Below are 288,358 nucleotides of genomic sequence, written 5' to 3'. Positions count from 1 at the left end.
GTTAGGGTCCACTTAGACTCTGCAGTCACAGTATGCAATCTTTATCTCCCTCCTGACAGGACTCTTACACCTGCTGCCTTAACCACCCTTCTTCAGCAACTTCCTCCTCCCTTCCTCCTCCTTGGGGATTTTAATGCTCATCATCCTTTGTGGGGCAGTGCCTTTCCATCTAGACGAGGTCTTCTTATCGACCAATTTATTGCAGACCACGACCTGTGCCTTCTTAATGATGGCTCCCCTACTCATTTCAGTGCTGGTCATGGTACTTTTTCTGCCATTGATCTTTCCCTTTCTTCTCCCTCTCTCCTCCCTTCATTACACTGGTCGCCACACGACGACCTTTGTGATAGTGACCATTTCCCGTTGATTATCACGCTCCCTTCCCGCTCCCCGATGGAGAGGTTACCTCGTTGGTCTTTCCACCGCGCCGATTGGCCTCTATATACTGCACAGGTCGAGTTTTCTCCCTCTTTGTCGGGTTGTATTGATGACGTCCTACGTGACGTGTCTGACGCGATTGTTCGCGCTGCTAACCTTGCTGTCCCGCGCTCATCTGGACAATTTCGTCGTCGGCAAGTCCCGTGGTGGAGTACGGCCATTGCCATTGCCATCCGTGATCGCCGTCGAGCTTTGCAACAGTTTAAGAGGCACCCATCTGTAGCCAGCCTTTCTACCTTTAAGCGCCATCACGCTAAAGCCCGTTATTTAATCAAACAGAGCAAGCGGATATGTTGGGAACGATTCGTTTCTTCCCTTGGTTCCACTGTCCCTCTGTCACGGGTATGGGCTACACTTCGCTCTCTCCAAGGTTGCCATCGGCAGTCCACCCTCCCAGGCCTTCACCTCCCAGATGGCATTTGTACGGACCCATTAGTTCTCGCAGAACATCTTGCGACCCATTTTGCAGTGGCATCAGCGTCGGCCTCCTATCCAGCTGCTTTCCTTCATCAAAAACAGCAGGCTGAAGCTGTCACCTTATGTTTCACCACTTGTGACTTCGAATCTTACAACGAACCTTTCACTGAATGGGAATTTCTCTCTGCTCTATCTGCTTCTCATGATACGGCTCCTGGCCCAGATTACATTCATAACCAGCTGCTTCAACATCTCAGTGCTCCACAACGGCACCATCTTCTTCGGGTGTTTAACCGTATCTGCCTCCAGGGTGACTTCCCTTCTCAGTGGAGGGATAGTATTGTGGTTCCTGTCCTTAAGCCTGGTCAGAACCCCCTATCTGTTGACAGCTATCGGCCAATTAGTTTGACCAATGTTGGTTGTAAGTTACTTGAACGGCTGGTAGCCCGTCGGCTCACTTGGGTCCTCGAATCTCTGGATCTATTGTCCCCTTACCAGTGTGGCTTTCGAGAGGGACGATCTCCAATCGATCATCTGCTTCGCTTGGAATCCGCAGTTCGGCAGGCTTTTTCCCAGCGCCGCCATTTGGTTGCAGTGTTTTTTGACCTTCGCAAGGCCTATGACACGGCCTGGCGCCATCACATCTTACTAACCCTTCATCAGTGGGGTCTTCGCGGCCCCCTCCCGATTTTCATCCGCCAGTTCCTGATCCATCGGTCATTCAGAGTTCGAGTTGGTACTGCTTTTAGTTCTCCACGGACCCAGGAGACGGGCATCCCACAGGGTTCTGTCTCGAGTGTCCTTCTTTTCCTCATTGCTATCGATGGACTTGTGGCCTCTGTCGGTCCCTTGGTCGCCCCTGCCCTGTATGTGGATGATTTCTGCATTTGGGTTAGTTCCTCCTCGATGCCATCTGCAGAACGGCAGCTCCAGGTGGCTATACGGCGTGCCTCTGCATGGACCCTCTCCCACGGGTTTCAGTTCTCTCCTTTAAAATCGCGGGTGGTCCACTTCTGTCGCCGTACTACGGTCCACCCTGATCCAGAGCTCTATCTCGCTGCACAAAGATTGCCTGTGGTTCCACAGTTTCGTTTCCTAGGTCTTCTTTTCGACAACAAGCTCACTTGGCTGCCCCATATCAGACTCCTGAAGGTAGGATGTTTCCGTAAACTCAATGTCCTTCGCTTCCTTGCCCACTCCTCCTGGGGTGCGGACCGTTCCCTCCTCCTCCGTCTTTATCGTGCTCTAGTTCTGTCACGTTTGGACTATGGTTGTCAAGTTTATGGTTCAGCTGCTCCTTCCACGCTGCACGTGCTGGATCCAGTCCACCATCGTGGTATCCGTTTGGCCACCGGTGCCTTCCCTACTAGCCCTGTTGATAGTCTCCTGGTTGAAGCTGGGATCCCCCCCCCTTTCTGTTCGGCGGTCCCAGCTTCTGGTGTCTTATACCCTTACTATCCGTTCTTCTCCCGCTCATCCTTCCTATTCTATCCTATTCCCAGACCATGGACGTCGTCCGCCTGACTCCCGCCCTCGGGCGGGTTTACCGGTTGGGCTGCGCCTTGCGTCTCTTACCCGTGATTTTCGGCTTCCTTCTTTGTCCTGTCTTCCTCGCTCCCTCCCCTCCACCCCTCCTTGGTTAGTTCCTCGGCCTCGAATTCGGATGGATCTCCGCCGCGGTCCGAAAGATTCCATCCCCCCGGTGGTGTTCCGTTCCTTTTTCCGCCAAATTTTATGGGAGTTTCGGGATGCTGTTGTTTTTTACACTGATGGCTCTAAATCTGCTGATCATGTTGGGTATGCCTTCACGTCCTTTGCTGGAACGGAAAATCATCTACTGCCACCCTCATGTGGGGTGTTTACTGCGGAATTGATGGCAATTTCCTGGGCCCTTACCTTTATTAAACAATCCCAACACAACCGCGTTTTGTTATGTACGGACTCGATGAGTGGCCTTCTTGCTATTGACCGGTGTTTTTCGCGCCATCCCTTGGTCTCTGCCATCCATGACCATCTCGCTGATCTTCACCGTGCTGCTTGTTCCATTGACTTCCTATGGGTCCCGGGCCATGTGGGTATCCCGGGTAATGAGCTCGCTGATCGTTTGGCTGGGGGAGCAGTTACTTACCCCCCGTTTTCTGTAACCCCTCCTGCAGCGGATTTACGGCTTCACATCAAATCCCACTTTGCACAGTCATGGGCCAATTCTTGGGAGGCTACTCCACTGTCTAATAAACTTCGTGCCATTAAGGTGAATACAGGCCCATGGCGTTCTTCCTTTAGCCTCTCCCGCAAGGACTCGACCACACTGTGTCGTCTCCGCATTGGCCATACCAGGCTGACCCATGGTTTCCTTTTGCGTGATGAGCCACCCCCGCTATGTGGTTGTGGAGCCTTCCAGTCAGTGGCCCACATTTTGGTTGAATGCCCCCTTCTTTTGGCTCTGCGTGCTAAGTACAGACTCCCCCACACTTTACCTTTGATGTTGGCTGACGATTCCCGGATGGTCTCTCTGGTTCTAGGTTTCCTCCGGGAGAGTGGTTTTTATTCTCAGTTTTAAAGTTTTTAATCTCCCTCTGGTGTTGGGGCAGGGCGGTGAGTGTTTGGGTGTCTCCCACTGTAGGCAGTGTTCAGAGATTCCCGATTCACCTCCCTGACCGGAATCCTCTTTTCTTTCCCTTTTACTCTGTTTTTACCCCTTCTTTTTAAGGCTTGGTTAGTTTTTCTATTCCCATACGTACTTTCTGCATTATAGCAGTTGTACTTTTTAAGTCACAGGTGGTCTTGCCTATGCTGTTTCAGCATAGTGTTGGGTTCGTTCTCTTGCAACTTCCCTCATTTGTTTTTACTAATGACAACGTGACTGCCCTTTTACGTTTCCCCTTTATCCGTTTTATTTTTCTGACTATACTGAGATGTCCCGTTAGCAGAATGGAGTCTATTTGAAATAAGGGACTGATGACCTTGCTGTTTGGTCCCTTTAACCTCAAACAACCAACCAACCATTGTCTGATCATGTGAATGTTCCTTATTGGTAAGGGTGTGGTCTAATCCCAGTATGGATTTGCCTTCCTGAAATAGCAATGTATGAAAGGAGGCAGAAAAAATGCAACAGAGTATGTAGTACAAATTTGTTAATCTAAGCTGAATCGCATGTATGTAGATTTCACTGCAGAACAATTCTGTGGACTTCTACTTCATGTGAAACAGTATTAACAAACGAGAACTGTAGTTTCCCATCTACTGTTTCAGTCGCATGGAAAAGAATCATTTGATACAAAATGTTATTCACATTTTAGTGCTTTTGCTGCTTCAATAAACTTCAAAATCATTTGACTTCTAAAGAAAAGAAAATGCAATGGTATCTCATGTTCTCATTTTTAATTGTGTTATAATTTTTTGTACAACAATTTTATATGAAGGCTGCCATACCTTTTTTGTAACTTAGGCGTTTTGAATATGTACAGATACTGCTGTGAACTGAAAAAATATTTTTCTGTATGTTGATAAAATATTCTTGTCATCATTACAGGTAACACAAACTCTAAACTGGTTGGTAAGAATGACGTCAGATGTAGAGACAAATATTGTGGCAGTGGAAAGAATAAAAGAATATGGCGAAACTCCTCAGGTATGCTCAAAGATGTCGTACAGCCTGCTCCGATGTTCTGAAACTTGGTCTTGATATAGACTGAAAGATATACTCCTGATTGCAGGAAGCACCGTGGGAAGTACCTGCAACACAACCACCTAATGACTGGCCTTCAAAAGGGGAAGTGCAGTTCAAAGACTACAAAGTGCGCTACAGGGAGGGCCTCGATTTGGTATTGCATGGAATTACATTCAGTGTGTCTGGAGGAGAAAAGGTAAAAATCCCATTTTTCCTATTTGTGAGATATTAATATCTTTAATTTTTACTTTGTAAATTATCCTAACAGATTTATTTATTATGTGGATTTTTTATATTTTAAAAGAAAAGTGTTTGTTAAAATCAGGATCAAGTGAAAAAATTAGCAAGTATTCATTTTCCTGTGACAAAACTTCTGGCAAGACGGAAGTACGCAAACACTTCATTACAGGATTCCTAGCTTTCAGAACAAAGAGTACTTTCTTCAGGGAAGTTCTTCAGAGAAGAAAGAAAAACTTGTTTGGGGGGGGGGGGGGGGGGAGGAAGAAGAGGAGGAGGAGGAGTGGTCTGAATAGAGTGGAATTACGTCACTCACAACATAGGCAAAGTGACCTACCTGTTATGAGAAAAATAGGAGGGAGGGTCCGCCATTCACTGCAGAAGTGACTGCCTCTCCTTCACCAGCCTCAAAGCAGGCACAGTAGTATTAGTTAACTAGTTAGCAGTAGCTCCAATGTTCAGATGTTATGGAGTCCCATAGGGAAATATTGTCCAGGGCTGGAAAGGATTCCAATGAGTATTTGGTGTGTGGGCCAGTGGACGTCATCATAGAAGGGAGGATTTTCTGCCTCTGGCTGTCGAGGATGTAGAGTGCAGTTTTGTCACTGTTCTAGACCATGTCAGAATACCTGTTGCTTGGATTCTGAGGTCACGCCCAGTTCCTACGGGTTGCTAGTGGAAGTGGTGAAGACTGCTGGTCTCATTCGTGGAGTGCAAGCAGAGCTCACAATTTACACCATTGAATCAAGTGTCGATTGGGGTCCTTTGGTTTGGAGTGGAGAGGTGGGGAGGAGGATCTCAGACAGATGCTTCATAGGTTCTGTGAATGTCATGGCAGCAGATTTCTGCACTGGTATCATGGAATGGAGAATTTTTGGACTCCCCTTGATAGGTCCGCAGTGCTGCTACACAAAGGAAGCAGCTGCTCGGGTAGAATAGTACTTGAAGAGTCCACATGGTGATTTCTTAGGCTAGGCTGTTGTTGGAGATCCTCTGATAAATGCTCGCGAGTCGATATGCAGAGAGAAAAATAATTTCATGTACAAAGTAGATGCACTTTGACTATCAGAATTTTAACAATAGACTATTGAAGTATTCGTAACAATTTGCCTAAACTTACTTTACTCCGGATAAGGTGGCACCCTCCAATTATTCTTGGAATCAGGGCTGGCTGAAACCTGAAGTAGAAGGTTACGAAGTATTTAGCCAGGCATTGAACATGTATAAAATAGACAGATTAGAAGCCAATGGAGGGGAGTGTTCATTGCTGTTGACAAAAATTTAGTGCCTATCGAGGTTGAAATGAAGTTATCTGGAAATGAGTAGCAGGCCTAGGTGTCTCCTGTAACAGAAGTGGAATCATTCAAGGAATGTTTACGTGCTGCATACTGCGTGTATTAGTTGGAGGCAACTTCAACCTACAGAGTATAGACTGCTACGTCCATGGATTCACTGCAGGTGATATGGACAGACAGCCTTGTGAAGTTCTTTTGAACACAGTTTTCTAAAAACTGCCTTGAACAACCAATTTCCCAACCCACATGCCATGGAAATATTTTAAACCTTGTAGCTACAAACAGGCCCGACATTATCAACAGTGTCAGTACAGAGACAGGGATGAGTGATCTAGATGTCGTTAGTGTGATGATGGACACTAAAATTAATATATCCATGAAGAAGGCTAGGAAGGTATTTATGCCAGAAAAATGAGCTAAGCAGTTGTTAGTGTCCCATTTAGACGGTGAACGAACATTATTTGGTTCCAATATCATGGATGTAGAGGAATTATGGGCAAAGTTTTAATGGATTGTAAATCTTATTATGAAAAGTATGTGGTAAGTAAGTGGATTGAGAATGGAAAAGATTCTCTGGCATTTAATAATCAAATTCAGAAAATAAATGCACAAAGCATGCAAAAACTTCTGCTGTCATACATTAGTGAAAGATCTTGTTGTGAACCCAAGAAAATTGCAGTAGTACACAAAGTCACTAAGTGGGCTGAAGGCTTCGATCCAGTTTTTCATTAACTGGACTAGGCTGGGAAAAAACAGTGAAAGGGAAGCTGAAGTTTAACATTTCACATTTAAGAAATCATTCATGTAGAAGGATCATGCAAAAATACGGCCATCAGAGTGTTGTGCAGACTCTCGCATGGAGGACATAGAAATAGGATTTCTTGGCACAGAGAAGCAAGTGTAAGAGTTGAAAACAAATAATTCAACAGGTCCAGATGGAATCACAATTTCATTTTACAGAGAGTACTCTGCAGCACTACCTCCATACTTAAAAGCTTATGTCAACAAATCAATACAGATCTAGAAAGCCTCTCTTGTGTGAAACTCTCCATATTCCTAGGAACATTTGACACTATTTAGATTGCATCTAGTTAATTTTGAAGATATGTAAAATGTTACTTAATGAGAGCATAGATTATGTTCCCAACTCTCTGTAACTGAACTGTTAATAATTAATCAATATTTTTGGTTTGTTGATGATGTATGGCAACCTATTTGAGATAGTGAATAAATTTAAATTGCACCAAAATTCTGTGTTAAACCTGTTACATTGTATTTTGTGTGTGACTCTACTCTCAGATATTTTTTTACTGAAACTGTTTCCGTAGAGAGCATAACGAAATGGAATGAGTGCCTCAGGTGTAGTGGGGAAGGTGAATGCTAGACTTGTTTTTATATATATAAAAAAACAAGACTTTGAGTGTTTGGGACCCCCACCAGGTTTAGCTAAAGGAAAACAGTGGGGAAGTGTGCTGCTAGACTTGTCATCAGTAGGTTTGATTGGAACACAAGTTTTATGAAGACATTTTGTGAATTTGTGTGGGAAACGACGTTTTTTTTTGTGAGTCACTGTCACGGAAATGTAGAGAACTTGTATTTGAAGCAGACTACAGAGAGATTCTACTGCCGCCAGTGTTAATATTCATTTTGCATGATAGAAATTAGGGCTCGTACAGATACTTGTAGACAATCATTTTTCCGTGTGCCAGATTGAGACTTGAGCTTGGGACCTTTGCCTTTCGTGGGCAAGTGCTCTACCAACTGAGCTACCCAAGTACAACGCACGCCCTGTCCCCAGAGCTTTACTTCTGCTAGTACCTCGTCTCCTACCTTCCAAACTTAACAGAAGCTCTCCTGCGAACCTTGCAGAACTAGCACTCCTGAAAGAAAGGATATTGCGGAGACATGGCTTAGCCACAGCCTGGGGGATGTTGGTAGAGCACTTGCCCGCAAAAGGCCAAGGTCCTGGTAGAGCACTTGCCCGCGAAAGTCAAAGGTCCCGAGTTCGAGTCTCGGTCGGGCACAGAGTTTTAACCTGCTAGGAAGTTTCATATCAGTGCACACTCCGCCGCAGAGTCAAAATCTCATTCTGGAATCATTTTTCCACCGCTTTGCTTGTGAGTGGAACTAGAAAGGAAATGTTAGTAGGGCTACCCTCCACCATGCACTGTATGATGGGTTGCCAAGTACATTGAAAAAGTTTGTTGTTTAGTATTATATGTGCACATTAATAATATAGCAAATATTTGAAATTTATGCTGTTCTTACATGTAAATAAATAAATAAATAAATAAATAAATAAATAAAGTGTTACCTAATTTTCTAAGTGTTCTAATTTTCCTGTTTAAGGTGGGTATAGTGGGCAGAACTGGAGCAGGCAAGTCTTCACTGACATTAGCACTGTTCCGCATCATAGAACCAGCTGGTGGCTCGATTGAAATTGATAATGTTGATGTAACCAAGCTGGGATTACACGCTCTGCGGTCACGTCTCACTATCATCCCTCAAGATCCAGTTTTATTTTCTGGGACATTACGTCTCAATCTCGATCCTTTCAAGAAGCATTCAGATGAGGAGGTATGGCGTGCACTTGAACAGGCTCATTTGAAGGCTTTTGTGAAGGGTTGTGCTGCAGGCCTCAATCACGAGGTTACTGAAGGTGGTGAAAATCTCAGGTAAAATGGCAAATTGTTTTATAATTTTTCTTAAAACCTCCACACTGTAACTATAGTACTAATTGTGATAGTTTACACCATAAAAAATCTGCAGTAACAATAAGAAGCTGTGTTTCCTAGGAGTAGTCATGGAAGTTGTAATTACCACCAAGAAAAAGCTCAAGCTGCAACTGTGGAACTTCTCCACATAATCACCCTTCAGTGAGACATGTTCACCCCAATAATGGTGGTTTGCACATACTTGACAGATAGAAGTTTGCATTTAAGCTGTGCTGGAAACATTTCATTACGAAAATAACCTTGTAATCATTCTTGAAATGCCTACAATGCAATCATGTCTTCATCAATGGAAAGAGAGAGCAGACACAGCCTGCTATGTCAGGAAAATGTTGGAGTGATTGAAAATGTAGTAGCCCAAAGCAGCAGCATGTGTGTCTGTTCTGCGCATAATATACTGGGGATTGTTGTGGAACAAAAACACCACTTTTAGCAGCTTCGTGCAACACTTCATCCTCACAGCCCTGTGCAACAGTGTCAGGAGGTTCTGGAATATGCTCATGTGTCATTTAGCATATTATGAACATAATTAGTTAATGCTGCGTCCTGACTGACTCAAAAATCATTCAGCATCACTTTACCCCATGTGGTTGGGTCTTTGCCATTTTTGGCAGTGAATGCACTTGTTTACACTACTTGGTGTGATCCTTTCTCTTTAGTGACTTGCACAGCACTCGTTCGTCTGTGTTGGTTAGATGCCTAAGAAGTCAAATGGATTGGCCGGACACTGTTGCAACATTTCTGTTGCTGTTTTGGTTTGGTGTGCTATAGTAATGTGGCATGGAAATTTCAGTGTTTACCATGACTGCAAACATTTACCTACAAACAAACAAAAAATAAATTTTGTATCTGTATTGTTTTCAGGTGATAATGTAAAACCTGATGACTACTCCTCATATGCACACGATAATGTGAAAGAGGTTGCAAATTGTGTTGATCAGTCTACAAACATGATCCATTGAATAAATAATATTACTCAAAAATTGATCAGTTTAACATATTAGTCAATCCATGGATAGTTTGGTTGTGACCTGGAAAGCTTACTAACTTTTAATTCTGAATATATTGGTTTTTACTCAAAGATACACTTTTACACCATGATATTTGGTCATTCTTCTTTGTTAATTCATAACAAAGCTTCAGAACTTATTAACCTTTCATAGAGATTTCACTGTAAATAACAAATATTTTCCTGCAGTGAAATATGAGTTAATTAGTCAAATTTGTGGTTTCAGTGTTGGGCAACGCCAACTGGTTTGCTTGGCCAGAGCTCTACTGCGAAAGACAAAGGTGTTAATTCTTGATGAGGCTACGGCTGCTGTTGACCTTGAGACTGATGATTTGATACAGGTAAGAGATAGGCCATTAGTTCTAGACCCGTTGAGTTGCAGGCAGGCACAATGGACACAGCTAAACATTTAAGCTTTTGGACAAAAAGACCTTCATTTGGAAATGGAACTTGCATTAGAACTTTCTTGTTCAGAAGCTTAAACATTTAACAGTCTCATCATTATGTCTGTCTGCAACTTAATGCCTCCATTATGTGGTGACGAGTGATCTGTCATTTTCATAATATTATTGTTACACTGTGCTAGAGTTGAATAGAATGTCTATATGTATGATTTCAGGTGTGTGTGTGTGTGTGTGTGTGTGTGTGTGTGTGTGGTGGAGGCGCGGCGAAGTGGTAAAGACTCTGGCACCAAAAGAAGTTTGAATCCTCCTGACAATCAATATCTGTAAATCAGTTAGTTTAGATCCTGATGGAGGGAAGAAGGGCTCTCAATGTTTTTTCAATATAGACTGCTGTGTCTCAGTTGCATTGATTTATGTCACTTGCGTATGCCAAGAGAGATCTAATATTTCATATTCAAGCTCATCAAATGGCCGTTGGTCATTTCCAGCTTTGCCAAGGGGGACATGATCGTCTTGGACATAGGTTCACTACTGGGAACAGAATGTGCACATCTTTTAAATGTGTTCATGTGCTCACTTATGATTGAAAGTTGACTAAATAAACCAATACAGAACATACAGCGTTCTTCACAGATGCTTTTTTTTTTATTTAAAAAAAAAAAAAAAAAAAAAAAAAAAAAAAAAACCTTCGATTGTTCTCCAGTGGTAAAAGTGTCCTGTTTTAGGGAACAGTGTAAATGTAGACTAACTCAAAGCACAGTACATGTTTCTGTTAGTCGATAGTCAAAAGTTGTGTATTCCTTGAGCTCCCATTTTATCTTATCTTTTTGAGCATTCATGGAAGCATTAGGCTAAATGTTCATAAATTCAAATAAATATCTTACAGTATGAATTGTGCATGTATAAGACAGTCCACCAGATTAAGTTATGTACTAATTTTGCAGAACAACTCCTTGTCAGAGCATAATAAAACAAAATGCCAGTAGCCATCATATATAGTAACATTAAAACATCTGCAGGTGTTCCATCTTATTACATAAGTGAATGACCAAGGTCCTGCAGACCCTCAGCCACAAGGATGGACTTACAAAAATGTAATTAGAATGGTTGTGGTTTCATGGTCTTCCTATTGTTTACCTAGCTTATATTACTGTTTCCTGAAGCAGTGATCAGTAACTTCAAGGTTACAATATTAATTAGAATAGCAACATATTTGATAGCAGATTAGTTAATATGAAAATAAAGTGTCAGTTTGCGGGCTAAAACATTGAACACTGGCAGAATTAATCTTTCGAACAGGACGTGCTCAGAATGAAGGAATATTGTAGTACAGAATATAAAAACCTTTTGCAGTCACTGCTTAAATATTCTGAAATGGTAGTTTGAGTAGTTATAAAATACTTTTTTAATCATTTGTCATTCCTAAAAGGAATTAGAGGTTTTCATGTGTGTATCTGTGCACAGTGATGGTAACTAAGGTGAAAAACCTTTACTAATCTATTGCAGATGCATTATTGGTCACAAAGCTTTCAGCAAATATAGTTATTAGTGAGCTGTAATTCTATGAAAAAGTTTTGCAAGGTACAAGTGTACATTCTTGAAATTTCCCCAGTTTTAAGCAGCATATCCAACTTACCTGACTTTTTTTTCATATTATTTATTGGTGGACTTTGTGAAACACATATTTGTAATGAAGCTGTTAACTCAAGTCACTTGTAGTTGCAGCTAGTTTTATTTTTTTGTGCTACTTGTCACTCTCGCTTGAAACGTGAAAAAAATTATCAACTGAGGATATGCTTGTTGATTTACTGTGAGTATGTGTAGATTTTTAATTTTTCCCCTTTCTTTCTTCCAGCAAACAATACGCACAGAATTTGAACACTGCACAGTCCTGACAATCGCTCACAGGTTAAACACAATCATGGACTACAACAGGTAATAGCTTATATATGTCCTGGCATGTAAAAGATAGGATTTTATCTGTGAGGAACCATAAGAGTTGCATTTGTTTGGTCTACAGTGTTAACAGAATAAGAAAGTTGGCAGAAAATTTTATTTATTCTGTGTTAACTGATGAAATAGCAGAAACTGTGTCATAGGCGTCCTGTAATGAAGTGAAGTGGAACATCTGGAATAAGGGTGAGCTTCAATTGACACAGATTAAAAGATAAACAGTGAGCTTAATTTAAAGTTATTTGTTCATTGCCTTGTAACAAACTGCACCACCCAAAATGCAGCCCCACTACGAATGCTGTTCTTGAACATGGGATGAGGTGGGTGATGTTCATAACAAACTGTAAAACACCTTGACTACTGTTGAAGATTGACAACTGCTGCAAATTGGTGTGTTGAGAGAGTTCCCAAGAGTTGTGTACCTGTGATATCTGTACCAGGAGTACCTCAGGTACTATCTTCTCCTGTGTATTCTGTCTCCTCTGCAGAAAGTACAGAATGTGTCATTTCTTGTCCACTTGACTGCGAGTGGTGTGTCAATGATACGTCTCTGCGTCATGTACAGGGTGGACGGGGACAAGGGAGAACTTGGGGTGTTGTACTGATCCCCCTAACCTACAAGTTTGAGGTGCTGTCTTTCACTATAACTGAAACTGAGCCAGTGGGACTCAATTCACCTGTTGTGGGGAAACCCATTTTGTTCTGTGTCAGTAGGAGGCAAATGAAAAAGGGTAGGGGTCTACTAATTGTTGGCAGTTCATATGTATAGTGAATGATGGTAGCATGGGACAGGAAAGGACACCAGGTGTGCTTAGTGTCTACACCTGGGTGCCTCATTCAACTTGTTGAAGATGCTATTCTAGAAATTATCGAGGGAACAGAGTGCAACCAACTGCAGATTGTGGCGCATGTTCAAACAAATGATGCCTGTCATCTGGGCTGAAGAGGTTGTACTGGGGTTGTTCCAGTTACTGCCACAGAAGTTTGAGAAAACCAGCCTTGCGCAGGAAGTTTCCACGAAGCTCACAATCTGCAGCATTGGCCATAGAACTGATCATGGCCGTTTGGTTCTGAATCGAGTGGAAGGACTGAAGCAGAGACTTTGAAAGTTCTGTGACAAGCTAGGTTGCAACTTGCTGAACTTGTGCCATAGTGTTGAGAACTGTAGTTTTTCCCTAAATCGTTCAGGTGTGCACTAAAAGTCAAAGGCTGCTACTCAGGTAGCTGACTGTGTGGGGCGCACACAAAGTTTTTTATTTATTTATTTATTTATTTATTTATTAGGTGACTCTCCATCCAATCCAGATAATGATAACTGTAGGAAACCCAGAAATATGGGTGTAAGATAGAAAGAAATGCCTCCTACAGGTGAGAGTATTAAAATCTTAATGGTAAACTGCCAGAGTTCGAAGCACTTACGAAAAGCAGTGAAGCTCTCATAATAGTAGGTATAGAAAGGTGGTTGAAACCTGAAACTGATATCAATGAGATTTTTTGGAGAAATTTAAGTACGTGTCGAAAGGATAGGCAAATTGGAAATGGAGGAGCATTTGAGTCAGTACCACACCTATGCTGTCAAAAATACAATAGTGTGAAATCAATATAATAGAGGGAAACATCCTACTCCAAATCCCATGCCACTTTCCTTGACGTTGACTTCCACCTGTCCGATGGCCAGCTTCACATGTCCGTCCACATCAAACCCACAAACAAGCAACAGTACCTCCATTATGACAGCTGCCACCCATTCCACATCAAACGGTCCCTTCCCTACAGCCTAGGTCTTTGTGGCAAACGAATCTGCTCCAGTCCGGAATCCCTAAACCATTACACCAACAACCTGACAACAGCTTTTGCATCCCGCAACTACCCTCCCGACCTGGTACAGAAGCAAATAACCAGAGCCACTTCCTCATCCCCTCAAACCCAGAATCCCCCACAGAAGAACCACAAAAGTGCCCCACTTGTGACAGGATACTCTCCGGGACTGGACCAGACTCTGAATGTGGCTCTCCAGCAGGGATACGACTTCCTCAAATCCTGCCCTGAAATGAGATCCATCCTTCATGAAATCCTCCCCACTCCACCAAGAGTGTCTTTCCGCCGTCCACCTAACCTTCGTAACCTGTTAGTTCATCCCTATGAAATCCCCAAACCACCTTCCCTACCCTCTGGCTCCTACCCTTGTAACCGCCCCCGGTGTAAAACCTGTCCCATGCACCCTCCCACCACCACCTACTCCAGTCCTGTAACCTGGAAGGTATACATAATCAAAGGCAGAGCCACATGTGAAAACACCCACGTGATTTACCAACTGACCTGCCTACACTGTGATGCACTCTATGTGGGAATGACCAGCAACAAACTGTCCATTCGCATGAATGGACACAGGCAGACAGTGTTTGTTGGTAATGAGGATCACCCTGTGGCTAAACATGCCTTGGTGCACGGCCAGCACATCTTGGCACAGTGTTACACTGTCCGGGTTACGTGGATACTTCCCACCAACACCAACCTATCCGAACTCCGGAGATGGGAACTTGCTCTTCAATATATCCTCTCTTCCCGTTACCCACCAGGCCTCAATCTCCGCTAATTTCAAGTTGCCGCCACTCATACCTCACCTGTCATTCAACATCATCTTTGCCTCTGCACTTCCGGCTGACATCTCTGCCCAAACTCTTTGTCTTTAAATATGTCTGCTTGTGTCTGTATATGTGTGAGTGTGCGCGCGAGTGTATACCCGTCCTTTTTTCCCCCTAAGGTAAGTCTTTCTGCTCCCGGGATTGGAATGACTCCTTACCCTCTCCCTTAAAACCCACTTCCTTTCGTCTTTCCCTCTCCTTCCCTCTTTCCTGATGAGGCAACAGTTTGTTGCGAAAGCTTGAATTTTGTGTGTATGTATGTGTCTGTTGGTGTTTCTATCGACCTGCCAGCGCTTTCGTATGGTAAGTCACATCATCTTTGTTTTTAAATATACAATAGTGTGAAATTTACAAGTGGATTGAGTACTTCTTGGTAAGGTGGACACAGCATGTTATCTTGGACTGAGAATCATCAGAAGTAGAAGTAACTTCGGGTGTGTCCCAAGGAAGTGTGTTGGGACATTCACTGTTCATATTAGTGACCTTGCAGACAATATTAATAGTAAAATCAGGATTTTTCCAGATGATGCAGTTATCTATAATGAAGTACTGTCTGAAAGAAGCTGCATAAATATTCAGTTAGATCCTGATAAGATTTCGAAGTTGTGCAGAGATTGGCAGCTTGCTTTAAATATACAGAAATGTTGTGCACTTCACAAACAAATACCTGGGTGTAACACTTTGTAGGGACAAGAAATGAAATGGTCACATAGGTTCAGTTGTGGGTAAAGCATGTGGTAGATAAGTTTATTGGTAGAATACCACAGAACTACTATCAATCTACAAAGGAGATTGCTTACAAATGAGTCGTGTGACTTGTTCTAGGATATTGCTAAAGTGTGTGGGACCCGTGCAACATAGCAGTGGCAAGGGATGTTGAACATACACAGGGACTTGCAGCACAAATATGTCACAGGTTCATATAGTCCATGGGAGAGCATAACAGAGACACTGAGGGAACTGAACTGGAAGACTTTTGTAGATAGATGTAAACTATCCTGAGAAAGTCTATTGACAAAGTTTCAAGAACCAGCTTTAAATGGTTACTCTAGAAATTTATTACAACTGCCTACATATCATTCACATAGGGATCATGAAGATAAGATTAGAATAATCGCTGCATACAGAGAGGCAGTCGTTCATGCTTCCCGCACTCCATATGTGAATGGAACAAGAAGAAAACCTAACAACTGGTACAGTGGAACATACCCTCTGCCATGCACATCAAAGTGCTTAGAAGAGTTTAGATATAAGTGTAGATGTAAGTAACAAAATTTTCTGTTGGTTCTTACTATTAAATCACTACAAATTAGATACAATGAGAAAAGGTTTGTTGCTAGGTCTCTCAATGTTCGTTTGTATGGTATCATAAAAATGATATTTACAAGAAGTGGCAGCGGATACAAATATCAAAGATGAGTGACACCAATTTGTGATGGATGACCCATTGATTTCACTATCAAAGTGTTTTCCATTTGAGGGTAATAATGCTGTACTCTGTTGTTCATTTCCCTATTGACTAGTATTCTCACTCCTGCTCCTAGGAAGCTCCTGATTTCTACTATAACGTTATCCATCACATTCCCCTTCCTCCTGCTCCTAACCCTTTGCAAGTCACTCCTCCTCACACCCCCCCCCCCCTCTCTCTCTCTCTCTCTCTCTCTCTCTCTCTCTCTCTCTCTCTCTCAGCTGAAGCAGGAAATTTCTCAAGAAAAAGGTCACATGTATTAAATGATAAAAGAATAATATTATGTGCACATGTTGTCTGCTTGTTTTGAATGGAGATGACACATTGACACATTCTGTTGTATTGTAAAACTTGAATTGTGATTTTTAATGGCTGGATTTACTTTCTTTACAGAATTATTGTTTTAGACAAAGGAAAAGTTGTAGAATTTGATTCACCTCAGTCACTGTTAGAGAACAGGACATCCATCTTCTACAGCATGGCTAAAGATGCAGGCTTAGCATGAGTTCACTAAACAAGAATTATTGAGGAGAAGAAGAGAGAAATGTGCTCCTCCAATTCATAACGTGCATCATATCCAACTGCATCTTTCAAGAGAAGCATGGTTAGCAGCAAACCATGATGACTTCCAGAAGAAAGCATTTAAGCACACAAACATACTATGTTGACAGTATTGTTGTTTGTTTTTGTTCAGGATACAGAAAACAGTACAAAATCAGGAATCAGAGATGCTACTTGGTATCCATCATTTCTCTTCATAAGTGTAAATTATTATTTAATCTTATGCCGTACAGGATTTTTAACAGAAAAACTTATCACGATTGTCAAGAAACGAGCCCTTTTTCTCAGGCTCATCACAGCACATTATTTTTTTTTTAAAAATTTTCTTTAATCAGCTGCTCGATTCTCCACTTCAGCACATATTTTTGAGAGCAATGTTTCTAATATCAAAAGTTAATGTTTTTTACAATGATATCATTTCCATTGCGATTTAAACTTTTAACATCCTTTGTACAAGATGTCTTTGTTTTGATTTTCTTTTATATTTATGATTCGTTGATTCATTTACGAACACACCTCTTGTAACTGGTCCTCGTTATTTTAATGCCATCTCCTCTTTTGTCATTGATTTTTGTGATGTAAGCAAATATTTCTATTTTTTTATGGTTGCAGTGGCAATAGGAGGTGATGTCTAATTTACTTTCAGTACTTAAATTCGAGTGCGCATCCAAAGCAGTAAAATGGCACTGTACTTCATTGTTTTACACATTTGGACAGTTAATTGATTCATTCCATAGTTCATTGTAGTGAGCAATTACAACATTGGAAAGTGTAATTGCTCATTTCCATAATGAAGTGAAACAAAAATGTGAAAGCTTGTTGCTGTATGACTGTGCTGCTGTGCCAGATAAGATTCATAATCATCTCCCGTTTTTTATTGTAGTACTTATTACAATTGTACTTATTTATTTTGTGTTCATCAGTGTTAGTTTTGCCAGACACACATTACATCACAGGACATTTGTGTAAATGTACATGAATTATTATTATTACTATTATTATTCCTGTCAGGCAGTCATAGTGAACATATATTTGTGATGTATGTTGTGTGCTTGAAAAGTAAAACTGTATTCTTTGGTGTGTCAGAAGGAAACAAGTGCCTGCTGCATGTGATACAGTGTGTTTGTGACAAGATTTTGCCATGAAATTGTGATAGACCATGTACTTCATAAACTGCCTTAAAGGAATGCCAGTAAATTGTGATATCTGAAAGCTGTGTATGTAACTGTTTTTATACAATTCATTCTCGTTTTAGAAAATATTTTCTCTGAATTGTCTACGTATATTACACCCATTTGATACTTCTGTTTCAAATAAAAAAAATGAATTCTTGAATAAAGATTTATTTCTTTTAAAATGTTTAATCTGTGAAGAACAGTTACTAACGGGTTTCACAACTGCCTGTAGTTGTGAATTATGTGAATCAAGTAAATTAAATACAGAAAATCTGAATTAATTCCAAGAAAAAATGGTTAGGTTAGTTCCTGCCTTGCAGAGATTTCAGAAAAGCCATAAAAACAAACATAATTCTCAAGGAAGAAGAGCTTTATCTGTTCACAATCGCGACTTCTTGCCTCTTTGGGAACAATGAAGTTGTGGTCGAAAATTAGGAAATAAGGTCAAAGTTAAGAGGGACCCAGTAGATAGCTGCAGTACAGACGGACTAAAAAGGGCATGGGATTCATGGTCTAACAATCATTGTTAAATACTCACTAACTGGATAGATTTAAAACTGAAACAATAAAATGGAACAGTGCAGTAAAAGAACTTGAGAAAGAAGGAATAACACACTTGAAATATCGGAGAGAAAAAAATTTTAAGCAGGAAATTCATGACAAGATAGTTGACGTGGTAGAAAAACCCCCCGCCCCCCCCCCCCCCCCCCCAACCCCCATCCCCGCCCCAAGAAGGCAGAAAGAAGTTGGTCTGAAACATGGAAAAAAAAACCATCCTGAGAGAGTGAAAGTTATACATCACGTGGTGCAATAAGGCCCATGTGCTGGTGGTGGAAGTGGAGGAGAAATATAATATAGAATTTGATAAGCACCCAGTTAATGCTACATTCACAGTGCTGATTTAACATGTTGACTGTGGCATGTTAGTCAACATACCGTATACACTCGAATAATCCGCGCACCCCGATTTTGAGGAAGAGGAAAAAAAATAATTTTTTGTTTTATTTACAAAAAAATTGTTCCAATGATACTGTGTGTTCAAAAGTATGTATAATAACTACTGATTTGAAGCAACGCTGCTGTACAGGTTGATACCGCATTAAAACTCAACCAATTCAGCGGCGTGCAGCCGGCGGGCAGGCAGCCAGTGGCATGCGGCTGACTGGCTGGCCCATTAGACAGGTGGGCAGCCGGGGAACATCATCACTGCCAGCCGGGACTCTATGCATACCTACAATAGCAAGAAACGAAATGCAAATTATCGTGTTTAAGAATTTGTTAATACAGTATGTGCAATAAAATATTTTAGTCAATACCAGTAAGTTTCCTCTCTTACCACTCTATTCATCACTTTCATCGTCATCACTAGCGGGAGAATCATTGTCCTCACCATCTTCCTGTAGAGCATCGTCTTCTGTTCCATCCAGTGAATTTGTGATTCCACATTTTTTGAAGGATTTTTCCACCAGTGGTTGTGGAATGGGGTCCCATGCACTTTTCACCCATTCACAAATCTCTGACAAATCCGGCCGTTAGATTTTTTCCACTAGGTGTGAACTTACGGTTTTCATCACCCATCCATTGCGTATATCACTGTTTAAGTGCAGCTTTGAATGGCCGATTTATACACACATTTAGTGGTAGTAGGATGGATGTTAGGCCTCCAGGTATAATGACCAAGTCAGTTTTCCCTTTTTGTAATTTGTCTCGCACTTCCTTAGTTGTATGTCTGCGGAAGCTGTCCAGGACCAACATGTTGCGTAAATTCAGTAACGCACGAGGACAACATTGCCAAACTTGGCACTGTCCATCCACCCTTTCAGATTTGCCCTCGCTAATGCCGATATGCCTTTTACTGATATTTTTGGAATAGTTTTCCTTTTAAATATCACGTAAGGTGGTAGCTTTCATACATTGCCAGTTACACACATCATCACTGTACATCTTTGTTTCTCACTGCCGCCAGTTTGTATCATGATGCTGGATCCTCCTTTCCTGCTCACTGTGTTGTCGAGTGGCATCTCAAAATAGACTGGCGTTTGATCCACATTACCAATTTGCGATAATATATAGGACTGTTTACGGCGCAGATTTATCACATAACAATGAAAATTCACTAGTTTTTTCCTCGTAATCGCCTGGAAGCTGCTGAGCGATAGTAGTTTTCCTTTGGAATCCTAAACCATATCGGTTGAAAAATCTTGATTGCCAGGCTAGCTTTGAAACTGGTAATGCCTAGTTCTTCGGCTAAAGACAGTGCTTTAAGTTGGCACATTTCACTCTGCACCGCGCATCCGTATTGTTGCTTCTCATCTATATAATCGCTTTTCTCGAGGTCCAGATGCTTCGCTGTTTGGCCGCAAAATGCCCGGCGATTACTATTAGTTTCTTGAAGCTATGTTTTATTTTTTCGCCAGTCGCAAATACAACTCACTCACATCGTACTTTCTTCCTGCTGCACGGTTTCCAATATTCTCAGCTTCTTCAATAATTTTTCACTTTTTCTTTAGCAGTGTACGAGCGATAACGAGAACTTGTAGCCATAATTAACAAGTTTGAAGACGTTAATACTTCACTCCTAACGTGCTACTGATGTGTCACAGACTGATGCCGCAACAATGCAATAGTATAATGGGATGTATTGTTGGAGGTGGAGCAGTACCAACAATGTTTTGAATAATCTGCGCACCCCAGTTTTTCGTACTAACATTTGGGGAAAAACATGCGTGGATTATTTGACTATATACAGTATGTAGCATGTGAAACAATTATTCATGCATTAATATTCTGTTCGTGAAACTTTTTTCATTTTTAGTAGTACATACACAAGACACCAATTGTACACCATTAGTTACTTGGTGAGTGTTTTTGTAGTGGGTTGAAGTAAAATTGAAACCAGTGACATGAACCAGCTCGGGCAGAACAGGTAGTACCAAATTATATGTACAAAAGCAAATTTAATTATCTTCTGGGCTTTATACAGTGTGTTCGGAGTGGAGTGGGTATGTAACATTTTGGATAGGAACTGATGTTTGGAAGTGCACTGTTTCCATTCTACAATGGTTTCAATTCAGATGTTCAAACTATCCACTTGGGACTTCAATGCCCACCACCCGCTTTGGGGATCTCCACATCCTTGTCCGCGTGGCTCACTATTGCTAGACATCTTCCACCAAGCGGATCTAGTTTGCCTCAACACTGGGGACCCTACATTTTTGTCTGCCTCCACGACAAATTTCTCTCATTTGGACCTTTCGGTCGGTACTGTTCCGCTAGCTCGGCGCTTCGAATGGTTCGCCCTTGATGGTACACACTCGAGTGACCACTTTCCATGTGTCCTTAGTCTGCAGCCTCAACTGCCATATATGCGCCCGCGACGCTGGAAGTTTGCCCAAGCCGATTGGACACTTTTTTCGTCTCTAGCGACATTCGATGACCGACACTTTCCTAGCGTCGACAATGAGGTCACACATATTAGACGTTATTCTTACAGCTGCGGAACTTTCAATACCACGCACCTCCGAATTGCCCCAGCGCCCCCCCAGTTCCTTGGTGGAATGAGCCATGCCTTGACGCAATACGTGAGCGGCGATGTGCTCTTCGCGTTTCCGGCCACCATCCTACTTTGGACAACTGTATCCGCTATAAGCAGTTCCGTGCGCGATGCCGTCGCGTCATCCGCGATAGCAAGAAGGCAAGCTGGAAATTCTATACTAGTTCATTTAACACCTTCGCTCCCTCCTCGGAAGTTTGGAGTCGGATTCGACGGTTATCTGGCACGCCTAGTTTCTCCCCGGTCTCTGGGCTCACTGTCGCGCATGATACGTTAGTGGACCCCGTCACAATTTCTAACTAATTGGGTCAACACTTTGCTGAGATTTCGAGCTCTTCAAATTACCCGCCAGCATTTCTCCCGAAGAAACGTGCAGCGGAATTGCGACCTCTTGCTTTCTCCTATCAAAATTGCGAAAGCTACAATACTGTTTTCTTCATACGGGAACTCCCAACATGCACTCTCTTCTTCTCGCTCCTCCGCCCCAGGACCAGATGGTATCCACATCCAAATGTTGCTGCATTTATCAACCCATTGTCTGCGTTACCTCCTTTGCCTTTATAATCGAATTTGAACCAACAGTACTTTTCCCAGATGATGGCGGGAAGCTATCGTTGTTCCTGTTCCGAAACCTGGAAGGGACAAACATCTCCTCTCTAGTTATCGCCCCATTTCTCTCATGAGTAGTGTATGTAAGGTTTTGGAGCGTATGGTGGATTGCCGTTTAGCTTGGTGGCTGGAGTCCCGCAGTCTTCCAACACCTGCCCAATGCGGTTTCCGAAAGCATCGTTCTGCAGTTGACCATCTTGTTGCTCTCTCCACTTATATTATGAACAATTTTCTCCAGAAACGGCAAACAGTAGCAATATTTTTTGATCTGGAGAGAGCGTACGATACCTGTTGGAGGACAGGCATCCTCCGCACACTGTTCTCTTGGGGCTTTCGCGGTCGGTTGCCCCTTTTTCTTCGCGAATTTATGGCAGAGCGCACATTGAAAGTGCGGGTGAACACTACTCTCTCCCGTACTTTCTCCCAAGAAAGCAGGGTACCCCAGGGCTCCATGCTGAGTGTTGTACTGTTCGCCATTGCCATAAATCCAATTATAGACTGTCTCCTTCCCGATGTCTCAGGCTCCCTCTTTGTGGACAATTTTGCGATCTTCTACAGCTCTCAACGGACCAGCCTTCTCGAATGATGTCTTCAAGGATGTCTCGATGGCCTCCACTCTTGGAGCATCGAAACCGGCTTCCGCTTTTCTCCCAGTAAGACCGTTTGTGTTAATTTTTGGCGTCGTAAGGAGTTTCTTCCACCCTCCTTACATCTAGGACCTGTCAACCTTCCATTTTCAGACATCACTAAATTCTTGGGTCTTATGTTTGACAGTAAACTGTGCTGGTCCTCCCATGTTTCCTATCTTTCGGCTCGCTGTCTGCGATCCCTCAACACCCTCCGTGTCCTGAATGGTACCTCCTGGGGAGCGGACCGAGTGGTCCTTCTCCACCTCTATCGCGCCTTAGTGCGCTTGAAATTAGACTATGGAAGCATAGTTTACTCCTCTGCTTGGCCGTCTATTCTTCGGTGTCTCGACTCTATCCACCACCGTGGATTACGTTAAGTGTCTGGAGCTTTTTACACCAGCCCTGTGGAAAGCCTTTATGCAGAGACTGCTGAACCTCCGCTGTCCAATCGGCGAGCAGTCCTTCTGAGTCGTTATGCTAGCCATCTGTCTTCCATGCCTGCTAATCCGGCCCATGACATATTTTTCAATGCCTCCTTGGATGTAGGGTATGCAGGCCGCTCCTCCTCCCTACTACCACCGGGAGTCCGCTTCTGTCAACTGCTCCATTCTCTTTCCTTCCGCTTTCCTAAAACCTTCTTGACAACTTGGGGTACAGTACCGCCTTGGCTCCGTCCCCAGATTTGCCTGCTCCGTGACCTTTGTCAATTTCCCAAGGATGGTACCCCTTCACTTGTTTATCGTCGGGCATTTGCTCCCCTATGTGCACAAATGAAGGAAACCACATTTATTTACACTGATGGCTCGAAAACATCGTTAGGTGTAGGGAGTGCCTATATTGTAGGCGACATCCCAAATCGATTTCGGCTTCCCGACCAGTGTTCGGTTTATACTGCGGACCTTTACGCTGTTCTCCAGGCTGTCCAATACATCCGCCGCCATCAGTGGATACAGTATGTTACCTGTTCAGATTCTCTCAGCTCTCTCCTCAGTCTCAAAGCTCTCTACCCTGTCCACCCTCTGGTCCACCAGATTCAGGACTGCCTGTGCTTGCTCCACTTGGAGGGCATCTCGGTGGTGTTCCTCTGGCCCCCAGGACACCTTGGTATCTGTGGAAATGAGGCGGCCGATATAGCAGCCAAGGCTGCAATCTCTCTTCTTTGGCCAGCTATTCGATCAATTCCCTTCGCCGATCTAAGGAATGTTTTATGTCGCCGTGTTGTTCTTTTATGGCACGCACATTGGTCGACACTTCCCCATAATAAATTGCGGGACATGAAAGCTCTTCCCTGTGCTTGGACCTCTTCCTCCCGAACACGTCATCGGGAGGAGGTAATTTTAACTAGACTCTGGATAGGGCACTGTCTTTTTGCCATCGACATCTTTTAAGTGGCAATCCTCCCCCACTCTGTCCCCACTGCTCTCAGCTGTGGACGATAAGACACCTTTTAATTGAATGCCCCTATTTTACTCCGTTACGCGCCCGTCTACAGCTGTTGCCTGATATATTGTCCATTTTAGCAGATGACATGCGCTCGGCCGATCGCGTTCTCGTGTTTATTAGTGCCAGTGAAATGACGTCAGTCGTTTGAAGCTCTTTTTGGGGACAACCAACCCCTTTCTGTAGTGGATTTTTAAGCTTTCCTTCTGGTTTCAGTTTCTCCAATTTTTTGAGTTTCGTTCTCATTGCTGCTGGTTTCCATTTTCGTTTTTTACTGTTTCCTAAGTCACAGACCGGGTGCTAATGACCATAGCAGTTTTGCTTGAGGAATTGAATTAGGTGCAATGTGGTACACTCTTTGACATAAAACTCGACCGGCGGCCGGCCGCTTCAGAGGCTAAGTCCGCGCCGATTGCGACATGGGACAATAAAACTGGCCAACTCGCTAACTCTCTAAGTCCGGTTATCTGCACAATCTGGCAACACTGCAGACTGCGGCACTTCCTGGAGGAAAACTTGCCCCATGATAGAGAAACGCTAGGCTGATTACGCCTGTGGTCTAGCGGTAGCGTGCGTTGTTTCTGTTCGTAAAGTCAGTGGATCGAGAGCAGCTGGCATAAAATATTTTTATAGCCTCTTCTGTCTGAATGCTGAAGACGTGAATGTAATGGTAGCGCAGATTCAATCTACTTCGCTTTCTGACACACCGATATCAAAATTTTATCCAGTAACGATTTTGCGGCAGATTTCCTGCAGACTGTCCTCCTCTGGACACCATATGCGGCAAAGCTCCGGGATCCATTTGCTGGCTACCGGCAGCGGCCATGGCGACAGCAGCGGCGCTGCACTCCCCCGTTCTTTATCGAAAGCGCCTGCTCCCGCTCATCGCTTTTGATGATTTAAAACGCTTTATTATTAAATGTTGCTCCACAGAAAATTTCTACGATTTCCATTCACACTCAAAAGCAACGGAGACAGACGCCCTGATTAGTGGGCGGGTATTATACACTCCTGGAAATGGAAAAAAGAACACATTGACACCGGTGTGTCAGACCCACCATACTTGCTCCGGACACTGCGAGAGGGCTGTACAAGCAATGATCACACGCACGGCACAGTGGACACACCAGGAACCGTGGCCAGCAAGATCTCCGGATCTGTCCCCCATTGAGCATGTTTGGGACTGGATGAAGCGTCGTCTCACGCGGTCTGCACGTCCAGCACCAACGCTGGTCCAACTGAGGCGCCAGGTGGAAATGGCATGGCAAGCCGTTCCACAGGACTACATCCAGCATCTCTACGATCGTCTCCATGGGAGAATAGCAGCCTGCATTGCTACGAAAGGTGGATATACACTGTACTAGTGCCGACATTGTGCATGCTCTGTTGCCTGTGTCTATGTGCCTGTGGTTCTGTCAGTGTGATCATGTGATGTATCTGACCCCAGGAATGTGTCAATAAAGTTTCCCCTTCCTGGGACAATGAATTCACGGTGTTCTTATTTCAATTTCCAGGAGTGTATTACATTAATCGGCAAGAACTGAGTATGGCCCGAAATTAATTTTATAGACTGGGACGAAATTAAACCACCTCGCTACATTCGATGAATTTATAAATGCTTCATACCTCGTTTCTTTTCCTTTCAAACTCAATTATTTGTGCAACTTTTGGTCAATGTTCGGATGTTTTCGTCAAGCTGGGGTGAGCGTCTGTGGTGTAAAGTGTATTACAGTTCTTGTTTCATTCCTTATGGTAACTCTATGCGATAAACTGTGTGAATACCTTGCAATGCATTCTCTGTAGCAGCGCAGGAACACTGCACATTTGGAGTTCCATGTATGGGTTCATGAAGTATTTAATGTTGATCGGAAGTGATAGTTAAGGTCATCAGATTTAGACCAGAAAAATTTGTCGTTTTGGAGGTTTCAGTGAACGGAAAGGAATCGCTAACGCCGGTGTTAGGAAACGTCTACAGTTAAATGCTATTGCAAAAATTTAGAAGAGGGGAACTATATTAATCAACATGTGCACTTCATAAACAACCTTCTGACATGTTAGACCTATATGACGAACAAAACTCAAATTTATATCGTTGACAGTCGCTTTGAATCTTTTCAGGATCTATTTTACAGTGAAGCACCTTGGCATTAGCAAAGCAGACATCCATGATATTAACTTAATTTACTAAGTCGAATCGGACGAAGATTGATGTTTAAAGGCATTCTTCAGATTTCGTATAAAGAATTTTTACTAGCCGTTTGCAACTCCATTAATTAAAATGGAAAATAAAAGGTTGTAGTCAGCGGCTTCCACCGAGATTGGAACTGCTATGTCATACAGTACGACCACCGCAACGCACAAGGGAACCTCTTTTTTTTTTAATTTTGCTTTTTTCTTTTACTTTTTTTGACGATTACCCCTTTTTTTCTCTCTTATTTTAAAGCCCCTTAGGAAAATGGCAATAAAAAAAGAAACTAAGTGCCACCGCCACTTTTCAACCTATAACAAAAAAAAAAAAAATCTGGTTCACTTCAGGCGTTGGCCCCTGACTAAACCTACCCAAAGAGCTGCCTATATACCAGGGGAAATATGGGAATTCAAGGTTAGGGCTATCATTACAAACAAAACAATATCTTCCTTTTCCTGAATTTTATTTTGATTTTGATTTTTGTTTTGTTTATTTTTGTTGTGTAATTGATCAGACGCCTTCTGCGCCCCGCTGGTAATATGTTGAGTCACGTCTTCTCGAAATTGGTGTGTTCCGTTCAGTAGTTCAGAAATGTTCATTGGTTCAAACTGGAAACCTCCTTCACTCTTGGCTTACCACATTCCAGCTGCGAGGCGGGTCGTGGGAAGCAGTCCCAAGGAAGTTCGAGAAAAATTGTATTTTGGGTGGCGGACAACGACATAATGACGGTCGTTGAGGTATGTCCAAAAATCGAGTACATAGTCTACAGTTTGTCCAACTAGGTAGTGAATGGCATGTCCGCGAATCCAATTCACAGCATTGGTCTTTGTCCGAGGAAAATAGTCACGTCCCGGAACTAATAATGAAAGGGGAGTATTCCGATTCAGAATGTCCCGCGTTAGAAAAGCCACTATATGACGAATAACCTCTGAGCTAACGACACACTGGCGACCACAGACGGACTATAGTCACTGCGATGTTGCCTGAGCCTCAAAACGCAACCTTAAAACACACAGACAGGTGTTACTTATGTGAAGAACACCGTTCTTGGAGTCCAGAAATTAATTATACTTTCTAAGTGTCTCATCTTACAGTGGATTCTATCGTACGAGTCTTCGATGTGGATAACGAATGTCAAGTGAATTTAGCGAGGTAACGCCGGCCTACACCCGGAAGTAAATGCACTATCAGAGTGTTGACAAATACTTGCTACGACGCTGCCATTTCTCGGTTCTCTTACGAGGCAGCTCTTCAGCGAAATGCTTGCAGTGATTCTCCGATACGGTCCTTCAGAGTGGAGACGCGCGCGCACGTTTGGTTTTTATGCGGCGTTCTCCCTTGATGGTTTCTGACGTCGCCTTGTGGGCTATGTCTACATTTGAGACATTCAATATCATTAATCCAGAATGATACAAGTTTCAGCTTCCGGCGTGGAAGAAGGCTGTTGACGCCGACATTATATCATTTCAACCTAGGGAAAGCAAAACCGGTCATTCAATGTTTCTCATTCAACACAAAGCATGTGAGATAGTTTTCCGTAACGTTCATAATCATCTAAAAATACAAACGAAGTAAAAATACATCTGAAGCTTATTCGAATTGAATATAATGTAAGATACCAAACGCTTTGCACCTCGATGTCGAACTTGTCCACGTGCAATCTTTTGCAGCATACAAAAAGAATGTCATGATTACCACGAGAATGAAGAAATATGTTGGTACGGATGGAAGCAAGGAGAGATGCAGTCAACAAATATTCGATTCCTCATGGCATTCATTTCATTTGAGACGTAAGAAGGGTTAAAGCGGGATATTACTTTCGTTAACACGAAAGATATGGCGCACATATTGATAACGAGGAAGTCTGCGTCTTCATACGTTTCCTCCTTGAAATCTGTATGCTCTCTTATATACTAAGTAGCCTGATCATTGTTTCAGTAATGTTACCCTCTTGTTTGACCCCGTAACGATGAACAGATTCCAAATGCATGTCTCTGCATGAAAGTAGCTGTTCGAACCCTTCCTGGGTTGCTTTTTGTGTTTTATTGCTTGGAATTCCTGAAGCAGACTACTGTGCCTTCTCCCCTTGTGGGTTAGGTCTCAAAACTAAACCGCTTTTTATCCAATGGCATAATTTATTCAGACAGCATCAGCACAAGACTGTCAAACAAAGCCTTTCATTTACAGTTGCAACACTCTAACCAGCACTGACCGAAGTGTAATCCACGGTCATGGTCCGAAATTAGCAGCTGTCTGCTACTGTGGCAAAGTCCGTACTACACTTTCGATTCCGCAGCACCATTTTATCTGGTAACACTGTGTAGTTGCAGAGTTGTGCCAGCATGTCTGTCCTCACACTGTCAACTTTATGTATCTCACTTCTCCTGCAGCGTTGATCACGAGGAGCAGAAGTAAATGAGTGTATTCTGCATGACGTAACATTCAGTATTCCCTTCTTTCATAGCCACTCTTCATGTGCATCGATACCAAATAGGAATGTGAAAACTCTTGCGAGTGAGAGAATGACAATAACAATCGTAACAAGAACAATCAAATAATGAATGATGTTTATTCCAACGCAGAACGAGAATGGCTTTAAATATAAAAATCTATATCTATATCCATATCTATTGATCTTTGAGTTGGCACAATGCAAATATATTCTTAGCATTTAGTTACTGAATTTAGTTCGGGATGTTTGCAGAGAAAAGGAAAAATCGGTACTTCTCGCTAGTGTAATATAATGTGAACCAGCAACTACCCTTTCCTTAGAACACGACTCAAGCAGGTCCCCAAGTAGGTACCAAGGCACTGCTGCATTCTGTTCCCTGACATTGCTCTGATGACGGTTAATGCAGGTAGTTCCGATTATGAAATACAAAACGTATTGCAGGTTAGTTCCTAGGATAGTAACATTAAATTTGCGTTGTAGACGGCACATGAACGTGACGACTATCCATATTACTCATCAATATAAAAATACAATATTATGGGAATTTAGCAGGATTACTCAACATGAATTCTGAAATTGGTTGACTGACCGCACAGGTGCTAACCGTCGTCAAGAGTATACGATGTCCTAATCGCATTAGGAATATGAAGATCGTCTTCGACAGCTCGCAACTTTCACATTGCTATCTCCACCCTACTCCAGACAGCCCTCGGTGGAGTTGCACTAAGTTGCCGATGCAATGTAAGGCCTTCAAACCGACAACAGACCACATATTGAAAAATACAAGCAAGTTCTCTTGCAGCGTAAGCTTATTGTAACTAATCTAAAAATTATTGGACAGGAACATTGTCCTATTCAAAAAAAGCTGTCCAGCAGGTCCTCTAATCGCTCCTTGGTACAGTCGTTTGACTATTGAAAATGGTTCCAACAAGTCACCACTAGAAAACACTGCTCTGTACCACAATAACTCTAGATGTAAAGTAATACCACGGTACTACAAATATCAGGGAACACCTTATCAGAGATAAGACTGTCCTTAAGGCTTGTAAGCTCACATTTATTACAATAAGTGACATACTTGAAATGTTACCACTCTCATTATTACGTCATATTGGTAATGCACGTAGTAAGTTCGTCGTATTCATGATTTCCTCTTCAAAGTAACATACCGTACTTATTATTTAACACAAAATGACATTAAAAATTTAAGTTATTCATGAGCAGCTAGTTGAGAATATGTACGAACTTCAAATGACACGACGAACCGTCTTGTTCCGCATATGGATTCAAACCCAGCTCATGCAGACTAAGCAAAGATTTCGTTACTGACGGAAACTAACAGTCATTCCTGATTAAGCATACAGAGAGTGATATACCTCGATTTTAGACAGTATCAGTTAGCAAATATCAACTTTAAATTGCATAACGCAAACATGTTTAACAGACGCGAATTCCTACCCGTCATCTATTGCCCCTGTTAACGAACTACGAGAGATGTTAAATATTGCTTCTTCACAAGTAACTTACTTGAAATGCCGTGAGGTAAAGCTTTGTGTTGGACACGGATTCGAACCCAGAACCTAATCGGATTGCTATCGAAGCACAGTCAAATGTGACATATCAGATTTTCGCGGCAGTAGCTAGATGTTTTAACTGAAATGACGAGACGAAACATTAATTTTTTCCTTCCCAGGACTCCTACCCGGCACCTATCGCTGTTATATTCTAGAGAAAACGAACGTTAAATATGGGTTTGTTGCGCCAGCAGTGATATGTGAGCATGTGTAAACTAGAAATAATATGACGAAGAGTTCAGCGCTCACTGGGAATAAAGCCCCACACATATCGTTGTTGACTACACACAAAGAGACGTCAGCTACCGAATTTTTCTCCACCAGCTGCTCAGAATAACATCTTGAACTTAGTCATCTCGCAAATAGTTCTGTGTCTCACTGGGAGTTAAAAACGTCAGATATCGTTGTGTTGACAACGAATGGAAATACATTAAAAATCAAAATTCTTATCCACAAGCAGATAGGTGTTCTCATGCTAGAGCTTGATAATACATAATTAAATCTTTAGTGCCGGGCCAGGATTCGATCCCATTCACGCGTAATATGTGGAGATGTTGAGGAATCTGCAGTTTTGAACAAACAACAAATTGTAGCCGAGCTGTATTGTCACGAAGGGATCAAATTCCGCGTTAAGGACGGTCTGAGTTGCATCCCCAGTTCAGAACCAATCTTGTCGACATACAGAAGCTCAGATAAAAGATGGAATAAGTGTCCTGTGACAATACATAGCGTTTGTTTCGTCACTTGAAATAAATAACTAGTATAAGGAAGGTTACTGGTGATAGAGTTTCTACATGTCGCCACTCCAGACTTTATTGTGGTTCAACCTACCGTCTACTTGGTGGAGAAGGAAAATCATCTTTAATGTGAATTTTCAGACCACACTGCCATTACATCTTCTTCACTTGGTATAGCCAGGAGAGAATGGACTCTGTCTCTCCCTCTCTAAAATTATTGACAGAAGTCACAGGTCCAATGCGTGGGTTCAGGCATTTGCTTTTAAGAGGCACAAACTGATTTATTTTACCTCTGGTAACCTCAAGAGAAAGACGTTATAATCCAGAATCAGCATTAAGCATCGCGTTCCTTCATTACCAACTGGGCAGAGCCAATTTACGTTGGGAAATGACATAGCGGAAGTCATTGTAAACAGAAATACAGTCGCCAGTAAGCTTACTTACATTAGCAAATTTTATTTTATTTGATGAACCGATAGCCATTTAAAGGGACAGGGCTCTTAGTTTACTTGTACTCGATTGAACTAGAGACCTTGAAAAATTTGGTGCTGGACTGTGATTCGCATTCGTATCTCCTCTTTCGAGGATCTGAATCTCTCGGAACAGTATAGTTCAATCATTTCGTTCCTTTTCCCAAGACTGCAGTCTTCTCTAGGTCTCCTCCAAAGGTAAATATGTGGGTCCAAATCCTGATCCAGTACAAAAATATTCATAATTTCATTTCCAGCTCTATCAAGTGCACACCCACCTGCTAGTGAAAATTAACGCGCATTTTTAATGTCTGTTCATGTGTTGCCAACAATCGCAACAGGTGTCGTTATTTCTGGTCAAACACGCACGCATCTTACTGTTCGTGAGTAAGAAACTGATACCTAAGCTACATTCGTGGATGCACGGTAGGTGTGCAGTTCGATTGTCTCTTAGGCACAAAAGTTTGTATCCTTATTTTAGATTCAGACACCTAGCGGCTCGTAAGAAAAACCGATACGTAACATTTGATTTTTCTTAGCTAACAATCCGATTACGTGTTGGGTTTGTATCTCCGTCACAGAACTTCACATCATGCACTTCATCTTTAAATTCATGCACACTTTGTTACTTCAGAATGTGGAGGTATATCAGACATCTTTCGTGGTTAGATAACAGGGACGAAAGGGTCTTGATAGGAGTCACGGTTTATTACAAAACTTGTCGTCTTTTATTTTCAAGTTTAGATTTGGTTACTGGTATTGGCAAAAATTTCGGTAATTCACGACTCTTTATGGCTAGTCATCAATATGATGTATTTAGATTAGATTACATTACATTAGATTACTTCTTGTTCCATAGATCATGAATACGACATTTCGTAATGATGTGGAACGTGTCATTACAATGCATTACAATGAAAGATATCTTTAAATACCATGATTCAATTTCTTTACAACAATTTTTTATACTCTCATTCTTTTTTATCCTCTCTCTCTCTCTCTCTCTCTCTCTCTCTCTCTCTCTCTCTCTCTCTCTCTCACACACACACACACACACACACACACACACACACACACACATATAAACATTCTTTTTTATTTTTATTTGTTTGTTGTTCTCGACTATTGGCGAGGCACAAAAACGCCTGTGAATGAGTTTCTTAGTTTTGAGTACACTTACTAAAGAAATATAAAAACAACAATGAGAGTTACTGATTTATGATGCTTAGTTTGCAGTCAGTTCTGAGTATTATTAGTAACTACGCTCCAGTCCCTAAACCTAGTTACAGTAAGCGAGTCAGACGCATTACGTATTCCAGGCCGTAGCAGCCGCGACTTGGAGACACCAGCTACGATCACTTCCCAGGCCGCTGTAGGATCACATCGGTTCGTCTTCTTCCTGCTGGTACTGTAACTGAGATTTGGCAACAAGGCAACGTATGTTTGGCAACTCTGTGATCGACGAGTTACTTCCTGGTGTGCACGGAATTAAGCCTCAAAGTTCACTTGATTTTACCTGTCATTTCCATTGAATAATCTGAGTTATTATCGCTTGAAGGGTAACAAAAGATTGTATATTTACGGTTTTCAGCCCAGGAAAGTCGTTGCAGGTGGAAATCGCAACTAATCTCGCCCTTTAAATAGCGGTTTACGAGTTCTAGTCACTATTGCCCTTGTAAGAGGAAGCTCAGACCCATACCTCTTCGCCAGCTCTGTGGTAACGCGCTGACCTGTGGAAAAGCGTCTGTTATGGTTTTCAGTTCCAGTTTTACTGACTGCAACGTTTTTATCCCTTCTGTGAAAGAGCTACAAGGAGTCGGATCAAACATCAATAAGGAAATCGCAAGAAAATACTTTCGGCTCATAGTGCAATGTTGAAAAACTTAGAACGCTGCACAACAGGTAACGCCTCTTTCCGTTGCTGACAAGCGAATTTTGGGTTTCTAGGAATACGTAACTATATTTATGAAATGCCTCATTTCCATACCTCTTGAGTACGACACAGCATACCAATGAAACACAGACCCAATCAAAATCTAAGTGAGTAGTATTTTACTAATTCGTGTCGATAGAGGCACATTTGTGTACAGATACTCGGTTTTATTAAAACATACTTTCGTCGTAAGGTTATCGTGGTTAGTTTTATTTCATTTCTTGTAATACAGTGCACAATTTTCGTAAGGTTTCCTTTAGTGTTGTTAAAACAATAGTAAACATGAGAGAGAAATTAATCATCAACGATATATGCGAATTCTCTGATGTTATCTAAGACAGTATGACAATGCACGTGCAGTTCATTGATTACATGCATGTAGAAAACTTGTTCTGAGTTAAAGCTGTCAAACAAAGTTTGAAGAAGAATAAAATCTCACTACCACACGACAGCTAATGTAGAAAATACTTTTCTGACATATTATGGCACGATGCGCTCTCCCTACACATCTTCGAGATGCATCTGCTGCCTGCTGTCTATTAAACCTGAACAGAACAAAATGTCACAGTAGTTAGACCTTTTTCCACATGCGACTACTTTGGGTTGCGAAGTGAAGGGAAGTATGTTCAAAGTTCCATTAGATTGACAACTTCAGCAGACAGCAGAATTGCGTTTTAAAAAATGTAGCACTGAATGTATTCGAACTCGCGACATCGTATCTACGCTGCTAGCTGACACGTAGCTACAACAGCTTCAGAGCTCGACAACCATTCCTCCAGAACTTTTTGATTCCACAGCACTGTGAGATTATGCATATGGCCAGGTCTTGACTTCTGAGAGACAAAGTTAGTTTTTTTTTTTTTTTTTTTTTTTTTTTTTTTTTTTTTTTTTTTTCTCTCTCTCTCTCTGAACGACGTTTTCTACAAACAGATAGCGCAATAGAATAGCTCAAGTGGAAAGGAACACTTCCTATTTAAACTTCTGCATGCTACACTGTTGGCAGTTCTGTGTAGGTGGCGGTTACGTGATTTTATTTCGGTGATTACAAAATATAGAGTGGAATGTATGCACTGGGTAGCCGAGGCAGCTAGTTCATGGTGGTTCGGTCAACCAAGTAAATGAATTTACTGAACATGGTGCAAATTACTACAGGACGCCTGTGTGTCAGAATTCTCATCCAGTGTGGCGCAACGGCGTTACGACAGAAAAATGAGAGAAGAGGATTTCGTGGTCTGTTGGACGGATGGTAGTTGTTATACCTATGGTCTGGGTTGGATTCCCACTTCTGTCAATGATTTTAGATAGGGAGAGACAGAGTCCATTCTCTCCTGGCTACACCAAGTGAAGAAGATGTAATGGCAGTGTGGTCTGAAAATTCACACTAAAGATGATTTTCCTTCTCTACCGAGTAGACGGTAGGTTGAACCACAATAAAGTCTGGAGTGGCGACATGTAGAAACTCTATCACCAGTAACCTTCCTTATACTAGTTATTTATTTCAAGTGACGAAACAAACGCTATGTATTGTCACAGGACACTTATTCCATCTTTTATCTGAGCTTCTGTATGTCGATAAGATTGGTTCTGAACAGGGAATGCAACTCAGACCGTCCTTAACGCGGAATTTGATCCCTTCGTGACAATACAGCTCGGCTACAATTTGTTGTTTGTTCAAAACTGCAGATTCCTCAACATCTCCACATATTACGCGTGAATGGGATCGAATCCTGGCCCGGCACTAAAGATTTAATTATGTATTATCAAGCTCTAGCATGAGAACACCTATCTGCTGGTGGATAAGAATTTTGATTTTTAATGTATTTCCATTCGTTGTCAACACAACGATATCTGACGTTTTTAACTCCCAGTGAGACACAGAACTATTTGCGAGATGACTGTAAGTTCAAGATGTTATTCTGAGCAGCTGGTGGAGAAAAATTCGGTAGCTGACGTCTCTTTGTGTGTAGTCAACAACGATATGTGTGGGGCTTTATTCCCAGTGAGCGCTGAACTCTTCGTCATATTATTTCTAGTTTACACATGCTCACATATCACTGCTGGCGCAACAAACCCATATTTAACGTTCGTTTTCTCTAGAATATAACAGCGATAGGTGCCGGGTAGGAGTCCTGGGAAGGAAAAAATTAATGTTTCGTCTCGTCATTTCAGTTAAAACATCTAGCTACTGCCGCGAAAATCTGATATGTCACATTTGACTGTGCTTCGATAGCAATCCGATTAGGTTCTGGGTTCGAATCCGTGTCCAACACAAAGCTTTACCTCACGGCATTTCAAGTAAGTTACTTGTGAAGAAGCAATATTTAACATCTCTCGTAGTTCGTTAACAGGGACAATAGATGACGGGTAGGAATTCGCGTCTGTTAAACATGTTTGCGTTATGCAATTTAAAGTTGATATTTGCTAACTGATACTGTCTAAAATCGAGGTATATCACTCTCTGTATGCTTAATCAGGAATGACTGTTAGTTTCCGTCAGTAACGAAATCTTTGCTTAGTCTGCATGAGCTGGGTTTGAATCCATATGCGGAACAAGACGGTTCGTCGTGTCATTTGAAGTTCGTACATATTCTCAACTAGCTGCTCATGAATAACTTAAATTTTTAATGTCATTTTGTGTTAAATAATAAGTACGGTATGTTACTTTGAAGAGGAAATCATGAATACGACGAACTTACTACGTGCATTACCAATATGACGTAATAATGAGAGTGGTAACATTTCAAGTATGTCACTTATTGTAATAAATGTGAGCTTACAAGCCTTAAGGACAGTCTTATCTCTGATAAGGTGTTCCCTGATATTTGTAGTACCGTGGTATTACTTTACATCTAGAGTTATTGCGGTACAGAGCAGTGTTTTCTAGTGGTGACTTGTTGGAACCATTTTCAATAGTCAAACGACTGTACCAAGGAGCGATTAGAGGACCTGCTGGACAGCTTTTTTTGAATAGGACAATGTTCCTGTCCAATAATTTTTAGATTAGTTACAATAAGCTTACGCTGCAAGAGAACTTGCTTGTATTTTTCAATATGTGGTCTGTTGTCGGTTTGAAGGCCTTACATTGCATCGGCAACTTAGTGCAACTCCACCGAGGGCTGTCTGGAGTAGGGTGGAGATAGCAATGTGAAAGTTGCGAGCTGTCGAAGACGATCTTCATATTCCTAATGCGATTAGGACATCGTATACTCTTGACGACGGTTAGCACCTGTGCGGTCAGTCAACCAATTTCAGAATTCATGTTGAGTAATCCTGCTAAATTCCCATAATATTGTATTTTTATATTGATGAGTAATATGGATAGTCGTCACGTTCATGTGCCGTCTACAACGCAAATTTAATGTTACTATCCTAGGAACTAACCTGCAATACGTTTTGTATTTCATAATCGGAACTACCTGCATTAACCGTCATCAGAGCAATGTCAGGGAACAGAATGCAGCAGTGCCTTGGTACCTACTTGGGGACCTGCTTGAGTCGTGTTCTAAGGAAAGGGTAGTTGGTGGTTCACATTATATTACACTAGCGAGAAGTACCGATTTTTCCTTTTCTCTGCAAACATCCCGAACTAAATTCAGTAACTAAATGCTAAGAATATATTTGCATTGTGCCAACTCAAAGATCAATAGATATGGATATAGATATAGATTTTTATATTTAAAGCCATTCTCGTTCTGCGTTGGAATAAACATCATTCATTATTTGATTGTTCTTGTTACGATTGTTATTGTCATTCTCTCACTCGCAAGAGTTTTCACATTCCTATTTGGTATCGATGCACATGAAGAGTGGCTATGAAAGAAGGGAATACTGAATGTTACGTCATGCAGAATACACTCATTTACTTCTGCTCCTCGTGATCAACGCTGCAGGAGAAGTGAGATACATAAAGTTGACAGTGTGAGGACAGACATGCTGGCACAACTCTGCAACTACACAGTGTTACCAGATAAAATGGTGCTGCGGAATCGAAAGTGTAGTACGGACTTTGCCACAGTAGCAGACAGCTGCTAATTTCGGACCATGACCGTGGATTACACTTCGGTCAGTGCTGGTTAGAGTGTTGCAACTGTAAATGAAAGGCTTTGTTTGACAGTCTTGTGCTGATGCTGTCTGAATAAATTATGCCATTGGATAAAAAGCGGTTTAGTTTTGAGACCTAACCCACAAGGGGAGAAGGCACAGTAGTCTGCTTCAGGAATTCCAAGCAATAAAACACAAAAAGCAACCCAGGAAGGGTTCGAACAGCTACTTTCATGCAGAGACATGCATTTGGAATCTGTTCATCGTTACGGGGTCAAACAAGAGGGTAACATTACTGAAACAATGATCAGGCTACTTAGTATATAAGAGAGCATACAGATTTCAAGGAGGAAACGTATGAAGACGCAGACTTCCTCGTTATCAATATGTGCGCCATATCTTTCGTGTTAACGAAAGTAATATCCCGCTTTAACCCTTCTTACGTCTCAAATGAAATGAATGCCATGAGGAATCGAATATTTGTTGACTGCATCTCTCCTTGCTTCCATCCGTACCAACATATTTCTTCATTCTCGTGGTAATCATGACATTCTTTTTGTATGCTGCAAAAGATTGCACGTGGACAAGTTCGACATCGAGGTGCAAAGCGTTTGGTATCTTACATTATATTCAATTCGAATAAGCTTCAGATGTATTTTTACTTCGTTTGTATTTTTAGATGATTATGAACGTTACGGAAAACTATCTCACATGCTTTGTGTTGAATGAGAAACATTGAATGACCGGTTTTGCTTTCCCTAGGTTGAAATGATATAATGTCGGCGTCAACAGCCTTCTTCCACGCCGGAAGCTGAAACTTGTATCATTCTGGATTAATGATATTGAATGTCTCAAATGTAGACATAGCCCACAAGGCGACGTCAGAAACCATCAAGGGAGAACGCCGCATAAAAACCAAACGTGCGCGCGCGTCTCCACTCTGAAGGACCGTATCGGAGAATCACTGCAAGCATTTCGCTGAAGAGCTGCCTCGTAAGAGAACCGAGAAATGGCAGCGTCGTAGCAAGTATTTGTCAACACTCTGATAGTGCATTTACTTCCGGGTGTAGGCCGGCGTTACCTCGCTAAATTCACTTGACATTCGTTATCCACATCGAAGACTCGTACGATAGAATCCACTGTAAGATGAGACACTTAGAAAGTATAATTAATTTCTGGACTCCAAGAACGGTGTTCTTCACATAAGTAACACCTGTCTGTGTGTTTTAAGGTTGCGTTTTGAGGCTCAGGCAACATCGCAGTGACTATAGTCCGTCTGTGGTCGCCAGTGTGTCGTTAGCTCAGAGGTTATTCGTCATATAGTGGCTTTTCTAACGCGGGACATTCTGAATCGGAATACTCCCCTTTCATTATTAGTTCCGGGACGTGACTATTTTCCTCGGACAAAGACCAATGCTGTGAATTGGATTCGCGGACATGCCATTCACTACCTAGTTGGACAAACTGTAGACTATGTACTCGATTTTTGGACATACCTCAACGACCGTCATTATGTCGTTGTCCGCCACCCAAAATACAATTTTTCTCGAACTTCCTTGGGACTGCTTCCCACGACCCGCCTCGCAGCTGGAATGTGGTAAGCCAAGAGTGAAGGAGGTTTCCAGTTTGAACCAATGAACATTTCTGAACTACTGAACGGAACACACCAATTTCGAGAAGACGTGACTCAACATATTACCAGCGGGGCGCAGAAGGCGTCTGATCAATTACACAACAAAAATAAACAAAACAAAAATCAAAATGAAAATAAAATTCAGGAAAAGGAAGATATTGTTTTGTTTGTAATGATAGCCCTAACCTTGAATTCCCATATTTCCCCTGGTATATAGGCAGCTCTTTGGGTAGGTTTAGTCAGGGGCCAACGCCTGAAGTGAACCAGATTTTTTTTTTTTTTGTTATAGGTATTCGTATGGAGTGTAGCCATGTATGGAAGTGAAACATGGACGATAAATAGTTTGGACAAGAAGAGAATAGAAGCTTTCGAAATGTGGTGCTACAGAAGAATGCTGAAGATTAGATGGGTAGATCACATAACTAATGAGGAAGTATTGAATAGGATTGGGGAGAAGAGAAGTTTGTGGCACAACTTGACCAGAAGAAGGGATCGGTTGGTAGGACATGTTCTGAGGCATCAAGGGATCACCAATTTAGTATTGGAGGGCAGCGTGGAGGGTAAAAATCGTAGAGGGAGACCAAGAGATGAATACACTAAGCAGATTCAGAAGGATGTAGGTTGCAGTAGGTACTGGGAGATGAAAAAGCTTGCACAGGATAGAGTAGCATGGAGAGCTGCATCAAACCAGTCTCAGGACTGAAGACCACAACAACAACAACAACAGGTTGAAAAGTGGCGGTGGCACTTAGTTTCTTTTTTTATTGCCATTTTCCTAAGGGGCTTTAAAATAAGAGAGAAAAAAAGGGGTAATCGTCAAAAAAAGTAAAAGAAAAAAGCAAAATTAAAAAAAAAAGAGGTTCCCTTGTGCGTTGCGGTGGTCGTACTGTATGACATAGCAGTTCCAATCTCGGTGGAAGCCGCTGACTACAACCTTTTATTTTCCATTTTAATTAATGGAGTTGCAAACGGCTAGTAAAAATTCTTTATACGAAATCTGAAGAATGCCTTTAAACATCAATCTTCGTCCGATTCGACTTAGTAAATTAAGTTAATATCATGGATGTCTGCTTTGCTAATGCCAAGGTGCTTCACTGTAAAATAGATCCTGAAAAGATTCAAAGCGACTGTCAACGATATAAATTTGAGTTTTGTTCGTCATATAGGTCTAACATGTCAGAAGGTTGTTTATGAAGTGCACATGTTGATTAATATAGTTCCCCTCTTCTAAATTTTTGCAATAGCATTTAACTGTAGACGTTTCCTAACACCGGCGTTAGCGATTCCTTTCCGTTCACTGAAACCTCCAAAACGACAAATTTTTCTGGTCTAAATCTGATGACCTTAACTATCACTTCCGATCAACATTAAATACTTCATGAACCCATACATGGAACTCCAAATGTGCAGTGTTCCTGCGCTGCTACAGAGAATGCATTGCAAGGTATTCACACAGTTTATCGCATAGAGTTAAGATAAGGAATGAAACAAGAACTGTAATACACTTTACACCACAGACGCTCACCCCAGCTTGACGAAAACATCCGAACATTGACCAAAAGTTGCACAAATAATTGAGTTTGAAAGGAAAAGAAACGAGGTATGAAGCATTTATAAATTCATCGAATGTAGCGAGGTGGTTTAATTTCGTCCCAGTCTATAAAATTAATTTCGGGCCATACTCAGCTCTTGCCGATTAATGTAATACAGTATAATACCCGCCTACTAATCAGGGCGTCTGTCTCCGTTGCTTTTGAGCGTGAATGGAAATCGTAGAAATTTTCTGTGGAGCAACATTTAATAATAAAGCGTTTTAAATCATCAAAAGCGATGAGCGGGAGCAGGCGCTTTCGATAAAGAACGGGGGAGTGCAGCGCCGCTGCTGTCGCCACGGCCGCTGCCGGTAGCCAGCAAATGGATCCCGGAGCTTTGCCGCATATGGCGTCCAGAGGAGGACAGTCTGCAGGAAATCTGCCGCAAAATCGTTACTGGATAAAATTTTGATATCGGTGTGTCAGAAAGCGAAATAGATTGAATCTGCACTACCATTACATTCACGTCTTCAGCATTCAGACAGAAGAGGCTATAAAAATATTTTATGCCAGCTGCTCTCGATCCGCTGACTTTACGAACAGAAACAACGCACGCTACCGCTAGACCACAGGCGTAATCAGCCTAGCGTTTCTCTATCATGGGGCAAGTTTTCCTCCAGGAAGTGCCGCAGTCTGCAGTGTTGCCAGATTGTGCAGATAACCGGACTTAGAGAATTAGCGAGTTGGCCAGTTTTATTGTCCCATGTCGCGATCGGCGCGGACTTAGCCTCTGAAGCGGCCGGCCGCCGGTCGAGTTTTATGTCAAAGAGTGTACAGTTATTAGGTAACAGTTTGAAAGGAAACATAACAAAATATCCATTTACCTCTTAAGCATCTTCATTTTAACATTATATGCTTGCATTACTCCAAAACAAAAAAGATGTCAGCATACTGTACATATAGAATAGTGCTAATGCATTACAACAGTGTCTCAATGTGGCGAGTACCAACGTTGTTACAGACACTACGTACAAAGCATATTCTCTCCATCCTACCTGGTATGTCTATTATATTTAGTGCAGCAGCCAGAATTCGTGCCAGCTGATCTTCCTCTGTATCACAAATTAAACTTTACATACGACCCCATAAGAGCTAAATCTAGTGATCATGGGGAGCAAGTGGTTGGGACAACTCAGTGTATTCATCCTTCACCATATCACCTGTTGAGATGTCTCCAGATCGCACGTGAGAATTGAGGTGGTGCGCCATCATGCTGAAACCAAATTTTTTTGTGGTTGTTCAGTGGCACAGCTTCCAACAACAGATCCAGTATGTTGTGTAGGAAGATCAAATAAACAGGAAGGAGGTATTTTCCAACCATATGACCATCAAGAGTACCCGCCCACATGTTAATACTAGACTTGTGCTGAAATCCCTGCACATGCGTGGCACAAGGGCTTATGTCTGCCCAGACGGGCCGTTTCATGAATTCCGAACACAGTCTCTGGTAAACCTACATTCATCTGTGAACAGAATTTGATGTGGAAACAAGGATGTTTCGGTGCAGTGGTGCAGGAACCCTGTGTGGTAGGCAGTGCATTGTGAAAAATCGGCTGAACTCACTGTGCATCATTTGCAAGCAGTGTGGATTTAATGTTGCTCATACAGAAAATCCCAGACGATACTGTGACTAATACCCATTGCACGTGCAGTGAGTCTGGGTATGCACTGATGGGTTCTCTTAAATGTGATGCAGTACATAATCTTCAAATTCAGGCGTGTTGTTGTCTCCGAGCACCCCAGTCCTGTCTCCTCAGGGTGAAGGTACCTGTTTCTTGGAGCCACTGCGTAACTTGGGCATAAAGTTTGCATGCTATTTTGCAGAAAATGTTTGTGATACAACCGACTTGGAGTTCTTCCATTACCTCGAGCTTCGCCATACACAAGCAAAAATACATACTGAACCATGTTTATTGTATCGAAGATGCACAGGCACTGAATAGGTCTTGCAGCAAGTCAGATGTTAGGTGACACCAGTTTATTGTCTGACATAGTACGTGTCATCCTGTCTACCCAATCACATACCAGGACAAGCAGCTCTGAGGCTTTTCTCTTTCCTTCAGCAGCTGTGGACATGTTATACATCTTAACTGAAGCTGCTATAGAACGGAAACTGTACATTTACAGGCATGGGTTCCTGTTCAAAATATCACATACTCTCTACCTTCTACAGTTCCTAAAAATATGTAATGGGGGTTTTTGAACACTTTGTTTATTTACACAGGGTGTATACGACCCAGGACAACCGGGAGATCCGGAAAAAACCCGAGAATTTTTTCATCCGGGAGAAAATCGGGAAAAATTCCGGGAATTTTTTAGAATTCTGGGAATTTTTTGTTGTTTTAGTTTTCAGTTAAATTTTTGTAATTTTGACTGGTAAGAACTGTTACTCTAACAAAGGATATTACTGTATCCCGCTACTGCAGAATAATACTGCAGCATAAAAACATGAATGAGAGAAAAAAAACGAAAATAAAACTTACATTGCAAAGGAAATGTGCCATATAAAAGATCACAGTGCTCGTACAAGCGCCTGCCAACAGCAAAATGTGTCAGGCTTTCGGAAGACTATGCAATGCTTCATAACAACAAATTGCCTTCGATGAGCGTGACGTCACAACTGTTTACATTAGACTCATTTAATCAGTTAAGAGTGGGCTCATGTACACGCGCAGTTGAGTCACGTATGAGTACTACCTTTCCCCACTTCTGGTTACAGAAGTGTGGCTATTGGCTGTGTAAGCAGCAGTAGCAGCAACCAGCCACATGGTACCCGGAAAAATTTTACTAGCATGCCCAAACTGCCAGATTCACACATGTGCAGCAGGCCCGGACCTAGTAGGTAGTGAGGGCAAACCAGGGTATCTGAACTGGGCGGAAATTTTGGGGGGAGGGGGCAAGTTCATATTCTTGTGGGGGGGGAACTTGTTTCACAAAGCACCTACCATCCAGCGCATGTCGGTCTATCGATTATTCACATGATTTTGAAACGCACCCCTGCTGGTTCATTCTAAGTTGAATTCTGAATGAATTATAAGTTGATTCTTTGAATGCATGCATAGTGTACGTGATGTCTCTGGCCGGGGAATCCTTGTCACATCTAGAAATAAATTTTCCTGCAGACAAAACGGGACAGGGCTATACAAGCTGAGCGGAATAAAGCCGAACCGGTGAATGCCAAGTGCTGCTTGTTTATATGGCTGATTTGGTTTGCAAATGTTGAGCGTTGTTATAATTGCTAGCGAAATCCGTAGGTTCAGACTACCAGAGAGGGAATAAATGACTAACAGGTAAGAAAGATTACTTATTATCTTCCCGGTGTATCCAAGAAAGTGAAATTTTGACAAATTTTTTGGCCAGATCGCTACATGAGACAGGGCCAGTTGTAGTCCCCAGCTAGCAGCCACTTAAGTTCCATTCTTGGAGTAGCGCAGAAAACGCATTGTACGAACACGTAATAACGCCTAACCAGAGAATAACCACTGGATAACTAAACCTGTGATTGTGGCAGGGTTAGTGAAGTTAACCGGAGAATGAGTTTTGACAGTGGTAGGAATAGTTACAGAATTAGTGATGACAAGGCTGTTTGTTAGAATGAGGAATGAGAAGAAACGGGGACATCACACAGATTATTGAAGAATATGACGATTCCAAATTTATACAAAATTTTCATTCTACGACTTTTCAGTCTCGTGCATGAGAAACAAGCTTTTTGCTTGTAGTAGGCCAAATAGGTATTTCATATTGGTACTTCATGAATTGTTTTCTGATGTATTATAAAAATGATCATTATTGCCAAAACAGTCTCGTTTATATGGTGTGTGTTACAATTGCTGAAATATCAGAAAGCCCTGTTTTGTTTTCTCCAGCACACAGTGACAAAATAGACGTAATCAGATCGAGAAACCATACCATTCTTGGGTACTATTTATATTAACAGCTTTTTCAGTATTAGCCAACATTTCTATTTTTCGTGTACCAAAACGTTTGATGACCTTTGATAAGGTAATAGTCCTTTCACAGAAAGGAAAGCACGCCATGTAAAGCTGTAGCAAGATTAGAGAGAAAAATTGCTGGGACCTAAAGATTGAAGAAATGTGTGCTGTCTTGCCTGTCTCTTGTCTTTACTGGTTTTAGGTTTCCTATATTTAATTTTATGTCTCTCAGAAGAGCAAGTTATTAGCTAATAGGCAATAAAGAGTCCAGTTTTTCTGAAGAGTTCTTGTTCTCCTGGTTACAAATAATGCCATCAAGTATTAATTTTAAGTTTGATGGCATTCATTACAAAATATACACGTTTGAGTTCCACAGAGTGAAATACAGTGATGTGCGGTATAACAATGTTGGTTGAAGATGCATGTGACCTCAATGCACACTTAAGACCATATAACATGTCTTATATTTCCTCGAAGATATATCTTTTATGTATCAGACTCTTCAGAAAGATGTGTGGTACAAAATTAACTCATTTTTGACAAGTTTTTTTTTGTGTTGACATTCTGATGCGCAGGGCAGTCTAAGTTATAGTTGGGGGGAGGGGGTAGTTCCCATGTGACCCATTTTTTGTGATTTTTCTGTTTCCTCTTCATTTACTGCTCTCACGTCAAATGAAAACAAGACGGATTTCTATGGCTGGGAGCTATCAAGTGAATTAATACATTCACATAATTATGGAAGGGTAAACCATGTTTCTAGTTTCAGATTTTATTTCCACCTTTCTGACAGTCAAGCATCAATCGCCTTGCAGAACAATGAAGTTATTTTTGTTGGTTTGATAAATAAATTTGGCTTTTATTAAGCTTTCCTGCTGAAGCAGTCAATTTATTCCACACTATTGGCTAGTTTCAACTGTTTGCTGCATTTCAGGTGCATGTTTTCATCTTCTAGCACTTATGGCATTATGCCATAATAAAGAACCAAATATGAGAATACAGTACTGGTACTCCAAGAAAATTTACGTCCCGAAAACCACACTGAAAAGCTTCATATCTGGTCGAGGCCTACATCATTGAGAATCTGGTCATATGAAAGTGCAATTTAAGGTGAACTATGCATTTTAGTATGGTTCACGAAGTTCTGATGCTCTTGGAGTATCCTCTGATGTCTTGTTTCTTTTATGACATAATGTAAGATCTTTTATGTTTTACAAGTATGAACATATGGACTTCCTACATCACCGTAGCTGCGCAAGTGCGGTGGATAGGCGCTCTCTGACAACTGCTGAAATGAATCTATTTCTAACAGGTCAAAGGAAAATATTGTGAATTGTTGTTCAGAAAGTGTTATTTTCAAAATAAATTTCCTTTTACGCAAGATGAACTATGTGCGAGAATGTACGATGGATTTCTTAAATCAGAGTGTCTGGTCTCTTTTAAAAATCAACTCTTTGATAATGAGCCATTCAGAAGAATTTCGACCCCAGAAGATCAGAGATTTATGTCAGTATTAAAAATTTTGCTGGCGAATTTGTGTGATGTATCTTAAAGTGTAACATACGCTAAACAGATCAACATAATAAGTGAAAGCTTAGCTTCTCTTGTAGCTTATTAATCTTTGAGACAAATATTATATGCGAAAGCTTTGCTTTTCTTGTAGCAACACTATGTATATTAATTTAACCACTAACTTTTCCTGCTGGTGAAATTCCAATTTATACTTTCGTAATATGAAAATGTGCAGCGTACATGTTGCTGCAAATCAAAGATCTTTCCAAAACGTGTTTTTTTTCCCCCCTGAGCAACGTTTTCTTAAGTGCCCGTAAATTCTATGCTGCTGTATAAAACCATATCCTATCAAAGGAGAAGTTCTACAGTTCCGAGGGAAAGTATACTGTCACATAACACGGCAAAATTGTATTTTCACCAGGGAGAAAATGTATTTTTAACCAGGAGATCCAGGAAAAATCCAGCAATTTTTTCTCCTTGTCCACGTATACACCCTGTTACAGAAACATGAAGAGATTTTATTTGTGTTAAAATTGTTTGGTATTTGAAAAGTAATAACAAATGATGCATGTGATAGTGAAGGGTTGTAGTATTTGGCTTTGGAGGGACAAAGTACTTTTATATTACCAAATGTTTGCAAACTTTTCTTGAGATATTGACAGACAAGCTAAAAAATGGCACTCACTATTATGTCAAATAAAGTGGCAGTAGCAGTTGTGAAACGTTAAAGATGAGCTTTTTCTGCATATGATTCTTACTTTGGCATCCGCTTTGACGATGCAGCTGTTCTTCTCGGAATACTTTGTACAGTACTTCTTAATACCTTCTTGTTTTGTAGTCGTTAGGAAAATGATCAATTGTCGATTGTATGACTTGCAATGTAAGACAAAACAGGACTCAAATGTCAAACTTAATCCATTTTACTGGTCAGGTTTTCCATGAGAACATATTCCTGTACATTGGAGTAAAGAAATTATGTCTTGCTCACTTATAATATTTTCTTTCTCATTATTTATCAAAATATTTATAACAATAAGTCCTGGATGAAGTAATACATAATATAAGAGAAAGGTAATCATTCACTTATAGCAGATTGATGCTTGGAGCACAGAAACATTTGCTGAAACAGCATTCACACAAACTTTCAAGTACCAGCTGTGTTTGTACTTTTGCTAAGATCACATACCCAGATGCATTCTCCCATGACCATGGAAGTACTGCTTATTGATACTTGATTATTGAGAGTAGTTGCCTGGGCTGGAGGAGGAGGTGAGGGGGGAAGGAAAGAGGGCAGGTCTTTAGACAGAGGACTCTGCAGCAGCATGGAAAGATGAAGAGATTACAGAGGGTACAGGAAAAACTGTTGTAGGAAGAGGGAAATGGGGGAAATGGCGCGGGGAGGGGGCTTAGGAGAGAAAGGTGAAGAAGAAGAAAGGGTGAGGAGAAGAGAGGGACTGACCACATGGGGGAGGGGGAGGAAGAATGTTGGGAGAAGGAAGTGCATCACATGAACAGAGGAGGAGTCTATGAACAGAAGAGAGAAGAGAAAAGGCAAGGTGAGGCAGTGGGAACAGTTTAGTGGAAGTTTAACTAAGGGCGACTGCGAGAGGCTTGTTGCCGTGGGGCAAATGACAGCTGCCAGTTGGTTGGTATGCTTGATGTGGACTAATGTGGTTTTTGAGCCATCTGAGATGGATCAACATATAGGAAGGTGGCTCGATGAGTTAAAAAGGACAGGTGAAATGGATTTGGTAGTAGCTGTTGAGATCATGGAACAAAGAGCTGAGGTTCTCCTCTCTGAGAGTCCAGGTCATGAAAATGTAATCAGTGAATCTGAACCATATGAGGTTTCAGGTATTGACTGGATGGGAAGGATCCTTCCTGATGGCCCATAAATAAGTTGGCATAGGATAGTGCCATGCAAATACACATGGCAATGCCACAAATTTCTTGGTAGTTTTTGCCTTTGAAAGTGAAATAATTATGGGCCAGGGTGTGGTTGGCATGGAGGATTAGGAAAGAGATGGTGAATTTAGTATCAGGCCGACTTTGGGAAAGGTAGGTGTTTGTGTGCAAGGGTGTCTCATCCACAGTGACCAACCAAGAGCCTGCTGGTAATGGGACAGTAACTGTGCAGAGATGGTGAGGGAAGTGGAGCCCTCTACTCATCTTCAGTGTAATGACAAGTACGGAGACCTGTGGAGATAAGTTTGTGGAATTTTGGGAGTAGGTAATGTGTGGGGAGGTGTTATTGGCGTGAGGAGGAAAGTGGATTCTTCAGAAATGCTTTCCTTCCCATTGCCAGTCTACATTTGATATCTTCTCTACTTCGACCATCGTCAGCTATTTTGCTCCCCAAATAGCAAAACTCCTTTACTACTTTAAGTGTCTCATTTCCTAATCTAATTCCCTCAGCATCACCCGACTTAATTTGACTACATTCCATTATCCTCGTTTTGCTTTTGTTGATGTTCATCTTATATCCTCCCTTCAAGACACTATCCATTCCGTTCAACTGCTCTTTCAAGCCCTTTGCTGTCTCTGACGGAATTACATTGTCATTGGCGAACCTCAAAGTTTTTATTTCTTCTCCATGAATTTTAATACCTACTCCGAATTTTTCTTTTGTTTACTTCACTGCTTGCTCAATAATGGTCCTCGGTGTCGACGTACTGCATTGTGATACTGGCTGAATAATGGGAAGTGGAAGTTCAACACTGACTACTTTAAATGATGTAACTGACAGGTGCACATTTATGTTTCACAGTTCTTTACTTTCACTGCTCACAGCCCCTCAATAATACACAGTTATTTGGCCAGTGCACTGTTATTTAACTTTCGATAAGTCTCATTAATATGCTGCAAGCAAACATCAACATACTGCTACAATAGTTTACTGTCGAACATATACCAGCAGTAAAAACCTAACCCCACAGTCCTTGCCGCATAAGACGGTACATATTGAACAGACACTGTCATTGTTTTAACACGACCTACTACACTTATTTCACAGTTAAGTGGATGCATTGTTGCTGACCTAACCAATACGGGCTCCTCATCTGAAACTCGGCCATGAACTGATTATCTCTAAACCAAAAATCAGGTCCTTATATATAATCACAATAATAGGTACTGGAACTACACATCGTTTGATGTTTAATTTACAGAAATTACAATTGAAATATACTTCATTCAATTAGCTGAATATATAAAAAAAAATTGTTCCTTTTAACAGTTTCTTCTTCTACAAAGGTTAGGCTGAATTATTTATTTAAATGATGAAATTAACAGATATAGTTAAACAAACAATACTTTTGACAAAACTGATAATTACTTTGGAATTAAGTAAGGACTGGCTTTGCTAACATGTTTTCGAATAGAGCCAAATAGATCCTTTAAGAATACTACTCCAAACGTTTATAATTAGTACAGAATTTATATTTGTTTATAAGTCAACAATAGAATTTAAGTTACGAAACAATTACTGATTTCACCCTGTAACAAAAGACATAAACTAGGAATAGTTGAAATAAATTAGAAAATCAATTACATACTTAAAACTAAGCACAAAATTAGATCTTGTGTTATATTCTTTAAAACGGAGGGCCAACCTTTCTCTTTTATGAAAATGTAGATTATACTCACACATGTTAATGGTGATTAGTTAAAAGTGGGAAAAAATGAATTTAAGGATGGCAAAACAAGAGAGGAAGTAAAAATATCCCAGCTTGCTTCATCACAAAGTGAGGCCAACATGAATTCATTGAAGACATTACATTTCCTGTTTGTTCAAAAAAAATTCTTTTAGTAATAAAATCTATTTATGTAGAAAATTAATGACATCTTAACTATAGTATGAGTGAAAGAACCTGTGTGTAGATTGACACTGAACCAGTGAAGTAAAAATTCTGTGCATCCCGCATCTTTATTTACATATGTAAGTTGATTCCTGGGTTTTCCTTTGTGTATCAGTGAGATCACATGTGTCAGACACAAAATTTCTTTGACATTTTCATTTCTCATATTTCACTTACAAATTAAACATGCCGTTTGCATTGTTTTCCCATTATTTTTTCTATGGATGTATTCGAACTTGGATTTGTTTATATTACATACTTTTGAACAGTTAAGAGTGCTGTGCAAAACGGAATTCATTCTGTATCACCAGTTGTGAATTACATTTGTTCTTTTTTCAAATTTTAGGAGTAGTATTGCTGTACAGACAAATCATTCCCCATAAGCTCAGTTAATGTCTGTCAATGTGTATTTTTGATTAATTTTGGAATCTTTAAGAGTGTTGTGTATAATGCATTTCATAATATTCAAAGATTGCGAGCTGCAGTTGTGGATTCTACAAATTCTTGTAGCAATATCGTGTTCAAAATTTGTTTCCTCTCAATTGCAGAGTAAGTACTTTATAAGTGCAATATTTCTATGCAAGTCTGTTAGTGAGCTTAACCAAAAAAACAAAAGTTCCTGGCCAAAATTCTGAATAGCAGCCGAGAGAAGGTAAGGTTGGATTATTATTTGAACTTGAACTTATCGTTATGTCAGCACCACTGCATTTCAATTCAGTCTTCCCACAACATTTCATGTGGACAGCAGCACCAGTAGTGGTGGTGGTTTAACCCAAAAGCGATTCATTTGACCATTGTAGGATAATATTTTTGTGGCATGGCAGGTGGTATTTTTATACACAGCTGCGTGAATGGTAAACTAGATGTTGCTACACAACTTTATTAACTTGCCTTTGTAGACCTAAGACAGCAAATTAATCCAACCATTTTTGCATTTTACAACAATGTTGCCAGGTGGGATATATAAAACTACAGACTAATAAGGTGAGCTGTGAATCACTCTTATGCCTGGCCAAGAGAAACTGATTCTGCTGATTGTCAAACAAGAACTAGATAAGTTAAAAGTATGTAGAAAATACATTATTGTCCTAAAAAATGACAGAGGTTGGGTGGAATACCAGCCAATGTAATCAAGGATGTATATAGTATTATTTCACATCCATTGGCTGATATTGTCAAAGTCCTCAGGACGACAATTTTTCCCATATGTGTTTAAATTATTGACATAAAAACACTATTTGCTAATACAAAAGATATTACTTTTAAAAATAAATTAGGCCACAGAAACAGAAGAGCATAAGGAACACTTATCAGTAAATTTACTGAAAAGATATGCTCATCATAAAGTTTTCTTTTCAACTTTTTTTTTATGACACAATCAAAACTGGTTCTGGCACTCAGTGCCTATCTTCAAAAGCTATGGCCAGCTTTTGGATAAGAAATGTACATGCAAGTTTGAGTTTGCCCACAGATGTAGTTTTTTTTTTTTTCAACAGTGCAGTTTTCTGTGACCTGAAAAAAATTCTTGTTTGGTGAACTAATCATCATTTATGTAGAAAATACAGACATACAGGGTCAAGGGCAGAATGTTACTGTGCGACAGGCAGGAAGGAAAGAGTAATTGTAACATCAAATGGAAGAATATCTGAATGTAAAACATTTACCTGGGCCCTGTAATGTTCTGTTATACAAATGTGTGATCTACAACTAAAATTTGTTGTTCATTCTGTCTTATCAACAGATTACACCTAAGTCTTAATTGTGTATCGTGCCTTAGAACAATTCCTAACAGCATGAAAAGCTACAGAATCTCGATTACTGATTTCATCAGAATGAGCAGAAACTGAATATCAAAAAGAAATTACGTGGTATCCAAGCTTGTGTTTTGTTTGAATCTACCAGTAATGAATCTAGCAGCCTACCTTTGAATTTCTTCGATGTCTCCTTTTACTCTAAACTGGTGCGGATTGCAAACACTCAAGCAGTACTTGAGAATGGGTTGCATTAGTGTCGTACATGTGGTCTCTGTTACTAATGAACCACACTTATCTAAATCTTCTCATTAAACTCCAGTCAACCATTCACCTTCCTTACTACAATCCTTACATGCTTGTTTGATTTCATATTCCTTTGCAACTTTTTTCCTAAGTGTTTAATAGACGTGACTGTGGCAAGCAGCACACTACTATGCAGTAATTGAAGGTTACAGGATTGTTTTTCTGACACATGCGCATTAACTACACTGCCAGGAAGTTTCATATCAGTGCACACTCTGCTGCAGAGTGAAAATCTCATTCTGGAAATATCCCCCAGGCTGTGGCTAAGCCATGTCTCCCCAATATCCTTTCTTCCAGGAGTGCTAGTCCTGCAAGGTTCACAGAAGAGCTTCTCTGAAGTTTGGAAAGTAGGAGATGAGGTACTGGCAGAACTGAAGCTGTGAGGACAGGTTGTGAGTTGTGCTTGGGTAGCTCAGTTGGTAGAGTACTTGCCTGCAAAAGGCAAAGGTCCCGATTTCAAGTCTTGGTCCAACACAACAGTTTTAATCTGCCAGGAAGTTTTTGATCTCAGTCTGTCCCATCTGATGTGGATCCCACTCCACACAGCAGCACTCCAGAAGAGGGTGGACAATCATGGCGTAAGCAGTCTCTTTAACAAGCCAGTTGCATTTTCTAAGTGTTCTGCCAATAAACCGCAGTCTTTGGTTTGCTTCCCCCACAACATTATTTATGTGATCGTTCCAGTTTAAGTTATTTGTAATTGTAATTCCTACGTATTTAATTTAATTTACAGCCTTTAGATTTGTGTGATTTATTGCATAATCAAAATTTAGTGGATTTTTTTTTTTTTTTTTTTTTTTTTTTTTTTTTTTTTTTTTTTTTTTTTTTTTTTGTTAGACTCATGGATGACTTCACACTTTTTGTTATTTAGAGACAATTTCCACTATTCACACCACACAGATATCATGTCTAAATCATTTTGCAATTGGTTTTGATGAGTGGTGACTTTACAAGATGGTAAATCACAGCACCATCGGTAAACGATGTACAACGGCTGCTCAGATTGTCTCCTACATCATTTATGTAGATCAGAAACATCAGAGGGCCTATAACACTTTTTCTTTGGGAATGCCAGATATTACTTGCGTTTTACTCAGTGACTTTCAGTCAGTTACTATGAACTGTGACCTTTCTGACAGGAACTAACAAATCCAGTCGTATAACTGTATGCTCCACTTGATAAGTTTGTCTCTGAACACCTGCCGTAGAGAACAACATATTGGGTCCTCTTATTTAAGAAGCGTTCGAGCCACTCACATATCTGGGAACCTATTCCTTATGCTCGTACCTTCATTACCAGTCTGCAGTGGGGCACCTTATGAAATGTTTTTCGGAAATATAGAAATACAGAATCCACCTGTTGCGCTTCATCCATAGTTCGCAGGATAATACGTGAGAAAAGGTCAAGGTGAGTTTTACATGTTCAATGCTTTCTAAAACTGTGCTGATTCCTGGACAGAAGCTTTGTTATATTCAAACTGAGAGTATGTTCCAGAATTCTGCAGAAAACTGATGTTAAGGATATTGATCTGTAATTTTGCAGGTGTTTTCTTTTACCCTCCTTCTTTAATCGTGTCAGAGGTACACTAAAATGAACATATATACGATACATACAAAAATAAAATGCCGTGTGACCATGGCCTCCCATCGGGTAGAAGTCTTCCTCTTTCGATTTGACGCCACTTTGGCGACTTGCACATCAATGGTGATGAAATGATGATGATTAGGACAACACAACACCCAGTCCCTGAGCTGAGAAAATCTCTGACCCAGACGGGAATCGAACCCAGGCTTTAGGATTGACATTCCGTCACGCTGACCACTCAGCTACTGGGGGCAGACATACAAACAAAGAAAACTATGCAGTATTCACCCAGGATTGGGCAACTTTGATAGCACTGGAAGCAGCAGATGTTAAGTCCTTCATGCTACAGCTGGTTGGGCATGAGTTACATTTGAAGAGATACCGGGTTGTCTGCAATTCACTGCATTTGCACATTGTTGTGTCGGCAGTTGGAAGTTCAATTTAAGGAGATTGTCCCTCGATCATGCGACTTTGGCCCATAGTCTGTTTAAGGACTTCCAGATGAACCACTTCTCCATGTGTCCAGGTGGCAGGGAATCTTTGGTGTCCTCCAGTTTGACAGGTGTTGGCATCTTTCTTTCCACTTGGTGAGTCGGGTAGCCGCAGCTGAAGGGCTGTGCGGTTGTTAGGAAACTCTTCCTGGACTTCAGCCTTTACTTGGCAGGTTGATGTCCAAAGAGTGGATATGAGGTCACTGTATTTGATTTATGCATCTCGATGTTAGCGGTGACCTCTCTTCTGATGTCACATGGACCAATCCCAGCGAGACATTGAACTTTGTCCATGGTGGTTGGCAGCCCGTAATAATCCTGCGGATTCCCCCCTCCCCCCCTCCCTGCATTCGCTTGGGACTTTGCACTGGGAGATTCGTGATAAATGCAAGCTAAGTAAGGGACCAATGCCGTAGAGTACCCTTCGTAAAACCAGATTGGGATTCCAACCAGACCTTATTTGCTTTCAGTTGTTTCTCTACATCAGGGATGCTTATTACTATATCCTCCATATGGGAGCCTGTGTGATGTTCAAATGACAGTGTGCTTGTATGATTTTCCTGTGTGAACAATTTCTTAAATGCAAAATTTAAATCTTCGGCTTTCCTGTTGGTACCTTCTACTGCCACACCAGAATGGTCAATGAGTAACTGGATAGAAGCCTTAGACCCACTTAGCAATTTTACATAGCACCAGAATTTTCTTGGGATCTGGGAAATATCTTTCGCTAAGGTTGGTAGTTGTATGCTTCGCCCATTGATCATTTTACAGATGCATGAATTTCTAATAACTTTTGCCTGTCGTCATTTGCGCACTCTTTTGACCGAAGAAAGCAACAGCCTTTGCTTCCTCAGCATTTTCCGAATTTCTTTGTTAAACCATAGGGGTATTTTCTGTCCTCAATCCACATACTTCTCCAGAGCATGATTTGCAATCCATTTAAACTTTGCCCATAATTCCTCTATGACCATCATACTGGAACTAAATAATGTCAGTTCATTGTCTAAGTGGGATGATAACAACTGATTAACTGCTCTTTCTAACAGATATGCTCTCATAGCTTTCTTAATTGATTTATTAACTTTAGTAATCATAGTCACTATGATATCATGGTTACTAATACTTGCCTCTATACTGATGCCATCGATAAGGTCAAGCCTGTTTGCAGCTACACGTTCTAAAATATTTCCTTCACATGTGAGCTGCCGAATTAGGTACTCAAGACAGTATTTAGAAAACTTGATAAAAAGTGTTTCACAAGACTGTCTGTCGGTATCCACTACAATGAATCCATAGATTTACACTTGGTAGTCACCAACTAATATTGGAAAACCTGAGTATTTCTGTGCTACTGACTGTAGACCTTCTTCGAATGACTGGAATGATACAGAAGAATTGAGTGGCCACTAAAAACTTGCAACAATTAACTTGATTTTACATAGACCTGTTATACATGACCAGGGTCAATGTGCTAAATATCTCAGAACTAATTACTTTAGGTTTCAGCCAGCTCTCAGTGCCGAGAATAATTTCAGCTTGTGAAATTTTCTGGGCAGCAATAACTTCGGGAACTTTGTTATGAATAATTAAGCAATTTTCTGATAAAATTTTGACAATCCATGACATTACTCTGAACGCGGTTTGACTTTGCGACCTGTGTGTCGACTGATGATTGTTCTTCAGAGTACGTCAGAATACTGCCTAGCCTACAAAAGACCCATGTGCGTTCCTCAAGTACTCAGCTACCTGAGTAGCTGGTCGCTTTGTGTAGTGTAACTCTGACCTATCAATGGGAGTCCTAAAATTCCCTGCCCCATAATGCAGGTTCAGAAATCTGCAGCCAAGACTGTCACAGAGGTGATGCTGCCTTTCATTGACACCCTCAACTTGGCTGCAGACCAAAGGACCTCGATAAATTGCAGACTCTGTTTGCATCCTACATGCAAGGTCAGCAACCTTCACCACTTCCGCCAGCTGCCAGTATGCACTGAGGATGTCCTTGGAACCCAAGTGACAGGAGTCATCAGTGCCGATGGGACCAACAGCTCGCAGATGACTGCACCCTGCACGCTCAAAAGCCGCAGGCAGGGCCACACCCACATCTCATGTGAGGTCTCCTGGCAGACATACTGAGTGCATATTGGCTTTCTTTCTGGTCCTGAATGCTGTTTCTCTAAGAGGCTCCATAACACACCTAATATTGGCACTCCCAGTAACTAGCAGACTCCTGCCCTAGTGTGCATGCCAGCACACTGCTGAAGGAACGAGTTACCTGTCCACTCACCAGATGAAAGGGTGAGGCCAGACGACCAGTGTGTGTGTGTGTGTGTGTGTGTGTGTGTGTGTGTGTGTGTCTGAAGCACACACGCAAAGAAAGCAGGAAAAGAAGGAAAATGCTACACAAGAAAGTAAAACGTAAGGTAAGGGAAAACGTAGCAACAAGAATGCCACAGTAAATTCTCATTGGCTGGCCACTTACATAAAATATGGGCGAACTTGTCACACAGTGAGCAAATTAAGATCCTCTCCCTAAAATCTTTGTAAAAACATTTGACAAGGCACAGCACTTTAAAACTTTAACCACATTCGTTCGAGTGTTTCCTAAAAGAGATGGCAGGTCCACTGGTAAGTCAGTCGCGGCCCGCTGGTTAGAAAATAAAACGCAATCCAATAAAATGTGGCGCACAGTGACCTGGACGCCACAAGCACCACATATTGGAGGGTCCTCCCGCCGGAGCAGGAAGCCATGCGTCATAGGGCTGTGGCCTATCCGAAGCCGAGTGAGGAGAACCTCGTCCCGTCGACGGGGCTGAAAGGAAGTGCACCACACACATGTTGTGAGCTTGACTATACGGAGCTTATTGTCAGTCACTTCCAGCCACTCATCCTCCCACCGACGCATGACTCGTGAGCTCAACAGCGAGGTGAGCGCGTGCAGGGGGATAGCACACTGAGATACTTGTGGATCGACACACGCCTCCTTGGCTGCGAGATCTGCCTTTTCATTCCCAGCAGCCAGACGACCAGCCTCTACATTGGCCCTCTGCCTTGAGTGCCACAAATGTGTTCCCACCCACCACTCACCCTTCCCTGTGGGCAGACCCATCACGTCGAATACACTGGAAGGTGCGTCAGCAGCGGAACCCGTAGGCAAAACAACCAACACCTGAGGTGTTCCATGCAATGCGCCGAATTCTCTGCCACAGCTGCAACCTGAGGAAGCAGTCTGAAGACGATTTACAGTATCCAAAAACACATCCAGCTGTTCGTGAACTGCAGCCAGCTGCTCCTGCGTTCACACACAGCTTGCACACATCCTACCCATTTAGTATTACTGCCTCAAGAGTTCACTATGAGAGCACAGACAGAAACCTAGATATGCAACTTGCTACTCTCCTGAAGTATTGCCAATAAAGGCTGACACATTGTGAGGTGTGTAGCTGGCTGTTCAGAAGAAATGAAAACTGTGATACAGACTGCCTTACTCTACACTTTCCAGTGACAATGACATGAGATTACACCTCTTACATAGAAAAAACAGTCACAGAATTTAAGAAATACACTACTAAGAAAGAACAGAGAAAGCTAAATATTAGGCTGGTGCATTTTGAATAGAAGAGATCGTTGAGCCATGTTCGGAGTGCATTTTCATTTGGAAAGGAAGTTAACTGAAGGTCGTTCAATAGAGTGTGGAATAGATGAAAATCTGGGCATGCAAGAGCAGATGAATAAGGTGGATGCAGAATGACTTTCCAACCCAAATCCTGTATAGTTTTTTTTTTTTCAGTCCGTAGTACATCAAACAGTTGCTGTTTCGCCAGATGCATAGTATTATCTTTTGTGGATGAGTGCAGGTCTTTGTACAGGGAATTTCTGCTTTGTTTGGCCTTAACTAATCGAGTCTTTTCCTTGTGATAGAATAAAGACACAAGTTCTTGTCACCCGTAATGATACACGATAGGAATGGCCAGTGCTGTTCATGAGCCAGTTAAGCAGATGCACATAGGGCCATCCCTTGATTTTTGTGATTTTGTCTTAGAGCATGTGGTTCCTATACACCCGAATTTTGAAACTTCCCCACTGCATGCAAATGTTGTACGGTGCAGTTCAACATATTCGCCTGTTCTCGTGTACAGTGACATGCATGATCAGTTCATCATATTCGTCAGTTGTGTATAGTGACGTGTATCGTTGTGGATCAGTGCGTTGAAATGATCTCCATCAAACCCCGAATGTCTTCCTGAACGTAGAGAGTCACTAATGTAAATCCTCCTTACAACGAGAAATCCGTTTTCTTGTTATGACCTGTCCAATGGCATTATCGCCATACAAATCGCAAATGTTTCTAGCAGCCTCCACTGTTGTCACCATCTACTGATCTTAAGTAGAAGAAGACATGGGAAACATTCAGGTTTCTCCAATTTTCTAGCATACACTCACTATCTCCAAATGACAATATGTAAACTCACATAGGAACAGTGAACTACAAATAAAAAATGACAATCAACAAATAAATCAATAGCAACAGGAATACCAATAAGCAAAACAAAAATTCTACAAACTTAAGCGTCCACCTTATTTTCTGCTCTGTAGGTATGTACCCAGCGTCAGTTGGAGACTGATTGGATTATTAGAAGAATTCGGCTCGCGAGCTGTATCCTGTCACAACTGCGTTAGTACTCAGCTTAGCTGCACATTTCCCCCACCACCAAGGCATGCTGCCACAGCTTAAGGAGGGGCGGAAAGGGGGAAACAGAACGCGCCACGTTTAATAGCAACGCAGTCGCACTGCATATAATTTGTCCTCCTTCACATTTATCAACATCATAGATCACAAACAAAACTAATTTTCAATATTATTTAATTATTTTTGGCATGCTGAAGACAATTTTTCTCTGGCAAAAACTGTCAGCAGATTTAGATGCAGACAATTTCACAGATTTTCGCACTCAGGTTTCAAAGTAATCGAGACTTATTTAGTTTCAAAATCGAAAAAAAGGTCTTTCTCAACAAACGTATCGATTGAATTATTGTAGCATTTTTGTGACCTCATTATGGAGACTTTAATGTAGATGTCCTAGTAGTTTTAACGTAAAAAGAATTGTCATTAAAACTGAAACTACCTTGCAGGTCAATCAGTTACATCTGCACATGGACAGGGGCACTTTCAACTAATAAGGGAAATGGTCTCGAAAACAGTGTCCTCAAAACGTTTAGGAAGCTATCCTTGTAATTCTTTCAAGGCCACAATGAATGCTTCTAACCTCGCATTTTCTTTAACGGCATGAACTTGGGGATCCGGACTGTGTTTGTCAGAACATGTCCTTCTATAAAGCGATTCTCTTTTTAAATGGATCCCTATCAAATCGAAAGAATTTGTTTCTCACCCTAAAATGCCTTACTGTGAGCAGTGGGCAATCAGCTTCATTCAAAACGCGAGGTCCGCAGTCCATTCTGGATGTTCTAATTTTATTTCCAGTTCTACTGTTTCCCTCATAAATTCAACAATAATGAGCTTTAAATCGAAAAATCGTTCCAGGCGTGCCCCTTTCCTTAACACAACGTACTTTACGATAATGTATATAAAGTCTCGCTCAGTTGCATCGAAAACTGTTGCAAGTGATACTAGAATAACGCGTGCGACTTCAGATATTTTGCTATTCATATCGCCAATTTCTTCACATGGTGCATCTCTGCAAATATAGCACAGATGTACAGAACAATGAATTCCATCTGTCGACCGTTGTAATTTTTTGCTCTTTCATTGTCAACTAAATCTTTAAATTCTCTCTACATGGTATTCTAATGTCGTTTCATAGCAGATTTGCAGTACCGGTCGCTTATGCGACTGCATAATGTCTATTGACAATTCTCATCCCTCTCTTCTGTCTTTCCCATTCATTTTTAATGTGGCTACGATAGATTACTAGACTGCTGCTTCTTGTGCAAACAGCCACGGGTCCTGTGAACGTTATTCATACCACAAAAAAATAGCGAAGGATAAAATGCACTGACACCACAATTCTGCCGAACTGAAGAGAATGGTGCCGACCGAAAAATGCCGCACCCCAGCACTAAAGGAAATGTCATTCTGTACCGGATATTTCCGAAAAGAACCGAGCAAACCCGAGGCAGGCCGAGCATTGGCCAGCGCACGCGTCCGGAGTGAGGTCCGGGACGCTTGGAAGACCGTGGTTTAGAATTTTCCGTGTTAAAAGCGCGAATATGTTTGCATGACAAAATGTTTGGTGAGGAAGGTGGAATGAGGGTTGAATCAGCTGGTTCCTGGCACTTCTGTTAGTGTTTTATAGAGGAACATATTCGTCCTTTTTGTGCTCCCACGGGAGCATTTTCCGCTGATGTTTTTAAATTTGTATTTAAATTTTCAGAGTGTTTCGTGCTTCTTGAATATCTATAAATTTTTACTTTATGAGCTTATTTCACGCGGGCCTGGCGAAAGGAAACAAAACTGCACAATCACGAGACGCAACTAGGCAACCACATTGCATTACATCGCGTACGATTCATCAAATTGCTTGAGAATTTCGAGTGATCAGCGGTCGATTAGCATACATACGCGCAGTCTGTTCGCAGATCGCGAGACCTTGCGACTGAACGCTGCGAACTGTTGTTCGTGCGGGGGGGCCCCTTGTGGGTAGCGGTCAACGACGTGGCTCGTGGGCACGGTCATTGACTCCGCCTCGCACTGAAAAAGAAAAGATTCCTTCATCAGCATCCGCCAAGGAGGCGGCGTAAAAAGAGACCATACGTTTCTCATCGCCTTGATCGATTCAGTGTTCAATATCTAAAAAGTTCAGATCGATAACAACGAAGTTCTTAGGGATTCATCTGTCGATGGGTCCACACGTTACGCTCAACCAGCTTTTTGTTCTATTTCTGACACCGTCGTCGAAACAAACGTAAAAGCGAACTTTAGATATACACATTAAATTTGATAGCACCGACCGGTTAACACTTTCCACTCGACAATGCTTGTTGAAAAAAGTTGTACACTTTGAACGTTTATCCAGCTTTTTGTCATTGGGGATAAAGGACGAGCGTGGCTGCACTAGGAAGAGGAAGGAAATCGGTTTTGGTCTATTAAAAAATACTTCTCGGCATTAAGTACAAACGATTTATGTAAATTACAGGAAACCTAATCGAGAAAGGCGAGACCGGTTATAATCTCGTCCGTGTCCGCAGCTCGTGGTCTTGCGGTAGCATTTCCGCAGGCACGGGGGTCCCGGGTTCGATTCCCGGCGGGATCAGGGATTTTCTCAGTCTCGAGATGACTGGGTGTTGTGTGTCATTCATCATCATTGACACGTAAGTCGCCGAAGTGGCGTCAATTAAAAAGAACTTGTAAAACGGCGGCCGAACTGTCCCGCATGGGGCATCCCGGCCAACAATGCCATACGATCATTTCATTTCATCTCGTCAGTGTCGTGAAGACGGAGAGAAAGTCGCGCTGCTTCGACTATTAACGTGCCCGTTAACGCTGTTTTCTTGTAAATCGGAGTTTTGTTGAGCGAGTGATACAGTCATCCGAAACATCTTCACAGACGTGTAGTTTTTGAGCGTGGCGAAATCCTGGAGAACGTTACCTAACTCCATGCGTAATGCCAACAGTGAACTACAGAAGAGGTGTTGTTATTCTATAAGGGTTTTTTACGTGGTTAGAGTATGTTTCCCCTGTCGTACTTAAGACAACGCTAAGTGTGGAAGCAAATGATCACATTTTACAGCATTTTGTAGTGCGTACTGACTGTGAAGGTTGTTTTGGAAGTTCTGAGATTTAGTCTGATGATGGCAGTGGCCGGAACCACGTTATAAATAAACAAATATACTAAGCAATCTCAACCCCTTTATTCACAAAACAAATCCTAAGTAACATCTGGTAAGCCCCAAGCAAACACCGTGACCTCTAATGTTGTCGATTGATAAATCGTTTGTATCATCTAGACCCAACACCACAGTCAGATTGTTCCCCGAAAATAGTGTCGCCTGCAGCAAAGTATCGTCGTTTAGACGATCATTAGGAATACAGAAAGACTTGTATAAAATCTCCACTTCGCGTCATGCGAATAAATGTAGAGAAATACAAGATAATGGCTAATACAAAGTAGTAGAAAGGTGAACGGAAGTCTCAAACCTCTTTGTAGGAGTTGTGGGAAGGTTGGTGCATCTCTGATGAAAATCGTACGCAACATCCTAGTCCGACTAATTCCAGCTGACTACACTAGCACCGGCCGCGGTGGACGAGCGGTTCTAGGCGCTTCAGTACGGAACCGCGTGACTGCTACGGTCGCAGGTTCGAATCCTGCCTCGGGCATGGATGTGTGTGATGTCCTTAGGTTAGTTAGGTTTAAGTAGTTCTAAGTTCTAGGGGACTGATGACCTCAGATGTTAAGTCCCATAATGCTCAGAGCCATTTCAACCATTTTTGACTACACTAGCTTTTGGAATTCTCGTGAAGTAATTTGTTGTTGTTGTTGTGGTCTTCAAAAAAATGGCTCTGAGCACTATGGGACTTAACATCTATGGTCATCAGTCCCCTAGAACTTACAACTACTTAAACCTAACTAACCTAAGGACATCACACAACACCCAGCCATCACGAGGCAGAGAAAATCCCTGACCCCGCCGGGAATCGAACCCGGGAACCCGGGCGTGGGAAGCGAGAACGCTACCGCACGACCACGAGATGCGGGCTGTGGTCTTCAGTCCTGAGACTGGTTTGATGCAGCTCTCCATGCTACTCTATCCTGTGCAAGCTTCTTCATCTCCCAGTACCTTCTGCAACCTACATCCTTCTGAATCTGCTTAGTGTATTGATCTCTTGGTCTCTCTCTACGATTTTTACCCTCCACGCTGCCCTCCAATGCTAAATTTGTGATCCCTTGGTGCCTCAAAACATGTCCTACCACCGCGGTGGTCTCGCGGTTCTAGGCGCGCAGTCCGGAACCGTGCGACTGCTACGGTCGCAGGTTCGAATCCTGCCGCGGGCATGGATGTGTGTGATGTCCTTAGGTTAGTTAGGTTTAAGTAGTTCTAAGTTCTAGGGGACTGATAACCACAGCAGTTGAGTCCCATAGTGCTCAGAGCCATTTGAACCATTTGAACATGTCCTACCAACCGATCCCTTCTTCTAGTCAAGTTGTGCCACAAACTTCTCTTCTCCCCAATCCTATTCAATACCTCCTCATTAGTTACGTGATCTACCCAGCTTATCTTCAGCATTCTTCTGTAGCACCACATTTCGAAAGCTTCTATTCTCTTCTTGTCCAAACTGGTTATCGTCCATGTTTCACTTCCATACATGGCTACACTCCATACAAATACTTTCAGAAACGACTTCCTGACACTTAAATCTATACTCGATGTTAACAAATTTCTCTTCTTCAGAAACGCTTTCCTTGCCATTGCCAGTCTACATTTTATATCCTCTCTACTTCGACCATCGTCAGTGAAGTAATTTATCTTCTGCTTTTCCATTTCCTCCTCACTTCCAACGAGATGTCAGTGAAAAACGTCAACTGTCGTACGTGCAAAGTTCTGAAATGATGCTAAGGACAGTTGTAGCTGTAGTTCAGTGTTAAGTGTACTGCCTCCACGCAATTCACGGTTACGCACAAACTCTGACACCTATATTATTCTTTTCGTATGCCATGTTGCTTATTTCATAAAACAAAATGCGCCCACCGTGCAAACTAATCATTCTACATCTGAAAGATCGTGTCTGTTCGAATTTTGCGCCAGTCGCAAAAGATGCAGATCAGGGTTTGCTTTAAATACGCGCTGAAACGGATCACCTCACTGCGTTTGAACGAGCTCGTTTAATAGGACTACGAAAAGCTGGATGCTCCAACTTGGCGGGAATGTAGCCACTGTACATACAGCATCACAGGGGGAGGGGGGGGAGGGGGGGGAGGGTTGTTATCCAACAGGATAACGCTAGCAGACCGTTGCAACCCAAGATGCTATACAGAGTGTCGACATATTGCCGTCGCCTCCTCGTTTACCAGATCTGTTTCCAAATCGAGCGTGATAGCTCCAACGTCATCCGGAAATAGCGTTAACCGTCTCTGAATTGTCCGACCAAGTGTTACAGGCATGAAACACCATCCCCAAAACCTGATATACGACACCTGTGCAGTATAACAAATGCACATTTGCATGCTTACTTCCCACATTCTTGCGTTTACATCGGTTATTACTTTATCAGCATATCACATTTGCAATTTTTTATCTCACCCTTTCATTTACCTGTGAATTTGGAATGTTAATCGCTTAAGTATGTACCTTGACAAATGTACTCCCGAAATTTCAGTACCCTACATTAATTATTTTTTTGGTGTTGCAATTTTTTTCGTCAGTGTAATATTGCATTTTGTGTGCCGATTATTAGCGCCAACAAACAGTAACGCAGCGAATATAGCGAGATGGATTTAGGAAGGGCAGATCATATTTTCATCAAATATTTTGTCCGAAGTCATTCATTCGCAAGGGATTACCGAATTAAAAAGAGATTGTAGTAATGGTCTTTGATTCCGTTGCCACAAAAACCACAGTCCAAATACATAGTCACGACGCACTCTGGTGCAAAAGTTATTACCGTTTGACAGCTGGAGAGACACTAGCGCTCCAAGCGGTAAGAAAGCACATACATGCGCCGATGGGTTAATGTTTTTTTTTTTTTTTTCATTATTCTCTACTCAGTTGATGAAATAGTTATGTTTTTGCGATCGGTGCGTTATTAAATTACTAAGAGACACGAATTATCGTGAAATACATGTAAAAACTGCCGTGTCACGCTGATTCAATGCCATAAGCTGCAACTTATTCGTGAGGCAATACTTTCGAATATGTGTATATTTGCAGCTGAATTTGAATATAAACACAGATTTCATTGGGAAGCATATATTTCTTTTGTTGTCTATTGTTATTATCATAGGCACTATCCTTGGCATTTAAATTTGTTTATGGATTCTAATGCTGCTTGAAGTTCACTCAGCTTTCTAATACACTAATACTTTTCTAAATCTAATTACTTTTACTTCAAAAGTGAATGTGTTGAAGACCCTTGGAGTTTGTGGCTCACATTTAGCAACAATTGCGGAGCTGGTTTCTTCTGTGTTGGAAAACAGTTTTATTCCTTTTTACGATGTTATCACGCCTGTGGTTTTCCTCTAAGCTACAGTTTAGTTGCTAATTGGTATGTTAAATAATGTAGGTATTACATTACATATAGGTTTCCTACTTTCCACATTCACTGATTTGGCTGAAGGTGTAGGCAAGAAAACTCTTCTTTGTTGGGTAGATATACAACGTTATTCTGCAAAAGGTCAGCTTTTGGGGTGTTTAATAGCAATTTTTTGTTACTAAAGGAAAACGACATTATTTAGTAAATGTCTGTACTTTACAAGAGAATCATAGACAAACAGTCCCGTAATGTACTGTTTCGTATCTCCCAAAGTCCTTAGGAAACTAATTAATGACAAATGTGGTGTCATTATTTAGTTATTATCGACTTTTATCGCTCTACATACACTCTATATTGTAAAAAGCTACGTTACGAATCAATAAAAACGTTAGTGTTCGCACTCATCCGATATTATGCTCAGAAGGGTCGCTTGCTGGCCGCTTGGGGCGTTGCTATCGCTATGGGTAACAGAAACGAGACGCAGTGTCGCGACTGTTACGTTAGACTGTGATAGAAACTGTAGATAAAATAATCCGAGAATTTGGTGTAAAGTCTACATTAACATATGTAGTTCAGGAGAAACTTATAGATTTAGTATCTAAAGTGAAATTTATAGGAGAAATATCTCAGCCCTTCAAAATGAACACAAGGCTACAGCAAGGTGGTGACCTTTCTCCATCTTTTTAATTCATCATCATCATCATTTAAGACTGATTATGCCTTTCAGCGTTCAGTCTGGAGCATAGCCCCCTTATAAAATTCCTCCATGATCCCCTATTCAGTGCTAACATTGGTGCCTCTTCTGATGTTAAACCTATTACTTCAAAATCATTCTTAACCGAATCCAGGTACCTTCTCCTTGGTCTGCCCCGACTCCTCCTACCCTCTACTGCTGAACCCATGAATCTCTTGGGTAACCTTGCTTCTCCCATGCGTGTAACATGACCCCACCATCTAAGCCTGTTCGCCCTGACTGCTACATCTATAGAGTTCATTCCCAGTTTTTCTTTGATTTCCTCATTGTGGACACCCTCCTGCCATTGTTCCCATCTACTAGTACCTGCAATCATCCTAGCTACTTTCATATCCGTAACCTCAACCTTGTTGATAAGGTAACCTGAATCCACCCAACTTTCGCTCCCATACAACAAGGTTGGTCGAAAGATCGAATGGTGCACAGATAACTTAGTCTTGGTACTGACTTCCTTCTTGCAGAAGAGAGTAGATCGTAGCTGAGCGCTCACTGCATTAGCTTTGCTACACCTCGCTTCCAGTTCTTTCACTATGTTGCCATCCTGTGAGAATATGCATCCTAAGTACTTGAAACCGTCCACCTGTTCTAACTTTGTTCCTCCTATTTGGCACTCAATCCGTTTATATCTCTTTCCCACTGACATTACTTTCGTTTTGGAGATGCTAATCTTCATACCATAGTCCTTACATTTCTGATCTAGCTCTGAAATATTACTTTGCAAACTTTCAATCGAATCTGTCATCACAACTAAGTCATCCGCATATGCAAGACTGCTTATTTTGTGTTCACATATCTTAATCTCACCCAGCCAGTCTATTGTTTTCAACATATGATCCATAAATAATATGAACAACAGTGGAAACAGGTGCAGCCCTGTCTTACCCCTGAAACTACTCTGAACCATGAACTCAATTTACCATCAACTCTAACTGTTGCCTGACTATCCATGTAAAGACCTTTAATTGCTTGTAAAAGTCTGCCTCCTATTCCATAATCTCGTAGAACAGACAATAACTTCCTCCTAGGAACCCGGTCATATGCCTTTTCTAGATCTATAAAGCATAGATACAATTCCCTGTTCCACTCATAACACTTCTCCATTATTTGCCATAAGCTAAAGATCTGGTCCTGACAACCTCTAAGAGGCCTAAACCCACACTGATTTTCATCCAATTGGTCCTCAACTAATACTCGCACTTTCCTTTCAACAATACCTGAGAAGATTTTACCCACAACGCTGATTAAAGAGATACCTCTGTAGTTGTTACAGTCTTTTCTGTTTCCATGTTTAAAGATTGGTATGATTACTGCTTTTGTCCAGTCTGATGGAACCTGTCCCGACTCCCAGGCCATTTCAGTTATCCTGTGTAGCCATTTAATACCTGACATTCCACTGTATTTGATGAGTTCCGACTTAATTTCATCCACCCCAGCTGCTTTATTGCACTGCAATCTATTGACCATTTTCTCCACTTCCTCAAATGTGATCCTATTTCCATCATCATTCTTATCCCATTCTACCTCGAAATCTGAACCATTACTGATCGTATTTTCACCTACATTGAGCAACTCTTCAAAATATTCCCTCCATCTGCCCAAGGCATCCACAGGATTCACCAGCAGTTTTCCTGACCTGTCCAAAATACTTGTCATTTCCTTCTTACCTCCCTTTCGAAGACTGGTAATTACACTCCAGAATGGTTTTCCAGCAGCTTGACCCATAGTCTCCAACCTGTTTCCAAAGTCTTCCCAAGATTTCTTCTTGGATGCTGCAATTATCTGTTTGGCTTTGTTTCTTTCTTCAACATAACTTTTTCTGTCTACTTCAGTTCTAGTATGTAGCCATTTTTGATACGCCCTCTTTTTCCTTTTACAGGCTGCCTTGACTGTGTCATTCCACCAAGCTGTTTGCTTCATCCTACTTTTACACACTACTGTTCCAAGACATTCTTAAGCCACTTCCAGTACTGTGTCCATGCACCTTGTCCATTCCTTTTCCAATGACTGTAATTGACTACATTCAACTCACTGGTACCTTTCTGAGATCGCTGTTATGTACTTGTGCCTGATTTCCTTGTCCTGAAGTTTCTCCACTCTTATCCTCCTACATATGGACCTGACCTCCTGCACTTTCGGCCTCACAATCCCAATTTCGCTGCAGATTAAATAATGATCAGTGTCGTCAAAGAATCCCCTGAATACACGTGTGTCCCTCACAGCCTTCCTGAATTCCTGATCTGTTATTATATAGTCAATGACAGATCTGGTTCCCCTGCCTTCCCAAGTATACCAGTGAATGTTCTTATGTTTAAAAAAGGAGTTTGTGATTACTAAGCCCATACTGGCACAGAAATCCAAGAGTTGTTTCCCGTTCCTGTTGGTCTCCATATCCTCTCCAAATTTACCTAAAACCTTTTCATACCCATCTGTTCGATTTCCAATCCTGGCGTTAAAATCGCCCATGAGCAGAACACTGTCCTTGTCCTTTACTCTAACAACTACATCACTGAGTGCCTCATAAAAACTATCCATCTTATCTTGATCTGTCACTTCACAATGCGAATATACTGACACAATCCTAATTTTCTTGCTGAACACTGTCAAATCTATCCACATCAGTCGTACGTTTACATACCTTATTGCAACTACGCTGGGTTCCATTTCTTTCCTGATGTAAAGCCCTACACCCCATTGTGCTATTCCTTCTTTGACTCCTGACAGGTAGACCTTGTATTCTCCCACTTCCTCCTCTTTCTCACCCCTTACCCGAATGTCACTAACAGCTAAAACGTCCAGCCCCATCTTACTTGCAGCCTCAGCCAGCTCTACCTTCTTCCCAGAGTAGCCCCCATTGATATTAATAGCTCCCCATCTCATTACCATTTGTTTGCCAAGTCGTATCTTAGGAGTCCCTGGTTTGTCAGTTAGATTTTAATTGGGTTCTAGAAAAAACAGTGAGATTTGCAGTGAAGGAATGAATGAATATAAGAATTTATTAATCAGGTTGGGGAGAGGAAACAAAAAACACTGGGATGAACTATCTCGACTTTGGAGACGACTTTATAAAAATGTAGCCTGTGCAATAATAGAAATTTGGCCAGGTGCGAGTAGTACCTCCGCTCTGAGGGTTCCGTACAAACTTAATTGTGTGTGAAGATAGTTCATCCATCCTGGGAATCGAGAACCTTGACGATTTTTGCCTTTTACGGACATTGATACTGGTAAGATAGCGGTCCCAGGAACTCTTAAGACTTTCGAGAAAGTTTTAAGTTCGTAGTCTGATAGCAAATGACGAAAGACTTTTTTTGTGTGGTATAATTGCAAAATAACAATTTCCTGGTTTTTTCCCCTTTTACTGTGAAATCTTGCTTCTTTCTAAATATCATGAGTCAATGTTAACTCTATAGGTTTTGATGGGTGATTTTGCGAGTAACAAAATATGTGACATAAATGGCCGTATCTTCTGATTGCATTGATTCGACGTATCCGCCAAGGGACTATAAACCTAACTATATGACAAATTTCAACTTGATAGGTCTACCCATTCCCGAGAAAAAGATGTCGAACAGAATGACCGATAGACAAATGGCATGTGATAAAAAGATACTTTTTTAGGGTGACGTAATTACAAATTAACAATTTCCGGATTGTTTCCCTTACTTTTCCTACGAAAGCTTGCTGCTTGGTAAACCTCATGATTCTAGATCATCGAGATGTATCACATAGGTTTTAATAAGTGAGCTTCGGAGTATCAAAATATATGACATAAATGGCCGTATTTTTTGATTGCATTGTCTTAAAAGATTATATGTGCTACACCGTGGGTGGGGAATTTAAGGAGATGGGACCTTGATAAACTGACTAAACCAGAGGTGCTACAGAGTTTCAGGGAGAGCGTAAGGGAATAATTGACAGGAAAGGATGAGAGAAATACAGTAGAAAAAGAATGGGTAGCTCTGAGGGATGAAGTAGTGAAGGCAGCAGACGATGAAGTAGGTAAAAAGACGAGGGCTGGTAGAAATCCTTGGGTAACAGAAGAAATACTGAATTTAATTGATGGAAGGAGAAAATATAAAAATTCAGTGAATGAAGCAGGCAAAAAGGAATACAAACATCTCAAAAATGAGATCGACAGGAAGTGCAAAACTGCTAAGCAGGGATGGCTAGAGGACAAATTTAAGGATGAGAGACGCCTATCTCACTAGGGGTAAGATAGATACTGCCTACAGGAAAATTAAAGAGACCTTTGGAGAAAAGAGAACCACTTGTATGAATATCAAGAGCTCAGATGGAAACCCAGTTCTATGCAAAGAAGGGAAAGCAGAAAGGTGGAAGGAGTATATAGAGGGTCTATACAAGGGCGATGTACTTGAGGACAATATTATGGAAATGAAAGAGGATGTAGATGAAGATGAAATGGGAGATACGATACTGCGTGAAGAGTTTGACAGAGCACTGAAATACCTGAGTCGAAACAAGGCCCCGGGAGTAGACAACATTCCATTAGAACTACTGACGGCCTTGGGAGAGCCAGCCCTGACAAAGCTCTACCATCTGGTGAGCAAGATGTATGAGACAGGCGAAATACCCTCAGACTTCAAGAAGAATATAATAATTCCAATCCCAAAGAAAGCAGGTGTTGACAGATGTGAAAATTACAAAACTATCAGTTTAATAAGTCACAGCTGCAAAATACTAACGCGAATTCTTTTTAGAAGAATGGAAAAACTGGTAGAAGTCGACCTCAGGGAAGATCAGTTTGGATTCCGTAGAAATGATGGAACACGTGAGGCAATACTGACCTTACGCCTTATCTTAGAAGAAAGATTAAGGAAAGGCAAACCTACGTTTCTAGATTTGTAGACTTAGAGAAAGCTTTTGACAATGTTGACTGGCATAGTCTCTTTCAAATTATAAAGGTGGCAGGGGTAAAATACAGGGAGCGAAAGGCTATTTACAATTTGTACAGAAACCAGATGGCAGTTATAAGAGTCGAGGGGCATGAAAGAGAAGCGGTGGCTGGGAAGGGAGTGAGACAGGGTTGTAGCCTATCCCAGATGTTATTCAATCTGTATATTGAGCAAGCAGTAAAGGAAACAAAAGAAAAATTCGGAGTAGGTATTAAAATCCATGGAGAAGAAATAAAAACTTTGAGGTTCGCCGATGACATTATAATTCTGTCAGAGATAGCAAAGGACATGGAAGAGCAGTTTAACGGAGTGGACAGTGTCTTCAAAGGATTATATAAGATGAACATCAACAAAAGCAAAACAAGGATCATGGAATGTAGTCGAATTAAGTCGGGTGATGCTGAGGGAATTAGATTAGGAAATGAGACGCTTAAAGTAGTAAATGAGTTTTGCTATTTGGGGAGCAAAATAACTGATGATGGTCGAAGTAGAGAGGATATAAAATGTAGACCGGCAATGGCAAGAAAAGCGTTTCTGAAGAAGATGAATTTGTTAACATCGAGTATAGATTTAGGTGTCAGGAAGTCGTTTCTGAAAGTATTTGTATGGAGTGTAGCCACGTATGGAAGTGAAACATGAACGATAAATAGTTTGGACAGCAAGAGAATAGAAGCTTTCGAAATGTGGTGCTACAGAAGAATGCTGAAGATTAGATGGGTAAATCACGTAACTAATGAGAGGGTATTGAACAGAATAGGGGAGAAGAGGAGTTTGTGGCACTACTTGACAAGAAGAAGGGACCGGTTGGTAGGGCATGTTCTGAGGCATCAAGGGATCGCAAATTTAGCATTGGAGGGCCGCGTGGCGAGTAAAAATCGTATAAGGAGACCAAGAGATGAATACACTAAGCAGATTCAGAAGGATGTAGGTTGCAGTAAGTACTGGGAGATGAAGAAACTTGCACAGGATAGAGTAGCATGGAGAGCTGCATCAAACCAGTCTCAGGACTGAAGACTACAACAACAACAACAACAATACCGTAATAGGACGATAGATAGATCTTAGTATGTGACCAAAATTTCAACTTCATACATACACTACCTCCTGAGAAAGAAGTTTTTTAGCAGTCGGACAAACACAGCCATACAGACGAACGGACAACGAAGTGCTGGAACCCTAAAACTAACCTTTTACAGCAGATAGCGACTAGGCATAATAGCAAAAATCGAACGAATACAGAGACGCATGCTAAGATGGTAATAGCTCGATATAGCCCATGGGAAAATGGTATAAAGATGGTTGGGGATTGGGCCGGCCGCGGTGGCCGAGCGGCTCTAGGCGCTTCAGTCCAGAACCCCGCGACTGCTACGGTTGCAGGTTCGATTCCTGCCTCGGGCACGCATGTGTGTGATGTCCTTAGGTTAGTTAGGTTTAAGTAGTTCTAAGTTCTAGGGGACTGATGACCTCAGATGTTAAGTCCCATAGTGCTGAGAGCCGTTTGAACCATGGTTGGGGAACATAAATGACACCGAGCGAGGTGGCGCAGTGGTTAGACACTGGACTCGCATTCGGAAGGACGACGGTTCAATCCCGCGTCCGGCCATCCTGATTTAGGTTTTCCGTGATTTCCCTAAATCGCTCCAGGCATATGCCGAGATGGTTCCTTTCAAAGGGCACGGCCGACTTCCTTCCCTAATCCGATGAGACCGATGACCTCGCTGTCTGGTCTCCTTCCCCAAAAAAACCAATCAACCAACATAAATGACAATCTCTGGAGGAAAGACGAGTCTGATTCCGCGATAAGACTGTAATACTGTTCTGTCAGTACGATCGTTTACCTTGCGCACAGAATAGTGTGCGCTCACATGCACAGAACAGAATTTTTGACTTCGAAAGTCATGTGACTGCAGTGCAGCGGTTGGTCCGTTAGCGTTCTGCCCATTTGAGTCATCGCATCGTTAGTGCAGCGTCACTGCTGGAGCAGTCTGTCCGCAGTAGCGGGGGTGACGCGCGCTGGGGCAGAAAGTGGTTACGTCGCTGCGGTGAGTCGCCGGCATTCAGCGTGCCTTAGCTCTAATTGTGACGTCTCCTGAGCAGACTTACACGGAAAAACGGCCCAGACCGGCGATAAGTTTGCTTTTGAAACAGTTTTCCTAGGCGAAACTCATTTGAAATACACTTACGGGAAAAAATACCAACACCAAACAATAATTATTGCAGAGTAATGAAGCGCGAGATAAGCCATTGCAAATGTGAAATTCTGGTAGAGTAATAACCGGTGTAAACGTCAGAATGTTAAATGCAAGCGTTCAAACGTGCGTGATTTGTGTTGTACAGGAGCGGGATATCAGTTTGTGGGATGAAGTTCCATGTCTGTTGCGCTTGATACGTCAATACAGGAACCGTTAATGCCGTTTTGGATAATGCTACAGTTGTCATCCGGTGATATTCCATTTGTGTTCGACTGGAGCCAGATATAGCGATCGAGCAAACCAAGGCAACATCGCATCGACACTCTATAGAGTAGTGGTTCTCAAAGTGCGCGCCAGGGCGCACTGGTGCGTCCTGGAACATTTACGGGTGCGCCCCGTAATATTTTAGGAAAACATATGGCCAAATATAAAAGAACATATAGTTACTCAATGTTATCCATTTCACGATAGGTATAATACGGAACGAGTGCTTAAGTTTTGTCGAATAGTTCAGTTAGGTTAAGAAAATAAGGTGGCTTACTCTCCTTGTAGTGTCGACAGTATTCGGAACGTTTCATGCCGACTGTCTTCTCTCTTCCATTGCTGCTAATCTAGTAGCTGCAATTTGGGAACTGGGAAAAAGTATTTAAAAATAATGAGTGATGATAAAGCCATTGCTGGCTCATCCTTCACTTCTCGGTGGTGTAAGTGTAAGGATTTCTAGGAAAAGCGTAATTCACAGTGGGGAGAGAAAAATAATTATTCGGATGGCAGAATGCTGCGGTCTGGAGAAACAGAATGGTCAGATAATTATCAAATTGCATGAATCATAACAATATGCAGTGGTGAGAGTGATCAATTCATTTAATAATAAATGTAACTGTATTTATAAATGTAACAGTTTATCCACGGTAAAGTTTGGTGTGGCCAACACAGTAACTTATTTGATATGCTGTAAAAAACTTGCAGTCCAAGACTGCAACCATGATCTGCAAGTTTCTTATAACACAGTGCTTCATGATCATTCATAATTAATAAGTGCCTCAAACGCCATTTTCTTCAACTCCTTACACTAGAACTGCATTACAACAGCATTACCATAACTTCACAATTTTTGATAGAAATAATGCGCTTTTAGCGAACCCTTTTTACTTTTGTGTGTAAAATAGAACTATCTTAGTATCTGGTCGGTGCCGGGCGCACAGGCATACGTGGATGTCTAGTGCTGGTCGTGAAATTTTCCTAACCATCCACCCCTTTCACCACCCTTCACCATGTAGGCGCCGAACAAATTATTTTCGCACGCCTCATTCCGTGCCTTCTTTCCGTAACCGAACGGTACGACACTTGTGTCGCTCTTCAGGTTTGTAAATAAACATTGAGTTAATCCACAGTGTTCAAATGGCTCTGAGAACTATGGGACTTAACATCTGAGGTCATCAGTCCCCTAGAACTTAGAGCTACTTAAACCTAACTTAAGGACATCACACACATCCATGCACGAGGCAGGATTCGAACCTGCGACCGTAGCGAATCCACAGTGTTGTCAAACGTTAATGGATTTCTGGTCAGATCCAAACGTTTAGAATCGGGAGAAAATGGTGGAAAGCTATTTGGCGACTGGAGGATTTTCCCTACGGAAATACTTACGGATATTATTTGATCTTGCCGTGCTTTTGTTTCGCAGTTGATCTGCCTGTGCACGTTTTTCTTTTATGATGGTAGCCACGCTGAAATTGAGCCTTGTGCACTATGCATGTGATCCAGTGGCGGATACAGAAAAACCTCAAGGTGGGGGCGCTAAAGATATCTTTACTTTTAGCGTAATAAAAAGTAGTCAAGTCACATGCAAAGTTTAAGGAAGTTTTATTTAAACTGATTATACACATATACAAGACAATGACATCTTATGATATAAAAAAGTTACAATTGTGGTTCTCTTCCTTACATGATGAATTCTATGCACCATTCTTCCTTTAAATTGGTTAATTACATCGGCAGTAGGACAATCAATGTTACTTGATAGAAGTTCATCACTTACATTTCTTTTCGCATGTGGTGTAGGTCCAGGAGATTCTCTCAAAATATTGTGATTAGGAAAACGCCCACCATGTGAATTAGGCACTGCTTCTATATGCTATTAACAGAGCTAAGCCATTAAGTCGATCCTCCCTCATTGTCGACCTCAGCCATGTCTTTGCACGCCGCAATGTTGAAAAACTTCTTTTTACTGTAGCAATAGAGGCAGGTACACAAGCAAATATTTTGCGTAGGTATGTGTTAGCTGTCTATGTGCCAGACAGAAACGTATAAAATGCGATGGGACGGACGCGCGTGCTACATAGGAAAGTACAACTACTCGATAATTCGATTCAGTCGAGTCGTCTGACGAAAGAAACGAACGAATAGCGTGCGGGCTGACTGGTGGGGGCGGCGCAGGTGGCTATGCGGGTGGCCTGAAAGGGGGGGGGGCGGTGCGCCCCCCCTTCCCATATGTATCCGCCACTGATGTGATCACATCTTGTCCATAGGTTTCGTGTCGTTCCCAATGATTGCGAACCTATTCCACCTAACTCCGAGTGGCGCTGCAACAGCACGTAGGAAGTAAACTGCATATTATTATTACTGGCCATTATGTCCTGTTTAGGTACCACGACAGCATATGAAAAATTTACAAATAACATCCGAACCAGTTACTTATTAATAATATTTTATTGCAAATGCAGGTCTTTCTGTTGTCAGTAAAATATTATTGACAAGAGAAAGTGGGAAGGGAAATTATCTATGAGAGCTGCTTATTGTTTGACCTCGAGCTGTCCGTAACTAAAAGAATTTCATTTCATGTTCTTTGGTACAGATGAACATGAAATGAACATGATCGTCATTGTCCACGAAGCCTTGCTACTTCTGAGCGTCATTTCCACTGCAGTTCAGTGATAGAGCGGATTCATGACGGAAGCTTCAAGCACGGGTGACGGAACTTGGAAAACTATCGTCGGCGGCGCTGTTAACACACAGACGCCCAGATTTTGCCTGCCTCTCGAGTCCATAGACCCCTACCATTTTAAAAAAAGTTTTCTGAATTATAATTTCGAAATTTTAAGCATTTATTACATTGTAATGTTTACAAGGTTTATAGCCATTTCAGATACAGAGTTGTGAATGAAAAGAACAGACACAAATTATATTATTTATTGACGTATAAACAAATTTACTGAACCTGGTAACACCCAAACAAGTGTAGGCAAGTGACAGGCTTTTCTTTGTTCTAAATTCATAACAAAATTGAACTTTTTATGTCTACAGGAATTTCAGCTACTTCCTTGCTTTACACAATTGACATATGTGTATTCAGTTTCCTTTGTACATTTTCCACAAACCACCTTCTTACAAACACAGTGCTTAGAAATAGTTTTATTCCATTTGCAGAATTTGAGAACTTGACATTAACGGCGCTTCTGTGGCATTTCGTCTTCATGTTCATTTTGATTCTTTTCATGTTTGCCTGTGGTCATATGAGGAAAGCGACTCTTCATATACTCAGAGCGTAGTGCATCTGCAAGCTGCTGAACAAAATTTCTTCTTTTGATCTTATTCCCAGTAACAGCCGTAAGTATTACATATGCATTTACTCCTGCTAGTCAAGGATATTGTCGAAGGAGCGCACTGGCCATCTTCTTGAGGAAGCCTTGACTGAATACTGCCTCGCCGTTTTGCCTACTATGTCAAGACCAAATTTTGTGTCGTTGTAATAATATACAGTTTGTGGAATTTTTTTCATTTGTATTTATGGTAACAGTAGAACGAAGGGAAGACATATTACTATCACATCTTTTGCTTTCTTACCTTGGTAGACTGTCAAGGAAATATTATCATATTTTAAAACTTTTGTGGAATACAGAGGACTCATCAAGGACTTTGGAGCATGTGGTATTTATCTTCTTGTTCTATTTACTGTTCCTAGAATGGAAGTTGATTTTTCTTTCAATTTTTTGGCTGTTTGAGTGTAGTGAAGCAATTGTCTGTAGTGAAATTTCTACCTTTGTCCAGAAATGGTTCCATAAGACGCATCACTATGTCATGTCTCTTGCAGCGGTCTCTCCACGATATTTTCAGAAATTTTATAAATTATATAACTCAGTACATATCTCGAAATATCTCTTCTTATCTTACCGATTATCAGTGCAAAGTAGTTTCAAGCCCAATTATTCCTTGAAGCGTCCATTTACTCCATGAAATAGCTTCTCTGCTATCTATGTTTTCTCTTAGGAAAAAGAATAGGGGACTTCTTGCCGATTAGTCGTGAAAGAAGGATGTATATGTATGTATTGTTGAGCTAGTCGCCATCTTGATGAGATTCTGTATGAGAAGGAATTTAATACATGAACTAAACTAAAGTAAGTGTGTTCGCGTATTATTTAACGGATTATTATTATTGACAGTGTCTGCTTACTACGTTGTGTTGCACGGGATCAGTGGGGAACGTCTGATTTACACTGGACGAACCTGCCGTTTTGTATGCTCAAGATATCCAGTTACTTCAAATAAATAGGCTAACACGGTCTTACCAGCAGATCTCCGGTCTTCCCCATGTGATCACCGAAAGTTAATAATTATTACAAATGTTTCCAGGAGATCGACTGACAATTTTCGTCGCACCGAGACTTCGAAATTGCTTCACTGGCTTATGGAATTTAAGTTAAGCTCAATTTAATCAGGATAGAACAGTATTGAACTGTGTGAATGTGAGAAGCCTGCTTTGTCAATGAAAATTCCCTTAATACACGCATGTTTTTTACTATCCTGATCAGTGAAGCTAAATCAGGCCGGTGTGAGAGAGGTTTTTTAAATTTTAGAAATATTAAAACTACATAATCCGAAACTCTTTCGTCTTGGGATCGTGCAGTATCCTTACCAAGATAAGGGAAAATCTTGATTTAGACATCTACAGCTAACTAGTATTTTTGCCCATTCTTGTCAGGCTTTGAAGCCATCTATTATGTGAATGGGCTCCTGGTTTCACTTGGGAAGTGCTGCTCGTCTATTTATATGTCACTACCAGGTTTGTATATCCAGGTTTGTAGCACATTGAACAGTTTTCTATGAATTTGTTCTAGACAGCAGAAACCAGTTCAAACTTATCATTCTGTATTCGTACAGAGCGTATAGACTTCTCGTCGTACCTCAGGAATCTCATAATCTCTCAGAATCTATTTCTTCTCATAGTTTCCACAAAAAATGATAGGCCCCAGGACACTGACCATAAACTGTGAAGATCTGTATTTCGACAACCACTCACACCACGAGCATAAATAATTGCAAAAAATGCTTCTGGTTCTTCTGTGGTCATTGACCAGCTGTTACTTCCTAGTACTCTGTGTGCCTCTGTTATAGTACATTTCAAGATATGTTTGATTATATAATTCTCTATGAACAAGTGCCAGGCACTTGATACAAGTTCATCACTTAATTTCTTTTCGCATGTGGTGTAGGTCCAAGAGATTCTCTCAAAATATTGTGATTAAGAAGACGCCCACCTTGTGAATTAGGCACTGCTTCTATCTAGCCTGTTCCAACAGGAGCAACTTCTTTATGTTTTTCATCAAACGATGAAGAAGCAGTCACTTACTCTACACTCCGAGGAACAGGATTATCTCCTTTTCTGTTATATGACTCTTCTCGATCTATAGACCACGAATAATAGAACAAACGTAAGAAAGCCACCATAAAATCAAATTAAGTACAGTGAGATCATATGTAGATAATTATATGATGATTATAAATAATCAGCAATAATAATAATATATTTCTAGACTGTAAACTTCCATTATCTGTATCTGGAGACTCAGAATCATTGGTATTAGATGATTCATCTTCGTTCAATGTCTGCGGAACAAATTCTCCCTCTGAATCGTCAGAAAAAAGTTCGCCACCATCTGAATCACACTCCATTACTCTTTGTAGCTCTGCACGAATCCCTTCATCTCATAAATAATCTTTCCGATTCATTTCAATCTTCAGCTCACAATCACCTTTGAAAGACTATTTCTTACAAGGGAATGATGAACAATGGTGAAGCGAGTCCATTGTTGTCATTTTATTCGGCAATAATATGAACGAAAGTAAATTATTGCACTACAGAGTAAAGTAGCTGAGGCTTGAGAATGCATGAGATAAATATATGGCATAACTATAAGCAATATTATAGCTTTTTTCTAAAGGTAAAATGGAAAAAGTGATAATCAGTTAGGCGAAAAGAACTGTTTCTTAATATATTAAAAGTACATGACAAATAAATAAATGTCACGAAAGAAAATGTCACTTGAATCATTCTTCAAAACATAGCTAGCACTTAAAAACCGAAAAGGGTCATTTTGACCCCTCTGGGCGTTCGAGTGTTTACCCGGGAGGCATAAGAATCCAGGCCCAGAAGGAAAACACGTTTCCATTGTTGTGCGCTTGACTTTATCGCAGAGCTTTCAGGTGATATGTCAGTCAGGTGTGTCCGCAGCTCGTGGTCGTATGGTAGCGTTCTCGCTTCCCACGCCCGGGTTCCCGGGTTCGATCCCGGCGGGGTCAGGGATTTTCTCTGCCTCGTGATGACTGGGTGTTGTGTGGTGTCCTTAGGTTAGTTAGGTTTAAGTAGTTCTAAGTTCTAGGGGACTGATGACCATAGATGTTAAGTCCCATAGTGCTCAGAGCCATTTCAACCATTTTTTTCAGTGAGGTGTTGTTAGCGTATGTGAGGCTCGTATTTTGTGTACAGCGTACTGCTTATTTTCAAAGCACTAGAAGTGGATCTTATATGCAAAATACAATAAAATTAAATGGACAGACGTCTGAAAAACAAGCAAACCGCCGGAGAATCCGATTCTGGAAATGGACAAACACTAAGTGCAAATAAAAAAGCAAAACACCAGCCTACTCATAAGTACAATGAAGGCTACTTAAGCTATGGTTTCACTTTGATTGGGAGTGAAGATCACCCTTTCCCACCAAGCTTAGTATGTAGGTATAAAGTGGCAAACGAATCTTTGCTTCCTAGTAAACTGAGCAAACATTTTAAGACAATGTATTCAAATTTACAAGATATACCTGTAAGCTATTTCAAGAGATTGTCTGAACAGCAAACAAGGGCAGAAAATTCTTTTAAAAGTGTAATGTATGTTTCTGATAAAGCTCGGATCGTTTAATACGTAGTCTCTGGTCTAACAGCAAAGAGTATGAAAGCTCATACTATAGGCAAGTCACTTATTTTGCCTGCTTGCAAAAAAATGGTCATGACGATGCTAGGAAATGAAGCAGCTACAAAAATAAGCGAGTTTCTTTTGTCGGATGATACAGTTCACAGGCATATTATAGAAATGTCTACTGATATTGAGAGAAATGTATGCAATAATAAACTTAAGCACTCAAACTTTGCTTTGCAAGTTGATGAATCAGCAGACATTATCAACCAATCGCATCTCTCTGTTTCATTAATCAAGATCAGATAGTGAATCATTTTCTTTTTTGCAAAGAATGAAGTGTGTCTATTAAACCTGGGAACGTTTTCAATGTTTTAAATGATTATCTTAATAAATAGCAGTTAACATGGAAGTTGTGTTGTACTGAATCATTCTATTTTTCTTTCTTTTCTTATATATAAGCTTTATGTAAACGGAACGAGTTATGAACCAAAGACACCGCCAAAAGTAAATTAACAAGTTTTTTTACTGTGGCAAGGGTAATGTTTTGATACATCGTTAAATATCTGTATGAAACAATGTAAGAAATACGGTCTTCAATTTTTTAATTCATGTATCTTCGCCCTTTTGTTTCAGGAAGTAGTAGTGTACGGATGTATGCTTGGATCTGTCGTACCAGCATTGTTAAAAATGTGTGTTTTAACTGTTCATTAAAAGTATTATAAAGAGTTATTAGGTAATGAATATTTATTCGCAAGTATGTAACTTCAACTCCTCTCTGTTCATCATTTCACTCGCCGCCGAGATCCTGCAACAAGAGGTTCGGTGCTGACAAGAATAATTAACGCCGTGGAGCGTTCCTGCATCGACATAGTCGCACTCAAGACTAAACGCAACGGAATTAATGTGAAGATAATAACTCAGGCTTGATAGGCACCAACTGAACATGGTTTACTTATACTAAAAATATTGTCGTTCGTGTGTTTAAGAACTTATAGACAGATCGACAGTTTCAATGGTTGCGGTGATTACTTGATACCGCACTACAAAGAGCAGCAGTACGTAATGCAAATGGTATTTATTGACCTTGTATGTAATGATATACAAGGTCTGTTGTTATTGGTATCGGTTAAAGTTCAGCCTTTTAAGGTTGTGGACAGATTCATAAATCACCTTCAAAACTTCTTTTCAACTATCCTTTACAATCAATTTTTCCAATTAGTCAGGCAATTATTAATCCATTTACACATTTCTATCCAGTGTGTAGGAGTTTGTACAGATGGCGCCCCTTCAATGGTAGACTGTGTTAAGGGCGTTATTTCTTTTGTAAAAAAAAAAAAAAAGAAAAAAAAAGTTTGAAGATGTTATCGTAATTGACTGCTTTCTTCATAGGGAGGCCTTAATAGCAAAAACATTGGGAGAAAAACTGAGGGAAGTTTTAGAGCAAGTTGTTCTGATAGTAAATTTTATTAAAACAATATCTGTCAAAACCCGTTTATTCGCAAAACTTTATATCGATATGGAGTAAGAATACAAGCGGTTGTTTTTACACACAGAAGTCAGGTGGTTGTCGGGAGGGAAAGTACTTACCTGTGTGCATGAACTACGACTAGATCTTCTCGTGTTTCTCGAAGAAATAAAACAGTTACATATTTGCAATCTCATTCGGAGTGAATTTTGGATTGCCAGATTGCAGTATTTGGTCGATATATTTCAGCAGTTCAATATTTTGTACACTAGCATGCAAGGGAAAGAAGAACATATCCTGACATCCACCGACAAAATTAAAGCGTTTCACAGAAAACGAAAAATATGGAAAAGGAAAGCTGTTCAAGGTAACCAGGAATTGTTCCTGTTGGTAAGGAGCACATGCACAAATGAAATACTTCCAATAGTAGTAGATCATTTAATAAGTTTAGAAGAGAAGCTTAATTCATATTTCCCATGCCTCAACATTGAACAGTATGACTGGATTCGAAACCCAGTCATGGAAACTTCAACTGATTTCGGCTTAAGATTAACAGAAGAAGAACTAGCTGCTATATCTATTGATAGTGGACTGATTATTAAGTATAAGAAATTCTCTCTTGAAGTCTTTTGGATTTCTATAAGAGAAGATTATGTGTCTACATATACAAAGGCGTTGAACATTTGACTCCAGTTTTGGACGTCATATTTATGTGAATTAGGATTCTCTGCTCTCACCACAATTAAATGTGATAAGAGAGGAACTCTTCAATGTATTGACGAGGAAATGATAATTTGCCTCTCATATCTCCAAACATTGAAGAAATCGCGAGGACACATCAGACCCGTGTTAATATTCCTCAGAAATGTGTATACTGTGCGCCCACAATTATCTGAGGCCTTTTAAATGCGCATGTTGGGTTACAACAGTGAGCTACCGTTATGCTGTTGGAACGTCGCCACCCTCCCCCCCCCCCCCCACCCCCCCCCCCCTCTCTGGGAATTCTGTTGTTCATGAACGGCAGCACAACAGATCGAATCACCAGACCGACGTACACATTTGATGTCAGGGTGGATGGGATAACCAAGAGAGTGCTCATGCAGCCATACGAAATCGCACCCCAGACCGTAACTTCAGGTGTACGTCCAGTGTGTCTAGCACACAGAAGGGCGGTTGCACGCCCTCAATTGGCCTCGTCCTAACCAACACGTGGGACCACTGGGACCGAAGCATTTGACTGTGTAAATCACAATATCCTTTTAAGTAAACTAGAATATTATAGTGTAACAGGAAATGCTGCAAAATGGTTCAAATCTTATATCTCTGGCAGGAAACAAAGGGTGTTATTAGGAAAGAGCTTGATACATGTCAATCAGGCATCATCCAACTGGGAACTAATTACATGTGGGGTCCCACAAGGTTCCATTTTGGGGCCCTTACTTTTTCTTGTGTATATCAATGACCTTTCATCAGTAACATTACCAGATGCCAAGTTTGTTTTGTTTGCCGATGATACAAACATTGCAATAAATAGCAAATCAAGTGTAGTCTTAGAAAGATCAGCCAATAAAATATTTGTGGACAATAATCACTGGTTCCTAGCCAATTCTTTGTCACTAAACTTTGAAAAAACACACTACATGCAGTTCAGAACTTGTAAGGGGTGTCCCAAGAGTATATGTCTAACATATGATGACAAGAAGATAGAAGAAGTGGACAGTGTTAAATTCTTGGGATTACAGCTTGATAATAAATTCAATTGGGAGGAGCACACCACAGAACTGCTGAAGCGTCTTAACAAATCTCTGTTTGCAATGCGAATTTTGTCAGACGTAGGGGATATAAAAATGAAAAAGCTGGCATACTATGCTTACTTTCATTCCATAATGTCATATGGGATTATTTTTTGGGGTAATTCATCAAGCCAAGCTAAAGTTTTCCGGGCACAAAAACGTGCAGTAAGAATTATATGTGGTGTGAACTCAAGAACATCCTGCAGAAGCCTGTTTAGGGAACTAGGGATACTAACTACAGCTTCCCAGTATATTTATTCCTTAATGAAATTTGTCATTAAAAATATATCACTTTTTCAAACCAACAGCTCAATTCATGGAATCAATACTAGAAATAAGAATAATCTTCACAAGAATTTAAAGTCACTTAGTCTTGTACAAAAAGGTGTGCATTATTCAGGAACACACATTTTCAATAACTTGCCAGCAGCCATAAAAAGCTTAACAACCAATGAAATTCAGTTTAAGAGAAGCCTAAAGGATTTATTGGTGGCCAACTCCTTCTACTCCATTAATGAATTTCTTAGTAAAACCAACTGATTTGTATATAAGTACAACATAACTTCTGCACAATTTCAGTGCAGTAATGTGTTCACTGAAAATTTGTGTGTGTGTGTGTGTGTGTGTGTGTGTGTAAGTATAATCTAACTTCTGCACCATTTCAGTGCAGTAATGTGTTCATTGTAAATAAGTATTACAGTAGTTGTATTACATGTTTATTACCTTATAAATAAATAAAAAAACGTTTTTTATTTTAAATTCAGTGCATTAGTATTTGTAAAATGACTCTTAGTGTTCATTAAAAATGACGATCATTCCACTTGGGACCTGTGGAATGGTACATTACTTTATTTGTTTTAGTTGTAAATATTTGTCATGTATTGTTGTTTTTCTGACACGTTCCACATCCAGGAGGACCTCCTCACTACGGATCAATTGGAATGAAAGTAAATCTAATCTAATCTAATCTAATCTCGGATGGCAGTGCAGCGTGCTCCCATGTTGGCCACGGGGTGGCTCAGAAGTTCTTGTTCCCCAGCGTGGTTGGTGGCTGGTGAATGTGACGCGCTCCAATACTTCTACCCAACGCATCCCATACGTGCTCGATGGGATTTAGGTCAGTGACACTAGCGGAACAGCCCATTGGTCGATATTCTCTCGTTCCAAGAACTTCCCTCACCTGTGCTTTTCGATGCGGTAGCGCTGTTGTTGTGGTCTTCAGTCCAGAGACTGGCTTGATGCAGCTCTCCATGCTACTCTATCCTGTGCAAGCTTCTTCATCTCCCAGTACTTACTGCAACCTACATCGTTTTGAATCTGCTTAGTGTATTCATCTATTGGTCTCCCTCTACGATTTTTACCCTCCACGCTGCCCTCCAATACTAAACTGGCGATCCCGTGATGCCTCAGAACATGTCCTACCAACCAATCCCTTCTTCTAGTCAAGTTGTGCCACAAATTGCTCTTCTCCCCAATTCTATTCAATACCTCCTCATTAGTTATGTGATCTACCCATCTAATCTTCAGCATTCTTCTGGAGTACCACAATTCGAAAGCCTCTATTCTCTTCTTGTCCAAACTATTTATCGTCCACATTTCACTTCCATACATGGCTACACTCCATACAAATACTTGCAGAAACGACTTCCTGACACTTAAATCTATACTTGATGTTAACAAATTTCTCTTCTTCAGAAACGCTTTCCTTGCCATTGCCAGTCTACATTTTATATCCTCTCTACTTCGACCATCATCAGTTATTTTGCCCCCCAAATAGCAAAACTCATATACTACTTTAAGTATCTCATTTCCTAATCTAATTCCCTCAGCATCACCCGACTTAATTCGACTACATTTCATTATCCTTGTTTTGCATTTGTCTATGTTCATCTTATATCCTTCTTTCAAGACACTGCCCATTCCGTTCAACTGCTCTTCCAGGTCCTTTGCTGTCTCTGACAGAATTGCAATGTCATCGGCGAACCTCAAAGTTTTTATTTCTTCTCCATTTCTACTCCGAATTTTTCTTTTGTTTCCTTTACTGCTTGCTCAATATACAGATTGAATAACATCGGGGATAGGCTACAACCCTGTCTCACTCCCTTCCCAACCACTGCTTCCCTTTCATGTCCCTCGACTCTTATAACTGCCATCTGGTTTCTATAGAAATTGGAAATAGCCTTTTGCTCCCTGTGTTTTACCCCTACCACCTTCAGAATCTGAAAGAGGGTATTCCAGTCAACATTGTCAAAAGCTTTCTCTAAGTCTACAAATGCTAGAAACGGAGGTTTTCCATTCCTTAATCTATCGTAAGTCGTAGGGTCAGTATTGCCTCACGTGTTCCAACATTTCTACGGAATCCAAAGTGATCTCCCCCAAGGTCGGCTTCTACCAGTATTTCCATTCGTCTGTAAAGAATTCGCTTTAGTATTTTGCAGCCGTGGCTTATTAAAGTCATAGTTCGGTAATTTTCACATCTGTCAACACCTACTATCTTTGGGATTGGAATTATTATATTCTTCTTGAAGTCTAAGGGTATTTCGCCTGTCTCATACATCTTGCTTACCAGATGTTAGGGTTTTGTCAGGACTGACTCTCCCAAGGCTGTCAGTAGTTCTAATGGAATGTTGTCTACTTCCATGTATACAACCTTCTTTCATAATTCTTGAACCAAGTGTTAACTATGATTAAGTTATGCTCTGTGCAAAATTCTACCAGGCGGCTTCCTCTTTCATTTCTTACCCACAATCCATATTCATCTACTACGTTTCCTTCTCTTCCTTTTCCTACTATCGAATTCCAGTCATCCATCACTGTTAAATTTTCGTTTCCCTTGGCTATCTGAATAATTTCTTTTATCTAGTCATACATTTCATCAATTTCTTCATCATCTGCAGAGCTAGTTGGCATATAAGCCTGTACTACTGTGGTAGGCATGGGCTTCATGTCTATCTTGGCCACAATAATGCGTTCACTATGCTGTTTGTAGTAGCTTACCTGCACTCCCATTTTTTTTATTCATTATTTAACCTACTCCTGCATTACCCCTATTTGATTTTGTATTTACAACCCTGTATTCACCAGGCCAGAAGTCTTGTTCCTCCTGCCACCGAACATCACTAATTGCCACTATATCTAACTTTAACCTATCCATTTCCTTTTTTAAATTTTCTAACCTACCAGCCCGATTAAGAATTCTGACATTCCACGCCCCGATCCGTAGAATGCCAGTTTTCGTTCCCCTGATAACATCCTCTTGAGTAGTCCCCGCCCAGAGATCCGAATGGGGGACTATTTTATTTCCAAAATATTTTACCCAAGAGGACGCCATCATCATTTAACCATACAGTAAAGCTGCATGTCCTCGGGAAAAATTACGGCTGTAGTTTTCCCTTGCTTGCAGCCGTCCGCAGTACCAGCACAGCAAGGCCGTTTAGATTAGTGTTACAAGGACAGATCAGTCAATCACCCAGACTGTTGCCCCTGAAACTACTGAAAAGGCTGCTTCCCCTTCTTCAGGAACCACACGTTTGTCTGGCCTCTCCATTGTGGTTGCACCTACGGTACAGCTGTCTGTATCGCTGAGGCACGCAAGCCTCCCCACCAACGCCAAGGTCCATGATTAATTCGGGGGGGGGGGGGGGGGGGGGGCGTAGCGCATTGTCATCCATAAAAAAACGAAGTCTGGGCTGAATATATCCCTGCAATAATGTATGAGGGAAGGAGTACAGTGGCACAATATCGTTGACCTGATGTGTGTTCAAAGATTTGTAGATCAGTACACCAGTGTGACATTATGCCTCCTACACAAAATACGTGGGCCACCAAAACTACCATGTTCGAACGTGGCGGAATTACCCTCATATGTCAAGAGGTGGGAACATATAATGTACCCTTGAACATTCTCAAACATGGTCGGTTTGATGGTACAGGTGATTTGGAATGGGGAGGCATGATGTTGCATGGGCTTAATGACCTCCGAATCTTTGAACACGGTACGGTACACTCAGTGGTCAATGTTATTGTGACACTGTACTCCTTTCCCATGTGCGTCTTTTCTGGGGCGAATTTAGCCCCGACTTCATTTTAATGGATGACAATGTGCGACCGCATCGAACAGCCCAGCTAGGTAAGTTCTTGGAAGGAGAGAATATTCGGCGAATGGACTGACCTGCCCGTTTCACCGACTTAAATCCCATCGAACACTTGTTGAATGGGTTGGGGAGACATAATGTAGCACGTTCATATGCACCATTGACCATGAACCAGTTGTTAACGGCGCTGGTGGAGGAGTGGAACATCCTATCACAAGAACTCCTTAGCAACTTTGTGGCCTGCACGGGAACACGTTGCAGAGGACGTATTGCTGTTGAATAACAACATGGCTGAGATCGAGAAGAGTGTTGAAGAATCACTGTCGCCCCAAAGGGAGAAGGGGAGTCTAAAAGACATCTTACATTCTGGAGATATACACGCTATATTACTTCAAGAAGTATCTGAGACTGAGCTGGAATAAATATCTAGATACACTGAAGCGCCAAAGAAAATGCTATAGGCACGCGTATTCAAATACACACATATGTAAACAGGCAGAATACGGCGCTGCGGTCGGCAAAGCCTATATAAGACGTGCCAGGCGCTGATGCTAGATCCGTTACTGCTGCAGGTTATCAAGATTCAAGTGAGTTTGAACGTGGTGTTATACTCTGCGCGCGAACGACGGGATACAACATCTCCGAGGCAGCGATGAACCGGGGAATTTCCCGTACGACCATTTTCACGAGTGTATCGTGAATATCAGGAATCCGGTAAAATATGAAATCTCCAACATCGCTGTGGCCCAAAAAAGATCCTGCAAGAACGAGACCATCGATGACTGAAGACAGTCCTTCAGCTTGACAGAAGTGCAACCCTTCCGCAAATTGCTGCAGATTTCAATGCTGGCCATCAACAAGTGTCAGCATGCGAACCATTCAACGAAACATCATCGATATGGGCTTTCGGAGCTGAAGGCCCTCTCGTGTACCGTTAATGACTGCACGACACAAAGCCTTACGCCTCGTCTGGGCCCGTCCGACACTGGACTGTCGATGCCTGGAAACATGTTGCCTTATCAGACAGTCTCGTTACAAATTATATCGAGCAGATGAACGTGTACAGGTATGGAGACAACATCATGAATCCATGGACCCCGCATGTCAGCATCGGACTGTTCAAGTTGGTGGGAGGTCTGTAATGGTCTTGGGCGTGTGCGGTTGGAGTGATATGGGACGCCTGATGCGCCTAGATACGGCTGTGACAGGTGACACGTACGTAAACATCCTGCCTGATCCCCTGCATCCATTCATGTCCATTGTGCGTTCCGACAAACTTGGGCAATTACAGCAGAACACTGCGACACCCCACACGTCCAGAATTGCAACAGAGTGGCTCCAGAAACACTCTTCTGAGTTAAAACACTTCCGCTGGTCACCAAACTCCCCAGACACGAACATTATTGAGCTTATCTGGGATGCCTTGCAACGTGCTGCTCAGAATAGATGTCCAACCCCCCCGCCCCCCCCCCCCCCCCGCACTCTTACGGATTTATTGACAATCCTGCAGGATTCATGGCGTGAGTTCTGTCCAGCACTACTCCAGGCAGTAGTCGATCCCATGCCACGTCGTGCTGCGGCACTTCTGCGCGCTCACGGGGCCCTACACGATATTAGGCGGAGGCGGGTGTACTGGTTTCTTTGGCTCTCTTTGGCTCTTCAGTGCACACTGCCCTCCCTTATACGGGAAGTGGAGAAGATTTAGTTACAGCCTTTTTAACGGAAGAAGGGGTTATCACTAAAGATACAGCAAACTACGAACCAGCAGAGGGATCAGTTACCGTTAACCATACACGAATAATCAATGTGTTCGTTACATCAGGATATGAGCGACGCAGGGCAGATTTTTTAAAGACCGATTTACTACCAGATTTTTAAAGGAATTTTTGCCATCCAGCATGAATTCATAAATATTGTTCTTGTGCAACACAACTAGCTCTTCATTCACACGAGGTAGTGAGTGCCATCGACATGAGATCTCAAACTGATTCCATATTTCTTGATTTTCAGAAGAATTTTTACACCTCCTCACATCTAATCACTTCTCTCTTCTAATTAAGTGCCTACGGAGTGTTGTCTCGGTTGCGCGACTGGACTGGTCAGGAAGGTCACAGTTCCTAGTAACTGACGAAAATCATCGATTTAAACAGAAGTGATATTTAGCGTTCCCCAAGGAAGTGCTATAGGTTCTCTGATATTACCGAGCTATACAAACGATTTAGGTGACAATCTGAGCAGCTGTCTTAGATTGTTTGCAGATTATGCTGTCATCTACCCTCTCCTAAAGTCATCAAGTGACCAAAATGATTTAGACAAGATATCTGTATGGTGCAAGAAGTAGCAATTGACTCTAAATAACGAAACGTGCGAAGTTATCCACTTGAATAGTAAAGGGATTCAGCTAAATTTCGGTTACATTGTAGGCCTAAATCACACAAATCTAAAGGCCGTGAATTCAACTAAATACTTAGGGGTTACAATTACTCAACTAAATACTTAGAGATTACAATTACGAATAACTTAAATTGGAATGATGACATACATAACGTTGTGGGAAAGGTAAATCTTTATGTGGAGAAGACTTAGAAAATGCAACAGGTTCACTACACACTGTCCCGACACTACACTTGTCCGTCCCCTTTTCGACTGTTGCTGCGCGGTGAGGGATTCACATCTGACAAGATTGACGGACGACGTCGAAAAACTTCAAAGAAGGGCAGCTCGTTTCGTACTATCGCGAGACAAGGGAGAGAGTGGTACGGATGTGATATGCGAATTGAGGTGGCAATCACTAAAACAAAGGCATTTTCGTTGGTACAGGATCTTCTTATAATGTTTCAATCACCAACTGCCTCCTCCGAATGTGAAAATGTTTTGTCAGCACCCACCTTCGTAGGGAGGAATGATCACTGTATGCAATAAGAGAATTCAAATCTCGCTCGTAAAGAATTAAGTGTTCGTTTTTGCCGCGCGGTGTTCGAGAGTGGAACGGTAGGAAAACAACTTGAAGGTAGTTCTTTGAACCGTTTGCCAGACACTTGATTGTAAACTGGCGGAGTAGTCATGGAGATGTTCATGTGGACATAATATTAGCTGCTGTTTTCACTCGTGTGCTGTGCCCAAAAGATCAGATGCCTAACTTAAACAAATCCACATAACTGGAAATATTCACGAAATGCATTTAAGTGATACATTCAGAACAGCGCCTGGTTTCAAACACGTCACGAACCACTCCGCCGGTCGCTCGACAGAATTTATGTTGTGAAACACTTAACAAACCAAGTCCTACAATCTAACATTTATCCGACAGTTTTCTCTGACCGTGGCGAATATTTTGTAAACTTTAGGAAGCAAGCAACATTTCACGCCACACACGTGGAAAGTCAACAATATTCATCTCCAAGATAGATGATGTCGACATGTCTTTAAAGAAAAACACGGAGGAAATGCGAAAGGAAATCTCGATAACAAAATAATAGCTAAAACATGATGAACCAACAAATAATTAAAGCTACTCAAGGCAAAGAAATTCATAGCAAAATAAAAAACCGAATTGTATTTTACACAAATTAGATTCGTTAGTAACAGAAAATTACGTACAGATAAAAAAATCAAAGTGAAACTTTCGAAACTCAAGCAACAGCAGTCAGAAGGCTATAAAATAAGGGCCGGATCAATTAACATGTTCCATGTCGTCCGTGAAAATACGAGTGGGTAAAGGTAGGTAACAACACTTTCGAAACTAAATGATAGCATCACACTCCTGGGGCAAGACGAAATAATACAGTCAGTCCATACACACATGGAGGAGCTGGTGGCAACGAAACACACCGACGAAGGGGTACAACGAGTACTACTGCATAATTTGCCAGGAAAGCTCCAGCGCAGCTGAAAACGAAACGCTCATGAAGGAAAATGAAGAAGAAGAAGCAGGCTATGATATATGACGAAATCCAAAGAATATATCTCCAAGACTCGGCGGACTCAGTGTGGAATTCACTGTGTATTTCAACGACAAATGAAGTCTTAAGTTACTGTGTATTTACGACAAATTACTGCAGCCGAATTCTAATGTTACTGAATAGCTCGTGGAAGGAATCAACGTATGAATCCCTGTCATCCACAAAGCAGAGAAATTGACAATTTTTTAAAATTATGTTACTGAACACAGAAATTTCCACAGACCTTAAATGCTGATGAATACGACAACTCGCCGGTACCAGATGACTGCAATTACGGACAGGAAGAACCTCCGCAGCTTACGTCAGTGCAGACATGTTACTGCTATTGGGGAACACTGGAGAATTAAGTTTGCTTTAGCTTCACTTGAGTTAGCAAAAACTTTCGACAGAGTAACCGAGCAAGATCTCATGAACACCATGCAAGCAATGGGATTTCCAATATATTTTATTAACATTGTACATGAACTTCCAAGTAAAAGTATTACAAGGGTACTGATCAACGGCCAGCTGACTAAAAAAACCAAGTGCACCAAAGCAACCACCTCCACACTGTTTCGTGCCAATCACAAGGCTCCTCGAGCGCCACGTCTCCCCTCTATCTTGTCTGCTCAACCTCCGGACCAATCGTAACCAAAGTTAATGATATTCTTTTCCCTGTTTGAGAAGCAGCCAATTATAAATTCGTAAATTTCCGCGCAGGAAGGAAAAAATGTTATGCTCCTGAATTGTGTTTCCAATGACCACTTTAGGCAGCGTATTTTGAGAGTTTTCGTTTAGGCCTAAAGTGAACAACACATTTATCACAGAGATTATTATCTTGATAGGCCAAGTGTTACAGCATGCCCAACAATAAATGTTCAAATATGTGTGAAATCTTATGGGACTTAACTGCTAAGGTCATCAGTCCCTAAGCTTACACACTACTTAACCTGAATCATCCTAAGGACAAACACACACACCCAAGCCCGAGGGAGGATTCGAACCTCCGCCGGGACCAGCCGCAAAGTCCATGACTGCAGCGCCCTAGACCGCTCGGCTAATACCGCGCGGCCATGCCCAACCATGGGCCTTGGCTGAACTAAGAGAAGTGATTTTGTGCCCCAACATAGACCGTTTCAGAGCCGCCATAAATGTTGCGTTCCATGCTAAAATTCTTCATAAGGTCCAAAAAACTCGGCAGGTAGAGGGACAACCCACCTGAGGGCTCCGTCTAAATCGTCCGTCCAAGGCGAAAATGGATTTTGATGGATGCCAGCTCTACACACAACGTGCGTTTACAGCACTGTCGAAGCGCCTTGGGCAGCGACCTAATTTCCTTCCTGTGCCCCTGTCCCTGTCGTGGCCAGAAACACCTAACAGGTAGGGCCAGATAGACTGTTTTCCGCCTTATCAGCCGAAAACATTGTCTGCACTTGGTGCAGATATTCGTGGGACCAGCTTCTTTCCCTGGTAAGCGCTTTGAGATGTTCCTCTCCCAAGCAGCTACACGTGGCTTCCAAGTCCCAAATGTTCACAGCGTGATTTGCTGTTAAATAAATAAAGAACCCACACGCAGTAATACTGTACATGCTCCCATCAACGCCTGCTCGTGTTGATAGCTTCATGTCATCGCACAGAAAATGACGTCTGGCGTGTAATAACAACATTAAAGAATAGCATTGAATATGAAACTAAGCCGGCTGATCCCGGCGGAGGTTCGATTCCTCCCTCGGGCAGTGGTGTGTGTGCTTGTCCTTAGGATAATTTAGGTTAAGTAGTGTGTAAGCTTGGGGCTGATGACCTTAGCAGTTAAGTTCCATAAGATTTCACACACATTTTTTGAAACTAAGCGAGAGGGTGACTTGTCCTCTCTGACAGGGTGGCCGCCCAACCTCACGACGTATGGACCTGGTCTGACCTTGGTTTCGCCACGCGTTGGTGACGCTCACCACAGCACTCCTCGAACACCCGGCAAATCGTGCAGTTTCCTATGTGTTTGTGCCGAACGTCTGGACCATCACAATCTGGGCTTAGCCAAACTCGTATACATCGCACGACTTCCTCATTTACACACGGACAGCATGCTCACTGATACACCACGCCCCGTGCGTGTGTCATCGCCACGTGATGCTGCTATCGCCAGAATGGGTTTGTATCGACAATAGGTCGCTTGTCATGACGGAAATTTTTGGTAAGGTCTTATGGGACCAAATTGCTGAGGTCTACGGTCACTAAGCCTACTCTTAATTTGACTTAAAGTAACTTATGCTAAGGACAACATACACATACCCATGCCCGAGGGAGGACTCAAACCTCCGACGGGAGGAGCCGCACGGACCGTGACAATACGCCCTAGACCGCGCGGCTACCCCGCGTGGCAGATCATAATGTTCTGGCTGATCAGTGTATTTAATACTTATTGAGTAATTAGCTTCATAAACATTCAGCGAAAGTATTTAAATGCAGGGAAATAACACTGCAACTGATTATGTCCCAGTTTCGAAGCTTCAGATGTTTATTGCAAAAATAACAGCACTACCTGTTGATCATCTGTAGTAACTACCGAACCCTTTTCATGTTTACAGATCGCTTCCAACATTGTAGAACGTGAAATCCGTCCAGTATGGGAATAGTTTCTTTTCTCCGTACATAAGATATAACGCAGTTCACCAGTTTATTGAAAGCTTCCTAGTATAACCTTAAGAAACTCCGATAGTTATCTGCCCCTGATACAACTTCCTATAACACGTTGCTATGCTGTTTGTGGTACGCCTTCCAAGCCCTTTTTTCGCGCGTTGACGCTTCCTCTTGCACAATGTGTGCGAGCTCTACATCATCGACGCCAACATGTTCGCTACGAAGGAAGAGTTCCAACTGACGCGTCCCGGATATAAATATTACGCAATAATATTGTACCGTTCCTTGACCTCGCACTTTTACCCAGCATATTGACACAATATTATTGCGCAAGAGGTACACTATGTGATCAAAAGTATCTGCACACCCCCAAAAACATACGTTTTTCATATTAGGTGCATTGTGCTGCCACCTAATGTCAGATATTCCATATCAGCGACCTCAGTAGTCATTAGACATCGTGAGAGAGCAGAATGGGGCGCTCCGCAGAACTCACGGACTTCGAACGTGGTCAAGTGATTGGGTGTCACTTGTGTCATACGTCTGTACGCGAGATTTCCACACTCTTAAACATCCCTAGGTCCACTGTTTCCGATGTGATAGTGAAGTGGAAACGTACAGCACAAAAGCGCACAGGCCGACCACGTCTGTTGACTGACAAAGACCGCCGACAGTAGAAGAGGGTCGTAATGTGTAATAGGCAGACATCTATCTACACCATCACACAGGAATTCCAAACTGCATCAGGATCCACTGCAAGTACTACGACAGTTAAGCGGGAGGTGAGAAAACTTGGATTTCATGGTCGAGAGGCTGCTCATAAGCCACACATCACGCCGGTAAATGCCAAACGAAGCCTCGCTTGGTGTAGGGAGCATAAACATTGGACGATTGAACAGTGGAAAAATGTTGTGTGGAGTGACGAATCACGGTACAGAATGTGGCGATCCAATGGAAGAGTGTGGGTATGGCGAATGCCTGGTGAACATCATCTGCCAGCATGTGTAGAACCAACAGTAAAATTCGGAGGCGGTGGTGTTATGGTGTGGTCGTGTTTTACTTGAAAGGGGGTTGCAGCCCTTGTTGTTTTGTGTGGCACTATCACTGCTGCAGTCGTGGACTGTGCAGCTGGTCCCGGCGGAGGTTCGAGTCCTCCCTCGGGCATGGGTGTGTGTGTTTGTGCTTACGATAATTTTGGTTAAGTAGTGTGTAAGCTTAGGGACTGATGACCTTAGCAGTTAAGTCCCATAAGATTTCACACACATTTGAACATTTTTGAACACTATCACTGCACAGGCCTACATTGATGTTTTAAGCACCTTCATGCTTCCCACTGTTGAAGAGCAATTCGGGGATGAAGATTGCATCTTTCAACACGATCGAGCACCTGTTCATAATGCACGGTCTGTGGCAGAGCTAGGTTACACGACAATAACATCTCCGTACTGTACTGGCCTGCACAGAGTCCTGACTTGAAACCTATAAACACCTTTGGGATGTTTTGGAAAGCCGACTTCGTGCCAGGTCTGTCCGACCGACATCGATACCTCTCCTCAGCGCAGCACTCGGTGAAGAATGGGCTGCCATTCCCCAAGAAACCTTCCAGCACCTGAATGAACGAATGCCTGCGAGAATGGAAGCTGTCATCAAGGCTAAGGGTGGGCCAACATCATACTGAATTCCAGCATAACCGGTGGAGGGCGCCACGTACTTGTAAGTTATTTTCAGCCAGATGTCCGGATACTTTTGATCACATAGTGTATTGAGCGTTTGAGGGCCCCTTTACTTAAACCACTACCCCCGGAAAACCGGTACCAGTTGCATTCGGGAGGACGACGGTTCAATCCCGTCTCCAGCCATCCTGATTTAGGTTTTCCGTGATTTCCCTAAATCGTTTCAGGCAAATGCCGGGATGTTTCCTTTGAAAGGGCACGTCCGATTTCCTTCCCAATCCTTCCCTAACCCGAGCTTGCGCTCCGTCTCTAATGACCTCGTTGTCGACGGGACGTTAAACATTAACCTAACCTAACCGGTACCAGTTACAAGCTGCCTTGTAATGGCTTGCAAGGGCAACAAACATTTTTCAACATTTCTCGTAATTACTGACCGAATTTCAAAATTTGAAATTCTGTCGTAATTGTTTCATTAAAAGGTGTCATCTTACGTAAAAAAAGTAACACAACAAAAGAAGTGCTAGAGCTAGAAACTGTGTGTTTGTCCTGAGGCAGTACACAAATACCTAGATTATGAGAGCACGTAGCGACCTCAAATCAACTTTATACATAATTTCATACTTTTATGAAACTTTTACTTACTGACACCTCCTACAAAAACATGAAACGAAAAAATTCCTTACTGTATTTTCTCCGTTAGTGCAGTAAAACTTGAGCAGCAAGCATGATCTTTTAACTTATTACTTCTTTACTACCGATTCTGTTCGCAACACAACTTGCAGTCACGTGTACCACTGAATATACGTGCAAAAGTATATCATTCTCAGACACATAGTCCAGGAGATATGAGGCCATAAGCAATGAGATGCGTGAGAAACTAGCTTTTGTTTACAATGGAGCACAAATTACCCACATTATGTTCATCCAGCGTCTAATAGTGAGAGTATTTGGCGACTTCCCAAAAACATTTAGCTTAATGTCAAACCTTTCCTACACTTTTTCTCGCTTACATGCTTAAAGTAAAATGCTTAACACGGTAACTAACATGTAAAGTAATCAGAGGTTTGAAGCTGTTTTATGTACGGAACATCGATCCTTTGAAGAATCGGGAGTTTACCTGTTCTTCTTCAAACTAAATGCTTAATTCTTGCTGCAAGAAACCTGGTGTGTGATGATTACTGCATTCGTTGAAAGCGGTTCAAAAGTAGTTGAGAGTACTTAATTCTCATCGAAAATTTGCGCCCTTTCAAATATTCGATGTGCTTCTTTGTGGTGATGTATTAGCGGTCCACCTCTGAAACGAAGTAGCTAACAAAGCAGGGTTTTCGAGTCGTTGAAATCTAATCAAAACGACAAAATCGGTTTCATCTTTCGGAAACGATATAGCCACCAAATAAAGCAATGACTGGTGAGCGTTACATAAATCTTATTGACCAATTAGACGAAAAAAATACCTATGCTACGTGCAAAATCATAAAAAAATGTTCCTTTGAACAAGTCACCTTCCACAAGAAACTTAACGGTGGGAAGCTGATGAGTTTGAAGTACAAATTATTGGAGCATCCAAAAGTTATTAACTACATTTGGCATCTGGTGACTACCAACTACTCCTTCTTATTAAGATGTCTGCAGCCGAAAATCGTTTTGAGTCCGACGAAGATGTTGTGGAGACGTAGATGGGTATCTGCAAACCCTCCAGAACCTGACTTCAGCGATGGTACTGAAAAGAAAGTTGGACATGGTGCTTCGTTTTAAAAGGGGACTGAGTCGAAGCATAACAGAATTTTTTACTTAAATGTAGTAGTTTCAGCGCTACGTTTTGGTCATGTCGTTGAAATATATCGGTAATTGACAAAAACGTTCCGGACTAGTCTGAACTGAGTATACACTGAAACAGCAATTCCAGTATTTTATTTAATCTTCTGTAATAATTTATTCACAATTAGAAAGTAAGAGGGTGGTTTGAAAAGTTCTCGGGATCATCACGAAAGGTCAGCGCTAGCGCAACGAGTTGTTCACGTGATATTCATTGGACTGTTGCCTGTAAACACGTGCCAAGTAAGTGCTCTTGGAAGAGAGCTGTGGCGGTGACGTGGCTCTGTCTTTGTTCCCTAGTAGTGATTTGCGAAGATGGTAAAAATCAAGGTTCGAGCAGTGATTAAGTACTTCATACAGAAAGGTATGAAAGCAAAGGACATTCATGCCGATTTCCAGAATACGCTGGAGGACTCTGCTCCTTCATATTCAACTGTTGCCAAGTGGACAAACGAATTTAAATTTGGTCGGGAGAGCTTAGATGATGATCCGCGCAGTGGTCGGCCAAGAAGTGTGACTACTCCAGAAATCATTGCAAAAGTGCACAAAATAGTCATGGGGGATCACCGATTGCTCACGCTTACCAGATGTCAAATGGCTCTGATCACTATGGGCATTAACATATATGGTCATCAGTCCCCTAGAACTTAGAACTACTTAAACCTAACTAACCTAAGGACATCACACAACACCCAGTCATCACGAGGCAGAGAAAATCCCTGACCCCGCCGGGAATCGAACCCGGGAACCCGGGCACGGGAAGCGAGAACGCTACCGCACGACCACGAGCTGCGGACTGCCAGATGTCATCTGAACGGGTATATCACATTGTAACTGAAGAATTAGAAATGAAAAAATTATCAGCAAGATGGGTGCCGCGACTCTTGATGCTGTATTAAAAACGCATGAGCATGGATGTATCAGAACAATGTTTGGCCCGTTTTAGAAGAAACGAACAAGATTTTTTGCGCCGGTTTTTGACCACAGATGAAACTTGGTGCACTACTATACCCCAGAGATAAAATAACAGTCAAAGCAGTGGAAACATGCTGATTCTCCGCCACCAAAAAAAGCAAAGACAATTCCTACGACGGGAAAGGTCACGGCGTCAGTGTTCTGGGATGCGAAGGGGATTCTGTTGGTAGATTATCTTCCCACTGGTCAAACAATTACTGGAGAGTACTATGCTAACCTCCTGGACAAATTGATACACGGAAAAAGGCCAGGTTCAGCAAGGAGGAAAGTCATCTTCCATCAAGACAATGCGCGCCCAAACACATGTGCCGTCGCCATGGCAAGATTACACGAACTGAGGTATGAATTGTTGCCACACCCACCTTATTCACCTGATATGGCTCCGTCAGTCTTAATAAACCGACAATTTTTCTTGGGGGATGAAGATTCCCGTCTAACGAAGAATTGATAGCCGGAGTTGACAACTGTTTTGCAGGCCTCGAGGAAACTCATTTTCGAGATGGGATCAAGGCACTGGAACATTGTTGGACCGAGTGCATTAATCTACAAGGAGACTACATCGAAAAACAAAAAAGTTTCAGTGATGTAAGTACTTTTTTTCTATTCCGTTCCGAGAACTTTTCAAATCACCCTCGTGGCTCCAGCCCATTACTTTCTGCTGTGGTCTTACCCAGGTCAATAACGTAATACAATATTTCGTACAGTGTTTAGTCCTAGCACAGCTTCATAAGGTAGTGACATTTGTCTATGTTTTTCGCAAACCGTGTGACATTAACAAGCTGGCCCACGCCGTGATAAGATAGGCTATCTCCTCTTTAACTGCGGATGTGTTGTGGGTACTGCAGAAGCTGGGATTCATTGCAAGTTGCCGCTGAAGTGCCAAGAAGTGGGAGTGCTTGACATTTTACGTAGCTACGCTCTCCGCCTCTGAATCCATCAACTATCATGTTTTAGACGCACAATTTCTGAACTGCAGAAACGGAAGAAGCCGGCAAAAGGAACTCCAGAGTTTAACGTGTCGTTGTCAGTTCAACTAAATACCTGGGTTTACTACAGCTCCAGTTAGGGATTGCAATTACAATTGCAAACAACTGATATTGGAACCCTCATAAAATAAATGATGTCGGGAAGGCGAACGAAAGACTGCCTTTTATTGGCGGAAAACTTACAAGATTCAATAAATCTACTAAAAAAACTCCCTACGCTACACTTGTCCGTCCTATTCTGAAGTGTTTCTGCGCAGTATTGGATGTTTACCAAAAAGGATTGAGTGAGGATAGGAAAAGTCCAAAGAAGGGCAACTCGTTTTCTGTTATCGCGAAATAGTGACGGATGTGATAAGAGAGTGTGGTAATCATTAAAACACAGGCTTTTCTCGTTTCGGCGATATCGTTTCACGAAGTTTGAATCACTTCTTTCATCCTCGAATGTGAAAATATTGTGACGAGTCCCACCTCCTTGGCAGATGTGACCATCCTATTAAAATAAGAGAAATCAGAGCCCGCACGGAAAGATTTAGGTGTTCATTGCTCCTCCGTCCTATTCGAGGATGGAATGGTCGATAAATAGTCTGTAAATGGTTCTATATGCCCACTGTCAAGCACTCCGTAGATGAGGACACTACGGTGTGGGGAACGTTAGAATAGCTTGGCTGAGAGAGAAGTAGGAAACAAAATATACGTGGCCCTATTTGTTGAACTACTCCGGCATTCTTCGAAAGTAAATATGGTAGAAAACGTAAACTTGATTCAGAAGGGCTTGTTGTGCCAAATAAAGTTGTTACCACCGGACTGCTATATTTTTGCACTTGGGCTTCCGTGATTGTTATCGTAAACACGTGCTGACGTGACAGTAAACAAGTACAGTTGTGACTAACAAAAAACCCACCGAAGAGTTAATGCTTTCAAGTCAGTTGTGTACATACTATGAAGTGATTCAGGCTTTCGCGAAATATCGTCTGGAGGCCATGTGCAATAATATCGTTGCGTTTATGTAAATTTACAGTAAATTGAATATTTTCAATTTGAAACTCCCACCACACATTGCTATTCTCTCATTGGTCCACCCCGTTCTTAACTTTACCACTCGTGCTATACTTAAACCCCCCGAGTCTCGTTCTCATAACCGGTCAATCCGTCAGACGCGCTGGTCCGTTAACTTGTGTGTACTTCACTTGAAACTGCAATACTAAGAGATTTAGAGACGTATAATGAAATAAATTTATGGAAATGCGAGAAAATTCTCTGTTATTTCTGCACGATTGAGATAAAGACCTTTTTTCACCGTAGTTCTGAAAATTACAAGTCGAAAGACGTCAGAAAACTTCATGTGGGTTGCAATTACCGCCAATGTTTGCTATCTAGCAGTACCTAATTCTGTTGTAACAGGTTTAACTTGATATTATACAGGGTGGTCCATTGATCGTGACCGGGCCAAATATCTCACGAAATAAGCGTCAAACGAAAAACTACAAAGAACGAAACTTGTCTAGCTTGAAGGGAGAAACCAGATGGCGCTATGGTTGGCCCGCTAGATGGCGCTGCCATAAATCAAACGGATATCAACTGCCTTTTTTAAAAAATAGGAACCCCCATTTTTATTACATATTCTTATAGTACGTAAAGAGATATGAATGTTTTAGTTGGACCACTTTTTTCGCTTTGTGATGGATGGCGCTGTAATAGTCACAAACATATGGCTGACAATTTTAGACGAACAGTTGGTAACAGGTAGGTTTTTTAAATTAAAATACAGAACGTAGGTACGTTTGAACATTTTATTTCGGTTGTTCCAATGTGATACATGTACCCTTGTGAACTTATCATCTCTGACAACGCATGCTGTTACAGCGTAATTACCTGTAAATACCACGTTAATGCAATAAATGCTCAAAATGATGTCCGTCAACCTCAGTGCATTTGGCAATACGTGTAACGACATTCCTCTCAATAGCGATTAGTTCGCCTTCCGTAATGTTCGCACATGCACTGACAATGCGCTGACGCTTGTTGTCAGGCGTTGTCAGTGGATCACGATAGCAAATATCCTTCAACTTTCCCCACAGAAAGAAATACGGGGACGTCAGATTCTGTGAACGTGCGGGCCATGGTATGGTGCTTCGACGACCAATCCACCTGTCATGAAATATGCTATTCAATACCGCTTCAACCGCACGCGAGCTATGTGCCGGACATCCATCATGTTGGATGTACATCGCTATTCTGTCATGCAGTGAAACATCTTGTAGTAACATCGGTAGAACATTACGTAGGAAATCAGCATACATTGTCCCATTTAGATTGACATCGATAAAATGTGGGCCAATTATCCTTCGTCCCATAATGCCGCACCATACATTAACCCGCCAAGGTCGCTGATGTTCCAATTGTCGCAGCCATCGTGGATTTCCCGTTGCCCAATAGCGCATATTATGCCGGTTTACGTTACCGCTGCTGGTGAATGACGCTTCATCGCTAAATAAAACGCGTGCAAAAAATCTGTCATCGTCCCGTAATTTCTCTTGTGCCCAGTGGCAGAACTGTACACGACGTTCAAAGTCGTTGCCATGCAATTCCTGGTGCATAGAAATATGGTACGGGTGCAATCGATGTTGATGTAGCATTCTCAACACCGACGTTTTTGAGATTCACGATTCTCGCGCAATTTGTCTGCTACTGATGCGCGGATTAGCCGCGACAGCAGCTAAAACACCTATTTGGGCATCATCATTTGTTGCAGGTCGTGGTTGACGTTTTGCATGTGGCTCAACACTTTCTGTTTCCTTAAATAACGCAACTATCCGGCGAACGGTCCGGACACTTAGATGATGTCGTCCAGGATACCGAGCAGCATACATAGCACACGCCCGCCCGTTGGGCATTTTGACCACAATAGCCATGCATCAACACGATATCGACCTTTTACGCAATTTGTAAACGGTCCATTTTAACACGGGTAATGTATCACGAAGCAAATACCGTCCGCTCTGGAGGAATGTTACGTGATACCACATACTTATACGTTTGTGACTATTTCAGCGCCATCTATTACAAAGCGAAAAAAGTGGTCCAACTAAAACATTCATATCTCTTTACATACTACACGAATATGTAATAAAAATGGGGATTCCTATTTAACAAAAAAAAAACGCAGTTGATATCCGTTTGACCTATGGCAGCGCTATCTAGCGGGCCAACCTTAGCGCCATCTGGTTTCCCCCTCCAAGCTAGACGAGTTTCGTTCTTTGTAGTTTTTTCGTTTGATGCTTATTTCGTGAGATATTTGGCCCGGTCACTATCAATGGACCACGCTGTATATACAGGGTGTTTCAAAAATGACCGGTATATTTGAAACGGCAATAAAAACTAAACGAGTAGCGATAGAAATACACCGTTTGTTGCAATATGCTTGGGACAACAGTACATTTTCGGGCGGACAAACTTTCGAAATTACAGTAGTTACAATTTTCAACAACAGATGGCGCTGCATGTGATGTGAAAGATATAGAAGACAACGCAGTCTGTGGGTGCGCCATTCTGTTCGTCGTCTTTCTGCTGTAAGCGTGTGCTGTTCACAACGTGCAAGTGTGCTGTAGACAACATGGTTTATTCCTTAGAACAGAGGATTTTTCTGGTGTTGGAATTCCACCGCCTAGAACACAGTGTTGTTGCAACAAGACGAAGTTTTCAACGGAGGTTTAATGTAACCAAAGGACCGAAAAGCGATACAATAAAGGATCTGTTTGAAAAATTTCAACGGACTGGGAACGTGACGGATGAACGTGCTGGAAAGGTAGGGCGACCGCGTACGGCAACCACAGAGGGCAACGCGCAGCTAGTGCAGCAGGTGATCCAACAGCGGCCTCGGGTTTCCGTTCGCCGTGTTGCAGCTGCGGTCCAAATGACGCCAACGTCCACGTATCGTCTCATGCGCCAGAGTTTACACCTCTATCCATACAAAATTCAAACGCGGCAACCCCTCAGCGCCGCTACCATTGCTGCACGAGAGACATTCGCTAACGATATAGTGCACAGGATTGATGACGGCGATATGCATGTGGGCAGCATTTGGTTTGCTGACGAAGCTTATTTTTACCTGGACGGCTTCGTCAATAAACAGAACTGGCGCATATGGGGAACCGAAAAGCCCCATGTTGCAGTCCCATCGTCCCTGCATCCTCAAAAAGTACTGGTCTGGGCCGCCATTTCTTCCAAAGCAATCATTGGGCCATTTTTTAGATCCAAAACGATTACTGCATCACGCTATCTGGACATTCTTCGTGAATTTGTGGCGGTACAAACTGCCTTAGACGACACTGCGAACACCTCGTGGTTTATGCAAGATGGTGCCCGGCCACATCGCACGGCCGACGTCTTTAATTTCCTGAATGAATATTTCGATGATCGTGTGATTGCTTTGGGCTATCCGAAACATACAGGAGGCGGCGTGGATTGGCCTCCCTATTTGCCAGACATGAACCCCTGTGACTTCTTTCTGTGGGGACACTTGAAAGACCAGGTGTACCGCCAGAATCCAGAAACAATTGAACAGCTGAAGCAGTACATCTCATCTGCATGTGAAGCCATTCCGCCAGACACGTTGTCAAAGGTTTCGGGTAATTTCATTCAGAGACTACGCCATATTATTGCTACGCATGGTGGATATGTGGAAAATATCGTACTATAGAGTTTCCCAGACCGCAGCGCCATCTGTTGTTGAAAATTGTAACTACTGTAATTTCGAAAGTTTGTCTGCCTGAAAATGTACTGTTGTCCCAAGCATATTGCAACAAACGGTGTATTTCTATCGCTGCTCGTTTAGTTTTTATTGCCGTTTCAAATATACCGGTCATTTTTGAAACACCCTGTACATTGCTACAAATAAGAACCGTATTTGAATATGAACGGACTAACGGGTTTCCATGGAATATTTCTACTTTCGTGTGCAATTTCTACCATAGCAGATGGTCGGTACATCGTCAATTCCAGGAACTCCTCAGAAGGTTTGGATGCTGTGTGTGGTGGTGTCGTAGTTTTACGGAAGTACGGCGGCTCAATCGAGACCAGGTGTTGAAAAGATTTTACAGCATAATTAACGAAATCAAATTGTTGAAGATAGCAAAAGCAAAATCTATGCTAGAAGTTGTCGATGCCAATAGGGCGCCAGATTTAGCGCTTTTGGGAAATTTGACTGCTCATTTATGTGACTTAAAATGGGATGAAACACACTTTTCGATTTGATGCGAGAATGGTCTCGTTCTTGCAGGATCTTTTTCCGTCTGTAGCGATGTCGGAGATTTGATGTTTTAGCGGATTCCTGATATTGACGATACACTCGTGAAATGGTCGTACGGGAAAATTCCCACTTCATCGCTACCTCGGAGATACTGTGTCCCATTGCTCGTGCGCCGACTACAACACCACGTTCAAACTCACTTAAATCTTGATAACCTGCCATTGTAGCAGCAGTAATCATTCTAACAACTGCGCCAGTCACTTGTTGTCTTATACAGGCGTTGCCGACCACAGAACCATATTCTGACTGTTTACATATCTTTATATTTGAATACGAATTTCTATACCAGTTCCTTTGGCGCTTCTGTGTATAAATGGTTAATGAAATATAATTTATAAAATGTCAAATTAATTACATCTCTCTTTTTAAAATGAAGATTCATAAATTAATAAATTCTTAATTACTTAGACGTGTGAACTATATATCTCCAAACCTCCGGCCGTTTTTTTTTACCTCAACGGTTATTGTCGGTGTTAAGTAGATTTCGTGGGGTCCCAAAATACTCGTCTTTATTCAATTTGGGCCAGGTAAATTAAAAATCTGGACAACCCTTTTCTAAATTATTACCTTAATATATGCTGGGTTGTCTAAACCTTGGTTGCGAAACCTAAACAACTTACTTTGAGTTAACGAACTAGTAGACTGAAATGAAGATTCAGTTTTTTATTGGCATAAACATTTTGAACTTTCCTGCAACAAGCAAAGTTCACAGCAACTTTTAAATGAAGATCGCCATAAAAAGACATATCTAGATCCCATCTCTGAGCCTTGCTATACTATCTAGCTATGACAAGTGCAGTAAAACCTGTTTCATCTAACCTGTTCTTAAAAAAAACGAGTCGCACAGATCGGTATTTTAGCGACTGCCAGAAACGCCGTTGTCTTCCACTAAATACACTCCTGGAAATTGAAATTAGAACACCGTGAATTCATTGTCCCAGGAAGGGGAAACTTCATTGACACATTCCTGGGGTAAGATACATCACATGATCACACTGACAGAACCACAGGCACATAGACACAGGCAACAGAGCATGCACAATGTCGGCACTAGTACAGTGTATATCCACCTTTCGCAGCAATGCAGGCTGCTATTCTCCCATGGAGACGATCGTAGAGATGCTGGATGTAGTCCTGTGGAACGGCTTGCCATGCCATTTCCACCTGGCGCCTCAGTTGGACCAGCGTTCGTGCTGGACGTGCAGACCGCGTGAGACGACGCTTCATCCAGTCCCAAACATGCTCAATGGGGGACAGATCCGGAGATCTTGCTGGCCAGGGTAGTTGACTTACACCTTCTAGAGCACGTTGGGTGGCACGGGATACATGCGGACGTGCATTGTCCTGTTGGAACAGCAAGTTCCCTTGCCGGTCTAGGAATGGTAGAACGGTGGGTTCGATGACGGTTTGGATGTACCGTGCACTATTCAGTGTCCCCTCGACGATCACCAGTGGTGTACGGCCAGTGTAGGAGATCGCTCCCCACACCATGATGCCGGGTGTTGGCCCTGTGTGCCTCGGTCGTATGCAGTGCTGATTGTGGCGCTCACCTGCACGGCGCCAAACACGCATACGACCATCATTGGCACCAAGGCAGAAGCGAATCTCATCGCTGAAGACGACACGTCTCCATTCGTCCCTCCATTCACGCCTGTCGCGACACCACTGGAGGCGGGCTGCACGATGTTGGGGCGTGAGCGGAAGACGGCCTAACGGTGTGCGGGACCGTAGCCCAGCTTCATGGAGACGGTTGCGAATGGTCCTCGCCGATACCCCAGGAGCAACAGTGTCCCTAATTTGCTGGGAAGTGGCGGTGCGGTCCCCTACGGCACTGCGTAGGATCCTACGGTCTTGGCGTGCATCCATGCGTCGCTGCGGTCCGGTCCCAGTTCGACGGGCACGTGCACCTTCCACCGAGCACTGGCGACAACATCGATGTACTGTGGAGACCTCACGCCCCACGTATTGAGCAATTCGGCGGTACGTCCACCCGGCCTCCCGCATGCCCACTATACGCCCTCGCTCAAAGTCCGTCAACTGCACATACGGTTCACGTCCACGCTGTCGCGGCATGCTACCAGTGTTAAAGACTGCGATGGAGCTCCGTATGCCACGGCAAACTGGCTGACACTGACGGCGGCGGTGCACAAATGCTGCGCAGCTAGCGCCATTCGACGGCCAACACCGCGGTTCCTGGTGTGTCCGCTGTGCCGTAAGTGTGATCATTGCTTGTACAGCCCTCTCGCAGTGTCCGGAGCAAGTATGGTGGGTCTGACACACCGGTGTCAATGTGTTCTTTTTTCCATTTCCAGGAGTGTACATTTCTAACTAAAATAGTGCATTCGCTTCACGTATGTCAGGCGTACTTGGAACTTGCACTGATAAACATTAGCTGTTTTGTGTTCTGTTCTTTGCTGTCAATAAAATTGTAACGCAATTCAGTTTCAATAGTTTGTCGAATGCTATTGCCAAGTTGTCAATCAAATACTTCGTGCTGCGCAATGCTTACCATTCGCATTACGTAGCCGTCTGAAGTTGATGGGTTATTTTTTTAAGTTTTATTACAAATGAGTTCGTTCTCGAAAGTGGTGACCTTTTTCTGCTTTTATTTGCTTTTCTTCTGATTCTACTTTAGTAGTTGTGAAGTTCAAACTCATAAATAAACGTTAACACCCAGGGTTTTCGGTAGCCGTACCATCTTTTCTTGCCACTGCTAAAGACGAAAGAGATGTCAGAGAGCCAGTAAATTCTGATTACTGAAATACTCTAAATTCCTTGTATAAAACAGCTTCAAACATCTGATTATTTGCAAATGAGTTAATGTGTTAAAAATTTTATATCAAGCACGTAAGCCAGAAAAAGTCTAGAAAAGGTTTTAAATTATGTTTAAAGTTTGTTTGTAGTCGCTAAGTGTCCACATCCTCAAATAAAGTCCAGGTATTTGCGCACCATCAGCTACACTGCCTCAAGACAAACACACTGTTTCTAACTGTAAAACTTGTCTTATTGTGTTCAACTTTTAATACAAGAGTATACTTCTTGACGAATAGATTATGACAGCACTTTGAATTTTAAAATCGGTCAGTAACTATGCGAAATACTGGAAACCAAATTATTGTTGCGCCTGGAAGCCGTTAGATATTCTGCAAGCGCACCGGGTTCGGAGAGGATAGACAGAAACAACCTGAAAAGCTTGTAAGAATGTAGCAGAGTAGGTTGTGTTGAGAAATAATTGTTAAGAAAAAAATTTGATAGATTGCCCTGTTTCCGAGTTGATTAGCTCTGACCTTAGCCAACCAGGCCACTGTGCTTGAAACTTCAAGTGGCCCGTCCGATAGGCCAACTAATTAGCATCCATTGTTCTCACAGCGCACAGAGCGTGATGGCACACGAGACTACTCAGCTTTTGGTCCTGTTTGGATCCTTACTACCATCCCGTGCCCAATTTTTGTATTGCTCTCTTGTTTCGTATCAGGAAATCAAACGAAGAACGTGTCTGGCGATAGCGTCTCTGGCAGGCCGCTTGAATTTGCGTGCGCAACGGCCTGGCAGGATAACTTAGTGCTAAAAACCCTTTTGTTGTTGCAGACGCGCCTTTGCATTCTGAGCAGAGGTGGCTATTGTCATGGCTGTACTGCTCGCCAAATGCTGGAGCCTGGGCTGAGAGAAGGCGTTCTGGCCCATATGAAATACTTACCATCCTATTTATCGGATACTATTTGGTGATAAAATTTGAATTTTGCTCGTCTGATATCTTCACTCGATAAATAACTGAATTTCTTTTCGTTTTCCGCCGTACTTACTGCGCTGCCTCAAATTAAGTAAAATGCTGCACGAAATTTTGCTTGGTGTCTCTTCATTCAGGCATGTCCAAAAGAACAGACACTGCATATCCATACCTAGCTGACCAATGGATCTATCTTCTTCAGTGCGTATGCACAAATACGTCCGACCTCCTGCGGGGATCTCAGAGTAGCTAACATGGAGCAAATGGACAGGGGCTCCGAATAGGTTGCGCTCCGTGGGAGTGTCGGTCGGCCGTCAGCCGTGCAGAGATGGTCCGCACAGTTGCAGAAAACACTGTGTCTTGTATGGCACAGTGGCTAACGCACCTGCTAGTAAGCAGGAGGTCCCAGGTTCGAATCGTGGTTGGGCACACATTTTCACTCATTGCCGCTGATTCCGCATATGTCCTGATGCAGCTCACTTCAAGCAATCCCTTCCCTTTCCTTTCCTTTCTATCCCCTCCACCTTCAATTTACATAAAATGTGTCCGAACTGCAGATTCCATGTGGTGTCTGTTCTTTCGGACGTACCTAGAAGAACAGACACCACGCATTCATATAATCTATTGAACAGCTTAAATTACTGTGACTGAAATATTTAGCTGTTGTTTACGCAACATGTGCGGGGCTACCGCTTCATCTTGAAGTAACTTCACGAACGTGTGCCCTTTTATACTGGCGGGTCTGCGTTGCATGACATCTATTGGTAAATTCCGCAGTACGTAGAGGTGTCTTGATACTCCTGATATGGTCTATGCCGCAATGGTTCATAACGCAGGTGTGGGTAACACCATCTACAGATCGGAAGTCAGTACACCTTTTCTTCCATTAGTTCATTTCGCCATGTCAACATTTGCTTCCAAAGAAGAATGTGCTTCACTTGCTTTCCACAGGTGCAACTTACGCTCAGCCATTTTCATAGATTTTTCTGGGCCATCTGCTATTGGTTTCAGCATTGGAACATTTATATCACAGGTTGGACAAATATGTTTTTAATACAGTGTACATGTAAATTCCACTGTGTCTGGAAGATAGGGGAAAATAAATACACGATCGAGTCACATTAATGTGACCACTGTCTATGTTCAACGATGGGTAATAACCATCCACAGACTGCAGATGGCAGCACTAGCAGTGGAGGGCATATAAGGCGTGTCGGGGGGACATGGAAAATGTTGTCGTAATACTGAAATGCAACAGTTTATATGACGTACGAAAGAGCATGTCCATTGGCTTTATAGAGCCAAGGGTGGAAGAATTTCCGGAACGACTGTGTCTGTAACCTGTCTGCACGCCACCATAGTGCACCAAGCATGGCAGAATGGCACTATCCAAAACCGGTACCAAGACAACTGTGGTGCGCAGTGGACCATAGATGACAGGGGTGAATGACAACTGGGCTAATAAATGTGCACCTGTTGAGTAGCTGACCGCCCAAATGAACCAAGGGGCTACCAACAGTGTCTCCTCATCGATCGTTCAGCAAACATTGCTGAGTACGCAACCGTCCTTGGGGATCACGGCGTTTTTCCTCGGCACGATTGCACGTACCAGCAGGACAATGTACCGTGTCACACAGCTCACAGTGTACGTGCATGATTCGAAGAACACCAGGATGAGTTTACCGTGCACCCCTGGCCCCCAGGCTCCCCGGATTTAAACCCAGTCTAGAATCTGTTGGGCCATCTGTATCGCGCTTTTCGCACCATGGATCCTCAACCGAGAAGCAGCTGGTCACTGCATTGGAGTCTTTATGACTCCACATATCTTCCAGAACCTTCGCGACGCTCTTCCCATGCGTCTCGCAGCAGTCTGCGCTGGGAAAGGTCGCTATTCTGTCTTCTGACAAGTGGTCACATTAATGTTACTGGACAGTGTATAATGCCGCAGAACGTATCTCCTTTACTGGCGCAGTTTGTTTCGTGCATAACTGATATATTCATGTCTTGTGGTAAATATTTTCTGTACATGATAGCTTTGCAACAGTGGTGCAAAGGAGTCAATAAGCATCAAGGGCATGTACACTTTAGATTCTAAACTTTCGTTACACTGTCTGTCTTTCGTTGACCATTAGGAGCAGTCAGGCCAGTTGTATATTTTTGTGTTAACGTCAAATGAATCTGGAATGATCAACATTTCACAGTAGGCTTCCTACAAACAGGATGTACTGCGTTGCAAACACCACATGTAGGGTCTTCTAGCGCCACACTAGCTTACTTGTGGCAGCTCCGTACCGACACAGTCAAGGTGTTACATTCCATTGTATATCTCAAAATAAGCCGCAAATGGCTCTGAGACGTCCACCTGAATTGTTTCTGGCAAGACTCCTTTCAGTTTTCTTGTTACGCATAATGGAATATTCCCTTTACTTTAAATGAAGTGTGGAAATGAAACGAGGGTTATGATTGTTCGCGTTTCCAGCAATTATCATAGTTCTCCATTAGCAAGCGTCTCTTCCATGTGAGCAGCATAGACATCTAAACCCAGGATAATTTTGCGATGAAATGTTAGACACTACATAATTCCAGTGCCTTAAAGGTAAAGTTGTGCATATTTATTTGGTACGGTTGTTCAGTTCGGCTTGGCTACTCCCCAGTAGATCCACTCACTCTCTTCTCACTACATAAATAGTGAATTTGAAACTTATTGGTGGGTTGAAATTGTTTGCCGGATCTGGGACTCAAACACCGACTGAACCCTGCCTTACACTGGCACGACTCACAGCCAGCATCACAACTTCAATTCTCCCATTATTCATCTCACCCCTTCTTTCCAAATCATCGGTACCCATATCTTCAGTTCTACTATACAGGGTGTCTCAAATATTTTGGGTCAGATTGAAACAGGTGATAGTGTGTCCTCAACTTTTTATATTGAGATGGGGAACCAATGCCCAAAAACGCATATTTATTGTGTTAGGGACATGCACAGCCTACAATGCATAACAACAACATAGCTCATAGTAACTGTTTAAAGTGAGGACCGTCAGTCTCAGCGCACGCATGGAAAAATGCATGAAGTTCTGCTGCACTTCTCAAAGATACCAGATGTCTGTAATATCAGGAGAAAGGCAGCTTGGACCCTAGCAAGCAGGTCTTCATGCATTTCTATAGGTGTTGCATACGTAAACATCTTGACGTAACCCCAGAGGAAAAAGTGCAGAGGTGTGAGATCTGGTGACCGCACCTGTCATGGGACAGAACCTCCCCTTCTAATCCAACGTTGAGAGTATGTGTTGTTCAGCTGTTCATGTACCGTGACATCGACTGGGCCGGTGCACCATTATGTTGAAACCACATTCTTTTGCAGACAACAAGGTGTTCAGTCTACAAGAACTGTGGAAGCATATCTCGCAGGTACACCAGGTAATGTGGACCAGTCAAATGAGGAGGCAGAAACTAAGATACAAGATACTGCTTAATGACCTTGGACAATACCAGCCCAAATGTTGACAGATGTGAGGGGTGTGTGGGTTGTCCTCGCTACAGACATGCCTGTTAAAAACACCATCATGGGTGAATGAGGCCTCATCTGTAAAGAACACAAACTGTACTAAGTTCGGGACTACAGTACAGTGATGGATAATACATGGACAGAAGTGAATGCAGGACTTAAAATCCGTTCGTCCCAGTGCTTACACACTTTCTTTATGACAGGGGTATAATACTAATTAGTTGGTAGGAGCGGGCAGAAAGTGATAAGGTGCTGGGCCGAAATTACTTTACACATTTTATAAAAGGATAATTTATTAGAGGAAGATTGTATTTTAATATTAAAGTTCAAAACTTAGTTTTCCTTCACGATTAAATATACATGCCCTTACTTCATGTTACAGTTTCTAATGACACCATGTTACAAGTATAACAGCTTAACAGTTTGATGGTGATGCACATGAAATCAACATCGAGTTACAAATTTTACTCACTGATTGTAACTCAGGAAAAGAACGTTTCAAATGGTTCAAATGGCTCTGAGCCCTATGGGACTTAACAGCTGTGGTCATCAGTCCACTAGAACTTAGAACTACTTAAACCTAACTAACCTAAGGACATCACACACATCCATGCCCGAGGCAGGATTCGAACCTGCGACCGTAGCAGTCGTGCGGTTACGGACTGCGCGCCTAGAACCGCGAGACCACCGCGGCCGGCCAAGAACGTTTCAAAACTGACATCACTTTCACAGAGCTTAGGTAACAACTATACAGGCTAAAGCCTGAGTTAGGAAACTCAGCTGCACTTTCGCAAATTTTCGCGTAATCCAGTTCCATAGTAATGAACTACCAATTACCATATAAATTATTAAAACTTGTAAAAAGTGCTATAGCCATGTTCACTGTTGTGAGAAAATTTTTAAAAGACTAAGAATAATTACACAGCTTCACATAGTGAACACTTTAAAATTTAAGCTCGAATACACAAATACCAAATAACGTAAATGTCAGCCACATATCTTTTCAAACAGTATCTACTCACAGGAGCTGATGCACCTGATTAGAAACAGTGGTATTCCAAGAAAACACTACTGACAACTTAGAATTAAGTAGCGATTTGCTGTAACCAACACCAAGTAGTAATTACAATTGACTAACTTACAGCATGACAAATTAAAACATTGATTTTCTTATAATACAACAAATCGAAACGTAGATTACTAAAGAGTCTCGCTCCAAATAATAACACACAGATACAAGCCCTCCTGTCGAATGGTTTCTTCCTGAGAAACATCAGTCAAAAAGGTGGCCTATACAATTATTTATTAAAGCGGAACGTTTGTATATAAATACCTGTAACATAGATTTGTTACCACAAGTTGTTGATGTTGTGGTCTTCAGTCCTGAGACTGGTTTGATGCAGCTCTCCATGCTACTCTGTCCTGTGAGCTTCTTCATCTCCCAGTACCTACTGCAACCTACATCCTTCTGAATTTGTTTAGTTTTACCCTCCACGGTGCCCTCCAATACTAAATTGGTGATCCCTTGATGCCTCAGAACTTGTCCTACCAACCGATCCCTTCTTCTAGTTAAGTTGTGCCACAAACTTCTCTTCTCCCCAGTCCTATTCAATACCTCCTCATTAGTTATTTGATCTACCCATCTAATCTTCAGCATTCTTCTGTAGAACCACATTTCGAAAGCTTCTATTCTCTTCTTGTCCAAACTATTCATCGTCCATGTTTCACTTCCATACATGGCTACGCTCCATACAAATACTTTCAGAAACGACTTCCTGACACATAAATCTATACTCGATGTTAACAAATTTCTCTTCTTCAGAAACGCTTTCCTTGCCATTGCCAGTCTACATTTGATATCCTCTCTATTTCGACCATCACCAGTTATTTTGCTCCCTAAATAGCAAAATTCCTTTACTACTTTAAGTGTCTCATTTCCTAATCTAATTCCCTCAGCATCACCTGACGTAATTCGACTACATTCCATTATCCTCGTTTTGCTTTTGTTTATGTTCATCTTATACCCTCCTTTCATGACACTGTCCATTCCGTTCAACTGCTCTTCCAAGTCCTTTGCTGTCTCTGACAGAATTACAATGTCATCGGCGAACCTCAAAGTTTGTATTTCTTCTCCATGGATTTTAATACCTACTCCGAATTTTTCTTTTGTTTCCTTCACTGCTTGCTCAATATACAGATTGAATAACATCGGGGAGAGGCTGCAGCCCTGTCTCACTCCCTTCCCAACCACTGCTTCCCTTTCATGCCCCTCGACTCTTATAACTGCCATCTGCTTTCTGTACAAATTGTAAATAGTCTTTCGCTCCGTGTATTTTACCCCTACCACCTTTAGAATTTGAAAGAGAGTATTCCGGTCAACATTGTCAAAAACTTTCTCTAAGTCTACAATTGCTCGAAACGTAGGTTTGTCTTTCCTTAATCTAGCTTCTAAGATAAGTCGTAGTGTCAGTATCGCCTCACGTGTTCCAATATTTCTACGGAATCCAAACTGATCTTCCCCGAGGTCGGCTTCTACCAGTTTTTCGATTCGTCTGTAAAGAATTCGCGTTAGTATTTTGCATCCGTGACTTATTAAACTGATAGTTCGGTAATTTTCACATCTGTCAACACCTGCTTTCTTTGGGATTGGAATTATTATATTCTTCTTGAAGTCTGAGGGTATTTCGCCTGTCTCATACATCTTGCTCACCAGATGGTAGAGTTTTGTCAGGAGTGGCTCTCCCAAGGCCGTCAGTAGTTCTAATGGAATGTTGTCTACTCCCGGGGCCTTGTTTCGACTCACGTCTTTCAGTGCTCTGTCAAACTCTTCACGCAGCATCGCATCTCCCATTTCATCTTCATCTACATTCTCTTCCATTTCTATAATATTGTCCTCAAGTACATCGCCCTTGTATAGACCCTCTATATACTCCTTCCACATTTCTGCTTTCCCTTCTTTGCTTAGAACTGGGTTTCCATCTGAGCTCTTGATATTCATACAAGTGGTTCTCTTTTCTCCAAAGGTCTCTTTAATTCTCCTGTAGGCAGTATCTATCTTACCCCTAGTGAGGTAAGCCTCTACATCCTTACATTTGTCCTCTAGCCATCCCTGCCTAGCTATTTTGCACTTCCTGTCGATCCCATTTTTGAGACGTTTGTATTCCTTTTCGCCTGCTTCATTTACTGCATTTTTATATTTCCTCCTTTCATCAATTAACTTCAATATTTCTTCTGTTACCCAAGGATTTCTACTAGCCCTCGTCTTTTTACCTACTTGATCCTCTGCTGCCTTCACTACTTCATCTCTCAAAGATACACATTCTTCTTCTACTGCATTTCTTTCCTCCATTCCTGTCAATTCTTCCCTTATGCTCTCCCTGAAACTCTGTACAACCTCTGGTTCTTTCAGTTTATCCTGGTCGCATCTCCTTAAATTCCCATCTTTTTGCAGTTTCTTCAGTTTTAATCTACAGTTCATAACCAATAGATTGTGGTAAGAATCCACATGTGCCCCTGGAAATGTCTTACAATTTAAAACCTGGTTCTTACTCTGGCTTACCATTATATAATCTATCTGAAACCTGTCAGTATCTCCAGGCTTCTTCCATGTATACAACCTTCTTTTGTGATTCTTGAACCAAGTGTTAGCTATGATTAAGTTGTGCTGTGTGCAAAATTCTATCAGGCGGCTTCCTCTTTCATTTCTTATCCCCAATCCATATTCACCTACTACATTTCCTTCTCTCCCTTTTCCTACTACCGAATTCCAGTCACCCATGAGTATTAAATTTTCGTCTCCCTTCACTATCTGAATAATTTCTTTTATTTCATCATACATTTCTTCAATTTCTTCATCTGCAGAGTTAGTTGGCATATAAACTTGCACTACTGTAGTAGACGTGTGCTTCGTGTCTATCTTGGCCACAATAATGCGTTCACTATGCTGTTTGTAGTAGCTTACCCGCACTCCTATTTTTTTATTCATTATTAAACCTACTCCTGCATTACCCTTATTTGGTTTTGTATTTATAACCCTTTATTCGCCTGACCAAAAGTCTTGTTCCTCCTGCCAGCGAACTTCACTAATCCCTACTCTATCTAACTTTAACCTATTCATTTCCCTTTTTAAATTTTCTAACCTACCTGCTCGATTAAGGGATCTGACACTCCAGGCTCCGATCCGTAGAACGCCAGTTTTCTTTCTCCTGATAACGACGTCCTCCTGAGTAGTCCCCACCCGGAGGTCCGAATGGGGGACTATTTTACCTCCGGAATATTTTACCCAAGCGGACGCCATCATCATTTAAACATACAGTAAAACTGCATGCCTTCGGGAAAAATTACGGCTGTAGTTTCCCCTTGCTTTCAGCCGTTCGCAGTACCAGCACAGCAAGACCGTTTTGGTTAGTGTTACAAGGCCAGATCAGTCAATCATCCAGACTGTTGCCCCTGCAACTACTGAAAAGGCTGCTGCCCCTCTTCAGGAACCACACGTTTGTCTGGCCTCTCAACAGATACCCCTCCGTTGTGGTTGCACCTACGGTACGGCTATCTGTATCGCTGAGGCACGCATGCTTCCCCACCAACTTCAAGGTCCATGGTTCATGGTTCTTACCACAAGTAAACAACATAATTAAAACGTAAGAGGTTACACTTAGACGCTTGTTATGTGCAACAGCGATTGATTTGAATGTTGACGAAACGTGAACATCTTGAGGTCACAGCACTGTTCCAGTGTTGAGACGAGAATAAACATAACTCAGCTTTCAGATGTTATCAGGACACGGGTACAGCATAAGTACCACAAAAATTCTCACCGCTGTCTGGAGGCCTTGGTACGAGAAAACCACCGAGCCACAGCTCAACTGTTTAGACCAGCCGAATTAACAGGGTGGGACAGGATGCCAGAGTAACAATAACTGACAAGTCTTCTACAATAGTCTGCCACAATGTCACCAATTCATTGCAGGCTCCACAGGAGTCCACTCCACACAACTCCAAAATAGCACAGGCTTCTGATCTGCTCTTCAGAATGTTAAAGAGTCCTTCGAGACACACGTGCCTCTAGCAATGGAAAGCGGACCATGCTACTGCACAAGTAATAGCACAGCCGACTGCCCCGGGGCCTGCTGTCACGGCCTGCGCCACTCAAGGCACCTCGCGGGGAGCCGCCACACAGCCCACGGCTGCTCTCGAAGCGGGAACCATGGCAATGTGCACGAGCCCAAATAATCTCACAAACGCTGAACAAGAAACTTTCTGACTGAAAAATGTCGAGAGGACAATCGAATTATCCAAGAAGTTAAAAGGCGCAACACAATCATCGTAAAAGAATTTGATAAAAGCAAGCCATACAGCTCAACCTGTTCCACCAGTATTCTCCAGACTGTATCCTTCAAAGTGTATGTTTCATGGGCAAGTTTACAGATGCTTATTGCTGCGTGGTCAACCATAAGATCCAACACCATCTCCTCACGTCTGGTGTTCGGCCCTCTGTGGCAGGTTCTCTGTGGTGTGGACTAAACCCCTCTCTCGTAAGTTGGTATCCACAGAGATAAAATTCTCCCAATTAGGATGACGCCTGTTGGGAAAGCGTTCTCTGCACGTTCGTGTTCCTCTCTGGGTACTACATCCTGCCATACTGTAGGTTAAGTGTGTGTCTGGCAAATTTCATGACAAGCAGTGTTCCATCTTTGACTACATGTCATACGCTATTCACAGTAACATGCCTCACCATGAACAGAGCACAAGCTGTTTGAAGCGATGGACAACTGACACCAAGGGTAGTGGTGTGTGTGTGGCACAGGCTAATGCACTGGTGCAGTGCATGCAGTTGTCACATGATCCACGTGCTAGTATACTGTTTATAATCCACAGCCTGTTCGAGTGTAGCACAGACACCCAGGATCCTTGCAAGAGTGCGGCAGAACTGCATGCGCCATTGCAATATGTTCATTGAGACTGGTGGTCATTGCTTTGAATAGTTACTATGAGTTACGTTGTTGTTATGCGGTGTACTCTTTGTATGCCCGTAACACAGTATGTACGCATTTCCTACTATTGATTCCCCGTTTCATTATAATAGTTTATGGACCACCTGTTTCAATTTGACCAAAAGGTTGAGACACCCTGTATAGTACTTCTCTTCCATTTTGGAATTAGAGGTACTGGTAGTACTGCCAAATGGCAACCTAATAGGTACGAATATTTATGCAGCACTCAGTTCTGATGTTGCAGGAGGTTTCAAAGCAGTACACATTCCGATTCAGCGCGAAAAATTAATTCTGGTGAGCTGGACTTTAGTTTACGGTTTGCTTTGAATTCGCGGACACTTATTCACTGTTGATTACTCAGTCGCTAATTAACATACTTCCCCGAGATATTTGGGAATGATGGTAATTTCAATTACCTTTTAAACCGAAAATTTTCCAATACTTCCAATAGATAATTTTTTGTCTGTGAGACCACGTCATAGTGATTGGATGTTGATCAATGTTTGGACGACACTTCAAGTGACGGCCATAAGAATGGGGTATATAATGTTGTCAGTAATTTTAACTTAGCTGCAGCTGAATCATTGCTAAATCAACGTCTACCACACCATTCCCCTAATAGCAGCACTGACCAATAGTTTTACCATGCTCATATAGCTACTATACTGGTGTGTCAAACTTGAGGACAAAAGTAATTTTCACATGATGTGTCACTGCCAAGCTGGACGAAAATTGACAATGCATAAAAAGAACTGCTACAGTTAGTACAGAAAGTAACTGAAAGAAATACTCAATGAGACCAACGGAAATGACACTTTTATTGAAAGACAGTAATTACACTGATGTCACCATGATTCATGATCTCCTGGACATTACAAAAGGTGGGACATGTTCCTTAATAGGGAGTGCGATTACTACAGGCAGCAATGTATGTTCTTTAACGTGCTCCCCACATCATAATATCTGGACTGCCAAAACGATCATGTTGGCAATGCTGGATGTATACTCATATGGCGAGAGATGGGAACATGTAATGCACCGAGGAACATTTACGAACATGATCGGTTTGGTGGTCCAGCTGGTATGGTGTGGACAAGCATAATCTTGCATGGACGTACTAGCCCTCAAATCTTTGAACACGGTGTTCAAAGATTTAGGGGTGCATTCGGCCCTGATCTCTTTTTTATGGATAAGAATGCGTGACCCCATCAAATTGTGTAGGTGGAGGTGCTCTTGGAATGGTAGGATATTCGGCGAATGGCCTAGCCCATGGCTTCTTACGACTTCCATCAGGCACATGTGGGATGCATTGGAGGAATGCGTCCATATTCACCAACGACCTTCCAGCAGTTGTATCCCATGCTGGTTGAGGATTGGAATGCCCCACAACCAGAGCTTCTTACCAACCTTGTGGCAGCCTGGGTGCCCATTGCAGGGCATGTACTATCATCCGTGGTGATCACACGCCCTATTAAGAACCATTTCCCACTGTTTGTAATGGCTGGCCAGTGTGGCCGTGCGGTTCTAGGCCCTTCAGTCTGGAACCACGTGACCGCTACGGTCGCAGGTTCGAATCGTGCCTTGGGCATGGTTGAGTGTGATGTCCTTAGGTTAGTTAGGTTTAAGTAGTTCTGAGTTCTAGGGGACTGATGACCACATATGTTAAGTCCCATAGTGCTCAGAGCCATTTGAACCATTTGTTTTGAGCTGAGGAAGTAATCAGGGATCAACAACTGTGAATTTTTTGGACACCATGATTATTACCGACAGGACTGTTGGAATGAACAGATTTGATGTTGTTGTGGACCACAGAGAAGTTAGAACAATTTTTGGTGGTGACAATACAAATCACCAGGAATTATTCAACCTTACACGTTCCCAAATTACCTCATATAAGTATCCATTTGTCACTTCTTGCAATGGAGAAAGATCATTATCTGCAGATAAATGCATCAGCCTAAGTGAGGAGAATTTGGCATATTATTCGCCAGCAGAAAAATGCTTCTATTGGGGCACAAAAAGGCGAGTCTATTATTGTTTAAGAGACTCTCACTGAAAAGTGGGGGCCTCGTTGTACCTTCCTCAGCAGCTTTAAAAAATTTCCCAAACTTTTTCATATGGAAACACATTCACATTATTTTTTAATATGCAGCTCACCTCTCCAACTCCCACAACCTACCATAACTGTAACTTGCTCACAGCCACTAGTCCATCACTCAACAGTTGTTCATACCCATTAACTTCCTCTTCCCACTCTCACTCACTTATTCAGCCTAACTCACTGTCATTATCTCTTTGTGCCTCTCTAATTGCCACTGTCTCTAGTCTCACAGAAACTGCCATCACCTCTTGCTGTCACTGTCTGCCTCTTGCTCTCTCTCAGTGCTGCTGTCTAATTTATTCATTACCACTGCTGCTGTCTCTTCTCAGTGTCATTATCTCTCTCTTCCCACTCACCTCCATGGCATGTCAGTGAAGCTTTAAGCATTCAGTGCCAGCATTCAACAAGCCCATTGCTCTGGGGGTTGTATACTGTTGTGCTAAATCATCTCACCCAACATAGTTCACAAAGCTCCCAGAAGAGGGAAAACTCCAACTGGCTGCCCTGGTCAGTGGTGACAGAAGCTGGGCAGCTGAAGCACAAGATCCACATTAATAAAAGGCCTCAGGCCACTGTGTTGGCTGTGATAGTAGTGAGGGGAATTACCTTTACCCTGTGGGTAAACCTGTCAATGGTTGACAATATGTAACGAAAGGGGTCTGAAGGGGGTAATGGCCTGATGAAATCAATGTGTATGTGTTGAAATCTTCATTTTGCTATGTCAAACGTACTCATGAGGGGCTGTGCATGACATCCTACTTTTGCGCACTGACAAGCCACAAATGCTCACACCCAACTGTGACGTTTTATCACTCCGGGCCAAACAAAACGTTCGACTACCAGATGTGTGGTGGTGCATATGCCAGGGTGCGCTAAGTAGTGAATACTATGAAAATGTTCCAGCGGAGAGGTGTGGGGATCACCGGACATATGCGTCCTGTTGAAATGTCACACCAGATGGGTGACAAGAACCCAGGAAGTGTCCATAACTTGAGTTTGAGTCCTGTTTCAGTACTGGAGCACAATGTGGCAAGTTCAGGATCATCTGCTTGCAATCTAGGGAGTTCGCTGAGGTCCAGTTGTGAAGATAATACTGAAACATGAGATAAAGAATTGGTGATGACATTGTCTGCTCCTCTGACATAATGTATATCATTCGTAAACTGGCATATGAGATCTATATGATGGAAACATCTCGGAGATGAGTCGTTGTTGTTTCGTGGAAAGCATATATGAGTAATTCATGGTCAGTAGATACCACAAGATGGTGACCTTCGATATTGTCGTGGAAATATCTGACAGTGGCGTAAACAGCAAATAGTTCCCAGTAGAAGTTGGACCATTTGCATTGGGAAGCAGACAGTTTGTGGTAGAAAAATCTGAGTGGCTGTACAACCGAACCCACAGATTGCTGAAGTACTCGCCCACTGCTGTATCACTCACATCTATAGTAAGCCAGATGGGAGTGTCAAGGATGGGATGAGTGAGCATAACAGCCATCTGTAAGGCTGACGAGATTATCAAATGCCCGTCGCATGTCTGGACGTGACCACCCGAGATCCTGAAGTGTTGTTACCTGCTACAGCATCTGTCAGTGGATCTTCTATGTTGGAAGCATGGGGAATGTGCTTGTGGTAGTAATTTGCCATTTCTAGGATGCAGTGGAGGCCCTGAAAGTCTTTGGGCAAAGGTACCATACTAATAACCTTGACCCGTTCGGGTAGGGGACGGTGGCCGTCGGCAGGAACCATGTGGCCCTGAAAAGTGACACCAGTGTGGCAGAGTTGTGACTTAGCATTGTTCACTGTGACACCATTTGCTTGTAATAGTTGTAACACTGTATTAAGTGAAGTTCATGTTCCTCGAGTAAGGAAGAAAAAATTAACGTCATCCAGGTATGCATACGTAAAGTCTAGTTATCCAACCAACAAGTCAATGAACCATTGCCCCATCTGTGCAGCATTTTTAAGGCCGCACGGCATAAACAGATACTCGAACAATCTGAATGGGGTGAAGATGGCGGTTTTTTCAAAGTCATCGGGTGCCATTGGCAGTTAGTTGTATGCTTTGTGACAGTCGATTACACTGAAATTTTGTGCCCCATGCAGTTAGGAAGCAAAATCTTGAATATTTGGGACAGGATAATAATCTAAAATTGTTATGGTGTTAAGTGCCTAATAGTCACCACAGAGGCGGAAAGTGTCATCTTTCTTAGGCTCCAAATGAATGGGTGACGACCACCTACTAGAAGAAGGGCGAATAGTCTTACTGTCTAAAAGTTCCTGAATAATACCTTTGGCATGTTTAAGTTTTTCTGGGTTGAAATGCCTAGCCTTTGCATGTACTGGTGGACCTTTTGTGGTATTTATTCTATGGACAGTGCTGCTGTTGATCGCAAACACCGATGGGGAAAATGGACCAGCACCGGATGCAGTATGACTTAACTGTAGTGCACACACTTGTGTGTCCCAGGCCTGCAGATCAGCAGCAGTGGCAGTGATCCACTGGTAGTGATTGTCATTGAGCTCGGTGGGGTACTTGGTAGTGTTGTGAACACAGCTTCTGTCCGGCAATAGAAAAGTCATGCGGCGTTGGCAGTGGATGTAAGGAGGCAGGGTGGGGGCTGGGGCCATGGCCATGTGTGACAGCTGGGCGACCTGCTTAGATGCGTCCATGAGCTTGGCTTGCACGGAGGCGATGAATAAGTGGAGGGCTTCATTGCTGTCCTGAAGCTCGTCGTTATGTGATGTAAGGGAGAGCACTGCAACAGTGGCTTCAGCTAGCTCACACAATACAGTGGCACTCTTGGATGAGAGGGAAGAAATATTGGGGCCAGTGATATGGTCTACCAAGTTAAAGATTAGTGTACCTCATTGTAGGTTAGGTGAAAGAGCATGGGCTAAGAGAAAATCTACCATGAGCACAGGTTCATCCATGTCGGCGATAATGAAAGTTCACTGTAATGGGAGTGTTAATATCCTGCAGTTTAAGGTTTAAATTAGTTATTCCATGAGATTGGATCAAGAAATCATTGGTGCCTCAAAGCAGGGGGCAAAGCTGATGCTAAAATTTAATACCTGCGGACTAACCTTGGCCCCCATGTCAACTAGAAACAAAAGACAGGACACTGCATCTTTCACATACAAGTGTCCTGGCATGTGGGGTGAAGAAGTAATAAGGGACAGGTGTTTGTGCGATGCAAAGTGGCCCATAGCACCTGAGTGGGGTCATGCTATTAGTTTGGGAATGCACATGGGGAATGACATTTCTTAGCCAAGTCGCCAAAGCAAGAATGGAAATAACACCAAGCAGAATGGCATGTAGCATTGTCCTTTGAGCTGGCTGAGGCTAAAGTGGCAGTGGAGGGTGCCGCAGTAGATCTGCTAGGAGAGGAGCTACAGTAGAGGCTGTCAGCCAGCACAGGGTCTGGGCACATGCGAGGAGCGAGTCGTACACCCTCTATACTGAATGACCAACCCATGAGGCCTGGGGGCATCCCGGGGGAGGCACGCAGGGGGTGGCAGAATGTTATGAAATTGGTCTGCGATCTTCAGTTTAGTGTCCAGTGGGGCCGAAGTTAAGTGGACAAGCTGAATTTGAACTTCCAGAGGAAGTTTGAGCAACCACATGGTCCAAAGTTTAGCATCCGGCATATGATGTGTGTCAATCATAGCATGGAGATGATGCCAGAGCTGGGATGGGGATCTGGAACCCAGCTACTCGTGACTGATGATGGGGTGGATAGCTTCCTCTGCAGATCCAGATAGTCGCTCGAGGATGGTGCATAGGGCAAATGCATATTTGTCCGTAGCAGGAGGCAAAACCACAGTATCACAGATTAGCTTCGGTTCATCATGGAGGTGCTTAGTAAGAAAAGGAATTTTGAGTTGTCATCCACAACGCCATGTAGCTGCAGGAAGTGGTCGACCAAGGCAAACCATGTGCGTGGGTGGTCCTTGCAAAGGGGTAGTAACTGAGGCCAATGGATGGGGGAGTCTTGGCGTAACTGTTTGTCGGAACCTGTCACTCCCTGTCCATAGCTCTGCAGCATAACAGGCTCAAGTGCAGTAGTGGTGTACCAGTTCACAACACTGTCAGTGGCATGCGGAATGGTAGGCGCGGCTGGCTTGACCATGGTCGAGAAATCAATGAGTTGGGTGTTCAATGGAGTAACACCAACAGGCATAGAATGGACCAGTGCAGAAGAGTTGACCATAGTTGACCGCTGTGTGGAAAATGACAGAGTACAGTTTCTGGTCCCCTCCCCTACAGGTGCATTAAAATTGTTAAAATCATGCAACATTTATGGAACACATGCCACATGCAGCAAATGTGGAAGGAATAAAGCAGACACTGGTAGTGGCGGGGAAGGGGTGGGGGAGGTATTTGGGAGGGCTTGTGCAAAATCTGGAGTACCGGGATAAACATGAAATTTCGTGTATTGAGCATTCAGCTTGATTTGTAACACCACTGACTCAGGTGGAAAGTTCACACTGGCACTTGGGAAACTTGTTAACATAGTCACTGGGGTTTAAGCACATTGTGTCAGCCATTGTTGAGCACTCAGAACATGTGGAATGTTCACATTTGAATTAAAATGTTCACATGTGAAGTTTTGTGCATAAAAACGTTTTGTTGGTACAGAACACTGCCATGTGATTGCTGATTCATGTACAATAACGAAAAGTTATTGTTTGTACCTAATGCCAGCACACATGGTTGTGGGAATGTAGAAGCACTGTTCTGTTGAGTACAGCTAGCTGGTGTGTTTGGAAACTGCATCAAACTGTTGCGAACACAAGGTGGATAATTAGAAAATGATGCCAAAGTGTCCATTGGAAAACCTAGTTGGCACATGTGCGGTGTTGCAGGTGGCAAGCGATCCATTGTGTACTGCTCGACAGAATGAGAGTTTGTTGTAGCACTGACGAATAAATTTGGGGGCACCAGTGTGGGGTTAGTGTTGTAGGATTTCCAGATCCAATGATGTACACTATTTTATCGGTTCATAACACACATATAAAGATATACACATCGCTTGACTCTCAGTACATTTGTTTTATGTACCACACACGAACACAGACTGCTCACAAAGAGTAATATAGGATTGGGCCCCTCCATGCCCACACCAATGTGGTGACCAAACCAAATGTTCTGCTGTCACTTCCATATAACATGTTAGTTTTCGAATCAGGAGTCACAGTATGTGGGCTGTGATGTCGTCCATGCGTCTGGGTAGGATTACTCATTGACATGGTCCATCGGGAGACAGAAAGTGGACGAAAGTGATTGAAGGGTAGTGGTTTGTAAGGGCAGAGGGAAAAAAAGTGCCTAGGCAAGCTCCAAGGGAAAAAACCTCAGCAACTGTAGGACGGGCAGTAAGAGCAGTAGTGGCTTGCTAGCTGCGACAGCGATGCAAGGTGAGATTATGTTAGTGCAAGGTATCATGGATTGTTGCCTTTGTTGTTGCAGGTGCTCGTTGTAGATGGGTCAGTCTGGGTGCTGCGGCTGGGCTCCTGTGAATTCTCCTGGGCCTGCTGCAGCAGCTTTGTCCCTGTGACAGTCCGAGTTCATCATACATTAGTGGGCGATCAGCCATAGATCAGCTCACAGTGCAGGAGGTGTGTGTGGCTGGTTTGTGTGTTGTGTACAGTATGGCTTCCTTGCGCTTGCCTGTTTTTCAGTGGGTCAAGCATCTGGGGTTGCCAGTAGTAGCTGTGTTGCAGGGCTCACCAGTACTGTTGTGTTAGTGTGCTATAGACCATAGATGTTTAGTTCCTTGCTAATAGTGTCTTTGGTCTATTATGTTTCAATCTATGGTTATGGTCATAGTTCCCCAGAGAAAGAATAAATGGATTATGTGAGTGTCTCATGTTTCTGTACAGTTGTGTGGAGAGTTTTTGGAATACCTACAAGAGGGTATCTAGCTGATGTTCCCGGTGAAGATCCGCGGTGTGTGTGTAATGTGGAGCATTGCTTATGATTCTGAGTACTTTGTTCATTCACAAAGAGCTTGCAAAACAAAGACGTTATACGTGACTTCGTCGATAGTTGCACAAATGTATATTTGCATTTGTTGCAAATTGCAATTTTTTTCAGGTCCCTAAGAATAGCTATGACTTTTGGGTGGAACAGGCTATTTCATAGGTTGAGTAGGCAATGGGATGCCACTTTGAGAGGAGTACAATGGTTTGTGGGAAGGAAGTTTCTCATTCCCAGGCCCAGAAAAGGGTATGATTAGTGTCTTCCAGAACTGAGATGATATTTGGTGATGAGAGGGGTGTTATTTATTAGCTTGTCTATGAGTATGGTCAGAGGATTAGGGATATGTGTCAAAATGTTGCATTAAACACTGATCTTCCTTTTTCCTGATTTTTCTGCTTCTTTTCCAAACCCTTTTACTAGTGCTGATTTGATATTGCTACAAATAAAATACTCACTACCAAGTTGTGGTTCTTGGTGGAGAAGGGAGTTAGCAAGATTTAAAGAATTTCATGTTTCCTAGTGTTTAGTATCTATATATTCTCAATAGCTGAAGTTACAGCTTTTAAAACATTGCAACAGACATTGTATCCAATTTTTCATTTTTTCTGAGTTTTTTTAAGGTATGCTTAATGAAATGAGTATTTGTTCTCTTCTATCCTCTGTGCATTCTTAAGGTTAAAAAATAATTGAAATTTAGACCTTTGTTACTCATTTACTTGCAAAAAATAAGTTACCAAATTTACTGAATTTTCTAATTTGCCTGTTTAAGGTTGGAATAGTAGGCAGAACTGGAGCAGGCAAGTCTTCACTGACATTAGCACTGTTCCGCATCATAGAACCAGCTGGTGGCTCAATTGAGATTGATAATGTCGATGTAACCAAGCTGGGATTACATGTTCTGCGATCATGTCTCACTATCATCCCTCAAGATGCAGTTTTATTTTCTGGGACATTGCGTCTCAATCTTGATCCTTTAAACAAGCATTCAGATGAGGAAGTATGCCATGCACTTGAACAGGCACATTTGAAGACTTTTGTGGAAGGTCATGCTGCAGGCCTCAGTCATGAGGTTACTGAAGGTGGTGAGAATCTCAGGTAGAAAGGAAACTCAAATTGTAATTTTTTTCTTATAAAATTCATAGTAATCATAGTATTAATTGTGAAGGTTACACCTTAAATATAATCTGAACTACAGAGCATGTCCATAAAGTAAGTATCATTTTGTTCTACTGCCATTGCATCACTAGTGTTGAAGTCCCACACAGTCAGACTCATATCTCTGGTTCATTGTCTTTTCATTACCACTAGTATAGAGGGGTCATGTTGTGTTTATACAAAGAATGTTAAACCATGAAATTCATTCTCAACTTATAGAGATTTGTGGTAAAAATGTAATGACTGATGGAATGGTGAGAATGTGGATGAAACAATTCAGTGATGAATGATTCAATGTCCATGATGAAGCATGGAGTGTGTGGCTGTCTGTTGTTTGTTTTAGATGAAAAAGTGAATTAGAAAGTTCATGAAAACACAGTTCAGAATAAGAATGCTTTGTGATGAGTTTCCACATATTTCAAAAGCTGTTTCGCATGAGAGTCTCACAAATCATGTAAATTTTCACTTATTGTGTTCCCATTGGTTTCTGAAAATGCTTATGAATGTCAACAAAATGAAGTGACATGGCAGTACTTTGACATTTCTTACCAATACAGTGTTGAAGGAGTTGAATTCTTAAACAAAATTGTGACTATTGTTGAAACTTGGCTTTGTAATGTCACTCCAGAATTAAAACAACAGTTGATGCATTGAAGACACTCACGTTTCCCAAGACATCATGTGCACTGTTTTCGAGGACAAACAGAGTTTTTTGACTCTTGAGTTCCTTCCCTGAGGTGAAACCATCAATGTGGTGTGATAGTGTGAAACAATGAGAAAACTTTGGTGCACAATTCGAAACAAGAGGCATGGAATGCTTGGTCTAGGCATTGTGTTGCTACTTACCAGTGCATGTCCCCATTCTGTTGGTGTCACTCCAAATTTTATTCAACAATTCAGTTGGGAGAAGTTTGATCTCCTTAGAAGTTTGATCTCCTTCCACACACCCTAAACCTCACACCTCTGACTACCACCTGTTCTTGAACTTGAAACATGACTTCGGAGGAAGGTGATTTGGCAGCAATAATGACACAGAAGTCAATGTTCATCAGTGGCTGACTTCACTGGCCACATCTTTCTATGAAGAGGACAGAGAAAAGTTGATTTACCACTATGACAAATGTCTGAACAATCGTAGCAGCTATGTAGAAAAGTAACTTAAGGAATTCTCTTTCTTGTAAAAATAAATTTTGGTTTGAAAAAATGTTTTTATGAGTTTTTTCCCAAAATGATACATATATTTGGACATGCCTATAACAATATAATGCTCTGTTTCCAAGGAGTAATCATTAAGCCTTAATCATCTTGAAGAAAGAAATCAAGCTGCGATGATGAACCTTCTATCCATATTCAGCCTTCAGTGCTAACTCATCTTCTCCAATAGTGGATGACTTGATAGAGATACTAATCACAGACGTCTGTGTTTAATGTATTCTGGAAACATTTCATCTTGAAAATTGCATTGTAGTCATTCTTGAAATGCATACAATACAATGGCACCTTCATTTGAGGAAAGAGAAAGTAGACACTGGGTGCTATCTCAGGAGAATATTCAGCTGATTCAAAATTTAATAGCCCAAAACAGCAGCAAGCATGTTTGTCCTGCACAGAATATGCTGGGGCAAAGTTGTGGGACAAAAACATACTCCTGAGCAGCTTGCTATGACGCTTCACTTGACAGCCTTTTGTAGCTATGTCAAAGGATTTTGGTAGTATACTCTTATGACAGTCTGCTTCTTATGAGTGTATTTGGTTAACATTGCACTATGGCAGACCCAAAAGCCATGTAGTATCACCTTGCCCAATGAGGCTGGGTCATCTCCATTTTTGGCAGTGAATCCACAAGTTTCCACTACTGGCTTTGATCCTCTGTCTCAAAGTCACAGTGAGACACACAGCACTCGTCCATGTTGGTTAGGTGGCTATAGAAGTAATCTGGATTGGCTGGACACAGCTACAACATTTCTGCTGCTGCTTCAATATGACTGGCCTCTTGAATAAGTATAAGCATTTGCAGAACCCAGCTGCTGTGAGATACTTTATCTGATGAAAAATGATCCATGACAGATTTTCACTTTTTCCACTATCAACACTGATGTTCGAGCAGCAGGCCTTACACTTCTATGCAATTCCCAATTCTTCAGGAAAAGATTGTCTGTCAATTTGTCCTTAGTATTCAATCTCATCTGATGAAACTGGAAGCATATATGCCTCCTAACCACTGTGTCATATCGTGATGCATTATTTCCATACACTTCCACCAACTCAGTATGGATTGTTGCAGTGCTGTTACTCTTCAAATGCAGAAAATGAATTACTGCACAAAACCCCACTTTATCATTGGGGTGTATTGTTTTGTTTTGTTTTGGCTTCTTTGGGAGCATGCTATGGTACAGTGGCATGGGATTTCAATGTGTGCCATGATTACAAACATGTACCTGCAAACAAACAAAACATAAATTTCATAATTTTCTTGTTTCAAAGTGGTATTTAAAATTTTATTACTGCCTCTCATATGCACACAATACTATAAAAGATTGACGCTTGAGGAATGACAGTTTGTCAGGTTAAGTTGGGAGGGGCAAATCAAGACGTTTATTGAAACAACTTCCAAATTGTGTTACTCGATTTATGAACATAGTGAGTCATTGAATAGGAAACATTGCTCAAATATTAAATTGTTTAATATATTACTCAGTCTGTAGATGGTCTGCTTGTGACTGGAAAAGCTTACTAATTTTATTCCAGATATATCACTTTTTACTCTACGGCTGGTGGCTATTGCATTCATTCATTCTTCAATTCCTAATAGGGCCTCAGCCCTGATGTGTCTTTCATTTTGTTTTTCCTGTTAATTACAAATATTTCTCTATACATGTGCAATACATTTAAATAAGACAAGAAATAAAATATGAAATAATTAGTCAAATTTGTGGTTTTAGTGTTGGGCAACGTCAGCTGGTCTGCTTGGCCAGAGCCCTATTGCGTAAGACAAAAGTGCTGATTCTAGATGAGGCTACAGCTGCTGTTGACCTTGAGACTGATGACTTGATACAGGTAAGCTGTAGACCAGTAGTTCTAAACTCATGTCTGCATAGAATTTACACAGTTGACAGTGACAGATTAAGGACCAAACACGGTTGAATAGATGTATATATGTATGATTGCAGGTATGTAATACTTCTAACATTCACATTACATAGTTGAGAATCTGCTTTTGGTACCTCCTGGAAATCAATTGATGTAAATCATAAATAACTACCCATGGAATTTAATAGCATTCCAGAAGAGAGACCATTCCAATTTACTGAGAGATATTTGTGTTGTGCCAAAGAGCTCTTCTTTCAGTATAGACTACAATGCTTCAGCAGTACTCAATTGTGTGGGACAAAAGAGCTTTATATTTCATATTCATGTTTGTCAAACATGTCTTTGACATTACCAACCATGTAAGAAGAGACTTAGCATCTTTGAAGTTGACACTCATTACTGGGAACAGTATTATGCACGTCCTTTCAATGTGATCATATCATTCATTAACAACTGTAACCTGACTGCACAAGCCATTCTCTGAACTAGCCAGTTGATACTGTAGCTAACTTACTCCCATTTTAATATTATTCCACTGCTCCTTGTTCATCCTATACTTGACCCCATATTGAATGTCCAAGCCCAGATTTAAATTTCAGCTCAATTTATTTATTTTTTACCTCTCACTGAAAGAAAATTATGCACCACAAACATCGATAATAATATTAACTTCAGGAAAATCTTTGCTTCTGACTGCCCATGTCATGTACTCCCTCTGTTAAATCACCAGACACTAGTCACAACAATGGTTATGTACTGAAGGCACACAAAGTCGAATATCCTCTTGAAACTAATCACCAACAAAAATATTACAAACCCAAATGAAAAACTATATTATATTAACATTCCATGTAAAAATTCATATTGGGGGCAGCCATTGCAATGTTTCACTCCCTCTCCCCCCTCCCCCCTCCCTCTCTCCCCCCTCCCCCATCCTCCCACTGATGTTTGCTTTGGTAAATAGGACACTGTAAAAGTCAGTGCAAAGGAACATATCTCAAAATTACCATGGAATAAAACTGAAATGAAAAAAGTTGAATCCACACCGTACATGTTGGCCTAATGAAAAATAATAGCACATGTCATACCAAGGAAAATTTAAATAATATCATAAAATTTCTTGCCCATATTTGAAACCTTCTAAACACTTAGGACACTTCTTTATGATTCAATTAATTAACAACTGTGCATACCAAAAGTATATAATACATATTTTCTAGATTTCAATAAATTGTAATTTGGTGGTAATGTTAAGTTTAACAAAAATTACAAAAATGATACACTAAGTCCATTGATTATGGTTCTCTTCTCCCTCAATACAATAAATGGTCATTTTGGCAAACACAAAGCTTTGGTTGCCTCCTCTGTGTCATCAGCATTGTGGTAGTTGCTTTCTCGCACTGAACCCTGGTCTCATAGTCCTTCCAGTGCTCCAAGAATGTGAAATACAACCAGCAAAGACAAACACTGGCTTTATTATCTGACCCACATTTCAGTCTGGTAACGTGTATAAATAGAAAGCTCTCATCCCTTCAAATAGACAAATAAGCAAATCATGCCAATAAAGTTGCCTATACCTTTAATACCCCCTCCAAGAATAATTCGTGTGCTACATCAAACTTCTCAATTTAGACTAGGTAGCAAAATAAATGTGTGATTGCTAATGATTATCAAATTAGTAACAATGTATCTTATAGTTTTCTAAAAGTAATCATTGAGACAGTTAAGCAAATACTATTCATTCTTGAAACTTCCTGGCAGATTAAAACTGCGTGCCCGACCGAGACTCGAACTCGGGACCTTTGCCTTTCGCGGGCAAGTGCTCTACCAACTGAGCTACCGAAGCACGACTCACGCCCGGTACCCACAGCTTTACTTCTGCCAGTACCTCGTCTCCTACCTTCCAAACTTTACAGAAGCTCTCCTGCGAACCATGCAGAACTAGCACTCCTGAAAGAAACGATATTGTGGAGACATGGCTTAGCCACAGCCTGGGGGATGTTTCCAGAATGAGATTTTCACTCTGCAGCGGAGTGTGCGCTGATATGAAACTTCCTGGCAGATTAAAACTGCGTGCCCGACCGAGACTCGAACTCGGGACCTTTGCCTTTCGCGGGCAAGTGCTCTACCAACTGAGCTACCGAAGCACGACTCACGCCCGGTACCCACAGCTTTACTTCTGCCAGTACCTCGTCTCCTACCTTCCAAACTTTACAGAAGCTCTCCTGCGAACCATGCAGAACTAGCACTCCTGAAAGAAAGGATATTGTGGAGACATGGCTTAGCCACAGCCTGGGGGATGTTTCCAGAATGAGATTTTCACTCTGCAGCGGAGTGTGCGCTGATATGAAACTTCCTGGCAGATTAAAACTGCGTGCCCGACCGAGACTCGAACTCGGGACCTTTGCCTTTCGCGGGCAAGTGCTCTACCAACTGAGCTACCGAAGCACGACTCACGCCCGGTACCCACAGCTTTACTTCTGCCAGTACCTCGTCTCCTACCTTCCAAACTTTACAGAAGCTCTCCTGCGAACCATGCAGAACTAGCGCTCCTGAAAGAAAGGATATTGTGGAGACATGGCTTAGCCACAGCCTGGGGGATGTTTCCAGAATGAGATTTTCACTCTGCAGCGGAGTGTGCGCTGATATGAAACTTCCTGGCAGATTAAAACTGCGTGCCCGACCGAGACTCGAACTCGGGACCTTTGCCTTTCGCGGGCAAGTGCTCTACCAACTGAGCTACCGAAGCACGACTCACGCCCGGTACCCACAGCTTTACTTCTGCCAGTACCTCGTCTCCTACCTTCCAAACTTTACAGAAGCTCTCCTGCGAACCATGCAGAACTAGCACTCCTGAAAGAAAGGATATTGTGGAGACATGGCTTAGCCACAGCCTGGGGGATGTTTCCAGAATGAGATTTTCACTCTGCAGCGGAGTGTGCGCTGATATGAAACTTCCTGGCAGATTAAAACTGCGTGCCGGACCGAGACTCGAACTCGGGACCTTTGCCTTTCGCGGGCAAGTGCTCTACCAACTGAGCTACCGAAGCACGACTCACGCCCGGTACCCACAGCTTTACTTCTGCCAGTACCTCGTCTCCTACCTTCCAAACTTTACAGAAGCTCTCCTGCGAACCATGCATGGTTTGCAGGAGAGCTTCTGTAAAGTTTGGAAGGTAGGAGACGAGGTACTGGCAGAAGTAAAGCTGTGGGTACCGGGCGTGAGTCGTGCTTCGGTAGCTCAGTTGGTAGAGCACTTGCCCGCGAAAGGCAAAGGTCCCGAGTTCGAGTCTCGGTCGGGCACGCAGTTTTAATCTGCCAGGAAGTTTCATATCAGCACACACTCCGCTGCAGAGTGAAAATCTCATTCTGGAAACATCCCCCAGGCTGTGGCTAAGCCATGTCTCCACAATATCCTTTCTTTCAGGAGTGCTAGTTCTGCATGGTTCGCAGGAGAGCTTCTGTAAAGTTTGGAAGGTAGGAGACGAGGTACTGGCAGAAGTAAAGCTGTGGGTACCGGGCGTGAGTCGTGCTTCGGTAGCTCAGTTGGTAGAGCACTTGCCCGCGAAAGGCAAAGGTCCCGAGTTCGAGTCTCGGTCGGGCACGCAGTTTTAATCTGCCAGGAAGTTTCATATCAGCGCACACTCCGCTGCAGAGTGAAAATCTCATTCTGGAAACATCCCCCAGGCTGTGGCTAAGCCATGTCTCCACAATATCGTTTCTTTCAGGAGTGCTAGTTCTGCATGGTTCGCAGGAGAGCTTCTGTAAAGTTTGGAAGGTAGGAGACGAGGTACTGGCAGAAGTAAAGCTGTGGGTACCGGGCGTGAGTCGTGCTTCGGTAGCTCAGTTGGTAGAGCACTTGCCCGCGAAAGGCAAAGGTCCCGAGTTCGAGTCTCGGTCGGGCACGCAGTTTTAATCTGCCAGGAAGTTTCATATCAGCGCACACTCCGCTGCAGAGTGAAAATCTCATTCTGGAAACATCCCCCAGGCTGTGGCTAAGCCATGTCTCCACAATATCCTTTCTTTCAGGAGTGCTAGTTCTGCATGGTTCGCAGGAGAGCTTCTGTAAAGTTTGGAAGGTAGGAGACGAGGTACTGGCAGAAGTAAAGCTGTGGGTACCGGGCGTGAGTCGTGCTTCGGTAGCTCAGTTGGTAGAGCACTTGCCCGCGAAAGGCAAAGGTCCCGAGTTCGAGTCTCGGTCGGGCACGCAGTTTTAATCTGCCAGGAAGTTTCATATCAGCGCACACTCCGCTGCAGAGTGAAAATCTCATTCTGGAAACATCCCCCAGGCTGTGGCTAAGCCATGTCTCCACAATATCCTTTCTTTCAGGAGTGCTAGTTCTGCATGGTTCGCAGGAGAGCTTCTGTAAAGTTTGGAAGGTAGGAGACGAGGTACTGGCAGAAGTAAAGCTGTGGGTACCGGGCGTGAGTCGTGCTTCGGTAGCTCAGTTGGTAGAGCACTTGCCCGCGAAAGGCAAAGGTCCCGAGTTCGAGTCTCGGTCGGGCACGCAGTTTTAATCTGCCAGGAAGTTTCATATCAGCGCACACTCCGCTGCAGAGTGAAAATCTCATTCTGGAAACATCCCCCAGGCTGTGGCTAAGCCATGTCTCCACAATATCCTTTCTTTCAGGAGTGCTAGTTCTGCATGGTTCGCAGGAGAGCTTCTGTAAAGTTTGGAAGGTAGGAGACGAGGTACTGGCAGAAGTAAAGCTGTGGGTACCGGGCGTGAGTCGTGCTTCGGTAGCTCAGTTGGTAGAGCACTTGCCCGCGAAAGGCAAAGGTCCCGAGTTCGAGTCTCGGTCGGGCACGCAGTTTTAATCTGCCAGGAAGTTTCATATCAGCGCACACTCCGCTGCAGAGTGAAAATCTCATTCTGGAAACATCCCCCAGGCTGTGGCTAAGCCATGTCTCCACAATATCCTTTCTTTCAGGAGTGCTAGTTCTGCATGGTTCGCAGGAGAGCTTCTGTAAAGTTTGGAAGGTAGGAGACGAGGTACTGGCAGAAGTAAAGCTGTGGGTACCGGGCGTGAGTCGTGCTTCGGTAGCTCAGTTGGTAGAGCACTTGCCCGCGAAAGGCAAAGGTCCCGAGTTCGAGTCTCGGTCGGGCACGCAGTTTTAATCTGCCAGGAAGTTTCATATCAGCGCACACTCCGCTGCAGAGTGAAAATCTCATTCTGGAAACATCCCCCAGGCTGTGGCTAAGCCATGTCTCCACAATATCGTTTCTTTCAGGAGTGCTAGTTCTGCATGGTTCGCAGGAGAGCTTCTGTAAAGTTTGGAAGGTAGGAGACGAGGTACTGGCAGAAGTAAAGCTGTGGGTACCGGGCGTGAGTCGTGCTTCGGTAGCTCAGTTGGTAGAGCACTTGCCCGCGAAAGGCAAAGGTCCCGAGTTCGAGTCTCGGTCGGGCACGCAGTTTTAATCTGCCAGGAAGTTTCATATCAGCGCACACTCCGCTGCAGAGTGAAAATCTCATTCTGGAAACATCCCCCAGGCTGTGGCTAAGCCATGTCTCCACAATATCCTTTCTTTCAGGAGTGCTAGTTCTGCATGGTTCGCAGGAGAGCTTCTGTAAAGTTTGGAAGGTAGGAGACGAGGTACTGGCAGAAGTAAAGCTGTGGGTACCGGGCGTGAGTCGTGCTTCGGTAGCTCAGTTGGTAGAGCACTTGCCCGCGAAAGGCAAAGGTCCCGAGTTCGAGTCTCGGTCGGGCACGCAGTTTTAATCTGCCAGGAAGTTTCATATCAGCGCACACTCCGCTGCAGAGTGAAAATCTCATTCTGGAAACATCCCCCAGGCTGTGGCTAAGCCATGTCTCCACAATATCCTTTCTTTCAGGAGTGCTAGTTCTGCATGGTTCGCAGGAGAGCTTCTGTAAAGTTTGGAAGGTAGGAGACGAGGTACTGGCAGAAGTAAAGCTGTGGGTACCGGGCGTGAGTCGTGCTTCGGTAGCTCAGTTGGTAGAGCACTTGCCCGCGAAAGGCAAAGGTCCCGAGTTCGAGTCTCGGTCGGGCACGCAGTTTTAATCTGCCAGGAAGTTTCATATCAGCGCACACTCCGCTGCAGAGTGAAAATCTCATTCTGGAAACATCCCCCAGGCTGTGGCTAAGCCATGTCTCCACAATATCCTTTCTTTCAGGAGTGCTAGTTCTGCATGGTTCGCAGGAGAGCTTCTGTAAAGTTTGGAAGGTAGGAGACGAGGTACTGGCAGAAGTAAAGCTGTGGGTACCGGGCGTGAGTCGTGCTTCGGTAGCTCAGTTGGTAGAGCACTTGCCCGCGAAAGGCAAAGGTCCCGAGTTCGAGTCTCGGTCGGGCACGCAGTTTTAATCTGCCAGGAAGTTTCATATCAGCGCACACTCCGCTGCAGAGTGAAAATCTCATTCTGGAAACATCCCCCAGGCTGTGGCTAAGCCATGTCTCCACAATATCCTTTCTTTCAGGAGTGCTAGTTCTGCATGGTTCGCAGGAGAGCTTCTGTAAAGTTTGGAAGGTAGGAGACGAGGTACTGGCAGAAGTAAAGCTGTGGGTACCGGGCGTGAGTCGTGCTTCGGTAGCTCAGTTGGTAGAGCACTTGCCCGCGAAAGGCAAAGGTCCCGAGTTCGAGTCTCGGTCGGGCACGCAGTTTTAATCTGCCAGGAAGTTTCATATCAGCGCACACTCCGCTGCAGAGTGAAAATCTCATTCTGGAAACATCCCCCAGGCTGTGGCTAAGCCATGTCTCCACAATATCCTTTCTTTCAGGAGTGCTAGTTCTGCATGGTTCGCAGGAGAGCTTCTGTAAAGTTTGGAAGGTAGGAGACGAGGTACTGGCAGAAGTAAAGCTGTGGGTACCGGGCGTGAGTCGTGCTTCGGTAGCTCAGTTGGTAGAGCACTTGCCCGCGAAAGGCAAAGGTCCCGAGTTCGAGTCTCGGTCGGGCACGCAGTTTTAATCTGCCATGAAGTTTCATTTCAGCGCACACTCCGCTGCAGAGTGAAAATCTCATTCTGGAAACATCCCCCAGGCTGTGGCTAAGCCATGTCTCCACAATATCCTTTCTTTCAGGAGTGCTAGTTCTGCATGGTTCGCAGGAGAGCTTCTGTAAAGTTTGGAAGGTAGGAGACGAGGTACTGGCAGAAGTAAAGCTGTGGGTACCGGGCGTGAGTCGTGCTTCGGTAGCTCAGTTGGTAGAGCACTTGCCCGCGAAAGGCAAAGGTCCCGAGTTCGAGTCTCGGTCGGGCACGCAGTTTTAATCTGCCAGGAAGTTTCATATCAGCGCACACTCCGCTGCAGAGTGAAAATCTCATTCTGGAAACATCCCCCAGGCTGTGGCTAAGCCATGTCTCCACAATATCCTTTCTTTCAGGAGTGCCAGTTCTGCATGGTTCGCAGGAGAGCTTCTGTAAAGTTTGGAAGGTAGGAGACGAGGTACTGGCAGAAGTAAAGCTGTGGGTACCGGGCGTGAGTCGTGCTTCGGTAGCTCAGTTGGTAGAGCACTTGCCCGCGAAAGGCAAAGGTCCCGAGTTCGAGTCTCGGTCGGGCACGCAGTTTTAATCTGCCAGGAAGTTTCATATCAGCGCACACTCCGCTGCAGAGTGAAAATCTCATTCTGGAAACTATTCATTCTTATTCTATTAGAAAGCCGAACATAAAATATAAGAAACAAGTTAGTAGGCAGTCTCTCCCACTGTAGGTAGTGGGGAGCAGACATGGTAATTACGATTATAAATTATCACTCAGCCTTCCATCATTCACTGCGAATACTTATATTCTTACAGCATACACACAATGAGAATAGCATAAGTGCATACTGCAGAGAACTGATCTGGAAAAGATATAGTTGTTCTTGCTGCAATAGGGCAGCAATATTATTGGGGGGTAGAGCCAGGGGTTCTTCATCCCAACAGGGCCTCCCCCCCCCCCCCCCCCCCACACACACACAAACACACAAATGCGGGACACAGTGACTGGTAACTGGTGTACGACATGATGCATTGTCCTGCTGGCAATGATGAGTGCCAACATACCGTAGTCTGCCAGGTGCCTGTGCGGCCATAAAGGGCAGCTGGCCCACGACATCAGTGGTGGTGTCAATGGGGTGGTGATGGTGTCTGTTGAGGTGTTGGTAGCTGGTGGTGCATTCTCTGGTGTGGCTGGCAGCAGTGACTGGGATATCAGTCATTGTTATGAAGTGCTCCGTGGCCAACACAAGTGGTAGCCGTCCAATGAAAGAGTAAATTTCAGACCACCTTGTCGATTGTAGGTGGGAGGGGCATGGATTGCTCTAATGACCTCAAGATCATGCTGTAGCCTGACTGTCTCCTGTCAAATTTGCCCCTAACCATGAGTAGTGGGTCCTGGAGTGTTATGGAAATTTCTTCTGGGAGGTAGTCTTGCAGGCCTAGGGCTACTGTAAATTGGCTTGAGCGGCCTGGAGCTGGGGCTGGTGGAGGGTAAACACCAGGTGTGCCTGCTAAAGTCCACGCCAGTGTTAGGCAGTTCAGTGACACTTGTCATTTTTCCAGCTTGCAAGATATCAAAAGTGTCTGCCTCTCATTTCAACACCTTGTACAGGCCATTGTACACAGGGCGGAGGGCAGGTTTGATGGTGACAGTCCTGAGTATGACATGTGCGTGCAATTGGAGGTCCTTGTGCACAGAGATGGTTGGTTTGGCGTGGGGGGATGGCAGTGGAATGCAGACATGATGAATGTCGTACCTGACATGTTTTACTAGGTCCAGCAGGTTGACATTCACAGGGTCAGTTGATTGTGATACAGAATCTGCTGGGAGGATGATTGGTTCCCTGTACAGCACCTCTGCCAGCAAGGCATCCAGATCTTCTTTGTAGGCAGCTTGTGTGCCCAGCAGCACGCAGGGGCGGGCCTCCATCCATTCCTGGTCATGGCATACAAGCACTGTCTTGAGGGTGCAGTGCCATCGTTCCACAAGTCCATTTGATTGAGTGTGGTAGTTCATCATAGGGAACCCGTGGCATCCACAGAGGCAGCTGGACTCAGAGAAGAGGGCCGACTCAAACTGCCACCCATTGTCAGTTGTCAGGGACTCTGGGCAGCCGAAGCATGCAATCCGTAGTGTGATGAAAGCTCAGGCGACAGTATCAGCCGAGATATCAGTCAGAGGTGTCTTGAGGGTGCCGTGCCACCGTTCCACAAGTCCTGGCTCTATGGTGTTGGCCATGTAAAACATCCAAGGGTGAGAGATGTGGTTGTCCAGTTGAACTGTGATAGACGCCATGCCTATCACGGGAATCACTGAATCATTTGTGGCGCAGTGTTCTATAGCAGATGGTACACTTTCCACATGCTAGCTGAGGTGGCAGCATACACTGGCGGCCATGTTGACTGGGAAGTATGCCCTAAGGTGGTTGTCACAGATGAAGAGCCACATGCCATTAGAATGCAGATTCGGGATATGATGAGAGTTGTCATGTTTCATAGTGAGGTGGCTTGAAGCAGAGGAGCGACCTGATGAACCTGTGTCAGGCTGCTTTACTAGCTTGGGTAGCTGCAGGGTGCATGACAGTGGCACTTGTTGGCACTGAAGTGTGTATGGAACCAGCAGGAGGAGTGTGGCTGAGTAGACACAGCATCCTGGCCGGGTGAGTTGTTGTGACGGTTAGGCATTGGTCAACAGTCGGGTGTGAATGCGGCGGGTGGTTGTTTACATGCCACAACAAACACAGCACCTGGGTCCATCACAGTATGTGATTGTTGGTGCCTTGCCACAGCAGAGCCTTGTGAGACTGCTGTGGGTGTGGCGTGGACGGGCTTGGCTGAGATTGGAGAAGGTCGGTGACTGTTGGTTGCCTGGGTGCTGTGCAGTTAGCAGTGTGCGGTGGTCTCTGTGGGCATTGCTAATGTGCAGGCTGACCCAGGCTGGCTGTAGATGCAATAAGTGTTGACATTAGTGCCGGAGCTGACACAATTGTATATTAAGGCGTGATGTTGTGTGAGGGCAAGCATCCGGTTGGCAAGGCATAACTGGGTTTCGAGCAGTTTGTCCTCATGCATTATCGTGGCCATCTGTAAGTTTACAGGCAGCTTGAGAAGCCATAGTGACCAGAGAGCACAATCTGGTAAGATATTTGTGTCAATTTGAAGGCAGAACCTGTGCCAGAGTGCTGGCAGGGTATCGTGTCCCAGCGACATCTCAGTGATGGCTAGGTGGAGTTGTTGTCTAGGTGAATGTGACAGGCACTGTAGTATGAGCATATTCTCTGTCTCGTATCTGTCTGTGGTAGGTGCACGCAATAGAAGGTCACTGATAAGATTGGTGTTGTTGAGGAGAGGTTCAAAAGCACCAAAAACTCGTCATGATTATCTGTGATCCCGGCCGACTGCATCCTGCACTCGCAGAGTGTGAACCATACTTGTGGAGAATCAACTTATAGTGGTGGCAGATGTAATTTGGTGTGTGGCTGGTGGTAATCTGCATGGTGGCAGGCGACTGGGACCAGTATGAGGTTGCTGTAATCGTGCGAAGTACATAGTGCAGGTTCGTGAACACTGCCCGGTAGCACTGATAGAGGTGGCAGCTGGCATCATGGTGCAGTAGTCGTGGGAGATGTGTCAGTAATGTGGATGTCAGTACCAATTATCATCAGCATCATGGAGGATGGCATTGTTGTGGGGTACCAAGGAATGAGGCATGGTGGACGGGTCCTGGTTGGTGGCAATTGTACTGGATGGCACATCAGTGTAGGTCACCCAGCATGGTGGCTGTTGTAGGTACTCCTTGTGTTCCCATTGTGTGTGGGTCGTAGTTGTTGTCAGGCTCATCATATTGATATGCTGTGTTTGCGAGGTATGAAAAGCCTGTGCAGTTGCAGGTAGACACAGTGTGCCTGCTTATTGAGTGACATCATGTGGCAGGTCTGGCCCGGAGCATGGGACAGCTGTTGTTGGTGTGACGTCATCGTGATGTCATGACATGGGTTGTGGCACAACCATAACAAGTGTGAGGTCACCCGGGTGATTTGTGGTATCACACGGAATGTAAAGTTCAGGCATAGGCTGTGGAAAAACATGGTCTGGTGCAGGAAGCTCACTTGTAGGACAGATTTGTCCACAGTAACCCTTAAATATTGGTCATTTACAGTGGAAGGCAGTCGTATATGTCAGTGATTGTTTGTCAACAGTTGCAGTACTCTGGAGGATGTCCATAATTTGGTACATTGCACGCAGCTTGTCAATAAGTGTTGAGTCATTAGAATGAAAATGAGTGTGGTGTAGTTCATTAACAGTGTCACTAATTGGTACATTAGTATCACTGGTTAGGTGAGAAGTGGGGAAAGTGGCAGGCAGCCATTGTTCACAGTGTATGGTCACTGTTGATGTACCACAGTTAATAAAGGAAGTGGCAATCTTTGTCTCACCACTTTCAATGATAACATCATACTAGATTTGAAATTTAATGTGTTCGCCCATTTGGCAAGAGGTAAGGATGCCCTGGTTTGGTGGTTGTTGAAGCAATGGGAACATTGTTTCCTGTTTGAGAACCACAGTTGCACTGGTTTCATCATCTGGGAATCGGCAAGATCACAAAATAAATGCACAAATAAATAATCTGTAGTGTTGCCAGGCAATGAAGCACTGTTGTGGGATGTATTCTTTGTGGCAAGAAGTTTGTATCCCATGGTGATCAGTGGCATGCCAGCACAAGCATAACTCGGTATTTCATGGCACAGTTGAAAAGAAAATAATGGGGTCACTACTGCAGGTAATGGGGAGCATGCATGGTAAATTATAACAATAAATAATCACTCACACTCCCATCACTTACTATGAATACTTTTATTCTTGTAGCATATACACAGTGTGTGTAGCATAGAGTATGTACTATAAAGAATTGATATGGTAGATACAGTTGTTCTTGATGTGGTAGGGCAGCAGTATTATTGGGGGATACAGCCAATGGTTCTATTTCCCCACACCAATGTGGTAAATCATACCTAACTTAGATATTGATCATAATTCAACCCTCCACAAGCTTATTACCTGATAACACCTTGTAGCTTAACTCCTAAGTTCTACTGAAATCATCACTATCTCTAGGAGATAACTTGTTACTACCCTTATATTATCATAAAGTGTGCATGCAGGAGAATTTCTCCCAACAGTCCATATCACATATATAATTTCAGATCTGTGATGTTTCTCAAACCAAATGCCTTCTTAGATCTTGGGTATGCTAGCAAATACTCATTTGCATGGTGTTTCTGTTTTACTTCAAATGGCCCATGGTACACACACCAAAATTTATTTATTTAGCCTTCTATTTTCTTTTACTGCTGCTTGATATTCACCAAAAATAAGTCCCCAATTTCAAATACAACAAATTTCAGCCCACTTTCATGCCATCTCTTCATTTCTCTTGCCTTTTTCCTCATTGGACCCTTCCCACTTTTCTCCTTCTCCTGAGCAGGTAGTTCCTGAGTAACTGGAAACTCAACCTCTTCCTTTATCAAATTACTAGGTTCAACCCCAGCATAAGCTCACATGGAGCAGGCCCAGTATCCTCAAGCTGTAAATTACTTATAGCTCTCTCAGATGTAGGCACATAGTTGACCCATGTTTATTAGGGTAGTAGGCCAGCACAACCTATTCATCTCCTTCACAACTCTCTCAGTTATGTACCCTTGTGGGAAATAAGCTGAAATTTTAATGTGCTTTACACCATTGTTCTCCACGCACAGCTTGAACCACTTTGACACAGATTGTGGTCCACTGTCTGACAGCAACGCCTCTGACTTACCCAGTTGGGGAACAAAACCTTTTCCAATATATCAACCAGAGTCCACTTGATTGGACAGAGTTTGGAAAAATTTTAAAATCTGTCTAATGTCATAACAATATAACTACACCCTCTTCTTAACATCAACAAAGGACCAAACAAATCTACTGCTATTAATTCTCTAGATCTAGTAGTCAGTAGATTTTGCTCAAATCTTGAATTGGCATGGTAATTGCCCTCACATTCTGATGTGTAGCACATGTAGCTAGCCTCCTTTTCACCATCCTTCCAAAGTTGTTAAATATGACACTTTCTTTAAGCTTGGCATGGTCCAAAGTATCCACAACTTTCATGCATTACAGTAATTAATTTTACATACTGGTCCAGGAAGCTTAGTTTCCAATTTACTACTCTGTCACCTTTCCTTCTAAATAATGGATTTTTACCTGTGGTTAACCACCTGAGTTCAATTAATGCTTGACCATCTTAGGTTTTCATTTGCATTTTGCTCAAGTCTAACACTCTGGAAAACCTTCTTAATTGTGCTTTCACCTTTAACCTTTACAAAGTATATTACCTTTGTCTCACTCCTGTCCTGTTCTCCCTCTTGACCATCCCCGTTCATATTGTTTGGCACCCAAGACAAAGCATCTACTGTAACATTCTCATCACCTCTTAGATAATGAATCTCCAATTCAGATTTCTGCAAATACAGTGCCCACCTAGTGTGCCTACTATGTTGCACCTTAAAAGTTATAAGAAAACTTAACACCCTACGATCAATGAAGACAATACTTTTGTTACACAATAACTACTGTTCAAATTTCTGGGGCCCCCACACCAAAGTAAGAGCTTCCAATTCAGACACATTATAATTCTTGTCTGATGCTGAAAACATTCAATTACCATATGTAGTTTTCTAGTGCTCTACCATCCCTTCTGATGTGTGTACATTTGGAGACACTTCCACACCCAGCACATAACCACATGCATCCATAGCAATGCAAAATGGGATATTAAAATCAGGATGGTATAATTTGACTAGAGATGACTAGAGATAGGACTTTCATGTTTGCAGGACATGTACATTACTATGGTCTGGATTAATGATTAGCATTTGAACCATGTCAGTCCGTGAGTTCAAGGTCAACTTCGATATTGCTGCACAACAGCTCCTGCCAGTAAAATGTGCCTGCAGCTCTCTTTGTTGCTTTAAACTGATGGCAGTGGATCAGTGTGATTTGAGCAAATATGCCTGATACCCCACAGATGTATACCTGAAATGTACTGTGAAATCGGTAAATTTGAAAGAGGGTGCATTGTTGGCATGAGAGAGTGTGATGCATCCATCCAGGATACTGCTGCTCATGCAGGATAAAGTTTTTTGGCAGTGCAATGGGTGTGTGCCAAATGGTTCAAGGAAGGATGCAGAACACAAGATGGGTCAGGTTGTAACACAAAGAGGACCATCCAGAATTGATAGAATTTTTTTTCACTGAGGAAACCACTTTACTTTCTTGACTCTTCTGCAAGCTTTGTATTCTAGTACCCACAAGTAATGAATGATGATGTTACATATTTGGTTCTGTGAAACTTTTATAAAATAGTTTCCATATTGCCTGATTTGTCATTCTGCTGTATCACAATTTCATTCAAATGATGTGCATCAATGATATAATTCAATTCAATTCAATTTATTCCTTGTAACATGTAATTTTACATGCATGTGCATTTTCAACTTAGTATAAAGTGTTTACAATTACAAGCTTTTTGCTTTACATTATTTCTTATTACATTCTAATTCATGATAAATTCAAGTTATAAAGGCATTTTTGGATAAGCCACTGTTTGATTCACTTTTTAAAGGTATCCCCTGTCAATATCTTAACTTCATTTGGTAAGAAATTATTAAAAAGAGCTCCTTTGACATAGGAGTTTTTTGCTGTGAAGTTTCATCTTCTGCTAACCATACGAAAATCTTTTCTATGCCTTGTTTCATAGTTGTGATTATCCCTGTTTCTTTTTGTGATCTTAGTGTCTTCTTTCACTAGCATTATGATTATTCGCACAGTTCCATTTTTCTTCCCCACAACTACAAAGTAGCTGTTATACCACTTTGGCACTGCTCAATGATCCCCAAGTCCACCATTCTTCTGACTTATTTACATCATCACTTCCTGTTTTGAAACAAGTATTGAATAGGATTTTCCAAAAAAATGGATAATGGTCCTATATTGCTATTTTACATTTAACCCATTTCACCACTCCTGGTCTATCAGAAAAGGCTCTTTTGTTTCTACTCAGAACTTACCTTAAATCTTCTTGCTGTCTGCCTGTTAATTCTAGTGTACTTCTCACTTTCTGCATCATGATTTTCTCCTGGTCACTCAGCACCCATGTTGCTTCAGGTCGTATTCCTATGTCATATACATTATACTATGGATGTCCCTTAAAGGTAGTTCCACATGATCCTTATCTACCTGGCCAAAAAATGGAATCTTCCTAACATTCCCACCTAAATCATTGCAAAATACCCTTTTTGCAAAGTCAGTCGTCCCTTTCAGTTTGTTGAAAAGGTCTACCCCAAAAAGCAGTTCCATCATTAGCCCAGGTATTGCTAAGAACTGAAATTTTGTTCTGTGTCCTAGTATTGAAATTTACAATAAAACTCCCCACTTAATCACTTTCATCAATTTGTCTGTCACCTCAATGATCTTTACCCCCATTACTAACATTGTTACTAACTCAGTCTGCTTAGCTGTTGACTCTTGTCATGCCTGTGATATCTCATACATGACACTTCCACTGTCTAGCAAAGCTTCCATGGGAACACCCCCTATTTCAACTTGACTAACTTGGTGGTTCTCTTTCACTTCATTCACCAAGGACTGGCCTTCATCTAATAACTTAGCACTAATCTGTTGTCTCTTATCACAGTTGACTACCTCACACTCATGTTCATCTCCAAATTTATGAGGTTACAAGGGATACTGTAATAGTATAACTAATTTGCTGGATGGAAGAGCAGGTGGGATGTAGCAAACACAAGTCAATATATTTATGGAGTCACCTTCTTGATAAAGAGAGGAGGCAGCATATAGCAGTTTCACATTGAATTACTTAGTTACATAATTGCCTATATTTCAGTGCATAACTTGGTACATTTGTTAATAATGTAAGGTGTGCTTGTCTTGCTAATCATTGGATTTGCTGGGTATCTGATCACTGAAATAGGGGTACTCCATCAACATAAGAGCTCTTCAAAATAGTTCAAAACTCAAATTTAAAGTATAGTTGCAGGGATAATATTTTGGACATTAAAGAACATGTTTTATATAAAAATTAAGTTGTAAGGATGTTTGAGAACCTCTGCATAATAAGTTATTGTCTTTTATTGTGAAGGTACTGTTCAGTTTTTGATCTATATAGAGCAAAAATGAGTATTTTGTATGCCACACCTTTTAGGCAAAGATGTGATTAAACAAAAGAAGAGGGGTGAAACTGCCAAAAAGTGGAGTGCCCTTAAATATGTAAATAATCTGATGATTGTCTACAAAATAATATAAGGTATTTAGTTTTGTGTATTTTAATATTGTAACATTGCAAATGCATGATGGCCATGTTTAGAAATAATATATTTGACTAATGAAGTGTCACGTGACCGGACACAGGACAGAGGATAAGGGATAAGGGATAAAGGTCGAGGTCTTTTGACCATGGTCCGTTGGTGCAGCAAGGTCGGTGCGGCTAAAAGCTACCAACATAGTATCACGTAGTCATCAGTTTGTTTTGTGGATATGATTTAGTAAAATAAAAACGTTTTCATTCTAAACTGTTGTTGGTGTAAATCATTTGTGAACGATCATGATTTAGACAAATACTTGAATTCATTCACTGCTGTACTTAGGCTGGCTGTTTACTCAATATAGGGTGTGAATGCAAGTGTGCTCAATTGAACCCCTTTTGCAGACAAGTCATGATAAAAGGTTGTGTACAAGCCCAAGTGAAATTGCAAATTGACCTGTGATCCACAGATTTCCCTATCGAACCAACACATCGAGATTTCAATACTGTTTTAGTTGTTCTGCCAGTATTACTTTGTCCATTACTGACTCATCCACAACATGTTCAGATTTGCTGACTAACACATCATCCTCATCAAAAACAAAATCCTGTGTAATGTCTTCACCTTTCATTTCACCCTCACTTCCCATTGCTTCTTCTCCTTCAGGCATCTTCTCCTCTTCCGGGTCATACTCTTCTTTCCGATAGTCTTCCACTCCATCCTCAATGGACCAAAATTTCAACCAACCAATGTCTTTTCTTTTAGTGTTTACATGACTAATGCCATCTCAAAACCCTGTCTGTACATCCCCTCCACCTTGTTTTAAGCAACCCGTTCTATTTCATCCACCTGTCCCCCCAAAGATCCAAATTCCAGTCTTTCTTCCACATAACAACTGTATTTCCTCTTGTATAAAACTATATCTTCAGTTACCTGGTTATTTCTGTTTTCAGATGACCATAACTACTTCTCCCCTTTTGGAGCTACAAGAACTCTCTGTTTCGACTCCACTTTCAATCAGTATCCTACTCCCCATATGGTCCTCCCAGTTCCCTTTTCATAGTGAGTCTCTCCCCAAACTTGCTCCTGCCTGAGCCTTGGCAGAAGCTACTCCCTATTCCTCAGGCCTGCACTCTCGAGGTGAGGTTGTTCCCAATTTCTACCCATGGGTCCAATATTCCTATCCATGTTTGGTGACTACACCTGCAATGATTGTTATTCCCCTAGTCTGACATCCTCTGCCCATCATGTCTATTATTCACTCCCATTTGGTTGACTACATATTGCCCTATATCTCTTGGTGCATTGATTATACCATAATTCCTTGACTCTTTGTGAGGATAAACTCTCCAAATTCTTTGCAGGAATTTAATAAATCCCTCAATGGTATCTGTAGGTGCTGCCTTATCTGGGTACACAGTTTATTTTCAAGACCCAGTATAATTATTTCAGCATCAAGTTTGTTGTCAAAATACTTCATTTTATCCACCCATTGTTGACAAAAGGCTGTGCAGGAATGGCTCTAACTCTTGTGTCTTACTATGACAGTTGTTATCAGTCTCCCCTATCTGCTCAGATACTCTAGCCTCAACTCACTATTTCTGTAGTAACATTCGATTCTGACAACCTCAAGGTCTTTCTTGAGCTTGACTCTAACAGAATTCAGCTCCAACTTAACAAATTTCACCTCAGTTTCAATTGAATCCACACTGGTTTTAATTGAACTTTAGATTTAGTTGAACCATCTTCAGATTTAACATAACCAACTTCAGATTTAAGTGAGCTTTATTTGCTTCCCAATATTATCAGGCATCTGCAACAACAAATCCCATTTGTGGAAACTTATACCTCTCAACATTACGATCAGAATCTTGCTACATTACAACCTGCTGTTCACCATTAGATACCTTCATATACCTATCAACACTACCATCTTCACAACAGACATAACTGAAATCATTACAGTTATCTCCTACAACTGATCCTTGCTAAACAACCTCCTACTCTTGGTCCATTTGATGCATACAAACATTGCCACCTTTCACATCCACATTAACCAGTTGTGCATCCCAAGAGTGACTACACATTGTTAGGCGGTATTACCTGCTCTTTATTTACTGTCAATATGCCACCTTGTGCATCAAACAAGTTGTGGCCGCAATGAGTGCAGCAAACAAAAACACACTCACTGCACAGGTGTGGGTCTACCTACGCAAGGCACTGGGATGATTCCCGATATTCCTTGACTGCTGCAACTGAAAATCACAACGCTGCATCCCCGTGCACCATAGGCACATGCAGGCTGCTGGGAAGGATTTGAAGCTGATGGAACTGCATCAGCAGAGGCCATATTACTCTGTTGAGCACACATGTGCACGTCACTCATGAACTGCTAGGCATACTGTGTCAGCCACACTCATGAAATCATTCACTATCATTGTACATACATCAGTTCACATAAATGAGCTGTGTTTCTCACACTTGAATAGTTTATTAAACCAAGCAGTTTTGTCTTTGTCAGAAATCAAATGAAAACTAGTTGATTAATACTGTTACCAGCTTACTCCCCTTTAAATATTATTCCACTGATTAGAAAGGTGTTACAAATCTATGCAAAAACATAGTATATTAACATTACATGCAAAGACTCATACTGAGACCAGAAACTTGTGATGTTTCAGTTCTTCACAGTCAGTTCTTGATAGTCTGGATGGCATACTTCCCTTGATCATCTCCATTCATAAATGTACCCTGCTTTAGGCAACCGTGTAAATGCAGACTCATTCAAGCATGTTATGTGTTTCTTTTGGTTGATAGTGAAATTTGTGTATTCCTTGAGCTCCCATTTTATCTTATCTTTTTGAGAGTTTACAGATACATTAGTCTTGGATGGTCACAATTTAAATGAAATATCTTACAGCATGAAGTTCACAAGTATCATTAGTCTACCAGATTACATTAATTATTAATTTTGAAGAACAACCTATAATTAATGTGGTGGTAATGATACTGCTATGATGTCATTATGGTCTTTCATAGTAAATGTAAAGAATTATCTAGCTTCTACTAATATTTACTGAAATGGTGATCTGTAGCTTCAAAATCACAGTATTAAATAGAGGACAAGAAGTTTGTTAGCAGTTTTGTTTAGTTAATACAAAAATAAAGAATTAATTTATGAAAAAAAGAAACAATATGCATGTGTGTGCAGGCATCAGGGTGGAGCATGTGCAAGAGGTGGGTGTGAGAAGGGAGGTTTCTTGAAATGGAGTTGAATAAGCTAAATTCTGCTATATTCTCAGAACTCAGTATACAGAGTGTCTCATCCAGTCTGGGCTATAAGCCCGTCCACCACTCAGAGTAGTCATAGAATGAGGCGATAGGAAGAGGGTGAGAAGGTGATTACTGTTTTAAGTGGTGTGTGGCAGGACAAAGAGAACTGAGACAGAGGTAGACAGCCAAAGCCATGTACTCTGTAACAAGCAAGATGACAGGAAGCCACCCGCTCAGTCTGAAAGCTGAATCACAAAAGAGAGACTAGGCTGTTTTCTGACTTCAGAGATTCAGCAAGCAACTACCACATGAAACCTTTTTCACACCTACTATAGGCTGCCTGTAGACCTGCATGGCTAGTTGCTTCAGTAGAGCACAAAAATGGTGGTATCTGCTAAATCCATAGTTCTGTTGGGAATGTAGGTACTTTGGGGAACTCAAGCTGGTAGTGGGTTCCAGTTCCAAACATGAAAGAATATTTAAATTGTCAATAAAATATTAATGAATTGCTCCCATTAACCTGAAACTGCCATGGCATTCTGTACATGTGCATGTGTGTGGCGCATGGCCCAGGCATGTCTGCATACACAGTGGTGATAACTCAGTTGGAGAGAAAAAGAGAGAGAGAGAGAGAGACAGAGAGAGAGAAAGTAAACTATTGCAGATGCATTGTGTCGGTCCCAAGGCTTTCAGTAAATATAAATATTCATAACATGCAATTCTATGCAAAAGTTTTTTTCTGTAGTTATAACTATACCATCTTCCTTAGTTTTGAGCAGAATATATTTAATGTGCAGTCAGTGAATGTTTTGAAACATAATATATATTTGTAATGGAGCTTTTCACTGAAAAGTCGCTTGTGAGCTGTAGTCATTTTTAAATCTTTTGTCCTGCTTGTCACCTTTCCTTGAAATGTGAAAAAGAATTTGTCACCTCAGAATATGTCTGCTGATTTACTGTTAATATGTCCGTATTTTTAAATTATTTCTCTTTTTCTTTCTTCCAGCAAACAATACGCACAGAATTTGAACAGTGCACAGTCCTGACAATTGCTCATAGGTTAAACACAATCATGGATTACAACAGGTATATGGCATGTAAATGATAGGATTACATCTACAGATGCAAAAAAACTGAGAGAAACCATATGAACTAACATTTGTTGGGTCTATAGTATTAACTGGGTAAGAAAGTGTGCAGGATATTTTATTTATTCTGTGGTAACTAACGAATAATAATGGAAAAAATAGCCAACATTGGAAACAGAATAAGAACTTGTATCAGGTGCTCTACTAATTGGTAATTGTCTGTTTTTCAGTGAATGCTTCATTTCAGTTTTTGAGGCATTCTTTTTCTATCCTGTGTGCTAGATTCTGAATGTGCAAACCTTAGAATGTTTCAGTGTCTTAGCTAGTTAGAAACAGAATATTATTGTAAAGGTGATTATGAGACTAATATGTTTTATTGCTACACATACAAAGTCTGGAATTGGAGCCTTATGGTAATAATGCAATAGAAAAATATTTTGTAATTGAAGGTGTGTGTGTGTGTGTGTGTGTGTGTGTGTGTGGGGGAGGGGGGGGGGGAGGTCTCAATGCCAGATGTTACAGAAAAATGCTCTCTTAAACATTAATTTATTGCGGCAGATCCACACATTAGATGTGTAGTTGAGAAGAAGGTTTGTCATTAGATGTCACATTGGTTGTTCATATTCTACATATTTTACCTAGCAAAAAAAAATGATATCAGTACATACTACAAAAATAATGGAAAAAGAGAGAGACAGAAGAGGGAAAGAGAGAGAGAGAGAGAGAGAGAGAGAGAGAGAGAGTGTGTGTGTGTGTGTGTGTGTGTGTGTGTGTGTGTTTCTTCCACATCTCCTCCTAAACCACAATTGCTGTGGAGCTAAGAACTGTCTCCCTATCAAAGATATGGGGATGGGAATGAAAAGTAGTATAGCCCACAATGAATTAATTTATGATTGTATTCACTTAGTATTTGCAAATGAGGACACTTATTGACTTGCAAAAAACTTTACACATAATTTCAAACCTTCAGAAAATGTTTTCTCACTAACAACCCCGGCAAAATGATGAAAGGAAAAACAGTTTATTGCTTACTACTTTTGCACTGTTCACGCATATGTGTCATGACATTATAATTCATTACTTCTTTACTACTAACTGTATTTGCAACACACTTTGCATCCAGTATGATCATATACCATGAAAATGCAAAATTATGTCATTGTACATCATAGTTCAGGGAATATGATGTTATAAACAATTAGATGCATGAAAAATGCCACATCAAGAATGACATTTAAATTTATTTCTTCTTTTTTACTAACTCCATTCACAATACTTTTTCAGACAGTACTAACATATTCTGCTGCATGTACCTACAATACCATATCATTTTATGACACATAGTTCATGAGATGTGACATCATAAACAGTGGGATTTATTAAAAAATGCTGCATCATGCATGATGTTTAAATTTATTAGTTCATCATTACTAACTCCACTCACATCATATTTTGCAGAAAGAACACACATGTGCTGCTGAATGTACCTAAAAAGTTGTATCATTGTACAACAAGTAGTTCAGGAGGTATGATGTCATAAACATCAAGCACAAGGACAGATGCTGCATGGTGTAGTGGTGGAAGCACAGCTATAAAATTCAATGCTTGGGCAATACCACATTCCTGTGCTAGATAGTATTATAAAATGTCACTTATCAGAGGTAGCAGCAGACACAAACATCAAAGACAGGTCACACTGTCAGTTTATTTAATTCCACCATCAGTTTTCGATCTGTCTGAAACTACTGACACTTTACTCTAATGCTCATGTGCATATTCATTAATATTCCCAATCTTCCTCTACCATTATCTAACTCAGTAAGAAAAATCCTATTGATCCTACTGGTTTTTGCTTTCTGTCTTTCTTTCTTTCATTGTCCTCTCCCTTCCTCCCAAGTTAGTCCTCACACCCCATTCTCTCTGGTGAAGCAGGAAGTTTCTCAGAAAATAGTTCACATGTATTAAATGATCCAAAATAAATATTGTGTGCTCCATTTTGTCTGCTTGCTTTGCTTGGGGTGATGTACTGATACATTATGTGTACTGAAAAACTGGAATTTCGATTTTTAATTGCTTGATTTGCTTTGTTTCCAGAATTATTGTGTTAAACAAAGGAAAAGTAGTAGAATTTGATTCACCTCAGTCACTGTTGGAGGACAGGACCTCTATCTTCTACAGCATGGCCAAGGATGCAGGCTTAGTGTAACTAAAACAAACAGAATATATATCAACTAGAAGAGGACAAAAACCATATGTTCCTCCAGTTCAAAAATCCATCGTATCCAACTGCTTCTTTCAAGAGAAGCATGGTTAGCTGTAAACAGTTTAATGATTTCCAGAAGAAACTATGTATGGACACAAACATACTTTTTGCCAGTATTGTGTTTTTGTTCAGGACATAGAAAACAGTACAAAATCAAGAATAACAGATGCTACTTGACATCCATCATTTATCTTCATAATCGTAAATGATTGTTTAATTTAATGCTGTACATGATATTTTGAAGCAAGAACTTGCCAAGATTATCAAGAAACAAGCTCTTTTTCTCAGCTTCACCGCAGCACATTTTTTAATCGCATTTAACCTTCCAGCACTTGATAAGCTATCCATTTTAGCACATATTTTGCAGAGGGATGTTACTAATACCAATAAGTTAATACAGTATGTTTCTTGGTGATCTTGCTTCCATAGCCATGTAAACTTTAGGCATCCTGTGTACAAGATGCCTATGTTCATTTTCTTTTATATTAGTGACTCAATGACTCTTTTGTAACTCACCTCTCATAATATTGGTCCTTGCAGTTTTAATTCCACCATGTCTTCTGTTACGGTCTTTTTATCTGGCACAGGCAAATATTACTATTTTTTATGATGACAATGACAGTGGGAGGTGATAAATCAATTTACTTCCTGCACTTAAATTGAAAAATCCAAAGCATTAAAATGGCAATTTGTTGTTTTATATTTTTTGATAGCTAATTGATTCATTCCATAGTTCATTGTGGTAAATAATAACAACATTGGAAAGTGTAGCTTCTGATTTCCATACTGATGTTAAACTACAATGTGAAAGCCTTGTTGCTGGTGGCAGATGTGATACATCATCCTCTTTTGTGTTTTATTGTATTAGTTATTACAAAAGTACTTATTTATTTTGTATTCATCCGTGTCAATTTTGTCAGTGACACATTACATCACAGGACATTTATGTAAATGTATATGCATTATTAACAATATTATGAAAAGGAAAGTTGCCACTCACCATATAACGGAGATGCTGGTGTGTGTGTGTGTGGGGGGGGGGCTGTCATCTATTTTTGATGAAGGCCTTACTGGCCAAAAGCTTTATTTGTGGCATTCTTTATGTTGTGTCTATCTGTGACTCAGCATCTCCGCTATATGGTGAGTAGCAACTTTCCTTTTCATAATACTGTTACATTCCATCCTGGATTTTCCATTATATGAATTATTATTACTATTACTGTCAGACACTGATAGCAAATATCTGTTTGTGATGTATATTGTGTGCTTGAAAAGCAGGCCTTCATTCTCTGGTGTGTCAGAGGAAAATAAGTGCCGGCTGCAAATGATACTGAGTATTTGTGAGAATATTTTGTCTTGATGTTGTGATAGACTATGTACTTCATTAACTGCCTTAGATGAATTCCCAAAATTGTGATATCTGAAGCCTATGCATGCAACTGTGATTGTACAGTTCATTCTCATTTCAGAAAATATGTTTTTTTGGAACGGCTATGTATACTACACACATTTGATACTTTTGTTTCAAATAAAACAATAAATTCTTGGATAAAGATATTATTTCCTTCAAAATGTATTTAATATGTGAGAGGCACATGAATCAAGCAAATTAAATACAAAATGAATGAAATCATTACAAGAAAAAGAAATTGGGTAGTTCTTACCATTGAAGCCTATAGAAGATTGGTAAATAAAGTTGGTAAGGATGGGAAGGGGGAGGGATGGAAATGGAGAAGGGAGCAGGAGGGAATGGAAAAGATGGAGAGAGGGAGGAGGAGCGAAGCCATGGAGATGAGGCTAGTAGCTAAAAAAAAAAAAAAAAAAAAAAAAAAAAAACACTGGCTGCATTAGGTTAAAATTAAAACAATAAAATGGAGTGGTGAAAAAAAGAAGAACTGAAGAAAGACAGAATAACACAATTGGAAATACCACAAAAAGAATTTTAGGCACAAAATTCATGACTGGACAGTTGGCTTGGCAGAAAATCTCAAGAACATGAGAACAACTTGATCTGACAATAAGAAAAGGACTCAATCTGAGAGAGTGACAGTAATAATGGCAAAAAGATAATGAATTTAATCATGGCAATTTAATCACACAGTTTACTCGCTGAACTGCACAAGCATCATACCATTGACTTCTTGGACAATGACTATATCTATCTGCTTGTGCAAGAGAAAAGTTGTTGCTCTTTGTTGAAAAGAAAATACAGATGCAAGTGGCATAAATAGAACTAGTTTATTACCAAATGCCAATACAAGGAAACAGACATATCCTATAAGAAGATGCTTTACTGGTAGTGTACAAGGTAAGTTCACAAATTTCTTTGCTAGCATAAGAGCTGTTCCTTGGAAAATGAGATTATCTTAAATTCAGACCGCAGGGGAAAATGGGATAAATCAATGTGAATAAACATTACTAGATAGCAATATCAAAAGATGAAACAATGATTCATACATCAATGTTATGTTCCTGAAACTTTACTGTTTTAGTAGTTCATACACATGGAAGAGATTGTACCTTTTAGCTATTATATGAGCATTTTTATAATAAATCAAAATACGACAGAAACCAGTGACAGGAAACAGCTCTGGGGCAGAAGAGATAATACCAAATTACATATAAAAAAGCACATTTAATTCACTTCTGAGTTTTATATATTTACAAACCACCATCTATAAACCATGGATCTTGCATGCCTCAGAAATACAGACAGTTGCACCATAGGTGAAACTGCAACAGACAGACATGTGGCTCCTGAACAGGTGCAGCAGCCTTCTCAGTTGTTTAATATCTGATCTTGTAACATCAGCCAAAACAGCCTTGCTGTGCTGGTCTTGTGAATGGCTGAAAGCAAGGGGAAACTACAGCCATACTTTTTTCTCGAGGGCTTGCAACTTTACCCAATGGTCAAATGATGATGATATCCTCTTGTGGTAAAATAATCCAGAGGTTAAATAGTCCCACATATAGATCTCTGGATGAGAACTACCCAGGAGGAAGTTGTCTTCAGCGGAATCAAAACTGGTATCCTACGGATTGGAACATGGAGTGTCAGATCTCTTCATTGCACAGATGAGTTAGAAAATTTGAAAAGGGAAATGGATAGGATGAAGTTAGATATAGTGAGACTTAATGAAGTTCAGTGGCAGGATGAACAGGACTTGTGGTTGGATGAATACAGGGTCATAAATATGAAATCAAATAGAAGTATGTTTACTAATAAATAAGAAAATAGGAATGTGGGTAAGTTACTACGAACAACACAGTGAACACATTATTGTAACCAAGATAAACACAGAGCCAACATGCACTACAATAGTAGAAGTTCATTGGCCAACTAGCACCACAGATGATGAGGAGGTTGAAGAAATACATCACGAGATAAAATAAATTATTCAGATAGTTAAGCGAGACGAAAATTCAATTGTGATGGGGTACTGGAATTTGATAGTAGGAAAAGGAAGAGAAGGAAAAACTGTAGGTGAATATGGACTGGGGGAAAGGAATGAAAAAGGAAACCACCTGGTAGAATTTCCCACAGAGTATGATTTAATCATCAATAACATTTGGTTTAAGAAGCATGAAAGAAGGGTGCATAAGTGGAAGAGACTTGGAGACACCAGAAGGTTTCAGGCTGATTATGGAATGGTACGACAGAGTGATTTTGAAACCAGATTTTAAATTGTAAGGCATTTTCAGGGGCAGATGTGTACTCTGGCCACAATTAAGTGGTTATGGACTGCAGATTAAAACTGAAGAAATTGCAATGAATGTAGGAAATTAAGGAGATGGGACCTGGATAGGTTTAAAGAACCAGAGGTGGTTGAGAGTTCCAGAAGGAGCATTAGGCAACAATTGACTAGAACAGTGGAAAGCAACACAGTAGAAGGCTAATGGGTAGCGTTGAGAGATGAAACAGAGAAAGGCAGCAGAGAATCAAATAGTTAAAGAGACAGGCCTAATAGAAATCCTGGAATAACACAGATCTTGAATTCAATGGGTGAAAAGAGAAAATATGAAAGTGAATCAGGTGAAAGGGAATTCAAACGTTTAAAATAAGAGTCTGGCAGGAAGTCCAAAATGCTTAAGCAGGAATGGCTAGAGGACAAATGTAAGGATTTACAAACATATTTCACTGGGGGAAACATAGATACTGTTGTTGTTTGTTGTTGTGGTCTTCAGTCCTGAGACTGGTTTGATGCAGCTCTCCATGCTACTCTATCCTGTGCAAGCTTCTTCATCTCCCAGTACCTACTGCAGCCTACATTCTTCTGAATCTGCTTAGTGTATTCATCTCTTGGTCTCCCTCTATGATTTTTACCATCCACGCTGCCCTCCAATACTAAATTGGTGATCCCTCAATGTCTCAGAACATGTCCTACCAACCGATCCCTTCTTCTAGTCAAGTTGTGCCACAAGCTCCTCTTCTCCCAAATTCTATTCAATACCTCCTCATTAGTTATGTGATCTACCCATCTAATCTTGAGTATTCTTCTGTAGCACCACATTTCGAAAGCTTCTATTCTCTTCTTGTCTAAACTATTTATTGTCCACGTTTCACTTCCATACATGGCTACACTCCATACAAATACTTTCAGAAATGGCTTAATGACATTTAAATCTATACTCAATGTTAACAAATTTTTCTTCTTCAGAAACGCTTTCCTTGCCATTGCCAGTCTACATTTTATATCCTCTCTACTTCGACCATCATCAGTTATTTTGCTCCCCAAACAGCAAAACTCCTTTACTACTTTAAGTATCTCATTTCCTAATCTAATTCCCTCAGCATCACCCGACTTAATTCGACTACATTCCATTATCCTCGTTTTGCTTTTGTTGATGTTCATCTTATATCCTCCTTTCAAGACACTGTCCATTCCGTTCAACTGCTCTTCCAAGTCCTTTGCTGTCTCTGACAGAATTACAATGTCATCGGCGAACCTCAAAGTTTTTATTTCTTCTCCATGGATTTTAATACCTACTCAGAACTTTTCTTTTGTTTCCTTTATTGCTTGCTCAATCTACAGATTTAATAACATCAGGGATAGGCTACAACCATGTCTCACTCCTTTCCCAACCACTGCTTCCCTTTCATACCCCTCGACTCTTATAACTGCCATCTGCTTTCTGTACAAATTGTAAATAGCCTTTCACTCCCTGTATTTTACCCCGGCGACCTTCAGAATTTGAAAGAGAGTATTCCAATCAACATTGTCAAAAGCTTTCTCTAAGTCTACAAATGCTAGAAATGTAGATTTACCTTTCCTTAATCTATTTTCTAACATAAGTCGTAGGGTCAGTATTGCCTCACATGTTCCAACATTTCTACGGAATCCAAACTGATCTTCCCTGAGGTCGGCTTCTATCAGTTTTTCCATTCGTCTGTAAAGAATTGCCGTTAGTATTTTGCAGCTGTGAGTTATTAAACTGATAGTTCAGTAATTTTCACATCTGTCAACACCTGCTTTATTTGGGATTGAAATTATTATATTCTTCTTGAAGTCTGAGGGAATTTCACCTGTCTCATTCATCTTGCTGACTAGATGGTAGAGTTTTGTCAGGACTGGTTCTCCCAAGGCTGTCAGTAGTTCTAATGGACTCAGGTCTTTCAGTGCTCTGTCAAACTCTTCAAGCAGTATCATATCTCCCATTTCATCTTCATCTACATCCTCTTCCATTTCCATAATATTGTCCTCAAGTACATCGTCCTTGTATAGACCCTCTATATACTCCTTCCACCTTTCTGATTTCCCTTCTTTGCTTAGAACTGAGTTTCTATCAAAGCTCTTGATATTCATGCAAGTGATTCTCCTTTCTCCAAAGGTCTCTTTAATTTTCCTGTACGCAGTATCTATCTTACCCCTAGTGAGATAAGCCTCTACATCCTTACATTTGTCCTCTAGCCATCCCTGCTTAGCCATTTTGCACTTCCTGTCAATATCATTTTTGAGAGGTATGTTTTCCTTTTAGCCTGCTTCATTTACAGAATTTTCATATTTTCTGCTTTCATCAATTAAATTCAATATTTCTTCTGTTGCCCAAGGGTTTCTACTAGTCTTCGTCTTTTTACCTATTTGATCCTCTGCTGCCTTCACTATTTCATGTCTCAAAGCTACCCATTCTTCTTCTACTGTATGTCTTTCCCCCATTCCTGTCAATTGTTCCCTTATGCTCTCACTGAAACTCTGTACAACCTCTGGTTCTTTCAGTTTATCCAGATCCCATCGCCTTAAATTCCCACCTTTTTGCAGTTTCTTCAATTTTAACATACAGTTCATAACCAATGGATTGTGGTCAGAGTCCACATCTGCCCCTGGAAATGTCTTACAATTTAAAACCTGGTTCCTAAATCTCTGTCTTACCATTTAATAATCTATCTGATACCTTTTAGTATCTCCAGGGTTCTTCCATGTATACAACCTTCTTTCATGATTCTTGAACCAAGTGTTAGCTATGATTAAGTTATGCTCTGCACAAAATTCTACCAGGCGGCTTCCTCTTTCATCTCTTAGCCCCAATCCATATTCACCTACTATGTTTCCTTCTCTCCCTTTTCCTACTCTTGAATTCCAGTCACCCATGACTATCAACCTTTCACTACCTGAATAATTTCCTTTATCTCATCATACATTTCGTCAATTTCTTCAACATCTGCAGAGCTAGTTGGCATATAAACTTGTACTACTGTAGTAGACGTGGGCTTCGTGTCTATCTTGGCCACAATAATGTGTTTAATATGCTGTTTGTAGTAGCTTACCCGTACTCCTATTTTTTTTATTCATTATTAAACCTACTCCTGCATTACCCCTATTTGATTTTGTATTTATAACCCTGTATTCACCTGACCAAAAGTCTTGTTCCTCCTGCCACCGAACTTCACTAATTCCCACTATATCTAACTTTAACCTATTCATTTCCCTTTTTAAATTTTCTAACCTACCTGCCCGATGAAGGAATCTTACATTCCACGCTCCGATCCGTAGAACACCAGTTTTCTTTCTCCTGATACTATCTGCAGGAAAAGTAAAGAAGTGTTTGCAGAGACAAGAAGCAGATGTATGAATGTCAAGAGTTCAGATGGAAAACCAGTCCTAAGGAAAGAAGGGAATGCTGAAAGGTGGAAGGAATGTATAGAGGATCTATACAAGGGAAATGTGCTTGTAGGCAATATTATAGAAATGGCAGAGAATGTAGATGAAGATGAGGTGGGAGACACAACGATGTGAGAAGAATTTGACATAGCAGTGAAAAACCTTAGTCAAAACAAAGCTCGGGGATTGGACGACATTTTGTCAGAACTACTGACAGCCTTGGGAGAGACAACCATGACAAAACTCTTCCACCCAGTGTGCAAAATGTGAGATACAGGTGAAATACCCTCAGACTTCAAGAAGAATGTAATAATTCCAATTCCAAAGAAAGCGAGTGCTGACAGATGTGAATGTTACTGAACTATCAGTTTCATAAGTCATGGTTGCAAAATTCTTTACAGAAGATGGAAAAACTGGTAGAAGCTGACCTTGGGGAGCGTCAGTTTGGATTCCAGAGAAATGTAGGAACATGTGAAGCAATTCTGCTCCTACAACCTATCTTAGAAGATAGATTAAAGAAAGGCAAACACATGTTTACAGCATATGTAGATTTAGAGAAAATTTTTGATAGTGTTGCCTGGAATACTCTCTCTGAAATTCTGAAGATAGCAGGGGTAAGACACAGGGAATGAATGGCTGATTACAGCTTTTACAGTAACCAGACTGCAGTTACAAGAGTCAAGGGGCATGAAGGGGTAGCAGTGGATGAGAAGGGAGTGAGACATGGTTGTATCCCATTGTTAATGTCATTCAATCTGCACAATGAGCAAACAGTAATGGAAACAAAAGAAATATTTGGAGTAGAAATTAAAGTTCAGGGAGAAGAAGTAAAAACTTTGAAATTTGCTGATTATACTGTAATTCTGTCAGGAACAGCAAAAGACTTGGAAGAGCAGCTGAACAGAATGGACGGTGTCTTGAAAGGAGGGTATAAGATGAGTATCAACAAAAGCAAAACAAGGATAATAGAATGTGGTCAAATTAAATGAGGCAATGGTGATGGGATTTGATTAGGAAATGAAGTACTTAAATTACTAGATGAGTTTTGTTATTTGGACACTAGATTACCTGATGATGGCTGAAGTATAGAGGATACAAAATATATATGGACAATGCCAAGAAATGTGTTTCTGCAGAAAAGAAATTTTTTAACATCGACTATAGATTTAAGTGTTAGGGAGTCTTTCTTGAAAGTATTTACGTGGAGTGCAACCATGATGGGAGTGAAATATGGATGATAAACAGTTCATAAATGTGGTGCTACAGAAGAATGCTAAAGATTCGGTGGGTATATCATGTAACTAATGAAAAGGTACTAAGCACAAAAAAAATTGTGGCACAAACTGATTAGAAGGGACTGTTTGATAGGACACATTTTGAGACATGAGTGGATCACTAATTTTGTGCTAGAGGGAAGTGTGGGAGGGTAAAAATTATAGAGGGAGACCAAGAGATAAAATAAAGTAAGCAGATTCAGAAGGATGTAAGTTGCAGTAGTGATCTGGAGATGAATAGACTTGCACAGGATAGAGTAGCAAGGAGAGCTGCATCTAACAGTCTTTGAACTGAAGACCACAACAACATATTTATGAAAACATGAAAAGATTTTATATTTTTGTAAACATTGTTTAATTTTTTTAAAAGTAATATTAAATGCTGCATGTGGTAGTGAAGGGTTGCAGTATTTGGCTTTGTAGAAACAAAATAATTTTATGTTATTAGAAGTCTACAAACTTCTGTTGAGATACTGACAGAAAAGCTGAAAAATAGCACTCACTGTCAGGCCATATAAAATGGCTGTGAAACATTACAGGTGACCTATTTCTGCATATGATTCTTACATTGGCATCCAGTTTGAAGATGCTGACATCCTCCTTCTCGGAGTTTTGCATCCATCACTTCTTGATTATTTTGTTACAAAATAGGAGCCATTGTCAAACTTAACCTGTTTCACTGGTTGGGTTTCCAATGAAAATATTTTTCCTGGACACTGGAATAAGAAAATTATAGCCAGCTCCTCATTATATTGTGCTTCTTTTACATTACATTTCAAAAAATTTTCATTGTTTGATATAGTGTGACATGCAAAGATATCCTTAATTTGTTCTCCAGTAAACTTTTTTCCTTTCTCCCCTGTGTGTGTATATTAAAAAGTCTGTATTTCTTTGACTAACTTCTTCTTCTAAAAGGCATTTGTACACACTTAATATACTGAACTTCAGTTAAGCAAGTGAAACATAACATAACTTTGAAAAAAAGTGGACTCAGTCCCTTATTCCTCTGTGGTCTTCAAATATTTAGTGATAAGTAATAAATGAAATTATGTATAAAAGATTTTTTTTTTCATTTATGTTTTATATTGAAAACAGGGACACATATTTTGTATGTTCCATCACAACTATTACATTCTTTGATCTAATCCTTAGAATTCTAAATTACAGAATGACATTCCACTCAAATAATGAAAATTTCAGTACGAAAAGTCATTGTTGCCCTACACAAATCTTAATATGATTCCAGAAACACAAAAATTTTGACAATAAGAATGCTGACAACGAACACCATGCGAGGTGGCAACTGCTAACGCTCATCATGTGGAAGTAGCCATTCTGCTGAGTCATCCACTTTGTAAGGCAAAAAATGGCTGAATCGCTGTAGCCAGTTGTTGGTAAGAGCAGGTGTGCAATGGATCACATAGCTTAACTGCCACTGTTTAAGTGTCTGCCTAAATAATGGAGTAGTCAGTTTGGCTGAATGCCTTGTGGAGAAAGCAGGTTCGATTGTCAGCCATGTTGGATAGTTTACGAACTCAGGGGGTGGGTGTTGTTTTGTTGTCATCATCTGTCTGCAAGTTGCCAAAGTGGTGTCAAATAAAAAGACTTGCACTAGGCAGCTGAACAACCCTAGATTGAAACTTCCCGGCAGATTAAAACTGTGTACCAGACCAAGACTCGAAAGGCAAAGGTCCCGAGTTGAGTCTCGGTCCGGCACACAGTTTTAATCTGCCAGGAAGTTTAATATCAGCACACACTCCGCTGCAGAGTGAAGATCTCGTTCTGGAACCCTCGATTGGGTCTCCTGACCAAAAATTCCGTATGGTCACTTCATTGTGTAAGTATGTACTGTATGTATGGGAACTGCCTGTTTAGAGAAAAAGATAGCTCTGCCACATAGATCAGTTATGAATCAAGTATGAATTGACCTTGGACTTTAGAAGATAGCTTTACCCACAGTTGTTAATCTACAACTTGACAGATGTCATGATTTTAAATTAATTTCTTCAGAGGACCACGAGAAAATGTCTTTCTATTCATTAAATTAAATGAGAGAAACAAGCAGTGTAGTAATCTTTCCAAAAATTTAGCAGGTCCTTGAAAATTACTGTAAAATTATTTTATTAAGTGAGAGCACAAGTGTCAGATACATTTTCTTCAAAATTCACATACAAACTGAATATGCTGTTTGTATTGTCTCCCTATTATTTTTTCACAAATTGTATCAGAACCGTTTGTATTTAATATCCTGCATATTTTTGACAATTTATGAGTGTTGCAAAAAGTGTAATTAATTTTTTATCTTCATTTGTGAACTATATATACGATCTTTCTACAAATTTTAACAGTAGTATTGCCATACAGACAAATCATTTCCCCTATACTCCATGTGAACCCTGTGATTAAATGTAGATTTTTGATGAATTTTTGCAATCTTAAGAGTGTCATGCATAATGTATTTCATAACAAATCAAAGGCTGTGAGCTACAGTTGTGGATATTTTTTCAGCAATATCTTGTTGGTGAGTAGGTACTTCCATCATAAGTACAGAATTTCCTTGAGAGTTTGTGAGTGAGCTTAACATACAAACCAAAAATTCCAGGCATGGAATTCAGAACAGCTACAGAGAAAAAATTAAGGTTGAATTATAATTTGGGTTTTTGTGCCTTGCATTATCTGAGTTCCACTACATTTCAGGCTAGTCTGTGTTTATCATTTCAAGTGTACAGCGAGAAGTCTCCTTTAGTCTTCAGTTATTTACACAGAACAATATTATCTTCAAAAAGTAAGAAGCCCACAGAAAGGGAAAAATGTATAAATGTTTAGAGAACAGACATGATCATCATTACATTAAGGAAGAAACAATTCCCATGCATCCAACATTGTTTGATTCTGAGACTTTATCTGTATCTGTTATAGGTAATATGATATGAGAAAGTCATGGTTGAAATACAAATAATAGGTTAGGCACTGGGCAGTTGACAGATGCTATTTCCTTACTCAGATTAACTCTCTTTCTCTCTCTCTCTCTCTCTCTCTCTCTCTCTCTCTCTCTCTCTTTCTTTCTCTCTCTCTCTCTCTCTTTCTACTATTTTGTCCTGGGTTGCAGTTGTTCAGCTGTCAACTTTGAGAAAGGACATGGTCCAAAATCTTGGTAACACTTTCAGTCATGTTGATGTACCTGCTCAAAATCTCAAATGTAAGGTGTGTGGTTACCATTACTCCACATTAGCATCATGTGTTATAAATACGTGGTCTACACCTAATCATTGATGTTTGTTTAATTTTATTTACAATTGGCACCTGAACCTTAATTTGGATATAACCTCTTAGAAAGACTCCTGTTAGCATGAAAAATACATTAGAGATTCTTAAATACTGTTTGCATCAAAATGGTCTAAAACTGGGCATCAGTAAGAAATTTTGTTATATCTCAGCTGTTCTATTACAAGTGTGTAGATAATGTTGTGTTCATCATGAGGAAGAGCATTAACCAGGGCACCAATCATCAACTGTTGATCAGATCGCAGTTCATGGTCCACCTGTTGTACAATTTCATCAGCTTGGATACTGGGTCCTTTGTTTCACTCTTCTTCATGCACATTTGTACAGCCACTTTTAAAATCCCAATACCATTGTGTAATCTTTCCATCACTCATTACTGTAGGCCCATAAATCATGCACAGCTCCTAAAGAATTTGAACAGCTCTAGATCCTTTGACATGCAAAAATCTGATTACAGTGCACACTTTGCAGTTGGTTGTAGAGTCACCGACAGATGTACAAGCAACTTTAGGTGTGCCCGGGGAAGTTTGTTGTACATGTTGTATATTAATGACATTGCATACAATATTAGTAAATAATGCAGACTTTTTGCAGGTGATGCAGTAATATACAGTGAAGAACTGTCTGAAATAATTTGCCCAAATATCAAATCCAGATAAGATTTTAAAGTGGTGCACAGTTTGGCAACTTTCTTTACATGTTCAGAAATATAAATTTGTGCACTTCAAAAAATGAATAATAATAATAATAATAATAATAATAATAATAATAATAACAACAATAACATGGTATCCTATCACTACAATATCGAGTCACAATTGGACTCTGTCAACTCATAAGAATATCTGGGTGCAACAATTAATAGAAATATGAAGTGGAACAATGACACAGGCTCAGATGTAGGTAAAGCAGGTGGTAGACTTCAGTTCAATGGTAGGACCTAAGGAAATGCTATCAGTCTACAAAAGAGATTGCTTACAAAATGTTTGTACAGTCCAACCCAAAATAATGCCATATACGACAGGCCTGCACCAAATAGGAATTATTGAAGGTTGAACACACATAAAGAAGTGCATCATGAAAAGTCACAGGTTTATTTCATCCACGGGTGAATATGACAGAGATGCTGAAAAGACTGAACTGGCAGACACCTGAAGATAGATGCAAACTATCCCATGAATGTCTACTTGCAAAGTTTCAAGAACTATGAGTAAGAACATATGGATATACTACAATCTCCTATGTGTCACTTTAATAGAGACTGCAATGACAACATTAGAAAAATCACAGCACACATTGAGATGTTTAAGCAACCATTTATTTCTCATGTTTTGTAAGGGAGTAGAATGGGAAGAAGCCATAATAATTGGTACAATGAGAAGTATCCACTGCCATGCACTTCATAGTGGTTTGCAGAGTAGGAATATAGATGTAGACTGATTTTCAAAACCACTGTTGCCTGCTTTCTCCCACAGTCCAAGGATTATTGCATCAAAAGAATGACTTTTGGCATAATAAACATTCAATAGGTGGTGATACATTCATACTACTTTGTTCTGAGCTGTCAACATTTAAGCGTACGGTAAGTGAACAGCCCTTACTTTTTGAATATGTTTATATTTCATCAGGTGCCATTTGCATTGATAACAGAAGCATAATGAATCACAGTTACTTTGAGTCAGTTATTCAATAAGGCATATTTTTTGTGAAAAAATCATTTAGTAATACAATGTTGTAAATGCAACAGAAAAAAAGTTTGTTAAGGATGTGAGTTACTCAGTAGAGACTTTTATAATGCCCATTTTTTAAATATTTTTGGATCATAATCAATCATTGAAATATATTTAACTTAAGGATTAAGACTCTGACTAAGTTGCTTGATAATATTTTAGTTGATGGAGTACAGTTTTACAATTTGAGGACGATAATGACACATTTATCTATTCACTGTAGAAGCTATGATTTTATAGTAAGGTGTTATAGAATAAAATTATTCTTTTTTTGTTAGTAAGAAATTATTTTATTATACATTTCACACATCTTTTGCATAAAAAAATGTTGTAACATTAAATGATTTTGTAACAAATTGAGTAAAATGTTATAAAACATTTCATTCTTTTTCATTAAAACTTGTCATGTCCCGTGTGTAGCAAATAAAATTATTTAAAAATTCTAAGTTTAGGGAAAAATAAATCACATTTCACAATAATTATAATGTCATGTTATACCATAATAACTGTGACAAAAATTTGAACTTCGTAATGTAATTTCTGTTGACGCTTATTAACAGAAAAAGTTTCCCTTGCAGTTACAAAGATTAGAAAATTATTCTGCCTGTTATACAATAACCTTATTGTCTGGTTCTGTTTCATCCCAGAATGGGCACATCACTGAAGACAACTTTTGAAGCTGATGTATAAAGTTCAAATATGAGTATCTGAAAAGGACGGGAAAAAAATACTGTGTAAGTATTTTAAAAGAAAATGGATTGGTACACTATTCAAATATAGCAAGAATTATTCAATAATAGATTAAACATCCCGGAAAAAAATTACAAATAAGGAAGGCAATATTCAACAAATTTTATGTGATGTAAACCTATTCCTTGGTGAACACCTTCTTACCTATTGAAATTATTTAAGAGATAATAGAATTCCATATATAGGTACAATTAAAAGACACTCACATAAATCTTTTGGCCACAGCCTTCATCAGTAAAAGAGATACACTCACCATTCAAACACACAAGCAAGCACTCCTTGTGCATACATGACCACCAATCCAGCATCTCGGACTGTAGTGCTGGCATTCTGTATGGTAAGTAGCAATCTGTCTTCTCTTTTTGTGCATTGTTGTTATTCCTACCTGGAGTTTCCATGTATATATGTCTGTCTGTGTGTGTGTGTGTGTGTGTGTGTGTGTGTGTGTGTGTGTGTGGGTGTGTGTGTGTTCAGTTTCAGAAAAAAACTTTATATATACTAATAAGGAGGAGTTGTCACGTTATAACAGAACACAGTTTCAAAAACACTGAGACAAGTAGATTTCGTAATGATCAGCACATACAAGTGTGTACTTGTGAATTAATACTCACAAATAGTTCCCTTTTAATTACAACTGTATACAGATCCCCAATAGGAAATTCTTAACTGTTTATGAGAAAGATGGATGTCCTTACTATGCAATCTGTCAGAGAGCAACATGCAGTTAATAGGATCTACATAGAAAGATGACTGAAATTCCTTATTTGGATCCTCCAATTTGACCTAAGTAATTAACATTCCAACACAGGTGGATAAATACTGTAGGATCCTAGTTGATAATGTTTTCTTTAGTGAAACTCAATGCAAGAAAATAACTGCACCAGTAACAAATACACTCTCTGATTATGATGCACTGTTAGTTAGGATCAATAAGAAAGTGCCTTATAGTATTGATACTCCTCATAGAATACAGAATAATTAATTATTCCAGAACAATTCAAGAACAGATTATGAGACATGACCAGGGGTGACATTTATAATGAACCAAATGGTGACATAAAATTTAATTCATTCCATGACAAATTCATATAATTATTTGAAAATAGCTTCCCACATAAGCTAATCAGAAAGGACATCAAACAGCCCTGTAAAAACCATAGATCACTAGAGGGATTAAAGTGTAATGAAAAAGAAAAAAGTAAATGTATCTGTTGGCAAAAACAAGAAAAAATCCTATAGTAGTTGCACATTACAAAAGCCACTTAAAATTTCTAAGAAAATCTATTAAAAAATCAATGAACATGCACATTACGCCAGAAATCAGTGATTTCAATAATAGGCTTGTGGCTACATAGAATGTAGTGAAATGAGAGACAAAACAACTGGCCACAAAACAAGATAACATTTCTACTGAATTAAATGGAAGGACTATACAGGATCAATCACAGGTAGCAGATATGTTTAATAATCATTTACTAAATATCGTAGAAAATATAGAGATAAACAGTTCAAGAGAAAAATCACAGCAGCATGTTGAAAAAGCAACTCGGTTGTTTTAATGTATCACCAACTTCTCCTTCTAAAAGTAAGATTATACACTCCTGGAAATGGAAAAAAGAACACATTGACACCGGTGTGTCAGACCCACCATACTTGCTCCGGACACTGCGAGAGGGCTGTACAAGCAATGATCACACTTACGGCACAGCGGACACACCAGGAACCGCGGTGTTGGCCGTCGAATGGCTCTAGCTGCGCAGCATTTGTGCACCGCCGCCGTCAGTGTCAGCCAGTTTGCCGTGGCATACGGAGCTCCATCGCAGTCTTTAACACTGGTAGCATGCCGCGACAGCGTGGACGTGAACCGTATGTGCAGTTGACGGACTTTGAGCGAGGGCGTATAGTGGGCATGCGGGAGGCCGGGTGGACGTACCGCCGAATTGCTCAACACGTGGGGCGTGAGGTCTCCACAGTACATCGATGTTGTCGCCAGTGGTCGGCGGAAGGTGCACGTGCCCGTCGACCTGGGACCGGACCGCAGCGACGCACGGATGCACGCCAAGACCGTAGGATCCTACGCAGTGCCGTAGGGGACCGCACCGCCACTTCCCAGCAAATTAGGGACACTGTTGCTCCTGGGGTATCGGCGAGGACCATTCGCAACCGTCTCCATGAAGCTGGGCTACGGTCCGGCACACCGTTAGGCCGTCTTCCGCTCACGCCCCAACATCGTGTAGCCCGCCTCCAGTGGTGTCGCGACAGGCGTGAATGGAGGGACGAATGGAGACGTGCTGTCTTCAGCGATGAGAGTCGCTTCTGCCTTGGTGCCAATGATGGTCGTATGCGTGTTTGGCGCCGTGCAGGTGAGCGCCACAATCAGGACTGCGTACAACCGAGGCACACAGGGCCAACACCCGGCATCATGGTGTGGGAAGCGATCTTCTACACTGGCCGTACACCACTGGTGATCGTCGAGGGGACACTGAATAGTGCACGGTACATCCAAACCGTCATCGAACCCATCGTTCTACCATTCCTAGACCGGCAAGGGAACTTGCTGTTCCAACAGGACAATGCACGTCCGCATGTATCCCGTGCCACCCAACGTGCTCTAGAAGGTGTAAGTCAACTACCCTGGCCAGCAAGATCTCCGGATCTGTCCCCCATTGAGCATGTTTGGGACTGGATGAAGCGTCGTCTCACGCGGTCTGCACGTCCAGCACGAACGCTGGTCCAACTGAGGCGCCAGGTGGAAATGGCATGGCAAGCCGTTCCACAGGACTACATCCAGCATCTCTACGATCGTCTCTATGGGAGAATAGCAGCCTGCATTGCTGCGAAAGGTGGATATACACTGTACTAGTGCCGACATTGTGCATGCTCTGTTGCCTGTGTCTATGTGCCTGTGGTTCTGTCAGTGTGATCATGTGATGTATCTGACCCCAGGAATGTGTCAATAAAGTTTCCCCTTCCTGGGACAATGAATTCACGGTGTTCTTATTTCAATTTCCAGGATTGTGTATTCTCTCGAAAATAAAAGCTCATCTGGATTTGATGGCATTTCCAACAGAGTACTAATGATTTGATCCCATGTAATAAGGACTATATTGTCTGAAATATGCAATGCACCACTATCTCACGGCATGTTTCCAGAGAGACTGAGCTATTACTAAATGTCTCGACAAGAGTGGTGATACAAGAGACGTCAATTAACCACTGACCTGTTTCACTACATCTACATCTACATCTACATTGATACTCCGCAAGCCACCCAACGGTGTGTGGCGGAGGGCACTTTACGTGCCACTGTCATTACCTCCCTTTCCTGTTCCAGTCGCGTATGGTTCGCGGGAAGAACGACTGTCTGAAAGCCTCCGTGCGCGCTCTAATCTCTCTAATTTTACATTCGTGATCTCCTCGGGAAGTATAAGTAGGGGGAAGCAATATATTCGATACCTCATCCAGAAACGCACCCTCTCGAAACCTGGCGAGCAAGCTACACCGCGATGCAGAGCGCCTCTCTTGCAGAGTCTGCCACTTGAGTTTATTAAACATCTCCGTAACGCTATTACGGTTACCAAATAACCCAGTGACGAAACGCGCCGCTCTTCTTTGGATCTTCTCTATCTCCTCCGTCAACCCGACCTGGTACGGATCCCACACTGATGAGCAATACTCAAGTATAGGTCGAACGAGTGTTTTGTAAGCCACCTCCTTTGTTGATGGACTACATTTTCTAAGCACTCTCCCAATGAATCTCAACCTGGTACCCGCCTTACCAACAATTAGTTTTATATGATCATTCCACTTCAAATCGTTCCGTACGCATACTCCCAGATATTTTACAGAAGTAACTGCTACCAGTGTTTGTTCCGCTATCATATAATCATACAATAAAGGATCCTTCTTTCTATGTATTCGCAATACATTACATTTGTCTATGTTAAGGGTCAGTTGCCACTCCCTGCACCAAGTGCCTATCCGCTGCAGATCTTCCTGTATTTCGCTACAATTTTCTAATGCAGCAACTTCTCTGTATACTACAGCATCATCCGCGAAAAGCCGCATGGAACTTCCGACACTATCTACTAAGTCATTTATATATATTGTGAAAAGCAATGGTCCCATAACACTCCCCTGTGGCACGCCAGAGGTTACTTTAACGTCTGTAGACGTCTCTCCATTGATAACAACATGCTGTGTTCTGTTTGCTAAAAACTCTTCAATCCAGCCACACAGCTGGTCTGATATTCCGTAGGCTCTTACTTTGTTTATCAGGCGACAGTGCGGAACTGTATCGAACGCCTTCCGGAAGTCAAGAAAAATAGCATCTACCTGGGAGCCTGTATCTAATATTTTCTGGGTCTCATGAACAAATAAGGCGAGTTGGGTCTCACACGATCGCTGTTTCCGGAATCCATGTTGATTCCTACATAGTAGATTCTGGGTTTCCAGAAATGACATGATACGCGAGCAAAAAACATGTTCTAAAATTCTACAAGAGATCGACGTAAGAGATATAGGTCTATAGTTTTGCGCATCTGCTCGACGACCCTTCTTGAAGACTGGGACTATCTGTGCTCTTTTCCAATCATTTGGAACCCTCCGTTCCTCTAGAGACTTGCGGTACACGGCTGTTAGAAGGGGGGCAAGTTCTTTCTACTGACATCATTTTCCGAAATTTTTATGAAAGTTATTTATTCTGGAACATCATCTCACCTAAGCAACAATAATATCCTCAGTAAAACACAGTTTGAATTTCAGAAGTGTTTCTCAACTGATAATGTCATTTACGCCAATTCCTACAAGCATTAAATAACAAGACAGCTCTGGTTGGAATTTTCTGTGACCTATCTAAGGCATTTTTATGTGTGAACCTGATATTCTCCTAGATAAATTTCGATTTTATACAATGGATGGCATACCTAACCAATGGATAATGTGATATATAACCAAAAGAATGCAGAAAGGCGTACTTCGTAATTCAGCCAACATGATCAAGGGAGATCCTTCTGACACAGCAGAAGGCATGCATGGGGTTCATCATGGCTCAGTCTTAGGTCCAATATTGTTCCCCATGTTATTAAATGACCTTCTGTCTGATACTCAACAAGCAGAACTAGTATTTTTTGCGGGTGATATTAGTATTGTACTCAATCCAATCATACATACAGCAACAGAAGAAATGGTAAACGGTGTTCTTAAGAGTATCATTGGCTGGGTTTCTATGAATGGTCTCACTCTCAATTTTTTTTTTTTTTTTAAAAAAGCACAATATATTCAATTCAGTACATCTACAGGTACTACACCAATGAGAAGTGTTAACACACAGCGAGGAAATAATAAGTAGGGTGGGAACTACAAAATTTTTAGGAGTCCATATCGATGACAGTTTAAAATGGAAAAAGCACATTTTGGAACTCTTTAAGACAATTTAGTTGTATCACACTTGCACTTAGACTCACTGCAAAAGTTGGGATAGACAAATCAGTAAAATGACATATTTTGCAAATTTTCATTTAATAATGCCATTTGAAACAGTGTTCTGGGGTAATTCATCTTTTAGAAAGAAAGTCTTCATTGCTGAAACACATACTGCTAGTATATAATGTGGTGCTCATCCCTATCATCTTGTAGTAGGCTGCTTCACTGTACATTTATTTCCTCACGATGTTTGTTGCAAATAATCCACTGCAGCTCACAGGGAACTGTGATGTACATAAATACATTACCAGAAAAATTGTTCTTGTAATGCAGACAGAGGGCATCTCTATGCACTCTTATTTAAATCAGCACCACCTTGGCAGTGAGCATGCCACAGGGAATGACATCACTGAGTAACAATTAGGGTATACGTTAGAGCAAAAAGCACACTTTCATTCCAATATATTTACATAGGCATTAAATAGAAAACTTTTTGTTGTGTGATATATTTTGAAACCTCTTTAGGATGGAGAACTGGGTTTCATGTGCAAGTTTCACATTAATATGCAGTTTCATGCATCCCATCTTCCTTTTTTCTGTCTGAACACATTGCACAATCCTTATGGTTTTTCCAAGGAAGTTTATCAATAATGTGCTACTTTCCATTTAAGATTTCCTCATTATCAGAAGTTGAATGATGTACTCATTTCTGTCGTCTTATTTCTTCACCAACTAAGGTTCTAATAGCATTTTTCCAGAACTCTTTGTGAGACAGTATTGTCGAGCTGTTTTTATTCACAGTGATTCTCGTATAGCAAATAGCTATTTACAAGTCCTTTCTGCAATAAGCAGAAGCACAGTTTTCACCACCACTTTAAGATTTTTCATTAAAAAGCCATAACTGGAAATAAAATGGCCAGATCGATCAACTCCATCAATTTTTGAAGTATAATCAATAATCACTTTTGGTTTCATTATTTCTTCTCTTTCCTTTCTGTTTCTTCTCTCTGTAAGTGACACTAAGTTACTCACTTTTGTAGAAAGCATGAGAATAGTTCATTTACCCAGTCATGCCAGAATCATAATTTTATTATTGTGGAGGCATTTAATTTCATGCTACTTTACACAAAGGACACCTTTCTTGATTGCAGCTGGAAGTTTCTTGCAACTGGTCTCAACCACTCCTGAGAAATATACATTCTGTTTGAACAGTTCTTCAACAATTGTGACACCTGTACAAAAATGGTCAGTGTGCAAATCATAACCCAACTGCCCTCCAGCATTTCTGATATTAGACAGTAACTGAAGAATTATTCTCTCAGAAAAATTCAATTCAGAATAAATCAATGACTCTGTTGTTATAGTGCCAAAATAGGGTACCAAACTGCAAATATAACCATTTTATGACTCTGCATTAACATAAATTCTGAGTTGTCATTCTGTTGGTTTTTGAGGATTGTACATTTTGAATAACACATGACCCTTAAATGGTACTGTAGGTTATCTATGTTCACAAAGTAGACAGACATGACAATGATTATGCAGACAAGCTCTCCTAATACACATGTTAATTTTACTTTACTTCACACCAGATGAAATCATCTTACAACAAGCAAAACTGCATGGTAAATGAGAAAGTACAAAGATCACAATTAATCAGTCAACTCTGAGGTTGCTACACCAGCCTATCCCCCCCCCCCCCCCCTCTTTCGCCCCCCCCCCTCCCTTTCCCCCTTCCCAGCCTTAGTTTTGAGCCCCAGGGCACCGGGATTGTCAGGGAACTGGTGTTTTACTGCTGTACTCGTTTTGTTACCACTGCTGGTCACAGTGGTGGAGGTATTTGTAGCTGGTGGTACTTATGTGCCAGAGAGTCTTCCACCACATTTTCCAGGCCCCTGTTATTTGTGTTGATTGAGAAAGGCTTAAGTTAGAGCCCAATGGAGTAGGAGGTGTAGCCTGTGGCCCCTTCCTATGTATGGGCTGGCTTCAGTCTTTTGATGGAGACTGTTTCTACCCTATCATTCCACACTATCATGAACATGTTTGCTCCACTTTGGTGTCTGAGACTTGGGACTTAGGGAAGGCAGAAAAGGTGTGGACGGTTCCTAATCAGTTACCGTTGGTTGCACTTTACACACATACACTTTATTTAAGGAAATAATTTTTTTAAAAACAATCATTTAAAAAAAATTACTGTAACACAAGCTACACTGACGGCTGAAGGCCTTATTAAGAAGAATTCAAATTATTTGTCGTTTGAAGGCCACAAGCAATAGGAATACTTTAAACAAAATATTTTTAAACAATTGACACAATCAAACCAAATAAAGAAGGGAGTGATCCACAGACAGTCTTCCAAGGATCGACCTGAGAAAGGTCCTTAAGACTGCGTAAGCAGTGAGACAGGCAGCCAAGAGTTATGCTCACTTAACAGGATGGCAACTTAAACTAGGGACAGCTTAAATGCCGACCAGCACATTTGCAAAATCCACCTAAGATGCGATAACCAGTACCACGATAGAACAACAGTTAAAATCGTCAAATGGCTCCACCAAATCCTAGTATGCAGACAGGGTTAAGACCAAACTGCCTATTCAAAATCTGACAAGACGCACATGGAACCACAAAAGACAATTCCACAAACAACTCAAACAATGCTAAAACAGTCACTATACAGCAACAAGACGAATTGCACATAGACATGAACAATAAGAACACAGAAACAGTTGAAAGACCAGATACACGTCGTCCACTGAGACGACCAACCGAACAACCAAACCATTGATCGTTGCCAATCAAGTCAGGCAAGGGAAACATCGGAGTATAAAACCGCCAACTGACAGCTTGATGGCATGAGGTCACTTTGACGGAACACACACAAGTGAAAGTTGCACTACTCAAATATAACGATCCATTCAACTTAAACTCACTGAATCCAGACCTCAATGTGGTCATGCACTCTCGTGACCACATCCTTTCATCAGGCGGTGCACATATCGCCAGCTCCCTTGAAGAGTACTGGCGTTGTTGGAGCATTCATTGTTTATACCAGCAGTAACTGTGTCGAAATTTGCCCCTGGTTTAACTTCTCTGTATATAATTTTACTGCTCCTGGCCTGCATTGACATTAGATTTGAGATGTTTCATGCTTGGCTGTCCCAAAATAATTTCACCTCGTGTTTCTGCGGACACTGCTCCACTTTCACATTGGACGTCTTGTATTCATTAGCAATCGAGTGCCGAAGTCTTTTTTTCAAGCGGTATCTCGTAACATTCTTCAAAATCCAGTGCAGTGAATTTATTGGTCACAGTTATTTTGCTAAGCAAGCAGCCACATAGTCATAGAAGCTCCTGGAACAGTAATGATTCAAACTACCTTCCACAGTTTGTTATTATCATCTGAGCTACCTCAAACCTTACAATCCAGCCATTTACAAAAGCTCTGGCCACCATTTCTGCGACCATATCACTGATCAAAAAGGCCTTAGGCCAGCTTGCAAATCTGTCAGCCACCATTAATAAGTAACTATACTGTCCTATACATTGCAAAGATCTCCCGAGGTCAACATGAATTTGCATGAAGCGCTCTGTAGGCATGATTATGGTGCCAATGGGATGTTGGCATCTGGCACATGCTTGAGCTGATTTTCAGCAGTCTTTCTTAATGGTCAACCAACCACTTTTCTTCTTATCAACTTGACCGTAGCTCACATTCCCACATATGCTAAATTGTGGAAGGCTTCAAAAATGTGGTGCCAGATTTTTGTGGGTATAAAAGAGCACAGTAAGTTTTGGGATGTGTCACACCACAATGAAGCTTGTAATTCAGGCACACATGTCTGAGACAAATTGAAGATGGACTGCTGCTGCTCAAGCATAAAACATAGGCCATTGTCATTCCGTTGTTCCACAATGGTATCCTATTGAAGTGAAAAAAAATTAACAACCACATTTCTGCTGTTGCTCATGTGCTTCACATCTGTAGTAAATTGGGAAATGTATTCAGTTTGTTTACATTGTCTCAGTGAGCCAGTGTAGAGACTTTAGAAAAGAAGACGGTAAGTGGTGCACGGTCCATGTAGATGGTGAGGTGTTTGCCTTCCACTGAGCCACAAAAATGTTTTATTTCAGCAGGTACAACATGTAACTGCCTGTCTTCTGCACTACATTTCTGCTATGCTGTCAGAAACAATTGCAAGAAAAACATTACGGGCTACCAGGCTCTGTGTACAGGTTGCTGCAAGACTGTGTTGACCACTACCTGGTTCGGGTAACCATTGATGCCATCAGTGCATTATGCCATGGGTGTGTGAGGTGCACTGCCTGACCAGCACATTCCTTAATTGAGTTAAATACCACAAATTTTTTCTTGCCTTTACATCACTTTTCTCCTGCTGCCCTTATATTTTCCTTCCCCTCCGTAAGGGGTCCCTGCAGTTTGGTTTCTTTTGGTATGTACCTTCTGTAATAATTAAGCACTCTGAGGAAGTGCCACAGATTTTTGTGCATATGTGGTATCAGCAACAGGGGCACAGCTTCAGTACTTGAGGGTAGAAACCATTTTTACAAATGGTTTTACAAATGGTTTCTACCCTCAAGTACTGAAGCTGTGCCCCTGTTGTCACATTAAAACCAATACAGTCTAGATTGCTTTTGCCCAAGATGTGTTTGTCTTTGTTGATGACAGCACCTTATTACCACAGGCATCGGAAAAGCTGTCTGAGGTGCTCTCGTGCCGTTCTAGTGCACCTGAAAACACCAGAATATTTTCCATGTAACAAAACACAAAATCAATGCATCTGAGAACCTGATAAATAAAATATAGCCACATATGTGCCGCATTTTTCAAACCATACAACATGAAGTTGTACTCAAACAGACCAAACGGTGAGTGATGGCTCTCTGTTTTACATCTTCAGGTGCAACTGATATTGTAAATAGGCCGTCTCACCGTCAATGATGCTGAATATTTGAGCTTTTGCAGTAGCATTGTTGAAATCCATTACATGAGCTCTGTAGTCAACACAAAAGCACCACGTGTTGTTCCACTTTAACAACATGTGTAGTGACAAGGCCCACTGACTGTCTGAAGGTGGCACCCCACCCTCTTAGAACTCCTTATTAATGTCTTCTCACAGAGCTGCAAAATTTTTCGCACATTAGATAGCAAGGCTTGTTCACTGCCAGTGGTTGAGACAATGTCTGAATGAAATGCATAATATTGTGTTCACCAAGCATCTTGCCTTTTCTACTGACTTAATCTCTCAAAATTCTTCTATGATGCTGTCAAAGTTCCAGTTCCACTGTGTTAATTCTACTGTTGCTATAGGAAAGTAGTTTCCTGTTGTGGGGATCTGCTGCCAGCAGAAAGTTGTGAAGGAAATCTGGCCCTGTTATAGGTTCAGTAATGTTCACAGCTATAGTGGTCCACTGGAACTTTCTGTCATAACTAAGGTCCAAATTCAACTGCTCCCTCCCATATGTTTGAATGAAAGCGTCATTAGCTACCATCAAAAGTTGTGATCTTGCAGAATCATCTATAATGAATTGCAGGAATATACTGATACCGGATCCTGTGTTCACCAGAAATTTGGTTCCTGTTCACCTGTCTACCACAAATAGTCTTTCAGAATCATTTCCAACTAACTGCACAAACAATTCTCCACAACTATTGGAACAATTCTTTATGAAAGTCCCCAGGACTTTTCTGATATTCAATTCACTCTTCTTTGAAGCTTTTTTTTTTTTTATTTTTATTTTTTTTTTATTTTTTTTTTTTTATCTGTCATAAAGTTTAAGCAATAGTGCCTTGTGTTTATTAGTTTTGGAACTCTATCCACGACTGTTGTATCAGAACTCAGAACAGGACATGTTAAGACATTCTGTGGAACTTTACTAAATGCCTAACTACCTGAGAACAGATAGTTAGGAACCCCACTAGTAGTGAAAATATATTGGATCTAATGGCAATAAATAAAAAAAAGCTCTTGTCACACCTGTCTACAAGAAGGGTAGTAGAAGTGACCCACAAAACTACCAACCAATATCCTTGACATATCTTAGCACGTATTCTGAGCTCAAAAATAAAGAGGTATCTTGAACAGAATGAGCTCCTCAATGCCAGTTAGCATATATCTCAAAAACACTGATCATGAGAAACTCACACTTTTCTCACATGACATACTGAAAACATTGAATCAAGGAACCAGGAAGATGCAGAGTTTCTTGATTTCTGAAAAGCATTTAACTCAGTACCACACCTAAGCTCATTGTCAAAAGTATGACAGTATGGGGGATCAAGTGAAATTCGTGACTGGCTAAGGACTTTCTGGTAGGGAGGACATAGATGTTATCTTGGCTGGAGAGTCATCATCAGATGTAGAAGTAACTTCAGGTGTGCCCCAGGGAAGTATGTTGGGACCCTTGCTGTTCATGTTGTATATTAATGACTTTGCATACAATATTAATATTAAAATCAGGCTTTCTTTTTACAGATGATGCAGTTATCTATAATGAAGTACTATCTGAGAGGAGAAGCTGTATAAATATTCAATCAGATCTTGATAGGGTTTCAATGTGGTGCAGAAATCGGCAACTCACTGTAAATGTTCAGAAATGTAAAATTTTTCAAGTCACAAAAAAAATGTAGTTTCTATAATTATAATATAAATAAGTCATCGCTGGAATCAGCCAAACCACACAAAAGTCTGCATGTAACACTTTGTAGGGAAAAGAAATGGAATAAACACATTGGTTCAGTCATGAGTAAATCATGTGATAGACTTTGATTTACTGGTAGAATTCTGGGGGAGTGCAATCAGTCTACAAAACACATTGGTTACAAATCACTCATGTGACCAGTTCTAGAATATTGCTCAAGTGTATGTGGCAGCACGAATGGAAACAGATTTGTTTGATCAATGGGAGAGTGTTGCAGAGATACTGAAGGAGCTGAACTGGAAGGCTCTCAAAGACAAAAATTAATTATCTCAAGAAAGTTCTATTAACAGATGCGAACTTCGCCTTGTGAATATTAACGTTATTCTGCCCTGAGGAGGAGTCTGTGGCACTTGCCTCCACTTTGTTTGAAATGAATCTGAGTAATCAATGCTGGAGCCATTCATGTCCCATTTGTTCATTGCCTTCCATGGAACACCAATCAGTCAAAACAGTAGCGTTGTAGGAAATTTGCTGCGACTACCTGTTTGTGGACATCTTCTTGAGTGTTGCAACCAGTTGCACTCCACAGTCATAACAGAAGCACACATCTTGAGATTTCCTGATGCAGTAGCCATGGAAGGAGGACAGCGGGAAGGACAACTATTTAAAAGAGACCGATGACCACTGGCAGCCTTTAATGGCCATCAGAAGTGATTGTATGACTGCAGGGTGCCACTCATTTGTGAGCTATGTCTCTGAATCACTGGTGATACTAGCATCCGTTGAATTTTGCAACATGATCATGGAGAAAGGATGTGTTAACTAGTTAGTCTGTATCATGCAGTCAGTATGTTACATGCTTTTAAGTGTTGCATTTTGAGTGCTCAGCTCTTTCAAGCTTTCAATCAGCTGATCTGTGGTTGTCGAGTGCACACTGCTTGGAATGCATGACCCAGGGCTGCTGGGTGGCTCTGTTCCTAATATGTGTGGTTTGGGCCATCCATCCTGTAGTATTTTGCTTCACATTGCCAACATTGTGCTGCAAACAACTTGCAACAGCTTCCACCTTATCTCCTAGCATACGAAGTCACAACCTCATTCCTGCTTCAACAAAACAATCCCAATGTTTGTGTGGAGGCGTTTAAGCCACAACATGTGTAAGGAATTTTCTGGTAACAAATCCCTCACTGCCAGTGACCTCAGCTCTTGCAATAGTTGTCTGGGCAATCTGTTTCCCAGCTGCTCGTCTGTAAGTAATCTCTGTAGCCATACCTTAGGTGCTGGTGTGAAATGCTCAATAAGGCAGTTTGCAAAGCCTCTGCTTGGACAATCTGAATTTCATTCAAGTGGGCAAAGACACACTGAAATTGTTCCTTAACATTGCTGATGCCATGCTGACTGAAAATTTTTCTGCCTGAGTCTCATAGTCAAGAACAAAGGCAATTTAACATGGGTGGAAGTCCTACCTTGTCCTGGTATCGTAGATTGTGTGGGATGTCAATGTGTTGATGTAGTGTACATATTGTGTGTGTTTCTTGATGTGTATCCTCCCACTTGACTCTGTGTTCCTTCGCGGGACCACACCATAGGTCTTTTTATATTCATGAAGTAAACAATCACTACAGTGATTAAGTAGGCATGATCTTTGAATACACACATTTATTTTATTTTATTTTACACCACATGAAATCCTCTTACAACAAGTAAAAGTATACTATAAACAACAATGCACAAAGAATGCAAAACTTGTCTTTATTTTCTTTTCTTTTTTGTTTGTTTACAAACGAATGGTCAATCGTTTTGTCACTACAATGCTGTAGGCCATCAGCAGCTAAATGCTTATATGGACTATAACCTTTAAAAAATTTGCCAGGCAAATATTCCAACAAATTTTTCACTTTACTAACATGACTCAGCCTGAGTGTTGACATGTGTGGCGGTCTCCAGATAAAGAAACATGATGTGGCCAAAAACATGCAAAAAATTGTCCACAACCAAACCAGTCTGTTGGAAATTTGTGGTAAGGTCTTATGGGACCAAACTGCTGCGGTCATCGGTATCTAAGCTTGTTGTTGTTGTTGTTGTTGTTGTGGTCTTCAGTCCTGAGACTGGTTTGATGCAGCTCTCCATGCTACTCTATCCTGTGCAAGCTTCTTCATCTCCCAGTACCTACTGTAACCTACGTCCTTCTGAATCTGCTTAGTGTATTGATCTCTTGGTCTCCCTCTACGATTTTTACCCTCCACGCTGCCCTCCAATGCTAAATTTGTGATCCCTTGATGCCTCAAAACATGTCCTACCAACCAATCCCTTCTGCTAGTCAAGTTGTGCCACAAACTTCTCTTCTCCCCAATCCTATTCAGTACCTCCTCATTAGTTACGTGATCTACCAGCCTTATCTTCAGCATTCTTCTGTAGCACCACATTTCAAAAGCTTCTATTCTCTTCTTGTCCAAACTGGTTATCGTCCATGTTACACTTCCATACATGGCTACACTCCATACAAATACTTTCAGAAATGACTTACTGGCACTTAAATCTACACTCGATTTCAACAAATTTCTCTTCTTCAGAAACTATTTCCTTGGCATTGCCAGTCTACATTTTATATCCTCTCTACTTCGACCATCATCAGTTATTTTGCTCCCTAAATAGCAAAACTCCTTTACTACTTTAAGTGTCTCATTTCCTAATCTAATCCCCTCAGCATCGCCTGATTTAATTTGACTACATTCCATTATCCTCGTTTTGCTTTTGTTGATGTTCATCTTATATCCTCCTTTCAAGACACTGTCCATTCCGTTCAACTGCTCTTCCAAGTCCTTTGCTGTCTCTGACAGAATTACAATGTCATTGGCGAACCTCAAAGTTTTTACTTCTTCTCCATGAATTTTAATACCTACTCCGAATTTTTCTTTTGTTTCCTTTACTGCTTGCTCAATATACAGATTGAATAACATCGGGGAGAGGCTACAACCCTGTCTCACTCCTTTCCCAACCACTGCTTCCCTTTCATGCCCCTCGACTCTTATAACTGCCATCTGGTTTCTGTACAAATTGTAAATAGCCTTTCGCTCCTTGTATTTTACCCCTGCCACCTTCAGAATTTGAAAGAGAGTATTCCAGTTAACGTTGTCAAAAGCTTTCTCTAAGTCTACAAATGCTAGAAACGTAGGTTTGCCTTTTCCTAATCTTTCTTCTAAGATAAGTCGTAAGGTTAGTATTGCCTCACGTGTTCCAACATTTCTACGGAATCCAAACTGATCTTCCCTGAGGTCCGCTTCTACCAGTTTTTCCATTCGTCTGTAAAGAATTCGCGTTAGTATTTTGCAGCTGTGACTTATTAAACTGATAGTTCGGTAATTTTCACATCTGTCAACACCTGCTTTCTTTGGGATTGGAATTATTATATTCTTCTTGAAGTCTGTGGGTATTTCGCCTGTCTCATACATCTTGCTCACCAGATGGTAGAGTTTTGTCGTGACTGGCTCTCCCAAGGCCATCAGTAGTTCTAATGGAATGTTGTCTACTCCCGGGGGCTTGTTTCGACTCAGGTCTTTCAGTGCTCTGTCAAACTCTTCAAGCAGTATCTTATCTCCCATTTCATCTTCATCTACATCCTCTTCCATTTCCATAATATTGTCCTCAAGTACATCGCCCTTGTATAAACCCTCTATATACTCCTTCCACCTTTCTGCCTTCCCTTCTTTGCTTAGAACTGGGTTGCCATCTGAGCTTTTGATATTCATACAAGTGGTTCTCTTCTCTCCAAAGGTCTCTTTAATTTTCCTGTAGGCAGTATCTATCCTACCCCTAGTGAGACAAGCCTCTACATCCTTACATTTGTCCTCTAGCCATCCCTGCTTAACCATTTTGTACTTCCTGTCGATATCATTTTTGAGACGTTTGTATTCCTTTTTGCCTGCTTCATTTACTGCATTTTTATATTTTCTCCTTTCAGCAATTAAATTCAATATTTCTTCTGTTACCCAAGGATTTCTATTAGCCCTAGTCTTTTTACCTACTTGATCCTCTGCTGCCTTCACTACTTCATCCCTCAGAGCTACCCATTCTTCTTCTACTGTATTTCTTTCCCCCATTCCTGTCAATTGTTCTCTTATGCTCTCCCTGATACCTTTTAGTACCTCCAGCATTCTTCCAGGTATACAACCTTCTTTTATGATTCTTGAACCAAGTGTTAGCTATGATTAAGTTATGCTCTGTGCAAAATTCTACAAGGTGGCTTCCTCTTTCATTTCTTCCCCCCAATCCATATTCACCTACTATGTTTCCTTCTCTCCCTTTTCCTACTGACGAATTCCAGTCACCCATGACTATTAAATTTTTGTCTCCCTTCACTACCTGAATAATTTCTTTTATCTCGTCATACATTTCATCAATTTCTTCATCATCTGCAGAGCTAGTTGGCATATAAACTTGTACCACTGTAGTAGGCATGGGCATTGTGTCTATCTTGGCCACAATAATGCGTTCACTATGCTGTTTGTAGTAGCTTACCCGCACTCCTATTTTTTTATTCGTTATTAAACCTACTCCTGCATTACCCCTATTTGATTTTGTATTTATAACCCTGTAATCACCTGACCAAAAGTCTTTTTCCTCCTGCCACCGAACTTCACTAATTCCCACTATATCTAACTTTAACCTATCCATTTCCCTTTTTAAATTTTCTAACCTAGCTGCCCGATTAAGGGATCTGACATTCCACGCTCCGATCCGTAGAATGCCAGTTTTCTTTCTCCTGATAACGACGTCCTCTTGAGTAGTCCCCGCCCGGAGATCCGATTGGGGGGACTATTTTACATCCGGAATATTTTACCCAAGAGGACGCCATCATCATTTAATCATACAGTAAAGCTACATGTCCTCGGGAAAAATTACGGCTGTAGTTTTCCCTTGCTTTCAGCCGTTTGCAGTACCAGCACAGCAAGGCCGTTTTGGTTAATGTTACAGGCCAGATCAGTCAATCATCCAGACTGTTGCCCCTGCAACTACTGAAAAGGCTGCTGCCCCTCTTCAGGAACCACATGTTTGTCTGGCCTCTCAACAGATACCCCTCCGTTGTGGTTGCACCTACGGTACGGCCATCTGTATCGCTGGTTAATGTTACAGGCCAGATCAGTCAATCATCCAGACTGTTGCCCCTGCAACTACTGAAAAGGCTGCTGCCCCTCTTCAGGAACCACATGTTTGTCTGGCCTCTCAACAGATACCCCTCCGTTGTGGTTGCACCTACGGTACGGCCATCTGTATCGCTGAGGCACGCAAGCCTCCCCACCAACGGCAAGGTCCATGGTTCATGGGGGAAGTACCTAAGCTTATGCACTATTTAATCTAACTTAAACTAACTTACACTAAGGACAACACACACACCCATGCCTGAGGGAGGACTCAAACCTCTGATGGGGGAAGCCACGTGGGCCGTGACAAAATGCCTCAGACCATGTAGCTACCCCACGCAGCAAAAACTAGTCTGTAAAGACAGCAAATGACTGCAATCATAGTCTTCACAAAAAGTCCTCCAAATTTTTACACTTTTGTTATGCCATATTCAGTAGCATGCAACAAAAGCATTTCATTTCTTCTGTGGTAACATTTCTCCAGTTCCACACAGAATGTCATGGAAATGGTATCACTTTCCATATGTTTATTGTAGCATACCTGTTCATTTCATCTGCTATTTCTTTAAGTATACTGTCAGTCAAAGTTAAGTGAAAGAAACCAACTGGTGATGACAAAACATTACTAATTTCAGTAATAAAAATCACACTTTGAAATGTCAAAAGGAAAATCTGTAAATTTAGAGTCATCATCAATCCACATTTGCCTTGAATCTTCTACTGAATCACAAGAAACATGAACATTTTTCACAGTTCTCATCATTGTTTTCACTTGAATCATTTCCAAATGGCTCACTGACTTCATCAAAATCATTGTCACTCTTGTTTTCACTTAGAGATTCCTCTAAAAGCTCTACAATCTCTCCCTCAGAAAGAACTATACATGAATAACTAGCCATTTCATGCCTTGATGGCTAGTACAATCAGATTCGAGGATGGAGAATGTGAGAGCTATAAAAATCATGTCAAATGAGGCTCAACATGAGAGTGGAAAGTAAAACTGGCAATGTCTAGTGCCACTCACTGTTGAGGTGGAGAGAGATAAACACAAAAGAGGGTGCACAATGCTTCAACGAAAATTTTTGAATACGTGCCCAGTAACATAAACTGTTTAACAAACAGCAAAGTAAAATTTGAAAATAAACTGAAAAAGTTTCTGCATGACTCCACAGAAGAATTTCTACCATTGTAGTCTGTCAAGGTAACTGCTAAAATAAATCTGTAAATTTTAAAAAAAATAAATAAATAATGGAAGCACATAGCTTTATTTACAAATTAATTTGTTGCCTGAATGTAAAATGACTCATTCCACATCGTTGTGAGTCACCATACAAATGATCCATGGAATAAGTTAAGTAAATAACAGGATGTCACTCATAAGAGTTATCCAATCCATTTTCTCTGGTGTTTTGGCAGATATTCGCAATTCTGTTTTTGCCAAAGAAATAACTGCTTGTCACGTCTCTAATGTGAAAAGCAGAATTTTATCTATCATTTAATAGAGCAGTTACAGAGATAGTAAAATATGATGAATAACCAGTACTCTAGCAGTGACAGCACCACCCTTGCTAGTGCTGGCTGCTACTGTATGCAGCAGTCCTGCTCAGTTGCTGCTGGAGTACTGGTTATTCTTCATGTTTTGCTGTCACTGTTAATACATATTGATAAAACAAATATCACACTAGACTACTATGAAACTGGTCTATCAAATGGTCATCTAAAATTTCGCTCTAAAAATCATTTTGTTTGTAATGGGAAACAAATTGATGCCTTCCATTAACATTGGATGTCACATGAAAGATGTGATGAGCAGTATTTGTTTGGGTTGATTGCACCTACACATTGCAAAAATGAAACTGCACATATCTGCTAAAACATCAGAGAAAATGCACCTCATGACTCTTAGGAGGGACAATGGGTATATAAATTCACCTTATCCTGTTTCTGTTCTAACTCATGTCCACCTACAAGTGGGTAACAGTATTAAAATAAATCAAGGTCTAAGTCTGAAATGCTTTCCAAATAAATAAGTTCCAGATACTTTGACAGTTCACTACATTATGTTCAGCAGATAGCATCAGAACTAATGATAATATAATAAGAATGCTGTTTGATTATTATGCTTATTAGTGAGAAAAAGAAGTTCAAAAAGTTAGAAGCTCATAATTATTTTAATGAAAATTATCTTCTTCAATATCTTTTGGCTTGGCTGGGTACAATCCTTAACCATTTGGGAGTGAATGAGGAAGTACGCCATTCTAATATGGCAATTTATACAGTTTCTGAGAAAGTTATGTTTGCAAGTTTGCAAGAAGTAGGCTAATGTCAGCAGTATTATCATCAATATATGCCAGCCATTAATTTTCAACTTTATTGCCAAAAACATAACATGCTACCCTTAATACAGCTCCCTTCTGGCAGCCACACTACACAGATAACAAGTTTTCCTTAAACATGGAAAAACTCACAATAAGCAATAACCCAGGAAAATTTTAAGTAACTGAAATGAAAGTTCAGTACATTATCATGTTAATATCATTGCATGAACATGTTACATACAAACTAGTAGCACTACAATCTGCTTCAGTCATTCAAATATATGCTTGTAGCCACTGATTGCTCTCTGTGTGATGTCAGGCCTTGTATCCAAGATTCCATAAATGGAGCAGCAGTGCATCAACATCATATATATCTTTTCAGCCAGAATGAGTCAACAGAGATAACTGAATAAGTCTGAAATAAACCCTAAATCCTTGCCACATCACAGGTGAAATAACAAAGAAGTTCCAACCACTCAGCTCCAGTATTAGTGATGTTATTGTAAACCAGGATTGTCTGGGAAGTATTAACCACAAGCATTTCTTTTGCAGCTCTAAGAAATTAAGTATGAATAAGATCACTAAAGCATAAGATGTTCAACCACACTTGTCACGCCAAAAATAATTCAGTGAACAATTCAGTGCCTGGTGTAACCAGCTCAGTATCCCAAACTGAAATGTAAGGAGAATGTCTGGGATACTCTTGACAGATTTTGCTGAAGGCAATCTTTCTCCTTAACTCCTTAACATACCCTTCCTATCATAAGATCAGGGCTTCATACTCGCTATGGAAAACATAAGAAGCATCGTTAACAACTTTACTTAAAGTGTTGAATCTTTGTTTGCTGCAATCACACCCAAGTTGACATTACATGAGGAATTTCAATATGATAAATATATGTTGTACAGTTTCAACGTGCTTCAAATACCAACTTGTTTTTCCTGTACCTTTCTTTTCATATTTTAGTTATATTGTGTTCTTCAGCCACCACATTTGTGTCAAAATTTCAGCGCAAACTACATATACACGTAATTTCAGCAACTTGTGCTGGGTGTCCCCATGGTTGACATTTCTCCTATGCTGATTTCACATACTCAGACAAGTTAGTGGTGGTCACTCCTAAATAAAATGCTGTGCAGTAGTCACAAGTTAGTAGATAAACAAACAACATACATCATTTCACAAACTGCTCTGACTTTGTTATTGTAGAATTCACCAGTGGTGGAGCTGCAGTAGGTGGTAGTGGGTGGGCGCATGGGGCAGGAACAATTGCAAGGGTAGAAGCTTGGAGTGGTTTCGTTATTTTAGATGGTTTGACTAGAATGTTATGGAGGTTATGAGGGTGATATAATGAGATATTTGGTGAAGTAATGAGGGTATCAAGGAGAGAGGATCTCATTTCAGGGTTTAATTGAGAAAGTCAGGTTGAGACACTGAGAACTAGGTTGTACATACGGCAGATTTCTGAATTCTCACTATTCTTGTGAACTATCAAGTATGTAGCAAACAAGACAAATAGTGTGCTAGCGATGACAATGTTTCAACAGTACCTTATATTACATTTCTTATATTTGTTAAATGGCATTTGTGCTTCAAATTCGTAACCAGGATCTCATAGGCAGTTTTAGACCACTGATAATAGGTAACTAAAAACTTCAAAAAATATTATCAGACAGTAGCAGACTAGGTTTCTTCATCTAGAGAGAGGAATGGGACAGATATAACTAAAATAACAAATATTTAATTGTGTCAAAATGAAAATTCAACAGAGAAAACTGTTAAATTCTGGCTGACCATAACTTATATTCAGGCAGTGAAATTCAAGGTACTGCCAACAGCAATACATAAAAGTACAAAATACTGTTCCTAGCTTTTATAACTTGTATGTTCTTTTATTAGGGGAAAAATAGGGATTGATTGGGGAATGGTGTAAAGACAGGGCAGTTCACTCAGAGTCCCCACATTGATGAGGATCCATATGTTATGAGAACAAGAAGACAAAAGATCTGAAAATGGAGCACTATTACCAATTTATCTTATTACAATTCATTCTTCTTAATCATATTCAGCATTTCAGGTCTCTAACTGTCCACTCATAATGATCTGAATCTGTAGCACAGCTCCATTCTTTTTAACTTCCTTGACATCTATGAAAATCTTCGACAGTGCATTCAAATTATTTGCATGTCACAAAAGTGTGGCTGTTCATTTAAATTTTTCATTAGATTTATACCATGCTTTTTTTAAAATTATGATAACTTTGTAATGTATTATGACGAAATCATAATACACGAGAACAAATTACACCAAGAAGATAACACAATCAGCCATCACCCAACAGTAGAAATTCAAGTACTTCAAGTAGGTACACTAATTACCATGTCTAGTACTGAATTGACCTATTTCACTTGCACTTACCTCATTTTCCCCCTGGATAAGCAATGGAGCAGGCACATATAACGTTCTCTGGGGGCCAAGATTGAAGTAGCGGCCAAGAGGGAAGCCATTCAGGAAGACTGATCCTTTCCCCCAGGCACTCATATCAATGAAAGTGTCTTGTGGTGTAGAATCAACATTGAAGGTGGCACGAATAAGTACAGGTCCACGAACTGATTCTTCACTTATTGGTTGCCATCCAGTCAGTCTGACACAAAATGCATAATGAAATGAGTAGTTATAATTTATATCTTATTCTCAAGTATGAAAAGGACAAAATTTAACCGAGATACTATAACAGAAATTGTATCATATCAACGTCTTAAAGCAAAGACTCTGTGTGCAGTCTAACCTCTGTAACCATTTCTTCTTGAATTGAAGAGCAAATATTTGCCAGTCTGAAAGAGCTGTCCCATTAACCAGTACAGGTCCTGACACAATTCCTTTCCGCTGATCAAAATCCTTGTCATTGAGAAGACTTCCAAAATTGTTTCGTCCCCAGTTCTCAACCAGTATATCCAGTGTGTGTGGCACACTGCCATCTGCATTCAGTGTTGTGCTGGCATTACTGTAACCATTTCATAGTAAGAATACTATTTACATGTTATAACAAAGGCATAGGCATTGATTATAATATTTTTGCAGAAGACAGATGAAATAATAATGGAATAATTTATCACAGAAATGAAGATATGGTTTTATATATGGTTCTCGGGCGAGACGTCGGATGTCATAGTGAAAACTCCACAATATTTTGTCAGCGCAACTGGCCGACATCTCCAGGTGCGACGAACACACTGCTAAGGCAGGACCAGGGCCCCCTATTTATGCCAGTTTTAGGCAGGAAGTGCGCATGCGTGGATGCGCCAAATTCGATGGCCGATATAGACGATATCAACTGATAGCTGGAAGGACAGTAACGCCACCTACAGATGAAGAACCAAATACTTTGGAGCACGCGCGGAGGCTGCCGCTGCTGCTCTGTGCTGGCATCGGCCACCCCAGTGACCTCTATCGGAAGCCGCAAGCGCGGAGGCTGCCGCTGTTACTCTGTGCTGCCATCCGCCGCCCCAGCAACCTCTGTCGGAAGCCGCAACCAAAAATGCGCGTCCACGTAGGCGCCGTGATTATCCTCCCATTGTCAACAGAATATTTATGTTGCTGGCGAATCGTCGTCCGTCTTATGACCAATAGTATTCCTCTCTGCTCGAAGTGACTTAAATATGGCCAGTGCTGGATCCCAAGCTGTACTAAGCTGAAAGCCCATGTCTCTGTTTACAAGATTCGTTGAGCAACGTATTTCCACTGCTTCCTTAATAACACTGTCCCAGTACGAACTCGTCAATGCGAGAATTTTTGTATGTTGATAATTCATAGAATGGCCTGTACTGAGACAATGCTTGGCCACTGCAGACTTTTCTGGTTGCTCCAGACGAGTGTAGCATCGGTGTTCAGTGCATCTCTCTTCTACAGTGCGACAAGTTTGTCCGATGTACGACATGCCGCAGCTACAAGGAATCTCGTAAACACCGGGTCTTCTTAGGCCAAGGCTGTCCTTAGATGAGCCCAAGAGAGCTCTGAGATTTGCTGGTGGATGAAAAACATATTTAACTTTATGCCTCTTCAATAATCTTCCTATTTTTGAAGAGACACCGCCGATGTATGGCAAGATGACCATTCCCCTATGTTCTTCGCCTTCTTCCACTTCCTCATGTTGGGTAACCCGCTTCGGTTGTAAGGCACGGTGAATCTCCCGTTCGGAGTATCCATTTTGTTGGAAAATGGTACGCAGATGGAGTAGCTCATTGGATAAGCTGGCTCATGCTCTGTGGACCAACGTCCTCAGTACGCCACTTCGTTGCCAAGGATGGTGACAGCTGGTGGCCTGTAAGTATACGTCCGTGTGCATTGGTTTATGGTACACTGCGTGACCTAATGTGCCATCTTCTTTTCTCCGTACCAACACGTCCAGGAATGGAAGTTCGCCATTTTTCTCCATCTCCATCATGAACTTGATGTTGGGATGAAGTGAGTGTTGTTATCTGGCCTCACGGCATTGCATTGCTGAATGTTTTTCTTGAGCATCTTAACTCGCTTCATCCCAACATCAAGTTCATGATGGAGATGGAGAAAAACGGCGAACTTCCATTCCTGGACGTGTTGGTACGGAGAAAAGAAGATGGCACATTAGGTCACGCAGTGTACCATAAACCAATGCACACGGACGTATACTTACAGGCCACCAGCTGTCACCATCCTTGGCAACGAAGTGGCGTACTGAGGACGTTGGTCCACAGAGCATGAGCCAGCTTATCCAATGAGCTACTCCATCTGCGTACCATTTTCCAACAAAATGGATACTCCGAACGGGAGATTCACCGTGCCTTACAACCGAAGCGGGTTACCCAACATGAGGAAGTGGAAGAAGGCGAAGAACATAGGGGAATGGTCATCTTGCCATACATCGGCGGTGTCTCTTCAAAAATAGGAAGATTATTGAAGAGGCATAAAGTTAAATATGTTTTTCATCCACCAGCAAATCTCAGAGCTCTCTTGGGCTCATCTAAGGACAGCCTTGGCCTAAGAAGACCCGGTGTTTACGAGATTCCTTGTAGCTGCGGCATGTCGTACATCGGACAAACTTGTCGCACTGTAGAAGAGAGATGCACTGAACACCGATGCTACACTCGTCTGGAGCAACCAGAAAAGTCTGCAGTGGCCAAGCATTGTCTCAGTACAGGCCATTCTATGAATTATCAACATACAAAAATTCTCGCATTGACGAGTTCGTACTGGGACAGTGTTATTAAGGAAGCAGTGGAAATACGTTGCTCAACGAATCTTGTAAACAGAGACATGGGCTTTCAGCTTAGTACAGCTTGGGATCCAGCACTGGCCATATTTAAGTCACTTCGAGCAGAGAGGAATACTATTGGTCATAAGACGGACGACGATTCGCCAGCAACATAAATATTCTGTTGACAATGGGAGGATAATCACGGCGCCTACGTGGACGCGCATTTTTGGTTGCGGCTTCCGACAGAGGTTGCTGGGACGGCGGATGGCAGCACAGAGTAACAGCGGCAGCCTCCGCGCTTGCGGCTTCCGATAGAGGTCACTGGGGTGGCCGATGCCAGCACAGAGCAGCAGCGGCAGCCTCCGCGCGTGCTCCAAAGTATTTGGTTCTTCATCTGTAGGTGGCGTTACTGTCCTTCCAGCTATCAGTTGATATCGTCTATATCGGCCATCGAATTTGGCGCATCCACGCATGCGCACTTCCTGCCTAAAACTGGCATAAATAGGGGGCCCTGGTCCTGCCTTAGCAGTGTGTTCGTCGCACCTGGAGATGTCGGCCAGTTGCGCTGACAAAATATTGTGGAGTTTTCACTATGACATCCGACGTCTCGCCCGAGAACCATATATACAACATGTCCATCGGGAAAGCCTCAAGCTACACAAAAGATATGGTTGCTCAAATATTTTGAAAGGAAAAGAATGCAAAGAAATAGAATAAGTTCTTAATGCTCAGATGAGGTGAACCGTTTTACTACCTTTATAAAATGCAATGAAACAGAACTGAATAGAATTTATTGAATAATAATAGACTGATAGCATGAGATGTATTTTATTGGAACATTTATGAAAGTCTTCAGATAAAGAAAATATTTCATGTCAGGAACCAAGTCACACAGATGACCACATTTAAAACTTTTTTTAATGTTAGAGCAGAGAATATGATAACTCAAACATAAGCAACTCTACCCAAGATGATAAACATGAAATAAGGACATGTTCTACACCAAAGCAAATCAGTACAGCCATATAAGGTGAAGTAGGAAGAGTAGTAAAAGGGCTAAAAAACTGAAACTCAGCAGGTATTGATGGTATCCCAGAAACAGTCTTAAACAAGAGGGCATTAAATTTAAATGAAGCACTGATACAGATATGTGACTGCTCACTCCAAGCATGCAATTTTCCAGATTTGCTGAGAACCTGCAAGGTGATTCCAGTTCACAACTCAAATAGGAGGGACAATGCACAAAACTACAGATCCACTAAAATTTTATCTTACCTTTATAAAACATTATTGAAAATAACTTATGATGAACTTACAAAATTCATCAGTAAAAATAAAATCTTATGTAATGAACGAAATGGATTGAAAAATATGCCTTAAATGTAGAGTAAACCTGATGACAGGAAACATGAATATTTCTTGACCTCTTAAAAGTATTTGACATGATGGGTCATAAAATTCTGCTCTCAAAACTTGAACATTATTGCAATTATCTATAACGTCCAACAGCTGGATCAGCTCATTCCTAAGTAAATGTAAACAAGCAGTAAACACCAAGCATACTAACAAAAAATCTTAACACAATTACATAGATATTATTGTGATATCATGTAATTAAATATGGTGTTATACATTAACAGTCCATATCTAAATATGGATGATCATAAAACCATCCTGTTTGTTGATGACATCAAAATTCTGCTAAAAGGGGATGATAAAGAAGAACAGCATGGCTAATTCCAGGTGTGAGGAGGTGTCAAGAATGGTGAGCAGGGTGGAGGGGCAGTGCACTATAATAATGACTTTTCTTTCCTCTCAGCTAAGTTATTATTGGCCATAAGCAGTAGTTTAACTGCAGTTTTTAAACATTGATAATTTATAAGGAATAACATTCATAAATTAAAACGGTCTCATGTGTCAGTTATAAAGGTCAAACAAAATTAGATTTCAAGGCTAGGTTAAAAATGCAGAATTCCCTGAGATTTTATGAAATTTCTGAAATTCCCTCAGATTTCCCTAATTTTTTTCCAGATAAAATGTAAATTCCTGAAAACTCTAGGTTTTCCGGAAGAATCATCATGCTGAAGAAGCAGTTGGTAAACACTGTCACACAAAAATTTAGCAACTGGCCATGGAATGATTGCTTAATAACAAACAGTAAAAATATTGTCACACTAAAATTCCAATTTTACAAACAATGATCCATGCTCCCCACTTATTCCTATCGATGATTAACTAGTTGGTAATAGAACAGAAATTAAATTATTTGGGTTCTGATTACAAAGTAATTCAAACTGTAATAAGCATACAGAATATTTCCATACAAAATTAAGTGAAACCTGCCATGAACTTTGTAAACTGAAATCGTAATGTAGTGAGAAAACAGTAAAAAGCGTTTATTATGAGCAAGACTTGCCGGAGAGAATTTACCTTTAGAAGGCATGTCAGTGCTGCTAATGGGCACATATAAAGTACATAGAATGTTCTAGCTTTTGGATCTAACAACTCCATCATCAGGGAAAAGAGAGGGATAGATTGTGAAAGGTTAAAAATGAAGGGAAGGTCACTCTGACAACAGAATGAGAAAGACCCACCTGTTACATTCCTACATTCATTCTCATCTTAACACTTTGAAGACCAGCCACTTTGAAGACCAGTATAGGCATGCGTATTCAAATACAGAGATATGTAAACAGGCAGAATACAGCACTGCAGTTGGCAATGCCTATATAAGACAACAATTGTCTGGCACAGTTGTTATATCAGTTACAATGGCACATTATCAAGATTTAAGTGAATGGGACACAGCATCTCTTCATGAGTGTACCGTAAATATCAGGAATCCGGTAAAACATCAAATCTCCAAAATCTCTGACATTGCTGTGGACAGAAAAAGATCTTGCAAGAGTGGGACCAACAACGACTGAACAGAATTGTTCAACATGACAGAAGAGCAATCCTTCAGCAAATTTCTGCAGATTTCAATGCTGGGCCATCAACAAGTGTCAGCATGCGAACCATTCAATGAAACATCATTGATAGGGGCTTTTGGAGCCGAAGGCTCACTCGTGTACCCTTGATAACTGCATGACACAAAGCTTTAAGCCTTGCCTGGACACACCAACACCAACATCAGACAAGTCTCATTTCAAGTTGTATCAATCAGATGGATGTGTATCGGTATGGAGACAACCTCATGAATCCATGAACCCTGCATGTCAGTTGGGGATTGTTGAAGCTGTTGGGGGCTCTGTAATGGTGTGGGGCATGTGAAGTTGGAGTGACCTCTGATACATCTAGGTATGACTCTGACAGGTGACATGTACATAAGCAACCTGCAGCGATTCATGTCCATTGTGCATTCTGATGGACTTGGGCAATTCCAGCAGTACAATGCAACATCCCACACATCCAGAATTGCTACAAAGTGGCTCCAGGAACACTCTTCTGAGTTTAAACACTTCTGCTGGCCACCAAACTCCCCAGACATGAACATTACTGAGCATATCTGTGATGCCTTGCAACATGCTGTTCAGAAGAGAACTCCACCCCCTTCCACTTTTACAGATTTATGGACAGCCTTGCAGGATTCATGGTGTCTGTTCCCTCCAGCACTACTTAAGACCTAGGTCAAGTCGTGCCACGTCGTGTTGCAGCACTTCAGCATGCTCATGGGGGCCCTACCTGATATTAGGCAGGTGTACCATTTTCTTTGGGTCATCAGTGTATGAAATTGCTGTATTGTCAAGAGTAATATATACTACAAAAGAACCAAGCTTCAAGATTTATGTTTCATACTTACTTTTAGTTTTTTGATAAATACAAATTTTAAAATAATACTGACAGAAGATATGATTATCCCCCCAAGAAGTGGTGCAAGGTGAGTTATTGAGCATTTCTTCCAATTGAGTTTCCAAAAGTTCTTGCTCACTCAGCAAATGTGATGTAATTGTGGCAGAATTACAGAAAATTGTGAAATCTAATGAGTACACACACACACACACAATTACGTCAATGTGATCATACTGGCTCAGCCATTTGGAATAACTGCCATTATGTTCGCTAACATTTCTTTCAAAATAATTCTAGAAACTGACTACAGAAGGCAGCACCAGTCTAGGAACAGCTAGTGAGATGTTCATACATTGTTGTCATATGAAATGGGTCCAGTTTTCAAGTGATAAGGGGCTCACATGTCAAGAAAATCACGGCATGACTCAGGCACAGTCTTTTTAACACAAAGTTATTGCCCAAGCTGATATCAGGCTTGGTCTCTTAAGTGTTAAATGAGGTGTCATACTTTAAAGAAACTGAAATACAGCTATTGGAACTTTCGGATCACAAAAAATGACCATCAGAATCACAAATGCGTGAAAACCCTTGAGCCTCATGTAAAATCCTCTTTCAGCTTTCAGGTGTTCCTTCTTTACCCTTTAGATGCATTACAGAAACTGTCATGGTCTTTCAAACAAATGGTACAGATAAGGATACCAGTCTGGGGGGAAGAGGTATCTTGGGATATACATGAACATAACACACCACACAGCAGGTAATTACATTTAACCCAAATTGACACTTCCTGGTGTCAGAAATGCACTTTATATATGGGGACTTACACTTGATAAGTAAGTTCCTGAACACATATGAGGGGTAGCCATAAAATGCTAATTATTGTCTTGAAACAGTAAACTTACATAACTAATTAGTTATTTGTTTGTAGGTACAGGTCTGCAATCCCTGCATCACATTACCATAGTATACTGCTACAGAAACCAAAACAAAAGTGGCACAGCACACTGTTAAAGCGAAGATGGGCAGCACCATTTCGTTTTAGCCTTCTAACGACATACTGTGGTACTGTAGTGCAAGGGTTTCAATGCATACCAGTACTGCAGACATGTACCTGCAAACAAGCAACTAATTAATTATGTAGGTTTATTACTTTGATGTGTTAATTAAAATTTTATGACCACACCTTAAAAAAAAATAAATAAATAAAAAAAAAATACTGAAGCAACAACCTCTACAACATATCCGTCATCTAATTTACAGCATCAGTGCTTCTATTCTACTGATGAATATTTAAATTATACAATGACAACTTAAATAGATATGCCCATCACCATCACTGTCTCCTATAGTCACAAAATTCCTAAACATAGATTTTATGTGGATGTAATACTGTAATTCAAATTTGTATACATAGAAATGGTATTATTTGAATAATGTGTATATATCTGTTGCATCTCGCCTTCATCTGTTCACCCACATGTATGCATTACCTAATACATAAACTGGCTTGTCCACTGTCTGTTAGACAAGCTGCTACTTTCGTAGTTTAGACTAGCAATAAAAAATATTATCAAACTGTCCAATACCTCTGTTCCCAGAAACCAAATCCCTCTAACTGTATAACTGAGGTAAGAGGGTCAGTTTTGCTTTCTCCATCTATAAGCACTATAGCAAGATCTCGGACACGTCCAATAATTTGTAAGACCGAGCTTTCTCCAATTGTTACGCCAGTCTTTCGATAAAGCACAAACCCATAACTTTGGCCATTGCCATTGTTGATATCAAGATATTCCATTGGCAGAATCTCCGTTGAATTAACCCAGTCTCCTGCATCCTAAAACATATTACACATCACAATGTAATTGTTCTTATCTGCAGAAGAATTATGAAAAAAATCAGTATAGTGTTTTTAAATCACAAATTGAGATAACCAATTGTTGTCGGTGACAAAATACTCTTGATAAACAGACATTGTAAAGATTTCACTTATTTACATGCTGTGCTAATTTTGTATGTATTGTGTTCACTTTAATGAGTATATCACAAACGCTTAACACACTTACTTACACAAGGTGATCATAATGAAAGCTCCATTTTCAATACGCTGTAACTGTATTACAGTAGAATATATTTTACAGTAGAATATCTTTGTCTTCCCTCTGACACCCATGCCTCCATCTTTGCTACCCCCCCTGTTTACCTTACTCCTGTTGCTTTATAACCTGGGTTGTGAGTATCTGAATCCACTTTCCCTTCTTCCCCTTTCTCCCCCTCTCTCCTCCCTGATGAAGGAGAGTTACGAAAGCTAGGATACGTAAATTTTCTGTTCTGTTTTGTGTATCTATTGGCTGTACTGAATTGAGGTAAGTACTGGCCAGCTCCTCTATCTCTTTGTTAGTATTTGTTTCACATCTTTACATGAGATTTTCCATTAATCATTTGGAACATACTGTTTATCTATTTCAATTTGTAGCAGAAAAGGTGGACAGCATTCTGCACATGTCTTGCACCAGTCTCACAACAATTAAAAACTGATGTTGGTTTTGGCCTCAGGATGATTAAAAACTGATTTCACTGTCACTTTTTATGCAGTTTTTGGCTTCAGGACAATTACAAACTGATTTTTCCCATTCAATGCCATGGTGGATGGACTTACCTAATTAACAGTGCCACAACAGTAGAATGTGAAACATGTGCAGTCATACACATGGCACAGTATGGTTGGTTTAATTTTAACTCAACCCGTAGCCATTGTATTGGGATTCATCTGTCATTTGTAGCCAAACCCATTTTCATTAAGACGCTTACAGCATACTCTAATGGGAAAATTTTCATTAATTTTTCTTTGTTTCCATAACATTCTGCCCTTCTTCGATACACAGAAGAGTGAAAGAAACTAGTACACCTGCCTAATACTGTGTGGGGCCCCCGCGCCAGCATGCAGAAATGCCGCAACACGATGTGGCGTGGACTTGACTAATGTCTGAAGTAGTGCTGGAGAGAAATGACACCATGAATCCTGCAGGGCTGTCCATAAATCTGTAAGAGTACAATGGGGTGGAGTTATCTTCTGAACAGCATGTTGCAAGGCATCCCAGATGTGCTCAGTAATGTTCATGTCAGGGGAGTTTAGTGGCCAGTGGTAGTGTTTAAACTCAGAAGAGTGTTCCTGGAGCCACTCTGTAGCAATTCTGGATGTGTGGGGTACTGCATTGCGCTGCTGGGATTGCCCAAGTCTATGGGAATGCACAATAGACATGAATGGGTCATTGTTGGTCCCGTTCCTGCAGGATCTTTTTCTGGCCACAGCGATGTCAGAGATTTGATGTTTTACTGGATTCCTGATATTCACAGTACACTTGTGAAATGGTCATATGGGAAAATCCCCACTTCATTGCTACCTCAGAGATGCTGTGTACCATCGCTCATGCATCGACTATAACACCATATTCAAACTCACTTAAATTTTGATAACCTGCCATTGTAGCCCCAATAACTGAGTAACAACTGTGCCACACACATGTTGTCTTATATAAGCATTGCCGACCACAGTGCCATATTCTGTCTGTTTATATGGCTGTGTATTTGAATGCACATGCCTACACCAGTTTCTTTGGCAATTCAGTGTAATCTTCCATACAAATCTGACGTCATTCTGAGCAGTGTTTCTAACTTAGTATTTTGAAACTGTAACTTTATTTATAATCACCCTGTATATCTCTTATAATAATTACTATTTCAGGAGAAAAATAATAGTTGCATTTGAGAATATATTTTAGCTTCTTGCAGGCTGAACTAATACAACATCCATTAGAACTTAGAGCTGCAAGCTACAAACTTTTATTAAGAGAAGAGACTGTAGAAAAAATGAAGCCTGATACCTGTATTTACACCATAAGCATGAAAATCGCTGTTAGTCATGGTCCTAACATTTGTCCTATCTTGATGCATTTGATCAATTTCAACCTTTTCTCTTCATGTCAATTGTGTGTGTGTGGGCGGGTGGGTGGGTGGGTGTGTGGGCGGGTGAGAGAGAGAGAGAGAGAGAGAGAGAGAGAGAGAGAGAGAGAGAGAGTAGTTGCATCATAAAGAACTCTACCCCCAGTGAAAGTAAAAGAACTGTCAAAACCCATATTTATTTGTCACTTTCAGCAGCATAGCACCATAGACCAAATCAATACATAATTGTCCAGTTTATATGTGATGCATCAGGTAGATCACAATTAAATGAAACTAAATGTCAGGGATAGAGTAATTACTTGGAAGAAAAGAAGTTTCTAGAAATCCTATAGCACAATAAAAATGATGTAATACAAAGTTTTTCTTCAGTTTGGCTTCTGCTTCTATAGTTTGTTTGATTAATTTGAGATGTGAAAAAAATTGGTTGTAAAATTTGATCCCATTGGATTTCACACCTTTTTCATGTGACTTTTTATTCTGTGGTAAGGTCTGTAGGTGACTTTTACTTCTTATGTTATCAAAGGAGTAATTATGATTCTTTGTAGGGATATATATACTGCATGCCAAACAAGTCGAGTTGATTATGTATAAGCTTAACTGAATGTAGGATTTTGGTCTGGGGTGAGGGGTGGTGTGGGGGAGGGGGGGGGGGGGACACCTGAAATCACAGACATTGTGAATCCAAATTTTCTTGAGTAAATCAATTTTAATCAATTATAACACCAAGTACACAACCTCCAACCAACATTTCATAATTAGGACATTTAAAAACAACTGAGCATAGATAGTCTTTAAATAATTCCACGACTGTTATGGCAGAATCGGGTGGCCAATAAAAATGTTTGATGATTGCCAATTGTCTTCTGTTCACCTAGGTCAGTTACTCGCATCCAGGTGACTTCACAGTCAGACTCTGTTTTGACCTCAACAGACACAATATTTTTGTCTACTGCAAGGAACACTCCCTCTCCTACGGCATCTAACTGTATGTTCCTTGCCTCATTAAATATTTCACAGTTTTCTACTTCAGGTTTTATTCAGCTCTGAGATCTGAGAATAATTTCAGGAAGGTAGTAAATTCACAAACCTTGTTATGAATGCCTTGGCAATTTACCATAAAAGTGTTGATAGCAAAAGTGTCTTTATTTCATATGTCACCATCTATCTTCTAGCATCTTTAGGATTTCAGTGATGCTTCATAATGAATTAAGCAAACCTGTGACCATTTTGTTGCCTTTCTTTGTATATGTTTGATATCCCCTGTTTGTCCTATCTGATATAGAGTCTACACACTTAAGCATTATTCTAGGAGAGATACAAAAGGATTTTGCAAGTAGATTTTTCCCAGTACCCTATCAATGACCCACAGTCTGCCACCTGCTTTATATATGACTGAGCTTTCAAGACTGGTCCATTTTACCTCAGCACTAATTGTTTCTCCCAGTTATTTGTATTTGTTGGCTGATGCCAATTGTGACTCACTAAAATTGCAGTCATACAATATTTATGTTTTTGTGCTTTGTGAAGTGCAAAATGTGTCTGTAATTTTCAGGGAGACAGAGAGGGTTCAAGGGGACCGTTCTCTCTGATGAAGTACATAAATTTAGTATGTTGCTAGCTGTGCTGCAAAACAAGGTCTTCTTTCTTGTGATATGGTTTTTGTAGGGTCCCTCAAGTGCAGTGAAGGAAGAAATGAAACGATCCTTGGTTATGTTTGAGTTAGAGTATTGTAGTTGTCTCTGGGATCCATTCCAATCAAATCTGACTTTGCAGTTTGATTTTATGCAAAGAAGAGTAGCAAGAATTGGCCTGAGAAATTTCAGTCGCTATAGACGTGTCACTGCCATGATACAGGGTCTTCAATAAGGCTCAGAAGCAAAAGGAAAATTCACAGAATACAATACATGTATTAAGTTGTTGCAGAGAGCATGAATGGGGTGTTGTAATAAATAAATGAAATGTGATGAAACGGAATCACAGCCAGAAGCTAAACCAGTCTCAAATGCAAAATGTGATTATGAACTGATCTATGCTATAAATTTAGTTATGTATCTTCCCACAAAAGAATTTAAGCTTCATTTCAAATAAGGTTATAACAATAATAATAATAATAAACACTTTCTATCTGACTCTTGTCTATTGTGGGTACTTGCCTTTCTGCATATCACTATTTATTTTCCATCAGTTTTATACATCATTTAATTACAGTCCTTTTTAGAAGAGTGTAGCAATCCAAAGGATTGGAAAAGGGCACAGGTCATCCCCGTTTTCAAGAAGGGACGTCGAACAGATGTGCAGAACTATAGACCTATATCTCTAACGTCGATCAGTTGTAGAATTTTGGAACACGTATTATGTTCGAGTATAATGACGTTTCTGGAGACTGGAAATCTACTCTGTAGGAATCAGCATGGGTTTCGAAAAAGATGGTCGTGTGAAACCCAGCTCGCGCTATTCGTCCACGAGACTCAGAGGGCCATAGACACGGGTTCCCAGGTAGATGCCGTGTTTCTTGACTTCCGCAAGGCATTCGATACAGCTCCCCACAGTCGTTTAATGAACAAAGTAAGAGCATATGGACTATCAGACCAATTGTGTGATTGGATTGAGGAGTTCCTAGATAACAGAACGCAGCATGTCATTCTCAATGGAGGCAAGTCTTCCGAAATAAGAGTGATTTCAGGTGTGCCACGGGGGAGTGTCGTAGGACCGTTGCTATTCATAGTATACATAAATGACCTTGTGGACGACATCGGAAGTTCACTGAGGCTTTTTGAGGATGATGCTGTGGTGTATCAAGAGGTTGTAACAATTGAAAATTGTACTGAAATGCAGGAGGATCTGCAGCGAATTGACGAATGGTGCAGGGAATGGCAATTGAATCTCAATGTAGACAAGTGTAATGTGCTGCGAATAAATATAAAGAAAGATCCCATATCATTTAGTTACGATATAGCAGGTCAGCAACTGGAAGCAGTTAATTCCCTAAATTATCTGGGAGTACGCATTAGGAGTGATTTAAAATGGAATGATCATATAAAGTTGATCGTCGGTAAAGCAGATGCCAGACTGAGATTCACTGGAAGAATCCTAAGGAAATGCAATCCGAAAACAAAGGAAGTAGGTTACAGTACGCTTGTTCGCCCACTGCTTGAATACTGTTCAGCAGTGTGGGATCCATACCAGATAGGGTTGATAGAACAGATAGAGAAGATCAAACAGAGAGCAGTGCACTTCATTACAGGATCTTTTAGTAATCGCAAAAGTGTTACGGAGATGATAGATAAACTCCAGTGGAAGACTCTGCAGGAGAGACGCTCAGTAGTTCAGTACGGGCTTTTGTTGAAGTTACGAGAACATACCTTCACCAAGGAGTCAAGCAGTATATTGCTCCCTCCTATGTATATCTCGCGAAGAGACCATGAGGATAAAATCAGAGAGATTAGAGCCCACACAGAGGCATACCAACAATCCTTCTTTCCATGAACAATACGAGACTGGAATAGAAGGGAGAACCGATAGAGGTACTCAAGGTACCCTCCGCCACACACCGTCAGGTGGCTTGCAGAGTATGGATGTAGATGTAGATGTTCTGTGAAGGAATCTATCAGACATGGAACACCAGGTACGAAAGGGAAACTAAATGCATCAGTTGCTTCATAGGAAAGAGTAATAGCTTTTAATACTCAGAGAGCAACATTGGTAGAGTGAAGCTTTGAAGCAGTAAGGCTATAAAGCATGTTCATATGGCAAAGTTAGTTGGATTTTTGCCTATCATAGACAATATTCTGGGTTTAATCCAAGGTCTGGCACACAGTATTAATCTGTTTGGAAATCTCAACAATGAAAACCATTTTTTAAATATGCCAATTTACTGTTTAATGTTTCATTCAAAAAGCAAAAATTTCTGGCAAAAACTGCTAGCACATAAAAGTGTGTAAGTCTGTCTTTAGTATGAATACTTTTGGCCAAATATCAAGGTGAATTTTGCAACGTGACCCCCCCCCCCCCCCCCCCCCCCCACCCCAATAAAAAAAGTTGTTCTGAATTCATGAAAAGGTTCAAGAGAGAGAGGGGAAACTTCTGTTAGTTTTGCAGAGAATGACAAAATATTTTTTCCATTACATGTTCTTGCTTTCTTCAAACTGGTACTGAAATTTAAAATGTCTGTTTTGTTAAGCGGGGTGAGAGTTCGGCTACATTTCGAAAATGCAACTCTCACTTGAGACTGCCTTCAAGCCCATAACCATACATAAATGTATAACAGCATACCACTTGTGCAACAATTTCATCTAAAGTCAGCTGTCCAAGAAGAGGAACATCAGCGTAGGCCACTTTATCACTCTCTTTTGGAGCATCTGCCTTGAGGAATTGTCTGGGAGCGTATTGCTCCAAAAGCTCTTTTACTGCTGTGTACTTTTCTGTGTAATCTCCTGCCTCTGAAAGTGGTGCATCATAATCTGAAACCAAACAATAAAGCTATCAAAGTTCCACTGTCACAAATCATGCAGGAGAAATGTATCTAGTGATTCCACTCAAATCTTAATATGTCATTAATTAAATTAAATTTAAAATGTTTTATTACAGTAAAAATGAAAAAAAAATTACCAACCTCATTCAGATGAATGTACAGTAAACAAAACAAGCTAGATTCAATAGCAGTGCCAACACAGTGCAGTCAGGTGAGACAAGGTAGCTGTACAGTTCTGTGCTTGTGTGTATGTATGTATATTCTACAGCTCTGAAAAAGGATTCATCCAAAGGCTAGCAAAAATCCAGACTTGTTTATGTACCTTTCAGTGATTCAGCTGCATCAGTACCTCTGTCTGTATGAAACCTACCAACCACCAACAATATCTCCGCTTCAACATCTGCCACTCGTTCCATACTGAGAAGTCCTTTCCATATAGCCTAGCCACCCATGGCCGTCATATCTGTAGTGATAAGCAGTCCCTCTTCAAATATACCAAGGGTCTCAGTGAGGCCTTCACAGACCAAAATTACCATTCCAGCTATATACAAAAGCAATTCTCCTGGGCCTTGTTTCTTGCATCACCTATCACCTCCCACATTCCCTCTGTCTGGTCACAAAGGAGCGCTCCCTTCATGACCCAATACCACCCAACACTGAAGCACATTCCCCATCAGGGTTTTGACTACTTCCCTCTGTGCCCTGAAACAAGGTATATCCTACCAACTATCCTTCTCAGCCCAACCACAATGATATTCTGCCACCTATTGGACCTGCGCAATATCCTTGTCCACCTGCACTTCACCCCTGCTCTCAACCCCTTGCATCATGACTCCTATCCCTGCAGTAGACCAAGATCCCAGACCTGTCCCATACATCCTCCCATCATCACCTACTCCAGGCCAGTCACAGGTATCACCTGTTCCATAAAAGGCTGGGCTACCTGTGAAAGCAGTCATCTGATCTACAAACTAGGCTGCAATCACTGTGCTGCTATCTATGTGAGCATGACCAAGCTGTCTGTCTGCATGAATGGACACCAAAAAACTGCAGGCAAGAGACAGCTGGACCACCCAGTTGCTGGACATGCTGCTCAACACACTGTGTTTCACTACAATGACAGCTTCACAGCCTACCCTATCTGCATCCTTCCTACCAACACCAGTTTTTCTGAACTGCACAGGTGGGAACTCTTGCTGCAATATATCTTAATTTCTGTAACCTCCCTCACCTCACCCTTCACTAGTCCCTGTCCTTCATACACCTGTCCTCATCCCTGCTCTGACCCCATCACTAAACAGCCTTCTACTCTACCAATGAACACACTATTCTTTTTCCCCTTCTCTACTTCTCACCTTTTCTGCTCCCTCTCCCCCTCCTCAAGCCTCCCAATTGCACCCAACAGCCCTACACTGCCCCACCACATCCGTGAATGCTGCCACATGTAGCACCACACTCTCCCCCAGCCCTATCCTGCTATCCCTCCCTCTCCTCATCCCAGCATTCTCCTTACCCCACCACCTGTGGATTGCTTCTCCCATTAGGTGCAGTTGCTTACAGTCTGGTCTCAGGGGCCAGAGACAGATGTCTGTATGAGTTGTGCATGCATTAATGTGTGTGTGTTTTGTACTTGAGAAGAAGGTCTTTTTGCTGAAAGCTTAAATGTATAGCAGTCTTTTTGTTGTGCCTATTGTGAATCAGTATCTCCTCATATAACTGTCATTATTCCATCCTGGATTTTTCACTGTTTGATCTGACATCAAGGACACAAAAATACAGAGGTGTTGTCCATGACACGCACATGAAGCCCTATCATAGTCCTGGGCCACAGACCTACAACAGGGGCTTCTGGTACAGGGAACTTGAAGACACACCCAACAATTGCAATACCTTGACAGAAGTAACCCCATTTGCACATTGTAATGACCATGACAATATGATATGATGCAACCAGAATACAAGGATCCATCAATACCTTCACATGGAGGCCACTAGATAGATCCAGATCCAGGAGGCTACAGGAAGAGCAATTCAACATGCTAAATGTTGTCCAACATTATGTAGTAGTTATGGTCAGTCGCTGATGAGATGCAGGTCATTGCTTTTATTCCTCCATCCTGCAGTAAAATAAATGTCGTGTGACTAGGGCCTCCCGTCGGGTAGACCGTTCGCTGGATGCAAGTCTTTCGATTTGACACTATTTATCTTTAAGGGTTTCTAAAGGATTTCTAATTTCTGGAAAGTCTGGGGGCTTATTTTGGACTAATAAAATTTACCAGAAAATTTCATGCATCAATAAATAGAGCACTCTCTGCTGAGGCAGATAGTTCAGTTCTTCCATATTTTGTATAATAGCATGAGGTCTGAATTATGAGAATAGTTACTTGCACGTTATTTCCTACAATTTACTAGTGCTATCATTTAGTCTGAAGCCATGTATTGTGAACTAATGGTTTACCATAGCTAGTAACATCTGGAGTATAAGTTGGGAATGTATCTGCAATGTTTGCTCCATTCATGAATCCAAAGCTTGTGCCTCCATGAAACATGTAGAGGTTAAAAGATGCCGGAAATGTTATTATCCTCTCCAAGACATCACGGAAACCTTTTTTAGAAGAAAAAAAGAAGAACACAATTATTGAATCTTACCAATTACAAAAAATTACGATTTTGGTAATAAGAATTCATAAGGTACTTACAAATAAATTTTTATGTCACACAGAAGTAGCAATGATTTGAAATATTTAAAAATGATTAAATACACATAAAAATTCTAATCATCAGCATTATGAGGCTAGTGATCACTTCACATAATTATCTGATCATCAGTTTTCATATTGCACAATGCAGCATTCTGGTCAAGCTAAGTCTGTCACAATCTACTAGACACTAATTGTGCACTTTCACTAGAAATTTATCAAAACATAAGCTATTACTTTCTGATTTCTAAACCAACAAATGTTTCCAAGTATGTTATTGGTTTAAATATAAAAGCATACTTTCAACCGATGTAGTTGAGTGACTGCTCTCCATCCAGTGATCAAACCATCCTGACCAATATTCCATGACCATTGCTGGTTTATCTGGTTGTAATTCCTTTAGCCTGTTGAGCTGATCCTCTGGATTGACTTGGAAGTTTGCAGTCTGTAAAGCTACAAATACAAAGACTTCATGAGCTGCAAATTTTTAAATTATTCATTGGTGGAGCTATTAGTCCCCTTCTATTGAAGAGTGTTAGATGTTAAGTCTGCCAATAATATCAATAAACAAGAGTATCTTGTCCATGTAAACACAAATTACACTAGCTTCTTTAAAATTAAGAAACCTGCAGTTAAAGTTTACAATTTTTCTTACATCAAAAAGAAGTTAGCTGTCCACACAGTGGTTGCATGGGTAGTAATATCTTTACATCTTATCATGAGTGGTTAAATGGACCCTGCCACAAGCCAGTAACTATGTAGAGCACAACTGGAGCCTGTCCATTTTCATTTATATGCTGTCTGAGCAAGGGAGCCAAAGTGCAAAGTTCTTATATTTTTAATTAGATGCTGGAAGAAAGAAATCCTATACAGTTGTGAAAATATCATAATATGTATGTGTAATAACAAAATAAAGATCTGCACCCAACTTCCACCTACAACAGTGGGACACAATAGTGGAACACACTATCTTCTATGTGTCATTTGTGTGTGTGTGTGTGTGGGGGGGGGGGGGGGGGGGGGGAGGGGCATGCATTTTCCATTGCTGGAATAATAAATAATAGTTAATGAGTGGTGTCATGATCACCTTGGTGGTAACAGCGATTCAGTGTTTGATAATATGTGGAAACCAAACAGTCTTTGATCGCAAGTTTATTTATTGACTTCAATAACTGGTTTTGATCATTATGATAATCATGAGATTGATCCAAAAAAGGCATGTGGATATTCATGAGTAAGAGCATTATGATAAATTACAACCATGTAAGTAGTAGCATTGATTCACATGATTCATGTGACAAATAATGTACTTGTGTCCTTTTACTTAGTAAAAGAAGCAAATAAAATTCTTATCCATAAGTCTTATCATCACAAAATATACACACATAAAAAAGTTTTGCATCACCTTCGTTCCCAGAACTCCTGAAGATACACATTGACTGTGGATATTGTATCACAGACATAGTCCCTTTGACTGTACAGAGATGTCACTAAGCCCACCCAGAGATGTAAACAACCATGCATGACCAGCACCTATTAGACGGAGAGGGTCCGACAGCCAATCAGTTCCAGTCATTCCACCAGTAAGGAGGTACACAGCTCGTGTTGTCTGTAATTCAACTATGCCTAGACAGTCAATACTGCAGTTCGATTTCATTGTTACTTTGTGCCAAGATGGGCTCTCAACAAGGGAAGTGTCCATGTGTCTCGAAGTGTCTCGAAGTGAACCAAAGCGATGTTGTTTGGACATGAAGGAGATAGAGAAAGACAAGAACTGTCGATGACATGCCTCGGTCAGGTTGACCAAGGGCTACTACTGCTGTGGATGACTGCTACCTACAGATTACGGCTCAGAGGAACCCTGACAGCATCATCACCATGTTGAATAATGCTTTTCATGCAGCCACAGAAAGTCACGTTATGACTCAAGCTGGCACAATACTCTGCATGACGCACAACTTCACTCCCGATGTCCATGGCGAGGTCCAGCTTTGCAACCATGACACCAAGCAGTGCGGTACAGATGGGGCCAACATGCCAAATGGACTGCTCAGGATCGGCATCACATTCTCTTAACCAATGACTGTCACATATGTCTTCAACCAGATAATCGTCGGACACGTGTTTGGAGGCAACTCGGTCAGGCTAAACGCCTTAGACACACTGTCCAGTGAATGCAGCAAGGTGGAGGCTCCCCGCTGTTTTGGGGTAGCATTATGTGGGGCTGACATAAGCCACTGGTGGTCATGGAAGGCCCCATAATAGCTGTACGATACGTGAATGCCATCCTCCGACACAGTGCAACCATGTTGGCAGCACATTCTCGAGGCATTTGTCTTCATGGATGACAATTTGCGCTCCCATCATGCACATCTTGTGAATGACTTCCTTCAGGATAATGACATTGCTCAACTAGAGTGACCAGCATGTTCTCCAGACATGAACCCTATTGAACATGCCTGGGATGGATTGAAAAGGGCTGTTTATGGATGACATGACCCACCAATCACTCTGAGGGATCCACGCCGAATCGCCATTGAGGAGTGTGACATTCTGGACCAACACTGCCTTGATGAACTTGTGGATAGTATGCCAAAATGAATACAGGCATGCATCAATGCAAGAGGCTCTGCTACTGGGTATTAGAGGTACTGGTGTGTACAGCAATCTGGACCACCATCTCTCAAGGTCTTGCTGTGTGATGGTAGAACATGCAATGTGTGGTTTTCATAAGCAATAAAAATGGTGGTAATGATGTTTATGTTTACCTCTGTTCCAATTTTCTGTATACAAATTCTAGAACTCTCGGAACTGAGGTGATGGAAAACTTTTTTTATGTGAGTTAAAACATTATTAAACTGTGATGAACACTCATGGGCCATGATGCAGAGCCACCATTAGCTCAGTGTTTACAGTTGCAGTACAAACAGCTGATGGGCCTTGGCTGGAAAAACCCTCAATGTTTAACTAGAAATCCAAAAGACTATAGCCACTAAAACCAATAAATGCAATATCACTGTTATAACATTCGACCATGACTACACTGGCAAATATGAAACATTTTTTCACAGTGAATGGTGCTACTGTGGTATGTAAGGATCTTTAAAAAACCAAACATACTTTAGTAAAAATATAGGTAACTCTAGATTTTTACTTACAAAGAAACAAAGAGAAGCTTCTAAAATTACGAACCTCAGTATCTGCAAACTTACATCTCAAGTAAAAATGTGTAACAACTGTAATCCAAATTGCCCTGTTGTTAACAACAGGTGATACCCTAATTAAAATTTTTATAAAATACTAAATGTAAAATTGAAATCAGCAAAATTTCAGAGTTAAAGACCATTTGAGAATTAGCTAATGCCATTAAAGAGATAACCATTCCTGATTATGCAATTTTAGTATTGCTCAATATTGTATTGTATTATATGTTTACCGGGGGCCTAGAAACAACAGAGAGGCCCTGCCCCCGCCACAGCTGCTGTGCTCCACAACCCCATGATGACTACCGTAGTCCACTTTTCCCCTCCACCGCCCCAGACTGAACCACTCTATCAGGGTTGTTGTGTGGTTCGGTCCCCAGTGGAATCCCCCCCAGGGAATGTCTCACACCAGACAAGTGTAACACCTATGTTTGTGTGGTAGAGTAATGGTGGTGTACGCATACGTGGAGAACTTGTTTGCGCAGCAAGCGTCAACATAGTGTAGCTGAGGCGGATTAAGGGGAACCAGCCCACATTCACTGAGGCAGATGGAAAACTGCCTAAAAACCATTTACAGACTGTCCAGCTCACTGGACCCCAACACAAGTCCACCGGGCGGATTCGTGCCGGGGACCAGGCACTCCTTCCTGGTCCAGAAAGCCGTACGTTAGACCGCACGGCTAACCGGGTGTGCATCACTCAATATCACTAACATTTGTACCAATGTACCAATTAATGAAACTATCAAAATTATAAAATGTTATCTGACATCCCACAAGAAAATTAGTACTTCAGAAACCATTGAGTCCACTGAAATGTCTGAACTCATACTGTTTTATAACTACTGCACTTCACTTGTAATAATAAAATAAATTGCCTAAAAAAGGCCTTGCAATGGGAAACAGCTTAGCTGGCACACTGGCTGATATTTTAATTACTGGGTTGAAAATAATTTTTTAATAAATTTGCAAACAGTAAAAATTAAATAATTTCTTATAAATGTTGTGTAGACAATATCTTGGTGTTAGTGCAAACAGTATCAACGCCTTTGCACAATGGCTTTTTTCTATACCATAGACATATGTTCAGCATTTATAAAAGTTCTGCACTTAGTGGTGATATTTTTCGTGCCAAGTCCTGTCACCCTACAGGGTATAAAAGAGCATTTTTTATTTCCATCATATACCAATATATTCACTTACCATTAGACAGCCAAAAAATATTTAAAGAATTAGACTTATTAGACCACTTAGCCATGCCAAAAAGTTACACAGAAAGCTTTGTCATGCTACCATACAATAAGATATAGAAAACTAAAGAATATAAACACTCAACAGAAAGCAACAAAAAGTAACAATAATTGAGTCTGCATGACATTTTTCAAGTGTTTCAATAGCTAGAGAAAAAAAGCATAACCAAAGAAGCACCTTAAGAGCACAACCATCAGATGCAGCTTTCAAATAAATAATAATTTGAAAATTCAGCTTAGACACAAACAAAAGAAACTGTGAAATTCAGATGTCTATAAAATACACTGCAATAATTGTGATACATTTTATATTGCACAGACGGGCACAAATTTCAACATTAGATTTCGGGAACATACACATCTGCAGAAAATATACATCTGTATTTGGACTACATCTGATTGAACAGCAGCATGCTGTAACCAACATACATTACAACATGCAAGTCATACATACTGTATCGAAGGGCCACCTACTGGACCTTCTGGAAGAAAAGAGATGTAAAGGAACAAGACATACCACACTATTTCAGTTCTGAATCAAATCCCAACTGCCTATTTTTTGCTGTATGACAGGCTGTTATAGCTTTTGCCTGTCCTGATATGCTGACCCTGTCCATTTGTTTTTCTGTTTCTGTCCCTGTCCGTGCGTGCATCTTCTTGGCTCTGTTTATATGAGCTCATTGTACCTGTGGCTTTCTTCCTGTATCTCTGTATGCTGCTTTCAATTAATATCATTATGTACTATATATGCCATAGACATATATTTGAGAGCTACAATTTACACTTTGAACTGATATTTTACTGTGGTCCCATATTTATGCTCTAGCTCTTTTTTAATTACATTTTCAACTCACCCTATTTTGGCTTATATATAATTATAAACATCCTCTCCCTTTGTAACTTGATTGTAAACTGTGCTTATGATGAGCAACACATAGTGGCCAAGCCTCCTCAGCTGTTTGTACACAAGCTGTAAGCACAGCATGCTAACAGTGGCCCTACATCACAGGTCATGACTGTTCATCACAGTTTTACTATGTTTTTGTATTTTGTGATGTTGCCAGTCATGGCTAAGAATTTTATTTGCATACTTTGCTAAGTTCAAGGAGGCAGATATGTTACTTGTTTGATGCTTCTCAGGTCATGTGAATCAACACTACTATTTATACTGTTGCAATTCACTATTAAATATGCATGTCCTTTCTCTTTTGAGATTGATCTGATGATGATAATAAAGACCAAAAATGGTTAGTGAATTGAATAAACAAATTTGTGGTTGAAGATTGTTTTGGTTTCCAAAAAATAGTTAACTTCTGGATAAATAAAACTCATGGATTTTGCACATGTTTCAATTTACTAAAAAACAATGTATCAGTGATGGGCTGGTAGTTCTTCCATTGCACATCATGAAAACTAATAAATAATGGGATAGAATTACTGGCCAGTAGTGCTGAGGTGGTGAAACATGCAGTACTGCTGACAGATTAAAGTAATGCACTTCTTAGCTTTCAAAAATAATAGTTCCTTCCTCAGGAAGAGGAGGGGGACAGGTTGTGGGAGTGAAAAACAATGACAAGTCAATCAAACACTAAGATGAGAGAAACCCATCTGTAGTGAGGAAGAGGGCGGACAAAGATGAAGGAGGAGGAGTCACAGAGAGGAGATCAGATGGCACACTGGTAACCAGTGCTAGCTTCAGTCCAGTTACCTTCATCCTCACTATAAGTGGATCTCTCTCACCTTGGAGTCTGCGTAACCTAACCCTCTTTTTTAACTTTGCAGTATATATCCCTCACTCCTCCCCAATGAAGGAACTATTAGTGCTGAAAGCTAGTTTGTCTCATTTACTTTTATGTGCATCTATCAATGGTGCTATACATTTCACGTATCGAAAGTAAGTACTGAGCAGCAATTCTGTCTGATAATTTACTATTTCCCTCAATTAAATCAATTTATTAACATTGACAAAGTAGCATTAATAAGTATTTCATTTTATTAGACATCACCAAAAAATAAATAATTGTTTTACCTCCTTCCAAAGATCCACGATCACCACTGCTAAGAGGAGAATCAGATGTGTAAAATAATCCTTCAATTCCATGACTGAGGTACAGATCACGTAAAAATGTCAGGTACTCTTTGTCAACGACACCAGTTGAGCCATACTCATTCTCCAACTGAACAAAAGGTAAAGAACATGTTATCAGTTTAACTATGACTACATATCATGTGTGGCCAAATCACATTCGTAAGCAGTAAAGAAAGTTAAGCAAAATCTAATAATGAATATTAAACATTAAAACAATAAGTAATTCCAAACCAACCTGTGTTTGTCAACAATAAAATATGAAGCAGCATCATTTACAAGACACAAAGGAAACATGTAATTATCAAGAATTTAGCAACAAATACATTCTCTGTGATATGCTCGAATGCAATGATAAAGAAAATGGTTCATAAAGATAGCAGAAGTGGCAGAGAGGTATCACGTCAGAAGCCCAGGTCAACAGGAGCAGACAAACTACAGAACAGAAATAAGAATGATAGTAAATGTACATCATTCTCAAATTATATAACATAACTTCAGTGACCACAAACATCACATCAATATAAGACTCACCTGAACTGCAATGATAGGTCCACCTTTTATAAACTGCCATTTTGCTATAATTGGCAGTAGTTTATCATAGTATGCTTTTACTTTTGAAGTGTATTTTTCATCAGAAGTTCGTACTTTGATACCAGATGTTCTGAGCAGCCAGCTACAAAAGAAGAATTGACATTATCCAAAAATAGTCATATGCAACGCACACACAAAAGAAGCATAATTATAATTTCAGATTAACTGCTGATAGATTTGAAAGAACAATGAAACTGAAGAAATGTTGCTTTCTCATCAATACCAGTCAATTTGTTCAGACTATAAAAAATCATTTGGGAATCACATGAATTCAAAGGTATTCCCACATCCTTCTCCGATGCCCCTAGTAGAATCTAGTAACCAAAATTGAAAAAGGCAACTGCTCCCCTGCAACTGATTAATAAGAGGTGGTGCATAGATAGAGTTAAAGAAAATACAACACCTGACCTATGGCAGACTTAGCTGTGGAGTGACTGTACAGGCACACAATTTTGAAAGGAGAGAAGGATGGATTGTGGCAGCTGGGGCCAGGGAAAATGTGTTGGAGCACAGAAGGTTTAGGAAAGTATTGTGTGTGTGTGTGTGTGTGTGTGTGTGTGTGTGTGTGTGCAAGGGGGGGGGGGCAGAAGCCTGGGCAATGTGTGTGTGCAGGGGGGGGGGGGGGGGGAAGCCTGGGCAAATTGTGTGTGTGTATGTGCTATGATGTTGTGTGAAAGAAGGTATACTTAAACAGGAAGAAGCAGCCATTTCAGCCTACTCTCTAAAGTACATTATCAACAAATTATGACTAGTGCCAATTTACTCACACTGATGTTTATGGTAATTGTTCTATTATCTTACCAATATTTATGTATGTCAGGTGAAAAACTTCTTTGAAAAAACCGCGGCTCCTTCTTTTAAATTACTTAGCCTCTGTTTTTATCTAATACTTCAAATGAAATATTTATGTAACTTTACACAGAACACTATCAACTGTACAAATACTGGTGAAGCCTAGGTTTGTTTGATGCAAGCATTAGAGCTACGCATAACTTACATCCCTGAGGACAAATATTCTGATAAATTAGAAATGGAGTTCTTTTGTTTTAACTCTGGAAATTTTGGGATTCCAATTTCCTGCCAGGTGTATGCAAGCAACTTGTTAATAGCTTTTGCACCAGAATATGTAAGGGGCTGTCAAATGAAAATGTGAAAGATGGGAAAAAAGTAAGTAAAATGTTTATTATTTCAAAAATAATCACCGTAACAGTTAATAAATTTATCCCACTGTGAGACAAGATGGTCAAATGCACAGGAATACAGATGGACAGCATTGTTCTGTTGCATGATAGTACCTGCCCACATGTTGACAAGGTTATTTTGAGTATGCTGCAGAAGTTTTGCTGGGAAGGCCTCACACATCCTCCACACACTCCTGAACTCCCCTCACGCAGTTATCATATTTTTGGAGGCCTGAGAAAAGATGTTTGTGTTTGTCGATATGCTTTGGATGAAGATGTGCACACCTGGGTACAAACACAATTCTGTAGGCAACTGCAAACATTTTTCCATGAAGGCATTGACCACCTTGTCTCAGCGGGGGAAAAACATATAAACAGTTATGGTGATTACTTTTGAAATAATAAACAGTTTGCTTACTTTTTTGTATCTGTGTTATTTTCATTTGACTGCTCCTTGTAAAACCAGTTTGAACTGTAGACAGGTACACATAATGTTCCAGCGTATCAACAAGTGCCGGCATGAAAATGGAGGACACAAGAGCAGAGAGGGCCATGAGACACTGTCAGCCGATAGCACGCTGACTAGGACATCACCACAACAGGAGTGGCTTCTACCTGAAGAGAATATAAGCGCAGCTTCTGCCAGCCTCAGCTGGACAGTAGAAGATGGGCACTAGCAGAGCTGTTACTTGTGATCCAGATCCATTACTTCCATGGACATTCTATGTAGCGAAAGACATGGATTATTTGCATGTCACCAATAGCTTGCGACATGACATTGTAAACCAAAGTTAAGTATTGTCTGTGGTGTCACCGCTAGCCACCACACTTGCTATGTGGTAGCTTTAAATCGGCTGCGGTCCATTAGTACATGTCGGACCCGCGTGTCGCCACTGTCAGTGATCGCAGACCGAGCGCCTTCACAGGGCAGGTCTCAAGAGATGGACTAGCACTCGCCCCAGTTGTACGGACGACTTTGCTAGCGACTACACTGACGAAGCCTTTCTTTCATTTGCCGAGAGATAGTTAGAATAGCCTTCAGCTAAGTCAATGGCTACGACCTAGCACCATAGCAATTGATAGTTATCATATGAAGCATGTCTCATCAAGAACGATACCTCACGCCAGCCTGCTTGAGTTTAACGCGTGCATTTCGGCCTTCTCTAGCTACACAAAAAGTGGCGACGAGGATGGGATCACGTTCCCATGAATGTCCAAGTCCACAAAAAGTTTATTGTCCTGTTGACGACAAGAGCGACTGTTTTGTGCAATTTGAACAGACACTGGTACAGAATCACTTGCTAAATGACGTGATTTCCGTCGACGTCAACGCACACTTTTTGTGGGACGCACACAGTCACTTGTAGAGAGAGTGGTACTGGGCGGAGTGGAATTAACTACATGAATGTCCATGGGCGAAGGTTCATGAGCCTGAGTATTCTTGATCCCATTCCAGCTCGATACAGGAGCTGCAGTTTCATTGCTCAATAACGACATGTACAAACAACTGGACACACCTCCGTTGCGTGCTGCAAATGTTACGCTAACTACATATTCAGGACAGCATATCCCTGTGTTAGGACAGTGCAGCCTTCTTGCAACATATAAGGGACAAACAAAACTTTTGTCGTTTTACGTTCTTCGTTCTTCTTCTGCAGTGAACTTGTTTGGTTTAGATTTATTTCAGTTGTTTAACTTGTCGATAGTAAATCAGGTCCTCTCAGTGAACCAGACTGTGCCATCAGCCAGTGTTTCTCGTCTATGTGAAGAATTTGCAGACATTTTTGCATCGGGCCTTGGTTGCGTTAAGAACTATCAAACACATTTGGAACTGAAAGTAAACGCGCACCCGAAATTTTTCAGAGCGCGCAATGTTCCCCACGCATTGCGTGATGAGGTCGTCAGAACGTTAAACAATTTAGAATCACAAGGTGTAATTGAACGTGTGCCGGCTTCTCTCTGGGCTTCACCCTTAGTAATTTTGCAAAAACCTTCCGGAAAATTGAGACTTTGCGTGTACTTCAAAGCTACAGTGAATCCGCAACCCGTGACTTACCATATTTGGGACATGTAATTAATGCCCACGGCATACATCCCAGTCCAGAGCACCTCCGTGCCATACAAGACTTGCCTTCGCCGCAGAATTGAAGCAGCTACAGAGTGTGCTGGGAAAACATTATTATACTAACCATGTGCCGCACTCCTCTTCCATTTCAGCTCCGCTTCATCGCTTACGCCGTAAAGGTGTTCCGTTCGTCTGGACGACGGAATGTGAACGCGCCTTTCGCCAGTTGAAATCGGCGTTGCTTTCTAATACTTGCCTTACGCCATTCGATCCCCGGAAACCCCTTTTGTTGATGGTAGATGCATTGAATTTCGGGATCGGTGCTGTGCTTGCGCACAAAGATGGTTCGCATGATCGCCCTATTGCCTTTGTGTCCAAATTGCTCTTGTCAGCGCAAAGAAATTATTCACAAATCGAGAAAGAAGCTTTGGCTCTCGTGTTTGGTGTTACAAAGTTTCACGATTTCTTGTATGGTCGTCACTTTACCATCATCACAGACCACAAACCTTTGACGTCACTTTTTCATCCGAACAAGCCTGTACCTCCACGTACAGCACAGAAATTCATTCGCTGGTCTATTTTCCTCTCGCAGTAACGCTACGATATCTTGTATCGGTCCACTGCTAAGCACGGAAACGCCGATGCGTTGTCCCGTTTGCCTGTTGCTGAGGATAAAGCATTCGATTCTTCCAAACTTGCTTGCATGTTCATTGATGCGGAAACCGATGACGTGGTCGAATCGTTTCCGATTGATTTTCGTCGTGTAGCTACAGCCGCAGCTGCTGACCCTGTCCTTGCTACCGTTTCGCGTTTTGTTGCTACGCAATGGCCTTTGTCAAAGTCACGGATCGAGGATCCGTTGGTTCGCAGATTTTTTGCTCACAAGGAGAGACTTTTTGTTCGTCGTGGTGTTTTGCTGTTGCATTCTGATAATGATCAGTCCAGAGTCGTGGTCCCACGTTTGTTACAGTCCTCTGTATTACGGCTTCTCCACCAAGGACATTGGGGTATAGTGAGAATGAAACAACTTGCTCGTCAGCACTGTACTTGGTTCGGAATCGATGCTGCGATTACGAATATGTGCTCTTCTTGCATGGCGTGTGCCGAACAACAATCCACACCTCTGCGGAAATTCTTTGCATGGCCGAAAGCCACGTCCCCTTGGCAACGCTTGCACATCGATTTTGCTGGTCCATTCTGGAATGCTCGATGGTTGGTTGTGGTCGATTCTTTCAGTAATTTTCCTTTTGTTGTCCGGATGTCTTCCACAATGTCATCTGCCACCATCCAAGCGTTGTCTGCTATCTTTTGCATTGAAGGTCTTCCACAGACTGTTGTTTCCGACAGTGGCCCACAATTCATGTCCGCAGAATTTCAGTCATTCTGCAAGGCCAATGGTATTCAACATTTGACGTCCGCACCGTTTTCGCCTCAGTCAAACAGTGCTGCTGAATGATTGGTCCGGACTTTCAAGTCACAGATGTTGAAGTTGAAAGAGTCGCATTCTCGGGAGGACACGTTGTTGCTCTTTTTGTCTTCATATCGCTCTCAGCCCCGAGATGGTCGCTCGCCGGCTGAGTTGCTCCACGGTCGTCCCCATCGAACCTTGATGTCTTTGCTGCATCCGCCGCATCAGGTTCCTGTGCAGCGGCAGACTCCTGCTTTTGCTCCAGGCGACGTTGTATTCTATCGCAACTATTGAGGTTCACGGCGTTGGCTCGCAGGGCGCATTCTTCGCTGCCTTGACCGCGCGATGTATGTGGTTTTGGGGGCCTCTGGTGAGGTGCGTCGGCATCTCAATCAGCTGCGCCTCTGTCGTCGCCTGGGTTCTGCCGCTCCCCGTCTGCTTTCAGCGACGGTGCTGTCCGGTCAGCGCTCTGGGGACCCATCTACTGGCTCGCCTCATCCCCAGGTGTTACCGACGATGCCTTCCATTTTGCCCCATGGCGTCGCGCCGCCGCCGCAGCCGCCGGCGCCGCCCGCAGTGGACGCGTCGCTGCAGCCGCCAAGCGCCTCCCTGGGTCACGCGCCGCCGATTGCTTCCCGTGACCAGCTGTCCTCCGCCATGGAACTCTTGCCCGCTCCGGACCAGATGTCGTCTTCGCCCGTCGGGTGCCCCGACCAAATGGAGGTCGACCCTTCAGCCCCTCCTGTATCTCTCAGGGCGCATACACCGCATGTTGACGTGCACCCTGGACTAGGTTTTCAGGCGTTTCCTAGTTCCCCTTGGACCGAATGGCAGGGTGCGGGTGCCACAGCCTCGCCTGTTGTTAGGCTCCCCACCTCATCGCATACGTCAACATGGGGTCCTCCCCACGGCGGGCGGAAGCCTTATACCACGACCATTCGCCGATTTGCGGGGGAGGAATGTGGTGTCACCGCCAGCCACCGGGCCACCACACTTGCTAGGTGGTAGCTTTAAATCGGCCGCGGTCCATTAGTACATGTCGGACCCGCATGTCGCCACTGTCAGTGATCGCAGACCGAGCGCCACCACATGGCAGGTCTTGAGAGACGGACTAGCACTCGCCCCAGTTGTATGGACGACTTTGCTAGCGACTACACTGACGAAGCCTTTCTCTCATTTGCTGAGAGATAGTTAGAATAGCCTTCAGCTAAGTCAATGGCTATGACCTAGCAAGGCGCCATAGCAATTGATAGTTATCGTATGAAGCATGTCTCATCAAGAACGATACCTCATGCCAGCCTGCTTGAGTTTAACGCGTGCATTTCGGCCTTCTCTAGCTACACAAAATTGTCAATCTACTGTATTGTAATAAAAACCATTAATGTGATTTGCTTGAACTGTTGTATAGCTATCTGAGAAAGCAGCATCCCTTAGGCACCCTATAAGAGATGAGTGGGGAGGATACCACACATAATCTATATCAAAATTATATTTACTTCTAATTTTGTTACTGTAAATCACACAATTCATTTTAATTTCACTCTTATTATTAAATAAAAATATCATTAAGGAGTAGATGTATTGGTACATTATTGTTAGAATCCTAAGTACTCCCGAAGGGGCTTCTACAGGATCTTCTATTATCAACTACATAATATTCATTCCATACAGCAATTATTATTATTTCTCTTTCCTGTCTCAGACGTTATGTCTGGTTAAAAATGGAAAAGTGACGCAGACCTTGATCAAGCGTGACTTCCTTTTAACTGTACGGTATATGTTACATTGCATTTAGGAACTTTCGGGAAATTGAACATGTATCAATAATTACATATTTCTGTAGTTGCATATATACGTTTGGATGTAGCTGTATTGCATTGATGTACTGGTGGATATTGTGTGGTATGACTGCTGTAGTTGATAGTATAATTGGTATGATGTCAACTTTATCCTGATGCCACATGTCTTTGAATTCCTCAGCCAGTTGGATGTATTTTTCAATTTTTTCTCCTGTTTTCTTCTGTACATTTGTTTTATTGGGTATGGATATTTTGATTAGTTGTGTTAATTTCTTCTTTTTATTGGTGAGTATGATGTCAGGTTTGTTATGTGGTGTTGTTTTATCCGTTATAATGGTTCTGTTCCAGTATAATTTGTATTCATCATTCTACATTACATTTTGTGGTGCATACTTGTATGTGGGAACGTGTTGCTTTATTAGTTTATGTTGTATGGCAAGTTGTTGATGTATTATTTTTGCTACATTGTCATGTCTTCTGGGGTATTCTGTATTTGCTAGTATTGTACATCCACTTGTGATGTGATCTACGGTTTCTATTTGTTGTTTGCAAAGTATGCATTTATCTGTTGTGGTATTGGGATCTCTAATAATATGCTTACTGTAATATCTGGTGTTTATTGTTTGATCCTGTATTGCAATCATGAATCCTTCCATTTCACTGTATATATTGCCTTTTCTTAGCCATGTGTTGGATGTGTCTTGATCGATGTGTGGCTGTGTTAGATGATTATGATTATTATTATTATTATTATTATTATTATTACCATATCTGCACTTCACTTGTAATGATGCGAAATATATTGAAACTATCTTATATGACATAATACACAAATTTTTCTCATCCAACAATACAAGACTTTTTGTCAGTTTCATACCTTGGTAAGCCACCAAATTCCCACTCTGCACAAATGTAAGGTCCAGGCCTTATCAACATTAGAAGATTAGCTTCGTACACCTTTTGGATGAATAAATCTAGGTTCAAAAAGGCAGAGAATTCTCGGTCTCCATCTCCAAAGTCGTAAACACCTTCCTCAGGCTCATGTAAGTTCCATGGTACATATCTAAAAGACAGATTGACAGTCAGATCTTTTAACTTTTATCATTAAGTAAGTTCATAAATATTTATAAAAAATAATTAAGACTGAAAATTTGACCCAAAACCACTGTTTAACCAAATGGCAATATTTGTTTTAAGATTTTTGCCTAGAATATGTATATGATCAAAATAACACAATGAGCTTCACCTCAAGATAGTCTTTTGGCAATTCACAAAACATGGTTTTTTATGTTTTAGTTTCTCACATAATGTTAGCCTGACTTATGATATGCAAGCTGCACATACTATTTGGTGAACTATTAGTATAATTACACTTTCTTATTTGTACACATTTGTGTAATGTCAATAAAGTAAAGAAAAAGTCCCAGGCAATTCATGCCATCTGCTAGTGTATCTGACACTTTCAAAAACCATCAATCTTATGTTTCCCAAATATCTTAGCACAAAACTAATAGAATATTTAGGAGTGTGCATTGCTAATAAAATGGCATATGGGCAGTGTGTGGTAGGAACAAAAGCAGTACTGAGAGATGTAAGTTAGACATATAGAACATATAAATGTGAACTTACGTCTCAACCGCAACAAGTCCCAAAGCACTAATCTTGGCTATGCGATCTTCCCAGTAGGAAGGATGCACTCTGAAATAATGAAGTGCACCACTGAATATAGTGAGATTCTTATTGTTTAGGTGGAAACCATCAGCATCTGCCACAAGCCCAGATTCTATTGATGAACCTTGGTAGTACTTGAGAACTGGCTGCAGTTCTTCATCTGAAACAAATGTAATTGCTCTTAAATTAATGTATTAGTAAAAAAATAATGTGCACTTACTAAGGAAGTACAAGGGAGAAGGTGCTTAATAACATCTAAAAATTTATATTATTTATTTCCTTATATTTTCATTATAATCACTCATTTTTTTAGTTAAAATATAAAAGCTGTTCCTTGTCCCCAACACCATTCATGTGCTCTAGCCTCACTTACTAAAGCACAGAAGCTTAAAATGTATGTGCTAGCTATTGTTATATTGGCCTCAAGTTGCTTCAGACAAGTGATACTCAAATAATCATTTTTCAGTGGTTGCTAAGGCAAGAAAATGCATTTTGTAAAATGGTGGTTTTGAGGTTAACTGGAGTTAAATACACTAACATATACACAACACTTTTGATTAAAAAGAAGATTCCGCTATAAAGAAGGTGAATATATATTCAAAACATTATGTAAATAAGTTAGAACAAATGATGGTGAAAGAAACTAGAAATGCATGAAAGCTATCATATAAAAACAAACATTTGGTTATGGTTTGCTGCTTTGTTTTTATATGTATGCAAATGAGTGATGATAGTAACAATTATGCATGGAACACATGTGTTTTAGTGATTACCAAATCTCAATAACTCACTTTTCATAGCTGAAAAGACTGCATCAATCATCACATATTAGAAATACAAACAATAGAGCATCTACACCTAACTCTGCTACAATGATAAATTTCCCCCTTTCCTGTTCCAGTCACAAAAGGTATGTGAGGAGAATGATTGTCATTAGGACTTTGTACCAATTCAAATTTCTCTAATTTTCCCATCATGGTCATTTCGTGAGATGTATATCAAGCAAAGTAATATGCTGTCTGACTCTTCTTGGAATGTACACTCTAGGAATTTTAACAGTAAACCTATCAGTAATCTGCAATGTCCCCTTTGTCCTAGACTGGTTAGCAGTATTTAAGAATCAGTGTAACTAGGTTTTGTAAGCTACTTCCTTTGTGAGTGAATTACAGTGCCTTATGATTCTTCCAATGAATATCATTCTGGTACCTGCTTTTCTTGAAACTAGGTCTGCTTTATGTTGCCCTCTGCATATATTACTAAATATTCTATAGTTACTATGGCTACAACAGTTGATTAGCAATTGTGTAATTGAAAAATTATGTATCTTCCTACCACACACACACACCTGTGCAGCTACACTGGGCTGTCTGGATACACAACGCCAGGATTGCAGTTCGACAGTTGAAATGGGGTGGAGGATTGTGGATTAGGTGGGGTGGGTAAAGGGAGAAAGAGGTGGGAAGTGGGAGAAGGGGTTGCATTGGGGTGGCTGGTGGCTTGGAAGGATGCAACTGGTGTGAGGGTAGGAGTACAGGAGGTGGGAGGCAGCAAGTATACAGGATAAGAATGCAAGACATGTCCCCATCCCTATGCCATTCCTATTCCAAACCCATTGCCACTGGGATCATATACTTGTGCAAGATCCAGGTGCATAACCTGCTCAGCACTCCAATCCTGTCAAAGCCATATACACTACGTGCTCAAAAGTATCCAGACACCTGGCTGGAAATGACTTACAAGTTCATGGCAACCTTGATCAGTAATGCTGGAATTCAATATGGTGTTGGCTCACCCTTAGCCTTGATGACAGCTTCCACTCACACAGGCATACATTCAATCAGGTGCTGGAAGGTTTCTTGGGGAATGGCACACCTTTCTTCATGGAGTGCAGCACTGAAGAGAGGTACTGATGTCGATCAGTGAGGTCTGGCATGAAGTCAGTGTTCCAAAATATCCCAAAGGTGTTCTATAGGATTCAGGTCAGGACTCTGTGCATGCCAGTCCATTGCAGGGACGTATTATCGTGTAACCACACCGCCTCAGGCCATGCCATGAACAGGTGCTCCATCAGATTGAAAGATGCAGTCACCATCCCTGAATTGCTCTTCAACAGTGGAAGCAAAAAGGTGCTCAAAACATCAATGTAGGCCTGTGCTGTGATAGTGCCATGCAAAACAACAAGCGGTGCAGGCTCCCTCCATGAAAAACATGACTACACCATAACACCACACCTCTGAACTTTACTGTTGGCTGGCAGATGACGTTCACAAGACATTTCCCATACTCACATCCTGCCATCAGAGCGCCACATCGTGTACTGTGATTCGTCACCCCACACAACATTTTTCCACTGTTCAATCGTCCATCATTTATGCTCCTTACACCAAGCAAGTCATCGTTTGGCATTTACCAGCGTGATGTGTGGCTTATGAGCAGCTGCTCAACCATGAAATCCAAGTTTTCTCACCTCCCGCCTAGCTGTCATAGTACTTGCAGTGGATCCTGATGCAGTTTGGAATTCCTGTGTGATGGTCTGGATAGATGTCTGTCTATTACACATTATGACCTTCTTCAACTGTCGGCAGTCTCTGTCAGCCAACAGACGAGGCTGGCCTGTATGATTTTGTGCTGCATGTGTCTCTTCACATTTCCACTTCTCTATCACAACAGAAACAGTGGACTTAGAGACGTTTAGGAGTGTGGAAATCTCGCATACAGAGGTATGACACAAGTGACACCCAATCACCTGACCACATGTTAAGTCCGTGAGTTCCGGCGAGTGCCCCATTCTGCACTATAATGTCTAATGACTACTAAGGTTGCTGATACGGAGTACCTCGTAGTAGGTGGCAGCACAATGCACCTAATAGAAAAACAAATGTTTTTGGGGGTGTCCAGATACTTTTGATCACATAGTGTATATCCTATCCCATCAGAGGCAGGGTCACCTAGAAAACAGCCATCTCATATACCAGCTATGCTGCAAGTTCTGCAAAGCATTTTATGTGGGCTTCACCACCAACCAGCTGTCCACCACAATGAATGCCTACTGCTAAATTGTGGCAAAGAACAGAGTTGACCACCAAGTAATGGAACATAATGCTGACAAAACATGCTTCAGTTAAATGGATGCTTCAAAACTCATGTCACCTGAATCCTTCCCCTCAGCACCAGCTTTCCTGCACTAGGCAGATGAGAGTTATCCTTACTACACATACTTCACTCCCAGAATCGTGCTGACCTCAATCTTCACTAATCCACTGCACCCACACCCTCTATCCACTAGTCTCTCCCTCCTCTATCCTGTCATACCCTCCCAATTGATGCCATCACATCATCTTCATTCTGTGCTGCACGAAAGCTGCCAGTCAGCCCTTCCCAACACTTTCTCCCATGTTCCACCTCTTTCTCCCCCTTACATTTATTTATGTTGAGGGTTTGCTATCAGTTCCAGCACTAAGTATCAATCCTCTGCAGACCTATTTGCATTTCACTATAATTTTCTGAAGTTGCAACTTTAATATGGAGGGGTCATAATTACTACCACCAACTGACACAAGTGAATGAATATGGCAATACATGCAGAAACATTCTAGTAAACATGGGTCCACAAATGAAACATTTCCAACAAAACTGCAAATGTGTGGTTAGAAGCCACCATTGAATTCAGTATAAAATTTTAGTATCCCCACCAGTGGATATTGATATGAACACAGATGTGCTGGTACGGATCTCAAAGTAGAATAATGTGGTAAGCTGTCACAGACACCACTTACGAAGCACTGCATGGGCAGAACCCCTGTCCAAGATGTTTACCTATCAGCAGTGATAAGCCAGGGCTGTCAGTTCTTACACATATTTCAGCTGCCTCAGACCTGGCCTTCGCCTAGTGCTCTCTCTATTTCTGTGCGCTTAGTTGTACAATCACTCACAATAGTCACATTTGGTGTTTATCTTTGTGCTCATATCTAAGGTGTTTGAACTTACGCTCCACCATAGACAGACTAAGATCATTCATTCATTTCCGTGTGTGCTCAGCACTTCCAGAAGGTAGCAACTCCGATGGTCTTGTTGTTTCCCTCGATCAGGTCCTGTGTTGTGCAGGGCTGTTCAAGTTGAGGACAGATTAGCAGGTGGGCCAGGTCTTGTGTTGTTCCACACTTGCAGGATGTATCTCCGTCAGCTGGAAGAATGCCCCATTTTTGCATGTTGGTCTTGCAAAGAGGAACGCCCACCGTAAGACAATTGAGTGATCTCCAAATAGGGTCGGGTAAGTCATTTCCTGGAGCTAGCTCTTCCTTTACAGGGATATCAGGTGGTAGCTTGCTCTTCCACCTGGTGATGCAGTTAAATTCTGGTGTCCCCTCTAGTGGTTGAGTCCTGGCGATGAAGCTCTTTCTCGACTTCAGTCGACCGACTACAGCCTGACGATCATGTGGGATCATAAGTTTGCTTAGCCCTCTCTACATCAGCAGCAACAGCCCTTCTAATAGTGGGGGGAACTATTCCAACAATCAGGTAGATTTTATCGACTGGAGTTGGCTTCATACATCCCGACATGATTCGGACGGTCTCATTCATTGCAATATCAACCTGTTTGGTGTGAGTGGATGCACTCCACACAGGTGAAGCATACTCTGCAGCGAACAGTCAAGTTTCGTTCCCTCTTCTGAGGTTCAGCCCCAAGACTTTGTAGTCGAGCTACCATTAGCTAGCACAGTGACATTTGTATTGTACTGACAATCACAGTTTGTGGCATCGTCTCACCCTGAGCATACACAAAAGTGGCAATGTAGGACATTCTTATGTGTGTGACACTTTTCTTCTTCTTCTTCTTCTTTTTCTTTTTTTTTCATAGTGCTAATATGAGGCCACCATGGACCTGCTACTTTTTCAATGCTGGAAGGAGCAGCAATAAAATCTGCAGCAGGTGCAGATGCAGAAAATACTCAAATAGCATGCAGAACTGACCTAACTAATGCCGCACTGGTGGAAGGCCAGGTGCCCGCAGAGAACCTCTCTCCCCTGCACCATTCACTGGCTTTGATGAGTCTTGCTGCATTCCCAGGTAATGATTATTGTCGATCCACCTGATACAGCCAACTTGTTACAACATTTGAAGCCCTCCACTGAGCTCGAAAAACATACCTCTGAGAAATTCTGTCAATTGGGCACACCACAATAGTTTGGACATCAAAGCCATGATATGGCAGCAACACAGTTCCAGTTTAACCAGCACCACAAACATTCCAGGCAGTCTTATGCAGCCTGGATAGTAGAGCCACAAGGTCTCTCATGCAAGTGTCAGTTTGAGTGTCCCCACTGTGCTACCTCATATGCATACTTGCTAATTGTGGACATGATTGTCCAGTTAGCACATAATGCCATCATCCAAACTAGGACACTGGCTTTGTCTGACACCTCCTTAGCCAAAGTTGCCCAGAATGCTGAATCACATGAACTTATAGCAGCAGCAAGGGATGCACTTTCCAATAACAGGTAGTTGGCGAAGGTAGATAGACCACAATGTCCTGTAGGGCGGCAAAGTGTTTGTGTCTTCTGCTGAGCCACCATGTGATGATGCCTTTGACGATTCAAGTGCAGCGGTGTCACAGTGATCCCTGGCGGCTACAAATAAGTCAAAAGGTTGTGGTCCCAACCTGGAATATTTTTCAGGCTCTTGGCATTGTTCTCATTCCACATCTGTTTCCACTCAATAGGCCAGTCAGCTGTCCTGCCCCAGTTATTATGTGGTATACATTACACAGGACTGCTCATTTACAAGTACCACATGTGGGGTATGTTGAAGAGAAGGCCATTTGGTATCAGTTTGTGACAGTCAGCGAGACACAGGGCAGCCGTCAGAGGCTGTAATGTTTACCTTGGCCTCAGATGTTGCCTCTGGCACCCCACAAGTCATCACTCCAGGCATTTTCTGATAATGTTAGTTACGGATGGACAAACAAATGAGTTTCAGGTAGCTATGTGAGTGACAGTCAGCATCATTAACTTAGAAATGTACAGGCTCCTTGGTTGAACTGCTTTGCAGTGGACAGTATGTCTAGTTGTGTCTCATAGTAAACAGCATGTTCCTTTATGGGGGCTTTTCTTTCTTTCTTTCTTTCTTTCTTTCTCTCTCTCTCTCTCTCTCTCTCTCTCCCCCCTTCAGCGCATTATAAGAATGTGCGGAATGGAAACTTACACTGCTAGTGGTTAATTCATTTCTTTCTTGCTCTCTCTCTCTCTCTCTCTCTCTCTCTCTCTCTCTCTCTCTCTCTCTCTCTCTCCTTCAGTGCATTATAAGAATGTGGAATGGAAACTTACACTGCTAGTGGTTAATTCAGGTTTGGCAAAAAATATTCTTGGATTTGATGCCTTTTCTGTATTCGGTTTCCAGAGAGTGGACAAAGAACATTTAGTGTCAGTCAGTCTCCCATCAAGATTTGAACTCTTTATCACAGTAATGTGAGCAGCTGCTTGAGAATACCTTGGGTGGAGCAGAAAATTTTGAGGTATGTGTCTCCCCCTGCCACTAGCAAAACCTAAATTTTATTACTCCCCCCCCCCCCCCCCCCCCTCCAATTTCCTTTGCCATGTGTGATGAAGTTCAAACTGAGTTGAAGTTCTGGTGGGACTTTGGTGTCATTTCTCCCATTTCGTCAAGTCAGTGGGCCATCCCTCTGGTGGGGATTCAGCAGCCAAGTGGCATCATGCACCGTTCAGGCAATTTTAAAGAAACAATCAGTGTGCAATGTGTTATGGACTTATATCCAGTTCCATGGCCAGAGGAGTTGTAGATGAAATTGTCAGAAGGCCAGTATTTTTCCTACATCAACTTATGTGAGGCATACCTGCAGTTGTCAAATGGATGACCCTCCTCAGTTTCTTAGTAATCAAGCACCTTATCAGTTTAATAGCTTGTCCATCAGAATTTTGTCTGTGCCAGGAATTTATCAACAATATTTGGAGCAGTTGGTTCAAGACATTTCCTGTTGCATCAACTACCCTGTTTACATATTAGATATGGGTTATACATGAGAGGAGCATTTACAAAATCTGCAGGCAATTTACCAACACCTTCTGGAGACCAGCTTTCATGGAAACTGGAAAAATATAATTTTTTCCCCACAAAGGTATATTTCTTGGGTCACATGATCAGCAAAGATCGCCTTGTTCCCACAGATAAGCATTTCAAAGCCATTGTCAACTTGCTGTAGCCCAAGATCCTGCACTGTTTGGGTAAGATTTCTTGTTATGCTAATTTCATCCCTCAAGCCCTGCACATCTGTCACCCCGTAAAGGCCTTCACCAAAAGGATGCTAAATTTGTATTGTCTGTGGACTGTCAACATGCTTTTCTGTCCCTCAAGCAGTGTATGTGCTCCACTCCCTGTTTGGCTTCTATTACACTGGGTAAACCATTAAACTTGGTTGCTAACAAGTCCCAGTATGGCACATGTCTGGTTCTGTTGCAGTGGACCCAGATGATACTGTGCAGCCTATCACTGATACACTAGAAGATGCTTTCAGTGATACAGTGTCACTATTCACAGGTTGAAAAGAGGACACTAGCTATTATTTTCAGTATTAAAAGGTTTCATGTTTTCTTGTATGGTGTGAAGTTCCTACCTGTCACTGACCACAAGCCCCTAGTTTCATATTCAGCCATCATTTCAAGCTACTGGATAGGGCTGCCCACTGATTGCAGAGGTTGGTGCTCTTTCTCGGTAATTAGTGCTATGACATTCATTATCAGTCAACTCTCCAGAATGCAAATTTGGATACCCTATCGCAGTTGCCAGTGTGTCCAGATCTGGTGTTTCGCAGTGGATGATGCCTCACAGCAGACACTGCTCAATTTTCCTTTAACAATGCAAGAGGCTGAGGCCCATTTTTTTTCGTTCAGAAAATTGTTTCAGCAGTCCAGACAGCATGGGCCACTTCAGGAGCAGAGTCAGCATGGCATATATTTTTCTGCCTACATAAACACCTCAATGTGGTCCAGGTGATTCCCATTCTTGCCAAAGAGGAGCAGAGCAGTTGAGTAGTCATCCCCTTGTGATGTGTCATTGCATACTCCAGATGCTGCACTGGAGTATGTCAGGTATGAAGGCTTTGGCATGGCATCACATCTACTGGCCAACAGTTAGTGATGATACTGAACATCTTGTGCAGCCCTGCGCACAGAACCATACTTCACTGCTCTGTCTATTTTCAACTTGGTCAGTTCTGGAGCTGGGTGCATGTCAATGTCATGGACCCCTTTTTGGAAAGCATGTGGTTCCTAGTAGTGGATGCACTGTCCAATTTCCCATTTTTGCCAAACTGTCTTCCATGAAACTGGTGATTACTGTTCGTGCATTGTTTGTCACTTTTGCTATTAAGGGCTCCCTCCAGGACCCTCACATTCAATAATGGTCACCTATTTGTATCATGGCAGTTTGAAGATTTTGCATTTGCAGTGGTATCAGCATCTGACTACTGCCCATTTTCACCTGCCTTCTAGCTCTGAGTCATGCTTTAGCTCTGAACATGTCGTGCCAGACATTCAAGACCCAAATGGAAAAGTTTGTCTCTGTCTTATCCCATGATGATGCACTGTCTAGTTTTCTCACCATGTACTGTGCAATTCTGGTTAACAGCTGCAGCCAAGCAGAATATTTGCATGGGTACCAGCCACCAAGTCTTTTAGATTTGTTGCACCCTGATTTGCATGCCCTGGACTGTCATGACCTGTCGTGCTTTCCCCACAGGCTTTGTTTGGACCCTGTCTTTTGGTTGGCAGCATGTTTCTGACATTCAATTCAGTTGAGTCTACGATCTGTTGAACCCAGCTGGGTGATGGGATCAGTCACCACATTTTTGTGGTAGGATGCCCCCAACTGTTGCACTGTGCACATTCACTGCCTCCCCCACTGTGTCCTCCTACTTTCGCCCACAGAATAGAGCACCGATGGATGAGTCATCACCCTGCTGATACAGGAAGAACCAGCCACCCCACCAGCCTCCACATTCTGTTGATTGCCACTCTGGAGGCATCAGCTGCATCAGCATTAAGTGTGCCAAGAATAAAATATTCTCTTCATTCAAGGTGATCTATAGAAATGAAGAAGAGTTTTTCAATGGTTTTTTTTAAACTGCATAGGTTCATTCTCTAGTTACACAAAAAATTTGGTGCCTTTGTTGGTTTGAACCAGACTTTGAAATATATGGACAGGAAAGCTGCCTTTGTTATTTCTAATTGGAGAACTCTATCAGAAATGTAAACATCAAGTGTTCTAAAGAGCCCAGTCTGTTTGTATAGTATATAGTTGTCAAATATCTCCTTTAAGACAGCTATCCTTAAAAGTGCAGGTTAAATTTCATCTCCTTATTTATTTTTTTTTTTTAGCAGAACTAACTTTAAAATTATGAAATGCATGAATTACTGCCAAAGCTAAGGTTCACTGCCCCTTCAAGCTGAAGAAAGCTTTTTTTGTTTACCAAAATATCTGTACACAGATTTTTGTGTTTCCACCATCTGGGATACACTAGGGGACTTTCTTTCTTCATTCTTTGTATATTATAATGTTAATAGTGTAGATTTATAGCACCTGCAGGGCAACAATCTTGCGGTCATTGCTGTCTCCTCATTGTTTTCTGTTAGCCTCTAACTGGTTATGTTAGTACTTTGTTCCATCTTATTATTATGTCTGCATAATGGTGTGGTTGTTGTGTGTGGACATACCAGGGATTGGCTGCAGTCTGGAAACAGCTATAAGCTGAGCTGGCCACAGTCAACATGATTCAAGCTACTGCCCTACGCTGCAGCAACATTTGGACACCTGTTTCAAAAGCTGTGGAACCTCAGGAATCTCATCACAGCTGTGATGATGTTACGGTATGCCTTCTGATACAAATGACATGTCTAGTTTGTCCTCAACCAAAAGCAAATGGTGGAAGAATCTCTACACAGAAAGTGAATGTTGATTCTGGCTGCAAGATTGTCCCATTAAGGCCAGTGCAACTGAAATCAGGTGCTGTCCGTTGTTAAAAACACACTTCAGCCATCACAGGTCCCCACTTCTGTTGTGCCTGTGACCTATTTTTCTGCAAAGTCCTGCCAACACCGAGCACCACTGGTCATTGAGATCTCCAGTATAACATGGGTGATGGAGACACACACACAGGGCATGGTCAGTATTCACTCAATATATTCACCATAGTTCTAACTTCCAAGATGTGTGTTCTAGCAGTTACTGAACACTGGATGGAGCTGGTTGCAAATCATAGTTCAAGTTTGTACAAACAATGCCTATCACCTGAATTAAGAAGCCATTCTTGGTTTCTTTAGATGGGTGGCTGAATCAATGAAATTAATATAGCCTCCCAGACATGGTACAAGCGAGGCTTGTGATTTGCAGCATCATATCCAGTTTTTTTTAACTTTTTGACAAATTAAACCTGTATGCCAAACTAGGGCTCAAACCTGGGATCTTTGCCTTTCGAGGGGAAGGGCTTAACTCATGACACACCCTTACAGTTTCACTTCTCTCAGCATCTCTTCACCTGTCTTGTAGAGAGGATACTGCAGGAAATGTCGTAGCCACAGCCTAAAGAGTTGTTTCCAGAATGAATTTTCATCCTGCAGCAGAATGTGCACTGAATCTGCTGTCATTCAGGATAACCAGAATTGCCTGTGACCCATTGGCTGTAGATATGATTTAGAACTGAATGAAGGCCTAAATCAGAGGCTCAGATGATTTCTGTGATGATATGAAATGATGATTTCTTGGTCATCACTGCCACACAGGGAACTGAAAACCCTACCTCAATAAATTGGGCAAGTACTACACACAGAAAGCAGTTACTCAGGTAACAGAGTGTATGTGGCACTAACATGAGGTATTTTAGGTTAAAGAAAATCCTCCACAGGCTCATGATAAAATATAACAATTCAGCATGGAATAATGATAATATTATGAAAAGAATAGATTGATACTCACCATATAGCAGAGATGTTGAGTCACAGACAGGCACAACAAAAAGACTACTAAACATGTAAGTTTTTGGCCAGAATGCCTTCTTCTTATATAGGCAGCACACACACACACACACACACACACACACACACACACACACACACATTCACGCAAACAGTGTGTGAGCTGCACTTGCATGGATGTCTGTGTATGTATGTTGTCTATTTCAGAAGAAGGCCTTATGGCCAAAACCTTACATGTTTAGCAGTCATCATTAGTCACTGTCCTCACCCATCCAGCCCCTTCTCTGCTCCCATTCCGGCACTACACATAGCTTGGTCACTGGTGCCATTCTTGTGACTCCGTATGGCAGCTCATTCATTACATCCTGGAAATGATGTAAAAAGATATCCCTGGTGGCATGCCTTTTGGAGCAGTAGATGCGGCAGAGATTCCCGAGGCTTTTCATTATTCTCTCCACTGGTGACGATTGGAGATGCCTTATGGATGCATATGTTGGTCTTATCCTGTGCCGTCTCAATGTGACCTTCCGTTTGTCTCGGCTAAACATACCCAGTTTTTTTTTTTAATTATATTTATTTTGTTATTTATTTCTCTCTTTTTCCGTTACTCCTAGCCCCTCCCCCCCCCCCCCCCCCCCTCTCCCCTGCCCACCGCACAACCTGTAGCACTTCATTGTCCGCCATCCAAACCATACTATCCCTCCCCTTCCCGCCCCAGCTGCCTCCTTTTCCCCACCCAGTCGCCACTCTCATCATGAACTGGTGCTGTTGCTCGCAGTGTGGTTTCAGTTGCCTGAGATTGCAGTCATGTGTGTGAGTTGCTTTTGTGTCAGTGTGTGTGTGTGTGTTTATGTGTGTCTATTGCTGACAAAGGTCACTGGCCAAAAGCTTTAAGTGTGAAAATCTTTTCGTTGTGCCTATCTGCAACTCAGCATCTCCGCTATATGGTGAGTAGCAACTTTCCTTCTCATAATATTCTTACATTCCATCCGGGATTTTCTATTCTTTGATGTTTAGTAGCCTTTTTGTTGTGGCTGTCTGTGACTCACCATCTCCACTTTAAAGTGAGTAAAATATATCCTTCTCATAATATTATCATGATAAAATATGTGTCATAATCAGACAAACGCACAAATCAGACAAACGTACAAATAATTCCAATCCCAAAGAAAGCAGGTGTTGACAGATGTGAAAATTACCGAACTATCAGTTTAATAAGTCACAGCTGCAAAATACTAACGCGAATGCTTTACAGACGAATGGAAAAACTGGTAGAAGCTGACCTCGGGGAAGATCAGTTTGGATTCCGTAGAAATGTTGGAACACATGAGGCAATACTGACCCTATGACTTATCTTAGAAAATAGAATAAGGAAAGGCAAACCTACGTTTCTAGCATTTGTGGACTTAGAGAAAGCTTTCGACAATGTTGACTGGAATACTCTCTTTCAAATTCTGAAGGTCGCAGGGGTAAAATACAGGGAGCGAAAAGCTATTTACAATTTGTACAGAAACCAGATGGCAGTTATAAGAGTCAAGGGGCATGAAAGGGAAGCAGTGGTTGGGAAGGGAGTGAGACAGGGTTGTAGCCTCTCCCCAATGCTATTCAATCTGTATATTGAGCAAGCAGTAAAGGAAACAAAAGAAAAGTTCGGAGTAGGTATTAAAATCCATGGAGAAGAAATAAAAACTCTGAGATTTGCCGATGACATTGTAATTCTGTTAGAGACAGCAAAGGACTTGGAAGAGCAGTTGAACGGAATGGACAGTGTCTTGAAAGGAGGGTATAAGATGAACATCAACAAAAGCAAAATGAGGATAATGGAATGTAGTCGAATTAAATCGGGTGATGTTGAGGGAATAAGATTAGGAAATGAGACACTTAAAGTAGTAAAGGAGTTTTGCTATTTGGGGAGCAAAATAACTGATGATGGTCGAAGTAAAGAGGATATAAAATGTAGACTGGCAATGGCAAGGAAAGCGTTTCTGAAGAAGAGAAATTTGTTAACATCGAGTATTGATTTAAGTGTCAGAAAGTCGTTTCTGAAAGTATTTGTATGGAGTGTAGCCATGTATGGAAGTGAAATGTGGATGATAAATAGTTTGGACAAGAAGAGAATAGAAGCTATCGAAATGTGGTGCTACAGAAGAATGCTGAAGATTAGGTGGGTAGATCACATAACTAATGAGGAGGTATTGAATAGAATTGGGGAGAAGAGGAGTTTGTGGCACAACTTGACTAGAAGAAGGGATCGGTTGGTAGGACATGTTCTGAGGCATCAAGGGATCGCTGCAATAGGTACTGGGAGATGAAGAAGCTTGCACAGGATAGAGTAGCATGGAGAGCTGCATCAAACTAGAGATGGGGGATGTACTCTTGAACTAATTCATAGAGTTGAATCTTTCAAAGGAGTGAACAATCAGTGATTCAGAAAAAAAGAACGGTAGCTCCAAACGTTTCCCACGGCAGAGAGAGAGAGAGAGAGAGAGAGAGAGAGAGAGACGGAGCATATCAGCGGCGCCTCTGCTGGTCACAGCACAGTGCACGTCACACAACACAGCCAGCACCGGCCTCTGCCCTGCTTCTACCTTGGCTGCCTGCATTGTGCAGTGCCCCATTGGATTTTGTGTTTCACATATGCCGTGCCGTCTCTGTGCGTCGTCTGCCGCGCGCAGTGTCTGGCGCAGCTTGACTTCGCATCGCACTCTGTCGGCGATCGTTTCAGTCGCACGTCCTGCCCTCTGGGCAGTTGATGCGAGCAACAGGACAGAGCCACCTAGCGGATAACATAGGAACTACTTGCAACAACCTGCTCGCAAGAGAACAGACGATTTGTCTCGGAGCGGGTGAGTTCACCGCTCCCCCCCACCCACGGAACTCGCCCGCTCAACGCTCACTCCACCGTCTCGACTCTAGCCAGAGCGTTGAGCAAAGCGACTCAGGTGTCACTGCGGTCTCGGCTCACGCAGTAATACAGCTCGCGGCTCGACCTGCTCGACTCAGCGGCTCTGCATCGGAGTTCGTCTCTACTGGATATTGTTCTTCGTAGTAATACCGCTACGTATATTACATTATTATGTTATGTATACATCATTTGTTTTTATTTTATTTTTATTTGTTTAAACTGATTAGATTAGGTTCCTGACGACTCCTCTTACTATAGGATTTTTATTATGGACACTCGAATTTACGCTTTAATTACGAGCGAACCGATAAACGTATCGCAAAATGTGATACACCAATATTTTCCTTGTTTTATTCTGCGTAAGGCTATATGCAGCACTTTCGTTTTACAGTCAAATTTATAGTTTTTTTCTTATTCTGGTACGGATTTTGCGATTTTAGGCGTCTTCGGAAGGAAACGTTCACTTTAAAAATATATGGCTTGCGATGTATTTGTATGAGGTTAATGAAATTTTAACACATTGTAGCCAAATATATTGTTAATGTAAATCTGAAGTTACAACATTTTCCGATCACCCAAAAAACCACGATAGTGCAAAATAAATCAATAATCAAAAACTTTGTCATATCGTGGAAATTTCAATAAACAATACAAAATTCTTACTCATTATCTTACTCATTACTCATTATCTTACTCATTACTTCAAAATAGGATCAAATAAGATCAAAATACAGGTATAGTAGTGGAATAAACCAAGTTTAGAGGGCAATGTGCCTTCCATTTATTTTCTATTGTAAATGAGTGGTGAGTCATGAAAAAGAGCTAATTCATTTCAGGGAGTGAACAGTTCTGATCCGATCTCTGAAAAGAACAGTTTTGCCCATCTCTACATCAAACCAGTCTCAGGACTGAAGACCACAACAACAACAACAACAACTCATGTTCTTCTTGCATATCAAAAAGAGAAATTGTTAATGTGGTATCAGTTAACTGCAGGGGTGCCAATGGTAAGGTCCCAGACTTTGTACAATTTATTAACAGTAATATTGCCCAAATAGCACTACAGGTAGAAAGGTTCTGACAGCGGAAGTGAATAGCAGCACAATCTTAAATTTTGATTTGAATATACAGGGTGGAGAAAAATTGTGTCACAAAGTTTTAACCCTGGATAGCTGATGCCAGTAGGAAACAAAGCTACTAATGTTGTGTAGGTTGACAACGCACCATTTTCAAACTACGGAAACTTGGTGCCATACACTATAATTGGCCATGGGACTGCCCTGTTGCCATTCATCGATTGACTGGCAGCGCTACGGTTGTTGGTTCATGTCCCTTACCCCGTAACTGCCCCAACGTGATACGCACACATGTCGAGTAGATCTTGCTGTTTGTCTCCACTTCACGTCAGAGGCATTCACACATAAGCTTCACTTTGGAGCACACACGTCACCTGCAATTTAATTGTACAGTAAGCATGGTGGCACAGTATTCGTTTGAAGAACAATGAGATATGGTTTTTGTTTATGGACTAGCCGACAGTAATGTGCACCAAGCTCAAAGGTTGTATGGGGAATGGTACCCAGCAAGACACCACCCACACCTGCAAATGTTTACAGCAATTCACTGGTGACTTGGTGAAACAAAAAATCCTGTGGCAGACTATGAGCACAGACTAGGATTTTGCTGGTGGTTTCTGCAATGTGTTGCATGAGATACTGACTTCCCCACAATTGTGTTGTTTACCGATGAGTGCACCTTCCACTGGGATGGCCTTTACAACACTCGAAATGTTCATTACTGGGTAAGGGGAAATCCTCATGTCACGTCCGTCCATGGACACCAGGAATGGTTTGCACTCAACATTTGGGCAGGCATTTTGGGTGACCATCTGACTGGGCTGGTCCGCATACCTTTTCACTCAACGAGGCAAATTACCTTCACTTTTTGCAAGAAACTCTACCTGGCTTGCTGAAAGTTGATCCCCTGGACATACGGCTATGCATGTGGTTGCAGTATGATGGGGCACCCACACATAACAGTCTTGCTGTACACAGATATTTAATGAACTCTTTGATGGCTGGGTAATTGGCAGAGGTACTCATAGAACATGGCCCCGTGATCACCAGACCTCACGCCACCGGACTTTTTCCTGCGGGGATTTTTCAAAGTTCTAGTTCACTTACCCAGGTGCCAACCACCTAGAAACAAAGAGGAATTAATGGATCACATTCAACGTGCCACCATTCACATCAGGGCAATGCCAGGAATCTTTGAAAGAGTTTGGCAAAACACGTTGAACGTTACCAAGCTTCTGTCATGTCAGTGGGTCGCCAGTTCAAGCACCTCCTTTAAGTAAACAATGTCCTAGCTACAAAAAAGGCCCTTTTCAGGGCCAACATAATTTGTAAAAGACTTTCTGTATGTGAACTAACAGTTGTTGATGGGTTTGTTCCCAGTATGTCTTATCATGAAACTAAAATGGATGTGTCGGGACCCAGGCGGATTGCGGATTCCCCCCCCCCCCCCCCCCCCCACACACACACACACACAACTGCAAGTGATCCAGACATGAGTACAATGTACCTGCAACTGCAATCCTGCATATTAATTGTGGTGTACTAGATTACTGCGTAGCATATTTATCACCATAAAGTACAGAAAAACCGTACTGGCACCACCTGATGTAGCTATGGACATGAAGTAGCCAACGCAACATTACTCTCAACAGTCATGGCACTACTATAGTGTTTTAACTTTCGATTGGCATACCACTCTCCAGTCCTGACTCAGCGAGCCGATAGGTATTTGTTTCTGGCTGTGGCCTACATTAGCTAGCCGACACTACTGTGTGAGATAGCCATTGTTGCCTGTTGTGTTACTTCGTTACACTTCACTGTATTAAGTATGATCCCTTCCTTGTGACAAGTTCATGTAATTGCAACAGTTAGTATCTTTATTAAAGTTGTTAATGCATATGACAATTTCAGTTTTGTTTACAAAAAGCATTTAAGCAATTTTTTTTTCCATGCATGACTTCCACTTTTGCAGAAGCATGAAGTGCAGATTTGGTGCTAGTTCTGCGGTGGCCAGGAAGGGCTTGTTATCCCCACGTGGCTGCTCACCATGTGGCAGTCCATGTGGGGCTGGGCTTGCTACCTCCATTCCCCGCTACCCCCTTCCGAAAACTTTCAACCTACATTCAACATATTGTACCTAGATAGCACTTGTTACAAGAAGTGCTCTCCACAAATCCTGGATATAATCTGGCCCGTGTCCTGCATCAGTCAGTTGCAATGCGATCAATAAGTGCACGCCTGTTGGCATACTGGTTTGGGTTATGGTGATAAAAGTCAAACTCTGATAGCTTTTGTCAGAACTCGGATACTGTGAGAACTGTAGTTTGATTGGAATGCTTACTTAAAATTGCTTGTGGTGCTCAGAGAGCATTCTGTACGAATCTCCATGTTGTCAAATAAATTGTAGTCAGTCTGCACTAGTTTCTTGTGCAACTCACCTTTACAAGAGAGGTGATCACTTGGGACATATGATGAGTGCAAATAGGACTCTGAATGAAACTTCCTGGCAGATTAAAACTGTGCGCTGGACCGAGACTCGAACTCGGGACCTTTGCCTTTCACGGGCAAGTGCTCTACCAACTGAGCTACCCAAGCACAACTCACGCCCCGCCCTCACAGCTTCACTTCTGCCAGTACCTCATCTCCTACCTTCCAAACTTTACAGAAGCTCTCCTGCAAACCTTGCAGAACTAGCACTCCTGCAAGAAAGGATATTGCGGAGACATGGCTTAGCCACAGCCTGGGGGATGTTTCCAGAATGAGATTTTCACTCTGCAGTGGCATGTGCGCTGATATGAAACTTCCTGGCAGATTAAAACTGTGTGCCGGACCGAGACTCGAACTCGGGACCTTTGCCTTTCGCAGGCAAGTGCTCTACCAACTGAGCTACCCAAGCACAACCCATGCCCCGCCCTCACAGCTTCACTTCTGCCAGTACCTCATCTCCTACCTTCCAAACTTTACAGAAGCTCTCCTGCGAACCTTGCAGAACTAGCACTCCTGCAAGAAAGGATATTGCGGGGACATGGTTTAGCCACAGCCTGGGGGATGTTTCCAGAATGAGATTTTCACTCTGCAGCGGAGTGTGCGCTGCACAGTGAAAATCTCATTCAGGACTCTGAATATTTTTGTATTTAGGTGAGAGTGTATTTTTCTCAACCACAGAGGAATTACAACTATTACTAACAAAAACTGCACAGTCAATAAAATTCTTCTGGGCTGTTAACTGCATTGTCAATATATAAAATTGTCTGACATTTCAGCCACTATCGCAAGTGGCAGAAGCTCGGACACTATCATATACTGACAATGCAGTCAACAGCCCACAAGAATTTTATTGACAGTGACAATGGTCACAGAAGCCTACACATACAATAAAGTGCACGCGGTTATCATGAGCTAACAGTGGCATTATTACAGGCAGTGCAAGTCTTACAGAATGTAACCGATATGCTTTCTGTGCAATTCATGTTTCGTCTTCCTCATCATTTACAAAGTGAAGAATGAGAACTAACTGCTGATGACATCTTGCTAAATTTCCTGCACCAAAAGACAAAAGGCCATTTTCTGGTCAAGAAATCCTGAACTGTATCAGCTACTACAAAAACTTGAATCATTAACAAATTTGATGGAACTTGAGTTGCCAAGAATATTTTCTTCATTACAAGAAAATTTATCGATGAGGAAACAAGTTTTTATGGGCAGGTTAGAATTTTGGCAGTGAAAGAAACATCCCAATCAATCTGACACGGAGTAGGCTACTGACTTAAATGGATTAAGTAGAATTTGCAATTTCAAATATTTGTGCAAGCACAACTAGCCTTATTTTCTAATCAGACAAGTTATAGTGAGTCTCACCCAGGACTTGAAAGTGAGAAGCCGTGTATTGTAGGCATCAGAACTTTCTCTGGTGGAAATAATGGGAACAGTTAAAGCCTGCAAAACTGCTCATGCAGCCCAGATGTTGTTCGCAACGGAGGAAGACATGGTGGCAGTCAGCTTTCTCAGACCGGTAGTGCGGGATGTCACACCAGCTCCGTCAGATCTGTTCCACTGTCTGGATGACTCTGAATCCCAAAACAACTACATCAGCAGCAACAAGCCACAGCAGTGGCACTGCTGGTGCCTAGATGTTAACACTGCTTCCGTCACCACACACGCAGAGCATTCTGCGATTTATGGTTCTGTAACAGTACAGTCCACAGAATTCTAAGGGCCTTGCAGTGCCCTAAAACCTTTCTATGACAGATACACTCAAATATTCTCACATGGTGTAGGAAAGGCAATTGATTTCAATGTTCACATCACTATTAAGGTGACAGCTGCCCCATGCTTCTTCATAGTTTGTCCAGTGTCCCTGGGTCTAAAGGACACCCTCAAAACAGAACTGTAAACACTCACTCCTGAAAATATGTTTACGCCCATTCAATGGCCCCCTCCACTGCTAATAACACGCAAACTCACACCACCTTGAGACTTTATGGTATCTCTAAAGTAACAATTCACAAGCAGAAGTGGAAACTTATCCCACACTAACTTGGATAGACTCTTTGCAAAATTAGGCCATGGCACTTTACTTATTGAAATTTACCTCACAGAGGCACATTTTCAAATTCCTTTGTGAGCAGCATCACAAATTTACCTAGTACCCAATGTGTCATATTGCCTCTACCATTATAATCAGTTACTTTCAAATCTTTTCAGTCCCTGCAATATTTCAGCATTTTATGGATCAATTACTACAAGGCTGCATATCTTGGTCATAGGTGGAACTTCAGAGGACCATCTCTGCAACTGTGAAGTCTTGTTTCAGAGGCTGGCAGCAAAAGAACTACTATGCAATCTGAACTAGCGTTTTTTCATGAAATGGAGCATGTCACATCTGGGGTTCATTCTCTCGACCAATGGACTCAGATAGACGATAGTTAATTTTTTGTCTACCAGTCCTTAAGGAAATGACGTCAAACACTGAACTAATGTTCTCCATGGTTTACCAGTAGCTTACAGGGCCACCCTGACAGAAGGCCGCAGTCCAGCATAGCTGCCCTTACAGCAGCCCCTCAGACATGTTCAGCTGCCGCCAGCACATGTTGTCATTGAGGCCTCTAGCTTCCTGGTGGGTGTCCCCAGTGACAAGCTGAGAGTTCTAACACAACCTAAACTGGATCTGCATATGTCTAGCACCTGCATGGGTCCATGACATGTATCAAGGCCTTTGTCCATGAACTTTTGTGGCACCACCGAAATAAACTTCATCTCCATCATCCTGGTCCCATCAAGACAAGTCCTGCCTTGGCCTTCCACAGTCACACCCATGGACATCGATATGCCACCACCCCTAGTCACAGTCCTTCCAGGTGATGCACCACCTATTTTTCTCCCACAGCAGTCACTGCTGAGTTTGGGGGGAGGGGGACACAAAGAGGATGTAGCAGTGGCATCTGATGTAATTATGGGAAATAAGTAGCTCGCGCAACATTACTGCTTCTGGCCACCAGATGGTGCTTGTCATGAGAACTGCCCTCTACGAATCCTGCACGAAAGCCAGCCCACGGCCTGTCTGAGACAATTGTAAAGCAGTCAGTGAATTGTGTATCAAATGCCATATTAGTTTGGTTTACAGCATTTACATGTTGAACCGCAATTGTTGTTGTTGTAACTTTGATACTGTCTGAACTGGGTTTTGATTGGAGTGCTTGCTTGAAATAGCTTGCATTGCTCCAGGACTATCTTGTAAGTTTTCTCTTTGTCAAATAAATCAAAGTCCTTGCTAGTTTCTGGTGCAACATGCCTTTACAATAAGGAAAATTTGTTGATTGTGTCCCGTGTCTCTGTTTTCTTTCATAGTTTTTAGATGCTATGAACCAAAGCTTCAGTTTCCATCCAGAATTCACTTCTCTGATGAAGTTAAATTAACCTTATTCTGTGAACTGACAAAATAACTATTGTTTTGGCTGTGTAAATGAGCAGGTCAACATTAACAAGTGGGCATTTATTATTGACGGATCTCTGAGTGGACTACACATTGCACTTTCTACTTAACAAGTGGCATGCATCTTGTTTTTCTGCACGATGCACTCCTGATATTATTCCAAACTACAATCAAACATTCCTTGAGAAATGAATTTTCAGGATGACAATGCAGCACCACAATTGACAAGTGTCAGATATTTTTCAGATAATGCATAGTGCCACAACATACTACACAGATACCATGAGTGTAAGGAGACTGATGTCTGTGACATCCGAAAACATTTTGCAGATCATCTTGCCATTTTAACAACTACACCACCATTGTAATCCAGTTTGGAATCATGACAATTAAGCCCTTGGAACACATAAAATCAAGAATGCTATTGAACCAGACTTTACTTCTGCTGTAGTGGCAAACAATAGATTTCCAGGTAGAGGTTCTCATTCCAAACTCCACTTTTGCATTTCTGCAACAAACCATATAATTTATAACAGCAATCCGGACTTTCCCTGTACACAACATGTCTTGTTAATAACACAGAATTACATGAATTCCCCTTAAAACTGCTTGCACTTCAACATGTAAGTGTTTGTGCGAGCACTATATTGATGCTAGACCTGTGGTATTTTTAAAATCAATAACAGTTCAGTCAACATTACGTGTTTGCTCTGTAATTGACTATACTCATCACTCATACTGATTTACATTTTCTTGTAGAAAATCAATACTTCTTGGTGTTATAATTCTGAAGGACATGTGGGCAAAAACATATAATTGGGTCCTCCTACTAACCATTAAAGAAAGGCTCAGCTTGCTAATATGTATGTTTCCTCTTCACTGGAGAAGACTTTAATTATCCAACAATTATTTGAGATATATACAGTTTCATAAGTGGTGGGCTTGACAACACATCTTTAAAAACTATATTAAATGCCTTTGCTGAAAACTCAAGAACAGAACAGATTACTGGGAAGCACACACATGATGGAAATGTATCACATTTAATGACAACAAACAGACTTGGCATCTCTGACATGCCCACACCGAAACTGTTACTAGTGACCAAGAAACAGTAATAGCAACAATGATCACAAAAGTATAGTGGACAAGAAACAAGCAGAAAGCTATACATGTTCATCAAACTAGATAAGAATGCAGTAGTGTCACAAGCCTATCTGAAGGAATAACTCAAAAACTTAGCTCCAGGCCAGCAAATGCAGAGTTTAAAAGAATAACTGACAAAGAACTGGACAGATATAAACCTATTAAAACAATTCATGATTATAACAAAACATTAGGGCTATAGACAGTGAGTTGAAAAATGAAATGCATCTGGCTATCAAAAAAGCAGTGATTTAAGTCCTTAACAACTACTGTAGAAGACTCTTATTGTAAGACATCTCACAGAATGTAGAAAGAAATTCTGGTTGTATGTGAAAGCGATCAGTGGCATCAAAGTTGGTGTCCAGCCACTCATGGATGATAGAGGAACTGAAATTGGAGGTAGCAAAGCAAAAGCAAAAATGCTGAACTCCATTTCCTGTTGTACCTTTACACAGAAGATCCAGGAGTTCTGTCTGAGATTAACTCTTGCACCTCCGCAGAGATGAGCGATATAGATATTAATGTCAATGATGTTTTGAAATAGCTGAAATCAACAAAAGTGAACAAGGCTGCAGAGTCCTTTGGAATTCCTATAATATTCTACACAGAATTTGCAACTGACACTTTCATAACCTTCATATGCCAAACAACTCTTTAACACAAAACTGTGTCCAGTAGTTGAAGAAGACACAGGTTACACCAACTAGAGGGGTAATACACATGAGCTACAATATTGCTGTTCATTATCCTTGACATCTGCCTGTTATAGACTATAGAATATATTCTGAGCTCAACCATAATGAGTCATCATGAACAGAAGGACCCCATGTACTCCAAAAGCATCTGTCATGCTAAATCCAACTCAAATATTACATGTACGACACACTAAATGCCTTGGATCAGTACAATCATATAGGTGGAGTATTTCTTCATTTCCAAAAAGCATTCAACTCAATATCATATCAACACTTATTAATGAAAGTACAGTCCTACGGGATATCACACAACATTTGTGACTGGATGGTGGAATTCCTGGTAGGGAGAACACAGCATGCTATCTAGGATCAGACAAGGAGGTTTTCTATAATCACGTACCGTCCAACAAAATCTACACAAATATCATGTCAGATTTTGAGCTAACTGCAAAGCAGTGCAAAGACTGGCAACTTTCTTTGATTGTGCATTTTACAGAATGTAAAAATGTATCCTATGATAACAATACCAGTGAGCCACAACTGGAATAGTAGACCTTGCACTGGATAGATATGTACCCAATAGTCCATAATGGGAGAGGTTCACCATAGTATAAACTCACAGTATATATAAAAAAAGGAGAAGAAAGAAACAGAGAGAGGGGGGAGGGGGGGGGGGGACATAGTATCATATGAATGTAATATTACTGAATCACAGTTGGAATCTGTAAACTCATACAAATACTTGGGTGTAACACTTAGTAGGAACATGAAATTAAACGATCACATAGGTTCATTCAAGGGCAAAGCAGGTAGTAGATTTTGGTTTATTAGTAATATACTACAGAAATGCACACAGTCTACAAAGGAGATTGCTTACAAATCACTAATGCAACCCATCCTGCAATACTGTTCAAGTGTTTGGCACCAATACCAAATAGGTCTGGCAGGGGATACTGAATGTATGCAGAGAAGGGCAGCACAAATGCTCACAGGTTTATTTCTCCAGTGGGAGAGTGTCACGGAGATGAAAATAGACAAAAACTATCCTGAGAAAGTCTGCTAATTAAGTTTCATGAACCATCTATAAATAATGATCCTAGGAATATACTACAACCCCCTTACATAGGGATTGTAAGGGTAAAATTGGGTCAATTACAGCAACATAGAGGCATTTAAACAATCATTTTTTATGAATGGAACGGAAAAAACCCTAATAACTGGTACCCTCTACCATGCACTTCACAGTGATTCGCAGCATATTGCTACAGATGTAGAAGTAGAATCTGTCAACTTATACAAACACCTGGACATAACAAATTGTGAAGATTTGATGTGGAATGATCACATAAGCTCAATTCTACGTAATGCAAGTGGCAGACTTCAGTTTTTATCTGTTTTAAAACCAATGATTGCAGAATTTTTCTCCTAGGACATTATATCAATTTTGTAATGTCAGGATAATTGGTTGAATACTGGGAAAAATGCCATCTCTCTCTCTCTCTCTATGTTCTCAAAATTCTGATGTTAACTGACTCTCTAGTCACTTCTTGGTACAACAACATAATTATAATTCTAAATGTTCTGCTATTGGATAGAAGCAATGATCTAAGAAGTACATCCTTCGAGTTTTACTAAAAGGCATAATGAAATAATTTTTATCCTGTGGGGACAACCTATAAATGGTTCCTTACAGGTAGCACATATATTAAATAATCATTTCTTATATATAGTAGAAAGTACGGGGACAATCAGTTCAAGGGAAATATAGTAATGTGTTGGAAAACCATCTCTCATAAAATCCAATCATATCCATGTATAACCAACTCCTTTTTCTGAAATTAAGAAAATTATATATTCTCTCAAAAATAAAAGCTCATATGCTTTTGTTGGCATTTCCAAGAGAGTAGTAAAAGCTTGTTCCCATATAGTACACCTTGTCTTATCCGAAATATGTCCCGTAACACATCACAAAATCAAGATGCCCATTTTTTGAGAAAGACTGAAATATGCTGTTGCCAGGACACCAGTATCGTAATTAATCCAAGCACACATACAAAAAGAGTAGAAATTGTAAATCAGTGTTCTTAGAAGTACCATCAGCTGGTTTTCTGTGGATGACCTCAACCTCAATTCTAAAAAGACACAGCTTATTCAGTTGTGCTCATCTATGGTTACTACACCAATTATATATGTAACACATGGTGAAGAAATAATAAATATGATGGAAACTTCAAAACTCTCAGGTGTCCATATTGATGAGAATTTAAACTGAAAAAAGCACATTTTGGAACTCCTAGAAAAACCTAGTTCAGTTACATTTGCACTCATCATTCAAACCATGGGCAGAGACAAATCAGTGAGTTAACACAGTTTGAGCATTTTCATTCAATAATCTCATATGGAATAATGTTCTGAGGTAACTCTTCTTTAAGAAAGAAAACCATCACTGGTAAAAATGTGCTGTAAGAATAATATGTGATGCTTGCCCATGATCATTTTGTACAAATTCTGTCTACTGCTTCGCTATAACATAATTATCTCCTCATAAAGTTCGTTGTAAATAATCCACTACAGGTTGAAACTTACAATGATGCACTGTACATAATTATAATACCAAAAGGAAAAATGGCATCATTACTCCAAATTATGATTGTCTTTAGCACAAAAAAGGTGTACAGTGCTGCAACTAAAATTTTTGATAATCTATCCAGTGATAAATGTCTGACGGATAGCAAAGTAAAATCTCAACTGCTATTCTGAAGAACTTCTATTATTGTAGTAACAGATGGTGGGTAGGAATTACTAACATCTGTATTAAATAAAAAAAAAAACAAAACTGATACATGTTTACCATGTACCCATATTTACAGTTTAAGTTTCGATATGAATGCAAAATGACTCGTTCCACATCATTAAGATTTATTGTGCGAATGATCCATGGACCAATTTAACTAACTACATGTATCACACTGTTTGCGGTGAAGTCCTTAAAAGAAATTGTCCTTATTGAATGGACATGGAATTTTGTGCCTTGTACGATAACTGGTAGCACAGCAAGGAATTCGTGTATATAGTTCATTCTCATACGGAATGAATCATGAATCAAGACCTCAAAAACGAGCACACAGGTACGTAAGCGTTCATACTTCCCCCGCTTCATACGAAATTGGAAGAGAAAGATACTCTATCAAGTGGTACTGTGCTACGTACCCTGTGCCATGCACTTCGTTGCCGTGTGAGGGGTATGTGTATGGATCTAGGATAATGTTGATCGAAATTTTAATAGTGGAGTACGGCACAATAGTGGCAATACAAAGGAAGTATCGGGCGCGCTGTTATTTGGGGGACAGCGGGTGACTTACACAAAATAAGAATAATCGAATGCATGTGCTTTAGATTAAAAAAGAAAGGTGCGGTCTAACTTTAATGAACTTGTTTCTATTATGGCCATGGATTTTTAATTTAATTCATAGGGTGGTTTACAGTAGTGCCATACGTGATCTAACAAGTGTTCCGTACTGATAAGATTTGACATAGTTCGGCAGATAACAGTTTAATTCGGGTGCAAACGCTGTTAATGTAGCCGAAAAAATCGCGCTTCAGCCAAGTAATTGGTTACATATTGCAGTCAGACAAACCCATGGAACCGAATCTGTTGAGCTTCGTGTACGAACACAACGCCCTGTGCCACTTAGTTTTTTTTTAGTTTTAACGTCTTTCACTCCACTTGTAAAGCAGAATACTGTGACACACAGGGAAGTGTTCAGACCGGCGGTGAATAAGACACAGTACCACGTGACACGCAGTGCCTTCGACAGTTTAGCCGAGATAGCTCCCACCGGAATCGGGCACTTTTGCGGCGAGTTCCTTCTGTTTTTTTATTGGCAGTTCTTCAGTTTAATGTTGAAAAATAATCATACAACGTGGCAATATAAATTAATTACAAATAAACACGTAAAATTTATAGAATTTTATTTCAAGTTACAAACAGCAATGGCCGAGTCAATCGTACTGATAGGAACACAGCTGCAAACTACCAATATCTCATTCCACCTTCGCCTCAAAACCACAACAGTAACAACATTTCTGGCGCAGTGGAACTGAAGCCAGCTGTGGATGCATCTGCACCACGCCTACGTGTCGACTACATTTCCAAGACTATGCGTATGCAAGTATGCATCCGACCTATCGAGAACTAATTCGATATATCGATAGTACTAGTACCGTATCCAGTATCGTGTCTATTTTCTTATGACTGTAAAACGCACAAGTGACTTTACTCGAGTATATATTAAGGAATAATATCATTTAATTTGATCTGTTTATCTCTGTATCTTTATTGAGCTCAAAACATGTGCACAACGGTGCAGTGTGTTGCATCTGAAAGAGCCTTCAAACCACGACTTCGACGACATAAGATGTGCGTAACTCATCAAATAGTAACAAGATAATATTGCAGCAAGTCATTGTCCCACCGTCAGGAGAAGAGGTCACACAAAAGTCTATCCTACGTTACCAAACAGAAGCAAATCCGTTACTCAGGAACGGGCCTTCCTTTTACCTTGCGCCTGAAGACCATCAGTCCATACTCTGCTCTCAGACAACTAGCTCACGAGACTATTTAGACTTTTCACAGTGTCAACCCATGGTGTCAACAGTATTCGAAATGGTGGATATGGTTTTCGTTTATGGCGAACGACGCCACACTGTTAAAGCAACGGTGTGGTTGTATTCTGAAAGGTATTTTGATCGTGCCAAGCCATCGTGATCTGTCTTTGAAAATCTAATAAACATAAAAAAAACTGAAGAAACTGCAAGTGTGAAGAATAAAATAGTCATCGAAAAAGAAGAGCAACTGATGGGTGAAATGCAACTAATGTTTTAGCAGTTGTGTATCCACATATCACTGTGAGGCAGGTTGAATGTGCTAGTGAAATTAGCCAAAAGAGTATTGTGCGAATTCTACTATTCCAATGCATTTCACCTTTTTCTCATTTCGCTTCATTAACAATTTCATGGCAATGACATTCAAATTCGGTTGCAGTTCTCCGACTGCTGTCTACCAAAAATGCAAAGCGAAGCGGCGCGTCTGTGCCAGATGTGGTTCACAAATGAAGCATCTTTCACAAGCCATAGGGAAATCAATCTTCGCAATCTGTACTACTGTCATGTGGATCCTCAGACTCTTAAGTTGGCCGGTTTTCAAAGGGGGTAGTTGGAACGAATCACTCTACTCAGTATGGCGAATGTCACATTTTATTGAACTAATGCATTGAAGTCTGTGCATCTTCTAATCGTGGATGGGGAATGTGAAGAGTTAATGCTTCTCCACCTCTGCGCAAGCTGTTGTTTTCATAATTTTATTTGCACGATCTCTATGGACAGGTCAGTAGGGTGCTTGAGATCGATCGTGGTCTCCACGATGAAAGACGTGCTCTAGAGTTTTCCAGTTACAATGTTTGAACATTTCTGTTCTACTCTGTCGTCTGTCAAACAAGGCCGTGACCATTCGCACCATGTTTCCCCTATAGATAATATTTCCTAACGGAATAACCGTTACCGACTCCTTGCAGAACGTTTGTATTTTTGTCACAGACTGCAAAAGCTGACCTTTATATATACAGGGTGTTACAAAAAGGTACGGCCAAACTTTCAGGAAACATTCCCCACACACAAAGAAAGAAAATATGTTATGTGGATATGTGTCCGGAAACGCCTAATTTCCATGTTAGAGCTCATTTTAGTTTCGTCAGTATGTACTCCAACGTGATCAAATTGTAAATTTTCACAATCAACATGTGTGGGCTGACGAGAATCAGCACGCAATTGTGCAATCACGTCATCAACACAGATTTTCTGTGAATGTTTGGGCAGGCATTGTTGGTGATGTCTTGATTGGGCCCCATGTTCTTCCACCTACGCTCAATGGAGCACATTATCATGATTTCGTACGGGATACTCTACCTATGCTGCTAGAACATGTGCCTTTATAAGTACGACACAACGTGTGGTTCATGCACGATGGAGCTCCTGCACATTTCAGTCGAAGTGTTCGTACGCTTCTCAACAAGAGATTCGGTGACCGATGGATTGGTAGAGGCGGACCAATTCCATGGCCTCCACGCTCTCCTGAACTCAACCCTCTTGACTTTCATTTATGGGGGCATTTGAAAGCTCTTGTCTACGCAACCCCGATACCAAATGTAGAGACTCTTCGTGCTCGTATTGTGGACGGCTGTGATACAATACGCCATTGTCCAGGGCTGCATCAGCGCATCAGGGATTCCATGCGACGGAGGGTGGATGCATGTATCCTCGCTAACGGAGGACATTTTGAACATTTCCTGTAACAAAGTGTTTGAAGTCACGCTGGTACGTTCTGTTGCTGTGTGTTTCCATTCCATGATTAACGTGATTGGAAGAGAAGTAATAAAATGAGCTCTAACATGGAAAGTAAGCGTTTCCTGACACATGTCCACATAACATATTTTCTTTCTTTGTGTGTGGGGAATGTTTCCTGAAAGTTTGGCCGTACCTTTTTGTAACACCCTGTATATATATAAAGGTCAGCATTTGCAGTCTGTGACAAATATATATATATATCCTGAAAAAAAAGATCAGCTTTTGCAGAAGCCGCAGATTCCGTTTTAGGACGGCTTCAAATACAGTTCTGATCGGCATTAACTGCGTTGGAAAGAGGACAAATGTCAAGACAAAACATCATTGGAACTTCATGTTTATCATTTTCGTCACTGAGGGTTGATACGAAAAAAGATTGTACTGCTTCGTACGCGTCTATAACAAAGCTCTTTTCGTAAAACCAGGTATTTAGTCGTGAATATTACAGGCTGAAATGGGTAACTAAGTGTCAATTTAAGTATTTATCATCCCTTCGTACTTGCAAACGTCATCATAGTTAGTGCTTTACTTCGTTTGTTACATAACATTAATTTCATTACTTGAAATTACATTAAATGGCCTATCCTTCACAGATGTTGAAAGTTTCGCCTAGTAGTTTGTCGGATGATTCGTTCATGCTAGCTACTTCTGAAAGGAACCGGGCGGAGTGGTGCAGAGATTCAAATCCTCGACCGTCCTCCCAGACTGACATTTTTTGTGGTTTCCCTCAATTTGCTTGAGCCAAATGTTTGGATACCTCCTTTGAAAAGTATACTGGAAATTTCCATAAGCAGTCTTCATGCACCCGCGTTGGCGCCTCCCATCTTTCCTTTATCTACGAAAGCGCCGTTCTCGAGTTTACATTGAATCTTAAAAGCATAAGATCATATTTTTAAGGCCTGTTGCTACACTTCGTCCCTTTCATTTCTTACTCTTATGAATTATATTTATCAGAGTCCTAAGAACGTCACAGAATCTCTCTATAAGTTTATAGATGGTTTTTTATCTGCCAGCTCAACGCATTAGATTCGGGTGTCTCTGGAGCCACTCTGGAAAAATTTGCAGCACAAATTTTTAAATCCTACCACAGTAGACGGCCTAAAAATTTGTTAATGTTTTCAGCTTTCTCACAATACAGGGGTCTTTCTTGAATAGTCTGTTAGTCTGTTAGCCTCTACAGGGCCTTTAAGGGCTAAATCTAAATTGCGACTTGATTCTTTTTTGCGCATCGCTGTACACGCAACTCATTATGGATGGTCCGTCAATATAGCCACTTTCATTCATATATTCAATTAACTGATGTGCGAGTCCTATTGCAGATTGATCTTCGATCTGGTTAAAGGAGGTAAATGATTTGCATATGTTAACATCAGAATGGTTACCAGAACAATCTTTGAGTACTGTTACGCCCCTGCTATTATCGCTGGATAGCTTTCCTCTTAAAATAAATAACGTATTATAACGTGACGTAGTTCTCAACAATACAGGGGTCTCTGCAGCGGCCCACGCCGCTGCTTAGCAACAGTACGATGTGTGGCGATTGGCGAGCAACACCCAGGGGAGCACAATCTTTAGAAAACCGTGAAATGTAGTAAGAGCACGGAGCAACGATAGTACTCGGAAGGTAAGCAATCATTAAACATCTTGTGATCTGCCAATTCATCGCTCCAAAAACACAGGCGTCAAATCGACAGCACCTTTCTACGGAAGCATAATGTAAGTGTTATACATTTAATGAATATGGGAATTTTCGACACTGAAGTTATATTCAGAGTAATTTGATATTGCAAGCTAGTCATCCAGAATGTTTATCAAGTTTACCTGATGCACTTTGTGATGGAGGACAGTAAGTTTTATAAATCTTGTAACTACAGAAGAATCGTAATAATACAAATTACACACTCTTCTACGAAATTCTCGTACCAAGTGATACCTGCATTCGCTAGCACAGACATTGTTCGACAAGTAGTGTGCCATCGTGGTATCTCGAAACACACGCTTTTTTGTCATAACAAACAATACATTTTTATAAGGTTTTTTAAAGTTGCTTTATACACCGGGAACAGGCCGCTGCGCGAGTGCGAGAAGAGAGAGGGCTGCCTTCTGCGAAGAGAATTACAGCGCCGCCGGCGGTAAAAACCAAGAAAAGCGACAAATCGCAAATTAAGATGCAGCCGGTCGAAAACCAGACCTTAGTTGCTTTATATCTGATAAAATAGTATTCCACATTTTGCTTAATGGAAAACCTTTATCACTATAAATAACGTCATAGGATAATCGTATTCGATGCATTCCTTCAGTACACAAACCCTACAACGGGAAGCCGGAGTAATAATTTGCGTCTCTTCAAACCACGAATTATGCCCTTCACTGAGACAACGTTCAGAGTCGGCAGATTTATCAGGCTGGAGCAAACGTGGGTGACGTTGATGTTCCACACGTAGGTCATGCGCCGTACGAATAATCTGTCCGATATAAGTCTTTCCGCAATCACAGGGAATTTTATATACTCCGAATTCTATATACTCCAGGCTTCCTCAAACCCAAATCATCTTTAACATATATCCAAGAAAGGCTCTAATTTTGGCCAGAGGCAAAAGGGCACTTTTAATATCGCATTTTATGAGGATTCTTTAAATTTTCGAAGATATACACTCCGCAAACAGTAAAAATTCAACTGATTTACAAGTTTCCATTGTTGGTTCACACGATGGTCCAAACTGTAAAGCACTAACATTTTGATGATCAGTATGCCCAGTTTACATCAAAACACTCTTCAGATAATCCAGTTCCTGCATCAGATTATCAGAATCCGAAATAGCATAAGCTCTCCTGACCAGAATACATGACTCACATGCGTTGATGTGTGGATGACAACTAGTGACATGGAGGTATGGGTTCGTATGTGTAGGTTTACGGTACAATCAACCGGGGTAACTTTTTACCAGTAAGGGTATCTTTGTTCCACTTACCACTTTCGTTTCAAATGGCTGCTGCTCCACATACTCGGATTATTTTGTACTAAAACTAACAGTTTTATTACCTCTGTGGTTTCTAGTTAGTATTTCAGTTGTCTTTGCAACATCCTGCAGGCTGAAACTTCCTGACAGATTGAAACTGCGTGCCGGACGGAGATCCGAACTCGGGACGTATGCTTTAATTACATTGGCTGTGAAGAGATCTTATAGCGACAGTGATTTAAGATGAACAACGCCAGGTCGAAACAAACATCTCGATATATCAAAGTAAATCTGCAGTACTGATTTAAAACTGTTCGTTTTTACTTCTTATTAACACTTGGTTTCTTTCTGGCACGATCTAAGCTTGCCCAAGAGCACCACATACAGGAAAAAATTCTTTGTTTTGTAAGACTGGTCTAAAGTTATCTTCAATGACAGTATAACCTTGTATCAGCATTAAAATTGAAATTTTATTCCAATAGATCACAGTTAGCATACATTTCTACTTCTCCAAGCATTCAGTAACTATAGATGTAAAATGTGTGTGCGAATTCCTAAGGAACCAAATTGCTAAGGTCATCGGTCCCTACATCTACATGGATACTACGCAAATCACATTTAAGTGCTTGGCAGAGGGTTCTCTATTATTCCAATCTCGTATAGCGCGCGGAAAGAACGAACACTTATATCTTTCCGTAAGAGCTCTGATTTCCCTTATTTTATCGTGGTGATCGTTTCTCCCTATGTAGGTCGGTGTCAACAAATATTTTCGTATTCGGAGGAGAAAGTTGGTGATTAGAATTTCGTGAGAAGATTCCATCGCAACGAGAAACGCCTTTCTTCTAATGATGTCCACCCCAAATCCTGTATCATTTCTGTGACACTCTCTCCCATATTTCGCGATAATACAAAACGTGCCGCCCTTCTTTGAAGCCGGCCGCTGGTGGCCGAGCGGTTCTACGCCCTTCGGTCTGAAACCGTGCGACCGCTACGGTCGCAGGTTCGAATCCTACCTCGGGCATGGATGTGTGTGATGTCCTTCGGTTGTTAGGTTTAAGTAGTTCTAGGTTCTAGGGGACTGATGACCTCAGATGTTATGTCCCATAGTGCTCAGAACCTTTTGAACCTTCTTTGAACTTTTTCGATGAACTCCGTCAGTCCTATCCAGTAAGGATCCGACACCGCGCAGCAGTATTCTAAAAGAGGACGGACAAACGTAGTGTAGGCAGTCTCCTTAGTAGGTCTGTTACTTTTTCTAAGTGTCCTGCCAATAAAACGCAGTCTTTGGTTAGCCTTCCCCACAACATTTTCTATGTATTCCTTCCAATTTAAGTTGTTCGTAATTGTAATATCTAGGAATTTAACTGAATTTACGGCCTTCAGATTAGACTGATTTAGCGTGTAACCGAAGTTTTATGGATTCCTTTTAGCACTCATGTGGATGACCTCACACTTTTCCTTATTTAGGGTTAACTGACAATTTTCGCACCATTCAAATGTCTTTTCTAAATCGTTTTGCTACTTGTTTTGATCTTCTGATGACTTTATTAGTCGATAGACGACAGCGTCATCTGTAAACAACCGAAAACGGCTGCTCAAATTGTCTCGCAAATCGTTTACACAGATAAGGAACAGCAAAGGGCCTATAACACTACCTTGGGGAACGCCAGAAATCACTTCTGTTCCACTCGATGAGTTTCCGTAAATAACTACGAACTGTGATCTCTCTGACAGGAAATCTCAAATCCAGTCAAATAACTGAGACGATATTCCATAAGCATGCAATTTCGCTACGAGCCGCTTGTGTGGTACAGTGTCAAAAGCATTCCGGAAATCCAGAAATACGGAATCGATCTGAAATCCCTTGTCAATAGCACTCAACACTTCATGTGAATAAAGAGCTAGTTGTGTTTCACAAGAACGATGTTTTCTAAACCCACGTTGACTGTGTGTCAGTAGTTTTTTTCGAGGTAATTCATAATGTTCGAACGCAATATATTTCCTGAATCCTGTTGCATATCGACGTTGTATTTAAGTGGATTACTCCTACTACATTTCTTGAATACTGGTGTGACCTATGCAACTTTCCAGTCTTTGGGTACGGATCTTTCGTCGAGCGAACGGTTATATATGATTGTTAAGTATGGAGCTAATGCATAAGCATACTCCGAAAGGTTCCTAATTGATATACAGTCTGGACCAGAAGAATTGCATTTATTAAATGTTTTAAGTTGTTTCACTACTCAGAGGATATTTACTTCTACGTTACTCATGTTGACAGTTGTTCTTGATTCGAATTCTGGAATATTTACTTATTCTTCTTTTGTGAAGGCATTTCGGAAGACTGTGCTTAGTAATTCTGCTTTAGCAGCACTGTCTTCGATAGTATCTCCATTGCTATCCCGCAGAGAAGGCATTGATTGTTTCTTGCCGCTTGCATACTTCACATGCGACAAGAATCCCTTTGGATTTTCTGCCAGGTTTCGAGACAAAGTTACACTGTGGAAACTGTTATAAGCATCTCGCGCTGAAATCCGCGCTAAATTTCGAGCTTCTGTAAAAGGTCGCCATTCTTTGGGATTTTACGTCTGTTTAAGTTTGGCATGTTTGCTTCGTTGTTTCTGCAACAGCGTTCTAACTCGTTTTGTGTACTTAAGAGGATCAGCTCTGTCGTTTGTTAATTTATTTGGTATAAATCTCTCAATTGTTGCCGACACTATTTCTTTGAATTTAAGCCACATCTGGTCTACACTTATATTGTAAGATGGCAAGAACTATGCCCCTTACATGAAGTCATTAAAGATCACCTAACTCACGTTGAGCGAACAGTAGGGCTGAACAAAATGACTGACAAGGCACAATGCATCTTGTAGAGGGTATACTATGGACGTAGTGGAATAATTAATGTCGGGTGATGGTTTTAAAGTAATTCACACGACATGAAAACTTTGTGGAAACGAGTTGCTTTACTGGACGCTAGTTTACCCCAGGGAAGTATCTGACCGGGGGAGCGGCCAAGGGAAGTGACAATAGGCAGCTTAGGGCGGCTCAAGCTCTGAGAAAGCAGTAATGGTGCGCGGCCTCCAGCCGCCTTAAGATGAGTGACAGTGAGTGGGTTGTTGACCCCGACTCCATGCTGGTGTACCGGGAAACAGACGGAGAACTTGTACGCCTGTTGATAAATGTCCGTCGTCCTGTTTTCTGTGAAACATGCGACAAATCCGTGCAAGCTACGGTGGAGCGGTCAACAGAGTTCAAAATATGCGTGTTCGTGACTATAGCAACTTCACGCTGAATTCACGGTCCACAGAGCCTGAAGTAAATCAGGTGAAGAGCGACAGCATGAAATACGCTGGCCTCCGATGGGAACGTAGGACCAAGGAATTTGAAGTCAGAATTCCGGAAAACTTGGTGTTTGTGCAGACGCTAACCTTGATGGGTGGCCTGGGGCGAGCCAAATAGAAGAAGTTGAGAGGAAGGGAAATTTTGTGGGAATTTGTTCACTTCCCAGAGCAGGCATTGGTCGGCGCTGTGCTGCGACTTGTGCTGCAATTGACGTAAGTGATTTTGCTGGAGGGGAAACCGAGGCAAAGAGCGGACTAGCAGAAGTCCCAGTAGAGGTCTTCCATTCCCAGCTTGCCTAGAGTGCGGACGTGGCGTTCTTTACTCAGCTTGCCTGAGAAAGAGTGAGCATCTCTGCAGTTTAGGACTTAGCAAATAAATGGAACGATTGAGCTTGGAGATAGAAAGTTTTGGTTCAGCTATGTACTGAGCAAGATAGCTAGGAGTGAATCGACGCGCGCAGCCTTGCAGCACCACGAGGTCAGCCGACGTCCGCACAACAACACCGCTCCGCCACGCTGTATTCGGTGATATTGCGCCCGCTCCGGCCACTGATTAATTTGTTGGATCACGTCGGCAAAGTTTCCACGAGGGTTTCATGGGCCGTGTATTGTAGAATTTTTCTCGCACTTCGCATTACGCCTGGGTCAGTCGATAGGAATTACTTTTGATTTATCGCGCTTTACTCCACGCAAACCCAATTTATTACCACTGCCTGTTAGGAGAGTCATGTAATGTGATGATTGAAGGTCGTGAGTTAAAATAAATCTTTGCTAATCGACTGCATCTATTTTCAATCAAGTAGTTGAAATCCCAAGTCACTTTCTTAATTAATTTTATGTTCACATTTGCATCTGGTGTTCAATAGCTGAATATAACCTCAATGTGCACCCCTTTTTAATTAAAAAGGGATCAATTCTGAACCAATTAATGTCAACACTGCCACCGCAGTTCAATCGGGAGTCACAGGGCCATATTACTTTTTGCGTTATCCGATATTGCGGCAGCTTTGCACTCTCTGTTGATCTGTTAGTCAATTAGTTGGGGTGAACACACGCCAAAACCAGCTAAGTGACAGGTGGGGTGTTACAATATTATTAATTTGTAATGAGTGGAGCTTGTCTCTCAGGAAGGCGTCAAGTGGATTTTTTTTCTGCCTTTTTGAATGCGTGTATTTTTCGTTTATTTTTGGAGGATTTGGGGATTACAATATTCAATCTTGCTTAGACAAACCTGTGTTCACTAATCCCTGTATCGGTTTGGATACTCGTTATTAACTCAGGATTATTTGTTGCTATGAGGTCAAGTGTTTTTCACAACCGTTTACTATTCGCGTGGGCTCATGAACTAACTGCTCGAAATAATTTTCAGAGAATGCGTTTAGCATAATTTCGGATGATATTTTATACGTACCTCCGGAATTAAACATATATTTTCGGCAACATATCGAGGGTAAATTAAAGTCACCACCAACTATAATCGTACGAGTCGGGTACGTGTTTGAAATGAAACTCAAGTTTTCTTTGAACCTTTCAGCAACTGTATCATCTGAATTGGGAGGTCGGTAAAAGGGTTCAATTATTATTTTATTCCGGTTGCCAACAACGAACTCTGCCCATACTAACTCACAGGAAGTATTTACTTCAATTTCGCGACAAGTTAAACTACTTCTAAGAGCAACAAACACGCCACCGCCAACCGTGTTTAGCCTATCCTTTCGAAACACCGTTAGGTTCTTCGCAAAAATTTCGGCTGAGCTTATATCCGGCTTTAGCCAGCTTTCAGTGCCTATAACGATTTGAGCATCAGTGCTTTCTATTAGCGATTATAGCTCTGGTACTTTCCCAACACAGCTACGACAATTTATCACTGTTATACCAATGGTTCCTAGACTTACACACTACTTAAACTAACTTATACTAAGAACAACATGCACATCCATGTCCGAGGGAGGACTCGAAACTCCGGCGGGAGGAGCCGCGCAATCCGTGACATGGCGTCTCAAACCGCGTGCCCACTCTCGCGGCAGATGTAAAATGTTACAGTGTCTGATGTGACGCGTAATTTATTGTGTATCCAGTTACCCCAACTGACTGTATACACTGTGTCCCTAAGTACCATTTTTTTGTGTGCTAAGACATCCAAAAAGAAAGGTAATTTGCCACCTTTTTCAACTTACGTTGAAAATTTGATGAGCGGATGAAGGTAGTTAAATTGATGTAAAAGACAATGAAGAGCTTTCATGCCCTTTCACAGAAATGCGCTGTTGTTTGAACCAACATGGCCACTACACAAGAAGAGGAATCATTTTGTTTCTTGGAATTTAAGTGACGTCAAGTGCAACATGCATTATGCTGTCGATTCAGCAAGAAGCCCCTCTGCACAGTATGGCATACAAAATTCTTGGAAGGTGGTAGCATATGCAAAGAGAAGAACAGTGGTCGGCACGCACGTCTTACGAAAATGTTGAGCGTATCCGGGATGTGTTCACATGGAGCCCTCGGAATCCAACAAGACGGGCATGCAAGGAACTTCAACTTCCTCAAACAATGGTATGTCGTGTTCTGAAATGACACCTGCATTTGAAACCTTACAAGTTGCAGTTACTGAAGCAACAAATGGTGCAAATGGTTCTAAGAACTATAGGACTTAATATCTAAGGTCATCTGTCCCCTAGACTTAGAACTACTTAAACCTAACTAACCTAAGGACTCACACACATCCAAGCCCGAGGCAGGATTCGAACCTGCGACCGTAGCAGCTGCGACAATAACAGGGGGCACGAATTTTGCATTTCGGTTCTCCAGGACATGGCAGGGGACACCTTTTCCGAACGATTGATTTTTTTCGAAGGAATCGACGTTTCGTCTACCGGGTGAAGTAAATCTCAAAAATATGAGAATATGGGGGTCACAGAATCCCCGTCCAACATGAAAGAGACTCATAGAAACTGAACGTGTTTTTGTGGCGGTTCTGTTCGCAAAGTTTATGGACCTTTCTTTTTTTCGGTGGAAACTGCGACAGGAATGTCAAACCTAGACACGCTGCAAAATCGGCTGTTTGCTCAGCAACACGAAGATGGATCAATTTTATTCTTTTGCGTGGAGGTGCCATGTCTCACTCTCACCTTAAGATGCGGCATTATCTTAACAACACCATCCCGCAGTGTTGGACTGAAGAGGTCGACAACAAGATCATTGCTTTTGGCCTACGAGATCACTAGATCTGACAGCTTGCGTTTTTTTTCTGTGGGGGTAAACAAAAGACTGAATCTTTGTCCCATCTATGGCAGTACTCTTAAATAGCTGCGAAATCGAATTGTTGAAGCTGTAGATTCAGTAAACAGAGCCCTTTTGATTCGCGTGTGGAATGAAATAGACTACCACTTCGATGTTTCCCGAGCAATGCATAGTGCTCATGTTGAGTGTGCGATATAATGTCTCTATCCAATGATAACAACATGTTTCTTACTTTCATAATTTGTAATAAACAATTAAAATCTTTCCTATTGAATCACCCTGTATGCCTACATATATTTATTTATTTATTTAACCTGATCAGATTAGGGCCATCAGGCCCTCTCTTACATCGGACCAGTGTTCCACACATGCGGTATTTCACACATCAGAGTTACCTCATGACAATAGTTTAAATGAGAAAATTAGATTACTTTAGTGACAATATGAATAAAGAGTAGTGACTAAGACCTAATAAAGTAAATGCGGCAGTATTTTTACAACAGGTGCTATACATACAGATTATGATAAAAGCAATAATAATAACAGTAAAAAAAAGTCAAATAATAATGATAAACATGACTAAGACCTAATAAAGTAAATGCTGGCAGTACTCTACAACAGGTGCTATACATACAGATTATGATAAAAGCAATAATAATAACAGTAAGAAAAAAGTCAAATAATAATGATAAACATGACTAAGACCTAATAAAGTAAATGCTGGTAGTATTTTACAACAGGTGTTATATATACAGATCATGATAAAAGCAATAATAATAACAGTAAAAAATAAAATAATAATGATAAACATGAGAAAAATTGGCAATAGTAATGAAGATTTGTGCAGATGTACATTAATATCTTGGTGTGTAAAGTAGATGTTTACTAGTGTAGCGAGTTTTGGGGAAGGGAGATTTAAGGAGGGGGAAAGAGGGAAGTAATGAGGTGAAGTGCATTCATGTACAGAGGAAGGGATTACTGTTGCTTAAGTAGATACGTCATTAACTGTTTTTTGAAGCTGGACATGTTTTTAAGTTCTCTAACATAACGAGGGAGGTTATTCCATAGTCGGGTTCCTGCTACTGTAAAGGACTTGGAGAAGGTGACTGAGCGATGCAGTGGAACAGAGAGGATTTTATTATAATGGGAACGTGTGTTTCTGTCATGTTGTTCCGACGTGAGCGTTAGGGACGAGGAGAGATATGAGGGACAGTGTACATTTATAAGGCAGTAGATGACACAGAGTGTATGGAAATCTCTGCGTTTGTCTGCACGCAGCCAGGACAATTTTGCATATGCTGGTGAAATGTGATCAAAAAGTCGAGCGCCGCCATTGTGATTTTATATTCCCAGACAGGACGCGTTGCTGACGAGACGTCATGTATGAGCGAAACCACTGCACTGCACTTGGTGAGAAATTTAGACCGCTAAGTTTGGCTAGTAAGATGTCGAAGTCTACAGTATCAAATGCTTTGCTGAAATCTAAGAAGCAAATGATAGTCGCTTCTTGTCTGTCCATGGCAAGTTTCAGGTCATCTGTCACCTTTATCAGTGCGGATGTTGTTCGATGTTTGCGGAAACCAGATTGGTATTCGTCTAGTAGGTTGTTAGTAGTTAGGTAGTTGGTGAGCTGGTCATGAACTATATATTCTAAGGCCTTTGATAGTGCAGGAAGAAGGCAGATGGGGCGGTAGTCAGAGAGTGCTGTGGCGATGTCCTTTTTAGGCAGTGGCTCAATTTGTCCCAGTTTCCAGGCCTCAGGGAAAACACTTGTGATTAATGAATCGTTGAAAATGTCTGTTATAGAGGGCAGTAGTTGGTCAATAATAAGTTTTACCATCTGGATGGTGATGCCATCATGTCCAGTAGATGCTGATCTAATCCGCATTATGGCTTTCTTGACAGTACTGCAAGTGACGTGCTGTAGATAGAATTTTTCTTTGCTACAGTCATTCATCCCCATGAAGTAATCAATGATTCTCTGTTTTTTTTTTTTTTGCGGTTCAGTTGTAGCTGTAGGTAATGTGAAGAAACTGTTTAGTTCTTCAGCTGGGACCATGGGATTTTCTGCAACTTTTATTTTGCCTAAACCGAGACTCCAGAGATTTTTCCACAGGATAGCTGGTCTACATCTATTGTCAGCTAATGTACGGGCATGCCTGAGCTTAGCGTTTCTCACCGCTTGACTGACTTTGTTTCGTTTCTGCTTGTAAACAGCATGATTTTCAGGTGTAGGGTGTATCTTGTATGCTCGATGTGCAGCGTCTCTGAGATTCATGAGCTCTTTTAGTTCTTCAGTCAGCCAAGGTGCAGGTTGCCTTTTTACTTTTCTGGTCTTTATTGGAGCATATTTGTCATATAGTTGAGTAATTTTGCTAGTGAAATCCTGGAGTTTGTCGTCTATGTCCGTGAGGGGAGTAGAGATCATCGCCCAAACTATTTCTTGTGCCTCACTTTCGAGTTCAGGCAAATTTATGCGTTTGAGGTCTCGGTATGTAGACAGTTTTTGTTTCTTTCTAGGACATTCTAGTGAATACGCCATGAAAATGATGTCATGGGCAGACATGCCGGGCGCAGATATTTGAGAGGTGCGGATTATTCTGTTTGGAGATTTCGTTGCGAATATATCTATGAAAGTGTGGCTGGTAGTCGTGTGATGAGTAGGTGCCAGCTGAAGTAGCGTCATATTTGAGGAAGAAAGCATCCTCTTGAATTTCCCAGTGGAAGGACTATTGCGCAGAAAATTAATGTTAGTGTCACCTGCTATAATTACATGTTCATATGACGATTCGAGACTAGAGAGGGCAGTTTCGAAGCAGGCGAACCCGCCTACTTTAGGAGGTTTGTAAAGGACACATATTAAGCACTTTCTGTTAAGGGATTTGATCTCAATGAACATATATTCCTCTTGTTTATCTACATTGTTGTCGGATGAGTGTAGTACTGTAGGTGACAAATCAGAGCGTATGTACGCCCCTACTCCGCCCCCTCGTCTGTTGCATCTGTCGTGCTTGAGAAAGATATAGCCATCTAGGTTTACGGAAGTTGTAGGAATATTTGGTTTGAGCCAAGTCTCTGACAAAAGTATTACGTGTATATCAGCAGTTTGAAATATATATTTGAACTCGTCGAAGTGAGCTGGCAGAGACAGGACATATATTCTACTCTATGGAATTTGGGCCGCTAATACGTTACTCCTTCTCGCTGTTAACTTTGTGGATGAAATAATACTTCGTGCAGTAGGCCTAACACTGCAGTCGTCGTTGTTTAATGCTGTATTTTTTTCGGTGATAAGTAATTTGTAACAGTGTCACTTGTGCTTGACCTCTTACGCCATCGGAACGATGGCTGACAACACTTCTTGCTAGGATACAAATTAGAGAATGTTATGACTTCGGACTGATAATCAATTGTATCTGGACGCTGCTAATCTTAGCTTTCAATATAACGTGCAAAGAGTATTTCCATTGACCGTATGAATACATTTAAACAACTTCAAATTCAATTACATGTAACAATTATGTCATGTTCAACTCTGCAAGTTACGTTTACTTTTGTTTACGGGTACATATATGCACTGAACACAGCGGTATCTGGTGGCTAAAGTAGATAAGATGATTCGCATTTCTTTAAGTCTGAAGAATCAGTTCCAAAACCAACTTTAATTTTTTTAATATAGGGGAAGATTTGACATGACTGACCGATTTTACAAGGGGAGTTCAATAAGTAATGCAACACATTTTTTTTCTGAAAGCAGTTTGGTTTTATGCAGGATTCCAACACACCGTATAATTACCCACTCTTTTGGCTACAAAATCTTATTTTTCAAAACAATATCCATCCCATGGACGGCTTTACGCCACCTTACTGGGTGGAACTGTATGCCCGCGTGGTACCACTCGACTGGTGGACATCGGAGCCAACATTTTATACCATTGTGTATTGAACCGGGCACCTAGTAACGGCCGGCCGGTGTGGCTGAGCGGTTCTAGGCCCTTCGGTCTGAAACCGCGCGACCGCTACAGTCGCAGGTTCGAATCCTGCCTCGGGCAAGGCTGTGTGTGATGTCCTTAGGTTAGTTAGGTTTAAGTAGTTCTAAGTTCTAGGGGACTGATGGACTCAGATGTTAAGTCCCATAGTGCTCAGAGCCATTTGAACCATTTGAACCTAGCAACGATGGAGAGGCTTCATCCCGCCGTAGCCCCCAGTGGTTCACAACCCCACAACAGGCCACAGCAGTCCACCCACCCCACCGTCGCCCCACACCGAATCCAAGGTTACTGTGCGGTTCGGCCCCCCCCAGAGGGCTCCCCGGGAACATCTCATACCAGACGAGTGGAGCCCCCAAGGTTTGCATGGTAGAGTAATTATGGTGTACGCGTACGTCGAAACAGTGTTTGCGCAGCAATCGCCGACTTGGTGTAGCTGAAGCGGAATAAGGGGAACTAGCCCGCATTCTCCGGGGCAGATGGAAAACCGCCTTAGAAACCATCCCCCGGGCGGATTCGTGCCGGGGATCGGCACGCCTTCCCACTCGGGAAGCAGCGCCTTAGACTGTGCAATTAGCCAGGAGGGCTTTTATCCCATTAGTAACCTCCTCATCATCCGCCTACTGCTTCCCAGAGAGTACGTGCTTCATTGGGCCAAACAGACGGAAGTTGGAAGGTGCGAGATCCGGGGTGTAGGGCGATGAGGAAGAAAGAGTCCAGTCAAGTTTTTTTAAGCTCCTCTCAGGTGCGCAGCCTTGTGTGACGTCTTAACGTTACCACAGAGAAGGAGAAGTTCGTTTGCGCTTCTACGGCGACGAACACGCTGAAATCCTTTCCCTTAGTTCCATAAGTGTAGCACAGTACACTTCGGAGGTGATAGTTGCACCATAATGAGGGACATCAAAAAGAATAACCCCTTCAGAGTCGCAGAAGGCCATTGCCATGAGTTTGCCAGCTGACGGTGCGGCTTTGAACTTTTTCTTCAGAGGAGAGCTGGTGTGGCACCACTCCATGAATTGCCGTTTTGTTTCCGGTTCAAAGTGATGAACCCATGTTTCGTCACCTGTGACGATGTTCGACAAAAAATTGTCACGATCAGCCTCGCAAAGCGCAGGCAATTCCGCATAGATTGTCATTCATTGCTCTCTATGGTATTCTGTTAGGTGTCGAGGAACCCAGCAAGTATACACCTTTTGATTACCCCAAGTGGTGGAAGAGTGTGTCAGCACCATCAACAGAGACGCCAGTTGCGCAGCGAGGTGTTTGATTGTGATCCGTCGATCACTCGGAATAAAAGTTTCCGCAAGTTCCAGCACTGCAGGAGACAGTTGTGTGCATCTGGCCGGTACACGGGACTTCGACCAGGTTTGCGCGACCTTGTTGCGACGATGGCGGATGCCTCGCCCAACGACTCATCCTGCCTTTGTTCACTGCTAGGTCTCCATAGACATTCTGTGAGCTCCTATGAATATCTGCGATGCTCTGGTTTTCCGCCAAAAGAAGCTCACGGACAGGTCTCGCACTACATATAGCGCTGCACCTATCGGATCTTCATGAAACTGTAGGGGCTGAAGTGGGAATATTCCACGATTTTCCACAACAAATTCCACATTTCTTCAACCGAAATTGGCCGAGAAAAAAACTTGTTGCATAACTTATTGAATGGTCCTCGTACTAATTTTTCTGTTTTAATTTTTCCTCGTTTCCCTTTCTTTCTTTCGAGTGCCAGGAGCCCCTCAACTCTGGCGACTCCGGTACAACAAAGCCCTGGTTGCTCCAGCCTGTAAGCCCTCGCTGGTCAGTTGAAAAATCACGTTAACTGAGAGAAGCTGCTAAATAATGACCTTGGTCTGTTAATGTGTGGTGGCAGCTTTTCCAGTGTCGCAACATTGGTGTCTGTCTTTCTGATGGGACTCTTTAAACAGCCACAAGCATGTGCAGTTCCTAACAGAAATGCTGTCAAAATAGTGGAAGACATCCCACTAACCATAGGCAGTCGAAGTGGCACCAACATGATGAACGCTTATAATTTCATACAGATAACTGCAGATCTTCTTAAAAGAACATTTGGCGATCGTTGGATTAGGCGTTTGAGAAATATAAAACAGACGGCAGTCTTACCAGACCCATGGTCTTTTATCTGTAAAAGCACAGATCCGCGTTCTTCCACTAGTGGGCCAATCGCGACTGACCTATCAACTGCCGTACCATACACTACTATTGATGTCGGCCGGCCGTTGTGGCCGAGCGGTTCTACGCGCTTCAGTCTGGAACCGCGCGACCGTTACTGTCGCTGGTTCGAATCCTTCCTCAGGCACGGATGTGTGTGACGTCCTTAGATCAGTTAGGCTTAAGTAGTCCTAAGTCTTAGGGGACTGATGACCTCAGATGTTACGTCCCAAAGTGCTCAGAGCCATTTGAACCATTTTGAACTACTGATGTCATCGGATGCGCTATGGAGGAGAAGGGATCGGTACACCAGTCTCCCGACGGTTGTTGGCTTTGTTGACCTCACAGCCGCTACTTCCCAATCACAGTGCTTCTCAGTTATGTCACGAGGGTGAGTACACCTTGGCCCAGTCCTGTCTCCAAGGAAAAATGACTGGCAGGACCAGGACTCGAACTCAAGCCCTGTACATGGTAGTCAGGCATGCTGACCACTGTGCTACGGAGGAACTTCTATCTGTGGGAGAAATTCAAAGAAGACAACTACGAAGAAATACCGACGACTCCCGAAGACATGAATTGCTCTATAATACGAACTTGTGCTATGGTAATTTCTGATGAAATGAAACGTGCAGCGTTGTTTTCCGCAATCGTTTACGTCTACATTTTGTACCAACCTCAAAGTTAACATCCTGAGATGACAGGCATAACAATAAATACACAGGCTGCACCTGAGTTATGTGTTTGCTTACACTTGGTTCAGTGGGGTAAACATTTGTGGGACATCATCTCCTGATGAAAGGACAGTGGTTTGCAGCTGTGTTGTCTTGGACATATTTGATCACACATATTACGTCATTGGAGTCTCCTTAGAGGGCCACTTCCTACGCCACAGAAAAGATATACGTTCGCGTTAAAAAGGCTGTGTCATATTTCGGCAGCTACATACGTTACATTTTACTTATGTCTGCCATAAAAGTCGTCACTTTGTCCGCTAAAACAATAACAAAAATCGCACTTCCTTAAACCGGGTGGTCAAGTGTGGGGTATAATTATTGTATGACAGCGAAACTTCGTAGATATGCTAATGCGTTAAGGCGGAACCGATTTCCTCTGGAATACCAATTAGTTCCAGTAGTGGCCAGCAAGTGCACGCCTGGCGTCGTACGCTGTTTATACGACGGTACGACATCCACGCTGTCATTTGACAAGCTATAGCGTGAATGAACAGTATAGCTATTGAGAAAAGAAACCGTGCGCTGTTAGTGAAACTGTTTTATGCGAACGGCAGCAATTACAGAGCTGCATGGGCGACTGAAAGAACTGAGAACGGGTCCAATATCGTTAAATGGTTTAAAGAAGACGATAATGAAATTCGAAAACACGCGCTAGCTTGGTGTGGCACCTGGAAGAGGAAGGCGTCCTATTCCGACAGAAGTTATTGATGATACTGCTGTTGCTGTAACTGACCATGCAGCTCATGCCCCGGTTGGTGTCACGAGAATTGTTCAAAAAATGGTGCAAATGGCTCTAACAATTATGGGACTTAACATCTGAGGTCATCAGTCACCTAGACTTAGAACTACGTAAACCTAACGAACCTAAGGACGTCACACACATCCATGCCCGCGGCAGGATTCGAATCTGCGACCGTAGCAGCCGCTTTGTTCCAGACTGAAGCGCCTAGAACCGCTGTGCCGCAGCGGCTGGCCACGAGAATTGTCCGTCCCATGGTCAATAGCACGGAAAATTTTGCTCTCTATTTCACACTGGCACCCGTACAAGACCCAGACGGTGCAGCAACTGAAATCTCAGGAAGACCCACAGCAATGTTCTCAATTTGCTTTTCGGTTTCTAGCATGGATCGAAGTTGATGATGACACGTGTCCGGGCAGTATTATATGACGAGGCAGATTCTACACTGCTGCGGTGAATACATAGAACTCCCGAATTGGGGTAAAATCACGTGTTGTGCGCGCGAAGAGCATCCAGAGAGGGCCTTTCTGCTGTACCGTTACGTCTACACGATGTCAAGACCACATTGTACAGCATGTCCAGCATGCTTTGGAAAAGTGCAGCTGTGTGGAAACCACTGTTTTCATGCACTCACCACGTGCGACAGTGTCATGCGGATTCAGAAGTAGTCGTATTCTCCGTCTGTTCTTCTTTCAAGAGAATACATCCAGAGGGCCTGTCTGCTGTACCATTACGTCTGCACGTTGTCAAGACCACATTGTACATCATGTCAAGCATGTGACTGCTGCTTTGGAAAAGTGCAGCTGTGTGGAAACCACTGTTTTCATGCAAGATGAGGCAACACCTCATGTAACCTAATGCAAGCTTCCACAAACGTGTTACCTCCAGAGATCTTTCAGATGGATGGCCTGCAACATCACCTGATCTGAATCTGTCTCCTTTTGTCTCTGCGAGATCTAAAGGAGCGCATTTACCAGTGACACGTTTGCTCTTAACCTGATCCGAAGGCCAGTTTACAGGAGAACGTTGCTCAGATTCACTGAAACTGCCTCGAGCATCTGTTCATCATGTCGTTTTACCGATGCAAACGTCTCCAGTGCCCATACTGAACAAATTTTGTAAGTGACAGTTTATAATCAACATCATGCCCTTCTCACTTGGATTCCCATGCAGTCCAACATAGGGCCACTGTAACATCGAAATTCCCCACAAATTTGGATACTGCACTTTTCGATCCACAACGAGACACCTTTAAAACTCTTGTCAGATGATGTTAATGCTGTGGCACTAGAGTATGTGGCATCTCAGTGTCCATTACAGTGACTGCTAAACATCTGATGCTGTTCACGCCTATTATATACCCTGCCAGGCTTGGTAACAACACCAAACATGAACAACATTAATGCACTCTAGCGCCATTTTATCTGTCACTTCAAAATGCAACTCTTAATCACTTACATACTCACCAATGGTGTGTACATGTGCAAAGTTACATTGGCATCCGACCATGTCTTCTGGGTGCTTCACTTTTTACAAAGGCAGTGTATTTAGGCTGGCTTGTCTTACATGGATAACCTTGCAATTTGGTTACTGTGTGTGTGTGTGTGTGTGTGTGTGTGTGTGTGTGTGTCTGTATGTGGGTCGGCAAGATCTCAACATCTGTGAATCACTGGCACTTCCCACCATAAGGAAATTTGTCTGCAGCAAAATATCAATGTCTGTGACGCACTGGCACTATTCACCACAAGTAGAATTGTTCAGCCACGGAAGCCTAAAGGAACAGCCCATTATCCAGCATGTTTGCCAAGGATGGCGAGTCGCCACAATCCATATGGGTGCAGCTCCTGATGATGTATCACAGATACAGTTCCTTGTCTGATCCACATCAACAGTAAGTCATCTAACATCCAACTCACCACGCCTTCTGTGCTGGCGTAAGCTGTCGCCACCACACCAGTCGGCAAAGAGGTTACGAGAAGACCGATAACAGGCGCTGGGTCAAGCACGCCAGTCAGGAGAGAGGCAAAGACTGGTTCGCAAGAAACGCGCCACCAACGCCCTCTCGACCGCAAGTATTTAGATAGCCGCAGCGGACTGGAGGGCCCCGTCACTCAGTCACAGACAGTAAGTCAGAAAGTCCGAGTCGCAATCTCAGACTTAGTTACAATTCTAGCTGGCGTCTGTCAGTTCACATAACCGGCTACGAGAGTGCAGTGTTTAAAGCAGGACTTGTACTTCACCAGCAGTGAGGCTAACATGGACTATTACAGAAGAACTTGTACCACAACAACTCGCTTAAAGATAAGTGGCCTCTTGTTCGTATGATAAAGAACCGTGATAATACATGTGTCCTGTTGTGTTGTAGAAAGAGTATACCGCCCACAAAACAGCATCCTCTCCTTGTTGCCCATGGTACAAGACAAAACTTCCATAAATGGTGTTCGAAAATTATTAGTGTGCCACAAAGCCATTTGCCACTTGGTGTGTGTCAGCACTTGTCAATGAGTTAAGGTCACATGAAATCCTTGTGATTTTTGCTGACACACGCTGAAGCACACAACTGAAGACCGCTTATCATCGAGATATAATCGATTTCGTCTTTCTGACACCAGCATTAATAGATTACTGCTTATCATTGTTCGCTTTTGACTGTGTTTGGCAATAAACGTGTTTATTTATCGCGAGATACGTTTTATCACCTAAAACAAGTTTGCTTTTAATCGCATGCATTGTTAATAGAGATGATTTGTCCTGTAGTTATCTACCAATATTAATTTTAATCTTGACCGCACATTAAGACCAAACATATTGTGCACACTAATCGAAAGTAATACGCTAATGTCTAATACTTTAGCATAATCGTAAAAAAAGAGAAAGTTTGAGTAATCAGTACAAATGGGCATGTATAATGTCTGTGTGGGTGTGTTTAAACACACACGAGAGTAAAAAATCAGGAATAGCAATACAATGGACTCGTAATAAGTCTCTGCTGAATTAGATTCAACGAACCGAAATGAATGGAAATGAAATCAATAAAGACGCAAAGACATGAAATGACATCAATGAAAACCAATTAGATATGCATGCATGTTCAAAGGTACATTGAATCGTAATTCGGAATAACAGAGGCACTGTAATATCGCATTTATCCGCTGACGCCGGGCAAGCGACTTCCAAGTAAAATGTCTCGCCTGTGCGGGAATTACATAATGGGTGTACGAGTACAGGGTGTACACACATGGTTGACGACGTATGGAAGTTTCGATCTGGTCCTGAGTCGTGCTTGGCTAGCATAATGGTAAGGCGATCACTCGAGATACGCAGAAAATTCGGACTGGAGTACTGGTCCAGCACAGAATTTCATTGTTGTCATTCCATTATAGAGCTGATGGTTGTTCACATTCGCAATTGCAAATACACTCCTGGAAATGGAAAAAAGAACACATTGACACCGGTGTGTCAGACCCACCATACTTGCTCCGGACACTGCGAGAGGGCTGTACAAGCAATGATTACACGCACGGCACAGCGGACACACCAGGAACCGCGGTGTTGGCCGTCGAATGGCGCTAGCTGCGCAGCATTTGTGCACCGCCGCCGTCAGTGTCAGCCAGTTTGCCGTGGCATACGGAGCTCCATCGCAGTCTTTAACACTGGTAGCATGCCGCGACAGCGTGGACGTGAACCGTATGTGCAGTTGACGGACTTTGAGCGAGGGCGTATAGTGGGCATGCGGGAGGCCGGGTGGACGTACCGCCGAATTGCTCAACACGTGGGGCGTGAGGTCTCCACAGTACATCGATGTTGTCGCCAGTGGTCGGCGGAAGGTGCACGTGCCCGTCGACCTGGGACCGGACCGCAGCGACGCACGGATGCACGCCAAGACCGTAGGATCCTACGCAGTGCCGTAGGGGACCGCACCGCCACTTCCCAGCAAATTAGGGACACTGTTGCTCCTGGGGTATCGGCGAGGACCATTCGCAACCGTCTCCATGAAGCTGGGCTACGGTCCCGCACACCGTTAGGCCGTCTTCCGCTCACGCCCCAACATCGTGCAGCCCGCCTCCAGTGGTGTCGCGACAGGCGTGAATGGAGGGACGAATGGAGACGTGTCGTCTTCAGCGATGAGAGTCGCTTCTGCCTTGGTGCCAATGATGGTCGTATGCGTGTTTGGCGCCGTGCAGGTGAGCGCCACAATCAGGACTGCATACGACCGAGGCACACAGGGCCAACACCCGGCATCATGGTGTGGGGAGCGATCTCCTACACTGGCCGTACACCACTGGTGATCGTCGAGGGGACACTGAATAGTGCACGGTACATCCAAACCGTCATCGAACCCATCGTTCTACCATTCCTAGATCGGCAAGGGAACTTGCTGTTCCAACAGGACAATGCACGTCCGCATGTATCCCGTGCCACCCAACGTGCTCTAGAAGGTGTAAGTCAACTACCCTGGCCAGCAAGATCTCCGGATCTGTCCCCCATTGAGCATGTTTGGGACTGGATGAAGCGTCGTCTCACGCGGTCTGCACGTCCAGCACGAACGCTGGTCCAACTGAGGCGCCAGGTGGAAATGGCATGGCAAGCCGTTCCACAGGACTACATCCAGCATCTCTACGATCGTCTCCATGGGAGAATAGCAGCCTGCATTGCTGCGAAAGGTGGATATACACTGTACTAGTGCCGACATTGTGCATGCTCTGTTGCCTGTGTCTATGTGCCTGTGGTTCTGTCAGTGTGATCATGTGATGTATCTGACCCAAGGAATGTGTCAATAAAGTTTCCCCTTCCCGGGACAATGAATTCACGGTGTTCTTATTTCAATTTCCAGGAGTGTACATTTCATGGACTAAATAAAATATGTTGCAACCTATGTTTATTCTCTACCAAAACAAGTTTTCACAAGGTCCGAATTGCCTACTTTGCCCAGTTCCACAGCACCCTACTGTACTGAATTATATTCTGTAGTGATGCATCACATAGGTTGATCATTTTATTAACTGAGAAAAGAACTGTAACAGCAGTGCAACATGCTCAACAGATACTTGCAAACTCCTGTTTCAAAAGTTCTGAATCCTCCTACTTCCCTGCTTGCATATACTACATATTTATAAATATGTTAGAAAAAATTTAAAAGATATAAATAAAAATTTTAATATCCATGAGAATAATACAAGGCAAAAGGTAAAGCTACATGTCCATTCAGTAAGGACATCAGGTTTTAAACATCTACTATGAATGGTGCTATACAACTGGACAATGAGCTTGCACGCCGGCCGGTGTGGCCGTGCGGTTCTAGGCACTTCAGTCTGGAACCGCGTAACCGCTAAGGTCGCAGGTTCGAATCTTGCCTCGGGCATGGATATGTGTGATGTCCTTAGGTTGGTTAGGTTTAAGTAGTTCCAGGGGACCGATGACCTCAGATGTTAAGTCCCATAGTGCTCAGAGCCATTTGAACCATTTTGAACCAATAATCTTGCACATGAGATCAAAACTGTATCGTAATTCTCACTGTTTGGAAAACCGTTCAGGCATTCTATTATTCAGTAGCAGAATTTTTAAAACTTGAAGCAAGAAAGTGCTGCTACTATAAGTAGCCCGTGCTCTTTCATGAATGAAGCAAAAGATTTATTTATTTGCTGAAATATACACTGAGGTGGCTAGATTCATGGAATACTTCCTACTACCGTTTCGGACCTCCTTTAGCAACAACTTGACTTAGCACGGGCTCAACAAGTCGTTGGAAGCCCCTGCAGAAATATTGAGCCATACTGCCTCTATAGCTGTCCATAGTGTTGCTGGTGCACAATTTGGTGTACGAACTCACCTCTTGATTGTATCCCGTAAATGTACTATGGGATTCGTGCCAGGCAATCTGGGTGGCCGAATCATTCGCTCGAAATGCCCAGAATGTTCTTCAAACCAATCGAGTACAATTGCGGCTCACTGTCACCCATAAAATTTCATCGGTGTTTTGGAACATAAAGTCCATGAATGGCTGAAAATGGCCTCCAAGTAGCCGAAAATAACCAATTCCAGTCAATGACTGGTTCAGCTGGCCACGAGGACCCAGACCATTCCATGTAAATACAGACCATATCATTATGGAGTCACCACCAACTTGCACAGTGCATTATTGACAAGTTGGATCGATAGCTTCGTGGTGTCAGCGCCACACTCGAACCTTACCATCAGCTCTTGCCAACTGAAATTGGGACTCATCTGACCAGGCCATGATTTTCCAATCATCTAAGGTCCAAACGATATAGTCACGAGCTCATGAGAGGCGCTGCAAGTGTCGTGCTGTTAGCAAAGGCACCTGCGGTGGTCGTCTGCTGCCGTAGCCCACTAACGCCAAATTTCCCCGTACTTTCGTAACAGACATGTGCGTCCTACGTCCCATACTGTTTTGTGCGGTTATTTCACGCAGTGTTGCTTGTCTATTGGCACTGACAGCTCTACGCAAGCACTGCTGCTCTCGGTCGTTAAATGAAGGCCGTCGGCAACTGAGTTACGCATGATGAAAGGTAAAGCATGAAATCTGATATTCTCGGCACACTCTTTCAGGCGTTTCACGCCGTACAGTCTAACGGTCATCTGCCCAATCTAGCGTAAAACGTAATTCATCTGCAAAGGCCACCTGTCGCCACGCAGTAAACGTCCAGTTGCGGTATTGGAGGAAAAATTTCAGCTTTCGCCGGTAACAGCAGTCAGCATGTGCGCACAAACCACGTTCCTGCTGCGGAAGCCTATACGCGGCAATTACAACGAATGGTCGTTGAGGGAACAGTGTTGGTAGCGGCTCGGTTCATCTGGGCGGTCAGTTGCTCAACAGTAGCACGTCTACACCTCACTACCATCTTTCACCCCTGTCATCTATGTCCCATGTTGCAGCACAGTTGCCTCGGCAGCGGTTTTGGATAGCGCAATTTTGGCGTGCACGCTTAACTTTAACCATGATCGCACGCAGACAGTTTACAAACTTAGCAGTTCCGAATATGCTTCCACCTCCAGTCTGAAAGCAAATGAGTATGCCGTTCTGGACGTCAGAAAAATCGCTCAGTTTCCGCATTACGGCACCGACTGCATTGTTGACTGCGTCCCCCACCCCCACCCTGGGAACGAAACTGCAGATGCCGCGGCCAAGGCTGCGGTCCTCCAGCCTCGGACAGCTTCTTGTTGTGTGGCTTCATCTGATTTTAGCAGGGTCATTTGTCAGCTCATTTTGTCGCTGTGGCATGTCGATTGGGCTACACTTCCTGACAACAAGCTTCGGGCCTTGAAAGCTCTCCCCACGGCTTGGACGACCGCTTGACGCCCTTCTCGGCGGGAGGAGGTCGTTTTGGCCATTTACTGACGGCTGCGCCGGCGCCGTTCTGCCCATGTGGGCAATTGCTGACGGTACGCCACATTTTAACGTCCTGTCCGAATTTTAATACTCTGCGCGTTGATCTTGGCCTGCCATGTACTCTGGATGCCATTTTAGCGGATGATCCAGGAGCAGCTGCTCGCGTTCTTCGATTTATCCACTTGACAAACCTGTCTAAGGATATTTGATTATGCTGTATTCTTTTAATCCCTTGCCTGTTAATGTGCCTTTTATAGTGTTGTCCCTTTTAGTTGCTGTTTTAACCTTGTGCCTCGCAGTGCATTCATAACTTAGTCTGGGCGCTAATGACCACTGTAGTTGTGCGGCCTAAAACCACAAAAAAAACCACCCTACCCGCCATGCCTTAAATACTCTCCACTGATAGTACTGCCACCTTTCGTCTGCGACTGGTTGTTGCACGTTGACGTCAAGCACAGGCGATTGTCACATTAATCAAACCAGTCCGTGTACCTGTTCACTTGCAACTAGTGTCTGGAAGATATCATAAATGAAGAAAGCAAGCTGTGTTTCGCACAACTGGTTTTTCTTGGATCAGGGCTGCTTCCTTCAAAGAAATTTCTTTTCCTCCCTGAGCATCATGATGCTTGAGCTTATAACATGGTCTAGAATTTCCTCCCTGAACATCATGATGCTTGAGCTTATAACATGGTCTAGAATAGCTATTACAGTACCTGACAAAAAAAAGTCAAGCACCCTCAAGGGTAGCAAGAAACGAAATGAAACTTCACGGGTTGAGAGGGTATGTGAAGTCATTTCAGTGACTACAAATTTACAAAGAATTTGGCAGTATGAATCCACTTACCAGAGTGACGTTGCATCCCTTCTGACTTGTGTGCACGCATTGATTCGCTTGGGAAATGTATTATAAGTGTGTTGAAAACTCTCATGAGGCACCGTGGCACAAAATTGTTGCAACTGATCTTTAATATTCCTGCACTGGCACAGAATTGACATCTGAGCTTGTCCCTTACAAGATGGGTGGTATCTTGCTGGCCACGGGAGCGCCTCAACATCATGCAGCCAGTTCATAGAGACACATGCAATGTGTGGACGAGCATTGTCCTCTTGAAAAATGGCACCACGATACAGTCGCATGAGAGGCAACACACAGGGCGCGGGATGATCGTGACGTAACGTTGTGCCATGAGAGTTCCCTCAGTCACTACCAGCCTTAACCTGAAATCAAATCCCACGGTTCTCCCATCATGACGGCAGGAGAAACACTCCTGTGCCTCTCCAAAATATTGGAAGAATGGGTCCTCTACATAGTTCGCTGCCTTACTCGCCATAGTGCAGAACCACGTTTCGTCGTTGACCACAGTGCGACGGCACGCATCGGCAATCTGTGTTAAATGATCATGGCACCACTCCAAAAGCAATCATTTCTGTCGTGGTGTTAACGGCAGACTCCTCACGGGACAGTGATTCCCTAGTTTGGCTGCTTCTAGATTCCGATCAATGACACAGAATGCTTCAGGGAGACCATTACTTATTCTCAAATGGCAGGTGCACATGTGAAGAGGTTACGATGTGCTCGGTGCAAAAAAAATGGTTCAAATGGCTCTGAGCACTATGGGACTCAACTGCTGAGGTCATTAGTCCCCTAGAACTTAGAACTAGTTAAACCTAACTAACCTAAGGACATCACAAACATCCATGCCCGAGGCAGGATTCGAACCTGCGACCGTAGCGGTCTTGCGGTTCCAGACTGCAGCGCCTTTAACCGCACGGCCACTTCGGCCGGCTGTGCTCGGTGCACAATACGGCGATCCTCCCTTGTGGTGGTCAGACACGATCGACCGAAACCCTAATGCCTATCCTCACATTCACGTGCATTCCAACACTGGGCCACTGTCACATCTGTATGCCGCACAAATATGGATATTCCATAAATCGACACGCTGGCCAAATGCAGATCACAATGAGGCCCCTTTCAAACACTGTCAGGACGGTGTCTCACACGAGTGTGTGGCATTTCCATGTCTGTCACAGTGATCCCTCAATGCCTGGTACTGTTCACGCTCCTTTATGTACCCCACCAGGCCTGGAAACAACAATGAACACGAACAACACTAAAGCACTCTGTTGGCCATTCTATTGGTCACAGAATTGCAGCTCTAAATATTTTACATACCTTACAATATTGAGTACGTGTACGAAGTTAGATGGACAATGGACCATGTCCTCTCGGTGCTTCACTTTTTTGCTAGCGAGTGTATGTAGATGTACAGTATGTACGGCGAGAGAAGAGCTCTAACAGCTGACACGGCCTTGGCGAATGTGCTTCGCACATCCACGACGGCCAATCAGATGGGTTTCATATTGGCAAACAACGATGGAATTTTTATGCAAGACAATGCGCCATGTCATGGGCCACAGTTGTTCGTGATTAGTTAGAGGAACGTTCTGAACAGTTCGAAGGAATGAGCCGGCCGGCCAGAACGCCCGACATGAATCCCGCCGAACATTCATGGGACATAATGGGACGTAATCGAGAGATCAATTTGTGCACAAAATCCTTCGCCGGCAACACTTTCGCAGTTACGGACGGCTATAGAGGCAGCGTGGCTCAATACTCCTGCAAAGAACTTCCAAAAAGTCCACGCCACGTCGTGTTGCTGCATTACGCCAGGCAAAAGAAGGTCCGACGCGCTATTTGAAGGTATCCCATGACTCATCACGATGTGCATTACTAAACGGCTACGGCCACCTGGGTCGCAGTTGCGTGTTGCCTCTTTAACGGCTCCCAGGGGCAACAAAACTTGATTACTAGCATTTTATGTAATTATTCGCCGAATTTAAAAGTTTATAGCGCTGTATAATCTACTCATGAAGAGGTGTAATTTTACGTTAAAAGTTTAACACAGCGAGTCAAGTACAGTGTATGTGTCTTGAGGCAGCGTAACTCATGACGCGCAAATTACTAAGGCTATATTCCTCTATTATTTGAGAATGAGAGCACATAATGACTTTCAATGAACTTTAAACATAATTTCAAACTTTTTCAAACATTTTCTCCACAATATAATAAAACGAAAAAAATATATATATCAGTCGCTACATGTTCACTGTTCATTCAGTAAAACTTCAACAGCAAGCATGAGGTTTAATTTATTACTTCTTTACTCTATATGCAAGACATTTTGCTTCCATAGTATCCACGTGTACCACTGAATGTACATGCAAAATTATTTCACTGTATGACAAATAATTCGGGGGACATAACGTCATAAACATTGGGATGCTTGAAAAACGGCCTTTGCTTCAAACGGAGAGTAAATTATTCAGATTATACACATCCAGTATTGATAATGATAACACTTAGCGACATCTAACGAAACGAACTTTACATATAATCAGAAGATGTTTTATACAGGTTGTTTCAAAAAGAATGGCCTGATTTCAAAACTCCACATTTATTGATAAAAACATGCTAAAAACCAGGGATGAATTAAAATAAATAAAACCAGAGATGTATTGCAAAGTACTCATAAAATCTTAAAGTCTTAGCTACCCTATTACAGATGTTCTACGGCCCACCACCAGCAGCAGGAACAACATCTACACAATAGCTAACACAATATCTGCTTTTACAGAAGTTCTGGTGACTGCTATTCTGTTCTTCACTTGTTCTATGTCGAGGTAAAAGGAAGGTACACACTTCGCTTCACATATTCTCACAAGAAAAAATTACATGGGGTCATGTCTGGCGATCTGGAGGCCAACAATGCAGGGCAATGTCTGGGGGTCCCGTGCGCCCTATCCAGCGTTGAGGCAGAGTGTCATTGAGAAACTGACGTCCGTTGCTGTGCCAGTGTGGTGCTCAATAATGTCATGAGGGTTCTGGAGCCCACATTTGCGCACGTTACCGCTGACATGAAATGTTGCTCCATCACTGAAAGTTAGCCGTGGTAAAAATGTAAAAAGATGTTGTTCGTGCTGCTGCTGCTGCTGGACACGTAGAGCATTTGTAACAGCATAGCTAAAACCTTACGATTTTGTGGGCGCTTTACAATTTATCCTGTGTTTGTAGGATGTTATTATTAATAAATACGGAGTTTTGAAGTCAGGTCATTCGTTTTGAAACACCCTGTACTTGGGATTTCGATTGTTTAAAAGATAGGCAGCGATGGTGGGGAGCGGAATGGGTAGGGTGGAGTCGCTGGGCTAATCTGAAACGTTCATTTGTGAAAGTTAACCCAAAGATTAAGTACAACTGTCAGATAAGTTCTCTCAAGTAAATATTTTCGTATCTACTTGATACATGCTCTGATCGTATCTCGCGCAGATTTTCCCGCAGTTACTGTCGATGTCTATGTTCTTTGTGTGCCGGTCAGCGAGCTTTTTTCAATTGAAACGTCAAGTATTTCAACTGATGTCACGACCACTTTATCACAGACTCTTCAGTTTCTATGTTTTTCCCCCTCAGGATGAAAACAAGTTAACTTCACTTGGTACGGTATCTGGCCTGGCCGTTGTATCGGCCAGAACTTCGACCCGCAACAATTACCGTCTCTACATTACAATATAAGGAGAGGCGTTGACTGTTCTAGATGGCTTGGAGGAAGTCGTTTTCCTGCATAAGGCTGTTTTTTTTATTTATTATTTTTTTTAATTTGAAACGGCCGCTATTTCAATAGCAATCAGGTAATTTCTCCTCCATTGGCATTATCGAGCTACATCATACAAAAATTCTATTATATGCTTCCACATGTCAGCATTTCCTGATAAAGAAAGCAGTATGGAAACATCAATATCTAGTGGGTTCTATATTCCCACATGCAGGTCTACCAACATTACTAGCACACATCACATTAAGACGGAGCAGTATATACGTTAAAACAAAAGAAGACGTGCTGTAATCAACGTCGTACTATCAAAAAGCATGAACGGCCGCGAGCTCGGGATTTTGAAATGTTAACAAATGGTTGAATACGACATAACTCTTGCGTGATGTTACTTGATAATGCCATAGCAGACGTTAATGAATTAATCGCCACAATGAAATAAAGTGTATGCTTAAATAAAATGCAGCACTAGTTAGGAACATGACTTATTTGGCTTGGCTCAAATGGCTCTGAGCACTATGGGACTTAACTGCTGTGGTCATCAGTCCCCTAGAACTTAGAACTACTTAAAGCTAACTAACCTAAGGACATCACACACATCCATGCCCGAGGCAGCATTCGAACCTGCGATCGTAGCGGTCGCGCGGTTCCAGACTGTAGCGCCTAGAACCGTTCGCCCACTCCGGCCGGCTATGACTTATTTAAGGCTATTTAATGCACCTTTGGATAATAGCTTGTACATTGTATTATTCCATGTAGCTCGACATGATTTTTATTTCGTAGTTTGTTCTCACGACAAAAATTCGACGTGATGTGGTTGGCATGATTATTCGTGTGATTTTTAAGCTTCATTTCTCTGATGGTGAGAAGTGAAATACCTTGGTGTGTGGATTCCGAATCCAGTTTTCCGTAAAAATAATTCGCAATAAAGTATATAATTGGTCATGTAAACACTCCAATATCGCTTTTTGGAAATGTGTGCTTGGCTGCCGGATTTCAGTTGACACAGTCGATACTATGTCAGCTACACGTCAACACACACAAGCATTTGCGTGACTGGATCCGTAACTTACTATTTGCTTTTTAAAACATTGGAATTATGTATACGAAATTATTCCATGTGGAGTCTAGGTTAAAAAGCATTCGAATGACCAGAAATTTACCCATTTCCTTTATTTCATTGATGAGAGGGGTATTTTATCTTTATACATGCATAAATACAGATATACAGCGTTTACATAAAATCTGGGAGCACTTTCAATTATTTATTCCACAAGAACTAAACATTGTACAGATGTCATACATATTGCATTTTAAAGATAAACTTTGAAAGTTTTTTCTGGATATGCGAACCATGAGCGACCCGGCAGACGTCAACATGGTAATCAAATTCTTGCCATGCCCACTCAGCACGGCATCATCGACTGTGGCAGTCGCTCCCCGTTTTCTCTCCGGGAGCTCTGCTACATCACGTGGTAGAGGCGGTACATACACCAGATCTTTAATGTGTCCCGACAGAAAAAAGTCACACGAAGTGAGATCAGGTGATTGGGGAGGCTATTTCATGATACAGCTGTCCCCTTCTGTAGCACGGCCGATCCATCGATGCGGCAACTCCGTGTTCAGGTACCCACGAACTTCACGATGAAAATTGGGTGGAGCCCCATCCTGCTGAAAGATGAACAGAGAGTCCGATTGCACTGAGGCATCAGCCATTGCTGCAACATGACCAAGTAGGAATGTCCAGTGACAGTGTTATCGGCGAAGAAGAATGCCCCGTACAGTTTTCGACGTGACAAGGCACAAAAAACATTTATCTTTGCGAAATCACGCTCAAATTCAATGCATTCGTGTGGATGCTTTTACCCCAGATTCGACAATTATGCCTGTTCACTTTCTAATTAGTGTGAAAAGTGGCTTCGTCGCTAAAGTTAAGTGATCAACAATGCCATCCCCATCCTCATTCAATTGTTGCACTGCAAACAAAACTCAAAACGCTTGTCTTGTCGTCGTCATTGAGCTTCTGCACTAGCTCCAATTTGAATGGTTTCACAGACAGCTTCTGTCGCAGGACTTTCCACACTGTCATTGGAACCATTTCGAGTTCACGGGATGGACGAGGCACTGATTTCTTTGGGCTCCTTATGAATGTCTCTCGTACAAGCTCCACATTCACTTGACTCACACTGGGACGTCCGCTTCCCTTTGCCGTGTACAAGCATCTCGTCGTAACGAATTTGTTGTGCAAGTGGTAAATGGCCTTTCTTTTTGGTGGCTTCTTACCGTACTTGGTTCTAAACATTCGTTGAACACAGAAAGCTCGCTCCGCAACTGAACTCGCCACGTTTGGGACTAACGCTGACTATCGGCAAATTACCAATTACACTGTGGTGGTATACATGAAAAAAAAAAAAAAACTTCCAGGGTTGGTTCAAATGGCTCTGAGCACTACGGGACTCAACTGCTGAGATCATTAGCCCCCTAGAACTTAGAACTAGTTAAACCTAACTAACCTAAGGACATCACAAACATCCATGCCCGAGGCAGGATTCGAACCTGCGACCGTAGCGGTCTTGCGGTTCCAGACCGCAGCGCCTTTAACCGCACGGCCACTTCGGCCGGCAAACTTCCTGGGTTTCTCTTCAAAATGACATGTGTATGATATCTGTATAATGTTTGGTTCTTGTGCAATAAATAATTGAAAGTGTTCCCGGACTTTATGTACACCCCGTATTTGTTGAAATAGCAAAATCTACCTGCTTGGGAACAACCAAAATGCTGCGTAGCTGGATAATTTCGGTACAATGATATAAAAACTCTTTCACTGCTAAAGTTCTCGTGTACAATCAGTGGATGGTGACAAACTTTCGCTTATTCTGTATTTGTCTTTACTCAGTGAAAAGTTTTCACGCCATTCTAAGTCTCCAAAATATTGTAGTACAACAATATTCCACCAGTGACAGCTTCGCACTATTTTCCACAAGGCGCGTAATCCAGACTGTTGTAATAAAACAGTATCACATACATAAATTAGAGCAGACAAGATTATTAAACATCTCTTTTTCAATAATCTCTCTTCTTCCTTACAAGCTCACTGACATTCAGAAGGAAATCGTACACTCATTTTCAAGAAATTACGAAGGTACTGATAAACCTCACTACATCGTGCGGACTGTATAACAATGACACCAATCGTGCAATGCTGACGCTCGTAAACATGACAGCGTATGTCGGTTTTCGAAATGAGGTTTTGGTTATTGTTCTTCTTCTGCTTGCAAAAGTTACGTTGCATGTGAACGTGAAAAATACACCGAAGCACCTAAACACCTGGTGTAGGCATGTGTATTCAAATACAGAGACATGTAAACAGACAGAACACGGCGCTGCAGTCGGCAACGTCCGTATAAGAGCACAAGTGTCTGGTGCAGTTGTTAGATCTGTTACTGCCGCTACAATGACAGGTTATCTAGATGTGAATGAGTCTGAACGAGGTGTTATAGTCGGCACACGAGCGATGAGACACAGCAACTCCGAGGTAGCGATGAAGTGGGGATTTTCCCATAAGACAATTTCTCGAGTGATCCGTGCATATCACGCATCCGGTAAAGCATCAAATCTCCGACATCGCTGCGGGCGGAAAAATATCCTGCGAGAACGGGACCAACGACGACTGAAGAAAACCGTTCAAAGTGACAAGTGCAATCCTTCCGCAAACTGCTGCAGATTTCAATGTATATTTCAACAAGTGTCAGCGTGGGAACCATTCAACGAAACGTCATCGGTATGGGCTTTCGGAGCATACGTCCAGAATTGCTACAGAGTGGCTCCAGGGACACTATTCTGAGTTTGAACACTTCCACTGGCCGCATTATTCCGCAGACATGAACATTATTGAGCATATCTGGGATGCCTTGCAACGTACTGTTCGGAAGAGATCTTCACTCCCTCGTACTCTTACGGATTTATGGGAAGCCTTGCAGAATTCATGGTGTCAGTTCCCTCCAGCACTACTTCAGACATAAGTCGAGTCCATGCCACGTCGTGTTGCGGCACTTCTGCGTGCTCGCAGGGGCCCTGCACGATATTAGGCAGGTGTAGCAGTATCTTTGGCTCTTCAGCGTAGAAGAAACGGCAGTGCTCGCAACTGATGGACGTACAGGTGCGTTAATACACGTCGCCGTGCTGCTGTTTCTTGAGCCAGAGGGTAGTAGATGCGCCCAGTGTGAATACAGGTGCGAATGGCATCACTCGCACGCACACGTTGAGGAAGAGGCATGCACCCACACGCGTGTCTCTGCTGTACTTGTGTGTGGAGCAAGCTACAATGGCACGACGACAAACCACAAGGCGCTCAGGTGTAAACGCGCGTTAAGTCTTCTGTCATTAATATCTCAACTGGCAATAGCGGGATCCTTTGGGATCACTTTGTTGTACATCTGCCTGTCCGTCTATTAGAACTGATAGACGTATCAAGCTGGATTTATTTCAGATACTGTGGTGTACGGTCCCTCGGCGATGTAAAAAATTAAAGCTTCTAAGTGAAGGCAATCAAAAGATACGGCCATTTCTGTCACTTATTTTGATACAAAGCCATTCATCAAAAACTGCAGATGAAATATCTACACAGATAAGTTTGTATGGAACCCTCCCAGCACGAGGCGTACTCTCACTTGTTACTGGGCTGTGTTTTTACTTCTCCAATAGTTTCTGTTCAACAAATTTGTCATCCTCCACTGCATTACTTTGACAAGGAAAAGTATCAGAGTCAATAAAAAGACAGAAGGCTGTATCCATGTATTCGGTGAAGGGAGTACCACCGCCACGCGCGAGTGGCATAATTTTATGGCAGTGTGGCGCTGCTTAAGCAGGTGGTTGGCGAGTGGTAGTTTTTCGTAGCAGACATGATTAAATGTTCGCTACGACGTCAAAGTTACACGACAAACATTTTTCATTCACTCTTCCACAGACTGTGTTTCATTTATGTCATATTAAGGAGAGCATTCAGTGAGTTGGAGAGAGTCAAATTTACACATCAATTGGTAGAAACAGCCACTGCGGACTAGTTCTGTAAAGGATACTAACAAAATATTAAAATTTCTAGGTTACGAGGGGCATTCAATAATTGCACAAACTGATGTAGCAAAAAAAACTACGTATTGATAGAATGGAAGCTTTCACGACGACCGGATTACATTGCTGCTGGCAAACTTTTAAGGGTGTAAGGTCGAGGTACACGAAACTCTTCTGTTCCTAACGTTTCATTCAGAAGTGCGCTGGACATCTTCAGAGGCGTTGCTCCTGCGCATATACTACAGAAAAAGTATAGTATATACACTCCTGGAAATGGAAAAAAGAACACATTGACATCGGTGTGTCAGACCCACCATACTTGCTCCGGACACTGCGAGAGGGCTGTACAAGCAATGATCACACGCACGGCACAGCGGACACACGAGGAACCGCGGTGTTGGCCGTCGAATGGCGCTAGCTGCGCAGCATTTGTGCACCGCCGCCGTCAGTGTCAGCCAGTTTGCCGTGGCATACGGAGCTCCATCGCAGTCTTTAACACTGGTAGCATGCCGCGACAGCGTGGACGTGAACCGTATGTGCAGTTGACGGACTTTGAGCGAGGGCGTATAGTGGGCATGCGGGAGGCCGGGTGGACGTACCGCCGAATTGCTCAACACGTGGGGCGTGAGGTCTCCACAGTACATCGATGTTGTCGCCAGTGGTCGGCGGAAGGTGCACGTGCCCGTCGACCTGGGACCGGACCGCAGCGACGCACGGATGCACGCCAAGACCGTAGGATCCTACGCAGTGCCGTAGGGGACCGCACCGCCACTTCCCAGCAAATTAGGGACACTGTTGCTCCTGGGGTATCGGCGAGGACCATTCGCAACCGTCTCCATGAAGCTGGGCTACGGTCCCGCACACCGTTAGGCCGTCTTCCGCTCACGCCCCAACATCGTGCAGCCCGCCTCCAGTGGTGTCGCGACAGGCGTGAATGGAGGGACGAATGGAGACGTGTCGTCTTCAGCGATGAGAGTCGCTTCTGCCTTGGTGCCAATGATGGTCGTATGCGTGTTTGGCGCCGTGCAGGTGAGCGCCACAATCAGGACTGCATACGACCGAGGCACACAGGGCCAACACCCGGCATCATGGTGTGGGGAGCGATCTCCTACACTGGCCGTACACCACTGGTGATCGTCGAGGGGACACTGAATAGTGCACGGTACATCCAAACCGTCATCGAACCCATCGTCCTACCATTCCTAGACCGGCAAGGGAACTTGGTGTTCCAACAGGACAATGCACGTCCGAATGTATCCCGTGCCACCCAACGTGCTCTAGAAGGTGTAAGTCAACCACCCTGGCCAGCAAGATCTCCGGATCTGTCCCCCATTGAGCATGTTTGGGACTGGATGAAGCGTCGTCTCACGCGGTCTGCACGTCCAGCACGAACGCTGGTCCAACTGAGGCGCCAGGTGGAAATGGCATAGCAAGCCGTTCCAAAGGACTACATCCAGCATCTCTACGATCGTCTCCATGGGAGAATAGCAGCCTGCATTGCTGCGAAAGGTGGATATACACTGTACTAGTGCCGACATTGTGCATACTCTGTTGCCTGTGTCTATGTGCCTGTGGTTCTGTCAGTGTGATCATGTGATGTATCTGACCCCAGGAATGTGTCAATAAAGTTTCCCCTTCCTGGGACAATGAATTCACGGTGTTCTTATTTCAATTTCCAGGAGTGTATGTCGCTCTCAGACGTCCGCCCCGTCCCTCGGCAAGAGTCAACGGAGGAGCAACGCCTCTGAAGATATTCTGGGCGAAACGTTAGGAACGGAAGAGTTTCATGGGCCACGGCTTTATACCCTGAAAGGTTTAGTAGCAGCAAGGCTACGTATTCTAACAAAACGAGACTTCTACTACTTATCGACGTAACCCCTACCAATATCAATGCACTTGTCTCAACGATGAACTAATTTTTTAATACTTGTTTTGCAAATCAAACTGCCTTTTCCTGCTGCTAGTTATTTTATTTAATCCATACCCGTTTCGCCTTCTACTGTTTTAAGGCGTCATCAGTGGGATCTATAATGATACAGTTTTGTTAGTTATATATCAGCAAACAGTTCACTTCGCGATTTTTTGTAAAAATGTAATTACTTACGATTTACTGATCTGCGTTTCCTCACATCTGGTCTGGAGGTCGCACTACCACTTTTATCACTGGTCTATATTCACCTCTTTTTGTTTTCGCCATCCACACACTGTTCACCATGTTTCTC

General features: G+C 41.8%; 3 protein-coding genes and 1 non-coding gene across 4 annotated transcripts in view; 2 read left to right on the top strand and 2 right to left on the bottom strand.

The window, feature by feature from the left end:
• The window catches only part of LOC124619877 (multidrug resistance-associated protein 1), a gene marked incomplete in the record, with an annotated part of 365,477 nt that extends 347,309 nt beyond the window's left edge, over positions 1 to 18,168 (top strand). Inside the window, 6 exon segments of the mRNA XM_047146501.1 lie at positions 4,388 to 4,486; positions 4,572 to 4,721; positions 8,407 to 8,732; positions 10,025 to 10,139; positions 12,058 to 12,137; positions 16,662 to 18,168. Of these exon segments, the coding sequence (XP_047002457.1) occupies positions 4,388 to 4,486; positions 4,572 to 4,721; positions 8,407 to 8,732; positions 10,025 to 10,139; positions 12,058 to 12,137; positions 16,662 to 16,773 (882 nt within the window).
• A 106,522-nt stretch (positions 18,169 to 124,690) lies between these two features.
• Positions 124,691 to 154,719, top strand: LOC124620104 (multidrug resistance-associated protein 1-like). The gene is made up of 5 exons (XM_047146773.1): positions 124,691 to 124,801; positions 127,312 to 127,637; positions 130,640 to 130,754; positions 151,362 to 151,441; positions 153,538 to 154,719. Exons 1-5 carry the CDS (start codon positions 124,691 to 124,693, stop codon positions 153,647 to 153,649), a joined length of 744 nt encoding a protein of 247 aa, XP_047002729.1. The 3' UTR covers positions 153,650 to 154,719.
• Positions 154,720 to 166,959: 12,240 nt separating this feature from the next.
• Positions 166,960 to 249,322, bottom strand: LOC124619394 (beta-galactosidase-1-like protein 2). Its single transcript, XM_047145746.1, has 12 exons — positions 249,173 to 249,322; positions 222,756 to 222,957; positions 222,004 to 222,189; positions 214,614 to 214,755; positions 214,023 to 214,170; positions 207,842 to 207,994; positions 207,301 to 207,447; positions 204,644 to 204,831; positions 197,998 to 198,245; positions 190,175 to 190,390; positions 189,805 to 190,030; positions 166,960 to 167,799 (listed from the first exon to the last, which is right to left on the bottom strand). Exons 1-12 carry the CDS (start codon positions 249,174 to 249,176, stop codon positions 167,731 to 167,733), a joined length of 1,929 nt encoding a protein of 642 aa, XP_047001702.1. The 5' UTR covers positions 249,177 to 249,322; the 3' UTR covers positions 166,960 to 167,730.
• On the bottom strand, positions 240,282 to 240,356 carry Trnas-uga. Its single transcript has one exon. It is a non-coding gene; the product is annotated as a tRNA-Ser (tRNA).
• Positions 249,323 to 288,358: the final 39,036 nt, after the last annotated feature.

The sequence above is a fragment of the Schistocerca americana genome, chromosome 6, assembly GCF_021461395.2.
Source record: "Schistocerca americana isolate TAMUIC-IGC-003095 chromosome 6, iqSchAmer2.1, whole genome shotgun sequence".
In the NCBI taxonomy this organism is placed as follows: Eukaryota; Metazoa; Arthropoda; class Insecta; order Orthoptera; family Acrididae; genus Schistocerca; species Schistocerca americana.
The sequence above is the reverse complement of the archived record's forward strand: the minus strand, read 5'-3'. Positions and strand labels throughout refer to the sequence as shown.

What these genes read in the sequence shown, in the direction of transcription:
- LOC124619394 (XM_047145746.1), bottom strand. An exon ending in TCGTGGATCTTTGGAAGGAG is followed by an intron (nt 207,995 to 214,022) that starts GTAAAACAATTA and finishes TTGTATTTGTAG; the next exon opens with CTTTACAGACTGCAAACTTC. An exon ending in CTCAACTACATCGGTTGAAA is followed by an intron (nt 207,448 to 207,841) that starts GTATGCTTTTAT and finishes CTTCTAAAAAAG; the next exon opens with GTTTCCGTGATGTCTTGGAG.
- LOC124620104 (XM_047146773.1), top strand. Translation starts at nt 124,691, where the DNA reads ATGGTCGAGAAATCAATGAGTTGGGTGTTCAATGGAGTAACACCAACA. An exon ending in GAAGGTGGTGAGAATCTCAG is followed by an intron (nt 127,638 to 130,639) that starts GTAGAAAGGAAA and finishes TTGTGGTTTTAG; the next exon opens with TGTTGGGCAACGTCAGCTGG. An exon ending in AGACTGATGACTTGATACAG is followed by an intron (nt 130,755 to 151,361) that starts GTAAGCTGTAGA and finishes TCTTTCTTCCAG; the next exon opens with CAAACAATACGCACAGAATT.